At 46.0% G+C, this 228,699-nt stretch overlaps 1 protein-coding gene, 1 long non-coding RNA gene and 1 pseudogene across 5 annotated transcripts; 2 read left to right on the forward strand and 1 right to left on the reverse strand.

The window, feature by feature from the left end:
- Positions 1–232: 232 nt before the first annotated feature.
- Positions 233–125,070, reverse strand: TOX2 (TOX high mobility group box family member 2). 4 transcript variants are annotated; one of them, XM_033094334.1, is made up of 9 exons: positions 124,941–125,052; positions 77,502–77,567; positions 49,487–49,732; positions 8,018–8,257; positions 6,157–6,384; positions 5,627–5,707; positions 4,444–4,839; positions 3,621–3,748; positions 233–1,328 (listed from the first exon to the last, which is right to left on the reverse strand). In XM_033094334.1, the coding sequence occupies exons 1-9, from the start codon at positions 125,037–125,039 to the stop codon at positions 1,277–1,279; spliced, it is 1,536 nt and encodes a 511-aa protein (XP_032950225.1). In that variant the 5' UTR covers positions 125,040–125,052; the 3' UTR covers positions 233–1,276. The 4 variants fall into 4 exon arrangements, with proteins under 4 accessions (XP_032950225.1, XP_032950228.1, XP_032950226.1 ...); XM_033094337.1 differs by lacking the exon at positions 124,941–125,052 and adding an exon at positions 123,626–123,743 and having other exon boundaries at positions 235–1,328; XM_033094335.1 differs by having other exon boundaries at positions 441–1,390; positions 124,941–125,070.
- LOC117015683 (uncharacterized) lies at positions 98,242–101,377 on the forward strand. Its single transcript, XR_004421775.1, has 3 exons — positions 98,242–98,355; positions 98,534–98,610; positions 101,268–101,377. It is a non-coding gene; the product is annotated as an uncharacterized LOC117015683 (long non-coding RNA).
- A 7,344-nt stretch (positions 125,071–132,414) lies between the features above and the next one.
- On the forward strand, positions 132,415–132,663 carry LOC117016092 (40S ribosomal protein S27-like; annotated as a pseudogene).
- The last annotated feature ends 96,036 nt before the right edge of the window (positions 132,664–228,699 follow it).

Genomic DNA, 228,699 nt, shown 5'->3' on the forward strand with positions numbered 1-228,699 from the left:
CTGCTCCCAGAGAAGCTGCGTGCCACCCCAAGGTGTAGGTTACCTCAAAATAGCTGTGTCACGGGCCCAGGGGTGGCAGCCTCCTAATGCTTCCCTACACTGGAGAATTGTTATTTTTCCAGGTACATTTAAAAGAGTCACAAAATTATTACTATATTTTTTAAGTGTTACTACCTGCATGGCCAGCACCCATCCCCATAATCCCTCTTATTTATCATGAGAACCCTATGTGTTTGTGCCATTATTAACCTATTTCATAGATGGCAAAACTGAGGCCGGGGAGGCCCCGTCACCCACACAGACCCTCAAGGGCAGGTAAATGACAGGTGAGACCTTACCTGAATCTGACTGACATCAAAGGCTGTGTCCTGGCAAAGCCATCACCAAATGCCACTTTTGAAGACCTGGCCTTGGCTTACGAAGGGCAAAAAGAGACAGCCTTTTTTTCAACTTTTCAGAAGTTTTATTATAAAGAAATTTGAGAGAAGCACTGGGCACTGAGCCAGACATTTGCCAGAGCCAGGAAACAGCTGCAAACAACATAAAGAACCCAAATCAAACTCCAAAACCACGCACACTTTATGATAAACTGCCTTTCTGTTCTCAGGTTTTCTTTGTAAAGAGACAAAAGTTGTCATTGGCAATTTTAAATAGGTGGACATATGGTTTAAAAAAAAAAAAGCGCAACGCCTCCAACTGTGGCTATAAATTGTCCAGCTCTTACTCTACAGATGATGAAATGGTTTGACAGCCACTTTTATGCACGTCTCCCTTAAGATAAAACTTAAAAAAAAATGTGCTAAGGGTCATATAAAATGCTTTTTACCTTAAAGGAAACTACTTTCGCCCCCCCCACACAAAATAATCTTACAGTTGTCTTCAGCACAGTTCTAAAACACTTAGTCAACTACTTACACGGAGCCAGCAGTTTATAGGTTTCATAATCTCTTGTTCACACTGTAAAACCACATTTGCACATCTGTGGCTGGACTGGCCCCTGCCCCATGCATCGGGGGTGGGTTTCTGTTGGTAAGCAAGCCCTCCAGGGGCAGCCCACGTGACCTGGGCTGGGGCCAGATGTCCAGACATAGGGTATGGTGTGCAGAACGAGGAGCGGGGTCCACAGTAACCCTGGAGCAAGCAGGTCAGGGGGCAGAAGGTTCCTGCAGGTTCTTTGGGCTGGCGGTGGGCGGTGGGCTGCCTCTGCAGTCTGGTAAGAGGTCGAGGACGAGACTCAGCCTTGGTGCATTGGCGTGTCACTGCTCTCTCTTGAAGGTCACCCTGCTTCCTGCCAAGGCCTCTTTCCTGCTGTGGGCCCTTCCAGCAGCCTCAGGGAGGAGAGGGGAGGCGGGATTAGGTGAGGTAGAGAGATTTATCCCTGGGGAGCAGGCTGTGGGAGAGAGGAGGGTCTGTCAGAGCCGATGGGACCCCACTTGGTCCCACGGGCTCTCAGGGGCCTGGACACAGGGCCTGGCGTGTATCAGGACACCTGCTCACTAGCCCTTCAGGCCCACCCTGCATGCGGCTGCCCCTCTGAGGATAAATGAGGGGCTTCGCTGGTCCTCCCCTGACTGCCTACCAGGCAGAACCGAACACCGTCCTGGAATCCCAGCAGAGGATCCACCCCCCGCCTCCGCTGGTCCTCAGACTTGGGGGTGAGGAAGGTGGAAGTACTCTGTCCTTCCAATGCCATCATCGGTCTCAGGTCATTTTTTAAGTCATAGTGTCAATTTCAAACAGAATTAAAGGAGGACAGGTGCTGTTTCTGTTTTTAAAATAGAGTACTCATTTGTAACAACACAGATAACACTTGAGGGCATTATGCTAACTGAAATAAGTCAGAGAAAGACAGGTGTTGTACGATCTCACTCATATGTGGAATCTAAAACAACAAAACCAAAAAGCAAAACCCCAAAAACCCGAGCTCACAGCTACAGAGAACAGACTGGTGGTTGCCAGAGGTGGGGGTTGGGAGTGGACAACATGGGTGAAGGGGGTCCAACGGCACAAAGGTCCAGTTATGAAATAACTAGGGGATGTAATGTACAGCATGGTGACTACAGTTAATAAAATACTCTATTGTATATTTGAAAATTGCTAAGAGAATAAATCTTGAAAGTTCCCAAGAAAAGAAAAGTCATTACTTCATGTGGTGATGGATGGTAACCAGACTTGTTGTGGTGATCATCTCACAATACATATAAATATTGGATCATTATATTGGACACCTGAAAGTGACATAATCTTGGATGTCAATGTTACCTCAATTAAAATACAGACACGAAATAGGGCGCTGCTGCAGTCGGACCTCCCTGTTGGGGGGAAGCTCTGACAATCTGTGATGGTTCGTTAAAGTCCCCCCACCCCAATACCCGGACTTTGGGGAAGGGAAACTGTGGTGAGGGGGAAGGGCTGCGGGGGGAGGGTCTGTACCTGCCCTGAGTGTGGGAGAGGGAATCCCTGCTGAGCTGAGTCTCCCACCCAGGGAAACCTCCCTAGGCACATGAGAAGTGGGGGCACATGCCATGTTTGTTTGCTCACTAGTGGGCTTGGCAAGATGAAGAGCTGAGAGGCCGACAGCTAGGAATAGGGGCCAGTGGCGCCCGGCGGCAGAGATGGCCACCTGTCTACCCGACATCAGTGCCCCACTTTCCATGATGTGGAGCTGTTGCTGGCACAGCAGCTCAGAACCATTATTTCACAGGTGTGGCCGTGGCATTAGTTCTTGTCAGGGAAATGGGAGCTGAGGCTTGTGGGTGAAGAAACAAGTGTGCCCTCTGCTTTCTTTTTCTGCTGGCTGAAACGAGGAGGTGCCATGCCAATCCAGGAAGACTTCCTAGAGGAGGGGCATTGAGCGCCAGTCTGAAAGGCTAAGGGTGCAGGACAGGACAGGAGGTGCAGAGGTTAAGGCCCAGAGGAGGACCAGGGAGGAGCCAGGTGGCCGTGGAGTCTGCCTGTGAAGGGGAACGTTGGGCTGCAGGGCTGGTGGGGTGCCACTAGGTGTGTGAGCCCTTGGGTTTGCCAGCTGGCCCCCTTCTCCTCGGCTGTCTGAACACTGCTGGCGCCCCACGCTTTCCCATGCTCCTGGCTGGCGGACACGGGGTACAGACAGCCCTAACCTCAAGGTCTGTGGTGTCATCCCTGCCCAGAGCTCCTGGTGGGATCACAGGCTGATGCTCGTCTCCAGCTGAGACCAAAGCCTCGCTCAGCTCCTTCCCCTCTCCTTTCTGCAAGCTCTCCCTCAACACATCATCAAGGACATTCACATCCTGCTGCCTCAGGCTCTGCTTCTAGGGAACCTGACCAAAGACAGAGGACCTGTCTGTGAAGCACACGTGAAAGCACTTGTGAAAACACCAGAATGGAAGACAGAGCAAGAACCGAAGACACGCCTCAGTGACCCAAGCGGGCCTTGGCACCAGACCAGCGGAGTCCTTCTGGGGCCCTGCCTTGCTCTGTGTCCTCTTCTGAAGACCGCAGGTACCCTGTGTCCCTGAGGCGCTCCTGCAGGGCTGACAGCGACTCGCAGGGCCCTTCCCCGGTCCATATCCTTCCCGCCTCTTTCCCATCCCTCGTCCCCACTCCAAGGCCGCACCAACGTGAGGGAGGTGAGGACCGACCTGCAAGTGCTGATGCCACACTCCCCACTGGGGTAACTGCTGTCCCAGTCTCCGCTGTTCGTGGGGTTGGATGGCCCAGGTGAGCGGGACCCGGAGCCGCTGGGGAACTCGGAGATGTGAGGGAAATCCTGCCAAGGGGGAAGGAGGAGGCGGGTGAGCAAAGGAGGGAGAACGGGGTGCACGCCTCAGGCAGCAAAGGGGCATGGGGACTGTGTGCAGCCGAGGTGCTCACAGAGACACTTCCTCTGGCTTGCACAAAGTCTGCCTTTGCCTGGAATGCTTCCTTATTCCCCAGTAGAGTGCCTCTGGTTTTGAAAAATTCAGCCCTTGTACTAGTTACGTCATCGGGTAAAGGACTTTGCTTTCAGTGCCTTTCCTTTTTGGGGACTCAGTTTCCCAATCTGCAAAATGGAGTTGTTGTGTGAATGACCTTGGAATGGTGTCTGCGGAACAATTAGTGAGGTCAGGCCTCCAAGGCTTTGGCAATAGCCAGGGGCTAGGGATGACCTGGTAGAAGTGGCAGTGGCCTCAGCCCCTCAGGCTAGAGAGCAGAAGTAGACAGAGGATGAGACAAGGAGGGCCTGGAAGAGCCTAAGAATCTGAAAAATCTGTCTGGTAACTTGTGAACTGGTGGCTGCAGCCAGCACATCTCAGATAAGGTGTACCAGACCCATTGTGCTGATGTGGTAACTGAGGCTCGGAGAGAGAAGGTGCCTAGGCTGCAGTAACACAACTGGTGAGTGGCGGGTATATGAAATGCCAAGCTGCTGCCCCGCTCTGCAAGGTGTCCCAGAAGGGCTCGTTCCCACTCATCCCTGCTTACCTGTGGCCCTGGAGGTGAGGGGCTCATAGCCAGCTGCACCTGGAGTGCCATGGGAGTGGGCAGGACAGGAGGCTGGGTGGCGGGGGACATGCTGACGGGAGGACTGAGGAGGGCGCCCTGGGCGTGGGGGGGCAGTGGCAGTTGCTGGTGCAGCGGGGGGCTGAGTGGGAAGGCGGGTGGTGGCGGGGGGGACGTGCTGAGGCCGGGCAGCAGTGACTTGGAGCCCAGCGTCCGGGCCAGGCTGGCGGGGGAGGCACCACTGCGGAAGGCCTGCAGGTCCGACGGCGTCAGGAAAGAGGCCAGGCCTGGCATGGCATACATGGGCTGCTTGGGCGGCAGCATTTTGGCTGGCGGGTTGGCCTGAGTGCTCTTGGTCTCACCCTGGTCTGGGGAGCTCTGGAAGGAGACAGACACCGGTCACTGGAGAAGACAAGAGAAGCCAGAACTTGGGCCGTGCAACCCACTGACACGGCCCCAGGCTGGCTCTCTGGCCCCTTGGGGGAGAGCTATGGACTAACCAGACAGACATAACTCAGGGTGCTTACTGCTCTTGGCTCTGACCATCCGACCACCCCCTGCTTTAATCCATGGGGTGCCCTGCTCATAGGGGAACCCACGCTCCTCGGCCTGGACAGTCAGCCAGCGTCATCCAGAGGGGTCTTCCTCCACTGAAGCTTCTCCCCAGTCTCTGTGCCTTTGCACGTGCTATTCCCTCGACTGGGAGCACCGTCTTTGCTTGGCCCTTGCCCAACCCAGATGCCATGTCCTCTGTCATAGCTTCCGGACAACACCCTTACCCCCCTTTGGGCCACACGTCAGCGCCACGCTGAGCCTCCTGTGGTGCTGGTGTTGATGGCACAGGCAGATAGTGTGGACAAGTTTGAGGAGTGGCAAAACTGGGTTTGATCCTAGCACAGCCAGCTAGCGTGCTAGATGATTACAGGCAAGTTGCTTAACCCCGGAGCCTTGGTGTTCTTGTTGGAAGAACTGGGTGAAATGTGATGCCTACAAAGTGGCCAGCATGAGTCTGGCACACAGTAGATGCACTGGAGAAGTACCACAGTGGTCGTATCCATCCTTTCCAAGACCTGCGGTGTTGACCACTCCCGTGGGCCTCAGTTCCTGCTCCCCCCGTCAAGTGGCCCCACTCTTGTCAGGCTGTGCCTAGGATTCCAGGTATTACCTTGGAGACAAGGCTAGCCCTGTAGGCTGCCAGAGCCTTCAGATATTCCTTCTTTGCTGCTTCGGTCTTCCTCTTGTAGGCCTGAAAGACACAAGACAGGGGCAGCATTGGGGAGAGGGTACGTGCTCAGCCCGAGGTCACACATCTGGGAGCTGGCATGTGCCTGTGCCCCAGTTCTGCTCCTTGTTCCCCTGGAGGCCCTTGGTAGGGGCCACAGGCATATGGTAAGTGGGAGAGAAAAGCTCTAGTCTGGCAGACCCGAGACTCTGAGAGTTGGAGGGACAGATGCATGGAGATACCCTCATCTAACAGATGAGGAAGCAGAGGCCCAGGACAGTTAAATCTCTAGTGAATGCAGCAGAATTGGAAGGGATCTAACTCCCCATCTTACAGATGGGCAAACTAAGCCCGGTAAAGAACTCTTCAAGAGCCTCCAGTTCCAGAGGCTGGGCCAGACCTTCCAAGTCTGTCGTTGGCTCCAGGACCTCAAAGCCTCGGGGATGATGGCTCAGGAAGGGATGGAGACTCACCTGCTTCTGTTCCTCTCCCAAGCTGTCCCACATGGAGGCCACGATTTTGGACACATCCCCGAAGGTGGCGCTGGGGTTCTGTCCCTTGATGGTGGCCTGAGTGTCTCTGAAGAAGAGCGCATAGGCTGACACTGGCTTCTGCGGCTCGTTGGGGTCCTTCTTCTTCTTTTTCTTTGGGTTCTTGGCCTTTTTTCCTGGGTCAGTTGAGGGTCTCTTCTCTCCTGACATCTGTCCAGGTGAGAGGAGTCAGAAAATTTGAGAAGCCCAGGACATCCGGCCAAAGGGGTCCCACCCCAGCCTTAGGCAGAGCTGGTCTTTCCTCAGCAGGCCTAGCCCATGCTTGTCAGGCCCTATTCACACACGGGCAGGGACTGGGGCTGGCCACCATCCTAGGCTCAAACATGGGCAGCATGGGCCAAACTGTGGGGCTAACCACTCCCTAAGTGGAGGAAGCAATGGACAGGCAGACACAGACAGACAGACAGACAGACACACACACACACACACACACACACACACACACACACACACCCTCCCTAGATAGGAGCCCTGGGTTTTTTGTTTAACTCATTAATGACAATTGGCACGCTGATAAAGTTGATTCGAAGAAATACAAGAGAAAGAGAAACTGGTCAATGTCCTAGAGAGCAATAAAATGATCACTTTTGGGGCTTAATTTAATCTTTTCTACTGGACAGAAGTCATTTGCATCTCTACAGGGAAAAATCAATTTGCCTTGTAATCAGACAAAAATCGTTTACCTCTCTATCCCCTTTCCCCTACATTAACCTTTACAGAGTATAAACTGTCCTAATCAATAATGAAGAACGAATCAAAACAAAGTTACTTAACCTCTCTGTGCCTCAGTTTCCCTATCGGCCAATCCGAGATAATAATGGCACCGACCTCAGGAGGCCGTGATGAGATTACATGCCATTAATGCTGACTGTGTGCTTAGAACACAGGCCCATGGGAAGTGTTTGCCAAATAAAAAAGAAAAGAAAAACCTCCTCCTGCCTGGCCTATGGTACAGACCAAGTTACTGTGAGGATGGAGCTGGACCAGGCTCCAGAGGCACCCACCCCAGCTGGGAGGTCAGGGTCTCTGCTAGATGGCGGCCAGGCCTCTGTGGGGCCACATGTGGAAAGGGGTAGGAGGCCTTATGAAGAAGAAAGGGAGGCAGGAGGTTTGGGATCAAGTCTTGATTCTGCCACTAGCTCATCGGGAGATTCTCGGCAGGCACATCCCTCCCTGGCCCCTCTGGGCCCTCTGTTTGCCGCCCCAGTAAAATAAGATGCCCTCCAACAAGGAGGGAGATTTGGAGTCAGTGCCAAGAAAGGCCTGGAGTCTGGGCAGCTGGGGCGCTCTCATCCTGACCTGTGCTTGAAGAGGCAGGACCACCCCTGGCTCCAGGGATGCTGAGCAGGCCAGCCATGTCTCCAAAGTTGGGGTGCGGTCATTCGTGCCGCCCCATCAGTGCTGCCCAGAGGCGCCCTCTACTGGACCACACATTTTTGTCAGAGTATTTTCCCCTAAAAGACCACACTGATCACAAGACGTGACCCTGGGGACCTTGCCAGTATCATCAATGCCACTGAAATGAAGCACTGGCCATTCAGAAATAAGATTTCACCATTTTTCCCCCCAGAAATGTCTTTCTCCCTTTTACCCCCAGCAAAGAGGGAGTATAACTGCTCCAAAAGACGCCTTACAGCTGATTGTCGGGCTAGGTCTAATTTTGGGGAACCACGGTACACTCTTCTAGTCTTTTCTAGAGGCAGGTGATGCTCCTTTCCACGCAGGGCTCATCCTTCTGCTGAGGGGAGGACATTTGAAGGCTTTGCACCTCCACCCTGCGTACCTTGAAATGGGCTTCAGACTCCTCCTCCTGAGTTGAGCTGGAGGGTGATGGGGTCGCTGACTTGCTCCCCGGGGGTGACGGGGGGCTGTGGGTGATGCCACTCCGGATGCCCATCTGAGAAATGAGCTGGGACTGGCTGAGGGCGCTCATGTGGCTGGTCAGCATTGCCGGGCGGCCCAGAAGGGGCCCTGGCCGGCCCGAGTCATAGGCAGCAACCTCCGAGTGGACCATCTCTTGGATCTAAAAGAGGACGGGGCATTTTGAGTTAGAAAGGACCCGCCTTGCCACAGCATCACATTCATATACGAGACTCAGAGGAAGATGAGAAGTGGAGGGCGGCCGGCTCCACCCTGAGCTGTGGTTTCCTCATGGATCCCTGACAGGTGAGCGTCCAGGCTATTCTGAAGCCTGCATGATTTATTCGGCACACCTGTGGGGGGCCCATGGCTCCTTGACAGTTTGCCATCCACCCTGGACAGATGGTTAGTATTTCAGCCCTTGCTAGAGAGCTCATTCCAGCTGTGAGCGTTGTGATACGGAGTCTCTTTTCCTGCAACACGGTGTTTCTCTGCATTTACTCACTATGCAGCATCATAGCAAAGAGCACAGACGCTGGAAGCCAGCTGTGTTTTGAATCAGCCACTGATAAGCTGGGTGACTTTGGCCAAGTTACTTAACCTCTCTGTGCCTCAGTTTCTTCATTTGAAACATGTGGGTAATAATTAAACCTACCCTCTAGGGTTGTTAAGGATGAAATGTGCTTGGCACATAGTGAGCCCTATATTGTCTAAGGGTTTGTTAAATACATAGAATAAATAAATCCCTTAAGAAAGTTTTGCATTTTTCTTCCTATAGGTCAGTAATTTTCTTGTTAACTATTGCCTATGATGTTTTCTAACTGGGTATTTTTGGAACATAAGAAAGCTGCTGATTTTTACATACAGGCATTTGTCATACTAGTGTGTACTTTTCACCTAGACATTATATATACACACAAACACACAAATCTGTCCAGTGAGTCATACCAATCTGCATACTCATAATTATTTTTATTTCCTCTGCATCTGTGGTTATTTCCTCTTTCTAGTTACTCTTGTCAAGTATCTGTTTTCCTCTCACTTTTTCTTCTTTAGGCAAGCCCATGGGTTTTCTATTTTATTATGTGGGATTTTTTTTTTCTCTTCAAAAGAATCAAATCTCAAATTTGATCACTTCTTCTCCTCTGTTTTCTATTTCTTTAATATCTAATTTGATCTTTATTAACCTCTTCCTCGGATTTTAAAGATTTATTATTGCTGCCCCCGCAGTTTTGAGTTGCATTTTTAATTCATTATTTCCATTCTCAATTTTTAGTGTATGTTTAATGCTATGAATTCTCCTTCAAGCATGACGTTAACATTCCTCATAGACTTCACCATGTAAGATTTTTGTTATTCTTTTTTATGTCTATATTTTTAAATTTCAATTTTAATTTCTTCTTTTATCGAAGTGTTGTTTAAGAAGAGTCTGGAGTTTCTAGGAGGTTAACTTTGTTTGTTTCTTTTCCTTTTGCTACTAATTTCTAGTAACAAAAGTGATAGAAGAATATGGTTTGTATGTGCACTTTTGACAATTTATTACGGTTTCCTTTGGAACCCAAATATGTTTATATTTTGTATATATTCCACAGCATTTAAAAACAAAGGGTAAGCTGTGTTTAAAGATTAATATATGTGTATAACATTTATTTATTTGATCAGTGGTGACTATATTGTTTTGATTCCTTTCTTATTTTCTGGCTCTTTAATCTGACACAGACTATCTAGGTTACCTACAAAATAGGTTGCTTTCATCAAAATCTCCCTTTAATGCTTAAAGTTTTTGTCTTGGGAATTTGATGCTGGTTTTTATTGTAGAAAGAAAACTGGCAATTATTTCTCCATTATGGAGTGAACTTTAATATTATTATAAAGTGTCTCAATTTTTGTCTCATTTTTGTCTTGAATTCAGTGGAGCCTGATACTAACATTGCTATGCTTGCCTGTGTGTGTGTGTGTGTGTGTGTGTGTGTGTGTGTATTGTTTGAATTCATCTTGCATGTTTTCAGTTTCAAGAAACTTTCTTTTTATGTTTCCGTTTTTTAAGGTTATATTTGTCAAATGGTGGTGGTGGTGTTTGTGTTATGGTCAGCTTTAGAAAAAGAACCAAGATGTTTCCTTTTTTCTTTATGTCCTGGAATAGTACAAATAACATAAAAATTAAATTTTCCTTAGAGAAATGAAAGAGTTTAGATATAAAACTATCTGAGGCCCAGTGCTTTTTGAAAGGTTGATTTTCACAATATTTTCCATGGTTAATGGGTCTATTTTAGTTTCCATATTCTCTTGAGTTCGTTCTGGTAAATTATACATATAGTTAGAAAATGGTCTACTTCAGATTTTAACACTAAAAGCTTATAACTGTAGGATAATATGGGACTATAATAACTGGGATAATATTATCATATTTCTAACCTACTCTATGGTTTTTGTACTTAAATCCCTATTCACAATTGTAATATTGTGAATGCATGTTTTTAAATTTTTTCTTTCTCAAAGGTTTATATATTTTCAACTGTCTATCCAAAGAATCACTTCTTATATTAAAAAAAATCAATTTGATAACTTTTCTAATCATAAATTAATTAATCACGAATTAACTGAATTCTTCTTTCCTCTCTATTAAATTTGACCTTAGGTACCATGTGTTTCTTTTATCAGGCTTTGCAAATCAAATGATTTATTTTTACAGTTTCTTTTTTAATCCCAGAAAGATCTAGGGCAGGGTTTCAAACAAGGACAATTTTGCCATGTAGGAGACATTTGACAATATCTGAAGACGTTTTTGGTTTTCACCACTGGTGTGTGTGTGTGAGGGGGCATCCTACTGGCATCTAGTGGGTAGAGGCCAGACATACTGTTAAATACCCTCCAATGCACAGGACATCCCCCCAAAAGAATTATGTACCCCAAAATGTCAGTAGTGCTGAGGTTGAGAAACTTTGCTCAATAACTATGATTTATTTCCCCTGAGGAGGATTTTGGCTGCATGATATAAATATTGAAAAAATATTCCACATTGAAGATTTGATTTTCTTTTTCACCCTAAAGTTATTTGGAAAAGGGTCTTTATTTAATGTATCCTTTTGTTATTGTGATCAGAGGACATGACTCCTACAATTCTATCTCTTTGGTAGTAAGGTTTTCATTATGGCTTAGGATATAATTCATTTTTGTAAAACTTTTATGTACATCTGAAATGCTGTTTACTCTGTAACATACATATTTCTCTGTGTCTATTCAATAAACTGTTTTGACTGCTTTAGCTATGAAATCGCGAGAAAAATGAGTTAAAACCTCCCACTGCTATTGTGTTCCCATCAGATTCCTCAGATAAATATTGATGTGACATTATTCATCCCCATACATGTCCCAGAATGCTATATTTTCATTATGGCTTCTCCTTTTTTATATAAAAAAAGCATCGTTGCCTCAATTAACGTGGCTGTCTTAAATCCTACTTTATCTGTCTGCTCATGATGCTCTTTATTTTCCCACTGTTTTCTTTTTGTCCTGCTTTAAGTGAGCATCTTGTACACAGCATATAGGTAGATTTTGGTTCTGAGTTCTTAACATATTGTGAACTATATATTTTACTATTCTATAAATCATGAAGAAACCTGAGACATAGACCTAAAGGGAACTGTTTTAAAGAGTAGGTTTTTAAAAACAATTCAATTAAAAAGTGGGCGGAGGACTTGAAGAGATATTTTGAAGACGTGCCAATGGCCAGCATGTACGGGAGAAACAGCCCAACGTCACTGATCCTCAGGGAAATGCAACTCAAAATTATGAAATATGAGAGTCGCACCTGTTAGAATGGCTATTGTCAAAAAGACAAGAGCTAACGTGCTGGCAAGGGTGTGAGAAAAGTGGGAATGTATACTGGTATAGCCGCTATAGAAAACACCCCGGAGGTTCCTCAGAAAATTGAAAATAGAACTACCATGTGACCCAGCAATCCCACTTCTGGGTATTTATCCAAAAGAAATGAAACCACTACCTCTAAGAGACATCTGCACCCCCGACGTTCATTGCAGCATTATTTATCATAGTTAAGGCATGGAAACAACTGAAGTGGCCCTAAACAGACGAATGAATAAAGAAAAGGTGGTGTGTATATACTATGTTATTCAGCCATGAAAAAGAAGAAAATGTTGCCTTTTGTGAGAATATGGGTGAACTCTGAGGACATTACGCTTAGTGAAATAAATCAGACAGAAAAAGACAAATACTGTATATTCTCACTCGTAAGTGGGATCTCAAAAACTGAAGTCAAAGAAATAGAGAGTGGAGTTGTGGTTGCAAGACGGGGCGGGGCAAAATGGGTAAAAGTGGTCAAAGGGTACAAACTTCCAGCTCTATGATGGATAAGTTCTAGGATTCTAATAATGAACAGTATGGTGACTATAACTAACAATACTGTATTATGTACTTGAAAGTTGTTAAGAGAGTGAATCTTAAAAGTGATCACCACACACACCCAAAAGCAATTATGTGAGGCGAAGGACGTGTTAACTAACCTACTACTTTCATGTAACCATTTCATGTAGCAAATCACCACATTGTCCGTGTTAAACTTACATGTGTCATGTGTCCGTCATCTCTCAATAAAGCTAGAAAAAATTTTTTTTAACTCAAAAAAAAGAAAAAAGAGTAGGTTTTAAAATCTGTTCTCTAAATATCCCTCTTTCCTCTCCAACACGGACGAGGTATGACAATTAAGTTCGTGAACTTGTTGCACTGCTGTTGCTAACCTTTTTTGATAGCAGAGGGATTATTCATTATGAATTTGTACCAACTGGACAGTTAACCAAATTTACTATTTGGAAGTGCTGAAAAGGCTGCGTGACAAAGTTAGACGACCTGAACTTTTCGCCAACAATTCATGGCTCTTGCATCACGACAATGTACCAGCTCACAGGACACTGTCTGTGAGGGAGTTTTGAGCCAGTAAACAAATCACTGTTTTGGAACATCCTCCCTACTCACCTGATCTGGCCCCCAGTGACTTCTTTCTTTACCCAAAAAGAAAGAAAACATTGAGAGGAAGACATGTTGATGACATTCAGACATCAAGGGTAATACAATGACAACTCTGATGGCCATTCCAGAAAAAGAGTTCCAAAATTGCTTTGAAGAGTGGACTAGGTACTGGCATCGGTGCATAGCTTCCCAAAGGGAGTACTTCGAAGGTGACTGTAGTGATATTCAGCAATGAGGTGTGTAGCACTTTTTCTAGGATTAGTTCACGGAACTTAATTGTCTGACCTTGTACCCACTCTTCCTTCCGTGAATTTTCAGCAAGAATCTGACATTATTTCCTTAAGGGCAAATTGGCCTTGAGGCTCTGTGTTTAGGACTTGTTTGTTTGTGTTTTTTTTTTCCTTCTCAGCTGCCTGCTTTAGAATTGTTCAACCAGATATTCCTGACTCAGTAATTGAATATATTGCCAACACATCATAATGGCAGACTTTAAAATTTTTGCAATTCTGGTGTGTGATGCTTTCAAAGTTGTTCTAATTTTCACTGTCCTGACTATTAGAGAGGTCGAACATCTTTTCATAGGTTGCCTGGCCATTTGGGTTTCTGTTTATATTGCTGTTGGGAGTATAATCTAGTTAGATAAACACCTTAGGAACCAATCTGACAATCCTCAGTTTGTTGAAGATTTGCTCATCTTATAAACCTAACAATTCTACTCCAAGATATTTACGGTACTATGCAGAAGTTAACCATGTGCACACGCAGACATGTAACTGCAGGGAAATTTTAAAGATTTTGAAATGGGCAAAGGACTATCCTTTCAATGGAATGCTGGATATTGGCTAGAGGATTCTGGGATTATCTGTTTCTAAAGAAATGTTTGCTTTTGTCTTTAATGAGGGTATTTTGTAAGCTGTAGAAAAATGATATTAGTGCAACTTATTTTTTATCATTAAATTCTTTACAATTGTAGTAAAATATACATAATATAAATTTGACCATCTTCACCATTTTTCAGTGTACAGTTCAGTGGCACTGAGTATATTTACCTTGCTGTGCTAGCACCACCACCATCCATCTCCAGAGCTCTTTTCATCTCACAAAACTGCAACTCTGTACCCATTAAACACTAATTTCCTAATCGCTCCCTCCCTGCAGCCCCAGACACACCAGTGTTGGCTCTACCTCTATGATGAATCCTAAATCTCTCACACACCCAAGCCATTGTCATCTTTTTTCTTATTTTATTGCTGTCTCCCTCAGCCACACACACCAATCTATTTCCCATACAATCTCCAGAGGGATCTCTAAAATAGGTAAATCAGACCATGCTACTCACTCCCCTCCTTACAATTCTTCATTTGCTTCCTGATGCTCCTAGAATAAAATGCAGTCCGCTTACCATGGTTTTCTAGGCCCTATGTTGTTGGATCCTAGTCTAACCTTCCAGCTCTTCTTGGACACTGCCCCCTTTGCTTACTGCGCTGTGACTCAACTTGACTTTCTTCATTCAGATCTTCAGACACAGGAACGTTATCCCTGCTTTCAGGCTTATCTGTGCCTGTAGTTCCCTCAGCTGGGAGCATTCTTCCCCGAGGTTGATCTCATCTTTCAGTTCTTAACTTGAATGTCACTTCCTCAAGAAGCTTTCCCTGCCACTTTGTCTAAGAAACCTAACCGACTACCATTACTTTCTACCATCATATTGTCTCCTCCATAATTTCAAGCTATGCTTATTTTGTTCACTTAGCTGTTTATTGTCTCTCTTCCTCTCTGGAAACTCCATGAGTAGAAGGCTATCTTGTTCACGACTGTAATCCCAGGGACTTTGCTAGTGCCTGGAACACAGTATGTAGGTATTTTAGAAATATTTGTTAAAGGCTGAAAAAGGAAGGGAGGGAGGGAAGTTACTCCTGGGAGGTGAAACTCCCCTCTTGCCTCTTTTCTTGAGAATGTGATTGAATGTGTGTTGGTTATGGCAGTAGAATGGGTCAGTGTTGGTAGGGATAGGAGGAGATGTACCATTGGTTGGCTGTTTCCTTCTTTGAATCAGACTTAAAATAGGACATAGTCGTTCCCCAGGGGATCAACAATCTGTGATTATAATGCTAAGCAAAATTAAGTCAGATAGACAAAGTCTAGAACCACATGATTTCACTGATATGTGGTATATAAAACTGAAAACAACAAAAGAACAAGAAAAACGAATGAAGAAACAAAACTCATAGACACAGACAATAGTTTAGTGGTGACCAGAGGGTAAGCGGGGAGGGAGGTGGGAGATGAGGGTAAGGGGGATCAACTATATGGTGATGGAAAGAGAACTGACTCTGGGTGGTGAACACACAATGTGATATATAAATGATGTATTAGAGAATTGTACACCTGAAATCTATGTAACTTTGCTAACAATTGTCATCCCAATAAACTTTAGTTAAAGAAAAAAAGAAGAGATTATGAGCCAGATAGGACTCAATCTTCCCTGCATCTTTTTGATTTTTCTTCACCCTCCATAAATACTATAAATAATCAAAACAAACAAAAAACGGAAAGTACAGAATAAAGTGACAGAAGAATAAGTAAGCAAGGATAAGTAAGTAAAATAGTTATCAAAGTATGTATAAAGAATCTTGTTTAAGAATCTGGAAAATTAACCCATTCATATTTACCACAAAGACAGAATTATTAGTGCATGGTTATCTCAGCTTATATACTTTTTTGCTTCCTTGACTTTTCCCCCCTATCCTTCCTTTGTTGATCAAGATTTATCGAGTGATTTTTATGCCATTGCACTATATCTCTGCCTCCTCATGTAAGAAGAAAAATTAAACTTTAAGAAATTTCCCTCCTTCAGTGGTTTATGTTTAAGATTATCATTAATTTTGTTTTTTCATTAAGTAACTTATTTCAATCATTATTTTGACAGTGGCATTAAGTTTCATACCATGATAACAATAATACTTAGACATTAACTCTAGGTTTTGCTATTTTCATTGCTCACACCACTGTTTTTTATACCACGTTTCCCATACTTGATCTATTTTAATTCATTTTCGATCAAATATAACTGCCTGTCTAAGTAATTTTTTAACCCAAAGCTTCTTTGAAATAAGAAAAATTTGCATGATGCTATTTTTGTGTGTAGACCGTATTTATTTAATTTTGCCTGATGCTTGGTAAGCTCTTTTGAGCTGCATGCTTTCCACTTTCTTCAGATAAGTGATATTTTCTACTGTTGTTTTTTTGGATTAGTGCCTCTTTTCCATTGGCCTTTTGAAAAAGACTTTCCTATTAAAAACACATATTGAATCATCAGGGTCTTTTCTTTTTTCAGTCATAATTTTGAGCTCTTTAACTTCTTCCTTGGATTTTGGGAGAAAATCTTGAGTTGATCTTATTTGATCTCCTTATTTGATTTTCTGCAAAATGGTGTTCACTGCGTTTTTAAATCCAATAATCACATATTTCACCTAAAAGCAATATTTCCTGATTTCAAAGTTTTCCCATCACCTAGATACACTATATAATTGAAGTTTATAAATTATTTTCCCCATTTCTTGGATTGGGATCTTCAGAATGGACCTTCTTTAGAACTACAAATTTTGTACATTTGTCCAGTGACTTTTCTTCATATTCCTAATACCTACATTAGCACCTTGCACACAGCAAAAGCAACTGCTTTCAGACCCACTGAGTAACATTAAAGCTAGAACAACAGAATCAGGTGTGATCTGGGAATGATGCCAAATTCTGCTCAGCTGTGTCCAGGGTCTCCATGGAGGGCGGGCAGAACTCTGGACCACTTCACTCTTGCTGTCGTTACAAATATTCAATAAATGATTGTCAGACCCTTCATGAATGTCTGTTTTGTGATGGACATAACACTAAGCTCTGGGAATGAGAAAGCCCCTGCATAACTGCCTTTCAGGGTCTCACAGTTAATTAGGGAGGCAGACTCCTACATAAAGATCCATCTATGGCTGGTTATGAATAGATACAACTCAACAAGACATGGGTACAGCCACTAAGCATCCTAGATTTTTTAGGGCGGTAAAAAGTTTTGTCCTAATCTCCCCAAAGTGAAAAATATGCCTCCCAATTTGAGGTCTGCTATTTGAGAATGCCACTGAGGTAGGCGCTAGAGGTGCCTGACCCGGATGCTTTTACCCTGTGTGCTGCTGCAGCCCTGCCCACGTGCTGCGAGTGCTGGCACCTGTCTCTTCTTCATAGAATTGTCATCGGCCAAATGGGAACTGCCTCCCTCAGGAGGCTATGACGCGCCACAACCCAATGGTCCACTCTGCAGCAGACCTCAACCATTGCTTGACTGATACAGGGCTACATGTGGACTTCTCTCTAGAATGGAGCCTTCCCCTCTGTGGCTCTCTGATCCTTTCCTCCATGTTATCGTCCTTTGAGACTTACCTGAAATGTCACCTCCTCAGAGAAGCCTTCCCTGACCTCTCTCCGTCCTCCCTCCTCTGGCCACACCTTTTTCTGAGTCTTTCCCAGGGCTCACCACGGGGGGTACCGAGCATCTGCTTATGTGCAGACACACACAATGTGCCTCCCCAGCCCTGGGCAGGTGGCCCAGCATACAGCTGCCACTCATGAGATATCTGGTAACCAATTGAACCAAGCCTCTTGCTTTCCTCATGGAAACATATGGATATGTCCAGGAACCACATCTGCACCCTCTCCAGGAAGGATGGAGAGAGGAAACAGTAATGAGGCACTGCTGTGAACATAATTAGGTTCACCTGGCCTAATAGATGCTCCGGGCTGCGGGAGCACAAAGGTGTTTTTCACAAATTCCCCACGTGCCATCTCTGGAGAGGAGCCCCAGGTGCCCCACACAGTGGGGAGAGAAGAAGAAATCGCACCTTTCTCCTTCCCGCTTTCTTCTGAGGCACAGAACGAGCACCCCGCCTGCTTCCTCTTGAGGCAGGGACGAGGTGTCATTAAACATAGCGTCCCTCTCTGCCTGGGGAGTCAGAACGTCTCTGCTGGAGGCGACAGCAGTTCTGCTCACTGTGTCCTCTCACTGAAGCCTCTGCCTCAGTCCCTGAAGGTCCAGAAATTTCTCCCTAATTTCCAAGCACAATCAGACCCCAAGGGCAACTTAACAAGCCGCTGACCTGCATTTTACAATTGCTCCCACGGTCTCAGAGGAGCTCCCCCTAACGGATACCAGTCTCCCTGCTTTCTAGAGGATGGTAACAATAGCAATAATGAGAATAATACTGTGATATTTAGTGAGCACTTACTGTGCACCACGCACTTCAGGAACAAATCTTTGATATAAACACTCTCATCACTGCCATTTCACAACAAAGACACTGAAACTCAGAGACATGAAGTGACTTTCCCACGGTCACACTTCTAGGGAATGGAAAAGTCAGAATTCTGACTGTGTCCAAGACTGAGATCTTTCCACGGCACCCACACAGATCTCAATGGCTCATACTGTGGGTGCAAGGGAATGAACCTGCTCTCATGGGGCAACAGTTAGGATCCAGTGAAAACCTAACTTTGTACAGAGCCTCCACATAGGAGGTGGTCAACATGAGAAGATTTCTTTTCCTTCATCCCCTCGTGAATTTGCTCAAGGTGGGAGCTTGAATTGAATCTCAAATGGGCAAAGAAGAGGTCAGAAACAATGGAAGTTCCTGGAATATGAAAGAAGAGGGAAACCAGGCGGAAAGCTCCAACGACAATAAAAATTAGAGCAAAAGGCCTGGCACAGGGGTGTTCCACAAACATTTGTTGCATTTATTAGGTCAGGAATTGGCAAACTTCTATAAAGGGCAAGATATTAAATATTTTAAGGTTTGGGGGCTGGGTGGTCTCTGTCCTAACTACTCAACTCTGCTGCTGCTGCACAAAATCAGCCATAGGCAATATGTAAATGATAGGTGTGGCTTTGTTCCAATAAAACTTTATTTACAACAACAAGCAGAGGGCCAGATTTAGCCTATGGCCATAGATTGTCATATGTGTTAGCCCCGTGTTAGTTGAATGTTGTTAAATAAAAAGAAACAGTGATAGAAGCAGTACGCTTTATTGGGCAGTTACCATCTGCTAGGCACTGACTTGACCCTTTTAATTCTCAGCCAGTCATGGGAGGAAGGTATTAGCATTTTACAGATGAGGAAGCTGAGGCTCAGAAAAGGCAGTAAACTGCCCCAGGTAATTTAGAGCTGGGATTCAACTCAAATCTCAGCCTCTTTAAAATCAGAAAGGCCCAGACTGGTGACAGAGACCTGGTAGTTGGCAACTGTCCTTTGCCTCTGAGCTTCCATCACCATCTTGCGTCTCCTTCTCACGGCCCTGACAGGGACTCTGCCTTGAGCTGCCCTTATCAGAACTACCTCGGTGGTCATTTTACTTCTCTAATTCTCTCAGGTCCCCAAGCCTGCTCCTGTTATGCATTTATTCAATAAACATTCCCTGAGGGCAGCTATGTCTGAGACCCTGAGCGAGATGCAGGAGACAAAGAGCAGACCAAAGATACCCCATCTAGAGCTTACAGTCTGATGCGGGAGGCAGAGAAGGGACACTTCCAATGCCTGGAGAGCTAGCAAGCCCTTCCACAGGAGAAGATTCTGAGCTGACTCTCGAAGGGGAAGTTTGCAGAAAACAAAGGGGAGTGAGTGGGGGGCATTCCCAAGAGCAGAAACAGCATATGCAAGGGCACAGGGGCACGGAGTGGTGTGATGGTTCATTTTACATGTCAACTTGACAGGGGTACGGGGTGCTCAGATATTCTTTCAAACATTATTCTGGGTGTGTCTGTGAGGGCGTTTCTGGATGAGATTAACATTTGAATCTGTGGACTGGGTAAAGCAGATTGCCCTCCCCAATGTGGGTGGGCCTCATCCAATCAGTTGAAGACCTGATTGGGACAAAAAGGCTAAGTAAGAGGGAACTTCTTCTGCCTGACTGCTGGGACACTGGTCTTCTCCTGCCCTTGGCTGGAAGTACACCTTCAGCTCTCCTGGGTCTGCAGCTTGCTAACTACAGATCTTGGGACTTCTCAGCCTCCATAATCATGTGAGCCAATTCTGTCTAATATCTATCTATCTATCTATCTATCTATCTATCTATCTATCTATCTATCTACCTACCTAAACTATTGGTTCTGTTTCTCTGGAGAATGCTGACTAATACAAGTGGCACAATGGACTTTGCCAACTGCCCAGAGCCTGGCATACCTGGAGTGTCAGGAAGAGTGGGAGAGGAGGACCAAGGGGTATTGGAGGTTAGGACTTAGAGGGCTGGTGTGTTTGGCAGAGGGGGAGGGACCCTGCCTACAGATACTAAGGGAATGGCCACAGGCTATAAGCAGAGGAGCATTGGAGCCCAGGCCTGTGTTGCCAACAGCCAGGTCGCCCTGGGATCTGTAGCAGAACCACTCCCCTGGGGAAAGTGGTCTCAGGACTCTAAGAAGCGTCTCAGGACCCCGAGAAGCACCAGAAACCCTGTGTATTAGTTTCCTTTCAAGGTTGTAACAAATTACCAAAAACATTGGTGGCTTAAAAGAACACAAACTCATTATCTTACAGTTCTAGAGACCGGAAGTCCAAAATCAGTCTCCCTGGGCTAAAGGCAAGGAGTTGGCAGGGGTGGTTCCCTCCAGGGCCTCCATGGGAAAATCTGTCTCCGTGGTTTGTTTTTGGATGGATGCTGTCCTTATTCCTTGTCTCATGGCCCCTCACCTTCCGGCCTTTTCTCTCTCTGCTTCCACCATCACATCAGCTACTCCAGATGTTGGACCCTCTAGCCTCCCTCTTATAAGGACTTGTGATTACATCACTGGGCCCACCTAAGTAATCCAGAATAATCTCCCCATCTCAAGATTTTTAACTTAATCACACCTATGAAATCCTTTTTGCTATGTAAGGTGACATGCGCATAGGCTTGGGGGATTAGGACATGGCCATCTTGGGGGGACATTAGAATCTACTGCACCCTGGAATCAATGACGTGGAGGTCACAATCTAAGCCCCTCTCGCCAGCCTACTCAGGGGCACACTGCTCCCTGACGTTTCCTAGGGCTTTAAAAGAGTCAACTATTTGAAAGTTATTTCCTTTTAGGAAAAAACAATTCCAGCACAAAAGAAGGAAAGAAAGCCAATAGGAAGCCTTCTCCAAATGCCTGCCCCTTGCTTGGAATCCTTGTCGTAAGTATTTCTCATAAACTTTCATGCTCGGCGAGAGATCCTTTGCACGCTGACAAATTTCTCCTGAAATTTGAGATGTCTTGTTTAGAGTAATAGCTATAGTGCACAGGTGCCCAGCTGCTATTGTAAAATCAGTAAGCATTTAATTGAAACAAATGACTATAATAATAGTACATTATCCCTGCAGGCTGAGTGCCATCACAGTTTTAATTATTGAGTTAAGAGTCACGCTAATTTATCCTTTAAAGCAACAGCCCCATTGCTAGTTACACTGATCATCTTGTTATGAATATGAAGGTAGCAGCAGGAAAGGATGTAAACGCAAAGCAATTCGCCCTCTTTGGGCTGGTTTTGTCTTTGAAGAAAGGTTTGCAAACACTGGGTCTGGGATTGCCTGGCTTGGGGTGTGAGAGTTTTGCTCAGGTTGGGATGGGGGCTGTGGTCCTTATGCTTCCCATCTTTGGGATGTGGGCTCTCGCTCCACTGCTCAGAACCTGCACTAGCTCCCCACTTCACTTCGAGTAGAAGCCTAAGTGCTTACTAAGCAACAGGCCCCCAGAACAAGCCCCACCCCCCACACCACCTGGTACCTCTCTGGCCCTCTCTCACTGCGGCTCCCCCCTTCCTTTTCACTTCCCACCAGCACACTTGCCTCTTTACTGTTAAACTCTTAAACTCTTAAACACGCACACAGCTCCCACCTCAGGACCCTTCTCCAGCCTGGTGCGATTTTTGCCCTGTAGGGAGACATTTCGCAATATTTAGAGACATTGTTGGCTGTTACAACTGGGACATGTTACTGGCATCTAGTGGGTACTACGCCAGGGATACTGCCAACCACCCTCAGTCCACAATGGAGAATTACCCAGCCCAAAATGACAATAGTGCCCACGCGGGGGAACCCTCTAAGTTAGTTGTGGCCTCTGTACGGAATGTTCTTCTCCCACCTGGGGATTATCGACCTATGTACCCCCTCACCTCCTGCCAGTCTTGTTCTAATCTCCGCTTTCGTATGAGGTCTTCCCTGACCATCCTGCCTGATCCTGCAACCTGCGCCTCCCCCAGCACCCCTGCCTTCCCAACCCCCTTCATTGCTGCTGCCCTTTCCTTCCTTCCAAAGCACTGGTCACCTGCAAACACACTATATGACTTATTTATTTGCTTCTTGTGTCTTATCTTGCTCCCCCTGCCAGGATGAAAGTTCCACATGGGCAGAGATCTTTGTTTTATTCACTGATGTATTGCCAGCACCTAGAACAGCACCTGACACAGAGCAGGGGCTCAATGAATGTTTGTCGAATGAATTTTCAGCCTGGACTCCTCCTTTCTTCCATGTCCCCTCAGCCTCCAGGTCAGGCACATGCCACCTGCTCGTGAACTCTCACACCATCCCTTCTTGTCAAGGTTCACACCCTGTCATGATTAATTTTATGTGTCAACTTGACCAGGCTAAGGGATGTCCAATAGCTGGTAAAACATCATTTCGGGGGGTGTCTGTGAGGGGGTTTTCAAAAGAAATCAGTAGACTGAGTACAGAAGAGACCATCACCAATGTGTACACCAGCCAATCCATTGGGGTCCTAATAGAACAAACAGGTAGAGGAAGAGTGAATTCTCTTCTTGAGCTGGGACATCCATCTTCTTCTGCCCTCAGACACTAGAGTTCCAAGTTCTCAGGCCTTTGGGCTTGAACTGAATTACACCACCAGCGTTCTTGGTTCTCCAGCTTGCAGATTGCACGGTCCTAGGACTTCTCGGCATCCATGACCGTAAGCGCCAATTCCTGTATTAAATTTCTTCTTATATGTATCTCTGTGTATGTCCTATTGGTTCTGCTTCTTTGGAGAACCCTGACTATGCAGAGCATGTTTCTTTTTCCCTGGACCGAAAAGTCTGTTAATGGGCTGCTCAGCCATCTCTCCAGCAAGTTTTTTTGGGTAACTCCCATGTGCCACATGGCACATTCCCGATTTTGTGAGGGCAGAAGCTGAGAAGGCCTGTGATCACAGCTACAGGGCCCACATGGTGACAACCCATGAGTCACAGGCTTACGGACACAAAGAAGGCAGGCACAGGCTCAGTCATTCAGGAAGGGTTACCAAGTCCAGCGGGACAGAGAGAGGAGTGATCCAACCATATTGATACTGCGTGACATGCACTATTTACGCACTCAGCATTGATACACACGAGGACACGCACCCACTCCACAAATGCAGTATGTTCCACTGAGGCCTGCATTCCCGGGACACAAACTATCCCATCCCTTCTGGTGAGCAGGGGGAGGTCGTGCCACGTGGAAGTCCTGCTCAGGCATCCGCGATTCTTCAGTACAGGACTAGCCGCGGAAGGACGTTCATCCAGAAAAACTCAGCGAGCGGCGGAGGACTCTGTGCCCTTCCGCATGCCCATGCGCCCCACCTTCTTCCTCCCGTCCTGTCTAGCCCCGTTTTGGCATGAAAGCGCCTAATGCGCGCCTCTCCCCAGTCTTTGTGCATTTGCCCGGTGTCCATAACCCAGCAGCAAAAAGGCGTCCTTGTACCTACCCCCATCAAGCTACCCTCCCAGTTCTTACTGAGAGTTTAGGAAGAATTTAACGCTTTTTCTTTTTTTTTTTTACTGTGCTGGCTTAGGCATTAGGATCATTACGGTTTTCTGTTAGTGCTCTGGTTACAACGTTGCATAGACCTCCACTCTATTTTTCTCATGTTATTTTTAGGATTTTGCAGGTTTTTCAGGACTGCATCTATTCTGTCACATTATAGCAGAAATATCTGTATTTACTAAGCACCTGCTATGTTCCAGGCGCTGTGCGGAGCACAGGATTCACCGTGAATAACGCAGGTGCGGTTCCTGCCCGTGGAGCTGACAAAGTCTTGGGCGGCGGGGGGGTGGGGGGTAGATATCGCTCAATTGCACACTCAAATCAAAACATGGTCACAGAGGTGATGAATGCTGGAAGGAAAGCCATAGGCCACCATGAGGTTGTTAGATGCAGACTAGGGATCTGGAAAGGCCTCAGTCTGGCTGGAGAGAAGGAGAATGGGGAGGGCTGAGCGTGATGAGCTTGGAGAACCAGGCAGGGCCGGGCTGGGTAGGACCCTGAATGCCAGGTGAAGACATCTGGACTTTATCCTGAGGGTCACTGGGAACCCAGAGGGATTTTAGGCAGAGCAGTGACTTCAATTTTAGAAAGGCCAGCTTGGCTGCTATGTGGCAGATGGCAGCTTCCAGGTGAGAAGTGACGCAGCCACCAATGGCGATTCAGATAGGTGGAAAGTAAGAGATGGGCGTGAGAGATTCCATGCGAGAGAGGCAGGATTTGGGACTAGTCATGGCAGGTGGTCAAACATGACACCAGATTACCGATGATATTCACAGGCTGGTCACAGGGAGCAGAGACACAGCCATCCAGGTGGGGGCAGTGGTCAGCTGTGACCACAGGCTGAGCTTAGACACAACATCCAAGTGAGTCTCTAGGTGGGGACAGTCAATTACATGGTCTGGTGCTTAAAGGAGGAGACAGAGCAGTGGAAACTGACCTGGGGGCCCCAGTGGTACCCAAACACAACAGTAGAGAATCAGGCAGAAAGAGAGATGCAGGGGGAGCCTGCAAGAAGGCCGAGAAGGGGTGGTGTGAGCAGCTGAGGACACCAGGAGCGTCACACAGTCCCACTGAGGGAGCAGAGGAGGGAGGGAGGGAGTTTCAGGAAGAAGGGGTGGCCGGCTGGTCTAATACAGCCAAATGTCAAATATGATAAAGGCAGCATGTGCCCAATGGATTGGGCAATGAGGAGGCCACCAGGGCCCTCAGTGGAGCAGTTTCGTAGTCGGAGGCGAAACAGAGGCCAGAGTGAACGGGAGGGGAGGACATACAGAAAACCAGAGTTGATGACTTCTCCTGGATGCTTGACTGGGACCATGACATGAGAGGTGGGATACAGGCAGGTGTCCAAGGATGACTTTCTATTTGGCTGCTAAGAGGAAAGTGCAATTGTGCAGGGTGGGTGTCCCCAGCATAGTAATGCCCCCATGGGGACCTTACTGCAGAACTGATGGGCCATGGCATGGTTATGACACGGCCACGTTCTCAGTTTGTCTCAAGTGAGCCAGGTGGTAGATGTGGCTCTTCCCACTTTACAGATGAGCAAATGGAGTCTCACAGAGGTGAAGTCAGTTGCTCCCTATATGTAGCTCATCCGGAGCAGGGCCAGGATCCCACCCTGGGTCTTGCTGACCCCAAAGTCTGAGTTCTTTTCACCACTGAGGACAGAAGGGCAAAGCAAGGGCTGGGCTGGCCCTCAGGGACAGAGTGCCCGAAAGGGACCGGTTCTGTTATCACCACACTGCACAGCGTATCTGTCTTGTTTTGACTACTGCTGAACCCGTCCGTATCTTTGTGAAGAGCTAGGAGGCAACTACTGGACAAAAAACAATGACAAACCACCAGGCCACTGCTGTGAGCAAATCAGAACTGGAGGCGAGGCTTGGGCTCCAGAGTTGGCCTGATGGTTGTCCCTCTGCGTCAGGGGGGGCTGCTAGGACTCAGGGTGCACTGGGGCCAAGGCAGGGGTGAAGCTGGTGGAGCCTCATGGGGCAGATCACAGGGCATGAGGGCTGGTCCTGCAGGCACTGGGGGGCCTGGTGGCCAGGAGAGAGGGCAGCCCTGCAGGTCTCCTGCTGAGTGAGCCGACGTGATGGATCAGGACGAGCTGAGGAGGTAGGGCCAACGTGCTCGGTCACAGAGGCCCATCACCAAAATGACCCGTCTGAGCTGTGAATCCTCCATGTTCCCGAATTTGATTTCCAGTTCCTATCTCAAAGGGGGCCAGAGGCCCTTGTCCACAGCTCTGCAGCCGAGCCACACTCTGGAAAGATGCATCTGCTTCTCTGTTAGGACCCTTTCCTTCCCCTTCTGAAGGGTGGGGGGACTGTATTTCTTTTATCTTATTTGTCAGTTTATCGCTCTGGAACATAAGCCCTGTGGGTGAGGGACTGTCACCTGCTCAGCGCTGGGGGAGAGTGCCTGGTACATAGTAAGGGCTCAATAAAAGTTTTTAGATGAATAAAAAAAGTGCATGAGTGAGTCCTAATGAACTGAGGCTGAGAAAGGCCACATCTTGCCCAAGGCCTTGCAGATTTAAGCACCAGAGCCAGGGTTTGGGTTCAGAAAAGGGGTTTATTTCCCCTTCCAGCAATGAGCTCCCCATACACAGACACTCCTTTCCCATAACCAGTCCGGCCACCACCCCTATTACCAGCCCAGACCCCCCTTGGTCCCACCCACACACACACCAGGCGACTGCCAGCAACCCAGCTAGGCCCCTGGCCTCAGCACCTCCCTCTGGAGATGGGACAGCTTGGACACCTGCTGGCCCAACTCCTTCCGCCGGAAACCCAGTTTGCCTCCCGAACCCCTACTCACTTTTCAGGACTCAGTTCAAATGTCACCTCCCCCAGGAAGCCTTTGCTGGCTCTCCTACCTAAACCAGGGCGCCCCCGTGATTGCTTCCATGGCACCTCGTTATTTTTTTCATTGACTTTGTCATGACTGCAACTATACACTCATCCACGTGTGTATAGGATTCTGGTTGTGTGCTCCATTCATGAGGATGGGGACCTGCTTGGCTTGGAGCTGTTTCCCCAGTGTCCAGCCCCAGGCCTGGCACATAGCAGGCACTCCATAAATGTTAAAAGAATGAGCCAGGTACGTCTGGGAGCGCTGGACACCCGAGTGGCAGCTCCCCAAGCTCCAGGTCACCCAGGGGCTACCAAGGCCTTAAGTGGGACCTGTCTCCTCCCTCCTCCTTCTCCGAACATTCGAGACGCAGCACGGCCAGGCCCCTGCTTTCTTCAGGCACCCCCTCATCCTGCTCCTCACTGCCAGTCTCCATACTGCATGTTCCTGCCTCTTTGCCTTCGCTAATGCTGTTCCTTCTGCCAGTGATGCCTCTCCCATCTCCACACATCCACAGGTGGGCTGCAGTCAGCTGGTCTCCCTGTGCCCCTGGGGACATGAATGACCTTGATCAGCCACTTCATCTTCCGGGCTTCCTCAATTGAGTGGCTCTACTAGGGGCACAAGGAGAATCAGATGTGCATTTCAGAAAGCTCCACTGGCTGCTCCAGTGGGAATGAACGAGCTCATGAATGAACCAGCGGGGGAAAGACAGAAGCAGGGAGCCCAAGTCAGAGGCTTCTGCACCAGCCCAGACCACGACAGATGTTGAGCTGGGATAGGGCAGCGGGCCTGGAGGGGGTACAGTAGAGGGGGGAGGGGTTTGGGAGGCAGGCCAAGTGTAGCTCAGAGATTCCTGGCAGGTGGTGGGACCTTACATGAGAGGGAAACACCAGGAAAGGGAAGGGTTACACACTCCCTCCTTCTTAATGCTTAACATTCTACATTCTAAATTAGCACACGTGCTAATTAAAACCATCTTTCCAAAGAATTTATTATAGGATATTCCAAGCTAATTATAAATTCTCTAGTTGATCTTGAGCAGTTGGCTAATGCAGTGTTGAAATCTCTTTGGCCACCTCGTTTAAATTATTCATCAGGCCCTGCAACAGTTGTGAACTGTAATTTAAACCGTCAGCTCATGAATATTCAATTAATACAACAAACACTGGTGTGTTTTACTGCCTCGCTGTTCAATATTTTGTATCCTCACCCGTGTTTACATGTTTTTATGAACTCTCGAGAATAGCGTTGCCTATTGAAGTCCCTGGTTAAGCGGAGATTGAAATGCCCGGGAGAGGGCTGGAGGCTGCAGGGAAAGCTCTTTCTCTCTTAGAAGAGTTCCAGGTGGTCAGGCTGGAAGAGTCCAGGGATGGGAGGCTCAAGGGCGAGAACTAGCCCTGAGGTCACATAGCGGATCCAAGGCACAGACAGGACTTGGGGCGGTTCTTGCTGCTAATCAGCCACAAATTAATCGGTGAAGGGGGTCGGGGGACATCTGGCTCTGAGACAATGCTGGGAACGTAGAGGAGGGCATTCCACGCAGCCCAGCTACTTAAGGGCAACAGCCAAATGTTGCCAAAGCAGGTACAGCTGTTTAGGGCAACAGGCTGTTTTAGAATCCAGGTTGGCTCCACCCTTAAAAATCAGTTCCTACCTCTCCACGGCCAGGTCAGAGGAATATGTGTCCCCTTCCCCCGCTGTGAGCTTTCGGGCCCCCACAAGCTGTAAATCGGTTTGAAGTCTCCACAAATGGCTCCTCACTTATTCTCACACCCCTCCTATGAGGCAGACACTATGATGATTCCCATTTTGACAGATGAGAAGACTGAGGGCAAAGAAGCTTGCCCAGGGTAGAGCTCTCCTCTCCTCCCTCTCCTGCCACCCACACCCTCAGAAAATCATTTTCACAACTCCTACGGAACCCATCCAAAGAGAGTTTTATAATAGAGGAAAGTCAAAAACAGCCTAAATGTCTGTCAATAGAACATTGTTTACATGGACAATGGAACAGCCACCATTGTGACGGAGGACTGTTATTCAGCCACTAAAAAATTAGGGCATGACCTAAAATGAGGGACACAGAAATATATCCATTAAATAGTGTTGCAGAAAATTGGCAGGTCTAGAACAGACTAGAAAGTACAGAAAAGGCACCATATTACGGTCCCATTTATGTAAATTATATGTGCATAATGCACAAAGATATGACTGAAAAGATACTTAGCAAATGGTTAGGTTAATCATAGTTATTTGTGGATGGTGCAGTTTTGATGATCTTTTATTTCTCTTCTTTTGTATTTGCTTGTGTTTAATTCTTTTTTTTACAGTGAACATATGCCACTTTTAGAAAAATCAATAAAGCTATGTTTGTGAAAGGAAAAAGTAAGAGATGTAAGAACACTTAATTTCAAAAATTTATAGGATACAGCCACAGCCCATACTCAGAAAAAATGTACAGCCATAAACTTTTTATTATTAAACAATAAACAATAAAAGTAATGAATTATAGAATCTAAAATGAAAAATTTAAACATCTACAGAAAGAAAGAGAGGGATTAATAAACATAAAGGAGAAATGAAAAAGATTAAGAAAGAAATAATAGAATTGAAACACAACTCTGATGGTTAGTTCTCTGAATGAAATGAATAAAACAAAGTAGACAAACCAGTAACATGGATAAAGCTCTGGTAAAGATGAGCAGGAAAAGAGAGAGAAATTACAACATATAACCTTAGGGATATCAATGGGGAATAATTACAAAGCCTATAAAAATTATAAGATAATAGTAAATACAATTCAATGGTAGTAATTGTATAGCAGTTTAATAAGCTATCCATTTTATGAAGATGGTATAATCTGTACAATGATTATATAGATTATAGATAGTACAGTCTATATTTTGATACAGAAATATGAGAAAGCTATGTTACAAAAAGAAAACTACTGACGCATTTCACTATAAAAAATGTAAAAGAAAAATCTCAAGTAAAAGAATAGGACATTGAATCCAGTCTCATATTAAAAACATTTATGTATGCACATTTCAATACGTGTGTATACATGCATACCATAACCAGCTGGAATATATTAATACTGGGAAATCTAATAAAATTCATCACCTTAACTATACCAAGGAAGAAAAACTATATGATCATCTCAATACATACTTAATAGGCATTTGATAAAACTCAACACAAATTATCAGTAAACTGAAAGATTTAAATTTTTTTTTAAACTATGCTGAAGAAAAGTGACTTCCTCTGAAGGGTGAATTTCATTCCCACTAAACTGGGGGAAAAGGCAAAGGTCACTGTTACTGATCATCAAGAGTTAGTGAAAGTCTGACCCAATGCAATGAATCAAAAAGAAATGAATTACAACCAAAGGAAAGCATCCTCTTTATAGAGGTGATAGCATTTCTAGAAACCTCAAAAACCTCAAGTTCTAAGAAGTTAGAATATGAGACAGCCAGATAAAAATAAATATAAGAAACACACTTATTTCTTACTTAGCCACAAACAAAACAGTTACATTAGAAAACATAATCGGAAAGTTCTAATCATAATAGCAAAGCAAAAATATAAAATTCTAAAGAATAATATTTATAAGAAATGTGCTCGAAGACAAATAGTAACAAGTGTTGGAGAGGCTGTGGAGAAAAAGGAACCCTCATACACCGTTGGTGGGAATGCAGACTGGTGCAGCCCCTATGGAAGGCAGTGTGGAGATTCCTCAAAAACTTACGAATAGAATTACCATATGACCCAGCAATCCCACTCCTGGGTATCTACACAAAGAATCTGAAAACATTTATCCATAAAGACAAGTATGCTCCAGTGTTCATTGCAGCTTTATTTACGGTGGCCAAGACATGGAAACAACCAAAATGTCCTTCAATAGATGAATGGATAAAGAAGTTGTGGTATATGTACACAATGGAATACTATTCGGCGGTAAGAAAAGATGAAACAGGACCATTTGTGACAACATGGATGGATCTTGAGATTATAATGCTAAGCGAAGTAAGTTAGACAGAAAAAGTAGACAACCATATGATTTCACTGATATGTGGTATGTAAACCAAAAACAACAAAAGAATAAGACAAACAAATGAGAAACAAAAACTCACAGACACAGACAATAGTTTAGTGATTACCAGAGGGTAAAGGGGTTGGGGGGTGGTAAATGAGGGTAAGGGGGATCCAATATATGGTGATGGAAGGAGAACTGACTCCGGGTGGTGAACACACAATGGGATTTATAGAGGATGTAATACAGAATTGTATACCTGAAATTTATGTAACTTTATTAACAATTGTCACTGCAATAAACTTTAATTAAAAAAAAAGAAAAAAATGTGTTGGAACATATATATGTATGTGTGTATATACATATACATATATACACATATGTAAAACTATAAAGAGAGGCAAAATTATTTAAATAAATAGAGATTCCCATTGTGTTTCTGAATGGAACAACTCAACAATGTAACGATACAAAATCTCCCCATTTTAATTTGTGGATACAATGAAATTCCAATATAAAAAAGCCATGGTTTTGTCAAAGTGACTTAAAAATTCACTTGGAAGAAGAAACGGGTGAGAGTTATCAGAAAATACTAAGTAGAAGAAGAGTAAGAACTTTGGAAAAAATTGTATTGCCAGATACTAAAACATACTATAAAGCCAGAGGAATTTAGAAAGTATGGTGTGGACATGTGAAAAGGCAGCGCAAATGACGGAATAGAAATGAAAAGATAGATACCTTGGAGTATATTTTTCTAGCTTATAATAATAATAACAACTCAAGTCAGTGGGGGAAAGGACGGATTTTGAACTAAATGATATTGATAATCATCCAAATAATCATTCTTATTTGGAAAAATAAGAACCAATGTGATATTTTGTTGGAATGGGGCTCAGTTTCCCATTGAAGGCAGAGACCATATAAAAGAACACAGGTTTAGGTATATAGAAAATGTAAAAATGATTTAACATAAAAAAACAAACTATATGAGAAGGAAACAATAAGCTGAGAATAAATATTTGCAACATACATGACAAAAGGGATAATATTCTTAATATAATAAAGAACTATACCAAATCAATAAAAATTCACAAATGCCCCAGTGGAAGACTGGACAGTATGAAAGAAAAGATGAATCACAAGAGAATAAATTAAAATATCCAGCTCCTATGCTGGAGGTGGTGTCATGGCTAGAGCAGAATAATAAGGCCTTGGGTACATGGTATGTGACTAATGATTTGGCAAATGTATTCTTTTCTTCTTCAGTTAGAAAAGAAGATCAGATATGCTCAGATTTGTGTGGGATAGACAATATTCATTCACAATTTTGCCTCAAGGCTATGCTACCTCTCCTACGCTCTGTCATAATATAATTTGAGGAGATCTGGGCACCCCACAGAACATCACACTGATCTTATTACATTGATGACATCCTGCTGATCAGCCAGGATGAGCCAGAGGTGGCTCGTTTGCCCGAGTCCAACATATACTGTAGAGGGTGGGGCATTGACCACAGAGCACATCCCTAGGGGTACAGTCCAAGTAAAAGATAAACGTCTGCGTCTTGATTTCTCTACCACAAAAAAGGAAGCATAGGGCATATTAGTCCTCTTTAGGTTCTGGAAGTTACACATTTAACCCCTAGGAATATGCTCCAGCCCATATACTGGGTGTTATGGAAAGGTGTCTACTTTGAGTGGAGGCCAGAACAGGAAAGGGCTCTGCAGGAGTCAAGGCGTCCGGGCAAGGAGCCCCGCCCCTTTAGGCCACCTGACCCAGCAGGGTCTGTGGTATTGGATGTGTCAGTGGTGGGGAAATGCAGTTCCGAGTTTCAAATCGCATTGCAGGCTCCAGGGATTCTGAGTAGAGTCACACTGTTATAACATATAATTATACTCCTTTTGAGAAACAGCTCCTAAAGTGTTACCGGGCTGGGCAGAGACAGAATGCTTAACCAGGGGGGCAGCAATGGCCATGTATCTAGAACTGCCATTAAGAGATCGGTTCTGTTGGACTAACCAACAGACATAGCATGTAAGACATAGCATGAGATGGGCCCAGATGGAAATGGCATGTCTACGACCAAACCCAAGCAGGACCAGAAGGCATGGGTAAGTTGAACAGGGAGAGAGCCCAGACTCTTATACTGTATACGCCAGTCACTTCGCTGCACCTCCCTCAGCTCACATCGATGGCCGTGTTAGGGAGGGAGACCTCTTGCACAACCAGCTGAAACAAGAAAAGGCCCAAGTACGATTTACAGATGGGTCACTTCTCTACGAGGGTACAAGCCAAGAGTGGGTGGTGACTCTATTTTAGCTCCATTCAATGGAGGGCTTTGACAGGGAATAGAGCGGGAGAAATGTTCCCAGGGGTGGAGCTGTGAGCATTGCATCCAATCATCCATTTTGTGTGGAAGGAGAGGTGGCCTGAGGTGAGACTATACAGTCAATTCTCATTATTCATGGTAGTTCTAGAAAGTTCTAGAAAGTCTCCGTGAACAATAAATGACCAAGACTATTGCTCCTAGAGGGAGTACAGGGTTAGTTTCCTGTGAACCTCTGGTCCCTATATTTTCATCAACTGATCAATGCATAACCTCATTTTACATGTGCTTTTGTTTAAAAACACCTTATTTGATATATGTGGTTGACTCATCAACATAGAATTCAAGACACTATAACTCATGACTGAATCCACCTATTTTTCTCTGTGAGGCACATCACAGCTTTCTTGAGCACAGGAACACGAGACAGCCCTTCAGCACTATGCTTGGGGGCCATTTTAAATAGTGAAATCAGCCACAAAAAACCCCACAAAAATGCGAAAAAGTGGCGCTACATGATGGCGAAAAGGATACTTGTCTACAGTGCAAGAGTTGACACAAGAAGGCAGAGTGTCACCTTGTTTGACCTCAGCTCAGAATGTGTGAATTGGGTGACATGAATTTTTAGCCGCTCTGCTCTTGTCCACAAATGATCATGAAAGCACGATAAATATTGATCTGGGGGTTATAAATAAATTGTAGCTAGGAGATGAACTGGCAACTACAGAAAACTGGCAATAAGAAGAATGGATTGTATCTAGATGCACAGCAGTGGCCAATGGCTGAGCTGTCTGGTCAGGGGGCCTGGGAGGAGGAGAACTGTGAGCTTGTCTGGGCGTCGAGGCATATGGATGGAATTACGGGAGTAGACATCAAGTGTGAGTTTTGAGTCCCATTTCGCCAACCAGGTGGCATTCACCATGGGAAGAGGCACTGACTAATCAAATGGGCAAAATGGCTCGGGCCGTTGTGATGATCATCAGCCATCCACGTCCTGCACTGGGCACACGAATGGAGAGCCAAGGAGGGCAAGATGGAGGCCGTATGTGGGCCCAGTGACAGGGACTCCCACTTACCAAGGCCACTCGAGCTGCCACTACCTCTGAATGTCTAATCTGTCAGCAGCAGAGACCGCGCTGAAGTGCCAGCATGGGACGCTTCCTTGAGGAGAACAATCAGCCCTGGGACGCAAAGTTGACTACACTGGGTCCCTTCCATTATGGAAGGGCCAGCAGTTCATCCTCTCAGGGTCAGCTACTCTAGGGTGGTTTGCCTCTCCTACCTGCAGAGCCTCAGCCAGCAGCCCTCTCTGAGGACGGACAGAAAGCCTGGTCCACAGGCATAGACTCCCATGTGGCACAGTATCTAACCAGGGGGCTCACTTCACAGTGACAGCGCTGCGGGCAGAGGCCCATCACCATGGGATCTGTCACTCATCTAACAGCACACCAACAGGACACAGAATGTTGGAACAGCCTTCTAGAGGTGCGGATGAAGGAAGCGCTAGTTCAGAGACAACACTCTGAAAGCGGGGGATGCCGTCATTCAGAAGATGGTACACGGCCCCGTGAAGAATACCCGGGTCCAGGGACCAGGGGGTGGAAGGAAGCAGGAGTGGCCCTACTCATCCTCTCCCCCAGAGACCCCTGGGGGATCTTGCGCTTCCTGACCCTGCAACTCTGAGCCCTGCTGGGTTGGTGGTCCTGGTCCCCAAAGGGCGTGTGCTCTTGTCAGAGGATATAACAGCTATGGCTGCTGCCAGGGCCCTTTGGACTTCTTATATCTAGGGACCAGCGGGGGAGAGGAGGCCTCAGCACCATGGCAGGGGGACTTGATCCCCATTAGCTGGACGAGGGAGGACTGCTGTGATTCAGTGTAACCCAGGTGATCCCCCCAGGTGATCCCCCCAGGTGATCCCCCAGGTGTTCCCTGCCACTCCCTTCCCCACAGCAACTGGGATGGACAGTAACCCTGTCCAGGGTGCAGTAACCCTGACCTGAGAAGTGTATGAGCGCCCAGGGCCCAGACCTCTCGGGAGCAGCTAAGACACAAAAGCCACCTCGGTAGCAAGGTGATCGCTGAGGTCCGGGTTAGGGGAATTTAGCTGAGGAAGAGGGGAGAGGACGGGTACCAGTTTCAGCCCCAAGACCAAAGACAGCAATGGGGGCAGTACTTTGTTCATTAAGTTTCCTTCATGAGCAGGGGCCCGGGGAACCGGGGAGATGCTGCTTCCTCACCCACGTGGAGAAGCAGAGCTGTGAGGCACCAAGGGTGGGCTGTGAGGGCCATGAAAACACAGTGCTCCTGTCTTGGGAGCCCAGCTACCGCTCTTCTGGCTCCATGAACATGCTCTCACCGAGGCCACACTTCCCATGGGCCTCCCCCAGCCAGTGGCTGAGCACACCGGGGGTACCGAGGCAGGGCCATCTGCTGAGACACGCAGCTCCTCCAGTGGGTGGCTTTGGTTTGAAGCCTCCCTATGGCCTGGACAAACCTCTCTTGGAAATGTGCTGCAGTCTAAGACTCTTCCCACCCAATCCCCCTCCTTCTGTCCCTCCTTCCCTTCCTTCTGTCCATCTTTCCTTCCTTCCTTCCTTCCTTCCTTCCTTCCTTCCTTCCTTCCTTCCTTCCCTCTTCCCCCAGGCGTCAGGCCTGTGTCATGGTCTGAAATTTCCCCCACCTCCTGCCTCCTCTTCCTCTCTCTTCAACAAATCTCTTACATGTCTAATCCTGTCTAGAGCCGCTTCTTTATGGACTTGAACTAATGCAACCAGAATCTCTCTTGGAGAGAAAACTTGACTTGTTTGACTTGTGTTGAGAAACACACTGTTGCCCTGCTTGGGGTGAGGGTAGAACCCAGGATGCTCAAGTCAAACCAAAGGGGCCCTAAAACTAACCGCTGAGGAAGGCCTTCATTCAACGGAGCTCAGAGGTACGTCTGGGTCTGGGGGTTTGGGGGGAAGATGTTGAGACTGAGGGAATTACAGCACGAGACAGAACTGAGAGCAGCTGGACACTGAACAGGCCATGGGGGCAGGGATCAGAAAGAGGTCATCAGTCAGCGTGGCCAAAAGGCGCCTTGGGAGCCGGAGCACGTGTCTGTGGTGGGTATCCCCTATGCCCTCCCAGGGGCCTTGTCCACCAATACTTTGGCAGGTGGCGTCTTGAGGGAACTGGACAGGATACAGAGTTTTCCATGCGGGTTGGCAGGGAAGACAAACAAAGGCAGTTCCTACATGAAGTGCTTAGAGACAAGTAATGGTATTGGTATAGCAACCATGCTGAGCATTTTATAAGCTTTATAGCATTTAATTTTCCAAACAACTCCATAGGGATTCGTAACATATCCATTTTACACACAAGAAAACTAAAGTTCAGACCGGGTGGATCACGCGTTCACCATGACAAGTAGCTGGAGGAATTGAGATTTAAATCCAGGTCTCTTGAAGTCCAAGGTCAGCGACATGAATTCTGGCAAAGTACTGACCTACTTTCAGCAGGGCAGTGGGCACAGAGTGTCCACGTGAAGAGGCCACAGCGGAGGTTAAGCCCAAAAGAGTACTGCCTCGTGTCATTGGCTGGCCACTGGGCACTTGCACGTTGGATACCTGTTTGGGGGGCAGCCTTCTGCCATGTGCTGGGGCACAGTGAACCTACTACATTGGGGAATCATTTTGCAGGGCTGATGGGAAGATACAGTTCCAGCTGGGTGTGAGCAAGGTCCCCATGACGGGAACAGGCAGAAGGACGTGGCCAATGTGCTGGCTGGAATTAACCTGCTTCTCCTAGCAAGTAAGAACATGTCAAGTTCACAAAGCAGACAAAAGGGAGCAGGGAGGACAGGGTCTTATGTGCGAAGGCATGGGAGCCCAAGGTCCCAGTTCCCAAGGGAGAAGAGGAGCCCTGTGGGGTGGGGAATGACCATCTCAGGCTGACCCTTGGGGCCCAGATTCTCAGATGGGAGCCCCACACTTTGCTGGCACACACAAATCCCGGAGATCTCCCCTGTCTTGGGTTTTCTTTCTTTTCCTCTATTGCATTCTATTTCTAATTCTGCTTAGGCCCTGGGTGCACAGTTACCCATGAAGTCTCACAAAGATGAGACATTCTACAATCTAGGGAGAGCTGGCCTGGCGCCCTTTGCCTCACAGCCTGGGATGGCCCTCCTGCCAGGCCGTCTGCTTCAAAGCCTGAGCCAGTAGAAGGCATGAGGGGCTGGAAGACTCGGGCACCACAGGCAGAGGTGTGGACCCTCTGGCTTGTCTGCGGGAAAAGGCTCGCAGCTATCACAGGTGCGATGAAATCCTCAACAGAAACGTATAGAGACACAAGCGACAGGTCCGCGTGTCCTAAAAACATGGCAGAATTTGGGACTCGGCTGAGGATGATGGCTGTGTGACGGATCTGAGCAGGATCAGAATCCCCTGGAGCGCTGGTTCAACACAGGGGGAGATTTCGATGGGATGTGAGAATCTGCGTCTCACAAGTTCCCAGCGGACACGGAACCTGCTGGCTTTAGACACAGATACTGCTGGCCCCCACCCTCCTCAGATTGATTCCTGGGAATGTTGGTTGCCAAAGGCTCACAGCTGCCTTTTTCCAAGAACTGCCCTCAGCCAATGGCAGCAGTCTTGCCTAGGAAGTTACGCACGAGCCACACTCCCACCCCCTGCCTGCCTGTCACTAATGATTGACTCACACCGCACACCGGGGTACAAATGCCAGCAACTCAGTGGTCTAATTCATGCTTGAGAGCTCCCTGTGGGACCAGGCCGACAGACCTCCCACGAGTATGGATCTGAACGCCATCTGGACTATCTCATTTACTCCTCACGTAGCCCCATGAGGAAACTGTGACACATGCAGCTAGCTGTCTGGCCCCAGAGCACACCCTCCTAACCCACTGGGCTCTCCAGACCTATGGCTCTGATCTACCACCCTAGTGACAACAACCCCCTGCGGGGCCCATCCGGGAACCCCTTTAGAGCTGCTCTCTTTTGATTTTTCCACAACTCCCTGGGGCAATCTGGGCTTTGTCCGATCAACATACGAAAGGGGTGAGTCTGGGAGGAAAGTGACTTGCCCTACACAGTGGTGGCAGAGACCTGACAGGAACCCAGGTTTCCTAACTCTAATCTCTCTATCAGTTTCTGGGGTGACAGGACGAACTAGCAATGGCTTATTCAGGAGAGATTCCCCAGGGCTCCAGATTCCCCACCACAACTCCATCCAACAGACACAGCCCAGGGATAGGCTCTAACTACTCACCCCAATTCCGTTCCTTTTTCCTTGCAACCGAGAGTTTGGAGAAACAGCCACTGAGACTAACATTTTTGCTTCTCCCACCTAACTGTCTCTGTAAGAGCTCTGACCACCCCACACTGGATGGAGGGACAAGAGCAAGAGTCCCACCTCCCAGTTCAGAGGTCCGGGGCAGGGGGTTGGGGAGAGGGGTGCCCTGTACCATCCTGAGGGCATAAAATGCTTGCGCTCAAGACAGCGAGACCCTCATCCTGCTCCACAACTTTCTAGCTGTGTGTCTCTGGAGAAGCCACTTGCCCTCTGAGTCTCCGGTACACATCTGTAACTGAGGATTATTCCATTTCCCTCCAAAGTCGGTGGGAGGGTTAGATGAGATGGATGGCACTGTAAGACGGAACAGGCTACAGGGTCCCCACTGACTTTCTCACCAACAGTGACATAATGGCACTCGACAGTTTGTGAAGTCTTTACATAGGCAGCATTTATTTCTCATTCATTCAGTCAGTCAGTCAGTCAACAAACTCTTATCAGGCCCCTGCTACATTCTCCACACAAAGCTAAGCACCAGGAGTATTTCATTAGCACATTTGCTTCTAAGAACCACCCTGTGGGGTAGATAGCATCAGCTCCACCTTACTTGAGGCTCAGAGAGGGACAGGAACACCCAAGATCAGCCCATCAGGGCAGAACAGGAATCCGGGGACTCCAGAATCCCACTTCAGTGCTATGGCTTGGACACCAGGCTGCCAACACCACAGCCGGAGCCACAGCCCAACCCTGCTGGTACGCTGAAATGTCTCCACGAAATGCTCCGGGCCCAACGCTGCACTGACACTCTTCTGGAGCTTTAGTATTTAGATGAGTTTTATTTGTCTTGCTGCCTCCTATTAGGAAGACTCCGAGTTCTAAATGGACAAAGCCTCAAGATGCGAGAAAGAGCATCTGAGACTGACTTTTTATTATCCAGCCAGAGCAGGGGGAAAATGACTCCAATAGATCTCAAGTTTTATGTGCTCCAGACACTCCGCGGAGCCAGAGATGGCTTCTCAGCAATGTCGACGGTACATTAAAAGCTCATTTTCCCAAACATGGTACTGAATATGCAGTCGGAGGAAAGAGCTATTACACCGGGTAATATCGAAGCCGCAGCTGACGAATGTTGCCGTGATTTTTCCTGAATTCTCCCTCCTGACTCGGGAGCAGGTCTCAAAGGGAGAGGTACTCCGCCGAGCTTGGCCTCTCGCCCGGAATGGAAGTTAAATGTCTGGCCTTCGCACCCTTGGCGGGCAGAAGGTCAGGGCTCCCATCACCAAGGAGCTGAGCAGGGGGTTGAGAGCACAGGCACCAGGGGGCGCCTAAGCTATCATAAAACATCACAAACTGCTCTGCCAATCCCAGCAGAAGGGGTGGTGACAGCCTGAACTGGCCAGTCCAGGCAAGTGTGAAGTTTCCTCCTTACAGGCCTCTAAGGCACAGCCCTAAGGTCACCACCTACAGGAAGCCGTCCCGCTACCACTCTACTCTGAGCTCCTCAGTACTCATCTATTCCTTATTCTAAGCTAGCATCTCACGCTTCGTGCTGTGGTTCCTTATGAACGTGAATGGCTTGACTCCAAGTCAGATAGATAAAGTGGGTCTCAACCCTGGCTCGCTCACTCCCTTGCTCATTTATTTACTCATTCATTTGAAGACTGTACAGGTTAGATATTGAGTAGACAGGCTGAGGAATCAGCCTTCCTGGGTTCGAATCTTAGTGCCACCACGATAGTTGTGTAGCCAAGTGGTTTACCTCCCCCTGCCTCTGTTTTCTCATCTGTGAAATGGCAACAATGATAGTATCTGCTTCTCAGGGTGAAGGATTAAAAACGATACAAATATAAAGGGCTTACATGGGTGCAAACACATACAAATGCTACATAAATGTTATTCACAAATTACAGGGGCAGATAATTCATCCATTCGTTTAGGAAAAGTTCACTGAGAGGATATGGGGTCAAACAAGGTGGGTCCTTGGCCTCCAAAGGTCAAGATAAGGAAACTGTGACCCCAGTGAGCATGGGTAGTGCTCCAAGGGGCTGGCCATAATGGTTCTGTTCTTGGAGACATGCCACATCAGGGAGCTGCTAGCTCTTGCCTGGCACGGGGTTTGTGAGGCTGAAATGAGACAGGCTGAAATGAGACAGCCTGAGGGAGAGCCAAGAGGACACCAAGCTGAAATCATGGCTGCTCTTACCTGTCCCTCTCCCGCAAGCTGTGAGCGCCCCAGGGCATCTTAAGACCTCCGTGGCTTAGGGAGTACTCTGCATGCAACCTCGATTCACCTGGGGAACACTGCAATGAGCACTGGCCTTGGAGTCAGAGGCCTGAGTTCAGATTCTAGCTCTACCCTTTTTCTTGCTGTGTGACCTTGGACAAGTCATTTCTCTTCTCCCATTCGTTCAGTCCATAAACAGACATTGAGATAATCTGCTAGCCAGGCCCTCTGCCAGAAACTGATGCCAGAAAAAGGCGTAAAGCACAGACCTAGCCTTCAGGCTGTCCCAGGCTGCGAGCACAGATAGGCATCTAAAGGGACAACCACCTATTGTCATGCATTCAGACTGATCCCACCTTTATTTAAGTTTCTGATGTACTGTTCATCGGTTTTTTTTTTTTTTTTTGCAGTAATTTGGATTTTTGAAAATATTATTTACTTAGATCACTGAGGTTTGGGGCATTCTCTTCAAGTTTGCGGTTAAGGCCAGTGCCTCATTTGCCTCTCACCCTGCTCCCAGCCCAGAGTACCCAGAGAGCCTCAGAGAGAAGAGGACTTCTGAACTGGGTCCTAACGCAGGAATAGGAGTTCACCAAGTAGACACAGGGGAAGAGCCTTTGAAGGAGGGGGAACAGCAGGCAGTGGTCAAGTGGGGGTGATTTTGGCCTCCAGGGGACATTTGACAATGACTGGAGACATTTTAAATTTTGATTTTGCCTGAGGGAGTGCTATTAGAGGCCATGAATAGTGGGTAGAGGGCAGCGATGCTGTTAGACATCGTACAACGCGCAGGACAGCCCCCCACTCCAGAGAATCATCCCACCCAGAGTGTGGGCAGTGCTAAGTTGAGAAACCCTATACGAAAGCACAAGGGTGTGAAACCTCATAGCATCCAGCTACCTTGGGATGATTCCTTAGCCTCTCTAAGCCTCAGTGTCTGAATCTGAAAAATGGGGATAATAACGGTCCCTATTTAAGCAGGCAGTTGAAAGGAGGCAACGGCACCAAGTCTATACACAGCAGGTGCTCAATAAATGTCTATGTTCCCCTCCTTTGCCACTTTGAACACACTTCAAACTTTAGAGCAAACAGTTCTCAAAAGACACAGCGTCCCTGAGTTGCAAAGAAAACTGGGACACGGAAAAGAATACATTTTGTTCTTTGCAGACCTTTCTCTGAGTGAAAACCATGAGTCTTATCTCTCAACAAACGTGAGCCTGTTCACAGAGAACTAGGCTCTGTGTGTCGGCTTATCACTGGCCGGAGTTTTAACAGGGAGTGAATTTTTATGACCGAGTTATAAACCTTTGCAAAAACCATTTTTAAACTAAAAAACGCTGACAGGTTCTTAACTACTATCGCTGCTAAATTAAGCATGAGGGGTGGGGTAAGGAGGGGAGTGTGAAAGAAAACAAAAGTGGCCCTAAAAGAGTTAGTGGAGGTAAAATAATGTTCATTAAAAATAGAAAAACAAAAACACACAGAAAAAAAATCTTTTGTGTTCAACTTCGCACTCGTACATCATAATGTTCCAGTAAAAGGCCATTTCCCCCTGAGATAATAAAAGAATTGAATTTTTCCTTATCGGTCATCTATTTTTCTAGCTGAAGCTATTACTCCCGCTCTGGGGTTGCTAGGCAACAAGAAATATTAATAGCAGCTTTTATTAGCTTAGCTTTTGCAGCCGAGTACCAGAATGAGAAAATGGGAAACATAAATGTGTTACATAAATCTTTCAACCTTTCAGAGCTGGTGTTAGTCTCTGTTTTCATAATGATTTATTGAAGTGATGGTTCATTTATGAGAAAAAGGAGTGCAGGATAAGAAAACGGAGCAGTCCCCTGCAGGAGTGTTTGAAAATAAATAATTATAGCAGGGGAGCAAAAGCTGTTTAAAGCCATTTTTCTGAGTTTTATAAAATGTAAAAAGACATATTTCTTTCGCTTACTGCCTCTGAAAAAACGGCGGGGGAGGGAGTCTCATCCAGACTCTGCTGAATATAAAGAAACCTCTAGGCTCCTGGTTACCCCCATTTAGGACCCTCCGGGGCCCGTTTGGGAGATTAGCAACCCCACTCCTAACCCCAGAGGGAAATGAGACAAAAACATGGCACTCAGGAAAAGCCCAAGCTGGAAGTGCCCTGTGAACCCCCTGCTTTTTCCAAGACGGATCCTGCACCTGGTCCTGCAGCCAAGAAGAGTTGGGTTTGGGACCCTCTCTTTTTTGGCAAGCAGTGGAACTGTCACTTTGATATTGCTCTTAAGCTCTGAGCCCTGACTGAGGTCCTGGGGTGATTAACATGCCCTCCCCCTGCCCACACCCCCAGATGGGGCCCTCTCCCCACCCCAGCCACCTCAGTGACTGATCCACCCCTGACACTCATCTCTTGGATCAGGCCCTGTCAGTGAGCCAGCCTGCCCACTGCCGCAGAACAGCCGGCCCCCAGCAGGTCAGGCGGGACAAACGTAGATATGAGGCTGAAGCCACCCAAACCCCATCAGTAAAATGGATAAATTAATAGAGTAGCTTACATTTATTGAATGCCTTACATTTACTGTGTGCCAGGGCACTGGGCTGAGTACTTTTCCTACATCTGATCACTGAATCTTCATAAATTCCTATGAGGCAAGTAATATCACCTCCATTTTAAAGATGAAGAAACTGAGGCTCAGGAGAGATTGCTCTGAGACACAGGGTATAGGATAACAAATAGTTTTGAACTTAGGTCAGCCTAACCCCAGGGCCCACATTCCTAAGTACCATGTGCTACTACATGTCAAGAAAACAAACAAACAAAAAAAACACACAAAAAAACCCCAAATCTATCACGATAGATTACAAATCGGCCAAAAATTCCTGCTCTCCCTGCCACATCCTTCCACTGTGACCCTGCTGTTTCTCTATTCAAGAGGTGGGGTCTATTTCTCTACCCCTTGCATCTGGGCTTGGCTATGTGACTTGGCTGATGGGACATTAGCAAATATGATGAAAGTGGAGGTTTGAAAAGCACTTGCATGTTAGACCCTCCCCTTTTTTGATGCTCTTGGAAACCCTGTGACCACAGCCATGTGAATAAGCTCAGACCACCATGTGATCACAGACCTGTGGCTAAGTCACCCACATTGGCACCAACCGACATTGGGCCAACTGCCGAGATGCAAACAAGGTCATCCTACACCACGCAGGTCCAGCCAAGCCGCAAGCCGACCCCAGAAATGAGCCAAGCCAGTCCAGGTCAAAGACCTGCCTTGATGACCCATAGAATCATGAGAAATAGTAACAGTTCATTGTTTGCTTGAAGCCACGAAGTGTTGGGGTGGTTTGTTACACAGCAAAAACTAACTGATACACTCATAAAAACAAAACAAAAAGCAAATTATGCATTAAGAGCAATAAAATAATAGGTTGGACTGGGGGAGGGGAGTGTCTGCACTGCCCCCCAAAGGTTGGGACAGTCTTTGGTCTCTTTACCTCAGACTTGGGAGGGGCTTCCCTGCATCTCAATTTGTCAGAATCAAACAGAGATAGACCAAGTCTCCAGGGGGGAAGAGGGATGAGGCAGGGAAGGGAAGAGGAAAGAGAGAGAGGAGATTGGAGGAGAAAAGTAGAGAACAAAAGAAGGGGATAGGTCTTAGGGGAGATATTAAGGACCGCCCAGAGTCAATAAACAGGCTCTGCCCCTAAGCGCTGAGCCCTGCCCCGAGGCTCCAAACCCTAACCCAGCGATGCAAGCTCTCTCCTGGGAACCATCTCTAAAGCATGGGCTGAAATGGCAACTAAGGTATTGCCGAGGCCCCACCCCAACAGCCCATCCCAGGATATTAGCCTGAAAGAGCCTTCACACGGTGTGTGTGTGTGTGTGGGGGGGGAGGGTCCCTGGGCCATGGCCCCTAGTCCTCTCCATGTGGGGAGAAGGACCATTCCTGGCAAGATGCTTTAGGATAGGGACCTAAAGCACAAAGAATCTAAAACTACCAGGCTAGCACTCAGGATTTTGATCCAAGTTAATAAGAGGTGGCCGCCCCAGGCCAATGGCATGTGTGGCAGTGGTAGTGGTGGGTCTATCCCACCTCAAACCTATACACTGGTCCAGTGTTTCATGGCTCACAAAGCAATTATTCCTGTTTCCCTATTTGTGAGTTCGCCAGAGCTGGAATCCCAACTCCCATTCCATAGATGGGAAAACTGAGGCTGGGAGAGAAGTGACTTGTCCAAGGTCCCAGAGAAAGCAAAAAAGAGTCAAAGCTGAAAGAGAATGCTTGAACGACAGCTGTGTACCACCCCTGCACTAATAACAGAGACTGGCACAAAGCTTCATGACTTACATCATTCGGCTTAGGGAAGCCCCTACATCCTGAATCACCAGAACCCACGGCTGGTGTGGGGAGAGCTTTGTCAGAACTCATTTCCCGTCAGGCTCCATCTCCACCCGCCCAAGGCTGTCCTAGGACTTTCTCTGGTCTTGCCAAAGGTGCAGGTTCCCGGGAACTGATCTGAGAGCATCAAGCTTTGTCCCTCCCCAGGGCAATTCCTCTCCTGGGTAAACCAGGACCCTGGAGCGAACATTTCCCAAGGACGACTCCAAAATAAATTATTTCAGACTTACCAGAGGCTGCTTAATAAATTCCACTCTTCTAGTTTCTTTGGGTATTTTAGAAGCTGATTTATACATACAATATCTCTCTCAAAATGAGACAATCAACACAGGATAAAATTATTGAGTTATGAAAATAGGGGTCAGATGGAGGTGCAGTGCTTTAAATTAAACCGGCAAAATATATCTTTCATACTAAATTGACTCTTTTTGTCTTGGAAATGAATGTTTAATCAGTTAAGACGCTGAAATCGAGGGAGAAGCCTTAAGCATATTTAATTTTGTAAAAGGGGCCCAGTCCCACTACTGTACAGGATTCCGGCAAGCAGCCATATGTTTAAAGCAGAAGGGCTGACTCCAGTGCATGTCAGGACCCCGCACCCTCCGCCCCGGGGAGCTGGGGCAGAAGACCAGAAGGAATGGGTGGCCTCTGGGATCAGAGCCACGGGGCTTGGCATTAAGGAGATGGCTGTCAAACGCTTTGGGCTCTCCAGGGACAACATCCTTCACACATCCCAGTCTGTGCCAACAGCATCTGTGCCATCCGTGGCCATGGGGCATCATCCTCTATGCCACCTGTAATCCTGCAGCCCAGCTGCTCCAGCCCTTGAGCACCTGGTAAAACCGAGGGTGCATGGTAGGTGACAGAACTGGCCTTGAGTCCTGGTTTTGTTACTTAATAACTGTGTGACATTCATCCATTCATTCATTCATTCATGAAATACTTGTAGAACCTACTACGTGTCAGGCCTTCCCTTCCTAAAGGTGCCTCTTCTGGGCGCACATAGCACCATAGACTGATCTTATCAGAGCATTTACTACATTTTCAGGGAAGGAGCCTTCACCTGTCTCTCCACCTGCACTAGGAGTTCTTCAAGGGCATCTTGCAGATCCAGGGTTCAGAACAACACCTGGTACTTAGTTGGTGACCAGTAAAGGCTGTTGCACAGCTGATCCCTGTCGTAGATTAAAAAATGGCCCGCCAACAATATCAGTTTTTATCCCTGGAGCCTACAAATGTTACTATATTTTGGGAGCAGTCTTTGCAGCTGTGATTAAGTTATGGCTCTTGAGATGGGGAGATTATCCTGAATTATCCCCAAATGATTATCCCCAAACGCCCAATAAATACCATCACAAGCATCCTTATAAAAAAGGCCGAGGGAGATTTCTCTGACAAAAGAGAAGGCGACGTGAAGACAGGCAGAGATTAGCATGATGCGTCCACAAGCCAAGGACAGCCAACAACCCCTACAAGCTAGAAGTAGCAGGGGACAGATTGTCCCCAGGGCTTCTGGAAGAAACGCACGCCTTCTGACACCCTGATCTGGGCCCAGTGCTACTGACTGCAATGTCTAGCGTCTGGTGCGGAGAGACACTTTCTGGTTGTTTTAAGCCACCAAGTGTGGGGCGATTTCTTGCAGCAACCACAGGAAACTAATGCAGTCACCTACCTGCTCTGAGCACCCACTTCCTCGTGACAGTCATATTTGCCACACTCGCTTCTGGGGAGCATTATGTGAGAGAACATTTGGAAAGCCCTCTGCAGGGTGCTTCATACCTCACAGGTGATGACGCAAATTCCAGCATCACCCACATAACATGAACCTCCAGACACACACAGACACACACCTGCATCCTGCAGCTCAGACAAATTTTAAAAATTTGTCTTTAAGGGCACCTTGTGTCTCTTCATCAAGACAGTCCCGATGGAGGGACATGTTCTTATCTGGTTTCCCAGTTGGCCCGGTAGCCCTTCCCTGGGTAAAACCGTTTGGCTTATCTTTCATTATAGAACGAGGGAATATAAAACACAGCGGGCCCTTGAAAACTCTGAGTAATGAAAGAATTAAAGCTATCTGAATTTGTGAAGCATCTTTAACATGAGTTCATTTTAAAGAAATCTGGAAAATGACTGCAAAGTGCCTATTTGGACTGAGCCCAATAAAAGCATTTCCTAGAAGGAGCGGTTGGGCAGGGGTGGGGGGTCACCTTTGATAAACAGATAACATCCTTTGCAATTATCAAACCTATTATAACAAGGTGGCCCTAAAAGTTACCTGAGAGTCTCTGCTGTCTGTTCCTTCAGCTAAATGAGACTTAACTTAAAAATACTGCCATTTGGTTACAGTGGGAATTCATTTTTATTACTAATAATAACAGTCGCAAATATTCCCCGACTGTTCACTCGGTGCCAGATATTTGCGAAGACTTTACATATGTTATCTCAGATACACTTCACCATGACCTGGACGTGGGTACTGTTATGATTCCAAGACAAGGGAACTGAAGCTTGAGAGGTGGAGCTGTGATCTAAGGCAGGTCCTGGGGACGCCAGCGTCCACACCCTAACCTTTACACCACACGGTCACCACTGATCACCAGCACCAAAGGCCAGTCATGCCCTGGATTGTGTTAGCATAAATCACAAACTGCGACAGACAGCCTGCTGGAGGGAAGCTTTCGTTAGGAAAGTAGCCAGGCAAGCAGCTAAGGTATAAGCATTCTAACAAAGTGGAATTAAAACCGTATGCTGTGGTGTCTGCTGCAGAGAGAAGAGGAAGCTGAGGATCTGCATTATTGATGGACTCAAAGAAAAGTATTCGTCAAGAAACGGAGCCTCAACTTCCATTTGAGCTCTTCAGTCTGACCCTGAACATAAAATGCGGCTCTACGGGGGGCTTCCTCCCCGCCCCACCTCTCCTTTTATTTCTCACTAGCTTAAAAAAAAAAAAAATGATGTAACTTACAAAATATACCAGATTTTTTTTAGAATATACCAGATTTTTTTTTAAGCAAGGTAATTTGGTGGTGATAAGAGAAAACAATAAACAAATAAAATGCAGTCAAGATTATTAGACTATCAACTGTATCCTGTAGGTCCCAGGCATCTGCTGGAATTGGGCCACAAATTTGGCTGTGGCCTCTGAACAGTGTCTGCAGAGAGAAACAGGACCCACTCAACATCACGTAATCCTTATAGGAAATCAACACAGTGGCACCTCCTCCTCTGCCACGGGCATGTCTGTGACCCAAGCTGACAAAATGGAGAACTGATTCATTCTGGACACAGTGGTTGGTCCAGCCATGCTCCATCCTGTTCCTTCCTGGAAGACCAAAACTGCCACCCGCCAGAGATAGCAGGGAAGATGTTGGCTGCCAGTAGCCATCATACCTGCTGTGTGACAATGGGGATGGGATAGGGACGTCCTGGATCCAGCCGTGTCTGAAACCCTTTGTCCACCCCTGGGCATTGCAATCTTTTTGGCTTGAGCTAGTTTCAGTTTGGTTCCTATCACTTAGGAATGAACTTAGAATTCTGACTAGTATATATTAACTGTGAGAAAAAAAAGCAAAAATAAATCACAGATATTGAGGAGAAGTACTAGAACTCCCTTAAGGAGCTTTGTCTGTTATACAAAAAAAAAAAAAAAAAGAAAGAAAGAAAAGAAAGAAAGAAAAAAATGCTCTGCTGGTTTCCTATAGGTCTTGATTGTTCACATCAGCCATTTATGCTAAAAAAAAATCACACATCGCCTTAGCATGGGATTCAGAACCCTTAGGATCCAGGATCTTTTCTTCCTCCTTGGCTCCAGGTCCTTCCTCTCCAGTTTGATAAAAAGAATAAACCACATCCCGTTCCCAAGTCTGACAGGAGCCTCCTGCCTCCTGCATTTGTTTCCCCAGCCTAGAAGGTCCTTCCCTGCCCAAATCTGCCTGCCAAATTTTTACCTAACCTGCAAACTTTCACTCAGGAATCACCCTCGTCCCTGGCAGCTTAAACAAGATATGCTATTTTAAAAATAAATATGATTCTATTTATATGAAATGTCCAGAATAGGCAAATATACGGAGACAGAAAGTAGATTAGTGGTTGCCTAGGGGTCGGGGTTGTGGGGGGTGTGGGGGCTTGGGAATGATGACTAAAGGGTACAGAGTTTCTTTTCGGGGTGATGACAACGTTCTGAAATAAGAGCATACTGATGGTCACACACCACTCTGTGAATATCCTAAAAGATCCTGAATTGTCAACGTTACCTGGGTGAATTGTATGGCATAGGAATTAGGTCAATACTAAACCAAATAATACCAAGATATTATAAACAGAGCTCGGGAAGTCAGCAGTGTGAAGACATCCATTTCCTTCCATCCCATGCTCTGCAGACCCCCAGGTAAGCCACGGATCCCAGACCCTGCCCACGAGCAGAGGGTCCTCATCAAGACATTTGCCTTCCACTCCCCTCTGACACCCCTTCCCTCCGTAACTGGCAGGACCCACGGTGGGCGACCAGGACTCACCGTGGGCAGCTGTCCCGACAGCAGGTGGCTGTCCTGGGCCAGCATGTTGGACACCATGATAGCCGGGAGGTCCATGGCCTGGTAGGAGTAGGCGGGGAGCAGTCCGTTGGGTGCCAGGCTGTGGCACAGCGAGTGGTAGCTGGCTTCGTGGTCTCCCAAGTGCAGGAGGGGAGGTTCCGGGAGGTTGGGAGGGGTTATCGGGGGGATCTCATAGTCTTCGTTGCTCTCGTTCTGGCTATTGTAGGTCTAAAACATCAAAAGGGCATGTTGTCAGGGGTCAGTGTCCTATAAATGCCCCAGGCCACCAATCATAGCAACAACCGAGGGATAACAACCGCGTGGCAAAGGAAAAGAGAAGGGACGATCCCTCTGCATGGAAGATGGTCTCAAAAATGGCCCCTGATCTGGGCAGATTCCTGTCCCATCCCCAAATGGGGGCTTCCCCCCACTAGAGGGTCTGTATACAAACACCTGCCCTCCTGGGGAGGTGTGGGCTCCTGTCCACCTGTTTTCCCACCAGATACGGCCACGACAGCCCACCATGAATCCATCTCCCCACACCCATCCATCTTACAGATGGAAGAACTACTCAGATCCAAGAAGAAAGGCAACTCATCTAAGGTTAACAGAACAGTCGGGAATAGAGATGCAGTGTCCTGCCTTCCTGCCTGGTGGCTTTCCAGGGCAGCTGGACGGCTTTCTTGTATGAACTCCCAACACCCAAGCTCAATCACTTCCTCTCCTGGTCTTTGTCCTCTGGGTAAATGGTACAAACATTCCCCTAGGGGCATAAGCCAGGAGACATACTAGAAACCTTTCTTTCTGATATTTATTAATTTTTCCCACCTCAGCGCCCTGACCAGGAAGCTCCAATACAATGCTGAATAGAAATGGTGAGTGTTCTCTCTGAGGGAATCCTCTGCCCCCGACACGCTCCGCCTTCATCTGGCTCATTCCTACTCATCCCTCAGCAATAGGTGTGGTTTAAATGTCTCCCCTGGTACTCTCTAGAGTGATTAGATCCCATTAGACACCCCTGGTTACCTTGCATTTCTCCTTGGAAGTACTCATTGACCTTGTACTTAACTAAATTCTTGTATAATTATTTGTTTAATGTTTAATGTGAATTCTGCTAGGATGGCCCTTGTATGTCCTGTTTTCTAGAACATGGCACAAAGTAAGAGCTCAAAAATAAATAGTTGAATGGATGAATGAGCTGGGCCCTGGGGCAGACGCCATAAGCAGCATGTCAGCCTCTCACTCAACTTTTGTGACTGCCCTGGAGATGGGGTGAGTGTTCCCATTGTTCAGGAGGCAGTGTGGTGCAAGTGGTTACGAGTCAGAGAGCCTGGGTTTGAATTCTAGCTCTTCCCTGTACGAGCTGTGTGACTTTCGGCACACTACTTAACCTGTCTGTGCCTGTTTCTTCACACGTGAAAAAAGGGTAATTAACAATACATATACAGAATTGCGATAAAGGGTAAATGAATCAATATGTGCAAATTGCTCGGGACACTGCCTGGCACACAGCCAGCCCTCTCGGTGCTGTGGTAATTGCTGTCGTCGTTATCTTTGCTGGCAGTTTCGGAGACATGAATGAACTTCCCCAAGGGCACAGAGCAAGCCAACAGCAGCTCATGCACTCGGCATCCTCACTCGTTTTCCCCACTGTGAATGTTCCTAACTCCTCACAACACAGGTCTGTGCCCCGTGGGGCGATGTCCGTCTTCAGCCTGACCCCCGAGATGGGCGGGGGGCTGACTGCCTTTAGATGGGACTCGGTCATGCGCATCCTAGCACCCCAAAAAGCAGAGCCCCCGGAAGCCGCCTTCAGACGCTTGCCCATCCCACCGCAAGACTCGCCTCCTCTCATTGCCCCGCCCCCTCAGCCTCTGGGCTGTGCGCTCCCCTCCTGAAATTATTCCCTCCTGAAATTATTTCTGCTTCTTTGTTTACCTTCTGCTTGTATCCCCGCCCCCCAGACCCCAGGCTCCAGGAAGGCACTGGTTAAGGCTGTCTTGTCACCAATGCCTGGCACATAGTAGGTACTCAATTAGAAAGTGATGAATGAGCACATGAAATGGGGGAATGCGCCAGGCTTTAGGTTGAGACTTCACCTAGGTGTCTCCATATCTGTCCCTCCTGATAGACCATAAGTCCCTCAGTCACCTATGGTTCATGTCTGTCAACAGCTACCTTCTTCTCTGCCCCAGCACCCCTCCACCCCAGCACCCAGAACAGGTGCTGACACATAGCTTGTGCCAACTGAATGCTAAATGACTACACAAGTCCATTCCTTTCACTTAAAAACCCAAACCTCAACACACTGGAACCAGCCCAAACAACCAGAAGCCTTTTGCAAAAATAAGCATATGTTGTTTCAAAATATTGGAATAACACAATTATGACAATTCATTTAAAGAGGCAATTAGCACACTTAAAAATAACTAAACATGCAAACACGTACATGCCTCCTTTCGCATGCAGTCAAATCCTAAATGCATGACACCTGAATACCAGGTGTTCTTCACTTGCTTTTGGAACACCACAGATTTTGGTCTTCCTAAATCTCAGGCCATGTCTCCTCCATGTCCTTTGCTGGTTCCCATTCTTTTCCCCAACCTATGAATGGTGATGTGTCACAGAGCTCAGATTCCAAACGTCTTCTCGGAACACGCTCCCTCCTTTGTGATGTCATCCACACCTGTGGCTTTAAATACTACCTCTCTGCCGCTGACTCCCCAGCTCCTGTCTCCAGCCCTGACCTCTCCCCTGAACTGTGGATTCCTATAGCCCACTATTCCTTGAAATCCCTGTTTGGATTTTAAGAGACATCTCAAACTTAACCTGTCCAAAAGAGAACCTGTCCATCCATGGGCTTCTCCTCCTCAACGAATGGCAAGTCCAGCCTTCCAGCTGCTTAGGCCAAATGCCTTGGAACTCTCCTTGACTCCTCTCTTTCTCGGACATCCTACACCAAATCTGTCAGGAAATCCTACGGGCTCCACCTTCAGGATAAATACAAGACGTGACCACTGTAGTCCAAGCCATCAACCTCTTTACCCTGGATGATTGCAGTAGCCGCCTGCCTGTTTTCCCTGCTTCCTCCCTTGCTATGGTCTCTTCTCACTCAGGGGCTAGCATTACCCTGCTGAAGTGTAAGATCATGGCACCCCTCTGCTCACCACCCTCCAGTGGTCCCCTTCTCACTTAGAGTAAGAACGTCATCCTTACAATGGCTACATGAACTAGTCCCCCTACTCCCACCTCCGTCCCTTTCACCTCCCTGACATTTCCTACTGCTCTCTTTGTTCATGCCACTCGGGCCACACTAGGCATGCTTCCGCCTCAGAGGCTTTGAAATGGCTGTTCCCTCTCTCTCGAGCACGTTTCTCTCAAATATTCACACAGCTCATTCCTTTGCCCCTTCTACCCCCCCCACCCAGGTCTTGACTCAGACAACCCCTTCTCAATGACGTCTACCCCTACTGCTCAATTGAAAATCGCAAACCATCGGCCATACCCTTTTGTTTCCTTCTTGTCACTTATCACCTTCTAACATCCTGTACCTTTTGTCGATTCATTGTGTTTATTATTACCTGTCTCACCTTACTAGAATGTCAGCTCCATGAAGGAGGAGGTTTCCACCTGGTTTGTTCACTGCTATAACCCCCGTTTCTTCAACAGTGCCTGGCATATAACAAGTGCTCAAAAAGTCTTTTATCATCAACAAGACAAATAGTAACAAGTGTTGGAGAGGCTGTGGAGAAAAAGGAACCCTCACACACCGTTGGTGGGAATGCAGACTGGTGCAGCCATTATGGAAGGCAGTGTGGAGGTTCCTCAAAAAATTACGAATAGAATTACCATATGAACCAGCAATCCCTCTCCTGGGTATCTACCCAAAAAAACCTGAAAACATCTACATATAAAGACACGTGTGCTCCAATGTTCATTGAAGCTTTGTTTACGGTGGCCAAGACATGGAAACAACCAAAATGTCCTTCGATAGATGAATGGATAAAGAAGTTGTGGTATATATACACAATGGAATACTATTCGGCAGTAAGAAAAGATGAAACAGGACCATTTGTGACAATATGGATGGATCTTGAGATTATAATGCTAAGCGAAATAAGTCAGACAGAAAAAGCACAGAACCATATAATTTCACTGATATGTGGTATATAAACCAAAAACAACAAAAGAACAAGACAAACAAATGAGAAACAAAAACTCACAGACACAGACAATAGTTTAGTGGTTACCAGAGGGTAAGGGGGGCGGGGGGTGGGAGATGAGGGTAAGGGGGATCAACTATATGGTGATGGAAGGAGAACTGACTCTGGGTGGTGAACACACAATGGAGTTTATAGATGATGTAATACAGAATTGTACACCTGAAATCTATGTAATTTTACTAACAATTGTCACCCCAATAAATTAAAAAACAAAAACAATAAATAAATAAATGGGGAAAAAAAAGTGTCTTTGATGAATGCATGAACGAACGCATGAACGAACCAACGAGCAAATGATCTATCTACTCACCAAATGCCAGAAGAAAAGTGGTAAGAAAATGAACGGATTGGCAGACCATGAAGACCCCCTCTAGAGCAGGCTTCCTCTTGGCTCTGACCCAACGGTAAGACACACGTTGTTTGAATCAGTGCAGCATTACCCCCTTCTTGGAACTGGTGCATGAAAAACGCGTAACTGACTGTCCTTCTCGGAGTGAGTTGTGAGCCGGGGGCATGGAGGCAAATGGCAGGGCCAGGAAGTGGGGGGGTACCAACACTCAAGGAGGTACAGCTCCTGCATCATGCAGAGATGGATGAGGAGGCTGCCAGAATCACCTTGGTTTTCAATCCCTCCATTTGGGCTTCTGTTCCCAAATCAACTAAGGGATGGGAATTCAGAGCAAAGCAGTATGGCTGGGCTAAAAGGGGCATCCAGAGGAGGCTGTGAGGTTTTTCCTGCACCATTTCCAGGAAGGGAAGAATGCTGGAGTGATACAAACGACCGGTGACTTTCCCCTTGGGTCAGAGAAGGGTAAGCCTTCTCCTGGAATTCCTAGGAGGAAGGGTCTTAAGTTACTGAAGGCAATGACTCCTCTAGGCAGAGGCGTAAAAGGGCAAAGGGGAGGGAGTGGACAGGAAGGAATCTAAGAACATCCAATGGACCTGTCGCAGGGATAAGCTTATGTTCCATGGAATTATCAGAATAAACTCATTCGTGTACCACAATAAAATAAAATGACAAATGAATTGAAAAGTCAACCATAGGAAGTAAGATATATATATATATATATATTTATATATAAATCTTATAAACTATATATTTATATTAATCTTAATTTATTAGAAGATTAATATAAATATATTTACACTAGACTTATAATTAATCTTAATAATATATATATTTATATGTATAAAAATATATATTATAAATAATCCTTTCTGAAATAAGTACTCAAATCTTGAACCTAGAGAATGAAAAGTAAACCCAAGAAAGAGATTCTAGGAGTGGTAAGCTGAAAAAGCACTACAGTTATTCAAAATAGCTGTTCATAAGGTGACTGCAGGATTTAATGTGACTATTTCATAAGGATTCCTAAAATAGAAGAGGGATAGGATTATAAAATTAATAATGATCACAAACTAAAAATCTGGAGGACTTCAGCTAGAATCTGTGTCTTTCTTAAAGGAGGAAATTACAGATACTGATCAGTTATTTATGTTGCAAGGAAAATATAAGTTTAAATTTATTTTTTGTAATTTCTTAAAATTTATTAAGGTAAAATTTACATAACATAAATTTTACCATTTTAAAAGGAACCTTTCAGTGGCTTTTAGTACATTCACAATGTTTTACAACCACTACTTTGATCGAATTCCAAAACATCTTCATCACTCCAAAAGGTAACCCCTTACCCAGTAAGCAATTTCTCCCTAGTCCCTTGTCCCCTTCCCCAACCACCAATCTGCATTCTGTCTCTGGAGTTCCCTAATCTGGATAGTTTACCTATTCGGGATACAAATGGAACCATACAATATGTGACCCTTTGTGTCTGCCTTCTTCGTTTAGCATAATGTTTCCCAGGTTCACCCACGCTGTAGCATGTATCAGTACTTCATTCCTTTTTAGGGCCAAATAATATTCCATTGGATGTATATACCACAATTTGCTTATCCATGCATCTACTTATGAACATCTGAGCTGTTTCCATCTTTTGGCTATTGTGAATAGTGCTGCTTTGAACAAGTCTGTACGTACATTTATTGGAGTCCCGGTTTTCAATTCTTTTGGGTATATAACTAGGAGTGGAATTGCTGAGTTATGTGGTAATTGTACATTGAATTTTTTGAGGAACCGTCAAACATTTCCACAGTGGCTGCATTTCATTCTCGCCCGCAATGTATGAGTGTTCCAATGTCTCCACATCCTCGCAGCCAACACCCAGGTTCCATTGTTTTCATTATAGCCATCCCAGTGCGTATGAAGTGGGATCTTATTGGAGCTTGCATTTCCCTAATGACTAATGATACCGAGCATCTTTTCATATTTCTTGGCCATTTGCATACCTTCTTTAGAGAAATTTCTATTCAAGTGTTTTGCCCATTTTTAAACTGGGTTGTTTATCTTTTTGTAAGAATTTATATGTTCCAGATACTAGACCTTTATAAGATAGAGGATTTGCTGATATTGCTCTCCCATTCTGTAGGCTGTATTCTTACTTTCTTGATAATGTCCTTTGAAGCACAAAAGTTTTTAATTTTGATGAAGTCCAGTTCATCTATTTCTCTTTTGTTATTCATGCTTTTGATGTCATATCTAAGATCCATAGCCAAATCCAAGGTCAGGAGGAATTACCCTTATGTTTTCTTCAAAGAACTTATGGATAAGCCCTGAGACTTAGGTCATGGATCCATTTTGAATTAACTTTTGTATATGGCATGAGGTCTTGTCTAACTTCATGGTTTTGCATGTGGCTATCCAGTTGTCCAAAAACTATTGGACAAAGAGACTGTTCTTTCCCCATGGGTGGTCTTAGCACCTTTGTCAAAAATCAATTGGCCATACATATAGAGGTTTACTTCTGGACTCTTAGTTGTATTCCCTTGGAATTGGTTTAAATGTCTACCTCTATGCCAGTACCACACTATTTTGACTACTATAGCTCTGTAGAAATTCTGTAGTGTGAGTTGTCCAACTTTGCTCTTTTGTTCAAAATTATTTTTGTTATTCAAGGCTCCTTACAATTCCAAATGAATCTGAGGATCGGCTGTTCCATTTCTGCCAAAAAGGATGGTGGGAATTTGATAGGAATTGCATTGAATACATAGATCACTGGGATCATGTCACCAGCTTACCGACAGTAAGTTTTCCAATCCACAAACACGGATGTCTTTCCATTTATTTAGGTCTTCTTTGATTTCAGTAATGCTTTGTGGTTTTCAATGTTCCAGGCTTTTACATCCTCAGTTAAATTTGTTCCTACATATTTTATTTTATGCTTTTGGATGCTATAACATATGGGATTGTTTTCTTAGTTTCCTTTTGGATTGGTCATTGCTGACATATATAAACACAACTGATTTTTGTGTATTGATCTTACACCTGAATTCATTTCTTAGCTATTTGTTATAATTTTAAGGAAAAGCAGAAATTCCTCACCATTGGAGGGACAAAAAAAAGAAAAAGAAAAAGAAAAAAGAAAAGAAAAGAAAATAGAACCTGATCAATCTGAAAAGACAAAAAGAAAATAGAAATGACCTATGAAACATGATAATAAAGAACCTTCATAAAATGACAGTACGAAGACTAAACATTAGTAATTACAATAAATATTAATGATTTCAATTCTCTTATTAAAAGATAAAATTAATATTTTGATTAAAATAAATGAATACAGCATATGGCATTTATAATAGTCATGCCTAAAATAAAATGACATGGAAGGTTAAAAATAAGCAAATATATCAGGCAAATAAAAAGCAGAAGTGGAAAAATTAATAACAAATTAAGACTAATTCAAGGCAAAAAGCATTAAAGAGACCAAGAGGAATACTTAAGTTGATTTATGATACAATCCACTAAGAAGAAATGGCAGACATAAACTTTTATGTGGACTGATAAACTACAGGAATGTAAAACGTAAAAAACAGTTAGAAGTACAAAGAGGATTTAACAAAACCATAAACATAATAAGACACTAACACATCTCTGCAAAAATGGACGAATCAGATAAAAATGAGTAAGGACTGAAGAGTTGAATAATACAATTTACCCTCTTGATTTGTCCCAATATTTAAAGAATACACATTCTTTTCAAATGTCCATGGAACTCTTAAAACACATGACCATGTACTAGCCACACAGATAATCTCAAAGTTTTCAAATGTACAAATGACATAGACTACACTCCAGGATCTAAATGCACTAACCTAGTTTTTAACAACAACAGAAACCCCCAGAGAATGTAGAGAAAGAGGGAGCAGGAAAAGAAAATGGAGGCAGACACTCCTAAATACTTAGATGCTTTAAGAGCAATCTTCTAAATAACTTTTGGGTTAAAGAGAAAATCACAACTGAAATTACAGACAATGAAAACACTGACTGACAAAATATGTGAGAGGTTAACCACGGAAAATTGATAACTTTTTACCTAAATGCATGTATTAGAAGATAAGAAAGACAAAATAAATGAACTCAGCACTCAACTCAAGAAGCAAGCCACAGAATAACAAAATGAACCCAGAGTCAGTAGAAGAAAGAGTAACAAAAGAGAAAACAAATTTTAGGTAATAGGAGGAAGAACTGGTTGCTTGAAAAGGCTAACAAAATAATAAACCAGTGACAAGGAAAAAAACAAGTAGATGCCCGAAAAGGAATGAAAAATATATTGATTTTTTTGAAAGTCATTGATAATTCCTTTGTAAAACAGTATAAACCTAATTTGCATAAATGTTTATCAGTTCCAGCTTAATTATGTTGTTTGAATCTTCTAAATGACTACTCATTTTCTTTTTCTGCTCGATCCACTGGTTTCTGAGAGAGGTATGTTAAAAATTTCCACCATGATTGTGATTTTATCAATTTCTTGTATTTCTGTCCATTTTTTGCTACATATATTTTAAACCTATGTTGCTAAGTATTTACAAATGAATGATTATTATATTCTTGGGGTGGTGTACCTTCCCTTATTCGAAGGCTACCTACTTTATTCCAGTTAATGGTTACTACAAGATTCTCCAAATGACACTTGGACCTACTCATTTCCATTGCCCACCCAACAATGTATAAGAGAAAGGTAGAAGAGTCACGGGAAGGGACCATCGGAGCAGAGGGTGATGTGACTTTTCTCCCATCTTGGCCCCCCCACCTTCAAGTCAAGTGAGAAAGGCCCCAGCAGCACAGCCTCTTGGGGCTCTGAGTGCAGTGCAAAAGGAGAAGTGGCACCTCATTCCCTGGTGAAGCCTGGTGACAAAGAGCTCTCAGGAGGACACACCTGTGTCCCCAGAGTGGAGAAGCTTAGGAGGAGTCCGTCACTGGAAGGTTTTGGAAGATGGGAGGATAGACGGAGCTCCCCTGGCAGGGCCAGGGGAGACAACAGGGATAGAGATAGAGACAGAGATAGAGACAGAGAGATAGAGATACAAGGACTGAGAGCAATCTGCCTGTAGGTGCGTGGGTTAGCAAACCAGGATGTATGAGTTCCTGAGGGCAAGTGAAAGCTAAGGAAGGCAGCCAGCTGGAGGCATCTAAAGGGTTCCACCCACGACAGTAGCCTCCAAGAGCAGGGGGACCTCAGCAGCAGGAGGTATATCAACAGGTGTGCTAGCTGCAGAGCAGGTCAGAAGAGATGAGCTGCAGAGCGAATCCCCAGCTCAGTGTGCCTCATGGAAAAGTGCCAGCATGTGAAAATCTGCTGTAACAGCGGGCATGGATAGTAGGACATGAACACTACCAGTCAGCAGAATGTTTGACCCTACTCCTTTAATGCCACCTCACCCTGTCCTGATCCCGGAGACTCCAGCAGCAGCAAAGGAAATGGGAGTGGAGGGAGTGGTGACAGACCATTCCCCTGCTCCCCCCCCAACCCCCCCACTGCCATGAGCCAGGGAGGAAAGGACATGGAATGGACCGCTGCTTTCTTGTCCTGCCTGCTGAGTAACCCTGAGTGACAGCTGCAACACCTTATGTTGACACAGGACTTTGGGGTTCCAAATACTTTTACGTATTTCAAATATTTTCCTCCCAAAGCTTGAAGATTCTTGGAGTTCATAATCAGTGCATACTGTTTTTTTGATCTGCAGCAAGAATGTTGGCTTTGCAGTTAGACTGACCTGGAGGAATTCCAGTCCCGCCACTTACTTGCCGAGGGACCTTTGGCAATGTATCCTAACTGCTTACTCCCGAGTGCCCTTATCTACGAAACCCCACCTAACAGCTGAGAGAATTATACAAGGAAACAGATGTGAAAACACATGAACAGAAAGTCAACACTGTCCCCACCTCCAGGCCCGAGGAGGGGAAAAAACAGACCCCAGGTGGTAAGCAGAACAAGTGTTAAATATCTTTTCCATTTTGGAAACTGAGGTTCAAAAAGGCAAAATGACTTATCCAAAGTCACACGAATAGTATTTATGGAAACAAGAACAAGAAGCCCTGACTATCTGAAGCTAACTCGTGCTCTACCATGATTCACATCCCCTGCCCCCGACATACACATTAAAATCCTGATCAGCCCAAGATAGTCCTGGTTGATGCCTCTTGTCCCAGGATAATATATTTTTTAATAACTTTTTTTTTTTTTTTTTTTTTTTTTTTTAGTATGCTCTCTTTCACTCTAAAACCATCCTGGTTTAGACAATAAATGAAATCCTACCATTTGAAACGTAAAACCCACACTCTATTAGGACTTCTCAGCTAAAGGACTGGCATTCAGTTCAGGGTTTCCTGACTCTGTTTTCAATACAAGGAAAATGGTACCTTATCCAAAGCTGAAACCCCCGTCACTGTAGCAGGGCACCCAGCGCTGTAACTTCTCATGGTGTGTACAGTGATTTTTCTGAATTCAGTGGGGAATGAAATGCAATTTTGTCAGGCTTGCCTGTGTCCATAATGACCGAGTCAAATTAATCATCTTGGATAATACCCCTGTGTCACCCATCCCGGAGATGTTTAATAGAATCTTTCTGATTCATGTCTCGCAGTACACATCAGATCTGGAGTATTGCCGCACTTCTGAAAAATCAGTACAATTATGCCTTCTTGTTGGGCTATCATTTTCCTGGACTAAAAATGCTTCTTTAAACAAATAAATAAATAAACCCATATCCTATATAAATGAAATGGGAGTGGAAAAACACCATCCCATTAAAATTAAATGTGGATTCTGGAGGAGGTGGGGTTGAGGAATAGAATATCTTTTTAAGCCTTTATTTACAGGCAGAACCTCTGAGCGTGGCAGTGCGGGGGCGGGGGGGGGGAACGAAGGGTGCATAACACCCTCTGTTGCTGGGAGGAGCCTGACATGTTTGGATCAGAGCAGACAGAGGCATCATAATGGGGCAATGACAGCCAGTCACATTAGACATGAGTGTTGTTCGCTAAAACTCTACCTGGAACAAACAGGATAATCCCCACGTGTTCTTGCTCAGAAAACGATCTGGGTCACTCTACGGCTCAGGCAGCTTTCCACACGGATACACTGGGGAGGGGGTGGGATTCTGGAAACGTGAGCGATTAGTGGTGGGTTTCGTCCTTTCGGAGGAAGGGAACCCGGCAGAACTGAAGGGGCAAGCCTGGGGATAAGTTGGGACCACAGCCTTAGAGCGAGAGGGGGTGGCCTGGGCACCAGACTATAGCCCATTTTACAGATAGGTAGCTCACTTTTCCATAAGTGGCAGAGTATCCAGCTACCTCTTTGACACTTTCCCTTGGATGTCCTAGCGGAGAAGTCAGCAAACTTTGTCTACAAAGGTCCAGATAACACATCTTTTTGGCTTTGTGGGTCATACGGTCTCTGTCACAACTATCCATCTCTGCCTTGTAGCATGAAAGTAGCCATGGGCAATATTTAAACTCACAAGTATAGCTGTGTTCCAATAAAACTTTGTTTTCAAACAAGTAGAGGGCCAAATGTGGCCCATGGGCCATAGTTTCCTGACTCCTGCCCTAGAGGTGGTTTTTCTTCCCCATAGAACTTTTACCATCTATACTTGATTAAAAAAAAAAAAAAAAACCTTATTGTCTGTTCTTTTCACAATAATGTAAATTCACTGTTCGGTTACTGACTATCCAAAGGGCCAAGGATGGTGCCTTGCACATAGTAGGCCCTCAGCAAACATTTGCTGAATGAAATAATACACAAATGAATGAGAATACAGGTTTTGGACTGCTGTGTTCACTGTTATATCTCTAGCACCTAGAGCCTTGCCCAGCACACAGTAGGTACTCAGTAAATGTTTTTTAAATGAATGAATGCACAAATGAATGTATTGAAGGCTGCTATGACCTAAGCCTGGGTAGGCTCTGCACTACCTTCCCTGTTAGCTCTAAAAAGTCCACAAAGGTCTGAAGTGGCCTTCCCCTCAGAGATGCTGCTTAGTACGAAATAATTCTAACTTGACCCCTGAGGGTCTTCTGGTTTCCTGTCCTCATCGTGGAAATGATCTTCCCATGAAGGGTTGAGTCCCAGCTCTGCCCCTGATAGGCTGTGTGACTTTGGAAAAGTCACTGCCCCTTTCTGGACCTCAGTTACACCACCTGTGAAAAGAGGGAGACAGACCAAGGGATTTTTAAAACCAAATTTAATTCATGTACGTGCCACTGGTTTGCAGGTACACAGCCAGCCAGACATGAGGCAGTGCTGATTTTAAAAGCATTTTAAAATGATGAGTAGGCTCTCTGGTTATTTCCATGTTAAAATAGCTTCTGGAAAAAATTACATCTATTTGCAGTTTTTTTCTTTCTTTTCTATTTCTACCTTTTGAAAAGTACAGAAGTAGCATCGCCTAAAAATATGCCACACCAGCTGCCTGGGGATGAAGGCGCGGAAGTTCTGAGACTCTGGCCTCTGTGAGTGCACTGTGCCCCTGTGATACCGGGCTGAGCAGGGACGCCCCCCAGCCCATGCTACTCCAGAGACACGGCCCTGCTCAGACCCTTCAGAGCAGCAGCCCAGCATCAGTCTGGGACCTGAGGCCTCCTGGACCAGATCCTGCAGCATCATCTGTCCCCAGCACAGTGAGTCCACTACAGCCCCCAGACACTGCATGCTCTGGAATCACCATGCCCCTGAGTGTGCTGGACCGTCTGCCAGGGCCCCTGTCTCCCCAGGGGCTGCCTACCCATCCTCTGACTGCCACAGCACCCTTTTGCCTCCCCAGGTGCTGGCACCAAGGCCTGGGTCCAGCAATCGAAGCTGCTCTGAGTAGAATGGAGCAAGGCCTCCTTCTACAGCCTGGACCCCGTGACCCCCCTGAAAGTCTCATCAGGAGACTGCAACCCAGAAACCATCCACTCCCTGAGGGTTATTGATCCCCCTCTGTGAGCCAGCTTGCGCTGTCCTGCTTCTCTGCAGCTTTGTTCAAATAACAATAATAACATTGTCAAGAATTTATATAGCATTTACCATGTGCTAGGTGCATCCCTGCCCTACGTACTTTTCACACATGAACTTATTAGTCTTCACAACAACTCTATGAGGCAAGTGCTATTATGATAACCATTTCACGGAGGAAAAAATGGGGGCACAGACATGGGAAGCTTGCTGCAAGTCACACAGTTAGGAAGGGACAGAGCCAGGATTCCCACTCAAACGTCAAACTCAGGGGACCTGAACACTGCCAACAACCCCCAGGTGAGCTCTGGAAGCAAATCGTCCTTCGGTCCAGCCTGCGGATGAGACTGCAGCCCAAATCAGCACGCTGACTGCAGCCTCACGTGATCTTGGGCCAGAGGCACCCAGCTAAGCCATGCCTGGAGTTCTGACCCACAGGAACTACAAGATAACTACGATGTATACTGTTTTTAAATGTGCAAGTCAACTCATGAACCGGCAGTCTTAAGGAGGCCGTGAGGCTGCCTCTTGATAACTAGAAGGGCTGGGCTTCCTCGTGGGCAATGCTGAGCTTCTGCACTGACAATGTCTTCGCAAGCAGCTCGGGGCTGCCTCATCTCCTGGTCACTGATTGCTCCCCGATGGTGGTCCTCAGGGTGGGCATGTACCTGTGCCCCACCCACACTAGGAATCCCTAATTCCTCGTAATGCTTGGGGGAGGAAGTGTGCCTCAGGTGATGCGTCTCAATGTGGAATGTGCACACAGATCACCCGGGATCCTTGTGAAAAGGCAGGTTCTGACTTCGGAGGTCCAGGTGGGCCTGAGATGCTGCATTTCCAACAAGCTCCAGGTAATGCTGCTGGTCTGTGGACCACACAGTAGGACAGCCAGGTCTTAGGCATGAAAAGCACAGACTTTGACCCAGACAGACTGCGGTTCATAGCCAGTTCTGTCACATCCCGGCTGGGGGGCCTTGACCTTTGAGAAGTGGAAAGACTTACCCAAGGTCACATGATACATGAGTTACCTAGAGCCACAGACAGAACTGTGCGTTCTGACTTCCAGTCCAGACTCTCAAAACTGAAGCTCAACCCGCCCTCCCGAGTTCTGGGCTTGGACATGTACAAACGCTTGTACAAATATGTACATGCATGTGTCTAAAGGTCAGCATGTGTGCCAGTGGATTTGTGAGAGTTGTTCCTTCCTTCCTTCCTTCCTTCTTTCCTTCCTTCCTTCCTTCCTTCCTTCCTTCCTTCCTCCTTCCTTCCTTCCTTCCTTCCTTCCTTCTTTCCTTCCTTCCTTCCTTTATTCCCTCACTCACCAGATACTAACTCAGCTTCTACTATGGTCCGGTGAAATCAACAGTCTAGGAGGGAGGCAGTCATTAAACAAATAAACATAAATAAAAATGTCATTCGTGTGTGTGTGGGGGGGAGAGGGGGGCTCACAACAGCTCCAAGAGCCAGCTGCTATCATTACCTCTATCTCACTGAGGAAACTGAGGCACTGAGAAGTTAAGTAACTGGCAGAGCATCACAGAGCAACGTTTAACATGTGAAAAAGTGTACATCAGCAAGCATGCCTGTGTGAGTCGATGTGCACATATGCTCCTACTTGTGCACAAACGTGTCTGTATACAAGCACGTGTGCGTGCCTGGAGGCACTTTTCCTCAGACATCGTTGAGATTTGCCATGTACATAATCAAGATTTTCTGGTCCTACAGCATTGCATCACAAACACACATACATGAGTGCACACTTTTTTTTTTTTTTTTGATGTTCATGTTTTCAAACATTTCCTACAACTCTGTCCACAGAGAAGTGGGGGTGAAGGTCAGAGTCTGCAGAGCTGAGCAGATCAGGGGAACGCCACACCACCTGTTTCCCTGGGGCGAGCCACGGCTGGAGCAATTTCACAGCTCATCATCCCTTATTAAAATAATTCTTCCCCTCCCAGGAAGTTAAATAAATTGCTCAGGCTGTGAAGGGCTTGTCATCCACACCCCCAGTGGGAACGAGCCACCCTTGTGAGCTGATTGACACAAAGATACAAATGAGCAAATCTGGCTAGGTTCCCTTTTCCATCTACCACGTCTCCAAAACTGGAGACACTTGTACAAATACCTTGCTAATACTTTTTAACGCTTTATTGAAGCATAGGATACCAACAGAAAGTGCACAAGTCTTAAGTGGGCAGCGCAATGATGAATCTTCACAAAGCGAACAGACTGGTGTAAACAGGACCCAGATGAAGAGAGAAAACCTTACCAACACCCCCGAGGTTCCTCCAGGCCCCTCACTCCCCACCCCCACCAAGGTAACCACAAGTCAGATTTCTGTCACCATAGATTAGTTTTGCCTGTTCCGCTGCTTTATGTAAATAGAATCACACAGAATGCTCTGGGTTGATTGGTGCCCGTGTTTGTGACATTCATCCATATCATTGCATGTGGTTATCATTCACTCATTCTCTTGCTGCCCACTATTCCATTCTGTTAGGATATTTTGCAATCACTCCTCCAGCCTACTGCTGATGGACACTTGGATTGTTTCCCGTTTGGCGCTTTGATGAAAAGTGCTGCTATCGACATTGTTTTACGTGTCTTTTGGTGAACAGATGACTGCATTTCTGTTGAGTGAACACCTACGAGCTGAATGACTGGGTCACAGAGCTTTAGACACTGTGAAATGGTTTCCCCAAGTGGTCGCCCCAGTTGACACAGCAATGTGTGAGGGTACCCCGTTCCTCCACAGCCTTGCCAACATGGGGTTGCCTGTCTTTTCCATTTCCTGCATTTTGGGGGGAGTATTAAATAAGTTTTAAAATGCCTCCCCACCCCTTCTCCTGCTCCTCCTCTCCCAGCTCTACCTCTGGCCATGGAAGACTGAGGCCAGCGGCAGGAATCAAAATATAACTGCCCCAGGTTTGCGTATCACACAGATACAACCTCTAGCCACAACACAATGCCCTTGAGGGCCATCCCAGCACAGTAAACAGCCAGAAGCAGCACAGACCCATTCCAGAGGCCCTGTGCTATTACAGAGAACTTTTGTAAGGTTCCCTTGAGGGGTCTTTGAAGAGAGGATCCCTCACTATGCAATGCAAGACTTCCACGAGTTCCTTCCCCATCTTCCTCTCCAAAGCCACTGTTGTTCCCATGGTCCATCTCCCCGTCCTTCTTCACTCTGTACCCCTCCTCTCAAGACATGCACTCCGGGGCCCCCAGGCTCCTGTGAGCTTCCCTCATCACACCCAGCTGGGTGCCCTGGGATATTCATTGGTAATCTGTCACCAGGCAAACAGGTCATCTCAGAGACCCACAGCACTGGCCTGACTTGAGGGCTTCTGGGCTGGATTTCTGTTTACTTGAGACACAAGCCTCATCTTACCCATTCCACCCTAGTCCTACATAAAAAATGTTCACAAAAGACGGCGCTCCCAGGCATTTTCCTAGCTCCTTCATGATTTTGCTTCTCTAAACTGCAAATTCTAACAACAACAACAACAACAACAAAACCTTTATCAAGTTCCTCTCATAAGCAGCACTGGCTGCGATGGTTACCTTATACCCACTTAACTAGTCCTATTAACTAACCTACACCCAGTTAACTAGTTTAACTAAACTACTTAACTAAACCACACCCATGTCTGATATTCTTAATGAACCTGCAAGGGAGGTATGAACACCCCCTTTTCACAGAGGTAGAAAAGGAGGCAAGAGAGAGTAAGTAATTTTGTCAAGGTCACACAGCAAGAACAAGGCAGAAGCAGGAGACCCCTGGAGCACAGACTGGCCCCCCGAGTCCCCTGCCCTCCACACTCTCACAAGTGCTGGCAGGATGAAGGGTGCCAGGTGTGGCAGGGGCAATAACCTCATGCCTGGATCTTTGTTCCCCATCAGAGCCATAGGCTTTGAGTATATGAGAGACGAGAAATTGCCTGTCTGGACTCCATGAAGGCCTTTCAATATTAATGAGCTGTGAATTAAGGAAGCTTGGCAAACCCAGCTGTTCCCTGAGCGTGAGAGGGAGGGGGCTCTAATGGAGGGGGTGGGGGAAAGTCATGTGTCTTCAACAGGCTGGAAATTATCAGGAGGCATCTTTTCTTGATTGTGTTATGGAAGGTGGGGGTCGCATTTCTTGGAACATTTTAAAAGCAAGATAGTTCCAATAACATCTTTTCAGTTTCAACCTTTAACATAATTTGATTTGCATTAGGTAAAGTAACTGCGTGGTCTCCCCTTTGCCAATGATTCTGATGCTGCATTCGATTCCTGCTCCCACCATGTCCTGGATGGGTGACCTTGGCAAGTAGATTTACCTTCCCCAAAATCAGGTTTTTCACCTGTAAAATGGATACTTTAGTAACACTTCCTGCTAACTACCATTTGCCATAGACCGAGCACTATAATAAGAACTTTGGGTATAAGTGCACCTAATGGACTCCTCCCCATATCACTTTGAGGCATTTCCAAAGACAAAATTAGGGCTCAGGAAAGTTGGTTGACTTGCCCAAGGTCACCAGGCATGAAGTGTCAAGACCAGAATTTGAGCCCAGTTCTGTCTTCTCGTGTCATTACCCTTATGTCCCATCCAACGGAACCTCTGTATTGTCACCAGTGGCGGTCTGGAACTCGCTTAGATCCTCAGGGGCACCTTCAGCATGGGGACGACTCAGCCAGGTGGGGCAGATCAGTTTTTGGCCTGTTGGACAGAGCACTGTCCCTTCTAGCGACTCAGGCAAGGGGATGCAGGAGGCCAATACCTTGGCCACAAGATACAATCCAGACGGTCCCTCAAAGACACCCAATCAGCCCCAATTCACAGATGCAATAAGCAAGGCTCAGAGAGGGCACATAACCCACTCAAGGGCACACAGTGAAAGAGGCTGGAGAGGGCCCGACCCTGGCTTTTGACCCGCTAGAAGCTAAGGACCCGGCACCATTCTGGTAAGGTCCCCCATCTGGCCTCATTTCCAACTCTTGATCACGCATGTAGTGATGAACAGATGTGTGAAATCAGGGACTGCCCAGCAAGGACCCAGGACCTACAGAAGATGCTAAGCACAAGGTGGCTGGGAGCGGGAGAGGGGTGCCGTTTTAAAGAAAATCCTTGAAATCCCATTGCCAACCCACTGCGATTCCCTCCCCCAACCCGTAAACTTCCTGCACCATCCTCATTGTTTCCATCCCATTTAGAGAGAGTGAACGTTTCCAGGGATTCAATTTCTCTCATAATAGTTGGAAGGAAACAAAACTATACGCTGTAAACATTCACTGCATTGTATGAAAAATATCTTTATTACAGGGGAGGTGCAATAAATGCAGACAAAGGTCCCTTCAGCCCAAATCCACCCCCTAATGCCTCCATGCCTGTGTCCTCAAATATTTAAACATCTCACAGCCGGTCATCTAGAGCTTTAACATAAATGTTTTTAGCCCTTGGAAGGCACAATTAAGATTGGGTGAGGTCTAAGTACAACTCCTTCTCAGCAGTTTCTCTCAATGAAAATGAGAGGCTCGTCCATTTTTCTGAGCACGTGTGTAAGGACTGATGTGGGAGAAAGCTCGTTAGTTCAGTCTGACATCTACTCAATTCTTTCCATATACATAGGATGGGGTTTTCCCCCTCCTTGCATGTTATTCTCCAGCTGCGCAATGATATTAAATTTCATCAGATTTGAACAAAATCTATGGTCTTGAAACAGTTTCCTTTAAGGCCCCTCATATTTATTCAGAATTCATGAATCATGTTCCGATAACACAACCATAATTATTTTTAAAGTGTGATGTTTGTGGCTTTAATAGGAAATGCTTGCAAAAGGCCTTTTCTCTTTGATTGTTCGTAATCTTAGCAGTAATCGCTGCTGTTCCCTGCTCTGCACCACAGCAGGCGAAACACAATTTCATTTTAATATGAATTGCGAGCTCTTCACCCAGGTTTTAATTAAAGCAATAAAAGCCATGTCATCTGTGCCCTTTACGATGTACACAGAGTCAGAGGCCAGAGTTACTAAGCCCAGAATCTTAGATTTCGACAACGGCAGGAGAGCCTTCTGCTGCCCAATGCATTTAATGGGAAGCATTTTTGTCTGTTTCAAAAAGACTCAACCACCCCCTCTGTCTCTGTGCTGCAGTTTTCTCATCTGGCAAATGGGATAACAACAGTATTTACCGATAAGAGTTCACGTGAGGATGAAGTGAGACTTGCCATGGGAAATATTTAGCTCCATTGCCGAGTAAATGTCATTATCATCACCGTCATCGTTTAGTACTGAAAAAAGTCAAAAGACCATCTACCCTAATTAGTCACATGAGGAAACTGAGGCTCTGAGAAATACCAACACAGGAGGAGGGCATAGAGCAGAGCTGAACCTGGAACTCAGCGCTCCTGGCTCTTTCCGCGTTCTGGGCATCCTACAGTGCCCCCTGCTGGAAGGAGGCCGTGCCTTCAAGGCCACAAGAACAGTGTCCAGGTATTGCAGGTCTGACCCTGACCAGCTCCTGTCGTGGGGCCTCCTGGTTATACCATCGACCTACTCTCGGTCTATGCTTGAGCCACGTGGTAAGAATAACAGACCGGGCATTCCTGGAGATCTATGAAGAAAGGTTGCCACACAAACACAGTGGTGTTCAGAACCAAGAGCAAGAATCCACTTCACTCAAAGTCCTTGCACGTCTCTAGTGTGCCAGGTGTGGTGCGAGGTGCTGGGAGGCCTCGTTTTGTAGTATGGGAATCTTGGTCTTTATGATCTCACAACTCCACTCCAGTGCACATTCGAGGAAGGGGCGCTGAAGGAGCAGTGGGGGGGCATGGCCCACCCTGAGTGCGGGTCCCATCTGGCAATGCTCATGATCGGGGGTGTTCACCACGCCCCATAGACCCTAAGGTTCCCCAAAGAGCACCTCAAGTGTAAGCCCCCTGCACCATCGTGCCCCACTGTGCAGTACCTCTCCCCTCGCAAGAGCCACTGGGCCCTTTGGAACTCCCACTCCAAGAACAACAGGGTCCCCTGTTTCTCCGGCCACTTCTTACAACACGCCTTCCCCTTTGTCTCCTGCCTCAGTGGGAACCTGTCTCCTCCACATGTTCTGGAGATGAGCTGTCAACCCCCCCACTGCCCACGTATCTCAGGTTGAAAGGCGGACTCACATCCTGCTCCCTCTCCACGGCCCGATCCAGACTACTGTCCATCTTTCCTACAAATCCCCTCCCACCCCTCTCAGCTCCATCAGCATCCAGTCACTCATGCTGCCCACGTGTCTCCTGCTTGTCCCCTTTACCCATTGTGCTCCCAGCCTCTGGCTCTGGGTTCTAGCTTCTCATCCATTCCAGCCCAGCACCATCCTGGGTCCCTTCAGCTCCCATCAGCCTCCATGCTGATGCTGGGCTCTTGGCTCCTCAGCACCCCGCAGGTACTTCTCCACTCATTGTCAGCTCCATACTCCCCAGACATACCCAAGACCCCATCAGTGCCCACGGCTGCTCACCTTTGAATCACCACCCCACGTCCCACTCTGTGACTAAGGTGTCCTTACCACCCAGCTCCTCCCTCGTGGACTCTCTGACCCCAGATTCCCCTCTTTCTCTCCTTACCCAGCGTAGATTCCCTGGTCCTTCACTTCAGTCTCTCTGTGGGACAAAAAGCTTGAGTGTCCTTCTGGTACCCTTGCCTGGCAAATCCCAGCCCTGGATTCACCCAACTGTCTTTCCCCATGGCACCTTCACCACGCATCACATCAAATACTCTGGACCTTCTCTATCCCTCAGACCTCCAGTGCCCTGACTCTCAGCAGGTGACCAGCCCACCAACTTCTCTGAGAAGACAGATGCGGTCCGCCATTGCATCGACAAAGCCACACTCCTTTACTCCTCTGTCCCCTCTCCTGGCTAAAGCCCGAGCTTCCATCTCTGGGCAGGACCCACCCTCTCCTACCTTCTCCCCAAACTTAAACCATCAAATAACTCTTTGCTCTCTTGAACACTGAGCATCACCTTCTCCTTTGGATGCCTTCCATCAACAATTAAACATTCGAAAGACTCTCTTGCCTTAGAAATGAACATCCCTTCCAAGAAGTCCTCATGTCATTGAGCTAAGGCCTTCGCCCATGTCCTGGCCGGCAGACTTCTCACACAGCGTGTCTGTACTCACTGTTGATGTCCTTGCGTCACGCTCCGTCCTCCATCCACCCTGGGGCCTGCACAACATCCCCCATGTGTCAAAACTGCTTTCTCTGTGGTCCAGGATGACTTCCTTTCTCCTAAAACCATGGGACACTTGTCCACTGTTATCCCAGCCAATCCCTCCAAAGCATTTGACCCTCTCCTCATTTGAAGTTCTTTTAACTTGTTGAAGTTTTAATAAATCCCCATGGTTTAAAATCCCTGAAATATAAAAAGGTATAGTGAAAAGTCTCTTTTCTATCCCTGTCCACCTGGCCAGTTTCCATAACACACACACACGCACACACACACACACACACACACAGTACAAAGCCATTGTTACTAGTTTCCATATATCCTCCCAGAGTTGCTTTAATCAAATACAAGCACATAGGAACACACTTTCTTACCACCATTTTTGCACAACTGGTAACCTATTCTCTATCTTGCTTTTTTCAGTAAGTAATGGATCTAAGGAACTCCTATATTGCTTCAGTTTCCTCATTCTTTCTTTACAGCCATTCTTCCTTTACGTACATCTCTTCCACGTGATAGATGTACATAATGTCTTTAATTCATCCCGTATTATCACCCAATTGGGTTGTTTCCAATCTTTTGCCATTACTGATACCAAAACGAATAATCTTGAATATGTCACTTCTCGTGTGTGCAAATATATCTGTGGGATATATTTCCAAAGGGGAATTGCTGTGTTAAAGGTTAATACATTTGTAATTTTGACAAATGTTGCCAATTTGCCCTCCATAGGGGTCACACCAATTTACTCTCCCTTAAGTGATGTATAAAATGCCTGTTTCCCCACAGGGGCTCCAACAGCCTGTTATCAGAACTCTGGATGTTTGCCATTCTCGTAGGTGGAAAATGGTAGTTTTAATTTGTTTCTGTTATGAACTATTGTAGCGTTTTTTCATATGGTTAAGATCCATTTGTATTTCTTTTTCTGTAAACTCTTGGTTCATATCTCCTGCCCACTTTTCTATCTGGTTTTTAAATTGATTTCTAGGGGCTCTTTATATATTAGAAAAATCAGTCCTTTGACTATACTGTGAGTTGATAATATTGTTGCCCAATTTTTCATTTGCCTTTTGACTTTACGTATGCTGTTTGGGCCATGCAAAAGTTGTTTTTCATTTTAATTTAAGGTCAAATTTTTAAGTCCTTTCTTCTAAGACTTTGAGTCATAAAAATGTCTTTCCTACTCCGAAGTTGTAAAGTGTACCTGAATGGATTTTTTAATGGTGACTTCATGGTTTCCTTGAGTTCATTTAAATCTTTGATTTACTTAAAGTTTATCCTTTGATAGGGAAGGAGCTGTGGTTCCACCACCATTTTCCTCCAGGTCCCCTCCCTCCTCCTTGGAACACTCTGCCATCGGCTTCTAAGACTCCATGTTCTCCTCCTACTTCTCTGGCCACGGCTTCTAAGCCTATTTCATGCTCTTCTCCTCCTTTACTTTGCTTTCAAATGTTGGAGCTCAACATTTGAGAGTCATCGATCCTCTGCTCTTCTCTTTCTGTCTGCAAGTTTCACCCTCTCAAGGTTTTCATACCAGGGGTTGGGAACTTCCAAGTTGACTTGCCCCAGGAGCTCCAGACCTTTACAACAATCTACCTACGTGGACACCTCCACTTGAATGAGCATCTCAAATGCCACATGTCCAAGTCTGACCTCATCAAACCTGCATCTCCTCAGGCTGTCCCCAACTCAGGAAATGGTACCACCACCCTGGGAAATGAGCTCATGCTAGAAGCCTGGGATGTCACCCTTCACTCCTCCATTTCTCTCTCCTTCTGCATATCTCATTGTCAAGACCTACTCACTTCATTTCCCAAACAGACCTTAGTTCCACCCACTTATTTCCATCTCCTCTGCCTCTATCGCAATCTAGGACACCACCACCGTTTATCTGGCCTGTTATCACACCCTCCCGTGTGGTCTCTCTGTATCCACTCTTGCCATTGAGAGCTTTTAAAACTGCAAATTTGATCGTGCCATTCAATCTAAATCTCTCTCTTCCTCACTAACAAAGCCCAGTGAGTCGCTTTGACGAATCGAATGTGGTAGAAGGAGTCATGTGCAAGGTCTCTCTGTGTGTGTGACACACATACACACACACAGTTATTTCGATCATTCCTAGGACAAAGCCAGAAATGGTATTTAGAGCCATGAGAGTGGAAAACTACCTGCAACCAGGAAGGCTGTCCTGTGGAGGTGACATCTGTGGTGCCCCTGAATGCACAAATAGGCATTTGCTGGGTGACAATAGCTAGGGGATTTCTATCAGAGGAAACCGTGCGTACCAAGGCACAGAGTGGTAAATGAGCACGAGAGGTGAGAGAGTTTCATGCAAGCAAAGCATTATTTATGGTAAGAAAAACAACAGAAATAAGTCACAGCTAGCTTTATGGAACAGGTACCTTATATACTGGCTTAGGTTGGGCTCCCTTGAAGCATAGCCTGAGACGCAGATTCCCACGCCGGTGACTTACTGAGAGGTTACTCAGGAAGGAGAAGGGGAGGGAAGCAGAATAGGGCCGGGGATGGAGCTGAGCAAGGATGTGGTCTCAGCTGAGTCGGCTGGAGCTCCAGGGGGACTTACAGAGTTTAGTCCCCACTTGAGACAAGGGGCCTGGCCTTCTAGACTGCCCTCCATCCCCACCCCTCACTCCCACCGCCCCCATTCATGGTTCCCATTTGGTAGGGGCCAGTTTTCTGGAGAAGGGGCAGCTGTGACTAGTTAGCAGCAGCAGTGCCTGAGGCAACAGCTGGACAACGGGCACCCTGGCCTGGTGAAGGGAAACTGTGGGAGGCACCCACAGAACCCACAATACACACTTCATGTACCTCTCAGAACACACTTGGTGGCAGGTGTTACTTTTCCCATTTGACAGCAAGCTGACATAACTCACAGAAGGGTATCTGGCTGGGATGTGGACGAGCTGGAATTTGAATCCAGGTCTGTTGAGACCCCAGCCCAGGAAGAGGGAGATACTTCCCAGGTCACGTAACCAGGAGATACCAACCCCTGTAACTCCTGGTCAGGGTCTGCTCCCAACAGGAGAAAAGCTGATCTCTACCAGGCCCTCTGCCCCCAGCAGCTGCAAATGGGCCGGAAGCAATGGCTGAGAACTGCATCTCACCTCAGACCACCCAGACAAGTCTGGTACAAAAGAAACGCAAGGTCTAGGGAGGGGACTATAGTGATAATGTGTGAAAGCTAAGGCAGCTAAGCAGAAATTTTGTGGAGACTTGCAAAAACCAAACAATGGAGCGTGCATTTGCAAAAGAAACCTCAAGCCCAAAAGAGCTGGGTTGAAAGTTTTTAAAAGGGGACACAGTTGGCTGATATATATCCCGTAGGAACCTCTGTCTCAGCTGCAGTTTCTAAATAAAGAAGATGATGTTTCAGGAGAAGGTTACATTAAAGAGCAGGTTCTGAACATGATGAAAATGGATGTTCTGGAAGCAGACGTCTTCCAGAAATGGTTCCCAGCTTACATCCAGAGCTTTGCACATAATAGGTGCCCAATAAACATTTCCTGAATGGGTGGACCTTGTATTTAACTGTGTTTATAAACAGTACTCTATGCCATGTAGAGGGGTTATCCTCTATTGGCTATGAGACCTTCCTTTTCCCCGCATGGGTATGTCAATCCTTCAGGAATCAGAGCAACACAATTCCTGCAGTTGACGAGGCAGCACACCATCCTAGTGTATTCATGTGTGTATGTGTGTGTGTGGGGGGGGGAGGGGCGGTGTTCAAGCAACCACTCCAGGGGAAAAACTGGAAGGAAACATACAGAACTTTTGCCGTTAAGAATCAGAGGCCAGTGGAGCCCCAACCAAGCCACTGGGAGCTCTAAGTCCCAGAAAAGTCTAAGTTATTCTTCAGAAAAACCAGCATGAACAACATCCCACATGTTTCTCATATGTGGTCATTTGTTCAAAGACCACAGGAGTTAGCAGCCTGTCCCATCAACAGACGGAGTCTATTTCCCCATTTCTTGAATCTCGACTGGCCCCGTGACTTGCTTTGACCAATAGAATGTGTGAGAAGTCATCAGGTGCCGGTCCTAAGAATAGACCTCAAGAGATCTTGTGCTCTTGCTGCTCTGGGAACCCTTCTCTCTCCACATGAACCTCAGGCTTGCCTGCTGGAGGACAAGAAACCATCTGGAGTAGAAGTGTCCCCCATACCAATCCGTCCACAGCTGATGTGGCAGCTTCCTGCTGCCACTTAACTGATCCCAGCCACGACCAGAAAGCCACCCGGCTAAACCCAACCATGCCAACCCACGGAATTATACACTAGATAACTATCTGTTGTTTGAAGACACTAAGTTTTGGGGTGCCTGTTATGCAGCAAAAGCTAACAGATACACTATAAGAAGTCTAGATTGTAATCGCTAAATCTGCTCACATCAAGCTTGGCTTATGCCACCAAGTGACTTAGGCAACCTCAGGGAATCCTGGTGTCTTCTTTATGAAGTTCTAAGTTAGGGAGCCCCTCTGACTGGTGGCACAATAGGCTTGGAAGGACCCCTGGAGAGCCCAGCCACCTCATTCCACTGTTAGGGAAACTGAAGTCAGAGAAGAAGAGCCACATTCACTCATTACACAAATATTTCCTGTGGCACTGGGGTCACAGCAGTGAAAAAGAGAGACTAGATCCTGCCCTCAGGGAGGTCACAGTTCAGAGCGGAAATCAGATGTTAACCAAGTCATCACACATGTGTGAAGACCACCACAAACAGTGACAAATGTCGTGAATTAAAAGGACATGGTGCCGAGAGAGAGAATCACAGTGAGCTCTTTGGGGCGGTGACATTTAGGCTGAAGCAAGCTGGTGGCAACCTTGAGGTGGGAATGAAAAGCTCTCCACATACACAGCAAGGTAATGTGTAGAGCTGAGTCCCAGACATGCAGGTTGGCACAGGTCAATGCAACAGAAAGGCAGTGGTGCCGCGGCACGTGATGCTTGGATGGTCCCAGGTCAGAGAAGGGCAATGGCATGGCCGCTCCAGCACGAGCATCTCTGCAGTGGGGACGGCGGGGGCGGGGGGGTACAGGGCCCTGCCGTGGGGCTTTCTCACCGCACTGAGACGACGGTATCTTCCCTCACTGGAGTGTTCTCCGAGGCCCACAGGCCCGTGTCTTACTCATCTATGTCCCCATAGGACTTGTCACATAGCAGGACACATAAACAGGCTTCCGTTTCCCCAGCTGGAAAGTGTGAGCCTGGCTCCCCAACTTGGACTGCCGCAAACACCATGAGTGCATAGACAGAGGGTGGAAGTCCAAGCCGGGACAGGCGTCCCCCAGCTCCCCAAATTTCGCAGTAGCTAGGACTCCTTGGTTTTCCATCCAGCACCCTGAGCTGCTGCCACCCTGCAGGCACCAATGCCTTATAGAACTGTCCTCCAGGTTGCCACCATCTGCAGTGAAGATCCTCCCCGGTGACCCAGCCTGCAGTGAGGACCCTCCCCGGTGACCCAGCCTGCAGTGAGGACCCTCCCCAGTGACCCAGCCTGCAGTGAGGACCCTCCCCAGTGACCCAGCCTGCAGTGAGGACCCTCTCTGGCATTAGCGTCTGTAGTGAGGCTGTTCCCAGCTGAAAGAACCCTTAATTTTCAGAGCCCAGGCTCTCAGTGGAAAATCAGATTCCATCCGCCATCAGGACTCCCAGAAGGCCAGGTCGGGCTGAGGTTGGGGACAGCCTTGCCCAGGGATGACTCAGCCCCCTTTACCAACAGGGAGGACGCACAGGAAGCCTCCGCTCTGGTCCCTTTGCGCCATGTCCACAAGCCTCCCCCGTGGCATCAGACAGTCCAGATGGGCGGGAGAACCCTGAATGCTTGCCTGGGTGTGTGCGCCTCCACACCAGTATATGTCTCCATGGGTGCTGTGTGGTGACAACAGGTTGAGAACAACAGGGAGCGTGTGACAGCTCTACTCATGACTGCTGGAAATTCCCCCTCTGTGCATGGAGAAGGTGGGCAACCCATTTTGAGTTTTATTACGTTTTTAATCATGCCCATTTTAAGCCAACAGTAGCCAGGTAGGGGATTTACAGAGAACATGGTAGTGTTAGTTTGATTGTCCCTTTTAAGGGGACTCAACTGATGCTTTGGATCATTCTGAGAGAGGACAGTCGTGGGATGTGCCCTCCACGGTGCCCCTCTCCCACCCCCACCCCAGGAGCAGCTTGGCTTCAGCTAGCCCAAGGCTAACTGCCCACTCAGAAAGGACGGGGCACCCACCTGGCTGGTTGAGAGGAGCTCTGGGTTCCCGTCACTCATCCCCACGTAGGCACTCTCACCATCAAACTGGAACAGAGAAGGAGAGAGAAGCAGCTCTGAGTAAAACGTTCTCAAGAAGGCCCCAGGAGAAGCCAGAGGAGGGCAGGGGAAGAAATGCACTGAGGAAAAGGGAGAAGAAGCCAAGAGGGAGGCCGGATGCCCCAGTTCCCATTTCCGTAGGGCTCCCTCTAGGGTAGAGGGGCAGCCCCGCTTCTGTGGCCCCTGAGGGTTAGCACCATGCATCACACTTAGGATCAAGAGAGGAAAACCGTTCTGCCCTTTGTACCTTGTTCATAGATGTGGCAGGCTGCCTTGTCAGATACTGAGCTCCCCACCCCTGGAAGTATGCAAATATCCCTCTTGGCCCAAATGACATCAGACTCTCAGCTAGAGCTGGAATTCCATGTGCTGGAGGGAGGCCAAGACCTCCAGAGCTTTGGGGTCATGACAGCCTGCCCCTGATGTGCCCTCCAGCTCTTACCCTCCCACCTGGCTTTGCTCCCTCACATCTGTCCCTGAGGCCACCCCTGGCCACAGAGAGTGAGGACTGTGGTAGAAACCATGTACGAGAACTCCAGGCGTGTGTCCTGAGAAGCTGCCAAGTCTGGACTCAGAAAGATTTGCCTGCAAGAGGGAGCAGGTGTGGTGGGAGAAGTGTGGGCCCCTGGCTGCCCTTTTCCCTGACGTGCAAGCCTGAGCTGGTGCCTGAACTTCTGAGGTTCCTCATCTGTCGAATGGGGATAATGCCCTGGTCCCCTGTCCACGGCATGTCACACTGAAACAAGTAGAGCACTTGGCTCAATTCCAGTTAGTTTCCATCCTCTGAGACAGGTGTCGTAGATCACATTCCCTAGAAGCAGAGCCCGAGACAAGGATTCAAATGCATCTGGTTCCTGAGAAGTGCTCTTTATAGTAATAACATTACGGGGAGCAAAGGAGGGACGTGGGACGGGACAGTGGAAAGAGCTAAGCAAGGCCGTGGTCTCCGCTGGAGACCTGTTGGAGCCTGATCCCACCGGGAGCTCTGGGCAGGAATTGAACCACAGAGTTTGTCCCAGCATGAAGCAAGAGGCCAGACTTTTGTCACCCATGTAAGTCAGCCCCTGGCTGTGGGCTGTGAGGAAACGGGGAGCAAGGTGGCCCCCTTTGACCAAGGACAGAGCTCTAGGGAATTGTGCCCGCTGTGAGCCATTTGCAGCCAGTGCCCATAGCAGGTGGGGGATGGGTGTGCTGGCCAGTAAATCTGGGTGGACCACCAATGACAGCGGGCCATTTTAATGGAAAATTTTACTTTTTTATTAGGTTATATGCACATGGTTCAAAATCCCCAAAGTACACAAAGCAACAGGGAAGTCTCTTCCCACCCCATTGCCGTTCTCCAGAGGTAGCCACTGTGTCTACCAACTTCCTTTACATCCTTCAGAGATGGTCTGTCTCTATACATTGTATAGTCATTCCTTTCACATAAAGGACAGCATACGATAAACACAGTTTTGCACCTTAGTTTTCTCCTAGCAACACATCTGGGAAAATCTTTTATGCCGGAACTTAATTCTGTCTTCCAGTGCCCAGTACTCTGCAGGATGGATGTAACATATATAGTTAACTATTTGAGCACGTGGGTTCCTAGTCTTTTGCTAGTCCAGCGTTGCTCCCATGAATAGTTTTGTACACCCATCATTTCTCAGGGGTGTGAGTTTACTGTAGTGTTAGTTTGTACAGTGGCTGGGCCCAGCTGTGTGTGCATCTGTAACTTTGATATACATCGCCAAGCAGCTTTCATAGAGGCTGTAAAAATCCACACTCCCACAATCAGGCGCAACATGTCAGTTCATCCAGACCCTCTTCACTCAGGGAGGCTTTCCTCAGCAACTGCTCACAGGCCAGCCTCCCACCTCTGTGGACTGTGAGCTCCCATCACTGCTGCCACCATTCCTGATTTCCTTGCCCTGCTCCACTTTATTCTTTGTTCCATAGGCCCTTTCACCTTCTAAAACCTATATAATTTACCAAGTTTATTGCTTATAGTTGCATTCCCCCTACTAAAATGGAGGCTCCCAAACACCTAGCATAGGGCCTGGCACAGATTAGACACTCAACAAATGCTTGTGGATGGATGGATGGATGGATAGATGATGGATGGATGGATGATAGATGGATGACGGATGGATGACAGATGGATGATGGATGGATGACAGATGGATGGATGGATGGCTGGATGGATGGATGATGGATGGATGACAGATGGATGATGGATAGATGGATGATGGATGGATGACAGATGGATGATGGATGGGTGGATGATGGATGGATGATGGATGGATGGATAATGGATGGATGATGGATGGACGATGGATGGATGGATAATGGATGGATGATGGATGGATGATGGATGGATGGATGATGGATGGATACTGGATGGATGATGGATGGATGGATAATGGATGGATGATGGATGGATGATGGATGGATGGATGGATTGATGGATGGATGGATGGATGGATGATGGATGGATTGATGGATGGATGGATGGATGGATGGATGATGGGTAGATGCTGGATGGATGGATGATGGATGGATGCTGGATGGATGGATGGATGGATGGATGGATGGATGGATGGAACCATCACTGCACCATTCACATTGTCTTTTACCAGACCCGTCTTCCCAACAAAGTAGTAGAATTGTTGGTTACATCCAAGTGCCTTTCCAGCACAGGGATGGACAGAATCCTTCAGTGACTGCTGGATTAGCAAAACAAACAAAAAAACAAAAAACCTGCCACGCCATGCCTAGGATCTGGGCACTGACCCCAAATGCAGGGCTCTAACCACCACACGGCATCCAGAACTCATGCTTCAAGGCCCTGTTCAGAGACCACCTCCTCCAGGAGGCCTGCCATGCTGGTACCTCCTCTGGCTGTCCCTCTTACAACACAGATTGTCTCCGTATCTGTCTTTTGCCCCTGTGTGAGAGCAACATGAAGGCTGGAACAGTGTTGTAGTCATCTCCAAATCTCTCAGTGCCTGGCATAGCCTGGCATCAGGAAAGGGACTCTTAGTCAGGCAGGGTGGGGAGCTTTCAACGAAAGTTCCTGCGTACTAGTTGATGTGTCACCGCAGCCATGTATTACTTTGATACAAGTAAAACTTTTTTAAAAAAACCACACATAATTTATAAGTATGTTCTAAAAGAAAGAACAATTAGACATGGGAGGGGGGCTAGTTTTAACCAAATATTTGAAACATTTATTTGATAAAGCAATAGTAATCAAACAGCATGGCACAGGTTAAAAATATAGGAATATGTATCAAAGGAGGAGAGGGCAAGATATCCCCCAAAAGGCCTGTGTCATGGCCCATTTATTAAATGCTGGCTAGAATGGAGCCACTGCGGAAGGAGGGGACCTGTCTGCTGTCTCCCCCAATGCAGAGAGGCACTCAACAAATACGTGGTAAATGAATGACTACACCTGGCACTGAACAAAACGCTTTCCATAAATGATCTCACTTAATCCTCACAACCACCCAAAGAAACAGGTGTTATTCCCTGTTAAAAACCAAGGCAACCAGTTGAGAGTTTAGGCAGGTGCCCAAGATGGCACAGGAGAGGAGGAGCGGGACCGTTCGTTAAAGAACAGTCTGTTTGCTTCTTCGGGGTGGTAGCTCCCACCTGGCTGTCAGCTCCTTGATAGCTGCGATCAGGCTTTGCTGCACCCCACTCCATACAACCCATAATTAGCGCGGCCCTGACACATAATAGGTGTTTGATGAGGATTGTTAGGGGTGCAGGGAGGGAAGACTTCTCCACAGTGAGCAGTGGGGAACGGCACTGGGACATGAGAAAGGAGACCCTGGATCGTGATGTGTGTGTGTGTGCTGGAGGTTGGGGGGGGTCAGGCAAGGGGTCCCCTTGAAATCACCAGAGCCTGCCTCCAGTGGGCTTCTTCATTCACTCGTTTATTCAAACAAGGAAGAGCAGACACAAACCAGAGGAAAGCTTGTTTCCTGCTTCCAAGGAAGACCTGAGAAGTTGGCAGCAGTTCTGAAGGCAGGGCCTGGGTCAGCCTCCATTTGGTTACCCCTGGGGGCCTGGCACGGCCCCTGGGAGCACACTGGGCACGGGACCTGGCTACTGAGTAACTGTGAACAGAGACCCACCTCTGCCCAGGGTTCTACCACATGAGACCTTGCAGGGGGAACAGAGGGAGGGAGGGGACCCTGAAGGCTCCAGACTCCCCCTGGCTTGGCTTCCAGGGCATTAAGGCCTGGGGTTTCCCCCACAGCCCTCCTCTTGGGGGGCCCTTTCTAGAGGAAAGAACCTACCAGGCAAGGGGAGAAGTCCCTGAGCCGGCCTCTGTGCTCAGACACAGCAGGGTCAACTCCTCTGTGTGCACACACAGGATGGAAAACATTCACCCCTACGCCCACCGCACAGCGAGTGCTGAGTGTGTATGTGACCACAAAGGCGTACAGTGTATGCAGCGCGCCCAAGCATGATGACAACACATGCACCACAAACCAGTGGGGGTCAATGTCACACACAACACAGCGTCTGAGACAGCACTTAGCCACACGCGCACCACATCCATGGGTAACACAAACCAACACAAACAAATGTGTTCACGGCACGAGCATGAGTGTGCACATACCATAGACCCTTTATGGGACTGGGGCACAACATCCACAGCAGGCCCACATGAGAAGGAGGGGAGGCCCAGACGTGTATAAAATACCACCTGCAACTGTGTAAATATTATGCACACAAATGCACACACGAACATATATGGCACGAGCACATAGAGACATGCACCGCAAAGATACACATGAACTTGACTTCTGTGCATAGCTTACAATTTATCAGTCCCTCCGTCAAAAATCTTTTTTCACACCATGCCACCTTCTGTTATGCTTTAAAATGTGAAAAACAGAAAAATGTAGAGGGGAAACAAGGGCCTAAGAATTTCCAGGAACGGCCAGAACATCCTCTTACCACCGACTGGAATAGATTAATTTTCCCCATTTCATATTCTAATTATAATTCCTTTTCCCATCGCCATCTTCAGTCCTCATTACAGCTGGAAGATTGTTCTGCAAAAGGCAGGCCTTCATCTTCTCTTCCCAAGAGTTTTGTCATGGAAATGAGTTTTGGAATCTGAAAGAACCCACATTTCTGCAAAAAATCAAATGTGTGGGGATAACCCTTTCATGACGGCCACCAGGGACTTGGTTCACAGAGGCTTCTAAAGGGGCTGTCTCTCCTGATGCTGTGTGGTCCCCTTGGCAAGAGGGGCTCCTGGGCCTCCCCCCACCCAGATCCTTTTTTAACTTTAATGAAACTTAGCAAACAGGCAGCCAAGGCGAAAGGTGGGGAGCCCTGATCTCAGAGACGCAGCTCATGCTGGCCCCACCTGCGTCACCTCGGGCAAGCTCCTTAACTCAAAGCCTCAGTTTCCTCATTCTCATGATCCACCGAGTCACTTCCTCAGAACAGGTGTAAATTAAATATCTGTGGGAGGGACAGATACGATAAGCGGGCAAATGAACAGATGGAAGAAGGGGAGTAAAGGATGAGAGAAATGGATGGATAGATGGATCTGTGGATGATGGATGACATATCAACACTGTCAGATAGAAATACAATGCAAGCCATCGATGTCATTTTACATTTTCTAGTAGCCATAGTTTGAAAAACTAAATGGAAACAGATACTATTAATTTTTAATGACACGTTTTATTTAACTGGATATATTCACAATATTGTGATTTCAAGATGTAATTAACAGAAAATTATGAATGAGTCGGTTTGCATTATCTGGGAGGGCGACTGTCTGAGACATCTTTATCTTTAAGGAACCTTAGCAGATAAGCAGCCACGTGTATTTTTACCTTACATCACATCTCAGTTTAGACTAGCCACATTTCAAGTGCTCAAAAGCCCCATGTGGCTGGTGGTTACCAACGTGAAGAGAGCAGGAAAGAGTTGGAACGGGTAAGATGAGTGAATGGATGGTGGGTACGTGTATAGGTGGAATGGAGGGATGGAGGGACGGATGGACAGACAGACGGATGGATGGATGGATGGATGGATGGATGGATGGATGGATGGATGAGCAAATGGGTGGTTAGGATGTATGGGTTGGATGGTTGGGATGAGAGGGATGAGCGGATGGATGGATGAGATAGGATGGCTGGGTGAGTATGAAGAGGTAGGTGGACGGGGAGATGACGGGGATGGTGCGTGAGATAAACAAACACACGGGTGGGATGGGTGTGCGGGATGCATGCGTAGGACCCTGGATGGGTGGGATGCCTGAGTGCGTGGAATGTGTTGAATGAGTGGGTGGAATGGACAGGTGGGTGGATAAGTGGATCGGGTATTTCCTTCTCACTCTATTCGTGCCTACCCTGGACAATGTCACGGCTTCTCGGGGCTGCAACACGTCCCTCACTCACAAATGCTCATCTTCAGCTGAGTTATCTCCAGATTGCAATGTTCAGTTTCCCCCTAGACATCTCCCCCATTTGGTCTACGAGCACCTCAAATACAATACACCCGGCTCTGAAATCACGACACCTCTATGGACCTGCTCATTCTGCAGTTTCTCTGCCATCATGAGAGAGGGTGTCACCTTCCACCCAGTCCCACAGTCAGTACTTCCAGGGAGACTCTAGTCCCGTTCTCTCCTACATCCCTCTGATCCAATCACCCGCAGAAGCTTTCTGCTCAGCGTCCCCCCACCCAATCCACCTTCCACCCTGGCTGTCACTAGCGGCCTTTTGGCACCCCCTCCACTGCTCAGATGGAAATGCAACAGTGGTTCCGCATCTTGAACCCTGGCATCCGGAGGCTCCGTGACAACTGGCCCTGAGGCTCAGCTCCCACAGCGTCCCAAGTGTCCCAGAGCTCTTGCCTTTGCACACACTCTCCCATCATCAGCCTGGAGCACCTTTCTCTTCCCTCCTTCCCACTGAAATCCAATTCCTTTCAGGTCTTTTGTTTCTTCTAGCTCTGCACTCCAACCTGAACAGTCCTGCTTCCTTCTATCAGCCCCTATTCTTGGGCCCAACCTTAAAAACCTCCATCCCAAGTTGGCTTTGGACGTAGTGAAACTTCCACGTGGAGTGTGACATGCTGGGCCACAGCACTGATTCCTGAATCGGAGTACTGGTTCCACCACTGACTAGCAGTGTATGACCTTGGCTTTAACCTCTCTCTGCCTTAGTTTCTGCACCTGTAAAATGGTAATGATGGAAGTTATGAATTTCTGACCCATGAGTTAATATATGTAACATAATGCTTAAGGATGGCAAAGATCTTTGACAGGTGCTTAATAAATGTTATCTATTTATTCTTATATGTGAACTCTAATCCCCTCACCAGCCACCATCCCCTTCGGTCCAGCAGAGACCATGTCTCCTACATCACAGAGGCCATCAGCTATCCCCCCCCACTCCCTCCTTTTCTCCACATTATTTACATCACACCCATCCTCACCTCCTTTCCTTTAGTCTTTACAGGTGAAGTGTCTCCCTCCTGTTCAAGGTCAACCCTTTCCCCTTAACCCCGCCCCTCCCTCGTCTTCCCCTCATTCATTCCCACTCCCAGTCCTGGGTCTAAGATCTGAAGCAACATGAAATCGGTTGATGCCCTTGTTGTATCATGTACCGAGGACCTGCCATGTACTCAGTAACATGCTTCCACCCACTGGAGACTTACAAGAAATAAGGCTTGTCACAAGTCACTGACAAGAGGTAAAACAAAGGGATTGTGAGGTTACAGTCCCTCGGGGCAGCAGTCATTGTTGGCTGACTGAGAGCTAGTGATGCTTATTGCGTGCCACCGTTGTAGTGACACCAGCCCCTGCCCTCCAGGAGCTGTCGGTCCTTTGGAGAAGCTTGGGAGAATAAAACATTCCTGTTCTCCAAGTCTGAGGAAGGAAGACAGGCCAGTGTTTCGGCCATAGGCCCAAGATAGGAACAAGTAACCCCAAAACTTGTTTGAAGCTGGTCCCAACTGGTCAGTGACAGCGTTGTGTTCACCCAGCCTCTGAAAATCAAGTGATCAGTACCGACCTTACTCCAATAGCCACATGTCCTCAGCCAGGGTTCAGCCAGCTCCAGAACCTCCTGCTATTGAAAGTACCCCCATCCCAAGACTTGGTGCTCCCCAAAACCCTACAAAGATCAGCTCGTGTTTGATTTGGAGAGATTAGCTTTGCAAAGTATAGCAATGAATTCAGTGTCTTGTTTCAGAGAGCAAATGATAGCCTCGTCTTTAACAAATGTGACCCTGGCAGGACAGGGTTATCTCAGGGGAGTGGAAGCAGGCAGGAGGGTTTTTCAAGAGAGGCGTCCTGCCAAAGGTGAGTTGGAAGCTCCATGATGTAGGACACCCAGCAGTTGGCCAGGGGAAGAGCAGGGAACGTGACATCCAAGGCTGCTGTGAGCACAGGCCAGTGAGCACCTATTGTATACCAGACCTCATCCCAGAGCTGTGCCTGGTTGTCTTGTTGGAACTCTCCCCCAAATTCCAAGGCTGCATGACCATCCCCATTGTAGAGATGAGCAAGGAGAGGCTCAGGGGGGTTGGGGAGCCCAACGCCACCTCGACAGTTCTAAACTTGACCTTGACTCCTGGTACCACAGCAACAGTTGTTCGGTAGAAGGTGCTGTCCCTCCCCTTTGCACAGAGACCCAGATCAAAGACCAAGGGGGCACCGTCTTCACCTGAGCCTGTCACAGACACTAAGAGACGAGCCTCATGGAGATCTAAAGAGGAAACAATCAAAGCCACACATACTGCTCCTGCCTGCCCCCACGTCAGGTCACGAGAACACTCGTTCTGCACAGATGAAACACGGCTTAAAAGATAGAGGCAGCGAACGTGGCAGCTGTACCCTGGGCCCTGCCGAGAGTGCGGTTTTAGGTGGCAGTCTCACAGAGAGATACACATCAGGACCAGGAGATGTTGGGGGAGGGGCAGAGAGGCGTCGCACAGATGGATGGAATGGGACAAGGATAGGACCCCAGGCTCAAACTCTGACCAGGGCCTGTGTGCTTAACTCCAGGCCCACCCCCACCCAGAGAAGAAAGAGGGCACAGTGGTTATAAACACGGGCCCTGGTGCCAGGCTTCCTAGGTTCAAATCTTAGGCTTGCTTTTCAAGCTCTATGACTTTTTAACTAAGTTACTGTCTCAGTTTCCTCATCTGGAAAATAAGTATGACTATCATTTAGATGAAATAAATGAATATACAGAAAGTGCTTAGGACATTGCCTGGTACAGAGAAAACACTAGGAGGGTGCTATAATTACCTCTCTTCTGTAGCTAAAGAAACTGAGTGGGGCTTCATGAAAACCTTTGAGGTCCTAAGTGTGGGAAAGACCCCGATGCCTCTAGCCGCCGTCTATGCTTGAAATAAAATTTGTAAAGTCTTCATAAGAGAGTCCAATTGAGCGCTGATTTTTCCCATAATGACTTTCATGCCTTCTTCCTGAAATATCCATTTCTTTCCAAAAAAAGTTTTTCTCCTTATTGGTGCTGTTGCTGTGCCAGACATAACACACATTCTTATTCTGCCCGCTGAGAAATAGAATCCAGTGTGATGACTGAGGCCCAGAGAGGTTAGGGGATCTGCCCAAGGCCACACAGCCAGGACATGCCTGAGCTGCCCCAGCCCCCAAGTCCCATTGGCTTCCTACCCTCACCATTTGCAAGCTGGTGACCTCATGACTCTGGGCCTGGGGACTTCTCTACTGGTAATGGCTACAAGGCCTTGATCCTGGTCTGCCAGAGGGGTTGGGGGTGTGCCTTGTAAGTAAGCCCAGTGTTGTGGCCACTGCAGGACCCTTTCCTCCATTGCTGAGACGAGTCGGCTTGGATGGTGCCTTAGTCCATAAAAACATTGACAGGAAATGTAAAAAGCCAGTGATCTCGACAGCCCAGGTGGTGGAAAGCCACAGGCACCTGACTCCTGCGGGACGGGACGTGGGAATCATCGTCCCAGTTTACAGATAAGGACACAGAGCCCTCCCACCTGGCTCCCACCACGCTCCCTCTAGACCTGCACAGTCCGGTATGGTGGCCACCAGACACACGTGGCTACTGGGCATTGAGAACGTGGCTAGTCCAAGTCGAGATGTGTTTAAGTGAAAAATATACATCGGTCTCAAAGCCCTTACTACAACAACAACAACAAAAATGTAAGATGCCTCATCAACATATTTCTGTTGATTATGTAAGATTTTGGATACATAGGGTTAACTAAAATACATTATCAGAATTAATTTCACCTGCTTCTTTTTCACTTTTTTTAATGTGGCTACTAGAGAATTTACAATTACTTATGTAATTTGCGTATTTCTCCAGGACAGTGCTAATCGAGATGCTATCCCAGCCACCCTCTGCTCCAGACCCAAAACCTTGGAGATGAAAGAGCCCACATCAGCGAGAGCTGAATCCAATTCTCCTGACAGATATGGGGCACTGAGGCCCACAGAGGGAGAGTGACATATTTTAGGCAAGAGGATGGCACAGAGGCACTCACCCATTCGACAAATGTTCATTGAGGTCTAGGTGGTGGGATACAGCAGAGAATAAAATGTGGAGCCACATCCTAGCGCAGGGGTGACATGGTGATGGTACAGGCTTCCTTGCCTGGCCAAGTTCCTCTGGGAACCAGGGTAGTTGGACTTGGCACCAAGCCTCATCTCCCCACAGCTCAGACTGCAGATAGGAGCTCTAGCTCCAACCCAGAGAAGATACACCTTAAAGACCATTGGTGAGTCCCACCACAGAGCATATCCAGCTGAAGCTACCATGAGATGGGCAGGGTATCCCAGTGGGCAGAGCATGGCCGCCTGGCAGGCCTGTGTTTCTACTACTGGTGGTAACTCACACACCATCCACATTACTGCAGATTTATGGCAAAAATTATCCTCTCTCTCAGTTCCATTTAAAGCCATTTGGAGCTCGCTCCCATCCCCGATTATAAATCTAATTGCACATTCCAAACAGACAAGCGCTCATTAAGCTTTAATTATGCACATGTTGTTTTCAACAAACATTTTCATTTGGCCGCTCTGAGGGGGAATGGTTCCAAGGGGACTGCAGACGCTGCCTGTGGCTGGAGGGGGCTGGGGCCTGGGACGTGGGTCAGGGTGTGGTCAGATGAAGCCGTCCAAGGGCAGGGCCAGGACCCCATCGCATGTGACACATGACTTTGATGACCTTCCCCCCGGCTTCTGCTGCAGGAGATGCCAACGTGTGTTCTCAGCAGGTCCCACCTGGGCACCCCCACTGTGCTGAGTCTCATCTAAGCGGGTGCCTCTCTGGGGTGGGGAGGAGAAAAGATAGGGAGCCATTCTCCTAGCTCTGAATGATCAACGCACCCCACCAGGCTCTGGCTTCTACAAAGCCTTCGGGAACGTTCTTGCTCCCAACAACCCCCTACACTGCAGCTGGAGCCATCTTCCTCCAGCCCAATCCTCCATTCCCTCATTCATTCACTCATTTAGTCCACAACTATTTACTGAGCAGACTTGATCAGGCAGTGAGGGCCAGTGGGGATCACGAGAGAGAAGGCCCCTGTCTGGTTCTGCCCAGGTCACTCTCCTTCAAGCCCCATCTCCTCCACTGGGGAGAAGTCCAAGTTCTTGACTGTAGCATTCGAAGCACTTGGGAACCTGCCGCCTGCCAACCTGACCATCCAGGCTAACCTCGTATCCCTCTCACCCTCCTCCCTGGCTCTGCCTTTCTGAGATGTCTCGAGCTCCCACACGTCTAGGCCTCTGTACTCGCCACCTAAACCTCCCTCCTCCCTCCTTTCCTTGCAGTTCACTCCCATTTACTCCCACGCTGGTCCCCCTGGGAAGCCATTGCTGACACCCACTCCCTGCCCAGACTGGCTGCCCTCTGCTTGGGAGCAGCTGCAAAAGCATTGATTGGACCATAACACCACAACCGGCTGTCACACGTTCATTTCTACTAAGACCAGCCTGTCCCACTATTTCCCCAAAGGACCATCTCCTCCCAGGGTTGAGAGGAGGGGCACATGCTCACCATGTGGCCTTAAACAAGTCTTTCCTCTCTGGGCCTCGGTTTCCTCATCTGTACATAGACTGGTTGAATGGGTGAGGTTCGCTGGGCACCTCGGCAGCTCGGCCAGTTTAAAGTTTTGTGGTTTGTGTGGGAGCTAGACCTTCCTCTTCCCATCTGAGCAGTGGTCCTGAAGCTGTGACCCACGTTCAAACCTCCAGCCAGGACCCTCCAGAGCAGAGGGAGCTCGCCAAGGCATGTCTATTGAGAGCCAGTGGCACACACCCAGAGACAGGAGGACCGAGAGGGTGCAGAACCCCAAAGCCACCCCTCGAAGAGCTTCTGGAAAGACAACAAATAAAATAAACGGATGTTTTTAAATGGATATCAAGATCCATTCAGCATCTGATGGTTACCTGTGGTTTTAGGGCAAGGTTCCAGAAAACAGACTCTGAGAGTGAGGTGGGAAGTGCACCCGGGAGCCCTATAGGGCAGGGAGGAAGCAGGACTGGGCAGAGACAAGCTGAACTGTGATGCGGTCACATCAGAAGCCTCAGCCTGTCCTGAGTCTGGAGCTGGGATGGCTCTGCAGAGATGCACCAAATTGAGGCAGGAAGCCGAGCCTTTCCAAGCGGGCAGTCATTGATTGGATCCAGGCTGCCCCTGGGGAGGGTGACTGATAACCCTGGGCCCCCTCCAAAGGCAATACCCAATACCCAGAGAGAGACTCGGCTGTGAGACAGCAGAAGCCAACATTCTCAACAGCTGGCAGAATGAGCATCTCCATCAGGAAGAGATCCGGGTGACTTATGATAGCGCCCCCTACAGCTATGATCACTTATTCCAATTTGGGTAACATTTACGTGGTGCTTACCAGAAGCCAGGTACTCTTTTCATTGATTGACAAATTTTAACTCATGTAATCCTCACAACAACCCTATGAGGTAAATTACACTCCCAAGGCTCCCATTTTACAGATGAGGAAACTGAGGACAAGTGAGGTTAAGTAGTTTGCCCAAGGCCACACAGTTAGTAAGTGGTGGAGTCAGGATTCAAATCCAGGAAGTCGAACTCCAGAGCCCAGGCTCTAAGGAAGAGGCTACGCCAGTTCCGAGGTCCCACCCTGCAGCTTAACAAAGGCTCAGAGCTGTCCATCCCCAGCGTCCTCCCCAGAGACTGGGCTGCGGTCAGCGGTCCAGAGCCTTGGGTTGCCCGGTGCGGCCAGTATTTGTCCTTGACAATTATCTATCATTCGAGCAGTTGGGAACAAGTCCCAAAATGTATGCTTGCCAAAGATAATTAACTAACAGCCATATGAGCTAGGTTGGGTGGGTCTGTGGCATGGGGGGAGGGGGGAGGGCGAGTGTGGCTGGGACAATGAGCAGCCGACAATCTGGAAGATATTTTCTCCCCAGTGCTACAAAACAAGCCTCAATCATGCCACAAAGGGCTTGTATTGTTGGAAGGGAAGGAAATATGTCAACGACAGTGTTCAATCGTGGGGCGGTTAAAAAAAGAAGAAAAAAATTCTTTTGAAAGTGTAATTTGACCTAGAAAGGTTTTTTTTCTAGGTCATCTGAACTTGGCACTTTTGCATCTAACCCCAAAACCTAACACAGACAAAGTACCACATTCGCTTCATTCTGTTGGTACCAGATAACACAGGAAATGATATTTATAAACATTGAGGCTATGTTTTTAAGCCTTTGGACTTGGAAGCTGAGCGAACACAGGGCAGTGCGGCTCTGGAAGCTCGCAGACCTGGGTTTATGCCCGGGCTCTGCACGTAGCTGCTATGTGGCTGTGGCAGGGGTCTCACTTTCTGATGCCCAGACTCCAAACCCTGTACGATGAGAATAGAACTGGTAGGGCTGTGCGTGCCACCTGGCAGTGTGCGGGCAGGTTCCCGAGAAAGACTGAGTCTCCCTTTCACCCAAGCCACCTTTCTAGGCCACCCCTCTATTCTTGACTATCGAACCCCACTGCCCCAAGTCTAGGCTCTCCCTGGGGATCCTGCAGCACAGGAGCCGGGAGGGCAGTGGGGACAGGGGCTGGGTGTGCTCTGTCCTAATAGATCTTTTCTTCCAAGAAAACACAGAGAGCGTGTCATGCAGGGTCTCAGGTCCTGCTCCCCGCACTAGAACGCAGGATATGGTGAGGCCAAAAAGGAAAACCCACGGAAACATAGACATGGGAGTCAAACCACTATAGTCTTGCTGGTGGCTGGGTTAGAGACACAGGAAGCAGGAGCCACATGATCCGCAACCTGCCGTCCACTTCTCTGACAACTGACCGAGCCCTTGCTAACTGCAATCTGTGCTTGCTAGTTTAGCCACGGCCATCACATCAGTGGCTAACTGGTTATAGCTGATGGCCAACTAGTCACAGCTGACGGCCAGCTACTACTCAAGCCAGCACCTTTCCACGTGAGGCCGAGAGCCTGGAAACTGCCCTCTGGGACTCTGTCCCCACAGAACGCAAACCATGCTCCAAGGCCCAGCATGTGCCAGGAAGTTCTTCTAATTCATCTTTATTATCGAGCAACCCAGTGTAAGATAAATCATGGGGCCTCAGAGAACTTCCCATGATCCCCTGGGGAAACTGAGGCCAGAGCTGACAGATGGCCCACAGTTACCGGCAACAGCATGTGGGAAGTGACGGCCACCATGTTACCAGGTCCCCTGAGTCTGTGACTCCAGAAGAAGCCAGAGTTAGCCTGGTTACCACAAAAACCAAGGACCTGGGGAGCATCCCCACCTTCGCCAAGCCCTGATCCAATTACCAGCCGTGTGCCAGGCGCTGAAGGGACCAGGAACACAGAACGAATCCCTAGGGTAGCGTGGTAGCCACAGAAAGCATAGTCATCAGCAATGATGACAGCCAGGTGTCACAAGGTGCCAGGTGGAGACAGGGCAGGTGAGAGTAGCTGGTGCACACTTATCAGGTAGAGGGACCATGAGAGTAAGCAAAGGCTAGGAAGCTGGGAGGGTGAGAAAACTGGGGGGGGTGGTGGTGGCGGGGGCGGGTGTCCAAGTCACTGAGGTAGGCTATAACGCAGAGTGGACTGGGCGAATAAACAGTCAATAAAACCCCTGTGAGAGTTTGAAACAATATTTCTAAAAGAAGAGTCCTAGAGGGGTGCCTACTTTGGCCAGGGAGTAAATCATTCTGTGAAGCAACAATTAAATAATTAAAGCAGTGTGGTAGTGATGTCAGAGGAGAACTTTAACTCAATGAAACAGAAGAGAAAGTGCAGAATTAGACCCAACTACGTATGGAAACATACAACAGGTAAGGAGATGCACCTACTAGATGCCCAGTACCACGTAACGTGCTTCCCATACGATAGTTCACTCTGTCTTTGCAACAAGCCGAGGAGGAAGATATTATATGATCCCATTTAACAGTGGAGAAAAACTCAGTTTCAGTTTAAGCAGCGTGCCCGAGGATCACATAGCTAGAAAGTGGCAAAGCCAGAATCTTAACTCTGCAAGCTCAGGCTCATACAACCACTCTATTTTGCCTCTCCTTTTGGAAACAAAGAAACAAAGACCAATTATTTAATAAACAGAATGGGGATAACAGGCTTATCCTGCTCCTATTGAGGAACACTGAACTAGACACCCACTGCAAGTCACCCACCAAAATGTACTCGAAACCGATGAAAGAGTTAAGTATAAAAAGTCGTGTTACAGGGAAATATCAGAAAACAGAACAGAATGTTTATCAGATGTGCAGCAGTAGGATAACTTCCTCAGCCCTTGAAGCAATCACGGAGGCAGCGAGATTGACAGATTCAAATATATACGCATTAATATCTCCTGTAGAAGGAAGCATAATAAAACCAAAATGAAAAGGACATCAGACTAGGAAAATATCAGCACCAACTATGAGACAGTTAATATATACGATGTAGAAATGGCTCAGTCAAATTAAAGAGACAGCAAGATGTTGAAAGACAAAAAGACACAGGACACAAACAGGAAAGTCACACAGGAGGCAATCTGCCAAGAAACAAATACATAGAAAAAAAATGTACACTTGATTCGATGACAAAGGGAGCAATGTATATGAAGCACACATACTGGAATGAAACTGGGCTGTTTCCCACCACTGCTGTTACGGACAACAGTCTCCAGCCCACCGGAAAGCAACATGGTGGCCACCCTTGGGCAGACAGCCTGCCAGAAGCAGGACAGGACCCAAGACCCCTGCCTGCTGCCTCAGGAGTCACCCCTTCACAACACTGCCCGTTTGTCTCAAGTCCACGGAGTCTTACTTAAAACAGCCTTCTGTTCTGAGTGCTGGGGAGGGTACCAGAGATGGAACGGACAGGACAGTTTTTGTCCTCCTGAAGCTATGGTATATAGTGAGCGGAACAGGACTAGGAATTAAAATGTGGGTAGACCAGAGTACATGGGAGCCAAGAGACTTCTCAGAGGAGGTGCATTCTGAGCACTTACCTGCAGGCTGAGCAGAATTAGCAAGGTGAGGGAAGACGGTACTGGATGGAAAGGAGAGAGCAGTGGCACGAGCATTGGCCGAGGTCGAGAGCTGGAAAGGAGGGCCCATTCATGGAGGACAGGGGCGGTGAGAACTGAGATGCAAAGGCAAAGAGGACCGTACCCCGATGGGGCCCAGGGCTACAGTGGGGCGTTGGGGAAGGTAAGACTTGAGCCTGTCTAGGAAGCCAGGCAAAAGCTGCTGTGAGGATCCCAGAGCCTGGGCAGGGAAGAAACAGTCAATAAAATGATAAGAATTAAAACAGTGTGGCCGTGATTCAAAAAGAGAAATTTATATTGATGGTGGAAAGGGAAGCAGGGTTGGAGCCAGAATAAAACCACAGCAGACCCCAGTGTGTTTTCCAAAATACAGAACTGAGAGTCTCAGAGATGAATGAAAACTGCCAAGAGCAAGGGATCCCCCAGGAGTCAGAAAAGGGGTGACTCACACAGTTCACAAACCCTAATTTCCTCTCCTTGGTCACACACTTCCTCCTGATTTCTTTTTCTGATGATTCATAAGAAAAAAATTTTGCCTTTTAAATCAAATCAGAAATGCTCAGGCACCTGGGCTCACTCTGCCCAAGCTTTAACCTCTGCCCTGAGCCAACAAAACCCAACTTAACCCCAGGTGACTAAGAAGACACTAGATGCCAGGAAACCAAGAGGAAACAAGAGGTTTCTGGCTCTGCTCCCGTGCCCTACGAGGGTCTTCAACAGCAGCGCACACACAGGTCCACAGCCCCTTAGACAGAACCCATGGGTTTTCAGAATCCAGAATTTATTGGATTTCAGCTAAGGGAATTTAGAGGTGAATCAACCACTGGACATACATGGATTAGGCCCTTGTTGGAAGACCATCCCTCTGTATGTCCATTTTACAGATGAGGAAACTGAGGCTCAAAAAGTAAAGGAAATGGCCCAAGGTCTCACAGTTATTAGGTGGCTGAGCTGGGATTTGAACCCAGATGTGACGTCTTTCCACATGCACTTGTGGATCCTTCAGACTGCTGAAATGACAGGCAGGATGTTTCACATTATGGGGAATGTGGGAGGCACTGAGATTGGGCCGAGACCAGGTATAACAGGAATCTCCTCGGGAGCTCGTCTCCTTGGACAGGTCCAGGAGCATCTGGCCATCCTGGAGGCTGAGAGCTCCCAGCATCCTCCACAGACACGGTTCTAGCCCCCGCAGGCCTCAGAGTCCACTGGGGGAGGCAGGCGACAAGCAAGCAAGCATACAAAAGTGGCTACAGTTCTGACAAGTGCTGTGAAGCAAACGGAGAGAATGCAGAGATAGAAGGCAAAGCAAAACATACTTGACAAGGCCTCTCTCTAGAGGAGAAGGAGCCTGCCACACAGTAAGTCGTGGTGGGAGCTCTATGGACAGAGGGATCTGTAAGTGCAAAGTCCCTGGGGTCAGTGAGCGGAAGCTCTCACTTGGGGGAGGAATAATGTGCTGGAGCACAGGAAGCTGAGGGGCAGGAGAAGGCAGAGATCAGAGGTCAGCAGGGGCAAAGCACGTGGGGTCCTGGGGCCATGGTAGGGACTTGGCCTTTATCCCAAACGGGAAGCCCTTGGACAGTCTTTGCAGAGAAGTCATATGCTCAGATTTATCTTTTAAAAGATGACTCAGGCTGCCATATGGAGGATGGATTCTGTGAGATTCCATTCTGTGAGTCTCAGTTTTCTCATCTATATAATGGGTTCACAAGAAACCTTGTGAAAAGCATGGCCAAGGGGTTTCTGGCATAGAGTTGACTGTTAGAAGGTAGAAGAACACAGACTGGGTTTTTTTGCACCTAATCACAAACCAGGAGAAGCTTGTCCTAAATCATCTATCCTGTTTCCCCAAAAATAAGACCTAGCTGGACAATCAGCTCTAATGCGTCTTTTGGAGTAAAAATGAATATAAGACCCAGTCTTATTTTACTATAATATAAGATCAGGTATAATATAATATAATATAATATAATATAATATAATATAATATAATATAATATAATATAAAATATGAGACTGGGTCTTATATTCATTTTTGCTCCAAAAGACACATTAGAGCTGATTGTCAGTATGAGTCACTCCCTTGCTCAAAACCCTTCAAAGATCCCACTGTCCTCAGGATGAAGGCCCCACTCTTCCCTTTGGTCCCCAGGTCCTACTTGATCTGGTTTTTGCTGACTTCTCCAGCCCCATCCCTTCCCACCTCCCACTGGACTGCTACCCTCCTGCCAGCTGAACCACTCCTGGCACGTACCAAGGCCCTTGCTTGGCCTGGAACACAGGTCCCCTGTACACCGGCATTGCTATCGTCGCCGCTTCCTTCCTACAAACACTGGATGAGCATCTGCCCAAGGCTAGCCCTGTCCCCAACACCTAGAGGCTCCAAATGTGGCTGCAAGCATGTATGTGTACATGTGCTCATGTGTGTACGTGCCCAAGAAACAAGAATCCAAACAAATCCAGCCTGACCCTCTTCTGCTTGCTGGGCTGGCTCTTACCCCCTCACTCATGCATCCAGGTCCTGAAGGAAAATTTATTGAGCATCTGTTTGGTGCTATTCCAGGCCCCTGGGATGCTGCAGTGACCAAAGATCCCTGGAGCTTCCTTCTTGCATTGGAGACAGAAAACAATAAGCACGGTAAGTCACTTACACAATAAGGCAGAAGGTTCTTAAGAACTGGGGAAAGAAGAAAAAGGCAAGCAGGTGAGATGAACTAGAGTGCTGGGATTGGAAGGTATATAAAACAGGGTGACCAAGGCCGATCTCATTAAGAAAGTGACAGTTGAGCAGAGACTAGAAGGAGGTGAGGGAGTGCGCCAGGCAGATATGCGGGGGAGAAACGGCCGGTGCAAAGGCCCTGTGGTGGGAGTGTGCTGGTGGAGATCAGTCGGGTGGGCAGAACAAGCAAGGGGGGGAGGGGAGGAGAAGCCAGAAAGGCAGCAGGGGATGGAGTGTACCCCACAGATGGTACTGAGATTACCCCTCCCCAGTGAAAGGAAGCCAGCACTTTTTCCGAGGTCTTATCTGATGTTGTGGTTGGAGGAGCCAGCGAGGGCAGGGGTGAGGGCTGCGTAGCTCGGCATATCTGAGGAACCTCAGCGGGGCCTCAGAGCAGCTGACATCCGCTAGGCCTGCGGCTTCTTCCTGTGGCTTCTGCATCTCAGGTTGCCCCATGGCTATTTTTGTTCCTGTTTGGGGTTCTATGCAAGGCTCCTTTGTGCACAGTACTAGGGGCAACTGGGCCCGGCCCTCTTTGGGTTTGCTCTGCTCAGAGCAAAGAGGAAGGGCTATTTAAATGTCCCAAGTGTCTTCGGGGATAGATACTGTCCAACAAGTGGGAAAGAAGAGGGACTTGGTTGTAGGTGTCATCTTGTCACGCTCACGGCCCTCCAAGCTCAGAGAGGTCAGGTGGCTTCTCTAAGGTCACACAGCCAAATCAAACCACAGGCTGAGGAGTCTAATGCAGTCTGTCTAGGTCAGAAGGCACTTAATTTTCAAGGAGTTCTTTGCACTTACTGCCTAAATTAATGTTCCCCAAGCAAACATCCTGTGGTATCAGGCCTTCCAGAAGGCAGAAAGATAAAGGTGCATCATACATGGGTCTAGTCCCCTGAGGGTATCACAGCACTGATGGAGAGGACTTGACAGGGTGGGCGCAGGGAAGGGTCCCTGGCCCAGACTGCTGGGACTGGGACACGGGGGCAATCAGGGAAGGCTTCTGGGAAGCAGTGATGCCACAACTCTGTCTGTAAGAATAAACAAGAGTTCAAGAGTTAGAGAGAGATTTAGGGTCTGTGTACATAAAATCAAGCAGCATGAGAGCTTGGTCAGTGGGGAAGGGGGCTTGCAGAAGCAGCAGGGCAGTGTTTCTGCCTGGGAGGGAGAAAACAGAAGCTAGCCTGCTGACTTGCAGAAACTAAGATCAGACAGGTGCCCCAGCCCTCCAGGTAGGCACACTAAGAGTGTGAGAACAAATCCAGCAGGCTACAGGGACCATCCAGGAAAAGGATTTAAGCAAGGGAATGGTTCCCAGAGATCCCATTGGCTGCTGTGAGGAGAGCAGACTCTAAGGGAGACGGTGCAGGCCAGGTGACCTGGGTGGAGCTCCAGTCACCCAGGTGACAAGAAACAGCGAAGTGGGGAGACAATGGCTGTGCCCTGAAGGTGGAGCCAGTGGGGAGTGAGACAGAGAAGGGAGACAGGCTGACTTCAGCCAAGGAGAGGACAGTCGGACAGTCACGGAGTTTACCAAGACGGCATGACGGCTGAGAGTATGTCTGGGGGTAGGGGGTGGGAATCAAGCCAAGGACCGTCTACAGCCACGTCTCCTTCAGATGAACCCTCTGGGGCAAGGCTGTGCAAGTGAAAGCGGCCTTTCTATACAACTCCCTTAATTCTTTTTTTTTTTTCCCCAATTACAGTTGACAATCAATGTTATATCAATTTCAGGATGACTCCCCCTTTCATAAGGGGCTGCTGCTCCTACGGCCTCCATTGTTCTGCACGGCAAGTAAGATCCAGAGAAGGTGAGTACGTTGCCTGCCAATCCAGGCCCGCCAGTGCTGGATTGAGCACCACCTACGCCAGTGCTCATCTCGACAGACACACAGCAGCAGGAGACCCCAGGCCGTCCCTGGGAAACGGCCCCCAGGGTCTGGGAGAAGCTGGAATCCACTCTCCATCTATGACACGTCAGGGCTTCATTTGCGATTGTCCACACATGGGAACATTTGCCAGGCGGGGCAGAGCTTGGGGACTCCTGGGCAGCCCTCCAGCCCCTCCGAAGCCATCGGACCTGTGCCCGAGCCCCCTCCTGGGGAAGCCCTGCCTCCCTGCCTCTGCTCCCAATTTCATTAATTACTCGTATGTGAATGCATGAGGCACTAGTAGGAAGAGAGTTGTCACAGGAAGCTCCCCCTCCTTTGGCCGTGCCACCCACAGCTCTGATTTCCAACATGGAGTAGAACAGTCGGGGTTGGTGGGACCAGCCTGAATTACTTTTCTGAGGAAATGAATGAGAGACCAAAAGAAGGTGAAGAACTTGCCGAAGACCACAAAGCAGCTCCATAGCAGGAAACACACATATGACCCTGCTTCCCACTCCCTGGACACCCTCATTCTTTCCATAGGTATTCAGTGGGTGCCGGAAAGGGTACCCCAATCAAAGGCTCCCAAGGGAGAGTGTTTTTATTTACTAAGCACCAACAATGTGCTTTATATGTCTTGTCTCATTTAATCCGCCATTTTGTAGGCAAGGAAACTCCAGCTCAGAGAGGTAAGGTGACCTGCGAAGGTCACACAGCAAAGAAGAAACAGAGCCTGGGCTCAAAGCCAAGTCTAAAACCTGGGTTCAGCTTCTGTTCTCCAAGTTCAGGGGATGTGGTGATCCTCCGGCCATGCCCTCCTTTCCAAGACCACCTCCCTTGCAAGGCCTTTCTCCCTGGCCAGCCCAGAGCTCTCAGCAAACACCGGTTTATTGGTGCGCTGTTCTCCCGAGACCCCGCCAACACAACGCTGGTGACTAGTGTTCAGTAAGCTGTTCAGAAAATGTTAAAAAGTCAGTTCTGTTTCAAGACCAGTAAGTCCCTGTTAATCCCTCTCCCAGCCAAGAGCCCACGGAAGTGACTGGGGACACAGAGAAATTCACATCAGCCGGGGCTGTGAAGCTGATTGTGGCCCTGCAGTTGAGCTCCCAAAGGAAAGAACCAGAACACAGGGCCTCTGGCTATAAGCACAGGAGGAAGGCTCCCCAGGACCTACACACACATGCACAGAAACACACACACACACGCACACACACACAGAGTCATGGAGTCCTCTCGAGCAGAGCTGGATGTTCTGGGTCATTTGTTCGTTCATTCATTCACTCAACATTTATGGAGGTCCTAACACGTACTAGGCAAAGGTTGTGTGTGTATGCATGTGTGTACGTACATACATGCATACACACACACACACACACACACAATCTCAACACAGGGAAGTAGGCAGCAGTGTCCCCATTTCATGGACGAGGAGAAGGAGACGTATAAGGCTTAAGAAGCTTACCCTCGTCACATTGTATCTGGGGCAGAACTGAGATTTGAAACCAGCACCTAACCCAGACCCTGGTACAACGTATGCACTAAGTAGCTATGTCCTCACTGGCTGGCTGGCTGGCTCCTGAGCCTTCCCCTGCAGACTGGGGACCAGGAACCTCTTGCTGTTAGGAGATAGGGGAGATCCCGCAGACGGCACAGGAGCTTCTGTTTTTTTCGTCTCTCTTGGTTCCCCTGGGATATTCCAAGTGAGGAAAAGCAGGCCTGAGGGGGTGGCTTTCATGTCTGGGACACATGTGCACGAAGCCAGATTTTCCACAAGGACTGTGCTGGCTCAAAGCACCAGAAGAGGTCAGGCTCCTGCACAGCTGGGTGCAGCCCTGTCAACTTCGACAAGCTCCACCCCCAACTCAGCCAGCTCCCATCACAAAGACAATCTCCCCGGGGACACCTGGAAAATGTCATTAATATTGGGTTCTTGCATTCAAAACCTGCCACCTAGTCTGTGTGGGTGTGTTTGCCCTTAAATCTGTGACAATGTCCTTCCTCATTTTGTGTTGCCCTTTCTTCTATAAAAATGGCAACTGGAGATCTCCATTGGTTATTTTTCAATATCCTTAGTGGACAAAAGAAAAAGGTGGCACTCTCCAAATTTGGGGAGGAATTTTTATTGATCCTACAAACTCCAAAATCCAATGTTCCTGGTGACGTCCCCAGCTACTCCTCACCCCTCCTGCTTTGAAGGACCCTTTGCAGTCTTCACCCCAGGTATCTTCTGAGCTCCTACCATGCCATAGGCTACCCCTGTCACTGCTTCTGGGTGGGCCAGACTCCCCACCCAAACTTGGCCAGGCCTACTGCAGGGTATGCTCGATGTATGTATGTATATATGTATGGATGGATGGATGGATAGATGGATGGATGGATCGATCACTGAAAGTTCCTGGGCACCTATGATGCTCTGGCCACCAAGACCCTGCTCTCCAGAGTCCAGTGGCAGCCACTCCCAGAATTCCTTTTCAGGAAGGAGCCGCCAACTGCAGGCCTCCTGGACCTTCCAAAACATCTTCATTCTACACTGTGACAAGCACCAGTCCAGATCCCTGCCTGCCCTCACCCAGGCATCATCTATCTTCACCCCGCAGTGACGGCCTGACCACCTCCACCAGCAGGCGCTCGCTGCCTACCTTCTGCTGAAACACACCTGCAATGCACCAGCGTCGTGCAAGTAGAAGGAGCCCGAGTCTCATTCCAGAAGAAGCCCAGGCAGTGAGAGAACCCGCCCGCGACAGCCTCTATGCAATTCTGCTGCATAATCAGCAGAGAAAGAGAAAAAAATGCCAGAAATAGCAAGCTTTATAAGCCTCTTGACAACTCTTGGTCCTCTATTGGCTGGAGGCCCAGCACCCCCACCCACCCCATCCCATTCCTGTAAGGTGAAATGGAAAAATCTGTTAGTTAACCTCTTTTATCAGAATCCATCTTTTACCCCAATTTGGGCCCACGTGTTCGGAGCTCCTGATGGTGGTCTCCATGCCAGGTCTCAGGGATCGGAAGGAGAGGCAGCCTATACATACAGCCCCGCTTGGCGTCACTGGTGGCTTCAGAGCCTTCCCACTCATGCAACTGCCTTGGGAGTGGGTGTTGAACTGGAAGTGTTTCCGGAAGGTAATTTGGCAGCACCTGTCAACGTGTGAAACTTGCGTGCCTTTTCATTCAGCAATTAGACTTTTGAGCACCCTTCCTGCAGAAATACCTGTACCCGCGTACACGATGTATGCCCGCCGAGGCTGTTTGTTACAGAGAAGGATTAGAGGCAAGCTAAGTTGGGTGAAATGGGTTGAAACACATCTATTCTATAGAATATGATGGAATGAGGAAGGTCTGTAGTGGCTGACTTGGAACGGGTTGGGAGAAAGTCAAGGGCACGATCCCATTTTTATAGGAACAATAACTGTGTTTGGATAGGCACCGTACAAGGTGCCAAACTGTTAACAGTGGTTCCCCCGGGAGTAGGAGAAGGAGGTATTTTCAGTTGCTGTTTTTCTCTTTGTCTTGTTTCATTTTTTAAAAAAATTTCCACAAGTATGTATTACATTTGTAATTTAAAACGCAAACATAAAAGCCTCCCCTGGTTCCTTCCCACTCCTCTGAAGTCAGTCGGCCAAGGGCCAAGGTCACCCACCACAAGGCTGGGGGCTGGGTCAGGCTTGGGCCAGTGCTGGCACTGTGGACCCCCCGCAGTGTCCTTAGCTCTCACACAAGGGCAGTTAAACTAGGGCTCCGTGGAGAAGGCAGACTTTGGAACAAGACAGAACTGGGTTCAGGTCCCAGCTCTGCCTGCTGGAATGGTTAAGTTCCCCGAGCTTCCGTTTCTTCATCTGTAAAATGGGGATGATAGTACCTACTAAGTGCTATGTACTCTGGGCACTGTTAAACCAGTTTGAATCTTTTGGACATTTCAGAAACACCAGAGTCTGTTGAGGAAGCGTCACAGAGCTGAGCGCATCCAGGACTGAGAGGAGTTCTGGGGAATTGTCCCACTACTGGGCTCTTGTAACAATAGTAAACGACATGTCAGAGAGAAGGGCCTGGGAAACAGCAAATGCCATGTGATAAAGGAGGTTGATGCCTGCATGGCTGTATGAGGGAGAAGTGGGGGGATTAGAAAAGGCTCCAGAGAGGAGGAAGTCTTCTTCCATGCCTCTGTACTTTTCTCATGCTGTTCCTTCTGCCTGGAATGCACTTTCCTAGACTTTCACACAACTGACTTCTTCTCATCCTTTGTGTCCTGCTCAAAGAGCTCCTTCCTCCTCAAAGACAGCACCTTTGAGCTCACCCACACCTAAATTATTTTCTTCATGGCACACTTCTCCCGCTGATGGCTTCTGGTTGTTCTGATGGTTTTTATAAAGGTGTTTATCGTCCATCTTCCTGACTAGGCTATGAGCTCCTGGCAGAGACCATCTGCCTTGTTCATCTTTGGGTCCCAGCTCATAGCACAGGGCCTAACACACAGTAGGTGCTCAATGACTAGGAAGTACATACAATCCATAGATCCAAGGCCAAGATCCAAGCACAGGGAGCCTGTCTGAAGGAAAGGGAGATGCGGATTTTGTACTGTAATAGAAATATGGATGAAAATTTCAGACATACTGAAGATTTGTAAACACACACACAAAGCTGGAAGGGTGCTAGAAGAAATCATCCATGAATACTTACATAAGTTTAAGATGGGGAAAGACTTTCTAGGCCCAAATTTGTACGGACAAGGGCATTTATTTCTTTTTATAAGTAACATTACTTATAAGAAAATGGAAATGACAAGAAAAGCCATTGGTGGAGATTAGTTAAATAAAGCACAGCTCTCTGTGCAATGGAATACTATGCAGCCCTGAAAAGTGATCCGCATTTACTGATATAGAAAGAAGCCCATATTGCTTGTTGAATGTTAAACTTGCTAATTGGAAACGCTGATAAGTAAAAAGTATAACTGATTGTCACAGAGAAAGTGTGAAGGTAAAATTCCTTCAGTGATCATTTATTCATTCATTCCCTCAACAAGTATTTTCTCTTCCTTCTTTCTACTCCCTACTCCACGCAGGGCAGTTCCAGGAGCCACGGCCATGTGTGAACAGGACACTGCCCCTTCCCTCAAGGACATCTCAGCTCACACATGTAGGTGAGAAATGATGATGTAAGGGAAACAGTGCTCAGAGCTGAGGGCCCCAGGGCCAGCAGCTGAGTGAGGCCTTCATGGAAAAGGTGTCATTCGAGCTGGGAGTTGAGCTGGGAGTTAAGGGAAGGGAAGCGTTTGGGGATACAGAGAAGGGAGTCTGTGGGAGCTGAGCCTGGGGACAGAAGATTCTGGACTTGATCCTGCCACACGTGCAGGCAGGAGGCACTCTGGGCTTGTGATCCTGTTGTCACAGGCAATGATAGAGCAGCGAGTGCCATCCCATGAGGCAGGCAGGGCTGTGCAGGTGCACCCACCTGGCAGGCTGGGTTACCGAGGCAGCATGGCCAACCCCAGTGTGTGGGATTCTTTATTTTGCACTATTGGGGCCAAGTTACCCAGTGTGGGGCGGAGGGGTTCCCAGCTCCACGGACCCTCTGCTCAGTGCCTTCTGGGGAGAAGCCAGGGAGGGGCCACTGTCCCTTGATGGAACTCAGCACTTTTCAGTTTTCGTTTTCGGATTTTGAGGCAGCTCGATGGTTATGGTTCAAAACAAAGAGAGATGACTCAGCTTCCTGTGGAAGAGGTGCAGCCTTTTGGAAAAGATATTTCTGTTTTAATGCTGCTCTCTTCTCGGCCATGGAGACAGCTCATCTAGGCTGCCTGGTTTTCTTGATGTTTAACTGGGCCCAGAGGGAAGGGCAGGGACAGCAGCTAGGCTCTGGGGGCAGACTGCCTGAGTTGGAATCAGGGCCCAACTCCTTACTCGCTGAAAGGACCTGAACAAAGCGACACCCTCTCTGAGCCTGCTTTTACTTAAGATTTCAATATTGCAACTCTTGGGATTTTGCATATGTGTAATTCTACCTATCTTCAGATAAATGTTGTGAATAACTTACATATCAAAACTAAGAAGGCAGGAAAAATGCCTAAAGAATAAAGTATGATTAAGAAAAGTGGGGGAAGACTTCCCTGCAAGGTCTCTGCAAAGCCATTGTCTATGCAAATGGTCTGGTCCGGTGCCTGGTACAAAGGAGGTAGACAAAAAATATCACTGTTAATAACAACAGCCACCTGAGCTGCGGTTCTGCTGTGCCTAGGTTATCTCATTCAATCTTCACACCTGCCAAGCCCAAGTGCCCATTTTACAGATGAGGAAATTGAGGCTCAAAGCAATTAGTGCTCTTGAGTTTCCATCTTCCCATTCTCAAGGGTCAGCGCACACACCCGAAGCCAACTTACAACTGAAGCTGCATAAGCTTTTCCTTTCTGTCTGACTCTCTCTGCACCAGCAGCCAAGTGCACCAACCAGCCCCTCATGGTCTTTATCTGAAAAGTGGGGACAATATTCTGAGGTTGCTGAAATATTCTAGTTAAGGCTTCCTGAAAATAATTCCACAAAGGGCTCAGAAACCTTCAACAATATCACATCATTCCTTCCTCTAGGGCAAGGAGGAGTTCTAGGGCAAGGAGCTGAGTTTTTCACCTTCAACATCCCAAGGAGAGGCACAAAGCTGTTTGGAAAATCTCTCACAAGTCTAGAGAAAACCCGAAAGCTGAGAGAGAGGTATGCACTCATGAAAATAGAAAGATAAGGGTTTTTTAAATGAGCCATCATTCAAATGGCCACTCTTCACCATGACGCTAACGAGGGTCTCTCAAACCTTTGTCTTGGAACTAACTTAAAAAAATATGGGGCTTCATTATATGATTCTGTATATCCTCTATGTCTGGGAAAGTTTTTCATAATGAAAGGTTAAAAAGTCTGGTGCTAATAATGATGTAGGTGCTAGCAAATTACTTTTTTTCCCCATCTTGAAATATAAAATTCATCCTCGAGTGCATTAACTGAAAAACACTGTCAAAAGCATCTTCAATTAACATTGTCTTCTGCATTTTCCTCTCTCCTATCTTTTGAGTTAATTACCTCTATGTACATAAGACCAAGTAAAATGAATATGTGGTACTGAAAAAAAAATAAGTAAGTAAAATAAAAAGCTGGTGCAGCTGAACACAAGAGAACCCAGCACAGTGAAAACGTTTCCAACCTCCATTCCCTGCGTCACCCTGAAGCATATGCTGACAGAGCAACCTTAATACTAACTGACTAATTTTAAACCCTGTGATTACCAGAGCTGATTTCCATGGAACCTTCCTTTCATCGCACCGAGACCTGCTCACGGGTGGTAATTGCCAAGTTCAATTTTAGCTCTGTCATACTCAACCATCAGTGCTAACTAAGACGGCTGCTTCCTCGCCAGGTAAACTGGTAATGACATTGGCTTCGCTGCTTAATTTCACAATATTGTGATGCCCCCGTCAGCACCTGTAAATGCTGAGAAGCTACAAGCTTCTATTAAACAAATCTCGCCCAAGGGGAGTGACTGATCTGGCCCAAGGGAAGTGACTGCAGCCGCTTTGCACAGCTAAGGTGCCCACTGGGATCCTCACGCCCACTGGGACAGCGTGGTTCCTTCATCCCAGGTACTTTCTCCCCGAAAACGAAAACGCTGACCACTATAGGGCCACACTGCACACCTGTGGGTGCACTGAACCTTGCGTCCCTTCATCCTCTGTAATCACCTCCCACCCTTCTCCTGTCGCCACAGCCCTCCCAGAATCCCAACTCATGTCTGACTGCACAAGTGGTCCCCACACATGGGCCCTAACTTGTCCTCCAACCCCACTACTCGTTTGTGGGTCTTACGCACAATGCCATGTGCCACCCTCATTTTGTCAAAGTGCCCCATTGGCCTTGCATCTCTCCTATTATTAAGCAGCTTCCACCCCACACACATAACCCTCCCCCTGCCTGGGTTCTGACAGCAGAACTGTACTCTGGGCACACCCGGGTATGTTTGGGCTGACGTCAGCTTTTACCCTGAAACTGACAGGAACTAGCTCTGATGAGGCGGAGGGCCGAGAACTATGCCCTCCGGTGCCCACTACACACCAGGCATGCAACAGGTACTTTATACCCCGCGTATTCCCTGCGTTCAGCCAGAGAGCCAAGAAAGCAAGGTCTCATCCCCCTTTTTACATTTGGAGAAACTGAGGTCTGACAACTTCCATGAAGCTGGTGAAAGAAATTTCTTTTAGCTCCAAATGCCAGTTAAAGCTGTGCTTCCTGTGAGAAGCTGCCAAGCCTCTTCCCCCTGAACGAAGAGATCATGGAGTAAATCTATTTCCCTTTTCGCTTTTCTGCCCGGAAGCCCAGAGCCAGATTTGCAGGTCAATTTCAAAAACTGTAGAGCCCAGGGCTGACATATCTGTTCTCATTTTCCACCTAGAATTTGTTCTATTTTATATTTGCCTTGGCTGTAATTTTGCAATGTATTACATATACTTTTATATCTTTGTATGTGTTCTTGTAAATGAATGATCAAAAATAAACAAGCAACCACCAAAAGTGAGACTTGGACAGGTTAGGTGGGTGTCCCAAGTTCCCACAGCCAGCCAGGGGTCTGTCTATCCCAGCACTCTCCCTGCTGGCCCATCACCTTCCTCTGCTCCTCAACCAAAAAGCAAACAGTTTCTGAGCCTTTGCTTCCCTCTGAGCACAACTGGTCCTGCTACAGCCACACTAGCTTCCCAACAACTCCATGAAGGAGACTAATAGTAGCACATACTCTGTCCCAGGAACGGTTTCTTGTGCTTTCATATATATATTGGGGCTCATGACAACCTTACTAGGTAGGTGCAATTATTATCCTCATTTTACAGCAGAAGAAACTGAGGCACAGAGAGGTTAAGTAACTTCCTAGATGTGCACAACTAGCAAGTGTCACAGACAGAATTGGAGCTAAGACTCTTGGTCGTATGGTCTGTGCTCCCTACCGCAATGCTGTCAAATGAGTCATCGTGTCCCTCATGTTCCAGATAAGGACATGAGGTTCTGAGACTCAAGGGGTTCTCCCAAGCTTGGGCTTTGACTGTCCAGTCTGTATGGCTGCAGACACAGAGGGAGAAGCCATGGGCTCCAAGAAACCCCACTCCCAAATTCCAGCCAAGACAGGACCATGCTTCTAGAAGCAAGGACACAAGGTCACTCCTGCCAGAGGTGCATAAGGAGGCTGCCAGGCAGAAATGCCAGGACTAGAAAACCTTCCCAAGGGCACCTCTGCTGCCCCTCCCCCACCAGCCTGGTCCCCTCTGTGCTGGGGGCAGGCATCACAGGCCAGCTGCCCCATCGAAAAGCTGACAAATGCACTTTTGCCTGCCACACTGGTGGCTGAGCCCCCAACTCCACCAAAGGCAGTGTGGACATGAGTTCTGAAGCATGAAGACACAGGTTTGAATCCCAGCTCTGCCACTTACTAGCTGTGACCCTTGGGTAAGAATGAGTGTCTCCTTTAAGTGAGGTCTTAATGCCACCTCCTCACTGCATGTCTGTGGAGACGGCAGAGTTCCCTGGCCCCGTGCCCTGCCTCCCAGAGATTTCTTGCCATTTCTGTGTCTGCCTCAAGCAGCATCCTAGCAACTCCTTCCAGGGTATCAATCAGGAGATGACAGAGGGAGGGACGCCAGGGAGGTTTGCTCCAACTCATTTCATTCAAGACAGGCTTACCAGGACAGGACTGAAAAATAAAATTAAATAATGAAATTCGAGGTTGAATACACACCCAAAGAACTTTTCAGTTCTATCTCAGGCAGGGAGAGAGGACTAAGGGGGTCCCCATGGGTGGTCTGCTGTGGGAATCTGCAATAGGCCCATCTCCAGAGGGATGGGCTGCCAGCCCATGTGATACACCCCAGTTGCCTCGGTTTCTGTTATTCTGGGGAGGACAGCTAGCTCCCTGGACATCCAGGGCCTGGTAACGAGGAGTGTTTGCTGCACTCTGTGCAGGCCCTGAGGTCCCCTCACTGTCCTCAGCTGCACACAGGTAAGCCACAAAGGCCTTGGTTCTCAAACTGTGCTCCACTGACAGGTGGCTCAGCATCACCTGGACCTCATTAGAAATGCCAAGTCTCTGCCTCCCGCCCCAGAACTACGGAGTCAGAATCCACATTCTAACAAGACCCCATGTAATTCACACCCACATTACAGTTTCAGAAGCATTGCCTGAAGGTAGGTAATACCAGCCCACCGTGGGGATCACCCAACGACCGTGGTATGGACCAGATCTGACCATCTGTTGTGCCAATCATAGAGCTAGCATGGGGGTCACCCAACCCCAACCATTGAGCATGGAGGTCAGCCAGCTAGTGCGGACGTAACCACCCTGACCACCACTGGTGTGGTCTCCACGGCTCAGCTCTGGGTGGCTGTGAGTTCCAATGTTACTGAGGTAGAAGCTCTGTGTCCTGGTTTAGCTCCAACTCCACACGCTTAGCTCCATCACCAGAATTCTGTTTTTCTTTGATGTCACAGGAACCAATCCCTGTGCTTCCATTCGTCATTTAAAGCCTTGGCCTCTGCCTCCTTCTTGAAGGACCCCACCCCTAACACCAGACAGCTAGGAAAGGTTCCCCAAGGGCATCCCTGGAGAAGATGCTAGAAAGAGGGGCAGATGGGATTGTGCAGGGTCCTGGAGGATGCAGGGAGGGGGAGCAAGGCCACTGGTGTCTCTACCTTGGAAGAAGAAGCTCCTGGCCTACCCTGAGTCAGAAACCCCTCTTCAAGAGGCCCCACTCCAGCTTACCCCGGGGTGTGAGCCCCTCAGGGCCCCCTTCGAGGGGATGGCCATGACCTTTGCAAAACTAAATGCAATAACCAAGTCCTACGTGCCAAGCAGACCCCAGGGCCAGCCTCGGAGTCTGCAGTAATCCAGACATGTGTTTGGATAGGAGGCACCCTGCAAAGCTCGGTCAACTCTGCCTGTCGCCTGAGGAGGGAAGCGGTTCACCTTTTGCTAATCGCCCTAATTCATTTTTTATTACGAACTTTCCTGTTTTCTGTTTGCCATCTGATTGAAGATATTACCAAAGGCATTTAAACAGCATCCGACTGGACCACCACGGCAAACATAACTCTTTTGATTGAAATCTGCATTAATATACATATAATTCCCTGATCACAAAGACCTCATGGTCCACATGTTAGCTCCTAAGTGAAGGCAGATTTTGCAAGAGGTATATACACAATTGAAGGTTTTTCAAAAGATAATAAGCCGTGTCAGGAGGGGGCGATAAAATGGGCACTTTCTCGTGCTATCGGTGAATACAGATGACCCTTTTGGAATATAAGTGTGACAATCTGAATTAAAAGCCATGGAAATACTCATTCTTTTGACCTAGGAGTTCTACTTTCGTCCATAGCCAACAGCCTGGGTCTTACCCTTGACACCCCTTCTCTGTAATACCCCACATCCGACTCATCCCCAAATCTCATCCATTCTACCTCCTAGTATCTCCCATCGTCCTCTACTTCTCTCCATCCCCACCCAACCACTCCAGTCCAAGCTGGAATGGCCAGCAGAGCTTTCTGCAATGATGGGAAAGTTCTCGATCTCCCCTGCCCGACAGGGGCTATCCTAACGGCTACAGAGCCCTGGAAATATGGCTAGTGTGACTGAGGAACAAAACTGATGTGGTGTGATTTTAAATTGAAATCGCCACATGTGGCTGGTGACGACCATATTGGATAGCACGGTCCCGAGCCATCATCGATCTTGTAAACCACAGCCATCCCCTCCCAACTGTCATCCTGCGCCCACTCTTGCCCCACCCAAGGTTCTCCCCATAAGACAACCACAGAGAGTTTTCTGCAATACAACATACCTCAACTTTCACCGCCCTTGAGACAGTCCAAGCTCCTTGACATGGCCTTCGGGACACTGTCTCCTGGGGACAGAGAGCACCCCAGCTCGCACAGGGAGCCTATGGTGTTCCAGGTGCTGGAGGAGCAAGGACAGCGGCACAGAGGAGAGCCGTGAAGGCCTCTGGGAGGGGTGGCACTCGAGCAGACATTGAGAAGACATCTACGTCGACGGCCATACCACCCTGAACGCACCCGGTCTCATCTGATCTTGGAAGCTAAGCAGGGCCGGGCCTGGTTAGTACTTGGATGGGAAAAGACATCTACATAGAAGATTCCCAGAGAAGTGGGGAACTCGAAACCAGAGCACAGCAGGTAGAGTCATCCGACAGACACAGCCATGAGCAAACGGCAGAGCCCTGCCCTTGTGAACCCGATGTTCCCGTGCTGGGGGTGGGGCATAAACCATCAACAAATGACACACGTTGGAAGGGGGAAGAGAAAGACGGGAAAGGGGCTCCTGGGGGCTGGGGCTGGCATGGGGCAGTATGCAGGACTGAATGTTAACAGAGGGCAGCGCCCAAATAAATACTGTTCTTGAGTCTGCATGGGGGATAGCAGCAGGTACCTTTGGGGCAGGTAACACAGTCTTGATAATTGACAATTTAATAAAAAGGAAGGGGTGATCAAATCAGAGAGCAGTCACCAAAAAGTCCTGCTTGCTCAACAGAAACACTCCCACGAGCTAGAGAGAGATTCATTCTCTCCAAAGGCCAGCTGGCTGTGCCCCCAGATGCCCCATCCAAGCAACTGGGAGTGACGCCTACCTCCTGCAAATGGCAAGGTCGACACCTCCCGTCAGAAGCAGGGTGACGATGCTGAGGTCCGCCAGCCCTCGCCTCAGAGAGCCAAGCATTGACTAAGGGCCGTAAGGATGAGGATTGCCAATGCCACCCCCCTTGGCTCCCATTTCAACTTTCTTCCTTGGGCTGGGCTGGAGGTGAGGGTGGCATGTTGTTCCAATGGGAATTCACATCTATTAGCCCCAGACCCTGTGTCCCCCTCATTGATGAGAAACAGCAATGGCGACAATGTCCAAATAAGTGAGGTCCAGAGAGGGTGAGTGAATTAGTCCTGGAAACACAGCGGGGGTTATGTTATGGTGGCCATCTCTGGAAATGGCCATATTTCCAGATAATGGCCAAATGCCATATTGATTCATTCATTCTTTCAACAACTTTTTCTTGAGCACCTACTACCCAGCAGACCCCATGCTACGGTGCTGGGACTCCATGGTGAAGAAGACAAATGTGACTGCAGTGGTTTGCAAGCTTACTGGCCTGAAGGTGGAACAGGCACTCGAGTAATCTCACAAACATATCATGCAATGGTGAGAAAATACACTCGAGGCAAAGATAGAGAATAATGGGGTAACCACACCAATGAGAGGGTCAGAGTCTTTGAGAAAGTGAGGATAAAGCTGAGACCTGAAGGAAAAGCAGGAGCCAGCCCTGGGAAGAAGGCAGGCAAGAACATTCCAGGGAAAGGGAAGAGCTCTCAGGCAAAAAAGAGGGGAAAGGGAGAGTACCTGGGAAACAACAAGAAGGCCTGAAGCGCTAGATTGGAATCAACAAGGGTGAGGCTGGTTTTGTTCAACACTATATCCCCAACACGAAGCCTGCTGCCTCAGACAGGCTGGCAAAGCAGACAGGGGCTAGATCACACAAGAACCTACCGTGTTTCCCCGAAATAAGACCTAGCTGGACCATCGGCTCTAATGTGTTATTGGAGCAAAAATTAATATAGACCCGGTCTTATTTTACTATATAGTAAAATAAGACCGGGTCTTATATAATATAATATAAGACTGGGTATAATAAAATAAAATAAAATAAAATAAAATAAAATAAAATAAAATATAATATAATATAATATAATGCCAGATCTTGTATTAATTTTTACACCAAAAGAGGCATTAGAGCTGATGGTCTGGCTAGGTCTTATTTTTGGGGAAACATGGTAGGGGCCCAAAAAAGGAATCTGATATTATCTACACACCACGGGAAGCCCCTGGAAAGTTTTAAGCAGAGGTCTGACAGGCTGGTAAGAGTTCACTAAGCTACAATGGAGAGCCATTGAGAGGTTTTGCCCAGAGAAACGACAGGATCCAATTTACACATCAAAAAAACCTGGATCATGTCCAGGATGGCTCCTCGGTTCATCCGGATGTGGGACTTGTGGTCCCTGGATAGTAAATGTCCCCCAAAACTAAGTGTCCCCAGCTGGTATGTGGGAGGTGGCCACATTTGAGCAAAGCAAGACAAAGCAGCAAACGACAGGATGTGTTGACAGGGTATCAGACAGATAATGTAGCTGTCGGCAGATGGAAAACCGTCCCGGAGAATGCCTCAACAGGGTCGTGGCTTGTTGTTAATGTCGAGCCATTAGGAAAACACAATTATGTGCTTCACTGATACTGTAAGACATAATCCAAGACAGCGAGCAAACATTTAGTGCTCCATCGAAAGGAGAGGTAAGATGACTAACAGAAGAGCCACGGAAGGAAATGCTTGAGTTGCACAGGTGAGTGGCCAGGCCCCTCAGGATTTTTTGTCTCCTGTCTCATTTAAAATCACAGCCTGGCTCTTAGGCATTCATAGACAGATTTGGAAAGGGAATTAAAATGAACTATCCCAGGTGCTTCAACATTCATTATTATCTTATTTAATTTCACGTACAGGTAAGCACTGTCAATCCCATTTTGTAGGTGAGGAAATTGGGGTCCAGCGATATTAAGTAGCTTTCCAAATGCCTGTGCTCCCAACTCCAGCCTCATCGCTTAACATCGGTCTCTTCCTCTGGCTCTGCACATGCTGTTCCTTCTACCTGGAATGCTTTTCCTTGCCTTCTTCACATGGCCAATTCACCTTCAAGCATGGGCCAGGTGTCCCCTCCTCTGAGAAAACTTCCCTGACTACTCTCAGCCTGGCCTAGTGGTCCCACAGCCATGTGGAATGGTTTATTTTTGTCTGTCTCTCTAATGAGCAAGGCTCATCAAGAGCAAGGACCAGGTCTTAATCACCTGTCATGCCTGCCATCTCCCACAAAGCCCTGCAGAGAGCAAACAGGCAGTGAATATTCTGTGGATGGATGCATGGATGGATGCATGGATGGATGCATGGATGGATGGATGCATGGATGGATGGATGGATGACATAACTCTCAATACGTTGCAAAGCCAGGATTTGATCTCAGGCCAATATGACTCCAAAGCATTTCTCTTGGTGGGTGCATCTTATATGGTTTGTGGGTGTATCTTATATGGATCCATCAGAAAATATACACAAACACGGAATACATACACAAAACATACTGAGGGCTTCATTCATCCCCTCAAAAGAGATGCCAAAAAGCACCACTCCTCAGGTGAAATTGGACGTGAATTTGGGTAAAAACTTAACCAAACTCTTTTCTCTTTTGCCAGAGAATTTCACCTTTGTTAACTTTCTACCATAACTCCCCTAGACACCTGCCGACGTTAGGATGTTAACTATGTTACTAGGCAACTCTGCTTATGGTAAAAAATGACCTCTGATTGGTAAGTTGCATCTGGACTGGAAGAAACTATATGTAAATTATAAATATCTGATAAAGAAGCCAGGCTTTAGGTTTTCCTGAGTGCAGTGACTCTTGAAACTGACATGCCCCTGGCAGGAACCCTTGAAGGGAAGACTATGAAACTGTGACAAGAGATATAGGTCCTTTGGGGAATAAGGCTACTAAGCCAGGGTGGCTTCCAAACTCACCCACTGTGGGTCTCATTCCCTTGCACCTGAACTAGAACCTGGGGCAGGGCAGGGGAGTGGAGGGGAGGCTTGGCAAAGTGAAGCTGTCGTGGCCACCTCCCTGGGCTACTGCAAAGACCTCTGCAAGAACTACGCCTGCAAAGGCGGAACAGACCATGTGCCCTGCGGGCAGGCAGTGGTCCTTCGAGGAGACAGGTACCAAGTGTCACCTGTGTGAGCCTTGTGAGTCTGAATGTTTGACTGAATCTGTAAGAATCCCTGTGGGAGCTACAATGAGACAAAGAGGAACCAATACAGACGAGAAAAGAGACCATTCCAACGAAAACCACCTATTCCGAATAGGAAAGTCTCCTTAGACTCTATCGTTTATTAAAGACTTAAAAACCTGGGGTGGAGCCTATACTTGCTGTCCCATGGGGGGGCCCAGATGACCTGAATAACACATGGCAGCAGGAATGAGGAAGGGGATGGCTTCCTTGATCTCCCAGAGGCCTCACCACAACGTGAGATGCAAGGGAGGTTATGGGAGAAAACAAGGGCAGAATGAGGTGAAGTGACAGGTCCAAAGTCACACAGCTTGGAAGGGCCAGGATCTGAACCCAGGCACTTCCACTGACCTTAGAAGTCACATGTGAATCCACTGTCTGGTTTTGCATTAACCAGATCAGGTAGATCAGGTGGACCTACAGAGCAGAGGCAGCATAGGGGGCGGGATGGAGGGAGCTTTTTAAAGAATGTAGGTAGCACCCAATAGGTATTCAATAACTATTTGCAGAATAAATAGGCAACAAAAGGCTCAGGGTCCATCTTCCACGTTCTCCAGGTCAGGTCAAGTTGAAACACAGCGCGATGGAACAACAGAATTTATGCGTGAGATTGACCCTGGGCGATGCTACTAAGCTGTACTCACTTCCAACAAGTTTCTAAATCATTCCTGCAAATGAGGCCCAACTTTGAGATGAGCATATTTTAATTAGCTGCAATGTGAAGGTATTCTATTGGCGAATGACATTTGAAGTTGAAAACCAAGGCAGCAGGCCCAGTTGGAACCCCATGGCCCCCCGAGAAGAGCCAATGCACCAACACTAAAAACAAAGGCGAGCTGATCCCCTCTTTCATCCCTGCAGAGGGTGGGGCTCCTGGCACCTGGCACCCTGGAGGCTGCAGGACCGAGGAGTGGAGAGAACACAGCCCAGCCCCGGCTCTGCTGCCCAGCTCCTCTGTCGCCTTTTGTAACTTGACTTACTTGGATCTCACCCACAAAATGGGGACACATGTGCCTAGCGTAGTTCTTCTGCAGACTTAACGAGATGATATGAATGAAGGAGCCTGAGACGTGGTAAATGCTCAGAGAATAATCCGTGCTTATTTCTACCCTACTTTTCTCCATCAAATAGCACAAATTTTAAAAATAAAAATCAGTGAGAGGGGACTTTTTGTTCAAGATGGCGAATAGAACACATCCTTTTTACCTCTGTTCTCTTCTGGATCCCCATTGTTTTTCCCTTCATAGTCTAATATATTTCCGTGTCTTTTACAGAGAACAAAAACAATTTTTAAAATAAAGAATGGTGGCACTCAAGATAAAGGGGGGAAATGATAGAAGAGTGAAATGAAATCGGGAGTGAGTAAATAAGCAAAAGATGTGACATGATAGCCCTTCGTTATGGCTACAAGAAACCTACTCATTTGCTTCTGAGCTTCCTGGGAGCTCCGAGAAGGTGAAGGAAATGGTGAAGGGCAAAGCCATGGATACGTAACTACATCCCGGTTGGGGCAGGGCAAAAGACTCTTGCTGAAGAACGTGACAGGACTCCAGCCACAAAAGAAAGCCCTCCCAGCACTCTGTGGTCTCTTTCCCAGATGTGACTCCCGGAAGCATGTCCCAAGAAGCTCCTTAGATATCAATCTGGAGTCCTCCCCATCACACAGGAAAATGTGTGACATCTCAGCACCAGAACTCTGGAATCCTGTCCTGGAATGTGGAAGAGAATCTCCTTGCCCCCCCCAGAAAAAATTCCATTAATTATGATTCTTCTTCACTCCGCTCAAACCTAAGAAGCAGTTATCCTGCAGCTCTCAGTCACATCAGATAAAGAAGAACCTTTAGCAAGTGATTCCAAGTTGCTCTAAATCATCAACACGGTGGCCCTTGATTTCCTGGGGACCAAGGGGAAGGCGAGTTTTCTCCCCAAGGTGCATCTCCCTGCAATAGACACAGTCATGCTCTCCTTTTGCGTTCATCTCCCAGCTGCTGGGAATGAGTTGTTGGGCTACAGCTAAGGCCCCCACACTGCACTCTGCCACAGGGTACTACGAGACGACTGCCTGCAGTAAATGATTGGATGGTATAAGAATCAAAGGCATGGGCCGCCCCCGGCCTCAGTTTGGGACAACTCTGAAGTCCCAGCTCAGCTCCGGAGCTCCCTGTGGGGTGGCTTTCATCAGTAACCATATTCTGGGCCAGCATCTCCATTAGAAGTGCAGCTCCTGAGAATGTGTCCCCACAGAAACCTTCCACAGACAACTCTCCATTTCAGAGTCTGTGCCCAGGGAACCCAGGGTAAGAGTCTCTCCAAGGTGAAGGAGACTCCCCGATGACCTACAGGGGGCCTGAAGAAGGCAGGAGTCTCTAGGACACCTGACCACGTCCCCGTGTCCCAGCCAGAGCTACCTGCCCCAGGCCAGCAAGACCTCCCCATCGAAAACCCTCCCGTATTCTAGCCTAGAGCTGTGTTTTCTAACTGTGCTTCCCAGAACAGCAGCTTTGGCAGCGTCAACTTGTCAATGTCAGCAGTGCACCTTTTCAGCTCAGCCCCAGACTTACGGAATCAGAACTCTGGGAGTGGCGCCCAACAATCTGTGTTTTCACTGCCCTCCAGGTGAATCAAGTTTGAGAAGCAGAGCATCCTTGGCTACTGGGGGAAATCAAACACAAGTCATTAAACTTTCCCATCAGCAGAAGACCGAGAGACAGTTGCTGACAATGGTTTGAATCCAGCAAGGGGAAGCTGGCTCCAAGCTCTGCACCTCATCTCTGGCTCCAAGGCACTGCTGTACTTAAAACCCAACCGGCTGACACTCTTTCTGATGATGTCTGCTGGTGTCCCGGCTCCCCTGCAGGCGGGACTCCCCGCCATTCGGCTGATAGTATCCCCGATCTACCCTCCGAGCCACTTTGGAATGGCTGTTCCCTCCACCTAGAATGCTCTCCCACCACTCTGTAGCTGCCTGACTTTGCTATAAGACTCTACCGTGTGAAGCCTTCCAACACCCCTGGTGCTTCCCCAGACAATTATACATTTAATTGTGACTCTGCATTTTTAGCCAATATATTACAGATCCACACAGCCTTTCGTCAAGTAAAGGTGCGTTTCCAGTTGAGTCGCTGAGCCTTCCGGACAGGGCTAAAGCCCCTAGCACACAGTAGGCACACCACAAAACCTGCTGAACAGCTGAGAAACCCAACAGTAAACAGGTGATTGCATATTGATAAACCACAACCTTGCTGTTTACTCTAGCAGGCGCCAGAAGTCGCAAATGGGTAGCAGCAAGTTTAAGCTTCAGGGTAATTGATCAGAATTTATTATCCTATGTTATACAACATGTTTTCACTAAGACATAAAATTACAACTTACCACCACTCATTAAGTTAATAATTACTTACCATATGTTTTTACTGCTGCTCCCAAACCATGGTGAAAACTCACTGTGTAAGCTTTTGGTCCGTGTAAATAAGACAACTGTCAACAATGGGGATGCAGGATTTACTGACGGGGAGACAGAACTAAAATACTGGACAGAGAGCAGGAGCCCTAATGCCCTGCCACTCACGTCACCATCATCGTCTAATATGCCTGCACTACACTTTCTAGACTGGTGGTTCTCAAACAGGGGTGACTTTTGCTCCCAGGGGACACTTGGCAAAGTCTGGAGACATGCTTGGTTGTGATGACCAGAGAGGGGGTGCTACTGGCATCTGGTAGGCAGAGGCCAGGGGTGCTGCAAAAAACATCCTATAATGCATGAGACAGCCCCCACAACAAGGAACTGTCAGGTCTAAAAATATCAATGTGCCGAGGGTGGGAAACACTGTTCTAGATGAAAAGGAACTTCCATAGCTTTTACTTTAATCTGAGCTTCCCAGCAACAATACGAAGAAGGCATCGCTGTCCCCTTGTACGGATGAGAAAATCGAGACCTGGAAAGATTGAATGACGTGCACAGCCTATGCCAGTGAATGGTGCCGTTGCGACGTGAACCAGTCTTTTCTGCCTGCTAAACCTGCCTCCCCTCTCACACAGATTCAAAAAGGAAACAGAAAAATGCAGAGGAAATGAGCAGCTACCTGTCCATTCATAATCCTAAACAGTCCAACAGGAGTCCTCCTCAAACCAGAGGCCCAGGAAATCCCACCCAGAGACCAAGCAAGGCATGTAGGAAGACACCGCCCCTCCCTGCACTGCGGGAACGGCCAATCCTCCAGCAGCCCCAGCTGAAACTGGGTTCCCCTGGCATTTTAACTTATAATTGTGCTGCTCTTAGTGAATAGAAATGGAACGCATTTCCTGCTGGGGCTGAGTGCTGTATATGCCTGATCTCCAACCCTCCTGGCAGGCAACCCACGGGGGTTTTGCCCATTCTGCAGACGAGGAGACGGGAGCACAGGGAGATTCATAAGGTGCCTGTGCTGACGATGGTAAGGCAGCATTCAAACCCAGGCCTGCCGGGTTCCAGAATCTACGCTCCCTCCAGACCCTAACGCTGTCTAGGAAATCAGAGAAACAAAACAGACGGCCGTAGGGAATCACACAAAGCTGGCAGTCACACTGTAGGGGAATCCTTGGGACAAGGGCCTGGTCCTGCATGCAGACTCAGAGCCACTCTTCCTGGCTTATTGGCTGCTCCCCATGCTGGGCTCTGTCCCCTGGGTCTTCTCTGTCAGGCAAGGCCCTCTAGGAATGACATGTCAGCCAAAAGACGCTTGGCCCCTGCCTTGCCCTGGATTTGATGTACTCACCACAGTCTTCAGATTATAAGAGCCAAACAGATGCTAAGTTCCTCAAGCCACAGGGGACAACAGGCCATTCATTCATTCATTCATTCATTCAATATTTATTGAGCGCCTTTGTGTCAGGCCAGCCCTGGGAATATACAAGTAAAGGTAGACACAGTGGTTCCTGCCCTCTGAAGCACTGAAGGCCCATCTCCTCAAAAAGCATCATCTTCATCCTTGCCAGGTTCACCACACTGTACAGTTATAAAGGACACGCCCAGCCTTTATTTTGTTACATGTCCTCACCACAACTCCCCCTCTCATTGGGCTGATGGTCACTGATTTGCTTTCCCTTTGCACAGCGGGAAACAGAGGCCCAAGAAGACAACTGGCATGCTCAAGGTTAGACTGGAGGCAGCAGTGCCAGACTGACATCGGTAAGGTGCCAAAGTGTGGTCCTAGAGGACCCCTTGGGAAAGGCCGGGGGAGGGGCTACAGGGAACATTTTGAGATGGAAGGTAAAGAAGAGCTTCCTAACAGAGATGCAGGCATCCTTCCAGAGCGCCCCAGGACCTGCCATCTCAGCTCAGAGCTCACCCAGCCCAGGGCTCCTTCCACAGGACCCGCCCACAGCCACCTGTGCCCCTGCAGAAAGAAGGTGTGGGGACCTCACCCAGCAGGGCTGCTGAGCAGACCTCACATATCCCAAGTCCAAATGAGATGGGAACAGCGACTCCCACACCATGGATTTTCATCACAAGGAGTCTCCAACCATTCATAACCAAGCTTGTCGAGATCCCATCCAGGTACAACATGCTGTTCCCAGAGCTGTGTGGGTGGAGAGTTGAGTCATTCACCCACCAGCACATATTTCCTGAGTAATTATGGGTCAGGCACTGTGCCAGGTAGTGGGCATGGTTCCTGCCTGCTGGGAGCCCACAAAAAACTATACACAAAAACCAATACACAAACCACTGCTACACACAGTGTGGTTGCTGGACCACCAGCAGCATGACTTGGGAGCTCATTAGACATGCAAGTTCTCAGGGCCCCTGAATCCGAATCTCTGGGGGTGGAGCCCAGGAAGCGGTTTTTAAAATCTTACCGGATAATTCTGAATGTGTACAGAAATTCGAGAACCACTGTTCTAGACCACAAGGCCTTCCCCCAACCTCCATACTTAACATTGCAAACCAGGGCCTGGCCTTGGCTCTCCTAACCCTCTTCCCTGCTTCACTTTCTCCATAGTTGTATTGTCTCCAGTCATCATACCATTTATTTTACCGATATATATTTATGACTGCCCCTACTAATATATAAGATCCAGAGGGCCGCAATTTGAGTCACTGTTGTTCATTTCCTAGCACAGCGCCTAGTACAAAGAGGTGCTCAATAACTGTTTGTTGATTGAATGATGGATGGCAGAATAGGCCGTATCCCATGCAGTACCAGTTTTGGGGTAGTCTGGAGGAAGAAAGAAAGTGGTTGGCCATGGAGCACTGCATGGAGAAAGCGGTACCCAGGTTGGCTTTGAAGGATGTTTGGACCAGAGATGAAGGATGCTTGGAACAGAGATGCTAAGCCTCTTACCAGAATAGGTTCCAGGGGGTTGATACCATCATTGTGTAGTTAGTAGCTGATATGTGCCAAGAGCCGTCCTAGCCTACATCCCCTCACTTAACCCTCCTGAACCTCCAAGGTAGGCAATGTGGTCTTCAAGAGGACATCGAGACTCAGAGATATTAAATAATTTGCCCCACCCACAAAAAGTCTTGTACAAGAATGTTCACAGCAGCTTTATTTACAATACCCCGTCTGGAAACAAACTAAATGTCCATCAGCAGGTGAACAGATAAACCAATTATGCCGTATCATACAATGTAATATTATTTAGCAATAAAAAGGAACAAACCATGGATATACACAACACAATGAATCTTAAAAAAGACACTGCTGAGCAAAAAGAAGCCAGGCACAAAAAATATACATACTGAATATGAAATTCTGTAACTTAAATATACTTAGTACACTTAAACTCAAACAAAGCACTGATAATAGAAATCAGATAAGCAGTTTCCTCTGGAGGCGGGGGAAGGGGTGTTGACTGGAAAGGAGTATGAGGGGACTTTCTAGGGTGAGGGAAATGTTCTATATCTGGATTGGGATGGTGGTTACCATCAAAACTCATGGAACTATACACTTACAATTTGCATTTTATTGTATGTAAATCATATTCCAATAACAAATAAGCTTAGAAATCATTTGCCCTAGGTCACAAAGCCACAAATTGAGATGTGAACCCAGGTTTGCCCAAACCAATGGCCACTTTCCACCAGTCTGCTATAGAGGAGCGGGAAGCCCCAGGCAATTACCCTGCCTGGTAAAGTGCCCCGTCAAACTCTTAATGTAGGGTATTCACAGTTACCTTAGGAAGGATGTCAAGCCCCCCAACCCCCAAACCATGACACAGATTTGTGGGGAGGCCAGATGAGTATCAAGCTGAGAATTAAGGAACTTGGGTTGGCCTTGCTCTGTGCTTGCTTTGTAATCTCTGAGTACACTACTCCATGACTCAGTTTCCCCTTCTGTGATGCAAGGAGGAAGGAGGGGATCAATGGTTCCCAGCATGGGGCTACAGATTGGGGGGGGCGGAGGAAGGGGGGCGGCCACAGGACCATAAGCATCAGGCACTGTTCTTACATGAAGTAAGGAACATGCCTGCCTCACATCTGGTAAGCTATTTTTCAAACGCATGCTAATATTATTGTGATTAAGAAAATACATACCTATTTCAAAGCAAAAATGAAACCATAACAGCTTTTTTGCCGTTGTGTATTTTCTCAAACAAAAGATGCCAAAAGAACAGCCACTGCTCATGACTTTGGTTTAAAGAGGCTGGAATCTCTGTGTAGCGGATCACTAAGGGGACAGTCACCAAGGGAACGGTCGCCAAGGGCCCTTCCAGGTCAACAGTGCAGTGGTTGTCTGACATCACGGGCAAATGCTAACCCTTGTGTTTCTCAGGCCTGGGTCCCTGTGGGGAAAAGCCTCTTGTCTGGATTCCAAAGACCCAGCCCCCAATGTGCAGGCTGTGTCCTGGTTCTGCAGCCCAGTCGATAGGCCCCAAGTGTGGTCACCGCTGTACCTTCGGCCTCAGTTTCCCCTCCAATTCTGATAATGATCAGCTGTAAGGATGGATCCTGGGCATTTCTCTCCCCAGTCCCTCACCATTAGCTCCTGGTCATAACATACCCCCCCCCCGCCCCCACCACCACCACTGAAGGCCACTTCCACTTGGGATCAGCTACCAACAGGCCTCTTACCCACCCTTAGCTGAGCTGAGGGACTTCCCCTGCCTCACCCTGCCACAAGCCGGAAGGACTGAGAAGCCTGTCTTATATCCAAGTGCAAGGTCAGACCTTTCTTTCACCTATCCTCGTGGCCCAGCTGGCCACCCTCCTCCTTGATACACCCTCAGCTCTGGTCCAGGCGGGGGTCCTAAGCCACAGACAGCAATCGGAATCACCAACTTCTCAATCCCTATGCCGTTCCCTCCCCGCCTGGGGTTTCACACTGATTCTTGGTGCTGAGTCAGAGCTTTACAGAGCATCAGAATAAAGCAGGGGCCTCTGGTGAGTGTCACCTCCCAAAGGCCCCCATATGCCCCCACTCTGCAGGGTTTACAGTAACACCATCCCCAAAAGCAGCACTCCTCCAGCTAGGGGCACCCACCCACCCAGACTTTGAGGCACAAATCCCCCATTCCCAGGCATGCCCCCAAACAAGAGGTTTGAAGGAGCCTTTCCAACTTCATATTTTAAAAAATAACAAAGCCAAGGGCAGAAGACACCCCAGCTGCCCCACACCCAACGCCTTCTCCTCCCTGAAGACTCCACTAGCTACTTTTAATCAATTTTTCCCTCCATGAGACTGGAAGCAGCCCGAGAACCAGCCTTCGCTAGAAGACACCATCTCCCTCTTCAGCTTCTAACTTTGCGGGTCACCAGACAAAAGACAATCACCCCCATCCTCCTGAAACCTCACTTGTCACCCACCACGGTCCCCACACCGCCCCCAGGCCCTGATGCCCCCGGATCCCACGTCCCATCCGGGGCGAACTGCAGAGGGCTATGCCCGGCGACTCCAGAAGCCGCTCCCCAGGGCCTGAGAACGCACTCAGAGGCCCAGCCCGGGAGGTCTCGCGCACGCGGGGACGCCCCTTCCCGCAGCATCCCCATCTCGAGGGGTTCGGTGAAAAACCAGTGGGATGGGGTGAGATTGAGACCCTGGGGGAGGGTCACCGATCCAACCACCCGACACGCACTCACCAGGCAGCGCCACCGAGCCCGCGCGTATGCGCCAGGGCCCGGGGGAAACCCACGCGCGCCGTTCAATCCGGGCTCCGAGTGACGAAAAGCCGCACTCGGCTCCAGCCGGCCGGGACCCACGCACCGACCCGCGGACGCACGGACCGTCTGGCTCCTAACTAAGTTTGAAAGTTCCCTGCTGGGCGAAGGGAAAGACGCGGACCGCGCAGGTGCTCCTAACGGTCCCAGGCTGGGCTCGGCGTGGGGAGTGGGGGTGGGACGCCTCCTGTCCTGCGATCCAGGCACGCGAGCTTCCATCGCGCCCCGCGCACAGCAGCGGGGACCTAGCTGGGGGTGGGGGCCGCGATCTGGGAAAGGGGAGGGCGGTGTCCCTCACTACAGCCCCAGCCTGAAGGGATGCCCACTCACCGTTACCCGGAGGGGACAGGCCTCGACTGGCCATTACCAACACGGAATCCAAGGTCCCGCCGGTCAGTGATAGCCAATTAGTAAACGTCCCAATTAGTGCGCGGCAACGCCTGAGAAGTTAAACCTGGACGCGCGAGTGTGGATGACCGAGGTGGGGGAGGGGCGGTGCGGGGGCTGTGGCTGCCCCTGGGCGACCGCGTGTGACTGTGACCGTCAGGGAGATTAATATGTGAGGTTCACCGTCCAGGGGGCGACTGTGTGTGACAATGTGCGCTTGTGTGGGTCATTGTGAGTACAAGCGTGTGACTACCGGAGTGACTTCTTTGTGTGACTGTCCCCAGTTGTGACTGAATGTGACAGCGGATGGGGGCATGTAACAAGGTGTGTGGCATAGTAGTGTGTGAATGGGTGACTTGTATGTGGCGGTGTGGCAGTGTACGTGGGCGAGTGACTGCGTGTCATTGTTATGAATGACTGTCAGGGTGACTTGTGTGGGACGGTAAGACAGTTGAAGGTACATGGCTGTCTGTGTGTGGCACTGGGTCACTGTGTGTCAGCTTGTGAATGAATGTGAGGCTGTCAGGGGGACGTAGGTGAGTGTCATTGTGTCATCGTGTGAGTGACTGTCAGAGACTTCTGCCTGTGATCAGAACAACTCGGGGCGTGAGTGGAACCGCAAGGGTAGCCGTGTGAGTGGCATGTGCCCGTCGGAGGGACCGAGGTGTGCGTGTCGCCGTGCGTGGGCACCGCCGGCATCTCCCCCTGTGTGTCCCGGAAAGTGCCGGCGTCCCGAGCTGCCAGGTGACTCCCGCCGGTTCTCCAGCCCGGGACGCTCTGGCCACCGCGCGGGGTCCGAAGGCGCGGGCCGGCCCCGCCCGCGTGGGCCCCCACCCCGGCCCCCGCCTACCTTGCCGCAATGGTAATAGTCCAGGTGCGCCAGGCCGGCGGGCTCGGCCCCGGGCCGCGCGCCCACCGCGGGCGCCGAGGGGTACAGGCGGACGTCCATGGCGGGCGCGGCGGCGGCGGCGGCTCCCGCGGGCAGTGCCTGGGAGGGCGGCGGGTGGGAGTCAGTGTGAGAGCGGGTTTGCGAGCGCGGGGGGCGGGCTGGGGGCGGTGCCCGGCCGAGCGCCCCGCCCCAGCCCCCGCCCCGCCCCCGCGAGCTATTGTTCCGGCCTCCAGCGCCTCTGTGGGCCCCCGGCTGGGGCCGGGAGGTGGGGGCGAGAGGTCCTCTTTACGGGCTTGGCGGCCGCTGGATCCCGGGCCTGGCCTTCCGCCCCTAGGGATCCGGGAGGGTTGCGCGCTTGTCCAGACGACACTTTCCCGTCCCGCCTTTCGCTACCAAGGGTGAGAGGAGGGAGAAGCCGGTATGACACCCCTCCCAGAAGTGGGATACTCCCCGCCCTAAATATTTAGGGCGATAATGAGCCCGGCTCGGCTGGGGGGTGGGGGGCGGAAGGTAGTGACAGGAACACTTTCGGAGATGGGTGCTGTCTTACGAGGGGAAGCGGGGGAGGGATGGCACGACCCACCGCCTGAGGCTGATCTTAGGATGCCCTCTCTCTTTGTCCCACCGATCTGAGTCGATGCAAAGAGGCCCTGGGGGATTAAACTCTCCTTTACATAAGAGGAAACTGAGGCAAGGACTTACGGGGTCAGTTATGGAGCTCCAGGTGAGTAGGCTCCGCTGCCTCCAGAGTATCCAAGACTGAAATCACTGGGAGAAGGCAGAAGGACCCCGCCCCCTTTAATGATAGGGACAGAGAGGGCTTTAGGAATGGCCTAGAAACTGAAGTTCTAGGGGTTCAGAATCTGTCCTGCCTTATGGTCTCCTCTACCAAAATGGGATGACTCCTATGGTTGGATGGAGAGGTGACTAAAACAGGCGCGCGCGCACACACACGCGCGCGCGCGCGCGCACACACACACACACCACACACACACACAAGCCCTACTCCTCACATCACCTGCTGGCAGCTGGCCTTTTGCTCCTCCCCTTTTCAAGAATCGTCTAAACTAGCAGTGTCTACTCCTTCACCTCCCTATGACTGTTCCAGCACTGCCCTCTGGTTCCTGGCTCTCTCACACCCAGGATGCCTGGCTGGGAAGGGCCAGGATGCCAGGAAGCAGAAGAGGGTCAGAATGGGACATGGGATGCTAGTTAGAGATGAGGGAGTGAGCCTCTTTCCCCCGCTCAGGAGCCAACTTGGAACTTAGCTTCCAGCTGCTAATTGGGCTTGGCTCCTCCTGACCTAGAGCTAGGACCACTGGTTTTGTGAGATGAACTTAAAGGGGGGTGGCTACAGAGCAGATCTGACAGGCTCAGGGGGCTATATGGCCAGCCTGATAAAGCTCAGTGACCAAAAGTAACCACCCAGGATGGTCTGATCATAAATCCCTAACTGATCAAGTCATGATAGATAGTCACATCCCAGGCCCATATGTTCCTTAGCAAGGTCAATCTCTACCTTAAACCATGCCTGTCCATTGTTCTTATGCCTCTAGGATAACATACTTTGAAATGTCAGGAATTTTCTTTTCCAGACGCCTCAGAGGCACAACCATGGGCACCAGAGCACAAGACCAGGTGAGACTCACTGTCACCTTGTTGCCTTCATACCATCTTTATTTCCTGTGATTGTTGAATGTTTGCACATTCTTTCATCAACAGTGACCATAAAGATCCACTAATACAAGAGATGTGTGGGAAACACTTTCACTAAAGGTTTGGAAACAACAGAGGGAAATTACAGCTCAGAAAGGAAAGAACTTCTAAATAAATTTCAGCAGTCATTGTTTCTAGAAATACATCACCATATCTCATCAGAAAGAATTTCCCACTGGCCCCTTTCCTTTTTTTCCATCTGGATATCCAACTGACTCAGCACTATTCATTGAAAAGATCACCTTTTCCCCAACTTCTCTGCAGTGTTAACTTTGTCATAGACCAAGTAGTCCACATGTGCATGGGACTATATCTGAATTCTCTAGTCTGTTCCATTAGCGTATTTTTCTCTCCATGTGTCATTTTCACACTTTCACAGTTGGGCCAGCCCCCTGCTGTCTGGATTACTGTAGTTTTTAAATAAGCCTTAATATCCCATAGAAAAGCCTACCACATTTTTCTTCAAGACTGCCTTAGCTATTCTTGACCTTTGTACTTCCATAGAAATTTTAAAATCAGCTTATCTGTTTACACACACACACACACACACAATCCTGCCAGGATTTTAGTTACTATCACATTGAGTTTTTAGATCAATTTGGGTAATATTGACATTTTCAATATTAAGCCTTCTTCTCCATAAACATGGTATGTCCCTTCATTTATTTAGTTTTGTTTTGTTTTGTTTTTTAAGTGCTCTCAGCAGTGTTTTATATGTAGAGACCTTGTGCATCTTTTATTAGATTTAGTCCTGGGTGTCTTACGTTTTTGAAACTATTACAAATGATTTCTTTATATGGTGTTTTATTTTCTGTCAGTACTACGTGGTAGTTTTAAAACAAGTCAACACATTCTTTGACATCCCTCCCAAGGGGTGGAGTCTAATAACCTTCCCTTTATAAAAGGTTGGTCTTAGTGAATGGTTTTTAACAAATAGAATATGGTAGAAGTGATGCTGCATGACTTCTAACTCTAGGTCAAGAAAGTTAATACATCTTCTGCTTGGCTCCGTCTCTTGGAACATTTGTCTATGGAACTTTAAGCCACTATGCAGAGACCCTGAGACTAAATAAAGAGAGAAAGACGACCAGCCACTCCCCAGTTGGGCCAGCCCCCTGCTGTTCCAGCTCCATCCACTATGTGACTGCAACCACATGAAAAACCCTGAAACATCCAGCTGAGCCCTTCCTAAATCCAAAATGCACAGAAACCATAAGAGATAATATATGATTATTGTTATTTTAATCCATGAAATTTGGGGATGATTTGTTACTCCGTAATATAGACCTAGAGCATATGTGGAAGTAGATTTTTGTATAATGCCCTTATATCCAGCAACATTGCCAAACTCAGTTATTCTAACAGTTTATCTTGATTCTTTGGCTTTTTTAAAAAAAATAGATACCATATTCTATCTCATCTGTAAAAATGAGAGTTTTAATTTTTCCTTTTCAGTCCTTACACATTTTATTTCTTTTTCTTACCTTGTTGCACTGGCTAGTTTTGCCAGTACAATTTTGGAAAGAAGTAATAATAGCAGGCATCCTTGACTCAGTCCTAATCTTAGAAGAAAAGCTATTGATATTTCACCATTAATTACAGCGCTTACTGTAATGTTGTGAGGCTTTTTTCATGGGTTTTTGCATTTTTCCTTTTGTTTTCTATAGATACCTCCTCTGTTGTGGGTTGGGGAAGGCTATCTTCACAGCAATTCTCTGGGTCAGGAAATAAGACTGCTGTGGCCATTTTACAGATGGGAGGAATGAGGCCCAGGGAGGAATGCTTAGTATCACAGAGTTAATAGCAGGACTAATTAGCAGTGCCTAAGCCTGAAAACCCCACCTGGAGCACTGTCTACTGCCCGTATCGTCACAGTCTTGGTCTCACTAACTCTGGCCAGAGCTGCGGAACAACGTCTACCAGGGTATGAAGGCCCATATGCAGTGGGTCAGCTGCAGGCAGCCGTTTGGCTTCCACGAAGTCTGGCAGCACCAGCAGACACCAACCCTGTCAGTTGCCTATGTTGGCTCCCTTGCCTGAGGAGAGGGTCAGGCTTCCCCAAGGAGGTCTCTGGAAAGCCTGGCAGTGAAGGGATCCATGCAGACCCCACAGCTGGGGCTTGCCCTTTTATCTCGGTGGTTGGTCAGATAGGAAGTTGATGACTTGGTTCCCCCAAAGAAACACTGCAGCTTCATTTGTTGCCCTCAGGATGGGAGTGGGACTTGAGCCCTCCTCTGTTCCTCTTGAGCCCATGTGGAGTCTGTGAGAGGGGAGGCTCAGGTCTCAGCCAGTGACCAGCTGGCCCAGGCCAGGTTGGTCATTCCCTGCCTGCAGAGCTCAGTTTGGGGACCCAGAATATCTCCTCGTGCAACTTCTAGTCCTCAGCTTCTGATGTCATAAATAGCTGAGATATCAGAATATAAATATGTCTTAATATGCTTTATTATTATTTGGGTATGGCAAGGCAAACAGATCAGGAGACAATTACTACTGAAAATACAGTTTGTACTCACAGTTCCCAAGAGGAGGGGGCACATCATGCCATGGTGGGGGTGAGGGTGGGGGTGAGGGTGGGGAATAGGGGAAGCTCCAGGGTCAGGCAGGAGGGAGAGGGTAGCATTGTGGGAAAGAGCATTTATTGTGGTTTCCACAAAAAATAACAAGTGAGGCAGGATAGGCAGACTTAGGATTGGCTGGTTTGAATAATTGCAGCAGGCTCTGGGGCACAGGGGCTGGCCCTAGTTGTCTGGCATCTAGCCATTGGGTGATTAGGGCAGGTGGATAGTGACCTGGAGTGTGAGAGCTGGATAAAGGAGGTGGTTGGGGATGTGGGCTCTGGATTGGTTTGTTTACATTTGAAAAGTACATGCACAGGAGAGTTACTTTCTTTAGGAAATGGCTCACCCTAGAAGGAGCAATCCTTCCAGAGTCTGCAGGGCCCCAGATGGCAAAACATCAAATACAGAAGAGAAGTGGTTAATACAAGACATATCCACTTACCCATGGGTCCTACTCCAATTATGGCCCCTGACCTGGGGATCTCAGCTTTAAATCAAAATGACCAACCCCTAAAGAACACCCATGGCAAAGGAGCTAAATACCTCCTGTGGGAGTCCTTAGGTCTTATCATGAATGTTCTACCTCGTGGTAGAATTGCGTTTCTCCTCCCTCGTTAACTTAGGTGTGGCTGTGTGGCTTGCTTTAGCCCAGGGAACATGAGCAGGGGGATATGTGTCATGTCCATGTGGGACCTTTAGGCGCCAGTGTACTTAACCCCATTTTCTTTTCCTTTAACCCAAACAAATTCCAACTCATTGTTGAAGACCCAATTCAAGTAATGCCTCTGAGGTGAAGACTTCTCCAAGCCTCCAACTCAGTGCTCTGATTTGCTGCTCTAATAACCGTCCGCACACAGGACTATTAGGGGCATTTCCACCAAACTGTAATAACACATTTGCCCTACAAGCATCTCCAGGGTAAGGGCAAGGCTCACTCATCTCAGTGTCTCCAGTGACTTGCACAGGAACTAACAGCACGTGGATGCTTCATGACCTCCTCCCAGCACGTGGATGCTTCATGACCTCCTCCCAGGGAGGTAGAGCTTCCAAGGACCTTCCTATCTACATACACACACCCACACTCAGGAGGCAGTAGTCTCTGAGTTGTTCAGGTTCCAGGGCACAGATGGGCCACATTTGCCAGTGAGAGGGGTCACAGGTTAGCACATGTGGGTGAAGCTCAGTCATGTCTGCCCCTCTGTCTCTTCCTTCCCAGGAGCCAGTGTGCGTAAGATCTGACCCAGGTTAAGATGTGGTGGGATGTGTTAAACAGGACTGGAGTGTGGAAAATGGAGGTCCCTGGGGAAAACTCACCTCTCTTAGTTGGGGTGCTCCAAAAGCAGATCCTGAGACAAGAATCCTAGTGCACATAGTTTCTTGGAGCGTGATCGCTGGACACAAAGGTAGGGGAGTAGAAAAGTGAGACAAGGAAAGGAAGATAATCAATAAGGGACAAATGACCACTGCGGACAACTGGAGCTTCACTCCATTGGGGAATTCTGGAAAACCATGTGGAACAGGTGTCCAGAGGTACCCAACTTGAGGGACAAGGAGTTGGGGACTTTACCCACCAACTCCTAACGGTCTTGGTGGAAGGCTGCTCCCAGAAGACATTAACTCCCAGGCAGTTCAGCCTGGCAGGCAGAGCAAGGCTCTGGCAACCAAAGAAAGCCATCAGACGAGAGATGCAGGGACCAACAATTACAAGTTGGGGTTTCATGTGCTGAAATGCTGGCATTCATTTGGATGTGGATAGAGCACCAGTAGCTTCTGCAACAGGGCTCAGATCCATCTGATCACAGAACAGAACTCTGCTTTCCTTAGGCAATCTAACTCCGTGTGTGCGCACACACATATGTGAGTGCATCTCCCTCAGGAACTTGGTTGAGGTGGGTGGCTATTGTCTGAGCAGTAGTTGGGCATTCCTGCGGCCCGGTCCATTGTACGCCCCCAACAGCACTCCAGCCTATCCAAAGGACAGGGCCAAGAGACACCCATCTCCTTCACTTACCTAACTCCTATTCATCCTACAGTGACCAGTTCAGCATCACCTCCTTCAGGAAGCCCTCCTGTGTGTCCCCATTCCACTTTGTACTCACCTCTATTATGTTTATTACATTGTGTTTAATTGACTATTTACTTGTCTGTCTTCCCAATTCAGTTGTGAGCTCCTTGAGAACACAAATTATGTCTCAGTTGTAGTTCAATCTCTAGTCTCTGGCATGTGCTGAAAAATATTTTTTATATATTAATTTAAACAATATTTGCCAAACACTTTCTAAGTGCCAGGTACTTTATACATATTATCTTTGTTTCAAAAAATATTAATTTTTAAAGACAGTTACTATAGAAAATTTGGAGAGCAGAGGAAATATAGAAAATATAGAATATAGAAAAAATATAGTCTAATGAAATAGACAAAACCTAAATATGATTAATTAAGAAAAAAGGAGAAAAGCCTTAGGTAATAGATACAGGAGAATTTTAAATCCATAAGATAATACTAAAAACATCTTTGCTCCAATATATTTAAAAAGTAAGGGGAAATGAACAACTTTTCTAGAAAGTACAATTTACCAAAATTTGCTGAAGAAAAACATAAGAACTAATGATCCAATTATAACTTAAGAAGTTGAATCAGTTATCAAAATTCTTCTTCCCCAACTCAGGCAAACTCAGTATAAACTTGACACACAAAACTTGGCAACAGCAGCACAAAAAATGTAAAACCAATTTTAATTATTAACATAGTTGCAAAAAATTCTTAATGAAACAATCGCAAATGGAATTTAGCAGTGTATTAAAAATAAATTAGGACCAAATAGAAGTTCTGACCATTATCTAAAGAATTCAAGGATGGTTCAACATGAAGAATACCTGTTTATATAATACACAATATTAATAGATTAGAAGATAAAATCAAGATGATTATTTCAACAGATGCTAAGAAATCGTTGTAAACTATAACCAATTCATACAAAAAAAAATTCTTTTGGCAGACAAGGAATAAAAAGAAACTTTATTAATTTATGAAGAGTATTACCAAAAATTTACAATAAGTATCCTACTTAATGGCTTAATGGTGAAATGTAAGCAGTGTATTTATTGAAATAAAGAACAAGACAAGGCCTTTCCAGGGGTGACGACCTCCCCACCAGAACATGCCTCTCACTAAGGATCTCCTTCATCCTTCTCCAAAAGAGAAGAGGAAACACAAGAAGTGCCTGGTGCAGAGCCCCAATTCCTACTTCCTGGACGTGACATGCCCAGAATGCTAGGAAAACACCACTGTCTTTAGCCATGCACAAATGGTAGTTTTGTGTGCTGGCTGCTCCACGGTCCTCTGTCAGCCTACGGGAGGCAAAGCAAGGGTCACAGAAGGATGCTCCTTCAGAAGGAAGCCGCACTAAAAGCACTCTGAGTCAAGATGAATGAGGAACCATCCCCATAAACACATTTTGAATACATCCTGTGTATTGTCTTGTTTTACTGCTAGGGAGTTTCTACCTCAAGTAGTCAGGGGCAACCAGAAGAGTGGACTACCAGTCATTTGGGGCAATTTGTGAAATGACGGCAGTTTCCAAGTCCAAAGTCCATGGTGCTGCATATAAGGACTCCTTACCTAGAAAGATGAAAGCTGTTGATGCCAACACTGCAAAGAGGGTGTAGAGGAGGGTCTGGTGAGAACCCACAAACTTCTGGAGGACACCTGAACCTTCTCATTGATCTATGCATTGGCCAAAACAAGAGATGATAGTTATTTAATGACACACCCACGGCAGATGCTGCACTTAAAACCTTGTGTGGTCATAAGAGCATCTAGCAACAGCACTCAAAACCCAGCCCTCCAGGAAATGGTTTAGCTTCTTCTTACCAGAATAAAGAGATGAATGATTAAAAAAGAAGAAGAAGAAGAAGACAAGAATGGCTGATTTCAACACTTCTATTTAACATTGATTCTAGAGGTGCTGGACACCACAGTAAAAAAAAAAAACAAAAAACCAAGAAAGAAGCAGTAAGAGGATTGGAAAGGAAAAGCAGAATCTCTCTCTCCCTCTCTCTCTCTCTCTCTCTCTCCAGATAACATGATCATCTATGCAGAAAAGCTGAGAATCTACAGAAAAACTGTTAAAACAAATAAAAGGATTTAATAAGTTTCCTGGATACAAGATAAACATTCAAAATTTTAATAGAATTCATATAATTGAGAAATATATATAACATATATATCAACATAATGTATAAAGATTTATATAATGTATATCTCAGAGAAATATATATGGATATTCTAAAACCTCAATGGGTATAAATATATAGCAATGAGGAAATTACTATAATGGTAAATGAAAAGCAAATGAGAAAATGGTGTGTGTCTGTGTGTGCACGCACGTGTGTGTTTGTATATGTCAGGAAGGAGCATGAGGGAACTTTCTGGAGTGATCCTAATGTTCTATATATTGATAAAGGTTTGGGTTGCACAAGCAGATGGAGTTGTCAAAACTTAGCACATGTACATTTAAGATTTGTACATTTCATTGCATGTAAATCTCAAATCAAAAGAAAAAATGTAAACTAATATTGGACTCTAATTAATGATATGGGTGCTGATATATTTTAGGAGGAGTTAAAGGATGTTAATGTTTGAAATATATCAAAAAAATATAAAATGGACTGGTGGGTGGATAGAGAAATGGCTAGATGCATAATTATGTGATAAAGCCAGGAGAGTAAAATGTTAATGGCCGAATCCAGATGGTGGATATGGAAGTACTCGCTGTAATATTCTTCCAAAATTGTTCGTTCAACTGTCATAATAAAGTGATGAAGGAAAATGTCTTGTACATTGCAGTGGCAATTGTGTAAAAATATTTGTGCCTGACTCTTTTGCCTGAAACCTGCTATTTATGATGCTTTCCCCTTTAAAATAATCCTTCTCTTGGAATACTATTCTGCCATAAGGAAAGATGAAATAGTGCCATTTGCGACAACATTGATGGATCTTGAGATTATTATGCTAAGCAAAATAAGTCAAACAGAAAAAGTCAAGAACCATATGATTTCACTGATATGTGGGATATAAAACTGAAAACAACAAAGGAACAAGACAAAAAATAAAGAAACAAAAACTCATAGACACAGACAATAGTTTAGTGGTTACCAGAGGGTAAGGGGATCAAATATATGGTGATGGAAAGAGAACTGACTCTGGGTGGTGAACACACAACATGATATATAGATGATGTATTACAGAATTGTACACTTGAAACCTATGTGACTTTACTAACCCTTGTCACCCCAATAAATTTTAATTAACAACACATAAATAAATAAAATAATCCTTCTCTCCCTTTCTCTTTCATTTCATCCAGCAAATAACAACAAAGTATCAACACTGGGATTTGCAGCAAATCCCTTCTTGGTTTCCACTATCCCACCCCCGACGCCTCCCCCATCAAGCCCTGCTCGGCCCCTTTTCCCATCAGCATCACTTACTCCTTCTGACAGGCAACTGCCTAGATGTCAACTAAAGGCAGTGCCGAGTTGTACAGAGATCACACGCATTCAAGAACCCACTACCATCTACCTTGGCGAATGAGAACCTGGTTTCTATCTGCAACCCCCACCCCAGCTCCTGGCCTGGCCTGCAGTGGATCTTCCTGGATCCTGTAGGAGAAACACAGACAGGGATAAGGAAAAAGTGTCCTATGTCCAGCAGGTGGAATCCCAGATGATTTTTCTCCCCAAATTTTCTTTACTGGTGTCCGACTGCCTTTTGGATAAGAACCCACAGCTCACCCAGGGGCCTCAGCGATGCCCTCAATAAAGCTTTTCACTCAAGTTTTTCCTTGAAGGAGAAGGAATCAGCATGCTGACTTGCACCAACGTTTGTTGGCTTGGCTGTGTATTTATTGTTGGCTTGTTTATTTTCTCTTTTGTTTGCCCTTCAGTTCCTTTAAATATCCAGAGAAGGAAACCAGTTTACATAAAGAAATTTGAATTTTTGAATGCCCTCTTCCCATCTGAAATGGCACTTCCCTGTTAAGTCTGTGTCCCTGAGTTGCTGTGGCAACCTCTGCAGCACTCTTTGCCCGGGGTGACAAAGGGGCCCTTTGTTAGCCGGGAGGCCAGGTCTGGGTGCAGGGACATCCTATTCAGACCATCGCAACAAAGGAGCACACGTCCCCCTCTCTGAGCAGGGCAGCCGCCAGCCCGATTATGCCTGCACTGTTGACAACCTTCCATGGGAAGACCAGGAAAAGAAATCCCCTATTATTGGCGTCTTTGAACCAAAGTTGTTTTTCCTTTTTCTCTCTGTGCTGCTTGCTGTACAAAAACCCCTGCAAAGGGCCCCACTCGTGCTCTTGCAAAGAAAAACACCGATTGTGAGGCCTCCCTGGAAGAGGGCTGAAGTTCCCAATCTTAATTGAATCTCCTGCACTTGGTTATTAAAATGGCAACTCTAGCAGCAATGGGTGAGCAAACGGGTTCTTCAAATTTTAGAAAGCAACCTGGCCCTGGCCCTGAAAGGTTCCCTGGGAGCCCCCTGGCTCTGGAGAGGCCTCTGTACCCAAGAGCAAAGGGCTTGCATTCAGGGCAGGCCCCGCATGTACTAGGATTAGATCTGGGGCTCAAGTGTCATTCAGACCTGGACTCTCCCCACCCCTCAAAGTTGAAGCCCAGGGGGCAGTGTCTTGCCCAAGACGGCTGAACTGATCCCATAAGAACAAATTGGGGCCCAGCAAGCATCCTGGCTTCCGATCCTGAGCTCTTCAAGGTCACAGGCAGGCGAAGAACAGCCCCACATCTAGGCCCTCCTTCAGCTCATAGGGCTATGGGGCCCACCACCTGCAAGTCAGGCCCATTTGAGGCTCTTGTAGCCCTTTTTCCTTTCCTCTATCGCTACTCCCACCAAAACATCTTTCACATCACTCTTTTTGATCCAGTGATGTATGTAGAAGCTGAGACTGGGAGCTCCAGCAAAGCCAGAAACAGTGTCTGTCTTATTCACTGTAACCTGGGGTCAGCACAGTGCCTGGCACACAGTATATACCCAGAAATTATTTGTTGAACTAGTGAGTCATGAACGAATGAATCTATCAGTCCAGACTGATTTAATCCTATCAACTACTCCTTGAGGATGAAGCCATTTTCCTCATTTACTTTTATTTCCTGCTGTCCTCTGGCCAGGTCCAGGGATGGCACAGGCTACCAATATGACAGATGTGGTCCCTGCCGGAGAGGGGCTGCGTTCAGACATGTGTGGGATGTGGAGGGCAGCGAGTGCTCAATGGGGGTTACTCAGGAAGGGCAGGAGCTGGGGATGGGGGCTTCAGGAGGCAAGAAGAAAGGATGCAAGGAGCACAGAACGAATACCAGGATGAGGACCCTGCCAAACAAAGGAGTGACCAGGAACTGGCTGAGCAAAGAAGAATGCTTCAGTCAGAAGAAACAGAAAAGCAAGTGCAGAGTGGTGGGAAGTAGCCTGCTATGTGCAGGGTGCTCCCCGTGAAGCTGGTTATTGATGGAGAATACAGGTCATGGCAGAGAGGGTCTTAATGCAGCTGGAGAAGCAAAGCCAGAGGGAGGACCCCATGAGCCAGTCTCAGGAGCTTGAAGACAAGGGGACCATGCACAGTTGCATAGGTTATGTACTGTGTAATGGGAGTGAGTAGAGTTGAAATCCAGTCTTCAATCTGCTCACCCAGCCCTGTAGCCATGGTAGAATCCTTCCACTTAAAGAGGGCCAGGCAAGAATCAGGATGAATGAGCAGGACTTAGAGAACCATTAGAGGCCACTTGGGCTGCCAGGGATGTCTGAACATGCACCCCCACAATCCACCCAGATTCTCCAGCCGTCTGCACCAGGGGCTAAAGGCATTTGCAAAGGAGCAGTGGAAACTCTCAGCCTTCAAGTTAATTCTAGATTAGGAGAGAAAGAAAGGATGGGGACAGATTACAGAAAGGGAAGAGGTTCTGGTTTTGGAGGTCACCATGGGATGGGGCTGGAGGAACAGTGAGAAGCCTGAGGATGGTACAGACAGTCCTGAAAATTGGGTATATTAATTTAAAATGGGTATGTGGCAGTACTAAGGGGGAGACAATCTCTAGGGTGTGTCCTCAGCAGTGAGGATGGGATGGTCTTTGGAGAAAGAGAAGTCTAGAACCAGAAGACTGGGCAATGGGCTGGATCCCAAGGTGGAAGAATAAGGCCTCATGCCAGCAGCCGGACTTGGGAGTGAGGAAACAGCCAAACCATCATCTCCTCTAGGAATGGTAAGGGTGGAATCCGCATTGTGTCCCAGGTGCCCGGCCCTGCTCCTTGCACATAGTAGATGAGCTATAAATATTTGTTTAATCAATTACTGAATTGATAACATCAGTGATCCAGATAGCCTGAATGTCATGTGTGAATATCTGAGGGGTTTGGAAGCAGGGGAGGCTATGCCAGGGTAGGCAAGTACATGGAGACTGTGCATCTTCTAGGGTAACTTTCGCTGTTATAACAAATAGCCCCCAGATTTTAGTAGTTTAACCTCTCTGGAGAGTCTAATCTAGTTGTTTCTCCTTGGCTGACAGCTTTCCCCCATGTGGTGATTCAGGGATCCAGGCTTTCTTTATCTTGGGCACCACTGTTTCCTACGGCCTTGGAGTCCTATGCATCGAGCTGGCAGATACAGTCAGGGACAGTGGAGAAGCCTCAGCTGCTTCTAATGAGGAAGTAACACATCATCTGCTTACCTTCCCTTGATGAGAACTAGTCTATGGCTAACCCTAGATGCAAGGCAGGCTGGGAAATGTAGTCTCAGACTGGAAAGACAACTCCTCCACACAATGTTACCCCATGGAAGGGGCAGCTGGTTTTTGGTGCACCTACATAGGAGGTGACAGGTATGTGAGGAAGCTGGGGCTTCAGGGTACAGATCTGTGGTAGTGGCCAAGGACATGAGCAACCACCAAGTGAGCCTTGAATTCAGTGCTTGGCCTTGCTTAAGATTTTTAACTGGGGATTAGATGTGTGGGGGGGATTGACTGTCTCCCTGACTGATAGCTACATTTGATCCGCACTTAGCTTGGGAAATGGAGCTCATCAGCTCATTATTTCTTTTTTTATATTATTATTAAATTCATTGGGTAACATTGGTTAATAACATTCAATTAACCAATAACATAGGTTAATATGGTTACCAAATTAAATAACGTATAATTTTCAGGTGTATAACATTATAATTAGACATCTGTGTATTCTATTGCGTGCTCACCAGCCGAAGTCTAGTCTCCTTCCATTACCATATATGTGACCCCCCCATTTTTTTAACAGATAAGGAAAGAAGTTCGGGGAGAGTACATTGAGCAAAGTCACTCAGGATGAAGGAAGAACTGGAAACCAGGGCATCTGTGCTGGCTCGATCCTCTGGTCCACTACATCTAACTTAATTCTCCAAAATGCTACCGCAGTGTAGTTTTGTGTATTCCAGAAAAACAGCATATAGTACTGTGTTTCCCTGAAAATAAGACCTAGCCGGACCATCAGCTCTAATGTGTCTTTTGGAGCAAACATTAATATAAGATCGGTCTTATTTTAACATAAGACCGGGTCATTAATATAATATAATATGATATAATATAATGTAATGTAATATCGGGTCCTATATTAATTTTTGCTCCAAAAGACTCATTAGAGCTGATGGTCCGGCTAGGTCTTATTTTCGGGGAAACACGGTATGTCACATCACAACCTTTTCCCCTGGCAAGAAGGGAGCTGCCTGTTGCCATCAGGACTGGGCATTTTTTTTTCACTGACGGCTGGGAGGAGGGGACTTTATTCCCCAGCCTCTCATGGGTGGGGCTTGGCCAGGGTCGCCCTGCTGTCTCAGGAATGCTTTCATTATTGCTCAGCAACTGGGTTCCAAAGCAAAGATCTTTGTCCTGGTTTTAAAACACTATCAACTCTGCCCTGTGTTAATTACATTTCCCTTTGTCCTGAAGCTGGACCCAGACATCTTTTCCATCAAAAATTCACTGGGACCCTTATGAAATGACAGTGGATTAAATAGCAGCATTTATGATCAGATTTTCCCCCACATCCTCTTTTTTTTTGTTTGTTTGCTTTTTTGGCCCAGCACCAAAAACCAAATGCCCAAAAGGCAACTGATCTCAACTACTTTGAAACAGGCTGTGTTCGTCCAAAGTTGTTTCACTGTAGACCCTGTGTGACCTTGCATTTGGGCCTCATATTAAATCAATATACACACAAGGCTCGTGGTGCTGTAATTCCAGTGCTTTGCCTAGTACCCAGCACACAGAAGGTTCGGTATATTGAGGAGAGAAACCCACACCTCTGACCCCTCTGAAAGGCAGTGAATCGGAGTTGGCAGAGAAAACCATTATTTGTGGTTTTCCATTTTAAATTCAAGCGTCCTCACATTGCCTTAAAATGTATAAACACACGGGCACGGACAGCCAGTATGCCCAGTGCCCAGCTTGGTGCAGCTCAGAGGAAATAATCAAATTATGTGTTGAAAAAATGAACCAAGTAAGTAATTAAGGTCTCAAGATGGGCTTTCACGAATCGCATTACTTCTTGAAAACAGGACATGAGGGTAACTTCCCTGCAGCAAAGGGAACTCATTGCAAATTGGAGGATTAGGGGCTGCAAAGTGACAGCTCTGGGGCCTGGGACACTCTCCCCACCCTCTGCTGCCCCACTTCTGCCCTGCCCCCTGAATCCTGTTGCGCCCTCACCCCAAATCTTCCCTTCTTCCACGCTCCTCCCCCACTGCTGCGTGTAACCTCCACATCTCCTCCCCACCCCATCCTTGGACTCGCCACCCTCGTCCCCCTCCATTAGTCCTAGCCCCTCACCCGCCAGCTCCGGTGCCCAGCATGGCCTTGAGGTCCCCAGGATCACCCTCTGAGGGGAAGAGGACTCGGTGATTCTTCTTGGTGTCCATCACTACCCCTTAAGGGAGGGGACGAAACAGGAGGGTCCGGGGTGGGCCATCTGAGTGGAGCCATGGTGAGGGAGGTCTTTCAGCCCCTGGTAGTCAGAACCGCCTAACGCCTGATGGCCCAGCTTGCCCACCTAGAAACTCCCTTGCCTAGTGGGGATTCAGAAAGGCGGATCCCCGCAGGAATAGCGGGGTACAGAGTCTAAGGCTCTTCCCCCCCACCTAAATATTTATTTAACCCCCAACTTTACGCCTACCCCCAAAATTAAAATTAACGATGTTCCTACCCCCAAAATTAAAATTAATGATGTTAACCGTTTTTCTCATATATATTTTTAAAATTATTCTTCCACATGGAAATCTGTCCTCGTGGGTTGTTTATATATATATATGCTGTGCAAGTTTAGGGATCACTTTTCTTTTTCTTTTCGATCTAGCTCTAAAGTTTTTTTTGGTTTTTTGGAGTAACACCCAAGGACAGTTTCTGGCCTAACTTTTTATCCAAAATGCCTAGCTAATTTAGATAAAATTTAATGAATAATTCATCATTTCCTCCCCAAATGTGAAATAGTAACTTTGTTATATGCCGAATAGCTACGGGTCCTTGAGTCTGCCTCTACACTCCATGGGCCCTTCCATTCATCACCCATGTCCCTTTTTCTCAGTTTTCTTTATTCTACAACATGTTTTGGTAAAAGAATAAGGCAAGTCCCACTCATTATGATTCCCTTTGAGGAAATGTCATTCTATTCTTTTATGCCTATTGCCTCAGATTTATAATTATCTTATTAAATTCCCATCAATTTCAGGGGGGTGTTTTTTATTGGCATTACATTGAATATAAGACTAATCTAAGAAAAATGAACACCCTTCCTATGCTAAGTCTTCCTATCTAGGACAGTAACTCCTATTATTTATTTATTACTATATTTATTAAAGTTCTATTTTATATTCTTCAGTGGAGAGTCACCATTTTCTCTATATAAGACCATTTCCTGATCGTTTCCAGGAATCCTCCTTGATGCCCTTTTTTACTTGGCTTCCAGGACACCACACTTCCCTGCTTTTCCTCCTACCTCCCAAGTCACTTCTTCTTTGTCCCTTTTGCTGGTTTCTTCTCTTCTTCTAGACCTCTTAACACTGGGCCCTGGAGCTCATAATTCTCAAGGATTCTACTGCATAAGTAAGTAATTCAGTGATAACCATCTTTGTGCAAATGAGTCTTCCCAGGGTTTGAGTATTTTTCTCCTTATGATCTCTCACCAGTGGGAACACCGAGCAAAAAAGTCATGGAGGGTACAATTCTTATCAAGTCAGTACTGACTAGGGTTACCAGGATTCCTGCAGGGTAAGTTTGGCGCAGCAGGGAGTTTTGGCAGACTGTGCTAAGAAAGCACTCTTGTCTTAAAGTTAAACTTCCGTGGTTGACCTATGAGGATAGCAATCTCAATATGCAAGGCCGAATGCAGGAGCTACATTTAGAAGGAAATTGTAGATGGCAAAAACGGCCCCTCCTCCACATGCGGGAAAATGATCGGTAGAGTAGTCAGTCCTGGGTTCAAAACTCAGCTTTCTCTCCACTCACAGTGTGGTCTTGGGGAAAATAGCTTAACGTCTATCTTCTGAACCTCCATTTTCTGGTCATTAAAATGAAGACAATAATACGCTGTGTTATTGTGTTATTGTGAAGACAATAATAATATGCTGTGGTATTCATTCATTCAACAAATATATACAGCGTCCGTCGTGCATTTTGCACTTTTTCAACACTGGGGACCCGGCACTGATAAAACAGACAAAAATCTATGACTTCGTGGAACTACATTTTAGGAGAAGACAGTCAATAACAAAATAAAATTATAAGAGCTAGTAGTAAGTACTAAAAAGAAAAATAAAGCAGGAAAATGGAATGGAGTAAAGGGGCTGCACTGGACCTGGAATATTCAAGGAAGGTGACAGTTTCCTGGGGCAAGCCGTGGGTGAAAACAGAAAGAGCGTTTAGATGCTATGTCAGTTATTCAGGAGAGAGGTGACAGTGGCTTAGGGTGGAGTGGTAGCCACGAGAATGGTAAGGAGATCTTCAAAATATTCAGCCTGGGAAATTACAAGAACTGAGTTGCAATTAAGTTGCCATTGAGATTGAGGGTGGGGTGGGTTTGCGGGTGGCGGGGGTGGGATCAGCAGTTGGGACAAATTCCACTGCAGATGTCTGTTCACTTCCAAGTGGAGAAAGCAGACAGGTAGCTGGATGTATGGGTCTGGAGGTCAGGGAAGTGGTCCAGATTAGCAATACAAATTTAGGATTAAATAAGAGATTAAGTAACATGTTCAGGCCACTGTGAATTTTAGAAAAGAGACATAGGTCTAAACTGGGCACTTGTCCTGGTTCCCTCTCTGCTAATTTGTCCCAGATCCCAGTGTGCACAGTTTCAATCGATGCCTCTTCAAAATCATACATAGTTTACAGGTCAAAGTCCTTCCAGGCCTCTCAGAGACAGGTTTGAACAAAACTGCAGAAATTGCTGCAAATACCCATTTCTGAGTCAGCTGTGCCCTCGTGGATTCCAACTCAATGGATCTAGGTCTTTGTTTTGTAGAAGCTCCCCAAAGGTTTTGCTGGATACCCCAAGAATCATCCATCGGTCAGAACCTTGAACATGAAACTCATAGCGCCAACAAAAGTGTAAAAGAAGAACAAAATTGGAAACCATCTGAATATCCAAATAACAGAGGTGGGTGTTCTTATCCTCGTTTTACAGATGATGAATCTGCAGCTCAGAGATTAAACAACATTCCAAGAATCACATAGACGGTGCTGACTGGCAGCCAGGATTGGACACGGGTTTTAGGGCCAAATGTGTGTCCTTGTTCCCCACACCCCACTGCTGCCAAGTCACTCATTATCCCGCTGAGGAGGGAGAAAGCTACCCTGATGGTTTAAGTGACAAATAGTGTTGGGAGTAAGTCCCCCTGCCCTCTTAGCCAAGTCTTCAGCCTGAAAGAGGTAAGGATTTAGTGTGTCTCCAGTCCTCGTACAATCAGAAACCCCAGGGGCATTCCTATGCCTCAGTCCCAAAGGTTAGGCTTCCTTAGGTCTGAGTGAGAAAAATGGCCCTCAATGCAAAGTGCTAGCTGCCCCACATATCCAGTCACCCCACAAAATGTTTCTCCCACTTCCCTGGATGCCCAGCTCCAGACCATGACCCTCCCCCACCTCAGCCCTGGTCCTTGGGGTCTTGGCACTGAGAACCAGGGGGCTCTTCTGTCATGAGAATGGAATGTGGAGAGGAAGGAGGGGGCCGTCCAGGGCTGAGCACGGCCACTGCTGCAGAACTATTGACCCCCGGGAACAAGACAACAGACACTAATTATGGGACGCGTGTGTTGTCATGCAGTTATGCGGCCTCTGTGACCATTAGCCTAAGACACCAAGCTCACTGGCTTGTCTCCATCATAACTTTCTCCAAACTGCTCTGCTCAGGAGTCTGGAGAAGTAAAACTATTAACTCAGGGCATCATAAAAGACAGCCCAGAGGTTCTCGACTTTGGGTCACCTTAAAATCACCCAGATACTTGACACACATGCACACCCTCAGGCCCCACTTCCAGAAACTTGGTGGGTCTGAGTAGACGTGAAGGTGGTTTAGCCATTGAGATTCATAGACGTCCAAAGTCAGCCCTCCATGGAGCTGGCAGAAGTCCTGGCAACCTGATTGTAGCTTTCTAAGTACCTGGCTCCCTCAGCCCTGCTAATGTTGCCTAAGACTTGTGAGCTAATAAACACACACTCAAACACTGCTTGAACCCCAAGTTAGCTCACCAGGAAGACCAAGTCAGATGACTATCTGCTCACACAGAGCTTTGGATTTGGTAGGAAGATAAGAATCACAGAGAGGACAATAATACAAAAATGGAGTGAAGAGGGCTCTGAGGAGGATAGGGAATGGAGGAGAAAAAGGGTTCCCCAATCCCTCCCTGACCCCTGAGTTAGTCAGGCAACTTCATGTAAGAATCAGAAATCTATGGTAATCCAGCTTGGGCAAAAAGGATAATTTTTTTTTATTAGTTTCAGGTATACAAAACAATGTAATAGACATTTATCATTTATATCCCTCACACAGTGACAACCCCCTTCCCCCATCCACTACCCCTCTGACATCGCACACAGCCATTACATTCCCACTGTCTCTATTCCTAATGCTATTACAAGAACTCCACTTCTTGTAACTATATAAAAAAGATAATTGATGGGTAGTTTTTCTTAACATGGAAAGAGCTTCAGCTGGTCTCAGAAGTGACCAGAACCCAAAGTTAAATGCCTCCACAACTCTTTCTAGGCTTCATTCTTACATGAAATCAATGCCTTGCTTCATGTCTTCCAAGTGACCCATCTGAAAGGTGCTATGCCTCTTCCTTTAACTCCAATTTGGAAATTCCCAGGAAGGCTTTTGATTGGACCAACAGGATCCATGTCCCTAGCGTGGTCCTGGGAAGTAAGCTGCAGTGACTGACAGCCCACAGAGCCAAAAGATGGAAGTAGGATGGAAAGCTTCTTCCCCAACAAGAGGAATGTGGGACTAGGAAAAAATTGTTCCCTATAGCTCTTCATGTACCCTATTTCATTTAAACCTCACAACCACAGAGTGAAATAGGTAAACTTATTCCCCATTTTGATAGGTGAAAAAAATAAGACTTGGAATGTTGAAGTGACTTTCTTAAGGTCACACAGCTAGTTTCTGGCAGAGATGGACTTCCTGACTAGGTCTACCTGTATTCCAAGTCCATGCTCTCTGCTGTATTGTGCTGAATGGCAAGTTAGATGCATGAGGGGAGAATTCCAGGTTCACTGGACTGTTTGTCCAGGTGTGACAAAGAAGGATGGCGGGTGCTGGGAGAAAACTGCACAGGAGACTGGACAGGTGAGCTGGGATCATATTCCAGGGAGATGTGAATGCTAGACTAAAACTTAGTCTTTTATTTAGAAGGCAATGGGGAGCCAATGAAGTTTTCTGAGCAAGGGCGTAATATTGGATTTGGGGTGTTAACCCAGATCTCTAAAAGCTAAGAATTTGTTAATCAGTGCACAGAGAGGTTAGGTTCTCAGGGAACACACCGTGTTTACAGATTCATAGACTCTCAGCTTCTTCCTCTCAGCAGCTGTCTGTCAGTCACCCTCATCTGGACATCCTCAGTCCCTGTCTGGCCAGGTTCTGGACTCAATATCTGTGAAGCCCTCAAGATAAGGATGTCCACTTCTATTCAACATAGTATTAGAAGTCCTAGCCATAGCAATCAGACAAGAAAAAGAAATAAAAGGCATCCAAATTGGAAAGCAAGAAGTAAAATGTCATTATTTGCAGATGACATGATATTATATAGAGAGAACCCTAAAGATTCCACCAAAAAAAAAAAAAAAAACTATTAGAACTGATAAGTGAATTCAGTAAAGTAGCAAGATACAAACTTAATATTTAGAAATCAGTTGCATTTTTATACACCAAAAACAAACTATCAGAAAGAGAAATTAAGAAAACAATCTTATTTACAATTGCATCAAAAAAATACCCAGGAATAAATTTAACCAAGGAGGTAAAAGATCTGCACTCAGAAAATTATAAGACACTGAAGAAAGAAATAGAAGAAGATACAAATAAATGGAAGCACATACCGTGCTTATAGATAGGAATCAACATCGTTAAAATGTCCATACTACCAAAGCAATCTATAATTTAATGTAATCCCTATCAAAATACTAATGGCATTTTTCAAATAACTAGAACAAATAATTCTAAAATTTATATGAAACCACAAAAGACCCCGAAGAGCCACAGCAATCTTGAGAATGAAGAACAAAGTTGTAGGTATAACACAACCTGATATCAAACTATACTACAAGACCATAGTAATCAAAACAGCATGGTACTGGCATAAAAATAGACACATAGATCAATGAAACAGAACAGAAAGTCCAGAAATAAACCCACACCCATTTGGTCAATTAATCTATGACAAAGGAGGCAAAAATAAACAATGAGGTAAAGATAGTCTCTTCAATAAATGGTGTTGCGGAAACTGGACAGATACATGCAAAAAACTGAAACTAGACCACTTTCTTACTCCATATACAAGAATATACTCAAAAAGGATTACAGACTTAAATGTAAGACCCGAAACCATAAAACTCTTAGAAGAAAACATAGGCAGTAAACTCTCTGATATTGCTGTTAGGAATTTTTTTTTTTCCTGTATCTCCTCGGGCAAGGGAAACAAAAGAAAAAATAAACAAATGGAACTACATCAAACTAAAAGTTTTTGCACAGTAAAGGAAACCATCTACAAAATGAAAAGACATCCTACTGATAAGGAGTTAATAGCCCAGATTTATAAAGAACTCATACAACTTAATACCAAAAAAACCAAACAACCCAATTAAAAAATGGGCAGAGGACCTGAATAGACATTTCTCCAAAGAGGACATACAGATGGCCAGTAGACATATGAAAAGATGCTCAATGTCACTAATCATTAGAGAAATGCAAATTAAAACCTCAATAAGATACACCTTACACCTGTCAGGATGGCTATCATCAGTAAACAACAAACATGTGTTGGTGAGGGTGTGGAGAAAACCGCACCCTTGTGTATTGTTGGTGGGATTGCAAATTGGTGCAGCCACTATGGAAAACAGTATGGAGGCTCCTCAAAAAATTGAAAACAGGACAACCTTATGACCCAGAAATTCCATTTCTGGGTATTCATCCAAAGAAATGCAAAACATTAATTCAAAAAGATACATGCACCCCTATGTTTATTGCAGTGTTATTTACAATAGCCAAGATATGGAAGCAACCTAAGTGTCTATCAATAGATGACTGGATAAAGAAGATGTGCGATACACACACACACACACACACACACACACACACACACACACACAGAAGGTGCCTCCAAAATGTATATCCGTACATATTTTAAGAGAGAAAAAAACTGTATTAAAATTGTAATACTCAATATATACCAATAACAAAAGATGAATACAAGTCACATTTGACTTCTGCAATTACAAGAGGTGCTCAAAGTGGTGACCATCAGCATCCAGGCACTTCTGATTACGGAGAACTACTGCTTGAGTAACGCTGACCAAAGTGTCCACTTGTATACATTTTTTTCACACCCCCAGTATATATATTACTTGGCCATAAAAAGAATGAAATCTTACCATTTGTGACAATGGACCTAGAGGATGTTAGGTCCTCTAGGTGGATGGACCTAGAGGGTGTTATACTAAGTGAAATAAGTCAGACTGAGAAAGACAAAAATCATATGATTTCATTTATATGTGGAATCTTAAGAACAAAATTAACGAACAAAACAGAAACAGACTCATAGATACAGAGAACAAACTAATAGTTGCCAGATGAAAGGGGGGTTGGGGGACTCAGTGAAAAAGGTAAAGGAATTAAAAAGTACAAATTGGTAGTTACAAAATAGTCACAGGGATGTAAATTACAGCGTAGAGAATATAGTCGATAATATTGTAATAACTATGTATGGTGCCAAGTGGGTACTAGACTTCATAAGTTATATAAATGTCTAATCATTATGCTGCACACTTAAAACTAATATAAAATAATATTGAATGTCAACTGTAATTGCAAAATTAAATATATATATATATATATATATATATATATATATATATATATATCCCTCTTTAACCTTCACAACAACCTATGATGGTCTTTATCATGGGGTCCTGGCTAGTAGCTAGGAGTATATGAGGTCTGACAATTAAGTTCGTGGACTCATCTTAGAAAAAGTGCTACACACCTCATTGCTGAATATCACTACAGTCACCTTTGAAGCACTGCCCTTGGGAAGGTATGCACCGATGCCAGCGCCTAGTCCACCCTTGAAAGCAATTTTGGAACTCTTTTTCTGGAATGGCCATCAGAGCTGTTATCATATTACCCTTGATGTCCTGAATGTCATCAAAATGTCTTCCTTTCAATATTTCCTTTATCTTCAGGTAAAGAAAGAAGTCATTGGGGCCAGATCAGGTGAGTAGGGAGGGTGTTCCAATCCAGTTATTTGTTTACTGGCTAAAAACTCCGTCATAGACAGCGCCGTGTGAGCTGGTGCATTGTCGTGATGCAAGAGCCATGAATTGTTGGCGAAAAGTTCAGGTCGTCTTTACTTTTTCACGCAGCCTTTCCAGCACTTCTTAAGTTAACTGTTTGCCCAGTTGGTACAAATTCATAATGAATAATCCCTCTGATACCAAAAAACGTTAACAACAGCTTTGCAACAAGTTCACGAACTTAATTGTCAGACCTCGTAGAGAACAGAGCTCCCAAAGGAGTCAAAGGAAGGAAGGGGGGGGTCAAGGGCTATCAACCAGACTGGAGTTCAAGGCAGGACTCTGGGTTCAGAGGAGAACACACTCTGATGCTCTTTATTTTGAACAAAAATCCTGTTTGGGGGAGAAACATCAACCTGAAATAACCTCCATCAATGCTGGTTTGGGATGATTAGAGGTGGCTCCTGACAGAATCAGTAAGGAAGGAAGGCACAGAAATTTGACAGAGACCTAGTAATTATTGCTGGAGGTATCACCTCACAATTGCAAGTGTCAGATGTCTTTGTAAACAAGCCTTTTAAAGCACACTTTAAAATCAATACAGGAAATGGTTGTCCGTGGAAATCATGCACATACTCCACCAGGAGAAATTAAACAACCCCGAACCTGTCCTGACATAATGGATTATTGTGGCTTGGGATAAAAATTTCTGTGATAGCAAAAGTATAGATTCAAACATTAGTGTATCTCGAACGCCTCCAATGGAAATGAAGACAATGTGCTGTGGAAAACTGTTGGATGATTCCATAAATGGCTCTGCTGATGACAAAGACAGTGATTTGCAAGATACCGGCGAAGAGTTTGAATAAAATCATGTCTTAAAATATGAGTGGAAAAAAGCAGTATATTAAATTATTTTATAATATAATTTAAAATGTGTATGCATAATAAAATAATTCCAGTAAAATTTATAAGTAAATATCTGTTTCAATGATGCCCTACAGGTTTTTTTTTTTTTTTTTTTTAAGTTGACCAAAATTTTGGAGGCTCTTCTAAATTGGAAAATGGATAGAGGTTCTTTATATTCTCCATTGCCCTGTATTTAAATATATATGGTATTGGGTATTACTATGGCTATGGCTCCTCCAGCTCCACTATGCCCTGAGGGTTCAACGAATATGGAAAAATTCTTCCAGTTAAAGATGATGAATTGAACCCAAGCTTTGAGGTCTGTTCCCTTTAGAAATCCCATTAAAGCAACAGTAGAGGATCTAGGAAAAACAACTATGGCATACATTAACAAGGACCAATAAGAGAAAAGGTAACAACAATATTTTAGAAGTTGGAAAACAGATGACGAGTGAAATTTATTTAGCCAAGAACTAAGAAAGCTGAGTCCTAAAACAGCAGAAAATAAATCTAAGAACCAATTCAATTTACCCTCAAGAATTCCCCCAAATCATCGGCCATTGTTATCAGGTATCTCTGGAAATGCCTGATGAGATATTCAACTAAAAGTTGGAGGATTGGCTGAAAAGCTGTTTAAGTGGGACATCCCATTTCCTCCCTGACTCTTCACACCCAGGAGTGTCTACTCTCCGAGAAAGGGACACCAAGCACAGTTGAAGGAAACAAAAGAATTAAGTAAACATACACATCCTGGATCTTGAAATGCCCGAGCCTCTTCCCCCCACTCAGCTTGCAGACCTCTGGTGGCCATCCCTTCTTCCTCTAGGCGGGAGACCATGTCCACATGGAGTGTCCATGTCCACTCTTGTCTGGGGCATGTGAGATACTGACATTGGGGTTGCCCTAGGATGTGACCCGCTATACCACCCAAAGTGAAACTCATGGCCAACAAGCTCCACTCGTGCTTTTAGAGCTTTCAATAAATTTCTTAGTCCCCTATTATATATATATTATTAAATATATTCAGATAACTAAGGACTACCAGACATCTGAGGAAAATCTTAAATGTGAAAATCAGGGAACAGAACCAAAAAAAGGGAGATATAGTAGGCCGGATAATGCCCTCCCCTTCCCAAAATGCCCATGTTCTAAACCCCAGAACCTGTGAAGATGTTATGTTACATGGCATGTTTGCAGGTTGAAGGCTGCAAGTGCAATTGAAGTGGCTAATCAACTCATTTTGAGATGAGGAGAGTAGCTGCAATTGTCCAGATGAGACCAATCCAATCACATGCGTCCTTAAAAGCTGAGAACATTTCCTGGCCGTGGTCAGAGGGCGATGTGACAACTGGAAAAGGGCCAGAGCGATGTGATGTTACTGATTTGAAGATGAGAAAGGGATGTATGAGACAAGGGATGTGAGTGGCTTCTACAAGCTGGAAAAGGCACCAAAACAGATTCTCCCCTAGCACCTCAGAAAGAAACACAGTCCTGCAGACACCGTGATTTTAGCTCAGTGAAAGCCATATTGAACTTCTATCCTACAGAATGGATGTGATAATCTATTTGTATTACGTTAATGCATTACAGCAGCAATAAAAACCAATACAGGGGGATTTAAAGAAACAGATCAGATTCAGGAAGAAGGAAAACTCCTTTTAAAAAGTATTAAACGAGTGAAGTATTGGAAGCGTGCAATAGGCACGGGATTCCGTTTGTTCAAACGCAAGTCTGAGAGCAATAAAGGGCTCTTGGAGTGAAAAAATAGGATAGGAGAAAAATTTTAAAAGTCAATAGCAGGGTTGGAAGACATAGGTGAGGAAGTATCCTAGAAAAATACATCAAAAAGACAAAGATACAGGAAATAGAACAGAAAAGAAACTACCCAGAAGATGCCACATCCAAATAAGAGGAATTCCAGAGAAACACAGCAGAATGTGTTTCCAAATGTGCAACCAAATAGTAATGACAACTTGCTCCAGAGAGAACATCAATTGCCAGACTGAAAAGGGCCATGAGCACCCAGTGAGATGGACAAAAAAGGATTCAGGTGTCATCATGGAATTTCAAAACACCGAGAGCAGAGAGAACATTGTTAAAATATTTCTGATTATTTTTAGACTATCTCATCTGTCCATTTCTGAGAGGAATGTAACAAAATGTCCAACAACAAACAACGAATTACAACGTCTCCTTGAGGTTCTGTCAATTGTTGTTTGATATATGTATAGTGTGGTACTTTTAAGTGCATATATTTTTGTGTTGGTTGTATTTTCTTGTTATATTGTTCCTTTTATTAGAATACAACCTCTTGCTTTGTTCACTGTGAAATTTTTACATTAAATGTTATTTTGTCACATATTTACATTGCTACCCTGGATCTCTTTTGATATTTGCCTAGAATCCAATCTTTGTCTAACTTTCTTTGCCTTTTTGTACTCATTGTATTTCTTATTAAAATGAAAAACATAATATTGACTCCCTCTTTTTTAAAAAACCTTATCTTAAGTGTCATTCTTTTGATTAGTGAGTTTAATTCATTTTAATTTATTGCAGTTATTATATTAGAACATATTTCACAAATTTTACACTTATAAGGATTTGTTTGCTTGTTTTCTTTCCTGCTTTCCATTGGATAAGGAAAATTTCCTTTAGCTGGTTCAAAAGTTATATATTTTGCTTTTGGTCTTGTAGTAGTTGGTTATCCTTAGTTTAAATCCCAGACTCAAGTTTATTTTCCCTTATTTATTTCCTGAACTTGACAATATTTATATCTACTCCGTCTTATTTTTCATGTTACTTCTAGTATCTCTTGATAGCAATCTGATTCTTGTTTGTTGGCAATCTGCTTCATCTCTGAAAACATTTAGAATGTTTTGCTGTTCTATGTGTCACTCTAACGCAGGTGTACGTTTTTCCTTATCTCTTTTGTTCGGCGTTCTGTAAGTCTTTTCAAGTCAGAGCCTCTCATCCCCTATTTTAGAAAATTCACTCTTCACTGTTTCTTCAAACATTTCATCTCCATTTTTTTCTCTCCTCCCAGAGTTCCTATATTCTGGATATTAGCAGTTCTGCCTCTATCCTATTTCAAAGCTCTTCAAAACATTTTTTTCCCTCTTTGTTATTTCTCACTGCCTCTTGGGAGAGTTTCTCAACCTGATCTGTCATTTCATTAAATTTGTTCTTCAGCTGTTTCCGTCCTGCTATTAATCCCATTTCTTGTATTCTTCGACACTTTATCATGCTTAATAACTTGGTTCTTATAAACAACTTCCTACTCTTTTTTCAAACTCTTAATACCTTCCCTTATTTCCTTAATTCTTTTTACAATGCTAATTTTAAATCCCGGATCCTTCTGTCTCAGTAGTTCTGCTCCAGGAGGAATGAATTCCGATTCTCATCTTTCTTCCATGAGAGATGTACTTCTCGGGTGACTAGTTATTTGGGCCTGAGAGTTCATGGTTCCATGATGACCAGCAGAGCACCCAGCTGTCTGGTCTTTACACCACTGACACTGGAGGTCTGTGCTGGTGCTTCCAACTTCTATGGTGAGGGAGGTATCAAAGACACCATCAGGTATTTCAGGTGGGGTGACAAGAGCAGAAATTTTAAAAAGCTTTCCTCCACCCAACGGGTTCTAATCAGGTTCTGCTTTCGAATCATATGCAAACTAATAAAATCTGAATGCCTGGACATAAGTATTGATTTTTCTCAATGTTGTATTTTAGAAAAAAAATTTGAACCCACAAAACAGTTGAAAAACATAGTTCAATGAACACCTATATTGAATTCACCTGGATTCAAGAAATATTGCCACAGGTCCTTCTCTCTCTCTCTCTCTCTCTCTCTCTCTCTCTCTCTCTCTCTCTCTCTCTCTCTCTCTCTCCCCTTCTCCTCCTCTTTCTGGAGTGGGGGTGAGGGAGTGTGGGGACAGAGCCCCAGAAAGCAGTTTCCAGGCTCTCGACCTCATGTGGAAAGGTGCTGGCTCAGGTAGTAGATAGCCATCAGCTGTGGCTGGTTGGCCATCAGCTGTAACCATTGAGCCATTGGCCACTAATATAACTGCTGTGGCTATGGAGGGAAGTTGAGGAGAGAGGAGGAGAGAGGAGGAGACTGAAGGAGAGTGGAGGAGAGTCGGTCGGTTGGCTGCAAAGTGGACAGCAGGTCGCACGTCGTGTAAACCCAGCCTCCAGTGAGACCATAGTGGTATGACTTCCCTACCTATGGCTCCGTGGGTGTTCCTTTTTGGCCTAGCCACATCCTGTGTTCTTGTGTGGGGAGCGGGACCAGAGACCCTGACTGATGCCCCGCATGACAGGGTGTTTGGGGTTTTTTGCTGAATTTTTTGAAAGTATGTTGCAAACATCATAACTTTTCATCCCTAACACTTCAGCATGTACCTTCTAAGAATGAGGACATTCTCCTTTATGTCGTTGTGATCCATTGTGTGTGAATATTTCTAAGAGCTTCCTCAGGAGATATTTCATGTGCAGTCAGGATTGAGAATCCCTGCTCTAACCTTTCATCACTGCTTTTGCTTGCCCTGTCCTCTACCTCTCAACATTCATGAGCACACACACACATGCACACAGACACTACACACACGTGCACACACCAAACACACATCACACACACCATATATACACACCATGCACACATACCACACATACAAACACCACACAAACACACACAGACACACACACACACACACACACACTCCAGCTCAAGGCAGCCTTCAAACTCCCCAGCAATTTCTAATAGTTCTTTGTTAATTCCACAAATCCATGTTTCCTCCCATTTCTACAGTTGCTCCAGGGTAGAGTTTAAGGGCAAACGCCACCAACCTGGGCTGCAAGGTCACCTTGACAGGAATTTGCAGCCCTCAGACTCTGTATACATCTATTTTAAAATGTTGACGTGTTAAGTCCAACTCTTGATAAAGCAGTGGGGAAATGGGCATTGTAGGCAAAACATAACAGTCCAGGAAAACTGAAGGCAATCCTAATGCAAAATAATGTCTGATCTTGAATTTGTTCATAGTGTTCTTTAAAGTATAAAATATTTCTTCAGTGAAAACAAAATACACCAAGACTAAATTAAGCCACTCTGTCCATAGCACCATCTCAGTCTGGGTTTAAAATGCCTCAAAGAATATTTTAAGTTACGTGATGCAGTCTTCAAGCTCCCTTTAAAAAAATTTGTTTTTTAAATCGTGCATCTTACCCCCCATTCTTGCCATATCATATATCCTAAAATTTTAATGGTTCTTCCAATCTGATGTGAAAGAGAGGATGTTTCAGTGTCATTTTAATTTGCGTTTCATTGGGTATCAGCATGGTCAAGCGTCTTTTTACTTGGGAACTTAGTCACTTACAAATTTTATCTGATATTCATAATGTTTGCCCATTTTTAAAAAAGAAATTTCAAAAGAAAAAGTTAATAGTCTCTCTCTTTCTCCCTCCAATTCTACCTTGAAAATCAATATTTTCTGTTGGTTTTGTACCCTTCTAAATCTTTCTCTAAATGCATTCAAATATATAGACACTTATGTGGTTCCTGTAAGATGATTCAAAACTACTCAGATACATAGAGGTAGAATGTGAAATGTGGGGAATCGCCCAAGAAAATCTGCCCGTGCTGGTCTGAGGCTCATAAAAATCCTAAGTAGAATCCTATTCAAAGATGAAAAAAGGGGGAATAAGCAAAAACTTTGCAACAAAGGAATGAAATAAACATAGCATCATAGAAATATAAAGGGTATATTTCTCAAAATCCATTCCGTAGAACAGATGAAAATTTTGGGCAAATCTACTTTCTATTCTCACTGGAATGAAGAAAAAAGGTCAAGGACTCTGAAGAAAAAAGGATGAAAAATGAGATCCTATAAAAACAGATCAGGTTAACAGAAGACTGGGCAATTCAAAGAAAAAATATTATGGAAATAAACAATGCTATTGCAACATTTTTTTAAAAAATGGTGTAAGAAGCAATGAAAACAGACTCTCATTGAAGAAATCCAAATCAGCAAGGTGAAGGGTAGATGTGAGACAAATAATGCAGCATATGAAGTCAAATGACAAAACAATGAGAAAACCCATGTAGGAAGGACAACAGCGATTCAACATAAGATAATTGATATTCCTAAAGAAGAGACCAGAGCAAACTAGACAGAAACAATGTTTGAAATACAAAAGAAGAGATCTTTCCTAATATGAAAGAGGACCTCAGACTGAAGCCTCAAGCAGCTCACCAAGGAGAGGACAAAATAAAAGACGATATTAAGACAAATTGTTTCGTTTTATATATACACAAAAATTTATGTAAATATACATGGAGAACATGAGCTCTGCCTCTTCCGCCATGCAATTCACTGCCAGAAGACAAGACAAGGTTTGAAGGACTAAAAAGCACATGATCTCACATTTCTAAGCTTAGCCAAAATGCCAGTCACCTGTTAAGGACACAGACAAGGTGTTGTTAAATACAGGAGAATCTGAGGAGGAAAGCACCTAAACCCTCTTTTGCAAGCACTGGTTGAATAAATATTTTTAAACATGAAGACTGTGTCATGGAAGGCCTGGAGTGAGAGCCAAATCCATCCAAATGCTAAACATGGAATTCAGACTCGGTAACTGGTGAGAAATATAGTTATCAAATAAAATGAAAATATTAAATTCCTTGGCAGAGAAAGGAACATAACACAAATATTAATAATAATTGCATTAGAGTACACTGGGACAAAAATTCAAGATACACAAACCTGGTGTGGTAGACGTGAATTGAGACTGACAAATGAGAGAATAAAAGGAAGTAAAAATGTGCAATTCTCCTCTTTCATAGAGAGACACAAAAGACAAAGTCTTGCTTCTTGATGAACTGGAGAATGTAGGATTAATTATTCAATTATTAACAGATCTAAATAGCATGGGGATGTGAAATACAGTATGGGGAGTATAATCAATAATGTTGGAAAGACCATGTAGGGTGTCAGATGGGTATTGGACTTATCGGAGGGATCACTTCATAGGTTATATAAAGGCCTAACCACTGTCCTGTACACCTGAAACTAATCTAAAATAATATTGAATGTCAACCATAATTAAATATATATATATATATGTATATATATATATATATATGTATATATATATATGTATATATGGTCATGGTATGTAAAGTACAAATAGGGAATATAATCAGTGGTATTGTGATAGCTACGTACAATGTCAGAGGGGTAGTAGACTTGGGGGGGTTATCACTTTGTGAGGGGTGTAAATGTCTAATCACAATGTTGTCTTGTATACCTGAAACTAATTGAAAAAAGAAAAAAGTAGATCCAAAAAACAGAATCTATGTAGTCATTAAATTGCTTTAAAAATGATAAACAATACAGCAAAAGATACAAAGCAAATAATACTGCAGTGAGTCACAACAAAACAAACACAAAATAATCTAACAACATTTTTAAACAACAGAAATTATTACAATAAAGGAAAACAGGATAAACACATATATTTAAAAAGACTTAATTAAAACAGAAAACACAGCTCCAGAAGGCCTGCAAAACACTAAGTAAAACAAAATGATTCAGAAAGATGAGTAAGAGGGAAAACAAAGATGGAATGCAAACAAAAAGAAAGCAAAGCCACAATGTTAACATCAGACAAAGTAGAATTCTCTCAAACATTCAAGAGCGTAGAAGTCTGTTGTCATTTAAATAGCTCCGATGCATAATGAAAGAAAATTTTCAATTATTTTTACAAATTATGCAGACTCAATATAAAAAAAGGAGACAAAGCACGAAATGGAATATGGCAAACTTAATTATGAATACACCTGCAAAATACTAAGTAAAATATTAGCAAATAAACGAAATAGTATGTTAAAAAGAAGAAACGTGAGGTTAAGCAAGGATTGTTTAAAATTTGATAGCCTGTTAATGGAAAAAGAAAAAGAATAATCTCAATAAATGCCTAAAAACCAATTTTCAAAAATAACCTCTATCCTTGATAGCAGTGTTTCATACAATAAGAATAAAAGGATATTTCCGCAGCTTGACAAAACAAAAAATTCACATCAAAGGACTGTTGGCCTCAAGTTCAATGGGAAGATATTCAGGAGCATTCACCTTCAATCATGGGAAAAGACAAAGGACACTGCTATTACCACCATTTTTGCACTCTCTTCTGAAGGGCTACCAACGTCACCAGGCAAGAGAATGAAATAAGAGGGTTAGATATTAGGAATAAAAGCAAAATGATCAATATTGGCACATTATATAATTTTCTACCTAGAAAAAAAATCAATTAAAAACCCGTTAGAAATAATAATAGTTTCAGTAAGGCAGATGGTTTAAAAATAAATATACTAAAATCAATAGTTTTCTTAGATTTCCAGCAATGACCAGTTAGAAAATAGAGCAGATTTTTAAAATTGATTCATGCCAGCAATAAAAAGCAAAAGATACCTAAAAATAAAGTTTTTAAAATGTGCATGGTCTATACGAGAAAAAGAAAAACTACTTAACTCTACTCAAGTATTTAATAGTAAAAAAAAAAGAAAAGGTGGGAGGGAGAGAGAGAGAAATAGCACATTTTTGGATAAGAACATTTGAGTGGGGTAAATACTTTTAGAAGGTAACTTGGCAGTGTTTATTAAAATGGCAAATGAGCACACCCTTTTATTCATCAAACCCATTTCTAGGCACCGCACAGAAATCCTGCATGAAGTCTGAAATTACGATATGCAGAATGACTCAAGAATTTTGGCCTGAGCAACTAGGTGAACAGTTGTGCACTTTCCAAAGTTAGCAAATGTAGTAATGGCCGTAAGAAGTTCTCACCCTTTGAGTTGGCAATTCCATCTTCCTAGGAATTTATTCTTAGGCTAAAACCATGGTCCTGCTCAGAGTTAGTTTCTGGGAAATTTAGTGGTGTTTCTTGGTAGTGGTGTTCATAATCATGAAAAGTGCAAAAGATTTAAATGTTTAACAATGGAATATTGTGGGACACTTAACGTTTATGTAGAATATTCAGTGATATAGAAAGACATACATGATACCCTGTAATATGAAAAAAATCCTGCTACAGAACAGTATGTTCTGCATATATAATGTGATTGATATTTTGATGAAAACAAAAACTATATGGATATGATCCAAATATGCCTAGGAAAAAGACTAGAAAACCTAGTTGTTGACAGTAGTTGTCTCTGGGTTACAGGCATGATTTTTAATTTTCTTTCGGTCCATATTTTCTGAATCTTCTCCAATAATTGTGTTTTACTTTTGTAAAATAAAAACTATTTTAAAATTGTTTTCTTCTTCTTCTGTGTAAGACCCCACAGGAGCACAGCTTGCCATGGTGGCTGTGCTAAGAGTGCTATGTGATTTGGAGAAAGTCCTTTTTCCTCTGGGGCCTCTCACCTGGCAGCCAGAGGGCTGGTGATTGCCAAGGCCCTTAGAGGACTTGTCATTCTCTCTGACTCCCTTTACACCACCACGGTAGTTACATCAAGGGGCCCTTGATGGTACTGCTCAGCCAGCCTACTACGTGTAGCTGCTTAACTCACTCTCCCACAATAGCAGATGTTGGCAGGTCTCCCCCAGGACCCATGGGCCCTGACCATTTCAGTGCTGACACAACTTCCAATGGCCGTCAACGGCATGTCTTTGCCCAAGGGCTTTCTCTGGTGGCCAGAAGTCTCTTCCCACCCCATGCAGCCTGTCAAAGTGCTGGGGGCCTAAAGAATCCTCAACCAGGAGCAACTTTCAAACAAAAACCACCCACGTGTATAGCTGCCCCAGTTCCCTCCCCTCATGGGTGGTTCCCAGAATTTTGCAGTAAGATTGACTTTCAGTTGCCATGGTGGTAATAGACTTGATTGCCACCCCTTCCTTGCTTCCTTCCCTTTCCCTGCCTCTCTTCCCCCTCCCCTACCTGTGTGTCCTAGGATCACTTTCCAAATAAACTACATGCTCTAGCACCCTTGTCTCAGGTCTGCTTTTGGGGAACACACAGTAAGCTAAGCCACACTCCCATCTCCGCTCCCTTCAAGTCTCCAACCCCCACCACCTTCCACTCTCAGCTGCTGACCTTGCTTTTTATTTTGTAGAAGTAGAAGCAATCGGAAAACAAAAATATCAACAGGCATTCAGAGAAGAAACCCCAAAGGCCAACAAATATATGAAAACATACTCAGCTTCACTGGTGATCAGGAAAATATAAATTAAAACAACTGACATTATGGCATGAATATCATATGGGTGAGGGAATGTAACAATACCAAAATTTACAGAGGAGAAAGGAAAAACAGGAACTCGGGTACATTCTGAGTGGGGTGTTACTCTCATCTTGGAGGGCAATTTGGCAATGTCTGGAAAAGGCGGAGATGTGCCTGCCCGAAAACCATATGACCCAACTTTCAGGTAAATCCCTTAGAGTAACTCTTGTACATGGGCTCAGAGATAGTCACTGCAGCATTGATATCACAAAGAAAACGAGGAAACAACCTACCTGCCTTATCAATAGAGGGCTAGATAAGGGAATTTTAAAACATTCTTACACTTCAACGCTACATCTACTTGTAAAAAGATGACTCGATCTTAAAAGATGAGTAAAAATAAGTTGCAAAAGAACACACACTCTGCGGCACTATTTCACGTAAATAGCAGAAGCCTCTCTGACAGGGGCTATACATTGCTTGTGATCCTACACAATGCAGTAAGAGTTTTAAAACGTGGGTAGGACATATTACCTTTAAAATATGGGTAGTGACAGTGGTAACCTTTGGAGATTGGAATGAGGAAGGCTCCAAGTGTATCTATAATGTTTCATTTCTTCGAAAGAATTTTATTCCTTTTTTTTTTTTAAGGGAGGGTGGATGAAGGAAGAGAGAGTGAGACATGAGAACAGACCAATGGAAACATAGAAAAACAGTAATGTTTGCTTAACCTTGGTGGCAAGTTTGTGTTCTTTTCTGATATTAATCTCTGTTCTTTTCTGGATGGCTGTCATATTTCTGAATTTAAAAGAAAAGTTACTGGGGTAATGGAAAAGTTCTATGTCTTGATTGTGGTAGTAGTTTACATGAAGATGGACTCAGTCAAGGCTCCTGGAACAGGACACCTAGAATGAGTGCATTTTCTCACATGCAAATTATACCCCAATAAAGTTGATTTTTAAAAAAGAGAGTAACAATTAAATGAGATGTTGACTGGCAGGTGCTCAGCCTCTCCTATGGGACCTGGTTCCACATGGAAGTAGGAGGGGAGAGATGCCATAGATGTGGGGTCAGCCAGGGGGGCTGTCCCCCAAACTTCAGAACCTCAGGGCAAACAGAACACCCTTTGCTTTGGAATAAGAATGGACTAAGCCCTCTCCACAGGGTTTGCTGTCTAATTTTAGAGTTTTGGGGGTTGGGGGAAGAGCCGACTCTACTTCTACAAAGAGTTCATCATGTTCCTTGGCACCTCGATGTTCTCCCCATTTAATTTTGCAGAAGCACAAACCAATCAGGAACTAAGGACGCCCTGAAATTGCCATTTGGACGAACGTGACATTTGTGAGCCAGTGTTGGAAACTGGAAGAGCTGATGTGTTTGCAACTCACAGCCTCATCTGACAGCCCACACACCCAAACAATGTGTACACTTGTAGGGAGAGAGCATTTGCCTAGAAAGAAAAATACAGCTCAATAGACAGATTCTTAACAAGGCAAGGAAAGAAAGAGGAAGGAAGGAAGGACAGGCAGTCTGGCTAAGATACATCAAACGCTTACTCTGTGCCAGGACCACTGCCTCATTTCATCCTCAGAACACATAATATCATTCCTATTTTAGAGATGAGGAAACAACCTCAGAAAGGGGATGTTACCTTGCCAAGGACACAAAGCTAAGAAGCAGCAAAGTTGGATTTGACCCAATCTCTTTGATGTTAAATTCTTTATTATATCCCTACAGCAAAGAGACAGAGCTCAGTAACTGTTTCCTTTCTTCCCTCCTTTTTCTTCCTTCATGAGGTAACTGAAGTACAGAGAGATTGGGGGTTGTACAAAAAGTTATTGAGCTGTCTTGAGGGGCAGAGCCAAGACAGGGTAACTAATTGGATGATGAAGCTGAGGACGATGGAATAATACAGGATGAGTTATAGGTCAAACAGTTAGGAACAATTAAAGAAGATGATTGTCATGGGTGACAACAATGGAAATAAAACACATAGATGAGTAGCCTTATACAAGAGAACAAAACAAATCCATCATAAAAAAACAATTCAGGCCGGCCTGGTGGCTCAGGCAGTTAGAGCTCTGTGCTCCTAACGCCGAAGGCTGCCGGTTCGATTCCCACATGGGCCAGTGGGCTCTCAACCACAAGGTTGCCGGTTTGATTCCTTGAGTCCCACAAGGGATGGTGGGCAGCGCCCCCTGCAACTAAGATTGAACACGGCACCTTGAGCTGAGCTGCCGCTGAGCTCCCGGATGGCTCAGTTGGTTGGAGCGCGTCCTCTCAACCACAAGGTTGCCAGTTCGACTCCCGCAAGGGATGGTGGGCTGCGCCCCCTGCAATGGCGGCTGGACCTGGAGCTGAGCTGCGCCCTCCACAGCTAAGACTTGAAGCTGAACGGCACCTTCCAGGGTTAGGATTGAAAGGACAACAACTTGACTTGGGGAAAAAAACGTCCTGGAGGTACAAACTGTTCCCCAATAAAGTCCTGTTCCCCTTCCCAATAATTTAAAAAAAAAAATTCATCATAAAATAACAGGAAAAAACTGTTAAAATCCTCCATTGAAATGACCCAGAGCTAATCAAAGAAATGACTAATTCCAAGGCTGAAGCAGGGAAAATGCAAGATGGGCAAATGAACCTAGACTATCTCATTGTGCCAAAAGGTAAGGAAATAATCAGTGAATGAAGGAGTCATGTCAAAACAACACAGGAAACACTGGGCTCTCCCTGGCCAAATCTGAGATAATCTGACATCAAAATAAATAATGATAGAAATGGATTATAAAATAAGAGTCCATGAGCTCCTGCGGATACAAACAAATGGGACAAAGGCAAAAGCTTTTCCTTACAATAGAAGGCCAACTAATAAGTATAGAAGGAATAACAGGAATAGAAAATCCCCATTTAGGAACCGTCACAGGGGTGATTAATCCAGTAGGAAGTCATCCACAGAGGAGGTTAGACAAGAAACAGAATACTGACATAAACTCAGAAAGACTCCCCACGACATACTGATGGATTGCAAAAGGGAAGCGGTTATTTTTAAGAAAGAAAAAAGGGGCAGGCCCCAACCTAACCTTGGGACCAAGGTTAACGTCTCCAGGATGCGATGGGTCACAGCCTGTGTCTCCTGACACAGTGCACTGAAAGAGCACAGCATCATATCTAAGGTTTTCCTGCCCAGAAAGCAGGATCTGTGTCTGGAATTGAGGAAATGGCAGGTGGATCTGGGTTCCGTGTCATCGTCATCGTAGAGGCCCACACCCTTTCGATCTGTTGAAGACTCAAAACGGGGTCTTGGAGGGGAAAATGGAGGGGCTGTTCCAGGCTGCAGGAAATGGAAGGCATATGAGAAGGAAATGCAATGCATATTCCTGGAGATCCTGGGCCACAGGGGAAAGTCCAGTGGTGCAACAGTTGCTTTGAAAGGTGTCTGTGGGTTGGGTGCTGGGGTTGGTACTGAAGTTAGTTTCTTGATTTGGAGAGTTGCCTGGAGATTACATGGGAGGATGAATGTGGTTTGGGAAATACACTCTGCAATGTTTAGAGATAATGGAATATTATGTCTGCAGCTTGCCCTCCAAAGATTCAGAGAAAATTGTGTGTGTGTGGAGAGAGAGAGAGAGAGAGAGAGAGAGAGAGAGAGAGAGAGAGAGAGAGAGAGAGAGAGAGAGAAAGAAGAGCGAGAGAGAGTGAGAGAGAGAGAAAGCAGGCACAAATTATGATAAAATGTTAACAATCTGGGAATCTGGGTGAGTTGTTTATAAGAGTTCTTTGTATTGTTCTAGCAACTTTTCCATGAGCCCAAAATTTCAAAGTATATTATTTAAAAATATATATATTCAGTGTTAGTAAGAGAACAGAAAAACAGATTCTCAAGGAATATGATTGTAATTTGGTACAACCTATAGAAAGGGCAATTTGGCAATATCTATCAAAATAAGCCTTTTGCTGAGTCCAAAAATACCTAAAGTATGCAAAGATACATATATTAAAAGGATTCAGTGCAGAACAGAGACAGCCTTGAAAAAATTAAAATAACCTGAGTCTAAGCACCTATTAGTGGTTACTGAAAAAGTTAATCACATCCACACAACTTAATTCTCAGCAGCCCTGAAACAATGAAGTATTGTTCAACGGATAGACATAGAAAGGCATTTATGCTATCACTGTGAAAAGCAGTTCATTTATTCATTAATTTGGTTATGAATTCAGCAAACATTTTTTGAATCCTACTATGTCCAAATCATTGGGCAAGGTATTAGATTTATAAAGATTAAAGAGGTACAGTATTTCCCCCTTCAAACCTCAAATTCTAGTTGAGGAGAAAGACATACTCGTATAGACAACTAATATTTTTGATATATTAGGTGAAAAAGCACAAATTGTAGAACAATTTTCATAGACTGCTATTTGGGGAAAAAAGAATTATAGGAGTGGTAATGTGTTAAGTACACGCACAGTGACAAACAGCACGTGTGATGTATTCCACTCCGTTATCAGTAGTTCTCTCTGGGGAATGAGTTACTAGTAAAATGGAGGAAATTTCACTTTCTGTCTTGTTTTGAAATTTTTACAATGAGTACATATTATTGTTTGCATAATCGAGGTGAAGGGTGGACAATAAAAATATCTATGACTAAGAAGAAATAAACAACATAATGGTACCTGAACGCAAAACAAGAAAAAGAATGGTTTTTGTCTCTGAAATTGAGAAGGAGCTTTACCCCAAGAGAGACTGCCGTAAATTATTATTAATTGCAGTGGTAGGCCTGAGCGCTTTGCCATGTCTGCAGTTTTCAAAGTAAACAAACATCTTGTTCTCAAGATAATCCTAAACTGTTTATATTTGGTCTTCCTGAGAAAGGGTGTATTGTGACTCAATGGAGGGAGGAATGGGGCGGGGAGGGGTCCTGCACAGTTCTCAGGTTTGTCCGCTGCTGAGCCTTGCTTCTTCTGGTCCCCATCTTAGTCATAGGGGGTACACCCCTCTCTACTCTGAAAAATCCTGGGGCCCACGCTCTTCCCTGCTCACTTCTAACTCCATCAGTGACAGGGGATCGGAATGGAAGGGGCTGGGAAACTTGGAGATGAAAAAAAACATTACATCTTTCTCTTCACTCACCTCTAACCAAAAGTTAGCATTTCCTCCCGTTGTGGAGTTCGAGGACAAACTACAGTATTCGCAGTGCTCATGAATTTGTCACCAAGACAAACCATCACTATTTTCATTACTGTCACCGCTGCTATCTCAAAGGATCATTTTCACTCAGCACTGCTTCAAAATTACGATACTAATTAGACCTGCCCCTAGCTCCCGTAATTTAGTGCGGTAATAAAGAAGCACGTTTATTACTATATCAAAAATGTTTTTAATATTTTGATACTGCATTTCCATATAATTGTAATTTAATGTATTTTATTGTACGCATTTAAAAGATTTGCTCAGAGAAGAGGTTCCTGGCTCAGAAAGGTGAAGAAACTTTGACCTTGAAAATTGCAAGAGGTTGAAGGGTCACCCCCAAACCCTCCTGCTATGGATGTAATGTGTCTCCCCCAAATTCACATGTTGAAGCCTAATCCCCAATGTGATGATTTTAGAATTAGGTCCTTTGGGAAGTGACTAGGTTTGGAGATCATCATTGTAGAGCCCAGAGCTCTCACCAGACATTGAATCTGCCGATACCTTGATTTTAGACTTCCCCAGCTCCAGAAGTGTAAGAAATATTGTTCAAACTACCCATTCTAAATTCCTTGTCTCTGCGGAATTTCATTCAAATGTGGTGGCAACAGATAATGAACAAATCAGTTACATACATAGGTAGTGATAAGTACCATGAAGAAACTAGGTAGGGCAGAGGAACTGGAAATGTGACGGTGAAGAAGGGTTGCACTTTGAAATCAGTCATCAGGGAAGGTCTTTGGGTTAAGACCTGAAGTCAGTGAGGAAACAAGTCATGTGGAAATCTAGTGTGGGGAACAGTGTTCCAGGCAGAGGGAACAGCAAGTGCAAAGGCTCAGAAGCTTGAGAACATATAGCCATTAAAACCTGCAGGAAGTTGATGTAGCTGGAGCAGAAGTGGTGGTGGTGAGAAATGAGCGTGGAAAAGTAGTCAGGGACTATATTAGGAAGAGCTTTGGGCTTTGGGCTAATAAATGTGGGCTCTGCGCCCAGGAAATTCATTGGGGCGGAGTGGGGAGTTACCCAATTAGACAGTGTGTGAGGAGGGCAGGGCTGGGGGCAGGCAGGAGGCAGGAGTCTGGCCAAGGCAGTTACAATTGCTGGGTGATAAGGAGTAAGATGAGGGGCAGGTTTATGTGATCCTACAGGGAGTGTATATTAGTTTTCAGTGGCTGTTGTAACAAATTGCTACAAACTTGGTGGCTTAAAGCAACAGAAGCTTATTCTCTCACAGTTCTTGAGGTCAGAAATCTAAAATCAAGACATCAGCAGGGCTGCACTCCCTCTGGGGCTGCACTCCTTCTGGGGGGCTCTAGGGCAGAATCTGTTCCTTGCCTCTGCCAGCTTCTTGCCGACATTTTTTTTTTTTTTCCGCCCAGGATTTTATTTATTTAATTTATTTTTAAAAAATTTTTTCGCCATAGTTGACATTCAATAGTCTTTATATTAGTTTCAGCTGTACAGCACAGTGGTTAGACATTTATGTATTTAAGAAGTCACCCATCTGACATTATACATAGTTATTACAATATCATTGACTATATTCTCTATGCTGTACTTTGCATCCTTGTGACTACTTTGTAACTACTAATTTGTACTTCTTAATACCATCACCTTTTTCTCCCATCTCCCCAACCACCCTCTCCTCTGGCAACCATTTGGTTTGTTCTCTGTATCTATGAGTCTGTTTCGGTTTTGTTTGCTCATTTATTATGTTCCTTAGATTCCACATATAAGTGAGATCACATGGTACTTGTCTTTCTCAGTCTGACTTATTTCACTTAGCATAATACCCTCTAGCCCATCAGCTGGCATTCTTGACTTGTCCCACAGCACTCCCCTCTCACCTTCGTGGTCACACTGTCATCTCTTCTGACTGTGTCAAGTCTCCCTCTGCCTCTCTTTCATAGGAACAGTTATGATGGTACTTAGGGCCCACCCGGAGAATCCAAGGGTAATCTCCCCATCTCAGAATCCTTAACTTCACATCTGCAAAGACCATTTTCCATATTAGGTAACTAATTGAGTCCAGGGATTAGAACCTGGTATCTTTGGGGGCCGTTATTCAGTGACTATGGGGGTCAAGGCAGATTGCCCAGACCTGGCGAACTGCAGAAGCAGTCCCTCCACGTTGCTGATTCCAGTGGCTGATGTTCAGTCTGCCTCTTACTTGACCCATGCAGCACGGTTCTCCCGGTTCTCCTCCTACCCCACTGGCCCCTCCTTCTCCTTCTCCTCACTGACCCTCCTCTTCTCCCCCAGGTCCTCGCTGACCATCCGGGCTGTGGCTTTATATCCCTTTCTGCCAGTGACTCCAGCCCTGCCCTCACTCCCCTACTCAAACTTCATAAACCCAACTCGCTCTCCACATCTCCACTTGGACGTCTAGGAGGCATTTCCATACCCACACGTCCAAAACTGGACTCCTGGTCTTACCTCCAAACCCATTCCACCCACACAGCCTTACTCATCTCGGTTGTGGGCAACCCCACACTTCAGTTGCTCAGGCCAAAAACGCAGGAGTCACCCCGGACTCCTTTCCTCTTACACCCCACCCTCTTCCAATCCATCAGGAAGCTTTGTTGGCTCGACCTTCCACACGCACAACCCAAATCAGACCATTCCTCACCGGTTCTGCGCCCCCCCACCCCCAGCTCCAGCTGCCATCTTCTCTCCTGGTCTTGGCAGAAGCCTCCTCATGGCCTCCCTGCCTCCCCCACTTGAACGAGCCTTTCAGAAGGTCAATCAGAGTCCTCATTCCTCTGCCCATTTCGCTCAGCGTGGAAGCCAGGCCTGGCAATGTCTCGTGAGGCCCTGCACATTCGCCCCTTCTCTGCTTCTTTGCTGACCTCATCTCCTAACTTCTCTCTCCTCTTCTTACTCCTCCTTTCCACTCACACTGTTTGCTATTCCTTGAAGATGCAAGGCCCATCTCTTCCTCAGGACCTCTGCACTGGCTCTTCCCACTCCTATAAGCTCTTCCCTCCAATACCCCCATGACCAGTTCCCTTGATCCTTTACTATCCTTGCTCAAGTGACAGCTTCTTAGAAAGGCATACTCTGACCGCCTATTAAAAAATTGCAACCCACACCCCCATCCAAGATTCCCAGTTCCTCTTACTCAGCTCTAGTTTTTTCCATAATACACATCATCCTCTAACATATATTATTTGCTCATTTTTGTTTACTGTCTTGTCTGTCTCCCTGAGACAGAAGGTAGAAAATTTTGTCTATTTTGTTTACTGGCTTCTCCTTTGAGCCTAGAACAGTGCCTGGCGCATAACAGGTGCTCAGTAAACGTTTATTGAATGACTGAGGGAGTGAATCATTGGGCGTGGGCTCAAGAGAGGGGCAGGATTTCAGGGTGACTTCTGGGAGTCTAATTCCAGGCTCCAAGAGCCCTCCATCTCCAGGAAGAAGACAGAGCAGGGGCAGGTCAGAGGGGCTCAAGTTTGGGTGTGCTGTGTTTGCGATACCTCCGGATCCACAGGGCAGAGCAGGGGCAGTTGGACAGGAGCTTGGTGAGAGACCTGGCTGAGCAAAGGTGCCTGGCCTGCACAGCAAACTAAAACACCGCCACCCCAGGGTCAGACCCAAATCCCAGCTCCTCCCACTCCTGCTGTGAGGCTTTGGGCAGGTGCTGTCATCTTGCTGAGCTTCAGTTTCCTCCTCTGTAAATGGGGACGGTCACTGCACTACATCCTCATGGGGTCACTGAGAGGATAAATGAGACGAAACTCAGAGCCTTGCATGTGTGGCAGATGCTCCTGTCTCCTTTCCAAGGGCCAGGTGGCAGGGCTGGCAGCAGGATCCCAGGAAGCTGCCTAGGGAATCCCGTTTATCTCCAAGGTCCTGCATGGCACAGCCTTACAATCACTCTCTCAAAGGGACCCACATTCCAGCTGTGCCATTGCTGAGAGTAAAAGCAGACGTTGGTGGCGGAGGCTTTCAGTAGCACTGAGCCTGAGCTAATGGGCTTCTGACCCACTTTTCTAGCGGACTCATTACCTCTTATTTAGTCTTGAATATACAGAGGCAGAGACGCTGTCACAGATGGGAGGGGCTGGGATCTAGGTCAGCTGACCACCATCTGTGAACTCTGGCCTCAGCAGCTAAAGGCAGAATGGGGGTACGTGGAATGAACATATTGACCCCAGGACCGCGTCCACCAGGGATACAGTCTCTATGTTTACTCTACCAAGAGGCAGGTCTCGAGTGATGGGTCTGGAGGAAGAAGACACATTGTGGAGGCTGGATTATCTTTCGTGTATTCTCTCAATAATTCCCCACAGCAGGCTGGGGGGTACAAATGAGGAAACTGAGGCTCAGAGAGGTGAAGACATCTCACGCCCACAACCATCATCCTCAGATACCACTCTCCACCCAACGGCCACACTAACTAAAGGGTGGGGGGTTCATCCTGGTCTCTGTCCTCTCCCTCACCCTTCACCGCTACCGCACTCATCATCAGCTCCTATGGGGTCCACCCGTTAGACTCTTCTCTGCTGCCATCTCTCCATCTCTACCAACCCTCCACCAGAACCCTCATCTGCCCATCCCATTCATTCTTCCCAAAGCCACTAGAGGGAGCTTTTCAAGTCACACATCAGATTCGGACACTCCCCTGCTTGAAACCCTCTGTTTTTGGGTAAAAGATCAAAAGCCCTAATAGAGGACACCAAGCTCTACCTGCTCTTCTCCCAGCTGATCTCGCCAGCCTCGTCTCTCGCCACAGTCCCCCTCGATCACTCTGCTCCACCCCCATTAGCTTTGTTCAGCTCCCCAAATGCACCACCATTCCCACCAGAGACCTTTTGTACGTGCCATTCCTTCAGCCTGGGATGCTTGTCCCTCCTATGGTTGCCTAGCTACCACTGACTCATTTTTCATAGCTCAGTGCAAAGTCATTTCCTCTGGAAAGTCTCCCTTGACTAATATAAAAATATGATGATGATGATGATTTTTAAAAAGTAACATTTTTACCTCTTACCATAAGCTCAGGACATCCTAAGCACTTTGCATGGCTTAATTCATTTAAACCCCACAACAAACCTATGAGGCAGGCACCGTAATCGTCTCCACGTTACAGATGAAGAAACTGAACACAGAAAGGCTAATCGATTTGCTCCTGGTCACACAGTTTAGCTCCAGAGCCTTCATCCTCTGGACCAAATCCCATATTAGACACACTCAGCACCCCTTTTCTGTCCTTCGTAGCATTAAACATCATTGTCACCAGAGCTCCCCTTTCCTGGGCACTGACTAGATTGCAGGCACTGTTATAAGAATCTTAGGACCATTATCCCTGTTGTAACGTTACATTTGTTTGCCGAATTTGGGCGGTATGACAATTCAAGTTGTGCACATTCTTACTCATCCCCTGTTTCATTTATATCCACAACAGAATGTTGGTGAGGGACAGGAAGCCTGAGCGTGGTGGGTCTGCAACACAAGTTAACGAGCATCCCTGACACAACGATAATTCTCTAGCTGTGCCTCGTGGTAACATTCATTGGTGCCATCTGATCACAGTCCTTATAAAGCACATCCATATGCTCCCCGCACCTCCAAACCCAATTATAAAGAGAAGGAATTCAAGGATGAGTACAACCAATTTGACTTTTCGTTTACTGGAGGGAACAAAGGAACCCACAATGTGTTCCTGGACTCGGTCTTACCAACACTATTCAGTCATTTTGAAACAAAAGCTCAAAATTAACGAATAAGCCAATAGCTTTTATTTGAGCCACGAAATGCGAAAATCCCTCACATCAGGCCATGATAGCAGTTTTTCTCTTTTTTGATGATGAACACGTGGTTAAATGTCAATCTACATTTCAATGTGCGATTGTCCCCCAAATCCGACATGATATGTCATCTAAAGAGGTATTTGTCAGCAAACTGTGCTGTGTTACACAAATGCAAAATAAATGAATTGTGTGCGTCTCTTTCTCAAGGAGCAAGATAAAAAATATGTAACAATTGGGTTAAACATAAACTTTGTAATACAATCTTTAATAGCAAGCTGATCTAAATAATTAACTACTTTTTAACATATACCATATGAAAGAAGTGAAACAGATTATACATCTTCTAAGGGGTTGGAGAGCTTATTTTTACCGCGAATGGGGAATGCTGATGGGCCTGCCCTTGAGGCTTAGCGTGGGAAAGGCTTGTACAGACGGGATGTGACTGGCCACATCACGCAGCTGGTCACTCAGGACAGAACTGAGGCCACAAACAAGCCAGGTCTCTTGCTTCCCAGCCTGGATGGGGCTCGGTCCTCAATCCTAAAACATTTCCCTCCGCAAAACCTCTCATCTGGAGGGTCTTTCCTACCCACTACCCACCCTCCAGTCTCACTGGCATCTCTCACATCCCTGCCGGCTACTTTGGTCCCATGGTTCCCTCACCTCCTCTGGGAAGGCTTCCTGCCACCCACCATCAGAGTTCGTCCAGGCCTCAGCTCCTGCTGAGAAGTTATTCGACTCAGTCATGGCTGGGCCTCTCCCCTCCCCTCCCCCACACTGGACTGTGCCCCCTGTCAGAGCGCAGGTGGCCCTCATGCCTCTCTGAGCCTCTTTGTCCAACCCAGGGGTAGGATTCCCTGTACAGAGAAGCTGTGTCAGCCCTCGGTTCCTGTAGGACTGGGGTCTCTCCTAAGCTGAACTCGCCAATTTTCTGAGGGACAAGGTTCCTGGGTTCAGCCAGGTTCCACGGGTGGGCAGATACCTTGCTTAGCTATACATATCGCAGAGAACTTGGGCAAATCCCTTCACCCTTGGAGGCCTCAGTGTTCTCATCTATCAAATGGCAGAAAGGCCCCAACGCAGGCCCAGAGGGGTCTCCAAATACCCAAAATTCAACCCTGGTAGTGTCCTCTCCTCCACCAAGTATATCTGTGTCTGACCTTGGCTCATGCCCTCACCACTCCATCCCAACACCAAGCCACCAGCACCTCTCACCTTCAGTCTACGCTGGAGCCCGAGGGCTCTTGTACAGCGTAAGTCAGTTTGTGTCACCCTTCCGTCGCCCCCAATTCCCCTACCCAAGGCTAAGACGTCCTTGTGCTCTGTTCCTGCTGACCTGACCCCAATCAAATCGCCCTGCTCTCTCCACACCCCCACTCTCCCACCACACACCGTGGGAACCGAGTCTCTTCTTAGTTCCACAAACGCATGGAGCTTTTTGTTACCTCTCAGCCTTAGCACGCGCCTGGGACGTGCTCCCTCTTCAAACAGCCGGCCCCTCCCTGCCCTTCCCCATTCCTCTGCCCAGTCCTGGAGTCCTGAGCTCGCACCCTAAAATCCCCATCTCTCAGCGAGGCCTTGGCCGCCTGACAGCCCTCTCTGGGGTAGCCTGGCTCCTCCATGCCCTGAGCCACAGGACCATTTACTAGTTGCGTTGCACAGGTCACAAGGGTAATTAATTAATTAATTTGCTTGCTGATTTATTGTTTGTCACCCACGAGATTTGTCCTGCTCGCTGCTGTTTCCCCAGTGTCTGAAACAAGGCCTGGTACATAGTAGGTGCTCAACAAATATTTGTTGAATGAGTAAATGGGCAAAAAGCTAGGGGTGATTGTGCGTGGTAAACCATAAAGGTCTCAATGGACACGAGGGGAGGTTTTTTTTAATAAATAACACAAAACAGATTTACAAAGTACTCTTCACCTTGTGGAAGGTTCTCGGCAGCGTGGCCTCTGTCCAACCCCAGACCCCAACTCTGCAGCATCTTTCCCGTGGTGCATCGCAGCATGCACACATTCCGCTCCCCTCAGCCAACCTGGCCGAGGCCCAGTCAGACCACAGGCAACGAGGGTTTCAAGAACAGCACAGGATTTGCAACAACACGGATGAACCCAGAGGGCAGATTATGCCGAGTGAAATAAGTCAGACAGAAAGATAAATACCATATGATCTCACTTATACGTGGAATCTAGAGAACAAAATAAATGAACTAACAAAACAGAAATAGACTCATAGATACAGAGAACAAACTGATGGCTGCCAGAGGGGAGGGAGTGGGGGACCAGGGTGGAAAGGTGACGGCATTAAAAAGCACAATTGGTAGTTACAAAATCGTCATGGGGATGTAAAGTACAGCATAAAGAATACAGTCAATAATATTGTAATAACTGTGTATGGTGCCAGGTGGGTACTAGACTAGTCAGGGGGATCACTTTGTAAATTATATAAATGTCTAACCACTATGCTGTACACGTGAAATTAATATAAAATTATATTCAATGTTAAGTGTAACTGAAAAATTAAAGAGGGGCAGGGGGGAAAGTGAAGGGTAATAGAGGTCCAAATTCCCAGGTATAAAACAAATAAGTCCTGGGGATGTAACGTACAGCACGGGGAATATAGTCAATGGCATAGATTGGTGTCACATGATTGCTGGACTTACCATGGTGGTCACTTCTCTAGGTATATAAATGTTGGATAATTTTGGTGTGCCCCTGAAACTAATATAATATGGCACGTGAGCTATATTTTAATAAAAATCTTTAAAAAAAAAAAAAAAGTAGAGGATAAATCACCACACTGACCTCAACTGGTGGGAACGTGATTAGTCCTGTGACATAGATTTACTGTCCCCTCAAAGGCCACTAAGCTGAAGAGATCGCCCTGTGGTCTGAGCCTCCGTGGCCTCAATTTGTAAAATGGAGAGCATTCCACCACCACCACCCCCCACAAGGATTTGAGGCAAAGGCACCAGAATGCATGAAAAGAACCCTGAATGTTGCCTGGTGTGGGGCAGCCCTCGGGACCCACGTCGGTCTCTCTCCAATCCCTCCCCTTCCTCATTGTTTCAGCAGTCTTCAAATCAAGGAAATTCTGGAACACAGACTGTGTCTCTCGGTATTCAGACCAATTACCAAGTTTCTCTGGGTGTCGGTCTACCTCTCGGGGCCATCAGGCTTCTTAATTAATTATGATATGAAAGGGTTTGATGTTCCAGGAATAAAAAGGCGTGAGGGAGCCCAGACTATTTCAAGGAACATTAATTATTTAATGGACATTATTCGTAGAAAATTGGGACTAACTGTTAAATATAAATTTAAGGTTGGGAGCGCTATGGTTATTTTAACCCTAAATCCCATTCGCTCTCACCCATTATCAAGAAGAGGCTGGAAGACTCGCAAAAGGAAAAAAAAAGTTCTAATCTGAGCTCTGTCGTGAACTTGCTGTGTGACCTCAGTAGGTCACTGCCTCTGTCTGGGCTTCAGTTTCATTATCTGTTAGGGTCTGTACTAGATGGTTTCCCAGGTGCCTAAGTTCTGACACTCTGGAATCAGAGAAGAATGGCACTGGAGCCAGGCTCACCTTAGGGTACTTCAGAAATTCCCCATCCCGGGCCCACTTTCAAGGTTCGCATTCAGTGGGTCTGGGGTGGGCCCCAGAATCTATACTTTAACAAAGCTCAGAGAGAACTTGTCTCCAAAGGCCTTTGGGCCACACATTCCGAAGACAGCTGGCTGTGACTCTGGGACATCCAGGCAGGGCCCTTTAGAGGAGATTTGGACATGAAATAGATCCATTTTTATTAGCTGTGTACATGTGGCAGGGCATGTTAAATTACATTGAAATAAATTTGCCCAGTCCTTGGTTTTCCTCTTCAGCAAAAGTTCATGTGGTGAATTCTGGGCTCAAAAACAGAAAAATTTTCTCTTTTAATTAGCTCCTAATCAGTTCACTACAGTGATTCCCCAAGGAGAAGTCATAATTCTTGTCCACGGGAAATGAAGATGAAACATAGCTCAGCTCTCTGGAGAGAATTTACATACGTGGATGTCCTGGACATACAGAGGAGAAGCTTGAATCTGAAACCCTGGGAAGTCATCCATCCCTCCATTCATCCAGCCAAGAAATGCTTATTGAGCACCTGCTAATTGCCGGGCCCTGGAGATGCAGACAATAGACCAGACACGTTGGTCTCTATTAGGGATACAGATGTTACACAAGTAAACCAATGAAATAATTACAAAGTATGAAAATGCTATGAAAGAATCAAATAGGCCTCTGAAAAAGGGAATGGCAGGATGGGAGAGGAAGAAACTTACCTTGAGTGAGTAATCAAGGAAAACTTCCCTGAGGAGGTGACGTTCAAGCTGAAACCTGAAGCATAAGAAGGCACATATGAAAAATCTTTCAGACAGACAGGACAGTAAATATTAATACAAAGACTGACTGTGGACATCAACTGCTTGGAAACTTGAGATACTCCCTCGTCCACCTTCACTCCCCAGGGGTCAAATGATCTTCTAGCGTCGGCTCACATGCCTTTGGTGGCAGGGAACTCACTGCCTCTAGGAATTGCCCACTCTATTGTTGTGATAGACAACAGTCCTTTCTCATAAGAACCCTGTTATGTCCACTAACTAGTCCAGGCTACGTACCTGAAGGCCACCCAAGTTACTCCAAGCCTGGTCCACAAGACACCTTTGGACAGCAGAAAATAGTGATGGCCCCCGGTAAGTGCCCTCTTTGCCTGATGTATCACCCTAGCTCCTTCAGCCGCGCCCTACAGGCCATCTCAGCTGCTTTCCAGCACATCTGTTCCAATAAGCCATGTTTGCCTTATCCTATGAGCACAGCACTGCTGAGGTCTCACCAGGATTGAAGCAAGTGGGAGTCTCATCTCCTTTATTCTGGGTGTTATACCTTTATTAATGCAGATCTTAATCTTTTCTTCTTCCATCACACTGGTAAAGCAGTACTCATTATCCAAAGGAATATCTGGCCCTTGTTTTTTTTGTGTTTGTTTTTTTAACCTTTCAAGCTCTGTCTATAGCTCAGCTAGAAAAGTTGTCAATGTGTGGCCAGAAATGTTTAGGCCTGACTGCTCCCTCACTCCCAAGGCAGCATGGTCTTGTAAAAATCCAAGGACGGCAGAAGTCTATGTTTCTCTTCACAGTATCCCTGACACCTGGACACTACCTAGAACCTAGCAGGTCCTCAACCAGCCAACCTGGGCTCTGGCCCTGATTACCTCTTATCAGCGGGGGAAAGTTTATTGGCCCCTCAGAGCCTCAGTTTCTTCACCTAGAAATGGGTGTCCTGGCTCTGTTCATAAATAGCAGTGTGGTGGGCAGAATAGGTGACAAAGCCTGGCACATAGAGGGTACTGGGAAGAGACTGTCCCCTGGAGTCTGGGCCTGGCCTTCTGTGGGCCACTCCCAGCCACGTGTCAATGCGCCTTGTTGGTCCTGAGCAGGCATCTCTGGGTCCTTGAGCTGAGTTGGTGTGGTGTCCAGAAGAACATTAGCTACCATTTATCAAGTGCTCATCATGCGCCAGGCACATGGGTTTACTCACTGCATCCTCACAACAGCCAACGAGCACAGCTTATAGACCCATTTTACAGGTGCTAAAACTGAGGCACAAAGAAATTAAGTTTAGCAGCCAGTAATCACTAACAGCTTCAAGTGCCAAGTGCTGTTCAACCTCTTGATTACCATGCTCTGGGGCCTGGTGGTGGGTCTCCCTCCCTAAGAGGTGAATAAGGGAGCAGGTGCTAAAGGCCCCCAGGCCTGCAGGGCTGACTGGAGCTGACTATGCCACCATCCCACCAGCCTTGGGCACAGATAGGATGAAAATGGCCTTATGGCAGAGTCTGGAAAAGGTGTTCTTTATGATCTGATGGTACCTTGTTCCTTGAATATTTTTGTGCAATTATCAAATGCTTACTGTGCACCTATAGATGACACTACAAGTATTATTTCACCTATTCTCATAGCGGATGTATAGGAGAAGCATTTCTTGCCCCCATTTTACCGGTGAAAAAGCTGAGGCTCCAAGAGCCAGACGTTCCCGTGCTCGTTGCATCTTTCTATCCCCTGCACCCAGAACACAAAGCAGTGGTTTGGCCTCGGGCACCTTCCCCAGTCTCTGTCAGAGGCCTGGAGGGGAGGGAGGAGGAAGAGAGGATGCGGCAAATCGAAGGTCAGACGATGTGGAGAAGGGGGTAAGGGGCAGCTGGGAAGGGATGGGCTTAGACAGGTGTGGACTCCTCGGCCCTCAGCCATGTGCGACCCCAGGCAGGTTAGTGAGCCTTCCTGAGCCTCAAGGTCTTCACGTGCAAAGCAGAGAAAACACGAAGAACTCCTCCTCATCGGAGAGATCATATGAGAAAATGTAGCAGTGTTCTAGGAACTCAGCAATTTCTGGGAGATGGTAGGAGGTCAAGGACAGGTATTAGGTGGGGTCAGGGGACAGTGAGAACACAAAGAAAGCATCTGCCATTGCAGAAGTGACAGCAAAGGAACCTGGGCCTGCGTCTCAGTGCCCTCCCCTTACAGCTGACTCTCCCCTTTCCCCCTTCACGTCTCTACTGCACCTTATCCATGCCACATGATTAGAAATGGCCCAGTCACACCATCTGTGCTAGGAGTCTCACCTCTACACCAGTAACCCCACTGTGTTAGAATTACTCCTGAGTCAGCAACCCCACTGCGCTCCCCTATGTTAGTAACGTCCACCTAGCCCAGCTGCTCAGTGAATGCACTGAAGGAATCAACTTAAAAATGAAGCATGTCCTCGAAACATGAAACATAAAATTACCATATGATCCAGCAATTCCACTTCTGGGTAGACACCCAGAAGAATTGAAAATAGGGTCTCGAAGAGATATCTGTACTCCCATGTTCACAGCAGCATTATTCAAACGGCCAAAAGGTGGAGGCAACCCAAGTGTCCATCAAAAGATGAATGGATAAATAAAATGTGGTCTATACATACAAGAGAATATTATGCAGCCTTAAAAAGGAAGGGAATTCTGACACATGCTACCACATGGATGCACCTTGAGGACATAATGCTCAGTGAAATAAGCCAGCGAGACACACAGAAGACAAATACTGCATGAGTTCCACTACATGAGGGTTACCTAGTAGTCAAATTCATAAAGACAGAAGGTTGAAGGGTGGTTGCTAGGGTCTGCGGATACGGGGATAGGAGGAGTTGTTTAATGAGTACAGACTTTCAGTTTTGCAAAATAAAAAGAGTTCTGGAGATACATTGCACAATGATCTGAATATGGTTAGCACTACTGAGCGCTACGCTTAAAAATGGTTAAGATGGTAAATTTTATACTATGTGCATTTTATCACAATGTTTAAAAAATGAAGCACGACTCTACCTAGAAGCAGGGGCCTGGACTGTTCGACCTAGAGTTTTTACAGTCATCTGACAATGCAGTAGCCCACAGTGGCAGAGACAGATGTGTCTTTGATTCACAATCAGCCATGAGAGGGTTCATTAGGTATCTAATGATTGATTTTTTAAATTCTTATTGAAAGACCTGATATGTATATTCAGAATCAGCTTGCCCTGCAATTAGCTAAACACCACTTGTGACAGGAATTCATACATAATCGCTATCAGTGGAGTCAACTTGTAAGAATACTCCGAGCGTTTAATTGACTTTTAAAAGAATAGCTACCGCAAGCTAATTAAATATCAAGTTAGGGAATGTGTTAATTGATATTTAATACGGATGTCAATTGATGCCTAACTAGCCAATATGTCTCTTAAAATATGTCAATTAGATGCCTAAAAATCCTTTTCAAGGGGATTAAGAATTGAATGCATTGAGAATGTAACTGTTAATAGTTTTTAAAAATTACGAATTGCAACCCTCCCTGCTGGCTTTGCCTGGATCATAGAGCCATTTATGAGCTGCTTCGCCTGGTCTCCAGGCTCTTTATACACAGATCCACAGAAATAGAGCAACTCTTTTGTTGGGCTCTTGTCCAAAATCTATATAAAATTGGGGCCCAGGGAGCATGAGTGAATCCCATCCAAATTCTCCATCAAGTCAGAGGTGGGCTTTGTCTCCCGTCAGCATGGCTGATTTTAGATGGTCAAGTGCATAGGCCCATGGAGTGTCCACCCTGCCTGACTACCCCCACCCCTGCCCTGCCCTGAGACTCTCCTCCACCTGGACCCCACCCCTGCTGAAACCCACACAGCCCAGGACTTTTCTTTCCTGTCTGCTCCCTGGTCACAGCGAGAAATTTAATCAGAGAACCCGTGTCATTTGTAACCAATAGGGAAAGATCTCCTGCCTCCCAAATATGCCCACCAAACAATATCAGTAATAATAGTAACTTTATCCATTCTTTCACTCATCCAACATATGCTGTGTGCCAGCTGTGTGCCAGGCAGTCTGCCAGGAGCTGGGGATACAGGCATGATCCCAGCTCTCATGGAGCTTACAGTCTAGTGGGGAAGATAACACAAGTGGTCAAAGGTCACTGGGATCATATTTATGAGAACTTTGGTGTGTGATGGAAGCCCGTGATGGACCTGCCCTGGGAAGTAAGGAAAGGTGCCTAGTGGAAGTGATGTTGGAGCTGAGATGGAAAGGTAAGTCGGTGATGGCCTGCTGAGGGGTGGGGGATAGGAGGGAAAGAACATTCCAGGCCCTGAGATGAGAAGGTGCATGAAGTATCAGTTTGAGGTAAAGACTTGGAGGCCTTGAAAGCCATCTGTAAGATCTGAACGTTGGTCCAGTTATCTATAGCTACGTAATAAACCACCCTAAGCAACTGCCATTTTATGATGCTCACGCTTTCTGTGGGTCAGAAATTCAAACCGGGAACAGTACATATGACTTTTCTCTGTTCCTCGATGTCTGGAGCCTCAGCTGGGAAGACATGTGTGGCTGCGGTGTCTCAGTGGCTGAATCAGGGGTGGGTGGTCTAAAACCATCTAGAGGCTTCTTCACTCACGTATCTGGCTCTTAGGCTGGAATGATTCAAAGGCTGGGCTCAGCTGTGACTGTGTCAATCAAAACACAAACATGTGGACCCCCCGTGGCTTGGGCTTCCTCACAGCATGGTGGCCTCATGGAGATCAACACGTCTTACACGGTGACCCAAGTTCCAAGGGCTAATGTTCCACCAACAAGACAGAAGAAGCTGCATGGCCTTTCACAACTTAGCCTCAGAAGTCACACAGTATCATTTCTGTTATGCTCTAATAGCTGAAACAGTCACCACCTAGATTCAAGGGATAGGATGTAGTTTGCAGACATGTTTTAAAACCATCACAGATCTTTATCATGAGAGCAGGGGAAGACTGTGAATGGATTTCAGCAGGGAAATATGATTTGATTTGTATTTGAAGGATTTTTCTAACTAAAGCATAGAAGAGATAGCCAGGGGGCAGGATGGAGGTAAGGAAGCAAGCCATAATGGTGGATGGATAATGGCAACGACAGTGGAAGTAGAGAAGCTGGCAGATTCTAGAGATTTTTTAGGATACAGGATCAATGGGATTTGGAGATGGATTAGTTGGGGGATTAGAGAGAGTAACGCTGAAGGATGATCCCCCCACGTCCTGCCTAGACTATTGCGGGGTAAGGAGGGAGTGGCACCATTTCCTGCGATGGGAAACACTAGAATGACGTGTAGTGGGGGTGGGGGTTGGTGGTTAGGAGAGACAGGTTTTGGTAGAGAAGAGTCATGTTTAGTTTTGTCTGAGTTGAGTTAGAGATGCCTTAGGGGCTTCCAGGAGGAACTGCAGTCTCCCATCAGAAATGCAGGTCTAGAGCTAGGTCTAGAGGAGAGGTATGAGCTGCACAGGTGGGAACTGGAGCCATGGGCAAGGGGGATGGTATCACCTAGGACCTAGCCTTGAACCACTCCAACGTGTAGAGGTCAAGTAGAGGAGAAAAAGCAAAAGAAACCGTCAAGAAATAGAAAGACAAGAGGGAAGCTAGGGAGAGGTGGGTTACCAGAAGCCAAAGGCCAGGGAATTTTCAAGATGGAGGGAGCAGTCAGTTCTGTCAGAGGCCACTGAGGGAGCAAGAAAGAAGAGGGTTCTTTTTAAGAAGGGATGCTAGAATTTGAACATAGATGGCCAGACACCAAACTCTGGGTTCTTTCTCACTTCCACGTGATCGAGCCTTCACGAATTGTGAGCTTTATACAACTCCACTCAAAATCTCAGCAGGATTAGTTCTAAATCCTGATCAACATGATTCCAAAGTTCATCCAGGAAAATCAACCAACGGAATTAGGCCTGAAATGGTTTGTAAAAGAGAAAGAGAGAGAGAGAGAGAGAGAGAGAGAGAGAGAGAGAGAGAGAGAGAGAGAGAGAGAGGTAAAACTTAATGCAATGCCCAAAGGTTCTCCACAAGAGTGGTCTGAATTTCACTCCTGAGGGTAGGCCTGCCCCACTGTTCATCACCCACCAGGAGGAAGAGTATGTTGCGAGAGCAGGCAGTTCGAGACAATGGTCTGGGTGAGCCAGTTCCTTCACCTTGCTGACCTGCTTCCCTAATAATTCCAGGGCTAGAGCATCTTGAGGTGCCACTAACCCCATTAAAGGACAATCAAGTGACATGGCTTCTAGGAGAGCCCTCCCAGTGGTCCATACATCACCATGCGATGCTAGCTGTCCTCACAAATAATCAGACCAACGGTGTCACAAAGAAGGGCTGATAGGTTTCCATGTGATCTCAGAGGGAAAGGACAGAGACACAACAGCCATGTGGTCACAAGCAAGGGCTTCAGAATCAGACAGGTCAGGTGTCAAGTTCTGGACTTTGCCAGCTGGACGCCCCTGAACAGGTTTCTCAGCCTCTCAGAAGGAAGCTGGAAAATACGTGTTGTCAATTTGCTCCACCCCTTTGGCCACAGAGGTTAGAAGGAGAAAAGATAGGTGGCTTCAGTGCGTGCCCAGTATCAGTTGAAGATCCCAAAATGGGGACCAAGAGACAAGCACTTAGGATCATTCAGTAAAGATCCTGGCTCCTCTCACTTTCAACTAGAAGGGAAAACCAACAGCTCCAGCGGCTGTTGTCAGAGATGCTTATTCTGTTACCAATAACAACAGTTGCCATGGAGATGGGCAGTCCAGCCTGCCAGCCTGGAATGACTCTCAGGCCAGGGCCAGCTTAGCCACATCCACAAACCAAAGAGGCAGTCTGAGCCCAGCTCTTCCCCACTTAACTGGTTGAAAAGTTCTTTCACTTTATTTTTCCATCTTCTTCCGGTCAGAAGGTACTACTGTCGGAAAATCAACTGGGATATGTGGCAAAGGCATGGAATGTATCATGGATTGCACAACTACTACGTCTTTGTAAAGGCAGAGGACAGCTTCTGTTGGCACAGTTGTGGGGAGTGTGTCACACAAGGTGGATGAAGCAGCTCTGGGTATTCCGGGCTGCAGCAGGATCTGTGGAATCCAGGACTGGTCTGGGAGCCCCTGGAGGTCTACGCTGGGGTCACACTCCACAGAGAGGGCCAGGGACAGACAAGTGTGATTCCAGACGTAGAGACCCCATGGGCAACCGAGACTGTGCACTAAAAGAAATGGCAATGCCCACACTTCAAGAAGACCTCAGCTTCCAAGTCCGTGAAGTTTGCTCCAAGAGAAAAGGAGTCCAAATCAGAAAATAAATCAGAATGTGCAGCAGTAAAAGGAAGCAGAGACCAGTTCTCTTCACAACAAAGAAATCAAAACCCTCAGAGGGGACGAAGCTTACCCACGGCTACCCTAATCTCATATCAATCTCAACTCCCACTCTGGGTTCTTCCCATCATGGCATAAATCGGGTTGTTCCCGAAAGGTTATGCCATGTGAGTGGAGTTTTTGAACAATGAGAGTGTCATCCATGGATTGGCTGTCTGCTGAGGTAGGTAGTGAGTTCCCCGTCATTGGAGGTACACAAGCCGAAAGGTCCAGCCGGTGGCCTTTGGGTAGGGTATTTCAAAGATGACTTCTATCGGAGAGGTAGTCAGGACTATATGACCTTGGAGACCTATCTTCTCTGGACTCCGTGATTCTATAGTGAGTAGAAGTGTCCCTACTAGCTCAAACCAGAGCAGAACATACCAAACCCCACCAGCTGTTTCTCTTCCCCTCCCAGGGCTGGGCTTCAAACAGGGAGTGCAAATGCTTTCTCAGCTCATGCACAAAGAAATGACCCGGGATTGCTTCTCATGGCATCCAACTCAGCTCTCTGTCCAGCAGCTTGTCTGAGGTCTGGCCCAGAAGGCTACTAGAAGATCTAGTGAGAGTATCCACACATGAGAGCTGAGGGCAGAGAGAAAAACCAGTGCCTCCCCCAAAGTCCCAACGGGAAAAAGAAGCAGGCAGGCAGGAGCACCAACGGCTCTCATGGTGAAGTCAAATTTAGGAGACTGGATAATAAAGACCTGACCTGGGCAGCATCTGGATAACATCAGCTTCCAGAGGCACAAACTTGGAAAAATTTCCCTGAGGCCTGGTTCCCTCAAATGAACAACCAGATACTCATATGTGCCAATAAAGCAGATTTGGAGTGAGGATGAAGAAAACCATGCAGGAAACCACCCAACACAATGCCAATAATAATTGATGGATATCAATTGGCTTCAAGATGATGAGGGGGTGGGGGGCACAAGAGGGAGAAGAGACAAAACAAGAGTGACCCTGAATTGATCGTTAAAGCTGAGGTCTGCAAAGGGAAAACTCTTTTCCTAATAATGCTAGATGCCAGTTGCCTTTCTCCCTCTTCTCCTCTCATGAGGCTACTGTGGAGTTTTCCAGAGGCTACACGGCATGTGATAGCAAAAACACATTACATGCAGAAGCAGAGCTGAGAATTCAGCTACCTAATCAGCCAGACATGAAAAAGATTTGCAAAATGTGAAACAATGCCTCTCTCCTCAGTAAATTTTTTTTTCGTTTGGAAAAACGTATTTTATTTTTTATTAAAAAGTTATTTAACAGCCATTAGGATGGCTATTCTTAAAGAATAAAAACTACAACAGAAAATAAGTGTTGGTATGGGTATGGAGAAACTGGAACTGTCGTGCACTGCTGGTGGGAATGTAAAATAATACAGCCACCGTGAAAAACAGTATGGTGGTTTCTTATCAAATTAAACACGGAATTACTATTTGATCCAACAATTCCACTTCTCAATATGGACAGAAAAGAATTGAAAGCAGGGTCTCGAAGAGATATTTGTGCACCCATATTCATAACAGCACTGTTCACAATAGCCAAAATGGTGAAATGGATAAACAATATGTGGTCTGTACATACCATGGAATATCATTCAGCCTTGAAAAGGAAGGAAATCCTGATCTATGCTACACCTTGAAGACATTACGCTAAATAAGCCCGACAAAATCAGCCCGACAAAAGAAGACAAATACGGTATGATTCCACTCATATGGAGTACCTAGGGTCGTCCGATTTGTGGAGACAGAAAGAATGATGGTTCCTAGGAGCTGGGGGATAGAGGACAGGGAGTTCTTTAATGGATACAGTTTCTGTTCGGGATGGTGAAAAAGTTCTGGAAGTGGATAGTGGTGATGGTTGCCCAACAATGTGAATGTACTTAATGCCACGGAACTATATACTTAAAAGTGGTTAAAGTGGTACATTTTATGTTATGTATATTTTACCACAATAAAAATAAAATCTAATGGATAATGTATAACTGTCATCTAAAAGCTTATAGTGGAAATACACTACTAAGGACAAAAGTTATTTGTGTTGACCCTGTAATGGGATTATTGCTAGTTTGAAATGAGTTAATAAATAAATCTTTTTAAATGTCTGATCCTTCATGTCTACTATGGTAAATATCGATAGATGCAACCCACAGAAACAAAAGCTCTTTGAGGTCCTCAAAATGTGTTTAAGAGTAAAACATTCCAAAAAGTTTGAGAATGGCTACATGATATTATTCTCTTTACTTTGGACATGTTTTAAATTTTCCATGTTAAAACACTTTTATTTTAAAAATAACAATAATGGACTTCTTGTCTTTCCTTCTTTGCTGTTTGGGTAAATTGCTTAGCCTTGATGGGTCTCAGTATCCTCATCTGTCAAGGGGGGAGATAATAGCAAAGCATGATTCTATGAATCAAACCTGATGCCACACAGACATGGGGGCTGCTGCCCCCACCCGGAGCTTCTGCAGAGATCTGAGCCTCTCTGGGTTGAGGAACAGGGAGTATGCTTCTGTATTAATCAGATCCCATTAATTTTTCAAAGTAGACAACAGCCCACTTACTCATCTCCCATAGAACCTCATCCATAATTGATCCTGAGCTGCACTTATCCAAATAGACAGAGAAGATGCCCGGGGCACGTGAGGCTCTGGGAAGGTTTTCTGCTGATGAGCCTATCCTCCGAATTAATGGTTGTCATGAGAAGGCACTCACAGCCATGACATGCTCTAACTAAAGGGGGCTGGCACCTTTCCTTCGATCAAGAATAACAAGGAAGAGAGAAAGAAATGACTCCCTACATACTCTAAAGCAGGGGTGTCCAAACATTTTTCAACGTTTTTCACCCAGGGCCACATGCGGTAAAACACACAAACAGCCGGGCCACTCACTCGAGGTGAAGTACGCATTGCCTCACCTGGTTTATTTAAGTAAACTAAATATATTTTTGGAATTTGCTGCGGGCCAATTAACAATGGATTGCGGACTGCAGTTGGCCCGCGGGCCGCAGTTTTGACTCTTCTGCTCTAAAGGATTGTTCTGAGGTTATTTCTATGTACAAACCAGCTGGAGAGGATTGGTCTAAGTTAGGCTTGTGGACAACTCAGGTGCATACAGTAACCTCAGCAAGTTCGGCCCTCGAATCCCTTTAATCACTTCTACCCTCACGGCCTCTACTTGAGGCCATACACCTCTGACCCCCATCCCCCATTCTGGAATAAACGCCAATGGGTTGGAGATTTAAACATTTTCTTTTTAAAGAAAAGAATTAGTGGGATTAGCCTTAATGACAACATAAAGTGAACATTTATCAGGTGAGTAAAGACTTTGTGGTAAGAAGGAGAAAAGCAGTGAGAGCTAGCCTGGCACTCACACAGCTAGGCGCTGGTGTTTCCCTGTTGGGTAGCAATTTCACAGAACACTGACATCAGACAATGTCACTCTGTGACCCTGGTTGAGCAAGACCAAAACAAGACCACTCTGGAATCATATCTGAACTGTATTAGTTTGCTGGAAATGCTGTAACAAAGTACCACAAACTAAGTGGATTAAATGACAGAAAGTTATTGTCTCACAGTTCTGGAGGCTAGAAGTCTGTGATCAAGATGTCTGCAGGGCCGGGATCCCCCTGAAGGTACAAAGGAAGGATCTGTCCCAGGCCTCTCTCTTAGTTTCTCGTAGCTCCTTGGCTGGTGGCAGCTTAAGTCCAATTTTCATGTGGTATTTTCCCTGTATGTGCATCTCTGTATCAAAATTTTCCATTTTTATAAGTGATATTGTATTTAGGACCCACTCTACTGACCTCATCTTAACTAATTACATCTGCAATTATGTCATTTCCAAATAAGGTCGTATTCTGAGATATTAGGTGTTAGGATTTTAACATATGAACTCGGGAGGGGGGACACAATTCAATACAAAATCCACGAATTTAGACAAACTAAGGACATTGTCCAAACCACAAAAATAACCAAACCTTTGTTTCCTAGGGCTGTTGTAACAAATTAACCACAAGTTTGGTGACTTAAAACAACAGAAATGGTTTCTGGTCAAGATGGCAGAATAGGTAAATGTGCTCACCTTCTCCCATGACCACATCAATTACAACTAAACCACAAAACAACCACTATTGAGGATCGCCTGAAGTCTAGCTGAACCAAAGCTCTACAACTGCAGACATAAAGAAGAAGCCACCTGAGGCTGGGAGGAAGGGCAGAGAAATGGAATGGGCTGGTCCCACACACATGTTTGATGATTAAAAATCAGGAGGGATATTTTGGCTGCAGACGTCCCCGCTCCCCTGGAGGAGTGAGGGGTCCCAATCCTACAGTAGGCTTCCCAGCCCAGAGTTCCAGTGCCAGGGAGAGAAGTCCCCATAATTTCTGGCTATGAAAACCAGTGGAGATTGTGGCTGTTGGAATACAAGGCATCCCTCTTAAAGGACCTGTGCACATGGAATTATCACTCACTCTGAGCTCCAGCACTGGGGCAGCAGCTCGAAAAACACCAGGTACATATGGGAAGGAACTGAATTGTCTGGTCTCAGGGCAAGGGCTGGAGTGGCAGCTTTCTCCCGAACAGAGGAGTTTGCGGGAGCTATTATTTCTTTGTTGAGCCCTCCCATTCCTTGTATGCAGATGCAGGCAGATGCCATATCTGAGTCTCTCTCCATCAAACTGGTTATCAAGTTTCATCCACCCCACTTAACTTTGGGCACACACAAGCCACTTTCAGTGGCTTTTCCATATACACAGCTTGCCTTGACACATGCTGCAGACTTTCCCAAAATCTCTCAAAGGTTCACAAAACCCAAACAAGCAGCATCTGGCTTTGGCCTGTCCCGTACTTCCAACTGAGCAGCCCTAAGCCCGACACTAGTGACAGCCAGCCTTGATTTGTTGCTTGGCCTCTCAAGGCACTTTCAAGGACAGTGCTGGTGGCAACCATCTCTGGATTGCTTTATGGCACATGCCAGGTGGCCCTGGGCAGGGTACAAACTGCAGCTGAACTTGGCTTGCAGGGAGTCCCTTACCAGGAGGTCCCGGGGCTGGCAGGCCTAGTGGCCAGCTTTGGACTGGGCCAGAACATCACCTGGCCACCTCCAAGAATGACACACCCAAAGGGCAGACTGAGCAGGCACCAGAGCCCCACTAAAGCAAACTCTGCTCTGTAAAGTCAGCCTTTGCACAAGCAACTCCTCCACTGTAGTCATAGCTGGTCCTAACAACCAATCAGCCTGAAGGTCAATCCCTCCCACTGACATGTAAACAGCAACCAAGGCTCAACTACAAGAAGAGGGCACACACAACCGACACAAAGAACACACCTGGAGCACCTGGCTCTGATGACCAGGTAGACTGAACCACTGGGTCCCACAGGACACCTACTACATAAGGCCCCTTTACTAAGACTGGGAGGAATAGCAGCCCCACATAATACACAGAAACAAACACAGGGAGGCAGCCAAAATGGGGAGACAAAGAAACATGTCCCAAATGAAAGAATAAAACAAAGCTCTCCAAAAAAGACTAAATAAAATGGAGACAAGCAATCTATGAGATGCAGAGTTCCAAACACTGGTTATAAGGATGCTCAATGATCTCAGGGAGAACTTCAACAAAGAGATAGGAAACATAAAAATGGAGATAGAAAACATAAAGAAAAAAAACAGTCAGAAATAAAGAATACAATAACGGAAATGAAGAATACATTACAGGGAATCAACAGTAGATTAGATGAAACAGAGGATCGAATCAGTGATTTAGAAGATAAGGTAGCAGAAAACACCCAACGAGAACAGCAAAAAGAAAAAAGAATTCTAAAAAGTGAGGAGTATTTAAGGGGTCTCTGGGACACCATCAAGCATACCAACATTTGCATTATAGGGGTACCAGAAGAAGGAAAAAGAGAACAAGGAATTGAAAACCTATTTAAAGAAATAATGACTGAAAACTTCTCTAACCTGGTGACAGAAATAGATACACAAGCCTAGGAAGAGCAAGTCTCAAGCAAGATGAGCCCAAAGAGGCCCACACCTAGACACATCATAATTAAAATACCTAAGGTTAAAGACAAAGAGAGAATCTTAAAAGCCGCAAAAGAAAAGCAGTTAGTTACCTACAATGGAGCTCCCATAAGACTATCACCTGCTTTCTCAACAGAAACTTTGCAGGCCAGAAGGGATAGGCACAAAATATTCAAAGTGATGAAAAGCAAGGGCCTACAACCAAGATTACTCTACCCAGATAAGCTATCATTTAGAATTGAAGGACAGATAAAGAGCTGCGCAGACAAGAAACAGCTAAAGTTGTTCCTCAACACCAAACCAGAATTACAAGGAGTTTTAGAGGAAGAAAACTTCTTCTTCAAGATGGGAAGAAAAAAAAAATTTATACACACACACACACACACACACACACACACACACAATAAAATGGCAGTAACTACATATCTATCAACAATTACTTTAAATCTAAATGTATTAAATGCTCCAATTGAAGGATAGGGTAGCTGAACGGATAAGAAAATAAGACCCCTACATATGCTGCCTACAAAAGACTCACTGCAGATCAAAAGATACACAGTCTGAAAGTATAGGGATGGGGAAAAGATATTTCATGAAACTAGTAATGAAAGAAAAAAAAAACCTGGGGTAGCAATACTTATATCAGAGAAAACAGACTTTAAAACAAAGGCTGTGACAAGCAGCAAAGAAGAACCCAGATATCCCACTTCAAGGTATTTATCTGAAGAAATCCAAAATGCTATTTCAAGGGGACATGTGCATCCATATGTTCACTACAGTATTATTTACAATGGCCAAGATGTAGAGGCAGCCTGGGTATCTGTTGGTGGAAGAATGGACAAAGAGGAGGTGGTACATATATACAGTGGAGTATTGCTCCGCCATGGAAGGGAATGGGTTTTTGCCATCTGTGACGACATGGATGGACCTGGAGGGTACGGTGCTGAGTGAAGTATGTCAGACAGCAAAAGACAGATGCAATGTGATTTCACTTATATGTGGAATCTAAAGAACAAAATAAACAAACAAAACAGAAACAAACTCATAGATATAGAAATATTTTGATGGCTGCCATATGGGAGGGGTGTTGGGACTGGGTGAAAAAGGTGAAGGGATTAAGAAATACAAATTGGTAGTTCCAAAATAGTCATGGGGATATAAACTAAAGCATGGAGAATATAGTCAATAATAGGGTTATAACTATGTATGGTGTCAGATGGGTACTAGACTAGTCAGGGGGATCACTTCTTAAATTATATAAATGTCTATAATCACTACGCTGTACACGTAAAATTAATATAAAATAATATTGAATGCCAAAAAATATTTTTAATTAAAAAAAAAAAACAGAAATGCATTCTCTTACTGTTCAGGCCAGAAGTCTGAAATCAGTCTCACTGGGCCAAAATGAAGGTGTGGACAGGGCTGTGCTCCCTTTGGAGGCTCTAGGAAAGAATGCATTCCTTGCCTCTTCCACCTTCTGGTGGCTGTTGGCAGTCCTTAGCTTGTGGCCACATCACTCCCATCTTCAATGCCACCATCTGCAAATGTGAGTTCTATCTTCACATCACCTTCTCCCGAGAGAGAAAGAGAGACAGAAATCTACAGAGAGACAAAGAGAGGGTATTGTGAAACCCCAACTCTCTCTTATATAGATATATTTAGGGCCTATCTAGATAATCCAGGATAATCTCCACATCTCAAAATCCTTAATCTAATCACATGTACAAAGGCAAGTTTTCCATATGAGGCAACGTGCAGTTTCCCAGGACGAGAATCTGATATCTGCGGCAGGCACCATTCAGCCTGTTACATGCCCCACCCACCCCCCATTCCACCTAACAAGGGAGACTTCTACTTCTTTACCAATTATAGCTTCAAACTCACCTCATTCCTCCCAGCTTCTAAATGAGATTTATTAAAATAGCCTATCATAGAATTGTCTTCACTTCCAGAAAGCATCCAATTCAGAGAAAAGCCATGGTTCCTTGAAATCTTCTCAGAACCACTTGACACAAGCCCAAATCCTGTAAGTCATTTTTAGCACCTCTACTGAGGTCCCTCACCATTCCCCATGATGCATGGTCTCTTTTGTTGCATTGAGTCAACAAATCCTACTACAGGTACACCCATGGCAGTATTAAGCTGGAGAAAACTTAACAGTGGCATAAAAACCATAAGAGATATCATAAAGAAGAAAATGCCTTAGTTTCTCTACAGATGAGTAACATCATCAAAAAATGGCAGAGTAAGAATCTCCAAAAACCTTCTTCATGAAAGCAATTGAGAACACTGGCAAAATTGTCAGAATCGACTACTTCAGAACACTAAAAATTAACCAAAAGTTTGCAGCAATCTGGGGGACATTTTTTCCAAGAAAAACAATGAGCCTTGATAAGAACAGTGAGCTCTGTACCCTATTCTCATCCTCTGATCTCCAGCCCACAAAATAGCCTTGAAAAGAAACAGCCCATAATCACAGGGAAAACTGATAGCCCAGGAGCCACTGCAGGAGTCAGAACAGCGTTGGAGTCAAGACATGGAAACAACCAAGGTGTCCTTCAATAAAGGATTGGATAAAGAAGATGTGGTACATATACACAATGGGACACTACTCTGCCATAAGAAAAGATGAAATAGTGCCATTTGCGACAACGTGGATAGACCTTGAGATTATTATGCTAAGCAAAATACATCAGACAGGAAAAGTTGAGAACCATGTGATTTCACTGAAATGTGGTATATAAAACAGAAAACAACAAAAGAACAAGACAAACAAATGAAGAAACAAAAACTCATAGACACAGACAATAATTCAGTGCTTACCAGAGGGTAAGGGGGCAGGGGGATGGAAGACAAGGGTAAAAGGGATCAAATACATGGTGGTGGAAAGAGAACTGACTCCAGGTGGTGAACACACAATGGGATTTATAGATGATGTAATACAGAATTGTACACCTGAAACCTATGTAACTTCACTAACAATTGTCACCCCAATAAACTTGCATTTAAAAAAAATCCCCAAAAACCAAAACAAGGCTGGAGATTTTCAAGCTTCGTTCTCAGAGAATCATCATTGTTTGATCTGTCTGGCTATCCCCTGGAAAACTCCACTCATAGGTTTGTCTTTATTTGACCTTGCTCAGAGCTGGCCCAGAGTGAACAGCATTCTCCCCACCCACCCACCCCAGAGGCTTCTATCAAAAACAATAAGGAGCAATTACTGAACATGATAGCTGCCTGAGGGGGAGATAATAATTTGGGTAAACATCAAGTGATCCAAAAAACTTAAAAGGAAAAGTTGGAGAATGAAATGCCATAGAGGGTTCTGAAAAGAAGGCCACACACATGCTTTGGGCCGTGGACAGGCCCAGGGCTGTGACCTATCCCTTCTGGCTCTGCTTGAGGCTCCCTGTAAGCCGGAAGTGGGGGCTAAACCAGCACTGTAGGTAGGCTGGGCTGTGTCCTGAAAGCCTGCCCAACATGCATACAGAACCCCTTGGCAGAGATCAAGAGACTTATTGGTTCCAGGCATTTAAGGAAATCTCTGTCCAATCAAGGGCTGCCCACCAAGCGGAGGAGAGACTTCAGTGGCCACAAACAACAAAAAATACAGACTTTTACAGAATTGTTCCAGCAAAGTCACTAAACAAATAAACAATAACAATGATAACAACAACAGGAACAACAAACCCTAAGAAGAAGGGAGAATCTGACTCGCAGAGTTGTCATAGTATGTTATTTAGAATGGTCAACGTCCCACAAAAAATATTATGACATGCAAAGAAACAAGATAGTATGGCCCATTCACAGGGAGGGGGAAAGTCAATAGAAGCTGTCCTTGAAAAGCACAGACGTTAGACTTACTAGACAAAGCCTTTAAATCAGCTCTTTTAAATATATTAAAAGAACCAAAGGAAAGCATGACTGAAGAATTAAAAGAGAAGAAGCCTGAGGCAATGTCAGCAAGAAGTCTTATCTTACACTACACACAAATATCAACTCAAAATGGATTAAAGACTTAAACATCAGACCTGAAATTGTAATACTCCTAGAAGAAAACATAAGGAAAAGATCCTTGACGTTGGTCAACATTTTTTTTGATTTGACAAAACCAGAAGCAACAAAAGCAAAAATAAACAAGTTAAACATCAAGTTAAACATCAAATTAAAACACTTCTGTACAGCAAAGGAAACAATCAACAGAGTGAAAAGGCAACTTATGGAATGGAAGAAAATATATACAAACCATATATCCAATAAGGGATTAACATCCTAAATATATAAGGAACTCCTACAATTCAATATCAGAAAGAGAAAGAGAAGGAGAGAGAAAGACAGAGAGAGAGAGAGAGAGAGAGAGAGAGAGAGAGAGAGAGAGAGAGAGAGAGAGAGAGAGGATGGAGGGAGAAAGAGAAGGAGGGAAAGAAGGAAGGAAGGGAAGGAAGAAAGAAAGAAGGAGATAAAGAAAGAAAGAGAAACCTAATAAGATAATTTTTTTAATGGGCAGAAGACCTGAATAGACATTTTTCAAAAGAAGACATAAAATAGCCAACAGGTATATGAAAAGATGCTCAACATCACTAATCATGAATGAAATGCAAATCGAAACCGCACCAAGATATCACCTCACACATGTTAGATAGTTATCAAAAAAGACAAAAGATAGATAACAAGTGTTGGCAAAGATGTGGGAAAAAGGGAACCCTGGCACACTATTGGAGGGAACATTGATTGATTCAGCTATTATGGAAAACAGTATGAAGGTACGTCAAAAAAAATTAAAAACATAACTATCTTTTGACTCTGCAATCCCACTTCTGGCTATTTATTCAAATGAATTGAAATCACGATTTTGAAGAGATATCTGCACCCCTATGTTCATTACAGCATTATTCACAATAGCTAAGATATGGAAACAACATGAATATCCATCAATGGATAAATGGGTAAAGAAAATGTGGCATATACATACAAAGGAATATCACTCAACCTTTAAAAAGAAGGAAATCTTGCCATTTGCAACAACATGGATGGACTCCTCTAAAATTTTAAATTTTTGTGCTTCAGAGGACACTGCCAAGAAAGTTTAAAAAACAATCCACAGAATGAGAGAGAGAATATTTGCAAGTGATATACCTAATAAGGGACTAGTATTCAGAATATCTCAAATATTCTTACAACTCAACAATAAAAAGACAACACAATTTAAAAATGGGCAAAGGATTTAAATAGACATTTCTCCAAAGATATACAAATGACCAAGAAGCACATGAAAAGATGCTTGACCTCATTAGTTATGAGGGAAATGTAAACTAAACTCCCAGTGAAGTACCACTTCACACCCACTAAGATGGCTATAATCAAGAAGACAGAGACTAACAAACGTTGGTGAGGGTGCGGAGAAATGAGAACCCTCGTACACTGCTGGTGGGAATGTAAAAGCATGCAGCTGCTTTGGAAAAGTGTTTGGCAGTTTCTCAAAAGTTAAACATAGAATTACTGTATGATCAAGCAATTCCACTCCTAGGTATACAGCTACAAGAACGGAAAATATATACTGAAACAAAAACAGGTCCACAAATATTTATAGCAACGTGCTCATAAGAGTCAAAAAAAGTGGAAACAGCCCCAATGCCCATCAATTGATGACTGGATAAAGGATGGTATATCCATACAACGGAATAGTATTCAGTCATAAAAATGAATTAAGTACTGATTTTTACTACATCGTGGATGAACCTTGAAAAAATTGTGCTAAGTAAAAGAAGCCAGACACGCAAAAAACTACATATTGTATGATTACTTTACATGAAATGTCCAGAATACGCACACCCATAGAGACACAAAGAAGATTCGTGGGGAGGTAGGAGGAGATGCTATGTCAACTAGGGAATCAGGGAAGGCCTCTCTACAGAGGAGGCATCAGAAAAGAGTCCTGACCGAAGAAACAGAATATGTCACGCACGTTTCCTTGGGAAGTGCATTCCAGGAAGAGTGAAGAGCCAGTGCAAAGACTAAGGTGCAAAGAGCTTATTGTTTGGGGGGAGACGAGGCAGGTCAGGAGGGCAGAGCTACATGCTATAGCGTCGAGAGTGCAGAAGTGACTCCTAAGTCAAAGAGAAGCTTTGGGGAGGAATTAGTGGTGGGTGGAGGATCGGACACTGATGGGTGTTTTGAAAAGACCACTCTGGCTGCTGTGTGAAGAATGCATTGGGAGGTGGACCATAGAATCGAGGAAACAAGATCAAGGAGGAGGGGAGGGATGGAGGTGGCTTTGTCCTTCACGGGAGCTAGGAAAACAGGGACACAGACATGTCTAAGAAATATTTTGGAGCTAGAGCCAAAGAGATTTGCTAACACAAAGAATGTTCGTCTCCCAGCAAGAGCTTTTTCTTCTGTTCCTTTTAGAGGCTTTTATTCTTTCCTAATCCATTTGTAGAAAGAGCAAATGAGGGTATTTTTAGAAAGTCTTCAGGAGTGAGAGCTAAAGTCTTCAGGAGTGAGAGGAGGCTAAAGTCTCCATCCCCAACCTGGACTCTCAAAAGTGAAGTCTGGCCATGTCCACAGAAAGAACCGCACAAGAATGTTCGTGGCAGTTTACCCATAAGAGCCCCCAAACTGGAAACCGCCTAATCCATCACCAGTAGGACAGATAAATAGATTATGTGTATTCCTACAACGGAATACTAAACAACAATGAAAGATATCTACTGCTACCAGCAACAACTTGAATGCTTCTCAAAAATATTATGTTGTGCAAAAAAAATTCCAGACAAAATAAGAGAACATACTGATGATTCTCTAATACGAAGTTCAAGCACGGGCACAAGTAGTTTAATTTAGTGACAGACGTTGCAGTGGTGGTTCCCTTGGAGTGGGAGGCAGAGACTCACTGGACAGGGGCCCGAAGAAACTTTCTGGAAAGCTGGAAATGTTCTAGATCTAGACGTGGGTGTATGCACTCGTAAAAATGTCATTGATCACCAATGATGAGTCATGGGGAGACCAGGTACCCCTGATAGGAAGTGATGAGAAGGGCACTTCCCCCAAATTCATAACTCCAGTCCAATTATGAGTAAAATATCAGAGAAACCCCAACTGAGGAACCTTGTAGAAAATACCTCCTCAGAACTGTCAAGGTCATGAAAAATAAGGAAACTGTCATAGACCAGAGAGGACTCAGGAGACATGACAATTCAATGGAACATGGTATCCTGCATGGGACCTTGGAACAGAAAGAGGACGGACATTCATGAAAAAGCTGCTGAAATCCATATAAAGTCTGGAGATTTGTTAATAGTAATGTCCCAACATTACTATTGGATTCTTGGTTTTCACAACTGTATTAGGGTAACGTGAGCTATTAACATAAGGGAAACTGGGATTGGAGTAGATGGGAACTCTGGACTAGCTTTGCAATATTTTGGTATATATAAAATTATTCCAAAATAAAAAGATTGTTTTTCAAAATAAAAATAAAAATCATCAAGCTGTATATTTAGATTTGACGTTCCACTGTCTGTGAATTAGCCCTCAATAAAATATTAGGGGGCACAGAAGCAAATAAGATGTTCCCCAACCTGGCCAGCACTACGCCCCGCTACAGCCTTTGGGAGCCCGGCCAATAACGATGCAGAAGCAGCACTGGATCTCAGGAAAGGGCTGCTAACGTCTCCTCCAACACCTCCTGCCTTTCCCAACTCAGGGCAGCAGAGCTATAGCCACACAAGCACATACTATTCTCTCCAAGGGGTCTGAACTCCCTTTTCACAAGTCCTTTCTCCCTCTGGAAGATAATCATTGAAAGGTCGAACCCCTGGGGTGTGACACAGACCTCAGCCATCAGTGAGAGAGACAGCTGCTGAGGCCTCACAGCCTCCAGCCACCCCCAGGAGCCGGCCCTGAACAGAAGGCAAAAGAGGAATCGCCAGCTCTAGTGAGAAGGCAGGTGTGGCCAAGGCTGCCTGGTATAAGAATGAAAGCATGGGACTCCAGAGCCACACTGTGGATTCAAGTCCCAGCTCTGCTACTTGCCAGCTGAGTGACCGTGGGCATATTAGTTAATTATTCAGTGCCTCCAATTCTACATCTGTGAAATAAGATTAATAATTCCTGCCTCACAAGGCCCCCAATTTTTTACATGTGCTGTGCCTTTAAAGTGTAAGGACCTACCTCCCCATCCTCCAATTCTTTATAATCCTGGGACTATATCCTGTCTTCCCTCTGACATTGGTTCTCCACCCCAATACATACCTCCCACCTCCCCGCCACTAACCCTCTAAAGTGAGAGGCCCAACCCTCCAGGATAAGGCCGTTCATGTCACAAATACTACCTATTGAGCCCTCTTCCACTGGGGAGACACACCACCCACTGAAATGAAAATGGCCTCTGTTTATACCTTAGGTTTCACCCTTTCCTGTCCTCTGACACACTCTGACATACCAAAGGCCTTCCCCTTAGCCCCTACCTCCACTCCTTCTTGTGACTAACTCTTACACACCCTTCAGCTCATCCTGAAATGTCACTTCCTCCAGGAAGCCTTCGCTGACTCCCCTTACCCTCCACACCTCCCACCATTTCCCCTGCCTTCCCCCACTAGCCAGGAATTCTTCGCATCTGTTTTATTCACTGCTATGTGAAAATCAGCTCAAAACAGGACCCAGCTCAAAACCTGGCACCTGCTAGCACTCAATAAATGTTTGCTGAATGAGTCAATGAACAAATGAATGAGTGAATGAATGAGTGAATGACCTGGGGTATTAGGGAAGGCTTCTCGGAGGAGGTGGCATTTCCTTGCATCTTAAAGAATGAGTGGAAGTCAACCAGGGGATGGGTGGGGGAGGGTATTGCACTGTTTAGGGACAGTCTAGAGGCGTGACTGAGCCTGACACATTTTGGGGCCCAAGGGGGAAGTGGCACGGAGGCTAAGATAATAGGGTAAGATTTGAGGGGTTGATTGTATAAGCCAGGGACTGTCAACCCATCAGAACATTCGAATTGCCTGGGCCCCAACTTTGTGGACTCTGGCCCAGCGGTCGGGGTCCCTCAGATTCTAATGACAGCCAAGGTCGAGGACTCCTCCTAGGGCATCAAGAAGGAACTAGGAGAGATTTTTCAAGCAGGGGAGGGACGTCGTCAGATCTAACACTGTGCACAGAGTGAGGCCAGACAGAAGGCAAAGAGTGATTCGGAGGGCAGAAAGAGGAAAACTCAAGAGAGTTTCAGGCGCCCGTTGAATGTGGGACAGCAGGGGAACAGTGTTGGGGTGCTACTTTGAAGTCGGCAGAGAATCTAAGAGGAGCAGGTGTTATGATCTGTGTATGCTCGCTGCACACCTCACCCCCCCATACACACGCACAAATGCACACGCACAGACTCAGCCTGTCCTCTCTGAAACCAGCTACCCATCCCGGTGGACTGCATGCACACGCCTGCACCCTAAATCTGGCTAAGAGATCTTCAGCTTTATGAAAATTTGCTGGCACACTACATTGCAAGGTGAGGCCCGGCACAAAGCCAATTTCCACTGTATCAGTTTCCACAGAACAACAAGACAAGCAGTGGCTTCAAGAAGAGGCTTCAGGCTCCAATGGTTCTGCCTTTTCAGAGAAGCAGTTGCTACTTTCGTAAACACTGGTGGGGGCCGGGGGAGGTAGCAGAGACAGACAGTGGCTAAGCTATTGCTCATTATAGACAAGTCCTAATACAGAGAGGAGGAAAAAATCCAGTTTGTACCATCTTCAAATATCACAGTATTGTGACTTATAACAGCATCTACTGTATCTTGTTTCATTACATGTGCCAAAAGGGAAAAAAATTGAATTACCGTGCTAATGTCTTCTCTTTGGCTGAAATCTGTGGTTCGGGTCCTTGGATATAAAATACATCATTAGTTGCTTTTAAGCTTGTCTTTAATGATGAAAAAACATTGTGGGGCATGAGGGAGAGACATAACTAAACTCGGTCGGCTGGCAGCACCGGGAGGGAGCCTCTTGTAAACCGTAATGTGACAGTGCACTTTCTTTTTCCCTCTGCAATGACAGTTAATTCCAGACCAGGAAGGCTGTCAAAAATGCTTAGTTCTGCTCCACTTGAGTTAATTACCGGCCCTGGGGCAGGCTGCCCTCCACTCTGCTAATGGGGCTGGGCTCCAGGTAAAAAATCCATTTGCAAGAATGTTTTCCTTGCTCCAGATCTAATTTATTGAATATCAAATATTTATGCCAATGCAATTAAAGTGACAACACTGCGCTCCCTTTTCTCCGGCCCCCAGTCCTGGGCAAGCCCAGGCTTGCTGACAGAATGCTTTATCCCATCAACACAGGGTAAAAGTTTTACTTGAGCTGCTAAAGCAAGAGCTTTGAAACGTCTTGAACCCACGAAGTCACCTGGGATTCTTCTTCTCCTTTTGCAGGCAGCCACGTGGCAGGTTAGGGAGCCATGGCTGAGAAGCAGAGGCAGGAGGCAAAGGGAAGAATAGAGAGGGAGGCCGGACTTTGGTTTCAATTCCAACATCTGCTATGGCCTCCTCTGTTCCTATAAATAGGCAATATGGTGAGAGACATGGAGCAGGCTTGTTCCATATCACAACACTCTCCCAGCCTGAGAAAGGAGACAACTCAGGGCACGTAGAGAAGAGGTTCCAGAAACAGGTCATTGTAAATCTCGGGTTTGGGGTCTCCAAGGCTTGAAGGCCATCAAAGTCCCCTCCCACCCAACCAGACCTAAACTGCACAAAGTTTCAGATCTAGCCAAGCATATTCCATCTTTTCCCCAAACCCTAGTCACCCAGCAAGAGGGTCTCTGCCTGTCTAGGCTCTGGAATCTTGGGGCATTCCCCATTGGGCCAGCTCTCAGCCCCTATAGTCAACCCCATCATCACCCCCAGGAGTCTCTTGCACCACAAGACATATAATTTGACACCTGTCCCTAACAGAGGCATGACTGGTAAAGATCAGTCAGTGAACAATCTAATGTGTGCCTCCCCCAGGTATGTCCTGAAAATGTGAAAAGGAAATGCATTTGACTAAAAGGATTTTTCTTTTCTCTTTTTCTTCCCTTCCCTTCCCTTCCGTTCTCTTCCCTTCCCTTCCTTTCCGATCCCTTTTCTTCTCTGAAGCAAGGAAGATCAGCAAAGCCTAGGCCAGCAGGTAGTATTGTGTCTGTGGCATATTTGAGGTTGTACCATGCCCTCTGGCTGGGATTCTTTCAGGGACCTTGTTATCTACGCTTACGTCTTCCTTCCTACAATGGAACAAAGGTCTTTCTTGGGTCTGAACAGGGTTTTGAAAGAGAAACACAGGTGAACGCCAATGCTTAGTAGAGGGAACACAGGACATTGTGTACAAAGAACTGGAAGTAGATTGATTTTTTTCTTGGAGCCTGAATTGCAAGGGAGTGAGCCCTGGGAATATAAGCATCAAATGAGGTAATGTAAGCATGTCAAGTCCTGGATAAATATGAATTACTCTGCCACATCACAGAGGTATTGGGGAACCAAATGATATGTTATATGCACCCTTGCATTACATAAATTGTAGTTGTTATAAGATATTTTGGAAGAAGATGGATTAAGCTTCAACCATAGAGATAGCTCAGAAAAATATTTTCTTTTCATTTCTTTGATCCTACCTTTTTAGAACTATTTATAAACTGGGGTATTTTGATAAATTTCCTTTCTATTCTCTTTTTTTGAATGAACATACTGTACCCTACTTTAACATTTACTGATTAGATATTTTTGGTTTCCTGTCAATCCAACCACCTTGTTTTAGATTGGAAGTTCTGTGATTGTTTTTCAAGACCAGAGAATTCTTTGTCTGTGAGTGTTGGGGGAAGAAGGTTAGTATTTCTAGCTCATTCTATGTCTTCAATTATCACCCTTTTCAAAGACATCATACCACACCTACATTACTGCCATTATTTCTTAGCTGTCTACTCTGCCTCTAGTTTCCTTTGTCTCAAAATCATCTTCTTCTTGGCTGTTCAAATATCAATATCATTTTTACCATTAAAAGTAACTACAAAAGAACCTCTGTTATAGCCACTGTGATAGGACATGAAAAAGAAAGAAGTAAAACTGTTGGGAAGGAAGAAATAAATTGATCATTATTTACAGACAAAATCACAGAAAACAACAAAAAAAAATCACAGAAAATTTACTCAAACTAATACGAGGTCAGTAAAATTGTCTAATACAAAATATATTATATACTAACAATAGCCAATCAGAAATATAATAAAAAACTATGGTCATGACATATATCCAGCTATCTTCCTGACAACTCCATGAGAATGTATTGCAGAAACCTCAGTGCAAAGGTGACTTTTGGATTTTCAGCTCAATTCTGCTCCTCTTCCAGAGCTTTCTAGCACAGTGGGGGCTCTTCCATCTGGCAGAACCCTAGGATTTGTCCTTGCCTCCTCCCTCTCTCATATCCCAATACATAAATCTGTCACCAAACCCTGACAATATTACCTTTTACATCCATCTGCTTCTCTTTCCAACCAACTGCCTCCATCAGCTCTCACCTGGCCAACTACCGTAACTCCTCACTGTTCTCCTATTTTGGGTTTCTTGTTCTCTTCAAACTGTCTCCTCAAGGCAGTCATAAGGATCTTTTGAGATTTTAAGCTAAGCCATACCACTCCCCTGCTGATAGTCCTTCACTAGCCTGTACATCCCATATGCTCACCATGGCCCTACATTGCTTGGCTTCTCATGGTTCTTGCTAACCCTTCTAGATTTGGCTCTAACCACTCACCTCCTTGCTCCCTGTGCTCCAGCCACACCAGCCTCCTTTATGTTTTCTCATATGCCCCCAATCTCTTTCTTACTTCAGATCCTTCACTCTTTGTATTCCCTGCTGCAAATAAGGATCACTGATCTTCCTTCAGGAAGGTGGAGCAGAGCCAGGGGGCTTTATTCCCTGTCAGAGATCTCCCGGATTCCCAGAGCCTGAGTTTCCCCATCTAGAACATGAGTTAGTTGAACTAGAGGTTCTCACTGGCATCTATGAGCTGAAGTGTTGGTAAGAGGTGACAGCAGTTGAATTGGTAGAGAAGGAGAATAGGAAGTGGGAAGGGGGACAGAGGGAATGGTCTTGAGGGAGAGAGCACAGAGAGAAAAGCCTAGAAAACTAAGGGAAACCACTTCCAGGGTATTTAAAACACTAAATGCTATCACTGTATTTTTATTGGCAGAACAACTCAGATTAAATCTTAACAGGATTTGGGGCCATCATAATAATCTTGTCATGAAGAGAGAAAAGCCAGCCAACTTGTGGTATTTAAATATTAAATACATGCGCTATATTGAAAACTTGATTCCATTCCATAAAAATAATTCACATCAGCCAAAACCAAGAAGAAGAAGAAGAAGAAAACAACCTCATTCATCCATGTAAACAGTTTCTAGGTAGCCAAAGGAAGGCATACATTGGCTGCTTCTGCTCCTGGTTTCCACAAAGGCTCCTAATTGCCTTTTCAAACTCTTTCTTCCTAGCAGAACTCTGGTTTCATCAGAGAAGCAATGAACCCAACTAAAATGCTACATTTCCCAGCTTCCTTTGCCAAGAGGGGTGACCACATAGCATTTTCTGGCAAATGACATGTGACAAGAAATTGCCAGGTGGACTTCAGAGAAATGTCATTAAAAGCAGGGCAGACTCAGTGAACACGTGTCTTTTTTTTTTTGTCCTTTGCTGTTTAGGCTTTCCTCTTCTCCCTTCTTCAACCATCTCGTGACTTTCAACCCTCTTGTGACCTTGAAGTGACCATAAGGGACAGGCCTAGAGGACAGACCTCTATTTAAATCCCAGCTCTGCCACCTGCCAACTATGAACAGGGACAGTTCATTTAACCTCTCTGAACCTCATTCTTATCTACCAAAGAGAAATCATAATGCCTCACTTTCAATACTGATAGGATAGATTGAAATATTTTATCACGCGTAGGTAACAGAGGTTTGTAAATTGTATAACTAAAAACAAAGCTAGGTTACTTGTTTGTTTGTTGGCTTCCTCCCCCTATTTTGTAAGTGACAGATTTTTCTCCCCACCTAAATATAGAATACTTGAAAAATTAGAATGTTATATTTCTGCATTAACATCCTTTCATAGTAGGAATATCTATTTCCTTGAAACGATACCAATCCATTATATTAACAGATGCAGCCAGAGGTTCTTTTGTATACAGTCTGGTCACATGCAAATCACAAGTTAATTTGTATTCTCCAACTATAGCATCAGTTATATTATAAGTCAACCAGACACTTCAGAGTCACCATCCTTTTAAAAAATTATCTTTTAAAAGGTGTGGGTCTATTTCATGGAACATGTGAGGGGTCCTATCCATCTACAATTCCACATCCTTCAATTCTAGTAATTTTTCTAGAGTTGTTTCTTAGGTCATGTCTTCCCTTTCATTTTCTGTGTTTTCTCATTCTGGAACTCCTATTATTTGGATGTTGTACCTCTTAGTCTGTTTCTCTAATTTTCTTATCTTTTGATATCTTTCTTATCTGTATATCAGGTAAAGGACCATAAAGGGTCAGGAACCACCTACCTAGAAGGCAATGGGGGATTAAAAGTAATAAATAACTCTTCCCTGTCACACAACCAAAAAGACCAACTACTTACATATTTTTAAGTGCTCGCCTGGATAACATTGGGGCTAACGACGAAAAAGCAAAACTGCCAACTGGCTATATAAAAACAATAAAAAAAGGAAAATCATATACGAAATCTTATGGGATGAGGCAAAGCTGATTCACAAGCAAATTCATAACCTTTAATTCCCCTACAGTTAATCAGAAAGGAATGAAAATAAGTAAAATAAGTATTCATTTAAATAACTTGTTTTTTGTAAAAGATCAAAATAACTATAAAAAGAAATCTGGAAAATGTAGCTAAAGCAATTTAGATTGATTAGTAATCAGTCAGAAAAACAGTAGAATTCATAAATTTTAGAATTGGTTCATGGAATAGCCATGTTTCCACCATTAGAGGAAGCACAAATAAATGTGATAAATGCAAAAAGGGACACTGGTTTTTAAAACTATAAGAGGACTCTATTCATAATTATAATATTTTCAAAACCTCAGTGAAATTAGTTATTTTCTGAGAAAATATAGCATACCAGAATTGTCTCAAGAAAAAAAAATATATACTACCTGAATAAACCAATAAAGGAAAATTCGAAAGTAAGCTGTCAAAGTATTGCCTCCTAAAATGGCTTCCAGCCTCAGAAGATTTCACTGGTATACACTACTTTAACCTTTCACGGAACAGATAATTTCCATGTAATATAAACCCCTTCATGGCATAACAACAGATGTAGATCTTATCAGTTCATTTTACAAGGTTAGCAAAGCTGTTGACATAATGTTTTGGATCAATCTCAAAAACATTATGTTGAATGAAAGAAGCCAGACACAGAGGAGTATAAACTATATGATCCCATTTATATGAAATTCGAGGACAGACAAATCTAATATCTGGTGATAAAAATTAGAGAAGTGGTTGCTCAGGTTGTGGGGAGGACAGCCTGGAAAGAACCACAGGGAACTTTCCGAGGCCATGAGAATGTTCCATATCTTGATCTGGGTCGTGGCTACTAAACCTGTACTGGGGTGTGTACATTTGTCAAAATTCATCAAGTTGTACACTTAATATTTGTGCATTTTACTGTATATAAAGTATACCTCACTAAGGTACTATTAGGAAAAAGAAAATCACATCTTAAAAGATAGCCAAGAAAAATAGCAGGCTAATCACACTTAATATGTTGTATATGCAAAAATACTAAACAAAATATAGGCAAGGGTAATCTTGCAATAGATTAAAAGAACAATACATACATCAAAAAACTGCAAGGCTGTTTCGATATTAGAAGTCTATTACTATAATAATTCAAATTTTTAAAGTACATTACAAAAATATTTAAATTAGTCTATAAAATTTATTTATTCATGATTTTACTACCTAATAAACTCAGATATGAAAAGATAATACTTTCACATGATAAATAATATTTTTTTCAAACCGAAAGCCCAAATCATCTTTAACAGTGAAACTCAAAAGGCCACCTCATTAATGTCAAGAACAAAATGAGGATGGCCTCCATTCCCACTGCATTCACTATTGTCCTGAAATTTCTAAGCGGTGTAAAAGGACCTGAAATAGATATGAATCATAATCATAACTATAGGAGAGGAAGAGACAAAAGTATTATTTTTGTCTCCATGATAATATCGTCTTTCTAGAGAACTCAAGAGGGCCAACTGAAAAACAATATTCTGACTCGTTACAAAATAAATATGCAGTCACAAGTAGGGATGTTCACTGAAGCATTGTCACAAAGAACAACTGGAAACCACCTAAATGTCCAATAATAGGAGACTGGATAAAAAAAAGTGTATGCATACAATAGAATACTATACGAGATTTGACAATTAAGTTCGCAAACTCATCCTCAAAGAAGTGGTCCATACCTCACTGCTGAATATCACTACGGTCACCTTCGAAGTGCTCCCCTTGGGAAGCTATGCACCGACGCCAGTGCCTGGTCCACCCTGCAAAGCAATTTTGGAACTCTTTTTCCGGAATGGCCATCAGAGCTGTCGTCGTATTACTCTTGATGTCCTGAATGTCATTAAAATGTCTTCCTTTCAGTATTTCCTTTATCTTTGGGTAAAGAAAGAAATCACTGAGGGCCAGATCAGGTGAGTAGGGAGGGTGTTCCGAAACAGTTATTTGTTTATTGGCTAAAAACTCCCTCACAGACAGTGCTGTGTGAGCTGGTGCATTGTCATGATGCAAGAGCCATGAATTGTTGGTGAAAAGTTCAGGTCGTCTAACTTTTTCATGCAGCCTTTTCAGCACTTCCAAATAGTAAACTTGGTTAACTGTTTGTCCAGTTGGTACACATTCTTAATGAATAATCCCTCTGATATCAAAAAAGGTTAGCAACATCGTTGCAACAAGTTCATGAACTTGTCAGACCTTGTATAGCAGTTAAAATGAACTTAGTAGATTCAAAATTATTCAGTGAGAAAGAAAATGCCGAATGATATACACAGTATGGTACTTTAAATGCAATGTTTAAAAATACACTAAACCACATATACTGTTTAGAAATTTTTGAAAAATACGTAGATGTGAAAGGTACCAACTTCAGGACATTGGCTGCCTCTGGGGAGAATGGAAGGAGAATGAGATTGGGGAAGGATATAAAGAGGCTTTAGCTATGGTTGTACCTTGTTACTTAAGGAATAAATAAGCCCTGAGGAAACTCTCCATCTGACAACCAGACCTAGTATGCCAGAAATAATCCCCAGAAAGTTCCCTTGGGGCCCTACCAGTCATTCCTCCCCTCCCACCCCTGGCAACCAGTTCTCTGATTTCTGTCACCTGAGGTGAGTTTTGCTAGTTCTTGAAGTTTATTTAAATGGCCTCCTGGAATTCCTTTCAGGCCTTCCTTGGTCTCTCTCCAGAAGACTGGCCTCCTTTAGGACACCGAGTCTCTGCAACAGACTTACGGTGGCCAAGCCACAGCTGAGGACCCAACTCCTCAGTGCTCTTAGCCACATGCAAGCCAGGGGTGCAGCCTCTGATGGGAGCCTGCTTGTCCCAGGGCACAGAGCAGACACCCAGAGGACAAGGTGCCTCTTACGACACTAAAAGGTTCACCTCTGTTACCAATCAAAATACTGCTATGCCAGAAGGACAACCCCATGGGGAGCAAACTGCATTCGTAACAGATAGATCAAGGTTTCTCAGCACGGCTGACACTTGGGCCAGATCTTTCTTTGCAGTGGGGTCTGTCCTGTGCATCGCTGGACATTTAGAAGTAGCCCTGGCCTCTACCCATTAGACTCCAGGAGTTGTTGCCCTGCTGTCACAACTAAAAATATTTCCAGACATTGTCAAATGTTCCCTGGGGCACAAGCTAGCTAGCTAGCTAGAAAGATAATAGATTAGATAGATAGATAGATAGATAGATAGATAGATAGATAGATAGATAGATAGATAGATAGATGATAGATAGATAGATGATAGATAGATAGATAGATAGATAGATAGATAGATAGATAGATAGATAGATAGATAGATGGATGATGGATGATAGATAGATAGATGGATGATAGATGGATAGAAAGATAGATAGATAGATAGATAGATAGATAGATAGATAGATAGATAGATAGATAGATAGATAGATAGATATAGAGAGATAGATGATAGATGTTTTTACCTAGGGATAAAATCATTAAGATATTTGCATTAGTATTTGAAGAAGTGACAAAACTGTCAAGGAAATAAAAGAAGACCTGCATGGTTAGAGAGCACAGCACATCCAGGGTGAGAAAACAATATGATAAATCTATTGATTCTGCTCAAAGTAATATGTAAGCTTAATGGAATTGCAATTAAAACTTGGCTGGAAACTTTCTGGAACTTAAAAATGTTAGTACAAAGTTTAAATAGAAAAATAAAAGAGGTTGAATAATAAAGGAAATTTTCAAAACTATAAATAAATAATGGATTTATCTACCAGATATTAAGTGAGTTGTAAAATTATAATAATTAAAACGTTGTAGAAGAATAGACATAGCTATGAAAAAAATTAAAAGCCTAGAAATGGGCCCTAGTCTATGCAAGAATTTAGTATCAATTACAGTGGCATTTAAATTCATGGAAATGTTGTAAAATGCTCAATAAATGATGCAGGAAAAATTCATTAACAATTTGGGGCTGGGAAAAATTCAGGGCTTTGCACCAGACATTAAAATAAATTTCAGATGAATCAGAGAGTTATTATTTTAATTAAACTATAAAAAACTAGACTAAAATATAGATTCATATTTTTCTGATATTAGGAGAAAAATGGCTTTCCAAGCAAAAGGAAAAACTTAAAAAGGTAAAGATTAATACACTTGACTACATTAATATGCCAACCTTGATTTATATCAGGAAGCACCACAGACAAAATTCAGAAAAGATATGTATCACATAACAAAGAATCCAAAGATCTCTTCTAAATCAGTCCAAAGAGGACAATGTGTCATTCTCATTTTTTAAGTGGACAAAAGGATATGACCATAAAATTCATAAGAGATGAAATAGAAATGGTCAAAAGACATGAAGAAGTTAATCTCACTGGAAACCCATGTTACATGAATTAAAACATTGAGACACCATCTTTCACCTATCAAATTGACATGGATTTTTTTTAAAGTTAATACTCAGCATTCGGGAATTTCCATGTCTTCTAGAGAGAGCATTAATTTATGAAACTTTCTGTAAAGGAATTGGACAACCATTTGCAAAAGCCTTGAAAAAGGTTCACATATCCCTAAGAGTTTCACGTTTCTACCTGCAGCCCAGAACTCACCTCTGAATTCCTGTTGGACATCCACCTGCCTGCCACTCAACATCTCCACTTGGGTATCTAACCAGCGCCTCCAACACACCGTGTCCAAAACCACGCTCCCGATTCCTACTGCCCCTCTGTGCCCCAAAGCTCTTCCTCCTCCTGTTATCTCCATCTCAGGAAATGGTTACCTCCTTCCTATTGATGAGACCGAAAACCTTGATGTCATCCCTGACGTCTTTCATTTACAGACAGTAAGTCCTGGGGCATTAAGCTTCAAAATAGTTTTAGAGTACAACTCCTTTCATCCCTTCCATCACCGACATGCTGGTTCCAGCTGCCATTATCCCTGCCTGGACCATTGTAATAGCCTCTTTTTTCACCCTGCCTTCACTTGCCCCTTCCAGATTATCTTCAATATGCCAGAAGGATTCCTTTGTAGTCTGAGTCAAATCAAATCACTCCTCACTCAAAACTCCATTGGCTCCCTTCTCAGAGGGAAGCAAAGCCCACATCAGGGCCTCTTAAGACCATATGGGATCTGGCTACTTTTCTCACGTAAACCTAAGTGAGGCCAGAAGGATTCGATTCTACCTCAGGGAGTCTGTGCAGATACTATATACAGAAAATGATTTCCTGCTGCCCTGACAGTTTGGAACCCCTGAGATGTTACTGACACTTCTACAAAAGAACAAACAGACGCTTAGAAAGTGAATTTCCAGAGATGTGCAGTGTCAACAGCACAGCTCTCTCAGGGAGTCCCCTTGATCTAGCCCTTCCTGCATCCCATAGAGCTCTTAGAGTCTTAGTGACCTAATATAAGAGGTTATCTCTTACCGACAGCTGTTGCACTAGTCAGTCAGAACATATATTTAGAATAAATGCTCAGAATAAATTCTAATTGCCTGGACAACAGAAACTCTTCACTTTGTCATATAAATGGATAACATTATATGCCTGTTTCTGCTGAGGTCCACAGTTTGTCAGGGCCACAGATCACTCACACACTAAATAAATCATTGGAATATGACAACTCTAAGACAGACGGAATAACTGGTCTCCCCAGGGGCTTTTGTACTTCTTTGCGGAGTCCATACATTTCTCTTGCAAGCATCTTACTTCCATCCAGGCAGTCTGTTTATCAGCATTCATTTCTTCACTAATTTGTAAATTTGGTTTGTATTATCAGCACCTGCTCTGAGCCAGGCTCTGTGCTGGGCACTAGCAAAGCTGAGATTGGAAGCTCCTGAGCACCACAGAGAATAAGAAAATGAGCCAGAAAGGAGATCGGAAGGAAGACTGAGCAGGAAAACACTAACCACGCTAGCTGGTGCTACAGGCTCCGAGACCTGATTTCACTGTCCACATAACAGATGCGGAAACCAGAGCATAGAAAGATTGAGAGACTCCCTGAGGTCACATGGCAAGTAGGTACAAAACACAACCAAAGCACAGGCGGCTTAAACCAGAATTCACCTCACAGTGCTCCTCACCCACAATGCTGCTCACCTCACAGTGCTCCTCACCCACAGTGCTCCTCACCTCACAGTGCTCCTCACCCACAATGCTGCTCACCTCACAGTGCTCCTCACCCACAGTGCTCCTCACCCACAGTGCTCCTCACCTCATAGTGCTCCTCACCCACAATGCTGTTCACCTCACACTGCTCCTCACCTCACAGTGCTCCTTACCCTCAATGCTCCTCACCCACAATGCTCCTCACCTCACAGTGCTCCTCACCTCACAATGCTCCTCACCTCACAATGCTCCTCACCCACAATACTCCTCACCCACAATGCTATTCACCTCACAATGCTCCTCACCTCACAATGCTCTTCACCCACAATGCTCCTCACCTCACAATGCTATTCACCTCACAATGCTCCTCACCTCACAATGCTCCTCACCCACAATGCTCCTCACCCACAATGCTATTCACCTCACAGTGCTCCTCACCTCACAATGCTCCTCACCTCACAATGCTCCTCACCCACAATACTCCTCACCCACAATGCTATTCACCTCACAGTGCTCCTCACCCACAATGCTCCTCACCCACAATGCTATTCACCTCACAGTGCTCCTCACCTCACAATGCTCCTCACCTCACAATGCTCCTCACCCACAATACTCCTCACCCACAATGCTATTCACCTCACAGTGCTCCTCACCCACAATGCTCCTCACCTCACAATGCTCCTCACCCACAATGCTCCTCACCCACAATGCTATTCACCTCACAATGCTCCTCACCCACAATGCTCCTCACCTCACAGTGCTCCTCACCTCACAATGCTCCTCACCTCACAATGCTCCTCACCCACAATGCTCCTCACCCACAATGCTCCTCACCTCACAGTGCTCCTCACCCACAATGCTCCTCACCTCACAATGCTCCTCACCCACAATGCTCCTCACCCACAATGCTATTCACCTCACAATGCTCCTCACCTCACAATGCTCCTCACCCACAATGCTCCTCACCCACAATGCTATTCACCTCACAGTGCTCCTCACCCACAATGCTCCTCACCCACAATGCTATTCACCTCACAGTGCTCCTCACCTCACAATGCTCCTCACCTCACAATGCTCCTCACCCACAATACTCCTCACCCACAATGCTATTCACCTCACAGTGCTCCTCACCCACAATGCTCCTCACCTCACAATGCTCCTCACCCACAATGCTCCTCACCCACAATGCTATTCACCTCACAATGCTCCTCACCCACAATGCTCCTCACCTCACAGTGCTCCTCACCTCACAATGCTCCTCACCTCACAATGCTCCTCACCCACAATGCTCCTCACCCACAATGCTATTCACCTCACAGTGCTCCTCACCCACAATGCTCCTCACCTCACAATGCTCCTCACCCACAATGCTCCTCACCCACAATGCTATTCACCTCACAATGCTCCTCACCCACAATGCTCCTCACCTCACAGTGCTCCTCACCTCACAATGCTCCTCACCTCACAATGCTCCTCACCCACAATGCTCCTCACCCACAATGCTATTCACCTCACAATGCTCCTCACCCACAATGCTCCTCACCTCACAGTGCTCCTCACCTCACAATGCTCCTCACCTCACAATGCTCCTCACCCACAATACTCCTCACCCACAATGCTATTCACCTCACAGTGCTCCTCACCCACAATGCTCCTCACCCACAATGCTCCTCACCCACAATGCTATTCACCTCACAATGCTCCTCACCCACAATGCTCCTCACCTCACAGTGCTCCTCACCTCACAATGCTCCTCACCTCACAATGCTCCTCACCCACAATGCTCCTCACCCACAATGCTATTCACCTCACAATGCTCCTCACCTCACAATGCTCCTCACCCACAATGCTCCTCACCCACAATGCTATTCACCTCACAATGCTCCTCACCCACAATGCTCCTCACCTCACAGTGCTCCTCACCTCACAATGCTCCTCACCTCACAATGCTCCTCACCCACAATGCTATTCACCTCACAGTGCTCCTCACCCACAATGCTCCTCACCCACAATGCTCCTCACCCACAATGCTCCTCACCCACAATGCTATTCACCTCACAGTGCTCCTCCCCCACAATGCTCCTCACCTCACAGTGCTCCTCACCTCACAGTGCTCCTCACCCACAATGCTATTCACCTCACAATGCTCCTCACCCACAATGCTCCTCACCTCACAGTGCTCCTCACCTCACAATGCTCCTCACCTCACAATGCTCCTCACCCACAATGCTCCTCACCCACAATGCTATTCACCTCACAGTGCTCCTCACCCACAATGCTCCTCACCCACAATGCTCCTCACCCACAATGCTCCTCACCCACAATGCTATTCACCTCACAGTGCTCCTCCCCCACAATGCTCCTCACCTCACAGTGCTCCTCACCTCACAGTGCTCCTCACCTCACAGTGCTCCTCACCCACAATGCTCCTCACCCACAATGCTCCTCACCCACAATGCTATTCACCTCACAATGCTCCTCACCCACAATGCTCCTCACCTCACAGTGCTCCTCACCTCAATGCTCCTCACCTCACAATGCTCCTCACCCACAATGCTCCTCACCCACAATGCTATTCACCTCACAGTGCTCCTCACCCACAATGCTCCTCACCTCACAGTGCTCCTCACCTCACAGTGCTCCTCACCCACAATGCTCCTCACCTCACAATGCTATTCACCTCACAGTGCTCCTCACCCACAATGCTCCTCACCTCACACTGCTCCTCACCTCACACTGCTCCTCACCCACAATGCTGCTCACCTCACAGTGCTCCTCACCCACAATGCTCCTCACCTCACAGTGCTCCTCACCCACAATGCTCCTCACCTCACAGTGCTCCTCACCTCACACTGCTCCTCACCTCACAGTGCTCCTTACCCTCAATGCTCCTCACTTCTGCAGTTCTCATACCTCCTAGAATCCAAGTCAGGACTGAAGGTCAGGCTTCATCCCTGGGTAGTGCACCTTGATTGATTTTTGACTCTCCACCATTCAAACATCTTCCGAGTTTAAGAGAAATCCCCCTGGGTGTGACCAACAACCCTGCCCGATGGGCTTGTCCCCACTCCCCAAGTGGCCAGTCTGCTCTCCTGTTTATCCAAAATCCTGTCACACCTGGATTTCAGTTTGCCCACCTGCAAGGTGTGTGAGGGGTTCCTCCAGAGCATTGTGGGGCCATGTGGGTGCCAGGGGCCTCTCTTTGAGCTGGGGTACAAATCCCCAAATGCTGCCGAGGCCGCTATTAAAAACCCAGCAGGGGAAGCCAGCCACAAAGAGGTGCCTTAATGACAGGCCTTGGAAGCAAGTCTTTTTATAATTTCATTCTTCTTGCTGAATGGCCCTAAATTAGAAAGGAGCCCTTGGCAACAGCAGAGGAGAAGACTGAGCCTTCCAAGGCCTCCTCCTGGTGCTCAAGTCCTTGTTTCAATAGGAGGCAGATTTGGCCTCTCTGGTGCCCATTGTGTCTCCAGTTTTCTGGATCATGAGGAACAACAAAACCACCCTTGGGAGAAACTGTGGCCCAATCACAAGATGCTCCAAGCTGCATGATAACGGGCTGCTTCTTTCCGCGGAGTCTCCCTACCTCTCCTCCATCCTACTTCCATGGACCATCCTACCTCCATGTTCCAGCCGAAGGGAGGTGATGGCAGGGCCCCGAGAAGAAGGACCACCTGGACAGGCCATTGGGCGCCGGAAATCAAGAGCGTAGGCACTGCAGTCAGCCTGCCTCCGTTGACAACCAGCTACCTCTTCGCTTTGTGACCCAGAGAAAGTTATTTCACGTCTCTGAACCTCAGTGTCCTCATCGAAAGAAGCACCTAGAACAGGGGTGTCCAAACTTTTTTCAACGGTTTTCACCCAGGGCCATATGCGGTAAAATACACACACAGCCGGGCCACTCACTCGAGGTGAAGTACGTGTTGCCTCACCTGGTTTATTTAAGTAAACTAAATATATTTTTGGAATTTGCTGCGGGCCAATTAAAAATGGATTGTGGGCCGCAGTTGGCCCGCAGGCCGCAGTTTGGACACCCCTGGTCTAGAGCCTCCCTTGTAGGATTCAAGGAGATACTGCAGGGGAGGCAGGACATCTCATGCAAGTGGCGGGGCTCGCGAGATTTAGTGGTTATCGCTCTTGACAAAGAACACCTGTGCATGGAATGTTGACACTTTGAAAGCCCTTCCACATACATGCTATCTGGACGACACTCCAGGCCAAGGTCCCATACAGAGAGGGCCCCACGAAGACCTGTGTGAGGACTGAATGAGGTCATGTGGTTGAAGTCCTAGCAGTTCTTGGCATCTAGTAATACCTGTGAGCTCTCAAAGGCCTGTTTGAACAGATAATGGAGGCTCAGAGAGATTATGGGATGGGTCCAAAGTCACACTGGTAAGTGGTAGAGCGTGGCTCTGACCCACATTTGCCTAGTGCTAAATGTCTTTCCTCTGTACTATGTTTAGGACCTGGCCATTTCTTGGGTTCCTCTGAGCCTCATCCAGTTCCCAGTCTTGAAATGAAGTCAGGACACACCAGCATTGGATTATGTTTAAGAGCTAAAAGCTGGGGAGTTGAACTACGTGGGTTCAAATCCTGGCTTGACCACTTTTCACCTGTGTGTCCTTGGCAAATTACTTACCCTCACTGGGTCTCAGTTTCCCCATCTGTAAAATGGGGATGATATTATATCACCTAACAGGGTCGTCATGAGTATTGACAGAAATAATACATGTAGGGGTGGCCGGATGTCTCAGTTGGTTAGATTGCGAGCTCTTAACAACAAGGTTGCTAGTTCAATCCCCACATGGGCCAGTGAGCTGTGCCCTCCACGACTGGATTGAAGACAAAAAGCTGCCACTGAGCTTCCGGAGGGGCAGCTGGATGGCTCAGTTGGTTGGAGCGTGAGCTCTGAATGACAAGGTTGTCGGTTCAATTCCCACAGGGGATGGTGGGCTGCGCCCCTTGCAACTAAGACTGAAAACAGCAACTGGACTTGGAGCTGAGCTGCACCCTCCACAACCAGATTGAAGGACAACAACTTGGAGCTGATGGGCCCTGGAGAAACACAAAGTTCACCAATATTCCCCAATAAAAATTAAAAAGAAAGAAAGAAAGAATATATGTAGAAGTCTTAGAATAATGCTTCAACACATTCAATAAACGTTATTTTGATTGTTGCTGTGATCACACTTCACTCTCAGGACAAAAGTCAGTTGGTCTAGTTGGCTGGTCCCTTCCCTTAAATACATTGGTACAAGTTCCCAAAGGGTGTGGTCCTCTCATGCTGAACTCCTCAGGCAATGAGGCTGCTTTGCACAATTCCAAGGACACCACTCACATCTTGTTCCATTAGGGTGGTGGCCTCTGGGCTCGTGCAGGGCACAACCTACACTCCTGTACAGAGCAAGCCTGGTCTCAGGGCAAACGGCAAGACCATAGAGAATCTGGATGTCAGGTGTCCAGCTGGAGAGCATGTCCTGATTCTGGGGTCCTCCTGTTTAAAACTAGAATCCAGGCTGCTCCCAAAAGTCTAAGGGCTATACTTGGCTGCCAGAGAGAAAAGATGATGAAAAAGAGTAAATGCCAACACAGGTTGGGGGCTGGACTGCTGGGTAGAGGAACAGGACTTGGGAAAGCAGTGGTCCCAGCTCCCGCTCAGGGTGTCTGCATAAAGGTAACCCAGAGTCAAGGGGGAAGACCGGCGTGCTCTGGCCATGGAAGACAGAACCAGAGATCCCAGCTGCTGCTGCAGAGTATCTGCTGGTCCTGCAGACCAGCAGCCCGGCCTTTCAGGAGGCAGAGGGGAGTCCTCAACGGGCCACTTCCCCTTGCACGAGGCTGGCTACTTCTGCATCTACATGGTAAAACTAACGGACCCTATGAGCACCTCCCTGCTCTAGCTGTAGCCAGAGGGAATATTGTGTCTAAGATACGTTTGACAATTGTGCGTGATGGTACAGCCAGGACGTAAGGGGCATGGAAATCCAGAGTAAGTGTCCATTCCGGTGAGAACAATCTGCTCCCGCCACCATAGCAAATGAGGGCCAATTCACCAACCAGCACAAGGAGCCCTCAACGTGGTGTGGCCCTTCACTGAGGGTTGGAAGTAGATGCCTGGTGCTGGGACACTGGGCACCAAGCAGGTGGGGCATCCTAAGAAGTCTTAGTGTCGGGTGCATGCATGTCTCTATGGCCACTTGAGCAATGGGGCTGGCCCGGGAAGGAGGAAGGTCAACACTCATGAAGCTAATGCCCTTGTCCACGGGTGAATGGCGCGTAGTAGATAATATATGTTTATCGAATGAATCATTAACCTGATGATTGAGAGGTGAAGGGGCGTGGCCAGGACTACAGTGGAGCAAGTGAGGCACTTGGGCACAAAATTTAAGGGAGGGGCCCCAAATCTCAGTAATCAAGATGGTTTTTTTAAAACAGTTCTTTTGTTTGAAATGATTTTTGAAATAAAAATTGATGCAAAAAAAACGTGATGAATAAAATATCATGCAAGTGGCATGATATTTTATTATATCAAAATATTAAACAAATACAGGATGTGGCCGGGTCAAGCTTAGGGGGAGGTGAGTCAGGCCAAGTTATGTAAGTGAAGGGTTGGCTCCCGTCTTTACTTCAAAGTTTTGATAGCGTGATAATGAATTTTGGGCATGAATTTCTATTTTGAAAACCACTGAGTGACAATATTATCTATCTTGATTACTGAGGTGGGGTTTTTTGGGGGGTCCTCCCCTTAAATTTTGTGCCTGAGGCGAGTGCTCTGCTTGCCTCACCCTCATCCCCTTCCCGCTTAGCAGTGTCTGATGAGAATGTCGAGGTTTTCCACCAGCTGCAAACAGCATCCTGAGGTGCCACCAGACCCGCCGAGAGGCAGGGTCCTGAGCACAGTTGTCTGGGGAAACTCCTGTCGCCTAGAGTGCCATTCCGAGCTGGTGACCTGTTAGACATGGTGGTCACTGGTTGAAAGAGCCCACCAGAGGGGAAAAGCTGTATTGGGCACTGGTGCCTCTGCTTCACAATGGAGATTCCGAGGCCCCACCCTTCGCCCCAGGAGCTTCCCTAAAGCAACGGGCCTACAAGCTTCCTTGACTGGCTTTTTAATTAATACACTTTAATTTTTGGAGCAGTTTTAGATTTACTAAAAAACTGGGCAGAAAGTAGAGTGAATTCCCATATACTCTTCCCTTTGCCTCTCCACACAGTGCCCCTGTTACGAACATCTTGCATTTGTGTAGTACATTCATTACAATTAATGAGTGGATATTGATACCTTATTAATAACTAAAGTCCATAGTTTAATTAGGGTTCACTCTTTGTGTTATAGATTCTGTGGGTTTTGACAAACGCAGGATGTCATGTATCCACCATCCCAGTATCATACAAAATACTCGTAGTTTCACTGCCCTAAACACGCCCTGTGTTCCACCTATTCATCTCTTCTCTCCTCCTTCCAAGCCCCTGGCAACCATGGATACTTTCAATGTCCCCGTAGCTTTGCCTTTTCCAGAATACCATATAGCTGGAATCACCTAATATGTAGCCTTTTCAGCCTGGCTTCTTTTCCTTAGTAGTATGCCTTCATGGTTTCTCCATGTCTTTTTCTGGCTTGATTTTTTTTCTTTTTTTTTGTCACCAGATAATGACTTTTGTCTAGATGTACCACAGGTTGTTTATCCACCCATCTACTGAAGGGCATCTGAGTTATTTCCAAGTTAGGGCCATCCTGAATAAAGCTGCTATCCACATTTCTGGGCAGCTTTTTGTGTGGACCTGTTTTCAACTCCTTGGGGGTAAATATGAAGAAGTACAAATGGCCCATGAGTTTTTTGAGGCCCAATATTCTCCAGGGTCAATGGCGCGGACCAGTAGGCTACTCTGGTAGGGTGAGGCTGTCAGCGTCTGTCACACTCAGAACTGGCTTACCCTTGGAGCAGGAAGGCAAATGGGTCCCGCTGCCTATTCCAGGAGAGGCAAACAGTGTCCAGGGGTCAAGTTGAACAGGAGCAGCGAGAAAGGCAATTCCCCACCACCGGGCCCTGCCCCCACCCTAGAGAGAGTGCAGCAGAGAGAACAGAGGGGAGGATAAGTGTGCATTTTCCAATTCAGCACAAACTTCTCTCTGGGTGCCACAGGAACCCGTCCTTACCTTTCTGTTTCTTTTCTGAGGAAGAGGCTTTTTTGCCTTCAGTGATTACCTGTCACAAGGAAATCATAATTAACAGAGAGCACGTAAATTTCTAGCAGTCAGAAAATTGTTTTCTAACCACAGGTGAAAATATAATTAACATTCCCCAGCCTCCTCCTCTGTGGAGACTTTCTTCCTCTCAGGCTCTCCAAATTCAGAAGAAAAGGCGATCAGGAATATGTTATGAGTTGAATTGTGTGCCCCCACAAAGATATGTTGAAGTCCTAATCCCAGTAACAGACAATGGGACTTTATTTGGAAAGGGGTTCACTGCAGATGTAATTAGTTAAGATGAGGTCATCCTGGAGGAGGCTGGCTGGTTCTTAATCCAATATGACTCGTATCCTTATAAGAAGAGAAGAGACACAGAGACACACACAAGAGGAGGCGGCCACCGCGATGACAGAGGCAGACTAGAGTGGTACAGCTGCAAGATGAGTAATGCCAATGATTGCCAGCCAACACCAAAAGCTAGGAAGAGGCAAGGGAAGATTCCGTGCAGAGTCTCAGAGGCACGTAGCTCTGTTGACCCCTGCATTTCAGACTACCAGCCTCCAAAACTGAGTGAACAAATGTCTGCTGTTTTAAGCCACCCAGTTCATAGCATTTTGTTACAGTAGGCCCAGCAAACTAACACAGAGCAGATCACCTAACTCTTTCTTCACCTCGCAGATAAAGTACCCAAGGCTCTGGAAGGTGCGGGGACTCACCTGAGGTCTCAAACAAGAGAGGGGCAGAAATGAGACTTCAATCAGGGTTCCACTGACTCGCAGGCCAGTGTTCATTTCACGATAGGATTCGCTCTCCATGTGTGTGGCAGCCTTGGCTGGTGCTACAATGCTCCCACCTGAACATCCACTGCTTTGAGTTTAGCACCTGGGCAACAGGTGCAAGCAGGCCTGCAGGGTACTCTGCTTTAGCAACTAAGGTAGAAAAAACTGCGTGTGATGACTGAGGAAGGGAACATAGACAGAAGAGTGATTAATATTGATTGAGCTGAGTGCCAGGAGTCTTATACACACTATCTCATTTACATCCACAACGATCCTTTGGGGTAGGCGTGATTATCCTCATTTTTCAGATCAGAAGCTGAGTCTCAGAGAAGCTAAATAATTCTCCCAAAACCATACAGCTGGGATGTGGTGAAGAGTCGAACCCAAGCCTACGTGGCTCCGAACTCTTCGAACTCTATATACTCTTTCTAAGTAGTTTCCTGGTTTTAATTGGCATTGACATGCTAGTAGATCCCAAATATTTATCTACAGCCCCCGCATTTCACCCCACTGTTCAATATCTCCATTTAAATGTCTCACAGGCATCTCAGATTCGACACGTCTAAAACTTAACTCATCAACTACCACTGAAAACCTGGCACTCTGTAGGGACAGAGCCAGGAGTGCAGTTTCCAGGCTCTCGGCCTCATGTGGAAAGGTGCTCACTCGGGTAGTAAATGGCCCTCAATTGTGTTTGGATGGCCATCAGCTATGGCTAGTTGACCGTCAGCTGTAACCAGTGAGCCATTGGCCACTAATATAACTGCCGTGGCTACGCTAGCAGCAAATGGGGGGCTAGCAAGAAGACGGTGGCTGAGCTAGATTGCGGATGCAGATTGTGGATTGCAGAGAGGCGGATTGCAGCTGGCAAGTGAGGTTGGTTGGCAGAGAAGCGGATGGCGGGTTGCGGATCCTGTGACTCCTGCTTCCTGTGTTTCCAACCCAGCCGCCAGCGAGACTATAGTGGTATGACTCCCCTATCTATGGCTCCGGGGATGTTCCGTTTTGGCCTCATCTTATCCTGCATTCTTATGTGGGGAGCGGGAGCTGAGACCCCGCGTGCCACCCCGCAGGACACACTCCCATCCACCAAGATACCCAAAGCAGAAACCTGGCAGTCAACCTTGACTCCTCGTCCCCCTCCCTTCCAACCCCAGCACACACATCCCACAAATCACCTTGTCAGTCATCCTCTTTCTATCTTCACTGCTTCCACCTTGGTCCAAACCACCATAGTCTCATTCCTGGGCTACGTCATCTTCTTACTGAGCTCTCTGCTTTCATTCACTCTTTGCCTTCTCCCATCTAGTTTCCCTTCAGGCAGCTGTGAGAGTGACTTCTTGAAGCACAAAAATCTTACCACATTACTCTCCTGATTAAAACCCTTCAACTGTAATTGCAAATTCATATATGCTGTTCACTGGTATAAGCCCATTACGTAGATCAATTCATTGAATCCTAAAAAACACCCTCCAATATAAAATAGGCACTCTGTTGTTCTCCTTTTGCAGATGAGAAAATTGGGGTGCTGCAAGGTTAAGTAACCAAGGTCTCTCAGCTAATCAGTGGCTGAGGCAGGGTTTAAATTCGGCCATGTGGCTCCTGAGATCGTGTTCTTACCAGTTACACTAAACAGCCTTTTCAAGGATGCCCCTGTGCTCTTAGAATAAAGTCCAAAATCCTCCTCATGGCCAACAAGGGCTGCAGGGTCTCTCCCCTACATCCTCCTCTCCATCCCATCCCACCCCACTCTCTTACTTGCTTTTCTCAAGTTCAGAGCGAAGACTGGGTTGTTTCTCTCTCTCTCTCTCTCTCTTTTTATTCTTCAACATTCCCAAGCTTCTTCCTGTCTCAGGACCTTTGCATGTGCTGTTTCTTCTCTACCTAGAATGGGGACTGCTCTCCCCACTCTTCCCCTGGCTGACTTCCCTTCTCAGTCACATCTCACTTGAAGTGTTGCTTCCTCAGGGAAGCTTTCTCCGAGCCCCCAGAGCAAGTCAGCGTCCCTGTTTCACTCCTTGATTGTCTCCTGCACTTTTTCTCTGTACCACTTTTCACAATTGTAATTATTTGTATAATTTTATGTATAATGTCTGTCCCCAGGCCTCCCCCAATAAATAGCAAACTCTGTGAGGGCAGGGACTGTATCTGTCTTGCTTCCTCAGGATATTGCCTGGAAAACAGTAGATGTTTAATAACCAGTGATGGATTGAAAGAACAAATGCAATCCTAAATAGAAGAATGAATGAATGAATGTGTGGTGCTGCTCTTCAGTCTGACTAGCCAGGAGGCACATTTTGTGATGTAATATCTTTCTCACACTTGTCATGTGCACACCAGTCACCTGGGGGTCTGTTTAAAAATGCAGCTTCTGATTCAGGAGGCCTGAGCTGGGGCCTCAGAGTCTGCACTTCTGACAAGTTCCAGATGATTCTGATGCTGCTAGTCCAGGGACCACACTCTGAGCAGCAAATATTGCAACAATCTCTCACCTCAACTTCTCTTTTATGAGCGAGTCTTTCAGATCTGGCCCCTCACCTCCTCCTCTCCAAGAGGATACCGGGTATTGAAAGGGGACTTTATGTGAACTTTTGCTACGAGGAGGCAGGGAGTGAGCTTGGAAGTGGGTGCAGAGCTGACCCTGTGCTAGTGCCAACATGGGCGTTGTTTGCATCTTCTGGAGGTGCCTGGTCAGACCCACCATAGGGCAACACTAGCTTCGGAAACAAACCCCCAAGTTCTAGTGGCTCAACGCAGCAGACCTTTTCCCCATTGCTCACAAAACCATCCAACGAGATGATTCCTAGTCTACTGGCAGCTTTCTTCCATGTGATGATTCCATCTTTGGCTCTGCCAGTCTCTCAGACCACAGAGCTACTGGAAGAATAATGAGAAATTCCACCCACTTCTTAAAAGCCACCGTCCAGAATTAACACACACCACTTTCATTCACATTCCATTGGTAAGGACTTGTCACAAAGCCAAACACAGTTGCAAGGTTAACTGGGAAATTCTCCCCTGTCTGGGCAGACACCTCCTAGCAACAATTACACGAATAATTGGGAGGTGGAACACGAGCTGTCTCTACCCCAGGGCCAGATACTAGACATTCTGTTAGCATTTACTAAGTCTGTGCTCTATTCTCCATCAGACATCAGGGCTGGTGTTGTCTCTGAATATCTTGACCCCCACCTCAACTCTCCCCAGCACTGCAGCTCCAACACAGAGGCCCCGTGCATCCCAGGCCAGGAGCCTTTGCTATAGGAGGCCCTGGGCGTTCATCATCGCTGCCCTGGTGACGGGCTCTTGGTTGAACCCATGTGGCTGGAGCCTTCCCTCTGCGTGACTTCACCTCACTACCCTCTTCACTCTTCAGGAGCCTTCTACACATTTCCCCGGGTGGCCCAAACAGGAAGCCAAGCAGATAACTCCTAAAGGAGGGCTCAGTGCCTCTCCAACTTATCTGTAGGCCAAGGATGGCAGGTCTGGATAGATGGTACCTCCACGGATAGATGGTGCTTCTCTTCGCCCTGTTTCCCATCTCCCTCCCACAATCCACCAGGGCAGGAAGTAGAACCGTCCCTCCCTTCCTTTTCCTATCTCACCAGGGCTTTCCCTGCAGTAGATTCTGTTGGTTCCCAAGCTGTATCCCCTTTGCCAACTAGTGTCCCCAGCTGCCAGATCCTGTGAGGGTTATAATAGCTGCTACCGGCTAATACTGTCCCCTTCCCTGGAACACTTACTTGCCTTTGGCAGGATCAGCCTCACCTAGCAGTTTACTTTGCCTCTGAACCAGTGACACTCATTGGCCACTGAATGACTGACATGGGGGTACAAATGCCAGCCCCCTTGCCTCAAGTGAGGACTAACTCTGTGGGATCAGGCTGGAGCTGATCTCTAGCTTCAGCTCCTTCCCCTACTCTGCTGTGCTCGCCCCACTTCTCCTAAGAGCTCTCTGCAGTAAAACACTCAGCAGACCCCACGTCAGGCTCTGATTCTAGGCAACCTAACCTAAGACACTCCCCTACAGCAGATCCTCCTCCTCTTTCTCACGGTGGCACCTGACCTCTTCTTTCTCCAGAGCCCTACGGCAGACAGGATACAGGAAAAGAGAAATCAGCTTACAGATAAGAGAACATGCCTCGGGAAGTACAATTAAAATATTGCACAAAAGAAACTCTAGGGTCTTGAGCACCATGCTGTCCATCAAAACTCTCACCCGTAACCCTAGCCTGGCCTGGAGCTCTGTCTCTTAACGGGAGGCCACCACCAAACCAGGAAGGACTTGGACACTGACTTGAATAGCAGATTCTTGTCCTTGAGCCCCATCTGGCCTTGTCCCCTCCTTGTGACTGTGTTAGCCATGCAAGGGAATAGAAATGCAATGGGAACGGATAAGAATCCAGACAGAAGAGAGCTCATCCTCTTCCAAAAGGTCCAAGCACCTCTTTCTTGGCCCATCAGGAAATCCACACCGTCTCCCTCTGGCCTCTCAGCTGGGACGTGTGATCCACAAAAGAAAGGCGTTCAGTGCTTAGTGCCTGTGAGACATGTGGCAGGAGACAGAGAGGCCCGTGGGCAGTGGAGGGAAAGGGCGAGAATGGTGAAAGGAGAGGGTTAAGAAACTAGCAGGCCACACAAATACCTTCCACACTGCACTCCTTTCAATTTCTTTTCCGTGAATTTAAATGCATTCTGTCACAGTGAGTTATGTCACCCGGAGGAAATGCCCAACTCGGGGACGTTTTTAAAGATTATTTTTTAGATCACCTATCACTATGCATTTGAGGAACGATTGTTCAATCTGAAAAAATAAATTCAAAACTGTCCCCATCTAAGCAAGATGGAAAAATAACTTTCCCTATTCTTTCCTTTTCTTTCTATTTTTTTTTTTTTAAAGAAGGCTTATTTCTGAAAGACAGGTTTGAAAATCTGTTTTCACCTTGACACTCTGCCTGGATTTGAGCACCTTGGTAAGCCGAAGATCATGCCTTGTCATATGGGCAAACAAATGAATGTACAGCCAGCTGTGTGACCTCAGGCGATTCACTTAACCTCTCTGAGCCTTAATCACATCAATTGTTATAACTGAGATGACAATACTGACCACAACCATCAAATGAGATGATGTCTGGGACAGTCCTTGAATCTGAGACAGATGTAAGGTGACTATTCCATTAAATTATCAATTTCTCAAGGGCAGGGAGCAGGCTCTGGCCAATTCTGCCCTCCTAGTGTATCTTGTACAGGGCCTGGCCCACAAGACATGTTCAGTATGTGCCGGATATATGAACACCCATTGATATATGTTCAATGGGTGATGGTTTGCTGGATGGATGTCTGGACATACAAAGACATGGGTGAATGAAAAAGGGATAGATGGATGCAATGATATGCTGGGAAACAGCTATCTGAGAAACAGATAAACAAATAAAGCCTTTCCTTGTCCTGGCCTCCAATTTCCATAGTGTACATACTCCCACCAATGCTGGTTTCAAGCCACCCATGTGACATCACTGAATACGGAACTGGGAAGAGATGTGCAAAATCGGTGCTTACAAGTCTATAGAAGCCAGCTCCTGCCCCCGATCAGAAGGAAGGGTGGAGGGAAGAAGGGAGGGAGGAAAGATGGAGAGAAATTAGAGAGGGAAGAAAGAAGAAGGAAGGAGGATGGAGTGAAAAACATGAATAAGTGTTTACCATAAAGAAGAAAATAACAATATTCAGTTACCAGGGAGTGCCAGAAAGAGCCAAGCCCAAGGAGGCAGGAAACCTGAGTTCAAGTCACCAGCACTCATCATGAATTAGGACTGATTCCACCCTCATTTTCTGGAGTAAATTATTTCTTCTTAAGGATGAGCTGTGGGGTGCGGGAGTTTACACAGTACAAAACAATGGTCCTCAATTATTTTTAAGAATTAGAAATCTTTTTTCCAAATGAAATCTCACTTGGAATACACAATTATAATTACAGCTGATATTTATTAAGCACTTACTATGTAGAGGGTACAGTCTAAGTACATTGCTTGGAACACCTCACAGAATCTTCCAAACAACCTAGTCAGACAGATAATCTTACTATCCCCAGTTTACCAGTAGGGTTCAAGCACTTGCCCAAGGTCACATAATAAGTGGTAGATCCAGGATTTTAGCACAGGTGGTGATGGCAGTGCTAGCCACTCCACTCTCCTAATCAACCAAAGGAAAAGGAAGGGCTCTGATATAATGTTATATGTCAATTATACTTCAATTTAAAAATAATTTTTAAAAACAGAATAGTAAAGTTTAAAAAATAAAAAAGAGCTGCCAGCTGAACTGCCCCCTGCAGGGCCTAAACCTAGCAACCCCAGAGACCCCACCCCAGCCCCATAGAGCCAGATTCTTAGAAAAGACGCAGGAGGGACAGGTGATCATCCTGGTTCTGTCCCTGGCTGGCTGTGTGTCCTTGGAAAAACCTCTTGCCCTCTCTGAGCCTCGGTTTTCTCATTCATAAAAGAAGGTGATCACCCCCTACAACTATTAAAGAGTATCCATTGGGCAGTTGTCATAAAGATCAGGCAGCCTTCAGAGTAAAATAGCTCGAATAAGTCACATTATGTACAACTTATTTACATCAGAACACCTAGACCCCTTTGATTCCTAATGCATCCAATTCTGAGCTTATAGGACATTCTTGAAAAAACTAATAGTAATCACTTGTCTAATGAAATTATATCTTGTAAGGATGGCTTTCTTCTCAAGGATACTTATTTTTAAAATCACTTCTGTAAACGCAGAATAATATTTAGTTTCTAGCGCTGCCTTCCTATACAATCTTATAAATGTGCATAAACGTAAACCTATTTTTGTGGGGGGGGGGGGAACGACAACAAAGAACAAAAGGTCGGCCTATTGTTACTTTCTTTGGGACTCACATCACTTTGAAAAAGCTAAAGAGAAATATGGACTTTTCTCCCCAGAGAAATGCAGACACTTGCCAAACTTTGGCTACACCTTTGGGATGAGAAGGATGAGGGGACGATTAGCCCCCGTAACCAGGATTAGAGAGGAGCTCAGCAGACACAAAAATGTCTCTGAGGTCCAAGGTAATTCTGGAGGTCCACGCTTCAGCATCCTCAATCAACGCAGAAAAATAGCCAGAAGCCACTCAGACACTGCCCGAGATTTTAAAATGAAGAATTCTCTTGATAAATAAATCTCTTAATGAAATACAAGCAATTAAGCTAAAAGTCCTATCAAATGCAGCCTGTCACTCAGCAACCTGACACTTAATTGAATTTCTTTTTCCATCCCCTGGCTCCTTTTCCCTGATAAACAAATTCATTCACTGCAGATCAAGTTTCCCTAACCCAGAAACCAATGATAGTCAATCAACTAATTGACACAACAAAGACTTCTATTTTTTTAAAAAAAAGTTCCCCTAATTAAAGTGGGAATGAAATTGTATAATACTCTGGTGCCTGATATTAATTACTCTGTGGTTAACCCTCCCTCTTCCTTGGGGAACTGGCAGCCAATTGGAGGCATGAGGGAGCCCCCAGACCCAGATACCAGTCCAAGTTCCATCTTTATCCTGAATTTGCTGTGTGACCTTGGGAGGTTGCTTCCCCTCTCTGTTTTCATCAGCTATAACATAGGTATAGAACTAGGTGACTTCCAAAGCTGCTTCCAGCTCCAACTCTTACATTTTATGATCCAGAGGATGGTCTGATGGCATGGTCTTCTCTCTGTGACCTCAGGTTAGTCAGCATAGCTGCCAGCAGCTCTCACAGAGCCTCAAACTGACAATACAGCCCATCTTCAGTGGGCTCCCTTCACCTCTATCTGGCAAATGGAGCAGACCCTGAATGCACACACCTCTCTCCTCACACATCCCCCCACTTTCCCAGGCACACATTTATACAACCTCTCCTTGCAGCACACTCCCTTACATGCTCCTATCTTTCTCACACACACACACACACACACACACACACACACACTCTTTCTACCTCAAGGCCAGCTGCGTGCACACAGTGACAAACATCTTCACCTACACACATGAAACACACAGACACACACACACACACACACGCCCTTTCCTGCTGAAACATAAACACACATGTTCAGACACAGCCCCTCCAGCAGACCTTCTCAAAGCCAAGTGCACACTCCTCTCCCTCACCCAGATGCACAAACACACATGTATGCAGCCCCAGACTCCCTTTTAGAGCACATCCCCTCCAACGGGGCCGTGCATACATGTGTTTACTCACTCATGTGCCACACACACTCGCAATCACTGTCACACGTGAGCTGGGGCTGGATGTGAGCAGGTTTCCCAATCACAAGGAAGCTTTGGCCGGGGCAGCCCAGAGGATCTCAGAAACCTAGCAACTGACCCAACAGCATTTTCCAGAACTGTCTGGGTTCCAAAGTTTCTTCCACTTAACCAAGGACTACCAAGCAGCTTCCCTGGGCCAGCACGGCACAGGAAGAAGAGGGGTGAACGAGCCACTGTTCCCCGGAAACAGCTCTGCTCCTGGCGGCCCCAGCGCAGACTAACCCGCAGGTTGCGAGAGTCCTGTTCCTGGGCCCTGACACATCCAGGGGTCTAGCTTTTTCATGACATCATGGACAAGGTGGCCTTTGAGCCAGGACTTACAGGACACAGGAGAGGGTGTACCAGGCAGAGACGCAGCCTGATAAAGACAGGGCGGCTGGGAAGTGGAGGGCACCCAAAGGCAGCCCCACTCAGAGCTGTGGGCAGCCCAGCTCCACCGCTCACTGTCTTCCAGGCTTGGGCAAGTCACTAAACGTCTCTAAGCCTCCACTTCCTCATCTGCAGAATGGGGACAATAGCAGCAGCCCCAGAGAAGGACTATCCATTCACTCAACAGATAGACAGACACTGAGCAGCCACTCTGTGCCAGGCACTGTTCTAGGCACTTGGTGGGGGGAGGGGGGTTGTGAAGATTAGAAGAGATGACGAATGCCAGCTCTTGGTGCCATGTCTACATACACTGGACACCAGCTTAGCAGGACCCCCCAGGCACATAGGAGAGTAGAGTGAGTGGGAAGCCCTGAATACCAGAGAGAAGGCTAGGCTCTGGAATGAATAGAGGCTTTTGGTGCTCTTGAGCAGGAGGGCTGGGAGGGAGCTAATGGAGGGATGAGAGGGGCAGAGGGTGAGGATGGGAGGCCAGCCTGGAGGAGGAAACCTCGGAAGGAGAGAGACTGGCGATGGAACCCCCGGGCTCAGGTCACATCTCTAGTGAGAGACACCGGTCTCAGCCCTGACTCCTCTGGGCCCACCCCCTATTCCTCACAGGGACCCCTTCCAGGGCCGGGGCCTGGCTTGCCCTGCAGGTTTGCAAAGCCAGGCGGGGGTGGTGGTGGTGGAGGGCACATTTGCTCCCCCTTGGACACAGAGCGGATGCTCTTTCTCCATATCTGATGCCTTCTGTTGAGCTCATCTCCCTGTCTCTGTTTTCATGTTTTCCTCTCTCACGCTGGCTGTGTGGAGCACCTCTCTCAGAAAATACTTGCTTTTGAAAGTTGTTGCCATAACAACCACTTCATTACACGCCAGGCCCAGTATCTCAGAAATGCAGAATCTTTCCTTAAAAGCGTGCGCTGCACATCAAAGGAGAATAGGAGCTCATTATTTTTACATTATTTTGCAGGCAAATAGATATTTTCCAATACACATTTCTTTTCTAAGTTGATTTTCTTGTTCAGTGGAAATGCACATTTCTTTCTTAACGCTTTCCTGCCTGCAGGGTTCAGGGCCTGGAAACCTAAGTTCCTGAAAGCAGGAGAGAGAAGGCTTTTCTTTGCCAGGATATCCATCCCTCAGCCAGCCCCCAATGCTGCAGCTCATGAAGGATGGTTGCTGTAATGCACCATTTAACTGCACCCAGAAATTGTAGAAAAGGCAGAAGTTCTCAGTGTGGCATTCATATACCGTCGCTGGTATGACTTTGTTCTAAACAAGACTTCATACCAAGTGAAGCTAATTATTTAAGGAGCCAAACTTAAAAGCCAAGCCAAACAAACAAAAATCTCAACCGTCTGGGATGGAGTTATGGTCCAGGATTTTGTTTTCTAAACCAGAGAGCCCTGTCAGAATTTAACAGGTCCCTTTAAGTGAACACATAACATGGGTCTCTCTCTCCGCACTAGCACGTAAGGCCCATGATTTTTGTCTGTTCGCTCACTGTTTTCTCACCAGCACCTAGAACAGTGCCCAGGCCTTTAGATACCAGAAAGCATTTGTTGACTAAACCAATGAATCAATGTGCTGTGAACATTGCATCTTATAAAGAAAGGGATCGTCGTCCCTAATTATACAGACGAAGAGTTCAAGGCTAAAAGAGGTTAATACAATAATATTAATAACAACGACCATAATAATAGCTGACATTTAAAACTTTTTATGGAAGCCCAGTATGCATTTAGAAAGGTGCACCCATCCTAAGTGCACAGCTCCCTGACCCTGACTTTTCATAAATTGAACACCCCCAGGTAGCCAACACCCAGATCAAGAAACAAAACCCTTGGAGGAAGAAGAATGAACAGGACAGCTTCTCGGGTGACTTTACAATAATCCACTAAGCTGCTGCACATTTGTTTTATGTGGATTTCTGTTTCTGTTCTATTTCACGGCAGAACGGACAAGGCCCCCTTGAGTCACTCCCTTCCTTACCCACCATCCTGACCTCTAATGTTCTACATTAGTTTTGCCTGTTCTTGTGATTTCTGTAAACGG

The sequence above is a fragment of the Rhinolophus ferrumequinum genome, chromosome 23, assembly GCF_004115265.2.
Source record: "Rhinolophus ferrumequinum isolate MPI-CBG mRhiFer1 chromosome 23, mRhiFer1_v1.p, whole genome shotgun sequence".
In the NCBI taxonomy this organism is placed as follows: Eukaryota; Metazoa; Chordata; class Mammalia; order Chiroptera; family Rhinolophidae; genus Rhinolophus; species Rhinolophus ferrumequinum.

Coding starts and splice junctions, on each gene's coding strand:
- TOX2 (XM_033094334.1), bottom strand. CDS start 125,039: ATGGACGTCCGCCTGTACCCCTCGGCGCCCGCGGTGGGCGCGCGGCCC. Junction 8,258..49,486: donor TGTCGGGACAGCTGCCCACG/GTGAGTCCTGGT, acceptor GTCCTCTTTTAG/ATCCAAGAGATGGTCCACTC. Junction 3,749..4,443: donor CCTCACCTCCAGGGCCACAG/GTAAGCAGGGAT, acceptor CCCCCTTGGCAG/GATTTCCCTCACATCTCCGA.